The sequence below is a fragment of the Ranitomeya imitator genome, chromosome 4 (assembly GCF_032444005.1).
Source record: "Ranitomeya imitator isolate aRanImi1 chromosome 4, aRanImi1.pri, whole genome shotgun sequence".
Lineage (NCBI taxonomy): Eukaryota > Metazoa > Chordata > Amphibia > Anura > Dendrobatidae > Ranitomeya > Ranitomeya imitator.
The window spans coordinates 248,746,206-249,034,563 of NC_091285.1; the positions used below are offsets into that span (position 1 = coordinate 248,746,206).

Below are 288,358 nucleotides of genomic sequence, written 5' to 3' on the forward strand. Positions count from 1 at the left end.
TCTGCTAACCAATCCCATCTACATTATGTATTATATATCATCTGATAACCCACTCTTCTACATCATGCATTGGGTATCATCTGATAAGTGATAACCCATCCCATCTACATTATAAGATGATGTTTTTTGACCATAGGTGTTGGTTATATATGTAATGTTTCCCAAAATGGCCGGCATATAAGTTACCAAAACTCAGGGCAAAAAGCGTCCCCAAATTGATGCCTCAAGTTTGTACACATACTGCCTCAAAAATGTTGATCTCCAGCTGATAAAGCAATAAAGCAGTGAATTTATCAGAACTATAGAAAGCAACCCAGTAAGTGACAAAGCGCTGGAATTAGGCTCTCCGCCTCTACATTGTGCTGCTCTCAGGTGGCAAAAACCTGACTACAGATTCCCTTTAAATACTCTATGGCTTTCTTTCCCAATCGCTATTACTAAACTGTGAGCTGTGATGTCACTAGCCAGATTCTCCTTGAAAATGACTGCTGCATTTCCTTCTTCTGCTTTTATACAGGCTATGATAGTCCTTGCTGATTGGCTCTGCTATAGCATGTGATGTGATAGCTGCAAGGCATTATTAGGAAGCCCACCCAGCTTATATATTTTACAGCGACATAACCTCCATCATTTAGGTACAAAACCCCAAATATTCTTCATGTGTGCAGAGTTCATTAATGAGATGCCTGCAGCAAATGCAGTGAAGCATAAAACAATACTGCTTACTGTAAATATAAAAAACTGAATAATGAAAATGTTTGCAGTAACCCCCCTACTCAGAGGTGGGTGCAGTTAGTGACACTTTAACTATTAACTATATTTTCATGCAGAGCACTTGAACTTGTGTACCTCACACAGAACAGAGGTCTCATTGCTATTAAGGGTATGTGCACACGTCCGGATTTTTAGCGTTTTTTTTGCGGAATTTCGCTATAAAAACGCTATAAATCCGGTAAAAAAACGCTAACATTATGCATCCTATCTTTTAGAATGCATTCCGCATTTTTTGTGCATATGTTAATGTTTTTTTCCGCAAAAAAAACGCATTCTGCAAAAAGAACGGACATGCTCATTCTTTTTGCGGATTTTTTGCAGATTCCATAGCAAAAATGACATTCAGGAAAAAAAAAAAAACGCAAAAAATCCGCAAAAATACCGTGCAAAAAACGCGCAAATTCTGCGAGAAATCCGCGTGAAAAAAAACGCGAATTTCTGGCAGATTTCTCAGGATTTTGTCAGGAAAAAATCCTGACGTGTGCACATACCCTAAGGGTGTAGTATACCATTCTGATCAGTTTGACCTAAAAATACCATAGTGTTTAAGAGTATGTGCACACGTCAGGTTTTTTTCCTGACAAAATCCTGAGAATTCTGCAAGAAATTCGCGTTTTTTTCAGCGCGGATTTCTCGCGGAATTTGCGCGTTTTTTGCGCTGATTTTTTGCGGTTTTTTTTGCTTTTTTTTTTTTTCCTGACTGTCAGTTTTGCTATTAAATCCGCAAAAAATCCGCAAAAAGAATGAGCATGTCCATTCTTTTTGCGGATTGCGTTTTTTTTGCGGAAAAAAACGCATACATCTGCACAAAAAATGCGGAATGCATTTTAAATGATAGGATGCATAATTTTAGCGTTTTTTATGCGGATTTATAGCGTTTTTATAGCGAAATTCCGCAAAAAAAACGCAAAAAATCCGGACGTGTGCACATACCCTAAAGGTGAACATTCACTATGCAAAAATACTAGCATTGGGATGAATTGTTTATTAATGAAGCATGACTAATTGTGTGCTCATTATTCTTATTTAAAGGAATATTCTCCAAAAAAACAAGTTATCCCATATGCACAGCTATCCTGAGATTGGGGCTCTGCAGTCCCACATTGAATGGAGTGGAGATGCTCTGAAGACCCTTCTTGAGTAGAGAGTCCTCCAATTCCATTCATTGTATACAGGGCTGCCAGAGAGAGCAAAGTCCTATACTCGGTCATTTCCGTAAGTCCCATTGATAGTGATTGGAGCAGAGGCAAAGAATGTACACCTCCATTCCATTCAAGATGGGTCTACATAGCTGCATTTTTAGGGTTACAGAACCAACATCTCTAGATCGTTGATGACCTATGTGGACTTCCAGCAATCAGCAATTTGTCCCTTATCTTTCGGTTAGAATTGGAGATAACTTGTCTTTTTCAATAACCCTTTAAGGTATAATGTCACACTTTGGAAATATTTTGCATTATACATGTCTGAAAAATATAAAGAACATGGTAGAGTATAGTATAGGAAAGGAGTGTCTCTTGAGTAATGGCGCCTGTCAAGGCTTAAGGAGTTTTTCCACTTTTGAAAAAATTGGTTCCCAACTCTTCTACACATGTAAAATAACACAAACAGCTGGTGCTCTCGCGCCCAGGGTCGTGTGCTCTCTTCTGTTGCTCCGATTTTGTGTATTGATTGCAGCAGTGATGTCAACACTACAGTGCACATCAACACTGCAGCCAATCACTGAGCGCAGTGGCTCTGCTGATGCAGGCTGGCATGAGACACGGAGCCCTGTGATTGGCTGCAGTGGGGATGTGCGCTTACGACATGACGCCACCTCTGCAGCCAATACACCAAGACTGGAGCAGCGGCAGAGAGCTAGTGTTGGACCCAGAGAGCCTGAGCGAGCTGTGCTTGTTATATTACATGTATAAAAGCATTTGGGAAACAGTTTTGTCAAAGAGGAAAACTCCTTAGATACTCCTCCTGTCAGTAAAGTTTTGATTTACCGGATTATCTACTATGGAAAGGAGCCTAAAGGTTCTACAATCAAGAAACTGTACAAAATCCATTACACTAATTTCCAAAAGTCCATACATTCTAAATAACACAGTATGAATGCAGTTATGGCCCATTCAGTCCAGTCAGAGAACACCTACTCGATTTTAAGATTTCCAATATCAACACTTGTATGAGATAACGCATAAATAATAAAGCCTAGTAAAAAAGTTCTATATTCCATATGTTGGTACCAGCAACAGTCTTTGGATTGATCAAGCTTTTTGTCTTCCAGGCATCCACACTGGCATCCGGCTAACCGCTGACATAGAGCATCCCTCGAGCCTTCCAAGGGTTAATGGTGCTTGGAGGAGGGTGGGTTGTTGATCCAGTCAGATATAATAAGCGACATGCTGCCGATCATGAATATAAAACCGACCACAAGAAAAACAAAAGCCTGTGGGGTTAAATACATACATGTCACAATTCATTTAAAATCATCATTTACCATAGGCTTTTCCTGTTCAGGTATAAACTGCTATGCTTGGCTGTAGAATATTCTGGTACTATAGAGAAACATATACAGAACTATACGTATTAATATAGAATAGCCAAATGGTGCAATCCTTGGCTGTAAAATATTCTTGCAGTATATTGATAAGGTACAGTAACATATACAGTACTATAAGTAATAATATAGTATAGCCATATAGTGCTATCCTTGGCTGTAAAATATTCTGGCACTATATTAATAAGGTACAGTAACATATATAGAACTATAAGTAATAATATACAATAGCCATATAGTGCTATCCTTGGCTGTAGAATATTTTAGTATCATATTAATGAAGCACAATAATATACACAGAACTATCAGAATATATATGGACTTCACATATAATAACATTGTTGAACCCCAGCGCCCTCTATTATGTAGATTCACATGAACACAAAACATTTTCTCCAAGTTCCAGGAGTAATGACTAATTCCTGGTAGGCCGTCTGTACATTCCTTGGGTGTGCATCACAATATGAACAAGTTTGAACACTGTAACTGGCATGAGAAAAGTCTGGTAAGACATTGTACATTTGTGCAGATGTTATGAAATCGGAAGTCATATCACTGGAAAGAACAAGTTTATCAGCCAATGTTTATTGTGTGCCATAATTTTGTTGGAAAGGAACCATGTGGTGAGGGTACAGGGAGATATCACTATCTACTCTAGGGGCACCATATGGTTAGGATACAGGGATACATCACTATCTACTCTGGGGGCACCATGTGGTGAGTGTACAGGGAGACATCACTATCTACTCTAGGGGCACCATGTGGTTAGGATACAGAGATACATCACTATCTACTCTGGGGGCACCATGTGGTGAGGGTACAGGGAGACATCACTATCTACTCTAGGGGCACCATGTGGTTAGGATATAGGGATACATCACTATCTACTCTGAGGGAAATGTGATGAGGATACATGAGACATCACTATCTACTCTAGGAGCACCATGTGGTGAGGATACAAGGATACATCACTATCTAATCTAGGGGAACCATGTGGTGAGGGTACAGAGAGACATCACTATCTTCTCTATGGGCATCATGTGGTGAGGGAACAGGGAGACATCACTATCTACTCTGGGGGCACCATGTGGTGAGGGAACAGGGAGACATCACTATATACTCTGGGGGCACCATGTAGTGAGTGTACAGGGAGATATTACTATCTACTCTAGGGGCACCATGTGGTGAGGGTACAGAGAAACATCACTATCTACTCTAGGGGCATCATGTGGTGAGGTAACAGGGAGACATCACTATCTACTCTGGGGGCACCATGTAGTGAGTGTACAGGGAGATATTACTATCTGCTCTAGGGGCACCATGTGGTGAGGGTACAGGGAGACATCACTTTCTACTCTGGGGGCACCATGTGGTGAGGGAAAAGGGAGACATCACTATCTACTCTGGAGGCACCATGTGGTGAGTGTGCAGGGATACATCACTATCTACTCTGGAGGCACCATGTGGTGAGGGTACAGGGAGACATCACTATATACTCTGGGGGCACCATGTAGTGAGTGTACAGGGAGATATTACTATCTACTCTAGGGGCACCATGTGGTGAGGGTACAGAGAAACATCACTATCTACTCTGGGAGCACCATGTGGTGAGGGTACAGGGAGATATCGCTATCTACTCTGGAGGCACCATGTAGTGAGTGTACAGGGAGATATTACTATCTACTCTAGGGGCACCATGTGGTGAGGGTACAGGGAGACATCACTTTCTACTCTAGGGGCACCATGTGGTTAGGATACAGGGATAAATCACTATCTACTCTGGGAGCACCATGTGGTGAGTGTGCAGGGATACATTACTATCTACTCTAGGGCCACCATGTGGTGAGGGTACAGGGAGACATCACTATCTACTCTAGGGGCACCATGTGGTGAGGGTACAGGGAGACATCACTATCTTCTCCAGGGGCACCATATGGTGAGGGTACAGGGAGACATCACTATCTTCTCTAGGGCCACCATGTGGTGAGTGTACAGGGAGACATCACTATCTTCTCCAGGGGCACCATGTGGTCAGGATACAGGGAGACATCACTATCTACTCTAGGGCCACCATGTGGTGATGGTACAGGGAGACATCATTCTATCTAATGTAGGGGCACCTTGTTCCATGCAAATTAATCAAGTAGAAGATTTATACAAACAATATATCATGTGACAAAGAGTAAAGCTTGTATGATACACTTAAAGATGTCACTTTAGTCTGTGCAGATGCAGGAGATGCCCCCAGACCTTGTGCCTGAAGGGGTCTTACGGGCCATCTTTCACATAAAAAAAAACACTAATATTAGTGTGTCCCATAGTATGTTGAGGGTTCTGCTACGATTTTACATCAAGTGTCAATCACCATTCTGGACACACTTATCGCTATTATTTACAAACTACCAGAATGATTTCCATTGAAAAACCATAGATCTGAATCGCAATAAATGTTCAGACTTTTTTCACTTTGTAAGTAATAATGCTCCCTCTACTGTTCATAAAGAAGTGTTACAACCTGCAGTCTATGATTATGTGATGTCTGTATAATAACTGGATATAATACTACCAATACTTCAATATTAAGGATTGATGAACTGATCTATTAGTCTTACCCCAATTTTTTGTGGCGATCGAAAAGGTTCTTTCTTCACTATTCGTAAATAAAAAGCGGCAGGTAGAATGAAGATCAACAAGGTTGCTGCTGACGCACCTATGGCAAAGAAAATAAATAGTTCTGCATTCATTGGTTTATTGCACTAGTTGATAATTAATCATGGCTGACTTTACTGATAAAATAAACAGGATACTGTAACATTTTATTTTGAATTAATGACTTAGGTTTAGAAGATATTCTTTAGTTTATTGGCCTTTCAATATACTCTTAAAAGGTTAGTTTCCATATAGTCCTTTTGCCACGTAATAAAACAGCAATATTAACAGATTTTGTTTTCAGTCCACGAGTTTTTAAGGGGTGTTCCCATAATAACAGATTATACCCTACTCATAGGATCAGGACTATTTGATGACTGCTGGGACCCTCAGTGATCCCGAGAATGGGGCTCGAGCTCAGAGAATGGAGTTCTGCAGAGCCCCATCTGAATGGAGTGGAGAACGAGCATGTGCACTTGTACTCCACTTGTTGTCTAAAGAACTGCCTGAGAAAACCGAGTACAGCACTTGGCTTTTTATGGCAGTCCCATAGATAATGAATGGAGCTGACGTTGAGCATGCGCACCTCCACTTCATTATAAATAGTGCTGAAAAGTCCCATACACTGGGGTCTCAACAGTCAGACCACTAGTGATCTGTAAGTTATCCGCTTTACTATGGGAAGGGGATAGATTGTTATTTGAAAAACAGTTCTTCACGTTATATCTTTGAATTTTTAATTCCTCTGATTATAACAGGTTCCATTAATCTGTCATTTTGTACTACCCTTGCACTATTAAGCTCTACATGTTTTACTCAGCACTACTCAGAGTACCCCCCATATATCTTGAGAACATGGCTGTGTCTCACACCGCTGGGGATAGAGAGGTGGTTGTGTATAAAATCCTCACCCAATTCATTTGTATAGGATTTCCGAAAGTTGCCGAGTAAACATCTATAATGTAATAATGCAAAGAAAAAAACACAAAAATTGAGCTTAACTTAAGTTGGTACACATGCAGCACATAAACGCATGTTCACATTGGTCACAGAACATATAAAACCTACAAGAGAAAAAATGAGGAAAAAGAAAAACCCTGCTGTAAATAAGTAAAAAGCAAAAAGTGCATCTAAATAACACAGAGTTTTCAGTAATACTGTTTTTGATTAAAAATAGCATAAAAGCCATCCCATCATGACAAAGTAACTCTGATCGGACCAGTCCTACACTGTCTAATATTAAAAACCTTACTGTGTGTCAATGTTGCCCTCACTGTGACTAAGGGCAGACAACAGGACTGGGCCCAACCAGTAGAACACCAGCCTGGGGGAGCTTTATATACAATCTCCAGCTCAGAAAAGGGAGGCTACTCTCCGGCTTGCATAGAATGCAATAATACAAAGAAAAAACACAAAAATTGAGCTGAACTTAAGTTGGTACACATGCAGCACATAAACTCTGTGTTATTTAGATACATTTTTTGCTTTTTACTTATTTACAGCAGGGTTTTTGCTCATTTTTTCTCTTGTAGGTTTTAAATGTTTTGTGCCAATGTGAACATGCGTTTATGTGCTGCATGTACACCAACTTAAGTTAAGCTAATTTTTTTGTGTGTTTTTTCTTTCTATTATTGCATTCTGTGCAAGCTGGGGAGTGGCCTCCCTTTTCTGAGCTGGAGATTGTATATCAAGCTCCCCCAGACCAGTGGTCTACTGGTTGGGCCCAGTCCTGTTGTCTGTCCTTAGTCACAGTGAGATCAACATTGACACATGGTAAGGTTTTTAATATTAGACAGTGTAGGACCGTCCCGATCAGGGCACCTTGACGATGGTGGGATGGCTTTTATGCTATTTTTGATCAAAAACAGTATTACTAAAAACTCTGTGTTATTTAGATGAACTTTTTGCTTTTTACTTATTTACAGCAGGGTTTTTGCTCATTTGTTTCTCCTGTAGGTTTTAAACATCTGTCATGTCCCTTCAATGCATAAAATGTTAGTCCTATACTTTACGAAAATTCATAGCAGAAAACATGTAAACTATTACACATGCAATAACTAACCTATGAATCCAAAGATATCCTTAATAGTAGGCACAAAAATAACCAGAGTATTGTTAAAGGCAAGGAGAACAAATGCTATCAGGAAGTGCCGTAGTAAGCTGAATGGTCTTCCAGGAAACAGCAGTGTGGTTAATGAAGTACGGACCTGAAAAACAAAGAGGAATTGTTTAATGGCAGTCTCACATGTGAATCATGGCTGAATTAGAAGAAATCACATTTAAAAAAATCCATAGACTAATAGGGAAGGAGAAGAGGGGGGAAAAAGGGTGTTAATAGAATTTAAAATTAAGCTTTATTACTAATTACTGCTAAAAAAAACCATAGAATTGAATACATTCATTTGGCTGTATATAAGATAACAGCAATAGAGATTGTAATCATTAAGGGCCCTTAGAAAAAAAACGGCATACTGACGAAATGCGCGTCAGGGACACATGTCCTGATCTAATCCTAGGTGTATTGAGATAGGGTTCCCAATATTGAGACAGTGGAGTCAATGTGAATCGGTACAATAATGTGGCTAAGGTCATGACAGACTGAGTCTGTTTGAGACAGCACACTACCTATAACCCACATCAGCACGGCTATTTACTTAATTAGACCGTGCCTGCAGCGATCAGCTGTTGTATCCTTACGTGATTGCTCACGCTGGCCGCACATGTACTGATGAGGCTTGCGTGGTGGTGTAACAGCCTCGATGTCTATCTGAGCAGCATTGATAGCAATGTATGTGCAATGAGTCTGACCAACTTACAGTCTGCCTATAATAGCACACTTTTCACAATCCATGCCGACACGGCTCTCTACTTAGTGGGACCATGCCTGCAACGATCAGCTGTTGCACTCATGTGTAATTGCTCATGCTGACCACATATACATTGATGTTGCTTAGGAGATGGATTAACAACTGTAATGTTCACTTGAGCGGTGCTATTAACAATGTACCAATGTACTGCATATATTCATAGTGATCTGGTGCGCTTGTGCAGCGCCCTAGAGTCCTGGTCGTTGCAGTAATGTTATTCTTCCACCAGGGGGAGTGATGTTACGTCTGAAAACTAAATATAAATTTCACCGCACTCTCACAGGGAATGTGATGCTAAAATATTAACAAATTTATTCAATGTGTTCAGGGAGCATAACAGAATATTTCAAAAAAGCGATAAGAGACGTTTCGGCTCCACCAGAGCCTTCATCATACTCGCTTGTTTAGAGAGTTTTAGAGGGTATAGGGAGAGTAGGGATAAGGATCCCGGTGATGCTAAGTTTGCGTAATGCCAAGGGGTATCTGCGCAATGTTGGGACAACTTTTAATCTGGGTAGAGGAAGGAGGTAGCGGCGCTCCCGTGCTTAGCTTTTTTGAAATATTATGGAATTATAAGGAATTATGTTGCAGTGAGTGAGCAATGAAGTCATAGCAAAAGGAGAGGAATATAAGAGGGAGACCAGCTAGAAGCAGGCTGCCTCCTTCTGAAGCGCACTACCGGTAGCCAGAACACCGAGGGAGTAAGGATCTCTATGCCGTTACTTCAGAGACTGGCAGGACAGTTGATTCCACGTCGGCTGCCCAACCATATACCCAGAAGGCAGGGTGGCAACTTGTGGGGGCCGGGGCGTCTCTAGGGTCCCTATAAAAAGCCTCAGGCCATCAGTCATACGGCTTTGTCCTATCCATCAGGGGGACAGAGAGAAGAGACTTAACATCTGAAATAGTTGTGAGGACCTTACCGAGTTGCTCAGCAGGCAGGGACTACAACGCCCAGGCGCTAGAGGAAGGCTATTGAATTCCACCTGGATAAGGGGACTCTAGATTTGCCTTCAGACTGGCTGGACTCTGCCTACCCCGTGGTCCCTACCCTGGACTGTGGAAGCTGAAGCCTTCAGTAAAGGTAAAGAGACTGCAACCTTGTGTCCTTATATCAACCACCATCCACCATTTACACTCTGGGAAGCCCTGGGGACATACTTCACCTGTGGGAAGGTATACCATCTAGCTGCCAAAACATCGCCCCAGCGGACCCCTAAGCAGCGTCGGTCACCCTGACTGAATACCACAGGTGGCTTCACGAACATTATCCCTTTAAAGTCCTTTCCCCCAACTACATCATCGGACCTCCCGAGGGCCACGGGCCGGGTCAGCCACCGTGACATCCCCAATGAGAACCGAAGGACCCGGTACCAAGTACCCCATAGCCCTACTGGCGGGGCGCTCCACTAGCCCATATGTACTGGGTACTATCCATCTGCTGGATTTATCCACGGCATGCATTTTGATCCTATAGCAGTGTAGCTGCGCTATTGTAAATTATTCTATATACCCTACATCAGCCCTGCATCAACCAGACATGACTTATTTGGTCTAATCAGTTATGACATGAAAATGTATAATGGCTGGGATTGTATATGGGATACAGAATACATATGCATCTCACAGTATATGGTACCCACTTAATTTGGGATAAATAGATATACCATATATGACATGAGATTCTTACTATTTGTTAACCCTATATCATTTATATGGAAGTATAATAGCCTGACTTAATTTTTTTTTAGCATTAATTAGAAATAAAGGTTAGCACTTAAATTATATTCACACCTCCCCCCTTCCCTTTCCCTATTAGTCTACAGTCTTAATGGTGGTGTACACCCATGTGAATAAAGGTCCAATGAGACCTAAGTTTATTATTACATAAATAATTCCATGTTGGCATACAATGGCCATGTGCTGCCCATGTAATCCTGACATTGCACTGCGCCAGTAGGAACAGAGTGCAGGCTGTGTTATCATCCAGGAGAAGCCACTTGACTGGTGAGTTTACTCCATACCCCCATGAAAAATACAGGTGCTATATGGTGTGTAAATCTAGCCTTAGCCGGATATCTTATGGACCAGTCCAATGATCTGTCTGTCAGTGACTGCCTTTGTATAATACTGTACGCAGTAAGGGAAATAAACACAAGGACAGTGCTCTGCACAGTGCTATTCAAGGAAGGTCATTGAAGGACTGGTGTGGTGGCTTGTCTCTTCAGATGTAAATAACCATAACAATATCAATTACAGAACATGTCCTATTGTCTTCCAAATGATAATATTAGCTTTAATGGACTAAATTGACCCTGGTGCTGTTGTTGGTGGAGTATTTCAGCATCTGTAGCCCTACTTTGAATTTTGCCAAAGGCCACAATTTGTCTAAAACCGGCCTGTTTGCCATGAAGTGAGAGGGAGGGAACAGCATAACATTTCAGTGATGAGCCTTTCAGGGCTGGATAGTCCTGCAGGATACTGGATCACTTTCAAGGTTTGGGACACAATTATGTGGAACTGCCAAAATTCAATTACCTAATGTATCTTGATTGAACAGAAGCTTCAAATATTAAAGAGGTTATCCACTACTTTGTCATTGATGACATATCCTTAGGATAGGTTATCAATGTCTGATCGGTCGGTGTCCAACACCTGGCACCCCGACGATCGTCTATTCCTATCAGCGGCAGCCACCGGCTGGAGATGCTCAATTACGGAGCTACTCCATCTTCTGATAGTGTCCACGGCTGGATACTGCACATCCACATCCTACTCAAGTCAATAGGAGTAGGATCCACAGCCACTATCAGAAGACAGAACAGCTCCACAGTTGAGCATTTCTAGCCGGTGGCCGCTGACACTGGTGCCAGGAGTCGAACCCTGACCGATTGAACATTGATAACCTTTCCTAAGGATAGGTCATCAATGATAAAGTAGTGGAGAACCTCTTTAATTATGTAGAAAGCAATGTTCCCTGGAAGCTAAGCAAGTTGGAGGTCAAGGAGACTGAGTACAGATATACCTGTCTGCTAAGTGTGGTATTTTTTTTAACACTGTCATTTCTATTGCACATATCTTGAGAGAACAATGATAGAAAGGTTTGTAAAAAATAAAAAAATAAAAAAGTCAAAGGAAAACCACATCACCAACCACCAAGGTAATAAATATGGAGTATAAATATGAATATGGCCAATGGAGCCATCTAAAATAGGACAGTGTGTTAAAGTCATTTTGTATGTACATCTGTGTGTAAAATAGCAACAGCATATTCTCCAAAATATTTCCCAAGCACACGTAACATTCTTATCCAAATCTACACAATGAATGGACTAGATGACCTGAGCAAGATGTGCTGTAGTAGCTGAGGAAGTGGGTGAGAGTTCACAATCGGCGTGTGATAGATTAAATGCCTCTGAACAAAATGTTATGGGTGCGGACAGGAAGATGTTGTTACCTGCAAACTCTAATTAATTTCCACTGTATTATTACGAGAAACTGCTGTATGTGTAGCGTGCTATTTATTCATGGAACTAAAGATACCTGTTTGTAATGGAAATCCTGAAATTGCAAGTGCATTTGGCAAACTTGCTCCTATGTGTAATACATAGTCGTGATGAAAATCTTAACGAACTTTCAGGGTTTGTCACCACACGCTGCGTCTTTGCTCTTTGAAAAAACAGTTTAAACGCAGTGTTTTATAATACCAGCATAGTGAATGAGATTTCTGAGTTGCTTAATTTTTCTTAGCAGATTTGAACCATCAGAGTTTTTTTTTTAAAATCTGCAGCATGATAGTTTTTTTCAGCATTTTTCACCCATACAAATGAATGGGAAAAAACGCAAGTCGGAAAGCATCAAAAACAAAAATGTGGCAAAAAATGTGTGTATTTTACCTGGCATTTTTAATGCCAATAGAGTTGAGCGACCTTGACCTTTTTAGAGTCGAGCCGGGTTTTGCGAAACCCGACTATGTCCAAAGTCGGGTCGAGTGAAATCGGCCGATTATGACGTAAAGTCGGGATCGACCGAAACACGAAACCCAATGCAAGTCAATGGGGCAGCATAGTCGGCAGTGAGTGGGGGCCAGGAAAACACCTAGAGTGGCCATTTTAATGTCAAAACCATCCATTCTTCTTAATGAAGCTTGTCAAGCGTAATTTACCTTATAATAATTGGAAGGCATTTGAAATTGGGGGTCATTTGGCTAAAGTTGTGGGGGGTAGGGCTGGTTCAAGTAATTAGTGGGCCCAGGAAATCTGGACCACGTCACGGCAGTGGAGCAGGGAGAGGTAAGTATTTCAACTTTGCAAGTGCTGTGAACCTGAGCAAGCAGGGGGGGCCCACTCGTTGGCATTGGCACTGGCACAGGGCCCCTCAAAGTACAGCGGTGTGTTTGCACGGCGGGGGCGCCTCCCACCGGCAGCAACACTTTTGCGTACTATGAGAGGCCCTGTGCCAGTGACGTCGCCAACTAGTATTCCTCCCCCCACCTGATGAAGGAACCTGCACTTTCATCTGCACCTTCCTCTTTGTCCCCGTGTAAGGTGGTATGGTATGCGGGAAGAGCAACCTGACTTTCAGCAGGGTCACAATGTTGTTGTGTAGCGTGCACGGGGAATGTTGCGTTATGGGTCAATGTACCAGCAGACTCATCTATCACTGGCTGGGCAATGGGCACGATGAAGTGGAAACACAGATATAGGCCCAAAGAAGAAAGTGGGCTAAATGCAGTTCAAAATTGGTAACACAGGAATAACCAGGGGGCATTGCAGTGGAGGACAACTGGAATGAGAGGCTGACACAGAGAGTAGGGCCAAATCAGTAAGTAGTCGAAATGCAGTTCAAAATTGGCAACCGTAGTAAACAGGCGGCACAGCTTTGTTCAGTGGAGGAGAACAGCAAGGAGTGGCAGACACCGATAGTAGGCCCCAAACCAACTAGTACGCCAAATGCAGTTGTTCCATTTAACCACAATTTAATGAGAGCCTGAAGATAGAAGCTCAGGAAAGGCAACCTGGGGAACACCTTGGAGTGTAACACACCCTCTCGCTACACCCCATACCCAATTTGAAGGCCTAATGCAGCGTAGTTTCCAACAACTACTAAACGAGAGCCGGAAGATCGAAGCTCAGGAAAGGCAACCTGGGGAACACCTTGGAGTGTAACAAACCCTCTCTCTACACCCCATACCCAATTTGTAGGCCTAATGCAGCGTAGTTTCCGACAACTACTAAACGAGAGCATGAAGATCGAAGCTCAGGAAAGGCAACCTGGGGAACACCTTGGAGTGTAACACACCCTCTCTCTACACCCCATACCCAATTTGTAGGCCTAATGCAGCGTAGTTTCCGACAACTACTAAACGAGAGCCGGAATATCGAAGCTCAGGAAAGGCAACCTGGGGAACACCTTGGAGTGTAACACACCCTCTCTCTACGCCCCATACCCAATTTGTAGGCCTAATGCAGCGTAGTTTCCGACAACTACTAAACGAGAGCCGGAATATCGAAGCTCAGGAAAGGCAACCTGGGGAACACCTTGGAGTGTAACACACCCTCTCTCTACACCCCATACCCAATTTGAAGGCCTAATGCAGAGTAGTTTCCAAGAACTACTAAACGAGAGCCGGAAGATCGAAGCTCAGGAAAGGCAACCTGGGGAACACCTTGGAGTGTAACACAACGTCTCTCTACACGACGGAAGGGCTGATTCTTAGGAAGGAAGGCTGTTGGAAATAAGCATTGCGCGTCCGAGGGTGATTATATTCTTATTAGGTATATACTCACCCTCGGACGCGCCCTGCTTCTTTATTTGGAATGAATGTTTATTTGCAATGTGGTGTTGACTTTCTCTATTATTTTGGTAATTAATGATTTTATTATTTTCATTATTTTGCATCTTCTCGGCAATAATATAAAGAAGACGCGACAGGACAACACTCGGTGGATGCCATATGTGTGTTTTCAATTTAAAAAAACTTTCAGTTAACTACTTGCAGGAGAAAGTAATTGTAGCTGGTGGCCATTTTTAGTACTGTACCAGATTTTAGTTGTGTGTTTGTTTTTAATGTTAAAATGTCTGCATTTGATATCTCACCAGTATTTTCTTTTTTATAAGCAAAATACTTATTTTTATATTTTCTGATGTTGGTTCCAGGGGTACACGGCCAGCAGTGCCCTGGTCAGTGTAGTAGTAGTTGAAAGAATGGACCGCAGACAGGCATCGAAGGCCTAAAATAATAACACATGGCTGTAGGCAATTTTAAATTGGTTCCAGGGGTACACGGACAGCAGTGGTGTGGTCAGTGGAGGCCTAGTGGAAGGAGTGACCGCAGACAGGCATCGAAGGCCTAAAATAATAACACATGGCTGTAGGCAATTTTAAATTGGTTCCAGGGGTACACGGACAGCAGTGGTGTGGTCAGTGGAGGCCTAGTGGAAGGAGTGACCGCAGACAGGCATCGAAGGCCTAAAATAATAACACATGGCTGTAGGCAATTTTAAATTGGTTCCAGGGGTACACGGACAGCAGTGGTGTGGTCAGTGGAGGCCTAGTGGAAGGAGTGACCGCAGACAGGCATCGAAGGCCTAAAATAATAACACATGGCTGTAGGCAATTTTAAATTGGTTCCAGGGGTACACGGACAGCAGTGGTGTGGTCAGTGGAGGCCTAGTGGAAGGAGTGACCGCAGACAGGCATCGAAGGCCTAAAATAATAACACATGGCTGTAGGCAATTTTAAATTGGTTCCAGGGGTACACGGGCAGCAGTGACCTGGTCAGTGTAGTAGTAGTTGAAAGAATGGACCGCAGACAGGCATCGAAGGCCTAAAATAAAAAAATTGGGCTGGCTGTAGGCAATTTTAAATTGGTTCCAGGGGTACACGGACAGCAGTGGTGTGGTCAGTGGAGGCCTAGTGGAAGGAGTGACCGCAGACAGGCATCGAAGGCCTAAAATAATAACACATGGCTGTAGGCAATTTTAAATTGGTTCCAGGGGTACACGGGCAGCAGTGACCTGGTCAGTGTAGTAGTAGTTGAAAAAATGGACCGCAGACAGGCATCGAATGCCTAAAATAATAACACATGGCTGTAGGCAATTTTAAATTGGTTCCAGGGGTACACGGACAGCAGTGGTGTGGTCAGTGGAGGCCTAGTGGAAGGAGTGACCGCAGACAGGCATCGAAGGCCTAAAATAATAACACATGGCTGTAGGCAATTTTAAATTGGTTCCAGGGGTACACGGACAGCAGTGGTGTGGTCAGTGGAGGCCTAGTGGAAGGAGTGACCGCAGACAGGCATCGAAGGCCTAAAATAATAACACATGGCTGTAGGCAATTTTAAATTGGTTCCCGGGGTACACGGGCAGCAGTGACCTGGTCAGTGTAGTAGTAGTTGAAAAAATGGACCGCAGACAGGCATCGAATGCCTAAAATAATAACACATGGCTGTAGGCAATTTTAAATTGGTTCCAGGGGTACACGGGCAGCAGTGACCTGGTCAGTGTAGTAGTAGTTGAAAGAATGGACCGCAGACAGGCATCGAAGGCCTAAAATAAAAAAATTGGGCTGGCTGTAGGCAATTTTAAATTGGTTCCAGGGGTACACGGACAGCAGTGGTGTGGTCAGTGGAGGCCTAGTGGAAGGAGTGACCGCAGACAGGCATCGAAGGCCTAAAATAATAACACATGGCTGTAGGCAATTTTAAATTGGTTCCAGGGGTACACGGGCAGCAGTGACCTGGTCAGTGTAGTAGTAGTTGAAAAAATGGACCGCAGACAGGCATCGAATGCCTAAAATAATAACACATGGCTGTAGGCAATTTTAAATTGGTTCCCGGGGTACACGGGCAGCAGTGACCTGGTCAGTGTAGTAGTAGTTGAAAAAATGGACCGCAGACAGGCATCGAATGCCTAAAATAATAACACATGGCTGTAGGCAATTTTAAATTGGTTCCAGGGGTACACGGGCAGCAGTGACCTGGTCAGTGTAGTAGTAGTTGAAAAAATGGACCGCAGACAGGCATCGAATGCCTAAAATAATAACACATGGCTGTAGGCAATTTTAAATTGGTTCCAGGGGTACACGGACAGCAGTGGTGTGGTCAGTGGAGGCCTAGTGGAAGGAGTGACCGCAGACAGGCATCGAAGGCCTAAAATAATAACACATGGCTGTAGGCAATTTTAAATTGGTTCCAGGGGTACACGGGCAGCAGTGACCTGGTCAGTGTAGTAGTAGTTGAAAAAATGGACCGCAGACAGGCATCGAATGCCTAAAATAATAACACATGGCTGTAGGCAATTTTAAATTGGTTCCAGGGGTACACGGGCAGCAGTGACCTGGTCAGTGTAGTAGTAGTTGAAAGAATGGACCGCAGACAGGCATCGAAGGCCTAAAATAAAAAAATTGGGCTGGCTGTAGGCAATTTTAAATTGGTTCCAGGGGTACACGGACAGCAGTGGTGTGGTCAGTGGAGGCCTAGTGGAAGGAGTGACCGCAGACAGGCATCGAAGGCCTAAAATAATAACACATGGCTGTAGGCAATTTTAAATTGGTTCCAGGGGTACACGGACAGCAGTGACCTGGTCAGTGTAGTAGTAGTTGAAAGAATGGACCGCAGACAGGCATCGAAGGCCTAAAATAAAAAAATTGGGCTGGCTGTAGGCAATTTTAAATTGGTTCCAGGGGTACACGGGCAGCAGTGACCTGGTCAGTGTAGTAGTAGTTGAAAGAATGGACCGCAGACAGGCTTAGAAGGCCTAACATAACAAACTTGGGCTGGCTGTAGGCACTTTTAAATTGGTTCCAGGGGTACACGGGCAGCAGTGGTCTGGTCAGTGGAAGTCTAGTGGAAGGAGTGACCGCAGACAGGCTTCCAAGGCCTAACATAACAAACTTGGGCTGGCTGTAGGCACTTTTAAATTGGTTCCAGGGGTACACGGGCAGCAGTGGTCTGGTCAGTGGAAGTCTAGTGGAAGGAGTGACCGCAGACAGGCTTCCAAGGCCTAACATAACAAACTTGGGCTGGCTGTAGGCACTTTTAAATTGGTTCCAGGGGTACACGGGCAGCAGTGGTCTGGTCAGTGGAAGTCTAGTGGAAGGAGTGACCGCAGACAGGCTTCGAAGGCCTAACATAACAAAATTGGGCTGGCTGTAGGCACTTTAAATTGGTTCCAGGGGTACATGGGCAGCAGTGTATGGTCAGTGGAAGTCTAGTGGAAGGAGTGACGGCAGACAGTCTTCGAAGGCCTAACATAACAAAATTGGGCTGACTGTAGGCACTTTTAAATTGGTTCCAGGGTAACACGGCCAGCAGTGGCCTGGTCAGTGTAGTAGTTGTAGAAAGAAGGGACCGCAGACAGGCTTCGAAGGCCTAACATAACAAAAATGTCAAAACAATGGTATTGTCAGTGCCAGGCATTGAAGGATGTCAGCGGCTAGACTACACATTGGTGAAGCTGTGAGAGATAATTTTGCTAGTGGTAGAGCACTGTTTGAGCTGGGGGGGGGAACTGTCTTGTGGCCGGCGGTACAGGCACAGGGCCCCTCATATTACAACGGTGTGTCTGACGTTGGGTGCGCACCACCACCGCCAGAGACACTTTATTGTACTATGAGGGACCCAGTGGCAGTGCCGTCGACCAAAAGCGGCCACACCCACCTCTTCAGACAAACAGCACTCTCAAGGGTCCAAGCGCAAAGTGGCGATAGCACGGCCCCGTGTGGGGAGTTTGGCCATTTCGTGAGGTGGAAACATGTCGTATGCTGGACAATCAGGTGAAGAAAATTACGAGATTGGAAAAGTCATTCAGAATAGTCCACAGGCAAGACCTTTTCATAGGAAAGCTAGGTGTCAGCCGGGCAGGGTGGGGCAAAAGATTTTGAAATCCAGTTGTGGTTCATTTTAATGAAGGTTAGATCATCTACATTTTGGGTAGCCAGACGAGTCCTTTTTTCTGTTAGTATTGAACCTGCAGCACTGAATACTCTTTCTGATAGGACACTAGCTGCCGGGCAAGCAAGCTCCTGCAATGCATATTCTGCCAATTCTGGCCAGGTGTCTAATTTGGATGCCCAGTAATCAAATGGGAATGACGGTTGAGGGAGAACGTCGATAAGGGATGAAAAATAGTTTGTAACCATACTGGACAAATGTTGTCTCCTGTCACTTTGAATTGATGCTGCAGTACCTGTCCTGTCTGCGGTCATAGAAAAATCACTCCACAACCTGGTCAGAAAACCCCTCTGTCCAACGCCACTTCTGATTTCTGCCCCTCTAACACCTCTGGTCTGCTGGCCCCTGGAGCTCGTGTGAGAACGATCACGGGCGCTGTGTGCAGGGAATGCCAGAAGCAAACGGTCAACAAGAGTTGATTGTTTTGTTGCTAATATTAGTTCCAAGTTCTCATGTGGCATAATATTTTGCAATTTGCCTTTATAGCGAGGATCAAGGAGGCAGGCCAACCAGTAATCGTCATCGTTCATCATTTTTGTAATGCGTGTGTCCCTTTTGAGGATACGCAAGGCATAATCCGCCATGTGGGCCAAAGTTCCCGTTGTCAAATCTGCGGTTGTGCTTGGTTGAGGGGCAGTTGCAGGCAAATCTACGTCACTTGTGTCCCTCAAAAAACCAGAACCCGGCCTTGCCACGCCACCAATTTCCCGTGCCCCCGGGAAAGCTTCCTCATTAAAAATATACTCATCCCCATCATCCTCCTCATCCTCCACCTCCTCTTCGCCCGGTACCTCGTCATGTACACTGCCCTGACCAGACAATCGCTGACTGTCATCAAGGCTTTCCTCTTCCTCTGGTGCAGACGCCTGATCCTTTATGTGCGTCAAACTTTGCATCAGCAGACGCATTAGGGGGATGCTCATGCTTATTATGGCGTTGTCTGCACTAACCAGCCGTGTGCATTCCTCAAAACACTGAAGGACTTGACACATGTCTTGAATCTTCGACCACTGCACACCTGACAACTCCATGTCTGCCATCCTACTGCCTGCCCGTGTATGTGTATCCTCCCACAAAAACATAACAGCCCGCCTCTGTTCGCACAGTCTCTGAAGCATGTGCAGTGTTGAGTTCCACCTTGTTGCAACGTCTATGATTAGGCGATGCTGGGGAAGGTTCAAAGAACGCTGATAGGTCTGCATACGGCTGGAGTGTACAGGCGAACGGCGGATATGTGCGCAAAGTCCACGCACTTTGAGGAGCAGGTCGGATAACCCCGGATAACTTTTCAGGAAGCACTGCACCACCAGGTTTAAGGTGTGAGCCAGGCAAGGAATGTGTTTCAGTTGGGAAAGGGAGATGGCAGCCATGAAATTCCTTCCGTTATCACTCACTACCTTGCCTGCCTCAAGATCTACAGTGCCCAGCCACGACTGCGTTTCTTGCTGCAAGAACTCGGACAGAACTTCCGCGGTGTGTCTATTGTCGCCCAAACACTTCATAGCCAATACAGCCTGCTGACGTATGCCAGTAGCTGCCCCATAATGGGAGACCTGGTGTGCAACAGTGGCAGGTGCGGATGGAGTGTTTGTGCGACTGCGGTCTGTGGACGAGCTCTTGCTTCTGCAGGAGGACGAGGAGGAGGAGGAGGAGGGGGTGCGAACGGCTACAGACAACTGTTTACTAGACCGTGGGCTAGGCAGAACTGTCCCAAACTTGCTGTCCCCTGTGGACCCTGAATCCACCACATTTACCCAGTGTGCCGTGATGGACACGTAACGTCCCTGGCCATGCCTACTGGTCCATGCATCTGTTGTCAGGTGCACCTTTGTGCTCACAGATTGCCTGAGTGCATGGACGATGCGCTCTTTAACATGCTGGTGGAGGGCTGGGATGGCTTTTCTGGAAAAAAAGTGTCGACTGGGTAGCTCGTAGCGTGGTACAGCGTAGTCCATCAGGTCTTTGAAAGCTTCGCTTTCAACTAACCAGTAGGGCATCATCTCTAACGAGATTAGTCTAGCTATGTGGGCGTTCAAACCCTGTGTACGCGGATGCGAGGCTAAGTATTTCCTTTTTCTAACCATAGTCTCATGTAGGGTGAGCTGGACTGGAGAGCTGGAGATCGTGGAACTAGCGGGGGTGCCGGTGGACATGGCAGACTGAGAGACGGTGGGAGATGGTATTGTTGCCGCCGGTGCCCTAGATGCAGTGTTTCCTACTACGAAACTGGTGATTCCCTGACCCTGACTGCTTTGGCCTGGCAAAGATACCTGCACAGATACAGCAGGTGGTGCGCTAAATGGTGGTCCTACACTGCCGGAAGGGATGTTGCGTTGATGACTAGCTTCATTGGCCGAGGGTGCAACAACCTTAAGGGACGTTTGGTAGTTAGTCCAAGCTTTCAAATGCATGGTGGTTAAATGTCTATGCATGCAACTAGTATTGAGACTTTTCAGATTCTGACCTCTGCTTAAGGAAGTAGAACATTTTTGACAGATGACTTTGCGCTGATCAATTGGATGTTGTTTAAAAAAATGCCAGACTGCACTCTTTCTAGCATCGGATACCTTTTCAGGCATTGCAGACTGAGCTTTAACCGGATGGCCACGCTGTCCTCCACCAGGTTTTGGCTTTGCCACGCGTTTTGGGCAAGATACGGGCCCGGCAGATGGAACCTGTGGCGATGTTGATGCCTGCTGCGGCCCCTCCTCCTCCTCTGCTTCAGAACTGCTGCCGCCTGCACCCTGTTCCCCCAATGGCTGCCAATCGGGGTCAAGAACTGGGTCATCTAATAACTCTTCTTGTACCTCCTGCGCAACTTCGTCTGTGTCACCGTGTCGTTCGGTGGTATAGCGTTCGTGATGGGGCAACATAGTCTCATCAGGGTCTGATTCTTGATCAGCACCCTGCGAGGGCAATGTTGTGGTCTGAGTCAAAGGACCAGCATAGTAGTCTGGCTGTGGCTGTGCGTCAGTGCACTCCATGTCAGATTCAATTTGTAATGGGCATGGACTGTTAACTGCTTCACTTTCTAAGCCAGGGACGGTATGTGTAAAGAGCTCCATGGAGTAACCCGTTGTGTCGCCTGCTGCATTCTTCTCTGTTGTTGTTTTTGCTGAAGAGGACAAGGAAGTGACTTGTCCCTGACCGTGAACATCCACTAACGACGCGCTGCTTTTACTTTTACCAGTTTCACGAGATGAGGCAAAAGAGCTAGAGGCTGAGTCAGCAAGATAAGCCAAAACTTGCTCTTGCTGCTCCGGCTTTAAAAGCGGTTTTCCTAATCCCAGAAAAGGGAGCGTTCGAGGCCTTGTGTAGCCGGACGACGAACCTGGCTCCACAGCTCCAGACTTAGGTGCAATATTTTTTCCCCCACGACCACCTGATGCTCCACCACTACCACTACCCTCATTACCAGCTGACAATGAACGCCCCCGGCCACGACCTCTTCCACTAGACTTCCTCATTGTTTTAAAAACGTAACCAAACTAACGTTATTTGTTGCAGTCACACAACTTACACGGTGAGCTATAACTTCAGTATGATTTAGCTACCCCTTTACAGGTTGGTGAGACCACAGCGAAAATCAGGCCCAATGTTACACACTCTTTTTTTGGTGGCTGCAAATTAGAGAGATGCCCCACACGCAGGACTGTCACTGAAGCACAAATGTTAATATTAATGTCACACTATTATTTTTTTTTTATTTTTATTTTTTTCAGGAACACTTTAGAAACCCCCCAAAAAAAAAAAAATAGATTTTTGCAGGGAGAATTTAGAAAACAAATGTAACAAACTATATGCTTTCTATGGGCCACTGAGTGAGAGATGACGCACACAGGAATCAGGAGTGGCACACAAGCCCAGAGGCCAATATTTTTCTACCAATGATTGATGGAGTTATTTTCTCTGGTAGATTTTGGAACCCAAATCAAGGAAAAAAAATGTAGGCTTTCTATGGACCACAATTGGAGAGAGAGAGAGAGAGAGATGGCACACCCAGGAGTCAAGACTGGCACACAAGCAGAAAGGCCAATATTAATCTCCCACTGTTTTGTTTTTTTTTTTTTTTTTTTTTTTTTTTCAGGGAGACTTTAGAAAAAAAAATAATAAAAAAAATATGATTTTATCAGGAAGAATTTAGAAACCAAATAAAATAAAATGATTTTTTCAGGGAGAATTTATAAAACAAATAAAAACAAAAATAGGCGTTCTATGGCCCACTGACTGCGAGATGACGCACCCAGGAGTCAAGACTGGCACACAAGCAGAAAGGCCAATATTAATCTCCCACTGTTTTTTTTTTTTTTTTCAGGGAGACTTTAGAAAAAAAAATAATAAAAAAAATATGATTTTATCAGGAAGAATTTAGAAACCAAATAAAATAAAATGATTTTTTCAGGGAGAATTTAGAAAACAAATAAAACCAAAAATAGGCGTTCTATGGCCCACTGACTGAGAGATGACGCACACAGGAGTCAGGAGTGGCACACAAACCCAGAGGCCAATATTTTTCTACCAATGATTGATGTAGTTATTTTCTCTGGTAGATTTTAGAACCCAAATCAAGGAAAAAAAATATAGGCTTTCTATGGACCACAATTGGAGAGAGAGAGAGAGAGAGAGAGAGAGAGAGAGATGGCACACCCAGGAGTCAAGACTGGCACACAAGCAGAAAGGCCAATATTAATCTCCCACTGTTTTTTTGGTTGTTTTTTTTTTTTTTTTTTCAGGGAGACTTTAGAAATAAAAATAATAAAAAAAATATGATTTTATCAGGAAGAATTTAGAAACCAAATAAAATAAAATGATTTTTTCAGGGAGAATTTAGAAAACAAATAAAACCAAAAATAGGCGTTCTATGGCCCACTGACTGAGAGAGAGAGAGAGAGATGGAACGCTTAGTACTGGCACACAAGCCCAAAGGGCAATATTAATCTCCCTTTTTTTTTCCAGGGAGAATTTCTAAAACCCAAAAAAAAAATAAAATAGGCTTTCTATGGCCCACTATTTGTGAGAGAGATGGGACGCTCAGGACTGGCACAGATGGCACGCTCAGGACTGGCACAGAAGCCCAGAGGCCAATATTAATCTCCCTTTTTTTCTGGGAGAATTTATAAAACCAAAAAAATATTTAAATAGGCTTTCTATGGCCCACTATTTGTGAGAGAGATGGCACGCTCAGGACTGGCACAGATGGCACGCTCACAACTGGCACACAAGCCCAGAGGCCAATATTAATCTCCCTTTTTTCAGGGAGAATTTCTAAAACCCAAAAAAAAAATAAAATAGGCTTTCTATGGCCCACTATTTGTGAGAGAGATGGGACGCTCAGGACTGGCACAGATGGCACGCTCAGGACTGGCACAGAAGCCCAGAGGCCAATATTAATCTCCCTTTTTTTCTGGGAGAATTTATAAAACCAAAAAAATATTTAAATAGGCTTTCTATGGCCCACTATTTGTGAGAGAGATGGCACGCTCAGGACTGGCACAGATGGCACGCTCACAACTGGCACACAAGCCCAGAGGCCAATATTAATCTCCCTTTTTTCAGGGAAAATTGATAAAACAAAAAAAAAAATTAAATAGGCTTTCTATGGCCCACTATTTGTGAGAGAGATGGCACGCTCAGGGCTGGCACAGATGGCACGCTCAGGACTGGCACACAAGCCCAGAGGCCAATATTAATCTCCCTTTTTTTCTGGGAGAATTTATAAAACCAAAAAAATATTTAAATAGGCTTTCTATGGCCCACTATTTGTGAGAGAGATGGCACGCTCAGGACTGGCACAGATGGCACGCTCACAACTGGCACACAAGCCCAGAGGCCAATATTAATCTCCCTTTTTTCAGGGAAAATTTATAAAACAAAAAAAAAAATTAAATAGGCTTTCTATGGCCCACTATTTGTGAGAGAGATGGCACGCTCAGGGCTGGCACAGATGGCACGCTCAGGACTGGCACACAAGCCCAGAGGCCAATATTAATCTCCCTTTTTTTCAGGGAGAATTTATAAAACCAAAAAAAAAAATAAATAGGCTTTCTATGGCCCACTATTTGTGAGAGAGATGGCACGCCTAGGGCTGGCACAGATGGCACGCTCAGGACTGGCACACAAGCCCAGAGGCCAATATTAATCTCCCTTTTTTTCAGGGAGAATTTATAAAACCCCAAAAAAAATAAAATAGGCTTTCTATGGCCCACTATTTGTGAGAGAGATGGCACACTCAGGACTGGCACACAAGCCCAAAGGCCAATATTAATCTCCCACTGTATTTTTATCAGGGAGAATTTATACACCCCACAAAAAAAAATACAGAAAAATGAAAAGGCTTTCTATGGCCCACTATGTGAGAGAGATGGCACACACAGGGATGGCACTCTAGCAGAAATGCCAAATTGCCAATCTTAATCTCCCACCAAAAAAAAAAAAAAAAAAAAAACAGGGAATGTCCTACAATTACTATCTCCCTGCCTGCAGTAATCTCAGCCAGGTATGGCAGGCAGCTACTATCTCCCTGCCTGCAGTAATCTCAGCCAGGTATGGCAGGCAGCTACTATCTCCCTGCCTGCAGTAATCTCAGCCAGGTATGGCAGGCAGCAATAAGGAGTGGACTGATGCACAAATGAAATAAAAAGTGTGGACAAACAAAAAAGATAGCTGTGCAGAAAGGAAGGAACAAGAGGATTTGTGCTTTGAAAAAAGCAGTTGGTTTGCACAGCGGCGTACACACAGCAATGCAGCTATCAGGGAGCCTTCTAGGGCAGCCCAATGAGCTACAGCGCTGAGGGGAAAAAAAAAAAAAAAAAAACTTCCACTGTCCCTGCACACCGAGGGTGGTGTTGGACAGTGCAAATCGCTGCAGCACAAGCGGTTTTGTGGTTAATGGACCCTGCCTAACGCTATCCCTGCTTCTGACAAAGCGGCAGCAACCTCTCCCTAAGCTCAGATCAGCAGCAGTAAGATGGCGGTCGGCGGGAACGCCTCTTTATAGCCCCTGTGACGTCGCAGACAGCAAGCCAATCACTGCAATGCCCTTCTCTAAGATGGTGGGGACCAGGACCTATGTCATCACGCTGCCCACACTCTGCGTTTACCTTCATTGGCTGAGAAATGGCGCTTTTCGCGTCATTGAAACGCGACTTTGGCGCGAAAGTCGCGTACCGCATGGCCGACCCCGCACAGGGGTCGGATCGGGTTTCATGAAACCCCGACTTAGCCAAAAGTCGGCGACTTTTGAAAATGTTCGACCCGTTTCGCTCAACCCTAAATGCCAACACTCTGATTTTTGCTGCAGAAAAATCTGCTGCAAATACTCTTTGTGTGCACATACCCAGAGTTCTTTTTAACAGTGAATGTTATGTAAAATGACATTCCTGCAGCCTGTTAGCAGAACTAAGAGTAGTGCTCTTAGGGTATGTGTCCACCTTCAGGATGGCCGGCGGTTTTGATAGAGCGGCGAACTAGCTCGGCCCAAAGCTCCGTCCCATTCTGGGGACACAATGATGCCGGATGCATTCATTGCACACATCCGGTATCATCGCACCCCACACATAGGGCCCTGTGTTATACCTTGCGGCGGCGCAGCGTCGCCGCAAGGTATACGGACATGCTGCGATCTAAAAAGACGCGCCGCATGTCTGGAATTGCAGGGCCGCCGGATGCATGTTACCATGCATAGTGGAGACGGGATTTCATTAAATCCCCTCCACTGTGCTGTAACATCTGGACGCTGCGTGTTTGACGCTGCGACTCAACGCAGCATCAAACACGCAGCGTTTCCTTAACGTGGAAACATACCCTTATAGGCAGTAGGCAGGAGATTTCATTTCCCACCACTGACCGCTTATATTCCGGGGGTCTCTTCATCTACAGAGCAATCCGAATAATAATGTGTACCCTAGCTAAAGCCTCATTCAGACGTACGTGTTCTCTCTGTTTCTAATGGATAGTTTTTGCTATGATACTTTGTGGGCATGTTCGCATGTCTGGGGTTTTCTTGAGGACCAGTTGTTTTATGTTTATTGGTCAAAATTGCTCTTTCAAGTGAATGGGTCTGGAGGAATGGGTAGCATTTGAAGTGCTGATTTTTACGCTATTTGAATGGGTAGGAGAAACATGTAATTTTTTGGGGGGATAGGAAGAAAACAGATGTCACTATTAGTGATGAGCGAATATACCCGTTACTCGAGATTTCTCAAGCATGCTCGGGGGCACTCCGAGTATTTTTTAGTGCTCGGAGATTTAGTTTTTATTGCCACAGCTGAATGATTTACATCTGTTAGCCAGCATAAATAACTACATGTGGGGGTTGCCTGGTTGCTTGGGAATCCCCACATGTACCCATGCTGGCTAACAGATGTAAATCATTCAGCTGCGGCAAGAAAAACTAAATCTCCGAGCACTGAATAATACTCGGAGGACCCCGGGCATGCTCGAGAAATCTCGACTAACGAGTATATTCGCTCATCACTAGTCACTATACAATTTGGGCAATTCTTTTTTCCATACACCCATTACTGGAGATCCCTGGGAAGCCTTTTTCCATCTTAATCATCCACACTCACTCAGTCTTAATACAGACTCTCTACTTTTTTTGTGGCATATGTGACAGATTTGGCATATTTTCTCAAACTTACATCACCTATAGGTTAACATGCGCCAAAAAAATGTTATTAATATATTTGATGGATTTTAGAGTTCCACTTAACCTCCCCTTTTCTATTTTTCCAAAATTTTTGTCCACATTTTGACTCTGATATACATCTGCCCCAATGCATTCTAGCTCCTTGACGAGGAGCATTGTGTTTAAAATGAAGAACATAGCTATACATTAAAGATAAAGTATTCATCTACATGCATTGTTAATGCTTCATGAATACATGTACATTACTATTAGAATAGCATATTAGGTAGCTGTGCCATTGGCAGTAACGTCGGCACTGATGGGTTATGCTAAACCAGGTAATAGTATAATAAAAATAGCATGGTCATAAATTACTATTACTAATGTTAATGTTATTAACACAATGTGAAATTGTCTTCTGTTTGTCTGACAGATCCTTTCCGTTCTTGTTATGCAGGCAATCCAGTGACACAGTGTGCCAGCAATCAGAGCACATACAGTGATTTGATAATAACCCAAAAACAATAGAACGAGCTCTGAGACGTGGAATCTCTGTAGACCGCAATACCTGAACCTATCCTAAACACAACTAAAGGCAGCTGTGGATTGCGCCTGTCACTACCTATGCAACTCGGCACAGCCTGAGGAGCTGACTAGCCTGAAGATAGAAAAACAAGCCTGACTTGCCTCAGAGAAATACCCCAAAGGAAAAGGCAGCCCCCCACATATAATGACTGTTAGCAAGATGAAAAGACAAACGTAGGGATGAAATAGATTCAGCAAAGTGAGGCCCGATATTCTAGATAGAGCGAGGATAGCTAAGAGAACTTTGCAGTCTACAAAAAACCCTAAAGCAAAAAACCACGCAAAGGGGGCAAAAAGACCCACCGTGCCGAACTAACGGCACGGCGGTGCACCCTTTGCGTCTCAGAGCTTCCAGCAAAAACGAATAGACAAGCTGGACAGAAAAAGTAGCAACAAAAGCAAAGAAACACTTATCTAAGCAGAGCAGCAGGCCACAGGAAAGATCCAGAAGCTCAGGTCCAACACTGGAACATTGACAAGGAGCAAGGAAGACAGAATCAGGTGGAGTTAAATAACAAAGCAGCCAACGAGCTCACCAGAACACCTGAGGGAGGAAGCTCAGAAGCTGCAGTACCACTTGTGACCACAGGAGTGAATTCAGCCACAGAATTCACAACAGTACCCCCCCCTTGAGGAGGGGTCACCGAACCCTCACCAGAGCCCCCAGGCCGACCAGGATGAGCCACATGAAAGGCACGAACAAGATCTGGAGCATGGACATCAGAGGCAAAAACCCAGGAATTATCTTCCTGAGCATAACCCTTCCATTTAACCAGATACTGGAGTTTCCGTCTAGAAACACGAGAATCCAAAATTTTCTCCACAATATACTCCAATTCCCCCTCCACCAAAACCGGGGCAGGAGGTTCAACAGATGGAACCATAGGTGCCACGTATCTCCGCAACAACGACCTATGGAATACATTATGTATGGAAAAGGAGTCTGGGAGGGTCAGACGAAAAGACACAGGATTGAGAATCTCAGAAATCCTATACGGACCAATAAAACGAGGTTTAAATTTAGGAGAGGAAACCTTCATAGGAATATGACGAGAAGATAACCAAACCAGATCCCCAACACGAAGTCGGGGACCCACACGGCGTCTGCGATTAGCGAAAAGTTGAGCCTTCTCCTGGGACAAGGCCAAATTGTCCACTACCTGAGTCCAGATCTGCTGCAACCTGTCCACCACAGAATCCACACCAGGACAGTCCGAAGACTCAACCTGTCCTGAAGAGAAACGAGGATGGAACCCAGAATTGCAGAAAAATGGAGAGACCAAGGTAGCCGAGCTGGCCCGATTATTAAGGGCGAACTCAGCCAACGGCAAAAAGGACACCCAATCATCCTGGTCTGCAGAAACAAAACATCTCAGATATGTCTCCAAGGTCTCATTGGTTCGTTCGGTCTGGCCATTAGTCTGAGGATGGAAAGCCGAGGAAAAAGACAGGTCAATGCCCATCCTGCCACAAAAGGCTCGCCAAAACCTCGAAACAAACTGGGAACCTCTGTCAGAAACAATATTCTCAGGAATGCCATGCAAACGAACCACATGCTGGGAGAACAAAGGCACCAAATCAGAGGAGGAAGGCAATTTAACCAAGGGCACCAGATGGACCATTTTAGAAAAGCGATCACAGACCACCCAAATGACTGACATCTTTTGAGAAACGGGAAGGTCAGAAATGAAATCCATCGAAATATGTGTCCAAGGCCTCTTTGGGACCGGCAAGGGCAAAAGCAACCCACTGGCACGTGAACAGCAGGGCTTAGCCCTAGCACAAATCCCACAGGACTGCACAAAAGTACGTACATCCCGTGACAGAGATGGCCACCAGAAGGATCTAGCCACTAACTCTCTGGTACCAAATATTCCAGGATGACCAGCCAACACCGAACAATGAAGTTCAGAGATAACTTTAGTAGTCCACCTATCAGGGACGAACAGTTTCTCCGCCGGACAACGATCAGGTTTATTCGCCTGAAATTTTTGCAACACTCGCCGCAAATCAGGGGAGATGGCAGACACAATGACTCCTTCCTTGAGGATACTCGCCGGCTCAGATGAACCCGGAGAGTCGGGCACAAAACTCCTAGACAGAGCATCCGCCTTCACATTTTTAGAGCCCGGAAGGTACGAAATCACAAAATCGAAGCGGGCAAAAAATAACGACCAACGGGCCTGTCTAGGATTCAAACGCTTGGCAGACTCGAGATAAGTAAGGTTCTTATGATCAGTCAATACCACCACGCGATGCTTAGCTCCTTCAAGCCAATGATGCCATTCCTCGAATGCCCACTTCATGGCCAGCAACTCTCGGTTGCCCACATCATAATTACGCTCAGCAGCCGAAAACCTCCTGGAAAAGAAAGCACATGGTTTCAACACTGAGCAACCAGAACCTCTCTGTGACAAAACCGCCCCTGCTCCAATCTCAGAAGCATCAACCTCGACCTGGAACGGAAGAGAAACATCTGGTTGACACAACACAGGGGCAGAACAAAAACGAAGCGTCAACTCCTGAAAAGCTTCCACAGCAGCAGAAGACCAATTAACCAAATCAGCACCCTTCTTGGTCAAATCGGTCAATGGTTTGGCAATGCTAGAAAAATTACAGATGAAGCGACAATAAAAATTAGCAAAGCCCAGGAATTTTTGCAGACTTTTCAGAGATGTCGGCTGAGTCCAGTCCTGGATGGCTTGGACCTTAACCGGATCCATCTCGATAGTAGAAGGGGAAAAGATGAACCCCAAAAATGAAACTTTCTGCACACCGAAGAGACACTTTGATCCCTTCACAAACAAAGAATTAGCACGCAGGACCTGGAAAACCATTCTGACCTGCTTCACATGAGAGTCCCACTCATCTGAGAAGATCAAAATGTCATCCAAGTAAACAATCAGGAATTTATCCAGATACTCACGGAAGATGTCATGCATAAAAGACTGAAACACAGATGGAGCATTGGCAAGTCCGAACGGCATCACTAGATACTCAAAATGACCCTCGGGCGTAATAAATGCCGTTTTCCATTCATCTCCTTGCCTGATTCTCACCAGATTATACGCACCACGAAGATCTATCTTAGTGAACCAACTAGCCCCCTTAATCCGAGCAAACAAGTCAGATAACAATGGCAAGGGATACTGAAATTTAACAGTGATCTTATTAAGAAGGCAGTAATTAATACATGGTCTCAGCGAACCATCCTTCTTGGCTACAAAAAAGAACCCTGCTCCCAGTGGTGATGACGATGGGCGAATATGTCCCTTCTCCAGGGATTCCTTCACATAACTGCGCATAGCGGAGTGTTCAGGCACAGATAAATTAAATAATCGACCTTTAGGGAATTTACTACCAGGAATCAAATTGATAGCACAATCACAATCCCTATGCGGAGGTAGGGCATCGGACTTGGGCTCTTCAAATACATCCTGATAATCAGACAAGAACTCTGGGACCTCAGAAGGAGTGGATGATGAAATAGACAAAAATGGAACATCACCATGTACCCCCTGACAACCCCAGCTGGATACCGACATAGAGTTCCAATCCAATACTGGATTATGGGTTTGCAGCCATGGCAACCCCAACACGACCACATCATGCAGATTATGTAGCACCAGAAAGCGAATAACTTCCTTATGTGCAGGAGCCATGCACATGGTCAGCTGGGTCCAGTACTGAGGTTTATTCTTGGCCAAAGGTGTAGCATCAATTCCTCTCAACGGAATAGGACACCGCAAAGGCTCCAAGAAAAACCCACAACGTTTAGCATAATCCAAATCCATCAGATTCAGGGCAGTGCCTGAATCCACAAACGCCATGACAGAATACGATGACAAAGAGCATATCAAGGTAATGGACAGAAGGAATTTGGATTGTACAGTACCAATGACGGCAGACCTATCGAACCGCTTAGTGCGCTTAGGACAATCAGAAATAGCATGAGTGGAATCACCACAGTAGAAACACAGACCATTCAGACGTCTGTGTTCTTGCCGTTCAACTCTGGTCATAGTCCTATCGCACTGCATAGGCTCAGGTTTAATCTTAGACAATACCGCCAAATTGTGCACAGATTTACGCTCGCGCAAGCGTCGACCGATCTGAATGGCCAAAGACATAGACTCATTCAAACCAGCAGGCATAGGAAAACCCACCATGACATCCTTAAGAGCCTCAGAGAGACCCTTTCTGAACAAAGCTGCCAGCGCAGATTCATTCCACAGAGTGAGTACAGACCACTTCCTAAATTTCTGACAATATACTTCTATATCATCCTGACCCTGGCACAAAGCCAGCAAATTTTTCTCAGCCTGATCCACTGAATTAGGCTCATCGTAAAGCAATCCGAGCGCCAGGAAAAACGCATTTACATTACTCAATGCAGGGTCTCCTGGCGCAAGAGAAAATGCCCAGTCCTGAGGGTCGCCGCGCAAAAAAGAAATAATAATCAAAACCTGTTGAATAGGATTACCAGAAGAATGAGGTTTCAAGGCCAAAAATAGCTTACAATTATTTTTGAAATTAAGAAACTTAGTTCTATCACCAAAAAACAAATCAGGAATAGGAATTCTTGGTTCTAACATAGATTTCTGATCAATAGTATCTTGAATCCTTTGTACATTTGTAACGAGATTATCCATTGAAGAGCACAGACCCTGAATATCCATGTCCACACCTGTGTCCTGAAACACCCAAATGTCTAGGGGAAAAAAAAGACTGAACACAGAGCTGAGAAAAAAAAATGATGTCAGAACTTCTTTTTTCCCTCTATTGAGAATCATTAGGTTGGCTCCTTGTACTGTTATGCAGGCAATCCAGTGACACAGTGTGCCAGCAATCAGAGCACATACAGTGATTTGATAATAACCCAAAAACAATAGAACGAGCTCTGAGACGTGGAATCTCTGTAGACCGCAATACCTGAACCTATCCTAAACACAACTAAAGGCAGCTGTGGATTGCGCCTGTCACTACCTATGCAACTCGGCACAGCCTGAGGAGCTGACTAGCCTGAAGATAGAAAAACAAGCCTGACTTGCCTCAGAGAAATACCCCAAAGGAAAAGGCAGCCCCCCACATATAATGACTGTTAGCAAGATGAAAAGACAAACGTAGGGATGAAATAGATTCAGCAAAGTGAGGCCCGATATTCTAGATAGAGCGAGGATAGCAAAGAGAACTTTGCAGTCTACAAAAAACCCTAATGCAAAAAACCACGCAAAGGGGGCAAAAAGACCCACCGTGCCGAACTAACGGCACGGCGGTGCACCCTTTGCGTCTCAGAGCTTCCAGCAAAAACGAATAGACAAGCTGGACAGAAAAAGTAGCAACAAAAGCAAAGAAACACTTATCTAAGCAGGGCAGCAGGCCACAGGAAAGATCCAGAAGCTCAGGTCCAACACTGGAACATTGACAAGGAGCAAGGAAGACAGAATCAGGTGGAGTTAAATAACAAAGCAGCCAACGAGCTCACCAGAACACCTGAGGGAGGAAGCTCAGAAGCTGCAGTACCACTTGTGACCACAGGAGTGAATTCAGCCACAGAATTCACAACACGTTCTCTACTGAAAATATAATTTCAGGATGTTCCATAAAACTGTGTTTCCTTGAAAATAATACCTACTCCGAATATAAGCCCTAGCATGATTTCGCAAGATTTTTGCATTATGCTTGAAATATAAGTCCTACTCTAAAAATAAGGCTTCGTTACAATTAGGACCTGCGTTAGGGGGAGAGGAACCTGTCAATTGCCCAGGGCCCTTACTCTCATAGGGACCCCCAGCATTTCTATTCTGAGGTTAAAAAAGCTTAAGGACCTTTGGTGACCTCACAGTTATGTGACCATGATGTCACCAAAAGTCCATTAACTGCAGACGTCTAGGGGAACTGAAGAGTACACTGGCTAGTATGTATGTGTGTATATACATGTGTATGGTCAGAGCATGTTTGTGTATAAATGTGTATGTGCAGTGTGTGATCATATGATTATGTTTGTATAAATATTATATTTTTTTATTCAAGAATAAATGTGTATTGTTCTTCATCCTCTAAAAACAAGCCTTAACCCATCTTTTGGAGCAAAAAAATAACGTAAGACCCTGTTTTATTTTCATAGAAACACAGTATAGTCACAACTAGACATCAAGATTTCACTAGAATTCTAAAAAAAAAACCTTATAATCAATTAAGATAATATTTACCTACACAATCAATATGAAAAAGTTTTTCTGGAACTCACTTATGCAATCATTAAGTAACTGGTGTAACAAGTGATCATGGGACATGTGGAGGAGACCTTGAGGTAGCAAAGTGCGAGTTCAGGGCTGAAGTCAAATCAATAAATGTAGATACAAAATATCTGTACACATTAAAATTCGGATACCAATTAACATGCAGAAATGTATACATCTATAATATAACGCTGGGAGCGTCACTCTGTCCGAAGCCTTTATAGACTGCGCAAGCGCAAGCGCCGGCGCAGTCTGGCCCCCACAGAGTGACGCTCCCAGGAGATCGCGGTATGCGTAAACACTGAACGCACACCGCGATCTCCACCGGAGAGTCAGGGACCGCCAGGAGGGTAAGTATATTCACCTGTCCCCCGTTCCAGCGCTGCGTGCGGCTCCGTCTCCTGGGTCCTCTGCTGTGACGTTCACAGTTCAGAGGGCGCGATGACGCGCTTGATGCGCGCCGGCGCCGCCCTCTGACTGACCAGTCACAGGCAGAGGAGCCGGAGTGTGTCTTCAAGAAAATGGCGCCGGAAAGCGCAGACTGCGCAGGCGCCGATCCCGGCAGCAGGAATCGGCGCCTGCGCAGTCCGCACTTTCCAGCGCCATTTTCTTGAAGACACTGCAGTGCGCAGGTGCCGATTCCGGCAGCAGGACAAAGATAATGGTGGCACCTGTGCACTGCAGTGTGTCTTCAAGAAAATGGCGCCAGAAAGAGCGGACTGCGCAGGCGCCAATTCCTGCTGCCGGAATCGGCGCCTGCGCAGTCCACGCTTTCCGGCGCCATTTTCTTGAAGACACAGGACAAAGAAAATGGCGGCGCCTGCGCACTGCAGGTGTGTCTTCAAGAAAATGGCGCCGGAAAGCGTGGACTGCGCAGGCGCCGATTCCGGCAGCAGGAGGACGAAGAAAATGGTAAGTAACAAGTAAGTAACAAATTGCTGTGGCATGAAGCTGTGGCACTTCATGCCACAGCAATTTGTTATTTACGCCACCTGATTCCTTTCCGCTGCCATTTTCTTGGTCCTGCTGCCGGAATCGGCGCCTGCGCAGTCCGCGCTTTCCGGCGCCATTTTCTTGAAGACACACTGCACTGTGTCTTCAAGAAAATGGCGCCGGAAAGCGCGGACTGCGCAGGCGCCGATTCCGCCAGCAGGATGACCAAGAAAATGGCGGCGGAAAGGAATCAGGTGGCGCAATTAACAAATTGCTGTGGCATGAGGCTGTGGCACTTCATGCCACAGCTATTTGTTACTTACGCCACCTGATACGGGGCATATACTATGGAGCATCTTATGGGGCATATGAATGAGAGCAGCAAATTAAAGAACGGTGCCGCAGGATGGGAGCAGCACATGACAGAACGGGGGCGCAGGATGGCAGCAGCACATGACAGAACGGGGGTGCAGGATGGAAGCAGCACATGACAGAACTGGGGTGCAGAATGGGAGCAGTGTTGTGAATTCTGTGGCTGAGTTCACTTCTGTGGTCACAAGTGGTATTGCAGTCTCTGGGCTTCCTCCCTCAGGTGTTTTGGTGAGCTCGTTGGCTGCCTTGCTATTTAGCTCCACCTGAGTCTGTCTTCCTTGCTCCTTGTCAATGTTCCAGTGTTGGATCTGAGCTACTGCATCTTTCCTTGGGCCTGCTGCTCTGCTAGATAAGTGCTTCTAGTTTGTTTTCTGTTTTTTCTGTCCAGCTTGCTATTATCTTTTGCTGGAAGCTCTGAGAAGCAAAGGGGTGCACCGCCGTGCTGTTAGTTCGGCACGGTGGGTCTTTTTGCCCCTTTGCGTGGTTTTCGTTTTAGGGTTTTTTGTAGACTGCATAGTTCTCTTTGCTATCCTCGCTCTGTCTAGAATATCGGGCCTCACTTTGCTGAATCTATTTCATTCCTACGTTTGTCTTTTCATCTTGCTAACAGTCATTATATGTGGGGGGCTGCCTATTCCTTTGGGGTATTTCTCTGAGGTAAGTCAGGCTTGTATTTCTATCTTCAGGCTAGTCAGCTCCTCAGGCAGTGCCGAGTTGCATAGGTAGTTGATAGGCGCAATCCACTGCTGCTTATAGTTGTGTGAGGATAGATCAGGTACTGCAGTCTACAGAGATTCCACGTCTCAGAGCTCGTCCTATTGTTTTTGGTTATTGCCAGATCTCTGTATGTGCGCTGATTACTGCACGCTGTGTTGCCTGATTGCCAGCCATAACAGTACAAGGAGCCACACCAATGATTTCCAATAGAGGGAAAAAAGAAATCCTGATATCATTTTTTTTTCTTAGCTCTGTCTTCAGTCTTTTTTTTCCCCTAGACATTAGAGTGCTTCAGGACACAGCTGTGGACATGGATATTCAGGCTCTGTGCTCCTCAATGGATAATCTCGTTGTAAATGTACAAAAGATTCAAGATACTATTGATCAGAAATCGATGCTAGAACCAAGAATTCCGATTCCTGATTTGTTTTTTGGTGACAGAACTAAGTTCCTGAGCTTCAGAAATAATTGTAAGCTATTTTTGGCCTTGAAACCTCATTCTTCTGGTAATCCTATTCAACAGGTTTTGATTATTATTTCTTTTTTGCGCGGCGACCCACAGGACTGGGCGTTTTCTCTTGCACCAGGAGATTCTGCATTGAGTAATGTTGATGCATTTTTCCAGGCGCTGGGATTGCTTTACGATGAGCCTAATTCAGTGGATCAAGCTGAGAAAAATCTGCTGGCTTTATGCCAGGGTCAGGATGATGTAGAAGTATATTGTCAGAAATTTAGGAAATGGTCAGTACTCACTCTGTGGAATGAATCTGCACTAGCGGCTTTGTTCAGAAAGGGTCTCTCTGAAGCTCTTAAGGATGTAATGGTGGGATTTCCTATGCCTGCTGGTTTGAATGAGTCTATGTCCTTGGCCATTCAGATCGGTCGTCGCTTGCGCGAGCGTAAATCTGTGCACCATCTGGCGGTATTGTCTGAGAGTAAGCCTGAGCCTATGCAGTGCGACAGGACTATGACTAAAGTAGAACGGCACGAACACAGACGTCTGAACAGACTGTGTTTCTATTGTGGTGATTCTACTCATGCTATTTCTAATTGTCCTAAACGCACTAGGCGGTTCGATAGCTCTGCCGTTATTGGTACTGTACAGTCCAAATTCCTTTTGTCCATTACCTTAATGTGCTCTTTGTCATCATATTCTGTCATGGCGTTTGTGGATTCAGGCGCTGCCCTGAATCTGATGGATTTGGATTATGCTAAACGTTGTGGATTTTTCTTGGAGCCTTTGCGGTGTCCTATTCCGTTGAGAGGAATTGATGCTACACCTTTGGCCAAGAATAAGCCTCAGTACTGGGCCCAGCTGACCATGTGCATGGCTCCTGCACATCAGGAAGTTATTCGCTTTTTGGTACTGCATAATTTGCATGATGTGGTCGTTTTGGGGTTGCCATGGCTACAAACCCATAATCCAGTATTGGATTGGAACTCTATGTCGGTAACCAGCTGGGGTTGTCAGGGAGTACATGGTGATGTTCCATTTTTGTCTATTTCGTCATCCATTCCTTCTGACATCCCAGAGTTCTTGTCGGACTTTCAGGATGTATTTGAAGAGTCCAAGTCTGATGCCCTACCTCCGCATAGGAATTGTGATTGTGCTATCGATTTGATTCCTGGTAGTAAATTCCCTAAGGGTCGTTTATTTAATTTGTCCGTACCTGAACACACCGCTATGCGCAGTTATGTGAAGGAGTCCCTGGAGAAGGGACATATTCGCCCATCGTCGTCACCATTGGGAGCAGGGTTCTTTTTTGTAGCCAAGAAGGATGGTTCGCTAAGACCGTGTATTGATTACCGCCTTCTTAATAAGATCACTGTTAAGTTTCAGTATCCCTTGCCATTGATTTCTGACTTGTTTGCTCGGATTAAGGGGGCTAGTTGGTTTACTAAGATTGATCTTCGTGGTGCGTATAATCTGGTGAGAATCAGGCAGGGAGATGAATGGAAAACGGCATTTAATACGCCCGAGGGTCATTTTGAGTATCTGGTGATGCCGTTCGGACTTGCCAATGCTCCATCTGTTTTTCAGTCTTTTATGCATGACATTTTCCGTGAGTATCTGGATAAATTCTTGATTGTTTACTTGGATGACATTTTGATCTTCTCAGATGATTGGGAGTCTCATGTGAAGCAAGTCAGAATGGTTTTCCAGGTACTGCGTGCTAATTCCTTGTTCGTGAAGGGATCAAAGTGTCTCTTCGGTGTGCAGAAAGTTTCATTTTTGGGGTTCATCTTTTCCCCTTCTACTATCGAGATGGATCCGGTTAAGGTTCAGGCCATCCAGGATTGGACTCAGCCGACATCTCTAAAAAGTCTGCAGAAATTCCTGGGCTTTGCTAATTTTTATCGTCGCTTCATCTGTAATTTTTCTAGCTTTGCCAGACCATTGACCGATTTGACCAAGAAGGGTGCTGATTTGGTTAATTGGTCTTCTGCTGCCGTGGAAGCTTTTCAGGAGTTGAAGCGTCGTTTTTGCTGTGCCCCTGTGTTGTGTCAACCTGATGTTTCTCTTCCGTTCCAGGTCGAGGTTGATGCTTCTGAGATTGGTGCAGGGGCGGTTTTGTCACAGAGAGGTTCTGGTTGCTCAGTGTTCAAACCATGTGCTTTCTTTTCCAGGAAATTTTCTGCTGCTGAGCGTAATTATGATGTGGGCAACCGAGAGTTGCTGGCCATGAAGTGGGCATTCGAGGAGTGGCGTCATTGGCTTGAGGGTGCTAAGCATCGCGTGGTGGTTTTGACTGATCATAAGAACCTTACTTATCTTGAGTCTGCCAAGCGCTTGAATCCTAGACAGGCCCGTTGGTCGTTATTTTTTGCTCGTTTTGATTTTGTGATTTCATACCTTCCGGGCTCTAAAAATGTGAAGGCGGATGCTCTGTCTAGGAGTTTTGTGCCCGACTCTCCGGGGTTATCTGAGCCGGCGAGTATCCTCAAGGAAGGAGTCATTGTGTCTGCCATCTCCCCTGATTTGCGGAGAGTGTTGCAGAAATTTCAGGCTAATAAACCTGATCGTTGTCCGGCCGAGAAACTGTTCGTCCCTGATAGGTGGACTAGTAAAGTTATCTCTGAACTTCATTGTTCGGTGCTGGCCGGTCATCCAGGAATCTTTGGTACCAGGGAGTTGGTTGCTAGATCCTTCTGGTGGCCATCTCTGTCACGGGATGTGCGTGCTTTTGTGCAGTCCTGTGGAATTTGTGCTAGGGCTAAGCCCTGCTGTTCACGTGCCTTTCATGTGGCTCATCCTGGTCGGCCTGGGGGTTCTGGTGAGGGTTCGGTGACCCCTCCTCAAGGGGGGGGTACTGTTGTGAATTCTGTGGCTGAGTTCACTTCTGTGGTCACAAGTGGTATTGCAGTCTCTGGGCTTCCTCCCTCAGGTGTTTTGGTGAGCTCGTTGGCTGCCTTGCTATTTAGCTCCACCTGAGTCTGTCTTCCTTGCTCCTTGTCAATGTTCCAGTGTTGGATCTGAGCTACTGCATCTTTCCTTGGGCCTGCTGCTCTGCTAGATAAGTGCTTCTAGTTTGTTTTCTGTTTTTTCTGTCCAGCTTGCTATTATCTTTTGCTGGAAGCTCTGAGAAGCAAAGGGGTGCACCGCCGTGCTGTTAGTTCGGCACGGTGGGTCTTTTTGCCCCTTTGCGTGGTTTTCGTTTTAGGGTTTTTTGTAGACTGCATAGTTCTCTTTGCTATCCTCGCTCTGTCTAGAATATCGGGCCTCACTTTGCTGAATCTATTTCATTCCTACGTTTGTCTTTTCATCTTGCTAACAGTCATTATATGTGGGGGGCTGCCTATTCCTTTGGGGTATTTCTCTGAGGTAAGTCAGGCTTGTATTTCTATCTTCAGGCTAGTTAGCTCCTCAGGCAGTGCCGAGTTGCATAGGTAGTTGATAGGCGCAATCCACTGCTGCTTATAGTTGTGTGAGGATAGATCAGGTACTGCAGTCTACAGAGATTCCACGTCTCAGAGCTCGTCCTATTGTTTTTGGTTATTGCCAGATCTCTGTATGTGCGCTGATTACTGCACGCTGTGTTGCCTGATTGCCAGCCATAACAGAGCAGCACATGACAGAACGGGGGTGCAGGATGGAAGCAGCACATGACAGAACAGGGGCGCAGGATGGGAGCAGCACATGACAGAACGGGGGCGCAGGATGGGAGCAGCACATAACAGAACGGGGGTTCAGGATGGAAGCAGCACATGACAGAAGGGGGGCGCAGGATGGGAGCAGCACATGACAGAACGGGCGCAGGATAGGAGCAGCACATGACAGAACGGGGGCGCAGGATGGGAGCAGCACATGACAGAACGGGGGCGCAGGATGGGAGCAGCACATGACAGGATGGGAGCAGCAAATGACAGAATGGAGGTGCAGGATGGGAGCAGCACATGACAGAATGGGGTTGCAGGATGGAAGCAGCACATGACAGAACGGGGGCGCAGGATGGGAGCAGCACATGACAGAACGGGGGCGCAGGATGGGAGCAGCACATGACAGAACGGGGGCGCAGGATGGGAGCACATGACAGGATGGGGACGCAGGATGTAGCAGCACATGACAGGATGGGGACGCAGGATGGAGCAGCACATGACAGGATGGAGACCATATACCAATATAAATGCTCGCCACCCGGGCGTAGAACAGGTTCAATAGCTAGTACATACACACAGTTTGATACCCTCACATACAATCAGGCTTGGACTGTCCCACAGGAAAACAGGAAAACACCCTCAAGCAGTACTTGGCACAATATACATCAATCAATATGTACGAATAAAGGCAGCATCTTATTCATTTAACAATTTACCCATTTCATGGTTATATACAGTGGGTACGGAAAGTATTCAAACCCCTTTAAATTTTTCACTCTTTGCTTCATTGCAGCCATTTGGTAAATTCAAAAAAGTTCATTTTTTTCTCATTAATGTACACTCTGCACCCAATCTTGACTGAAAAAAACGTTTTGGTCCTACATTTGGACCTTCATCAGAAATGATTGCCAAAGATTACCAGAGTGATGGACTGCTTATGGTAGCGTTTGGTACTGCGTACATGCCTTTTTGCGCGTTCTTCCAGTGATCGGTATCGAGAAATGAGTGATCATAGGAATTATTGACTGCAAAAAAACATTTAGCGTAAATGGGCCTTAAATAGTACTTCTCACCATTCTGGGTCTGCCCTTTTTATTTAATAAAACAGTGGCCAGCCTCAGGTTGGGGATTTTTTTTTAAATACCACATAATAAGAAAAACTAGAAGGATCCTTTTTAGAAAAGACAGGTGTCAACAGGTGTGAACTTCCGGGTTGTAGGATCCTAGCATGCAAACACCCCTCTTCTGCACTTTCCGCTAATCCAGCACTGCTGCCTACTTTCTTCATCTGTTACTGAACAGTGACATCATTACAGAGGGTACCATTTAGCAACAGTTAATAAAGTACAAGGCAGTATTGGATTAGTGGAAGGAATAAGATATACATCTTTGCATGCATAGACCTTACTTTCTTGGTACTGTGGAGTGAGGACCAGTTGTACCATTCAGAGGAGCACTGACAGATCTGGTCTCTCTGATAGAGCAGTTACAATTGATGTATTTCAAGATATTTAACTTATAAAATAAAAAAAACTTGCACCTTTATAGAATGACAGATTGCTGTACATAATATTTCCCCCACTCCTAGCAAGTCCCAAGATAAGTTCATGTGGACAGCTTTCCAGTCCAGGAAATCCTCTTTATTGTTAATATTCTCCCTCTGTCAGAAGACAACACTTCTGGGGTTCCCATGACCTTGACCATTATTTTTATGGTCTCAGCGAAAAAAAATTGTTGGAATTCCTTATACTATGTATCTTGGTAAAGTGCAGAAATTTGATATGAATATAATAATGTTATGCTGGTGATTGATATAGCTGAAAGGAAGAGTATAGTAAACCATAGTGTTGTTAGTGCATGCTGTTATTATCTCTCCCTAGACTGCGGCAACATCCTTATCTATGACCTTACACCTTGCAGTGTTGCACCTCTCCAATCAATCTTTAACTCTGCTGTCCGGATAACACTTCCTCTCTTTACTCTTCTGATTCTCCACTTGGCCTTCCTTTTACCAGCTACTCATTACCCTGATCATTCAGTTTAAATGACTAACGATGACTTACAGGACTGTCCATAACCTGTCCCCTGCATACATCTCTAAACTAATCTCCAACCACCACCTCACATATAATTTCAGTTCTCCATAAGACCTCATTGTTCCCTCTACTCCTGTCTATTCGCCACACATTCGTCTCCAAGAACTCCCCTGTGCATGCTCTGTACTATGAAACTCGTTACATCAACCAGACTCTCCCCATTTTTTGAAAATCCACCTCTGTTAAGGCCTACAACCGGCAACAACACTGAGGCCACCACATTACCAAAGTAGCAGTTTCTACCCCCACCTGCTGTCTTCTTCCCCTCCCCGGCAGATTGTGAGCCCTCATTGGCAGCATTGTACAGTGCTTTGTAACTAAGCAATCTATAAATTAATAATAATAGTAATAATAATAATGCATTCAGGATCACAACCATTATTACCTGAGCACCAATCAAAAAGATGAAGTGACATATCGTTTCCGTACAAAGGAGATCCCAAACAGAGGAGCTACGTAACAAAAAAAAGTGACACCATATTGTTCTTTGCTAGACCTCACCCCCTTAGTGCCATCGGCGTCTGGACCCGTAATACATACAGTATGTATTGTATATAGTGAAGTCTTTGAGATGACCATCCAAAAATCCAAACGCAAATAAGAGGCCAATATTCAGGGGAGAATACTAGGATATCCATATTTTACTGCGTTCCCAGCTAGGTATTCATGAAGAGGTGACATATGACCTTGGTGAGCAGAGATTGATAACTGCAGGGTCTGAGACTTGGAAACAAAATTCTCATTTTCTGCCCCAGGCAGAATAAACAAGTAAGGTTGCCCAAAACTGAATGTCAGAATGTACATTCGAGCTCTGTTTGGGGAATTGGCGGCTTACGGTTCTCCTCTTTATCCTAGCTTTAGGAAGCTCTATTAATTAGTATTTCTGTAGCCATAATCCCCCACCTAGGAATGTGCACACCTAAATGAATTTTGTGAACTGCCTTTGAGCTATTTGACATTCTTTAGCATTAGTGTCTCCTACTTGCTGACAAGATTGATCTCGAGTGACAGGTAAAACATGTTCTCTCGCATTTATTAGCCTGAACGTCAGGTCGCTTTAAAGGCTTCGGTTACAGTTATGCATTTGACTCCAACAAATTCTTAACGATAAATAATAAATGACATAATTAATATAATAACATTTGTAATTAATTAGCGTAACACACAGCTCTGCAACTAAGACGTTAGAGCGGTGTCTCCGAGAAAACATTTTTAACATTTTGTAAGAAGAAGATTATATTTAGAGCACATGGAAAGTAATACTGCCATAAGAAGCCAACAGCTGCCCTAAATCTTCACAGCCAAGTGTCGGGTGAAAGCTACTGCTAAGAATATTCACCTTCGTTCTCTAGCTTTTACAACATGAAAACTGAACGACGGACAGGACAGTAGAGGGCGCTATAGATAAGGGTGCTAATACTAGAGATTTCCTAATTACATTCTACACCTGATCGCGTACATTGAGGTTTTTATTCCTTTAAAATGGCAATGTTCATTTCGAATGTCACTTTAAAGAAGGTTTAGTCTTTCCAGATCATGTTCTACTTTAGCTTACAATTTTATTTTATGCATTTTAGCTTTTCTCCTCCCCAACAATGTCAGGACCTTTCTCCTAAAATTGTGTTATATTATTTCATTTTGTTTCACATTATGTACAAGTAATTAAATCAATAACGTGGGAGCAAATGCCAGGCATTCTGAGCACCTGCCATACAGATACATCATTATATACCACAGCCCACCTAAGTCTTGAACATAAAGACCTCTAAGTGCCCCTCCATACATAAAGGTGTCAATTAATACAATTACTTTCTGTTGAATTAACAGTATTTGGAGAATAGTCTGTGAAAATTCCTGGCACTTATTGGTCAAGACTGCAGGTACCAGTCATTCAATCAACTACATGTCTTCCCATGGATTCTGAAAAACTAAATCTACGGACGACCAGTCATTATTATTTATGTTACTAATATAACACCATTAATTCCACAGCGATTTACAAACATCATCATCACTGTCCCCGATGGGGCTCACAATCTAGATTCCCTATCAGTATGTCTTTGGAGTGTGGGAGGAAACCAGAAGACCCGGAGGAAACCCACTCAAACACAGGGAGAACATGCAAACTCCTTGTAGATGTTGTCCGTGGTGAACCCAGGACCCTAGCGCTGCAAAACAACACTGTGAACCACTGAGCTGTAACATTGACTCTGGGGAGATCACTTTTCAGCTACATGCAGATATTAAAATATTCTCATTCACAAATTTATCTCTGCTTTTATATAATAATATGCTAAGCAGTTTGTTGAATTAAAGAGGTTGTCTTCTACTTTTACAGTAATGACCTATCCTTTAGAATAGGTCATTAATGTCTGAAAGGTCAGGAACCGACACCCCCACCAAACAGCTGTTAGCGATGTCGGTGGCCGTTGGCCAAAAATATTCCCTTGCAGAGCTGCTCCATCTTCTGACAGTGGCTGCCACATGGTACTGCACATTCGTCTCCTATTCGAATCCATAGGAGGTGGTTTTGTTGTAACCAACGGCAGCTACTATCAGAAGATGACCAGTTCCTCAAGTGAGTACTTACAGCCGGCGGCCACCGCTGTCATCACTGATGACTAGGGTTGAGCGACTTTTATTTTTATAGGGTCAAGTCGGGTTTCACGAAACCCGACTTTCTCAAAAGTCGGGTCGAGTGAAATCGGCCGATCCTATAGAAAAGTCGGGGTCGGCCGAAACACGAAACCCAATGCAGTGCAATGGGATACTAATGGTTCCCAGGGTTTGAAGGAGAGGAAACTCTCCTTCAGGCCCTAGGATCCATATTAATGTGTAAAATAAAGAATAAAAATAAAAAATATGGATATACTCACCCTCGGACGCGCCCTGGTTCTAGCCGGCAGCCTTCCTTCCTAAGAATGAGCAAGTGAAGGACCTTCGATGATGTCGCGGCTTGTGATTGGTCGCGTGACCGTTCATGTGACCGCTCACACGACCAATCACAAGCCGCGACATCACCGCAGGTCCTTCACTCGCTCATTCTTAGGAGGGGGGACTGCCGGTTAGAACCAGGGCGCGTCCGAGGGTGAGTATATCAATATTTTTTATTTTTATTCTTTATTTTACACATAAATATGGATCCCGATACCGATTCCCGATATCGCAAAAATATCTGAACTCGGTATCGGAATTCCGATAACCGATAAGAAGATCGCCGACCTCATGGCCGACCCCACACAGTCGGCGACTTCTGAAAATGACCGATCCGTTTTGCTCAACCCTACTGATGACAGCTGATCAGCAGGGGTGTCGGACCATGATTGATCAGACATTTATGACCTACTCTAAAGATAAGTCATTAATTTAAAAGTAGTGGACAACCTCTTTAATGAATGAATGATCAGTTGCTGCTTTTAAAGAATCAACTACTGCTCATGTTGGGGAGTAAGTGGCTCCCTCTTGCACAGGGGCCTACTGGGGGATTCACCCGTTCCCCTGTGGGCCAGTCCGAACCTGCATGCTCAGTTCACAAAAATTCCTGCCACTTGTTACTCTAGGGCCAAACTGGTGGCACCCACAGGCACAACCCTGATATACCCCTACATATATTTACAACACATAACATAATAAGAACCTTAAAAAACTTTATGTGTAAAGCTATACTTACAGGAAATAATACAATTGGCACTGTCAAGGTTACAGCCACAAGTACAGCCACGCGAACACAAAGAAGAAGGGTATCAAATTTATACACTTTTGTGTAAGTGTGAAGCAATTCATCTTGAACTTCACCTGCAAGATTTTATGGAAACACAGAAAAGGTTATTATTAGATAACTAATTGACTTTTAGTGTTTTTTTCCAGTATGGAAGATGGTTTATATAAGATTTAATGTACCTTAATCCTTGTCTGTTTTTAGGAGCTGAATATCAGATATAATATGCTTTCTGAGTTATTTGCTTACTACTGCTAAAAGACAGCGATGTTTACCTGCCCAGGCCTCCAAACAAATTCACTATAAGGATGCAGTGGACCCATGTAGTTAAGATGGCGGTAACACGGGTGCAAAAATACCGATGAGGCAACCACTCATGGCCTACCAATCCATGGAGGGTGTGGTTGCTTGGTATATTAATGCACAATAGAGGCGCTGTTTACACACAGGTGATGCACAGCATCCAGGCTAACAGACTATTAGTGACACCCATACTATTCGATCAGGTGGGCTGTTCAGCGCTATCCAAATGCATCCCATGTGAACAGAAACCACAGTTTAGAAGACTGAATGGGCCCAGCTGCACCCTGAAAAATCAAGTGCAGAAAATAAGAAAGAAAAAAGAACGGCACTGAGTAGCGTGCTTTACTCACTGGTGTGATAGAGTGGTCTCTGAATCACAGGCATCAATGCAGGAACACAGTTCACGGTATTGAAGGTGCATGACATGAAATGCACATGAGGAAATCCAATAGAAGAAAGAAAAAGATGCAGCAACACTTCAAAATCCAGTGACGAGAAAACCTTAGTCCTTTATTTCAAACGAATTGCATGGACAAGGTAAAGCAAGCAGGTACAGGGCAGATGATACAGGCAGAGAAACAGGACGACGGCCGTTTTGCATTATGGCATAACGTGAAACGGCTGTCATCCTGTTTCTCTGCCTGTATCATCTGCCCTGTACCTGCTTGCTTTACCTTGTCCATGCAATTCGTTTGAAATAAAGGACTAAGGTTTTCTCGTCACTGGATTTTGAAGTGTTGCTGCATCTTTTTCTTTCTTCAAGTGCAGAAAATACTTATAAAAATGTGTGAGGTATTAGTCAATATTTTGGCCAAGACATGCAAGCTCACAACCCGCGTCAAGTGTCCTCACGTTTGCGAGTCCTAACACTAAACAGCAAAAGCACAGAAAGAGGAGCATTGCACGGCGAATAAACCTCCTTACCTTGACAAGCCAGCTGGTATGTCACTCTCCATAAGGAGAAACGTTACCCCTTAGACCCCAGTCCAGAGCCTCTCACCTAGCCAAATCAGTTCTCATGCTTCGCACTGACGAGGGTCAACAGCCCGAAACACCGTGTCTGCAAATTGAGATACTGATTTGGCTTTTTTCCTAAGTCATATTGCACGACTCGTTAAAGGGTTGATTGTGACTTGTAGGATTGCTACTTCCAACAGGTGGCACTATAGAGTTTAAGTCCTCAGAAGAGGCAATTTGCAGTCTTAAAAATCCAAATTTTTGGAGGATTTTTAAGTCCTCTTTTTGTGCTTTTGTTGTTTAGTATTACTGCTAAAATGAAACACTCGTTGCAATGGTCATGTTAGTGTGCCTTTTAGTGTGTGATTACATAATCTTAAAGCCAAAGTTTTCAGTAAAAGAAAAAAACAAAAAAATTTGAGGGTCATCAGTATCACATGTGGTTGAGAATTAAGGGGTTCAATACTGGTCTGGTGGTATGGACTCAGAGAGTGCTAACTGTCCACAATTAAGGGGACACAAGCAACTTGCCCTGCCCTAGTGCTGTGCTGCTGGGAACCCACCACCATGTAGAGCTGCTATACTGAAGAAGAGCTGCTTTATTGAGCAATGATATGTTGAAATTTCTGTGTCCTGAAGTGACCAGCTGCTGCTACACTGAACCAACAGTAGAGTGGAAAGTGATCCATTCCTCTGCCAGGTATTGGAAGAGCTCTATTACCTATTAAACTAGGCCTGGACGCTTTGACTCAGCAACGTTACATTCCTGTTTAATAATTAATAGCACTGCAGGCTTATTGTACAAAATATACCAATATTTCTGTTAGAGAGAATGATCAATGGTGAAATGCAGTTTTACATGTATGTGACATTTATTCCTCAGATTGTTGAATTGGAAAGTGCTCCCTCTAAATTGGAAAATGCTGCGGAATATGTTGGTGCTATATTAATAGTGATCAATTTTATTAAATTGTACATAAATTGATATTAAAATATTAGCTTTGTCGGAGTTTTGTATTTTGTCTACTGCTTAGCTTCCGGTCTCTTTGTATGAAAAAAATCTGCAAATTGCCTCTTCAGAGAGGTAAAGGACTAGAACTCTAGCGCCACCTTTTGGAAGTAAGGATCCTAAAAGTCAATATTGACCCTTTATCGAGCCTTGTAATATGATTTAGGGTAAAAGCAAAACAGAATTTCATTTTGCAGACAGTGTTTCAGGGTATAGCCCATTGTCAGACTTTGCACTATCTATCTATCTATCTATCTATCTATCTATCTATCTATCTATCTAGGCAGTTTGAAAAGAGATTTTTTTTTACAATTAACTTAGTAAGGAATTAAAGGTTTTTCCATCTGCTCTTTTAGTGTCTCCAATAAAAAAGCAAAACAACAAGAGAAAAGCAGAAATATTCACCATACTAATCCCCTACCACTGTGGTGCTGACTCTTCCTTGTCCTTCACCACTCTGTTCACACACGACTTGTATGCTGCAGCCAATCACTAGCAATAGAGGTGACATGTCGACACAACAGCTGACTGGTTGCAATGGTCACGTGTTGTGGGTAAACAGAGACCGGCGGGGCACAAGAAAAGCATTTGTACAATTTAACTCATTTTGTAATGCCATACTACTTACTGGAAACCGATTGCAAATAAATTCGAGAATTGGAATAACTCTTTTCATATAATGTTTGATTACTGAATGTCATTAAGTAACATATTAGCTTTTCTTCTTACCATAAAATGTAAGATAGCCAAAAAGTGCAGCGAAGAGATACATTGCCAGCATTGCAGCTATTGACAAATTGGAAACATTCTGCATTTTCCTTCGGGATCGGCTACAAGGAGGTAATTAAAATGCATGTCAGGATATCATGAGATGTTACTGGAAAAAGCTAATAAGAAAATGTCTATCATTCACTAGGATACTCTTATCCTACCCTGTATACTCTATTACTTTCCGTGTACTCAGTATACTACAGTTAGGGCCAGAAATATTTGGACAGTGACACAATTTTCGCGAGTTGGGCTCTGCATGCCACCACATTGGATTTGAAATGAAACCTCTACAACAGAATTCAAGTGCAGATTGTAACGTTTAATTTGAAGGGTTGAACAAAAATATCTGATAGAAAATGTAGGAATTGTACACATTTCTTTACAAACACTCCACATTTTAGGAGGTCAAAAGTAATTGGACAAATAAACATAACCGAAACAAAATATTTTTATTTTCAATATTTTGTTGCAAATCCTTTGGAGGCAATCACTGCCTTAAGTCTGGAACCCATGGACATCACCAAACGCTGGGTTTCCTCCTTCTTAATGCTTTGCCAGGCCTTTACAGCTGCAGCCTTCAGGTCTTGCTTGTTTGTGGGTCTTTCCGTCTTAAGTCTGGATTTGAGCAAGTGAAATGCATGTACAATTGGGTTTAGATCTGGAGATTGACTTGGCCATTGCAGAATGTTCCACTTTTTGGCACTCATGAACTCCTGGGTAGCTTTGGATGTATGCTTGGGGTCATTGTCCATCTGTACTATGAAGCGCCGTCCAATCAACTTTGCAGCATTTGGCTGAATCTGGGCTGAAAGTATATCCCGGTACACTTCAGAATTCATCCGGCTACTCTTGTCTGCTCTTATGTCATCAATAAACACAAGTGACCCAGTGCCATTGAAAGCCATGCATGCCCATGCCATCACGTTGCCTCCACCATGTTTTACAGAGGATGTGGTGTGCCTTGGATCATGTGCCGTTCCCTTTCTTCTCCAAACTTTTTTCTTCCCATCATTCTGGTACAGGTTGATCTTTGTCTCATCTGTCCATAGAATACTTTTCCAGAACTGAGCTGGCTTCTTGAGGTGTTTTTCTGCAAATTTAACTCTGGCCTGCCTATTTTTGGTATTGATGAATGGTTTGCATCTAGATGTGAACCCTTTGTATTTACTGTCATGGAGTCTTCTCTTTACTGTTGACTTAGAGACAGATACACCTACTTCACTGAGAGTGTTCTGGACTTCAGTTGATGTTGTGAACGGGTTCTTCTTCACCAAATTAAGTATGCGGCGATCATCCACCACTGTTGTCATCGGTGGACGCCCAGGCCTTTTTGAGTTCCCAAGCTCACCAGTCAATTCCTTTTTTCTCAGAATGTACCCAACTGTTGATTTTGCTACTCCAAGCATGTCTGCTATCTCTCTGATGGATTTTTTCTTTTTTTTCAGCCTCAGGATGTTCTGCTTCACCTCAATTGAGAGTTCCTTTGACCGCATGTTGTCTGCTCACAGCAACAGCTTCCAAATGCAAAACCACACACCTGGAATCCACCCCTGACCTTTTAACTACTTCATTGATTACAGGTTAACGAGGGAGACGCCTTCAGAGTTAATTGCAGCCCTTAGAGTCCATTGTCCAATTACTTTTGGTCCCTTGAAAAAGAGGGCGCTATGCATTACAGAGCTATGATTCCTAAACCCTTTCTCCAATTTGGATGTGGAAACTATCATATTGCAGCTGGGAGTGTGCACTTTCAGCCCATATTATATATATATAATTTTATTTCTGAACATGTTTTTGTAAACAGCTAAAATAACAAAACTTGTGTCACTGTCCAAATATTTCTGGCCCTAACTGTATATATAGGCTTCTATGTAATAATATTCATTTATGTTTCCCAATTTATAATACTTGATATTCACTTGTATACTTTTCCCATTGTACTACTACATGTTATACCAACAGCTTGGTAATTTATGGTACATTAATATATTCTCTTCCATCTTCTAGATTTGAAATTTCTGTCTAATGCTTAAATGGAACCTAAATGGGGATTCAAGAAGGAGCTGGGACTGTTAGGCCACGTTCACACTAGCAGTATTTGGTCAGAATTTACCTCAGTATTTGTAAGCCAGAACCAGGAGTGGGTGATAAATACAGAAGTGATGCATATGTTTCTATTATACTTTACCTCAGATTATTCCACTCCTGGTTTTGGCTTACAAATACTGATGTAAAAAACTGACCAAATTCTGAATGTATGAATGTAGCCTAAATCAGAGTCTGGCTCTGCTCTGTCATTTACCACAGAAAAGTTTGACTCCAAAACACTGTACATTTCAGAGAAAACGAAATTTTAAGACTGTCTGTCTGGGGAATGTCCTGTTCAGGTGACCAGTCCAAAAGACGGTCCACCACAGCTTCTCCCCACCCCACTTTCCCAGGGTGACATGTCTACCTACAAGTGTGTACAGGGAGAAACCTGCCAGTAACCACACTATTTCCGATAGGTACACAATACAAGCACCATTAAAAAAAAATCTTTACTGTACACTAAAACTTACTTCCTGATGTCTTAGGGAATGTTCACATGCAGCTTTTATTATATGTTTTTTTCTATATGAAAAAATACAGGCTATTTCTAGGAAACACAGTGGAAATCACATCTGTTTAGATACATTTACATGCTTTTCTATGCCATTTTTCAATGGGAAAACACTGCAGTAAAACCTCTGAATGCTGTGTTTTTTTTACTTAGTTCACTGTGTGGAGCAGCCATGATGGAGTCACAGTTTCCTCTGCTGCAGCAGCAGAGCTCACTTATTGAGCTGAGCATAACTCCATTCACACCATAGCTTTATGTGTACATTGTATAATGACAGAGAGCTGCTAATCAGTGCTGGGGACCTGGTTGGACTAGCATGCATGAGGCCAGTTGTCCCCTAGTGGTAATCTCCAGCTCTTAAAAATGGATTGTGCTGAAACAGCAAAACACAGTCCAGTTAGTGACACATCACTGTAATCAGGGGCTTTGCTCCTACATTATGGTGCTCTCAGATTACATAGCAAAAACTTGGAAGCAAATTCCCTTTAATGCAGAATAATGAGGTTTTTTTTAATTCCTTGCAGTTCTTATTTTCCACCCACATGCATTAGACCTAATATTCATCACAATGCATGTTTTCTTACGGGATTTTTTAACCTCTTGTCCACCGCCTACCTTTTGAGCTCACTGTAGATGGGTAAGACCTCTGGATGGCACACAAAAGCAAAGGCCAATATTGGAATAGCATAAGCTGTCTGAAAGATATAAAGCCAGCCGGTTATTTTCCCGAAGTAAAATGCTCAAATGTTTAAATAATTCAGCAAATATCATAATCTTACAATGTAAATGCAATGGCATTTCAATCAGCTGGCTAAAAAATAGATTTTATCACATAGGAAAAATGGATTTTTTAAGAGGTTCATTATTACTGTATGGGAATCTGTCTTCTTCAACAGAGCTAAATGTGCTCTAAGTTGGTAACATAATCCAAGTCAAACATGAAGCTCATCTCAAGGTCCATGGCTATGGCAGGATGTCTGTGTTTGTTTACAACGGCTGCATAGCATGCTATAAAGACAGTGTATATATATATATATATATATATATATATATAGAATCACTGCCTCTATATAGCAAATATATGTATTTCATTGTGAAAACAAATACAGCCCCTGGGGTTATGGTCTTCTAAATCCACTTGTTGACACTTTGACAGACCTAGAAAATGTTTAGTGCTCTGCTAAAATACATATGGTACCGTGTATACACACACGTGTAGGTATATATATATATATATATATATATATATATATATATATATATATACACATACAGCTCTGGCAAAAATTAAGAGGCCACTGCAAAATGTTCCGTTTGTCTGATTTTTCTCTTATAGGTATATTTTTGAGTAAAATGTAAATTGTTCTTTTATTCTATAAACTCCTGACAACATGTCTCCGAATTTCCAAGCAATAATTTTTCTAATTTTTTTCTGACAAAGAAAAATGGTCAAAATTTAAAAAAAAAACAGCGCTTTCATACATCAACTAATGCAAAGAAAACAAGTTCATAATCATTTAGAAACAACAATACTAATGTGTTAACTCAGGAAGAGTTCAGAAATCAATATTTTGTGGAATAACCATGATTTTTAATCACAGCTTTCATGCGTCTTGGCATGCTTTCCACCAGTCTTTCACACTGCTTCTGGTGCAAAAATGTAAGGCTACGTTCACATTAGCGTTACGCTAATGTGCGTCGCTGTTGCGTCGGCGACGCAGCGGCGACGCGCCCCTATGTTTAACATAGGGGACGCGTGCGTTTTTTTGTTAGCGTTTTTCGACACGTGCGTCGTTTTCGACGCTAGCGTCGGACGCACGAAAATGCAACAAGTTGCATTTTTCGTGCGTCCGATTTTCGTCAAAAAACAACGCACGCGTCGCAAAACGCAGCGTTTTTGCGCACGTTTTTGGTGCGTCGCGCGTTGCGCGCAACGCTAATGTGAACATAGCCTAAGCGGTTCTTCTTTGTTTGATGGCTTGTGACTATCCATCATCCTCTTGATTACATTCCAGAGGTTTTCAATGGGGTTCAGGTCTGGAGATTGGGCTGCCCATGACAGGGTTTTGATGTGGTGGTCTCTGAATTTTTGCCAGAGCTGTATATATACTGTACATACATACAAATATATACATATATGTATATGGTATTTAACATTGTGTCAATTAACACAAACTATTAATACTTTTGTTTTTTAAAGCATTGTAACTGTGTGTTTTTTCCCTTACCTGACGAAATCTTTTTGGATGGTACAGTGAATATGAAGTACGGAGTTACTTTGTATTAAAAGTATCATATTTTATAGCTAATCCCTTAGTGCTAAAAATAATAATTTATTTTTCCCATTTAACAAAATTCAAAGTAAATGAGCAAAAGAGAAATCTGAAATCTTGATTTGGTGTGACCACACAGTGCCTTCAAAAGAGCATCAATCCTAGATAACAGTGCACACAGTTTTTAAAGGAACTCCGTAGAGTCTTGGAGAACTGACCATCGATCTTCTGTGGATGAAGGATTTTATATATTCTTCTGTTTCTTCACGTAATACCAAACAGACTCGATGATATTAAGATCAGGACCCTGTGGGGGACAAATCATCACTTCCAGGACTCCTTGTTATTCTTTACACTGAGGATAGTTCTTAATGACATTGGTTGTGTGTTTGGAGTCTTTGTCCTGCTGCAGAGTAAATTTGGAGACAGTCAGACACCTCCATGATGCTGTTGCATGATGATAAGTATCTACTTGTATTTCTTACAATCTAGGACACCATTAACCTTGATGAAATCCCCAACTCATTTTGCTGAAATGCATCCACAAATTTGTAAGGAACCTCCACAATGTTTCAGTGTTGTCTGCAGGCACTCATTTTATTGTTCTGCTCTCCAGCCCTTCGGTGAACATGGTGCCTTCTGTTAAAGCCAAATATTGCAAATTTTGAATCATCGGTCCAGAACAACTGCTGTCATCTTTCTGTATCTCAGTTCCTGTTTTCGATCATAGCTGAGTTGCTTGTCCTTGTATGTTTTTTTTGGCAGTAATTCTTCCATAAAGACCACTTCTGGACAGAATTCTCTTACCATTAAATGGGTGTAATTGTTCCACTGGTTGCTGTGAGTTGATGGCACTGCTGGACATATTCTGATTTTGAAGGGAAGTAACCTTGATGTGCCATTCATCTGTGTCACTATGTTTCCTTGGCTGACCAGTCTACAGTCTTTGATGCTTCCCATTTCTTGGTATTCTCAATTCTCAAGAAACAAAAGCAGATACTTATCCATCATGTAGTACCATCAGAGAGACATCTAATTGGCTCCAAATGTATTCTGTAGCAGGACAACGACCCCAAACATACAGCCAGTGTCTTTAATAATGATCTTCAGCATAATGAAGAAAAGGAGTCCTAGAAGTGATGATATGGTCTCAATAGAGGCTCTTAATACTGTTGAGTCTGTATGGAATTACGTGAAGAGACAAGGATTTTCACAAGCCTACATCCGGAGAAAATCTTTCCATTTTGTTAACTGATAAAATCCAACTATTAACACTTCTATTTTGAAAAGCATTCCTACTCTACAGTATTTTTTCCACAATTGAAACCTTTGCACAGGATTCCATCAGTGTTGGAGTCAGTATGTGTGAAGGGGGCTCAGGAGATGATCTTCCTCCATAAGGAGTAAATGCCGACTCCTGTTACATAGCCAGCATATATCTATAACAACAGTGGAAAAAATAAAATATGTATATATATATATATTTATTTATAACTTTATATATATACTGTATTTTCTGGCGTATAAGACTACTTTTTAACCCTTGAAAATCTTCTCAAAAGTCGGGTATCGTCTTATACGCCAGGTGTTGTCTTATAGGGCAGGTGCAGAGTAATCTGCGGTCACCGCATATTGTGGGGGGAGCGACCCCAATGACGAGGTGAGGGGGCACCTCACCGGGAAGGTGTAAGTGAAGCAGAGGCAGAGAAGGAGATAATAGGATACAAGGGCGAGCCAGATGACTGAAAGAGGAGTGTTTTTCTAGGCACAGCACCTCTCTCTCTCTCTTATTTGCATAACCCTGGCATCCCAGACGCTGACAGTTTGCTTCACTTACACCTTCATGGTGAGGCGCTCCCTCACCTCGTCATCGGGACCACTCCCCCCACTATATACTTCGACCGCAGATTGCTCCGCACCCACCCTATAAGACGACACCCGGCATATAAGACAACCCCCAACTTTTGAGAAGATTTTATATTTTAACTGGAAAAGTTGGGGGTCGTCTTATACGCCCAGTCGTCTTATACGCCGGAAAATACGGTATATATGTGACTCACCATCTTTTACACAATTATCAAAATATAAAATGAATTTCTTTTCTTCCTGTGTATGGGGTAATTGGGTGAGATAGCTGTTGGTCAAACTATAGTTTGGCCTACAGCTCCAGTATCTACTGTTTATGGTCATCTTAACAACTGTTCTTGTTATTTTAGAAACATACAAACCTGTGCTTGTATATAGATTTATCCTGGAAAACCTCTTTAAGCCCTAAGTCATTGAATTATAACTTTCAAAGATGCATTTACTTGAATATATGATCTAAGCTCTGTAATTTACCTGTGAATTGAACACAAAATATTTGGCCTGGCATTTGTCGTCTGTGTGGGCTTCAAACTCCACTCCACTTCCCTGGTTATTATCTTTGGGCTCATACAGTCCTGCCCCTTCTTGATTATAATCCATCATAAAGTTCACACCAGAACTAAGCGTGTAGTTATGCATCATAACAGGGGGTAAGTGATAAGTGCTATTGGTTACATTTCCAGAGTGCTGGTCCAACATCGGTAATGGGCAGGGAATCTGAGTCTTTTTATAGATGACCTACAATAAACAATTAGATAAAAGTTAATGACTTTAGGAGTATTATTGGACTTAAATGTTAATACTTTGCATAGCATTTCATGCAATAATAAAATGTAACTACAAATTGCGACATTCTGTGAATTACACGGAAGTGGCACAGCCAAGCTGTCAAATGCAGAAGAGTTTGTCACTCTTGATATCAGTTTCCGTAACAGCTCACTAAAGGGGTTGTCCGGCCTAAGGCTGCCAGTCTGCAGTCACTCTGTGTGACTGCAGACTTGTGAATCCTCACATTGTGTCCACTGCGCGCCTTGAGGATTTTCTGGTGTCTGCATCGGGAATGAGCAGTTATGTGATATGTGATTTGCATAATTCCAGTCACATTCCGACTAGATTGTGTCTGGCCGTGCTCAATTCATTTGCATTTATCAAAGTCATGCCCATTTAGTTGGCAAGTGACCACATGTATGAAAATCGCTACTGGAAAATCCTCACGACGCCCAGAGTGACTGCATACTTGTAGCCTAAGGTAAGACAACCCCTTGAAGATGACAGTTTTTCACATACAAATTATATCTATATTTTCCAAAGACAGAACACATTTCCATCATAAACTATGGGGTTGTTCACAAAAACATGGAGACATGTTCGATTTTAATCCAAGACATGAATCAAACTCATCAATGCAAGTCGATGAGTCTGTGAAAAAAGGACAGCACTCAGGTGCCATCTGTTTGCTGTCTGTTTTTTTTACGGTTTGCTAGGAGAAGCTTGAGAAACCTCCAACAATTTTTTTTTCGTATAGTTGTAAAAGTGATAAAACCATGGCGGGAGAATCTGGTCGCACTGACCAAACACTGATGAAAATCTGGTCAAAAATACTGATGACAGTCAGTTTTGTTGTTGTGTGCTTTACATCAGACGACAAGCATAGCTACTTAGTATAAGGCCTCCTTCACTCGTCTATGTTTAAACATGTATGTAAAAAAACAGTACTGGTCTTCTATCAGTGATCTCCATCAGTGTGTCCACTTTTATCATCCGTGTGTCATCTGTGTGTCCGTTTTACCATCAGTGTGTCATCTGTGTTTTTCCGGTATGGATAAAGAAAGAATTAAATTACAAAGCTATATTTTACTATGTTAAACAGACAGCAGACAGACTATACACTGATGCCATCAGTGTGCTATACGTGTTCTTCATGGACCTATAGACTTGTATTGGCCCTTGTCATCACTGTTGCCGGAAAAAAAATGGGAATTTTTCCATGTAAAAAAGAAACGGATGTCACATATACTGGAAGATTTCAAAAGGAGCCATTAATGCAGATGTGAACAGATTCTAAGTTAAGAGAACCATTCCAGGCAGATCTGATACACAGTGTTATGCTGAAACATCTCTTTAATGTTCCTTGACTCATATAGACATAATGGCATACTCAGTTGTATTACTTGCTCCTTCCAATTCCACCCTAGAGCGGAGGAAGAGAATTTCAACCATGCCCCAACTGTATATGTGTAGTCTAATGGTGCATTTAGACATGACGATTTTGGCTCGCGTAATATACCTTAACAAACACTGATTGAGAAACGTGAATCATTGGTCATCTAGCAGGTTGTTTACACGGACTGATGAGCGATGTCGGTGGCAGAGTGATCGCTAATGCAATAATTACTACTGTTCTCATAGGATATCATGTTATTAGCGGCACATCCACATATTCGTGGGACAATATAAAATAACAGTGAGCCTTCTTCTGGCACTTTGCTTTTTCCTCAGATGACTATCGGTATATTTACTATGGCGGATAATTGTGAATGAGCATTTCTAGTAATACTTGGTCACTGATTACCTACTAACCCTATGGTTATTTTAAAACCTAACTCTGTTTTATCCAGAGACTCAGGTTGCTGCTCTGTCCCTTGTAATTTACGCTAAAGCTCTGCTGGTTCAGTCCCAGTCCCAACCAGTCCGACTGTTATAAACTGCAAACTACAACAGTGAGTAGTTACTAGACATCTACTATACATAGACCATTTGACTTTCGTAAGGGACAATTCTGGAGCTTTCCTAATATATGCTTAGATGCTACTTTCTTTTGTTACAGTGAGCTTCACTGAATGTAAAAAATGTGATAGGCTTTAAGAATTATACAGTTTTGGGTAAGTTACCAAATATATTTATTATACTCTGTACAGCAAAAAGTCAGAAATTTATGCAAAACTTGAATACAAATTCTTACCACACAGACGAAGAAGACCATGCAAGACAAAGAAAATCCACTCGTGTACCCAAGATAACCTGTTGTAGTAATAATAATACATTTAATGAATTGCAGGATAAAAGTAATATTAGATAAGGCTAGGCACACCACTTAGTCCTAAACCATTGATTACTTTGTACAGTATGCTATGCATTCTATATATTGGGAGGGAAAAAATTTAAATTACCTAAATTCTTCAGGAGAGACAAAGGAAGAATAATTCCAATAGACACAAATATCACCAGATAGTTGCCATTCAGGTACCATTCCCTGCACAAGGAAAATACAATTTATCAGTCAGAAATGAGTACTGTATTATAAACTATAGCACGCACCTTACTATACGAAGCACAACAGGCCTAGATAGCGGAGAATAGGAAAAACATTCCTTACTAATTAAAACTTTTTTGTTGGATAGAGAAGCGAGTCGATATCACTAATTTTAATGCCCTAGATCTAGAATAGGTAATAGATCTATTGTTGGCATTTCTCTTCATTATGCTTATTGTACATATATAGTCTTTGAGCATGCACACACCCACTGAAGCGCACATATACTGTACATACAACACATCTACAAAATACACACCTCCAGCTCTCCTATACACATACAACTGTCCTACATACACACAATTCTGCTATACGCACAACACACAGCTCTGCTACATAAGCATACAGAGCTCTGCTACAACAAACACAGACACATGCCTCTGCTTCACACCGTGTACACACTATCATGTGAAGTAATTTCCAGGCATGTGACTGATCACCTGGCCTTAAAGGTCCTTCACTTATTCGTGCAGCTTTGATGATGCGCAGGACCTGGTAGTTTATTCTCCTGCCCTGCACCGATCAGACAGCTCAGTGTTGGGCTAGAGGAGAGACAGATGTGCTGCTGCATAGTTTACTTAGTGATCGGAAAGGGCATTGTGTCACAATTCTCCTCATTCATAGGAAGCTTTCTCCAGACTATAAGATGTACATTTTTTAGCAAGACTTTTTCTTCATAAAACAAAAAAATACGATAGTTTACAATACAATCTCAGCGCAATAAAAGACTACAGTAACCATGGTCACATACCCAGAATTTTCTTCCAGTTTCATGAAAGTTCTTATAACTTCTGGAAGTTCATATTTTACTATAAATAAATAACTTGACATTGCTGAAAAAACAAAGTAAAACAAAGATGAAATAAGCAAGCTGTTATATCATCTATAGTTCTTCCATAGTTACTATCTTAAAGGGGTTGTTCGGTCTATTGCTGAAAGTCTGCAGTCACTATGCGTGACTGCAGACGTCTGAATAATCAGTGTGCATGGTGAGTACTACTTAGTTTTTAGCAGAAGAAAGGACAAATCTTCTAAAGGAGACTTATCAACAGGGTATAATCTCTTTAGAACAGTTGTTCATGCACTAGTATATTATGCAGAACTATTGGGAATCTTTAATATCTTTTTTTCCAAAGCAGATAGGGGATAATTTGCTGATCATCAGTGGGGTCTGATCCCAGCAATCCTGAGATCAGTGATCTGGAACCCAGAGAATAGGGCTCGGCAGTCCTGTCTTGAATGGAGCAGAGGTCGTCACACTCAGCCTCGTCCCCATCGTGATGCATTTTGCAATGTTTAATATTTCCGCCATATCGATTTACATGTCATCACTCAATTCAGAGGAAATGCTTGTCCACTTCTGCAACATTCCAAGGCCATGCATTCCAATTTCCGTAATTGGTGGAAACCCTGTGATCAGATCCTCGCCGTTCAAATAAAGTTTGTCTGGATAATTTCATTGATATTCCATATATGTTATTGATAAAAAAAAAAAACCTGTTTCACTTTTCAGAATTAGAAAAACATGCTGTTTTCTTCTAAAGACCGCGACACTTGTACCCATAGGATTTGCTTCATATAGCAATCTACATGCAGATGTTGCTGGATGTTATATCAAACACAATGAGTGGATAGGTATTACACTGTTATGGAAGAAAGCAGCCATGTTTTTTTCAATCCTGGACAACTCCTTTAAATACATGAACAGCTCAATAGCTAGCAAGTCAGATGTGTGGGTGCATAAAATGTTAACAATTGTCTATAAAATATTATAACAATTAACCAAATATTGCGAGCAATGTAGCATTTAGCATCTGTTGATGTCAGTTTTATGAAAGCCAGAAGTCAACAAAGAAATGGCAGATAAACTCGTATAATCACATACAATATTGTAAAGTCTATTATTTCATCTTTCTTTTACATTTTTGTGGTTAATCTATATTACTTTAAGGGTAAGTTCACAACGGGCTTTTTTTTCTGCCACAAGACCAGATCTCTTGGCAGGAAAGAAGCTGCAGAAAAAAGCAGGTTTTCCTTGTTTTTTTTGGCTGTTTTTTTATTCCAAAGAATAAGGTTCTGGCACAAAAAACGCTGCAAAAAATGATACCTGTACTTTTGATGCATTTTTTCAGTGTTTTTCAACCACCCATTTAAGTCAATGGGTGAAAAACAGTGAAAAAACTCTGAAAAAATTGCTGAACGAAACGACATGCTCTATGTCCAAAAAAGCATGCAAAACACAAAATACTGATGACAAAAAAACAATACGTGTGCATGAGATTTTTGAAATCTTATAGGCATAGCTGGTACTGTAAAACACGGCTGCAAATTAGCATAAAAAAAGCAGCGAAAAAAGCAGCAACAAAGCCCAGTGTGAACTTAGCCTAAGAGACAAGACATTTAAATCGCAAGTGTGAAAAATTGTCTGTGCCTCTGAGGAAAAATCCAAGTAAAGAAAGGTGATGAAGAATCCATGAGAAATGTCTTTAGGAGAATTTTAATAGACTCGATTCATGTTTATCTCTCTTTACTGTGATGTTACTCTTTTCTGAGCATTCACAAATTTCCCATGAGGTCAGGTTGCTATAAGCTTAGGATTTACCACATAAGGAGTTGTATGCTGTGTTTACTTTAAAGCAGAGGAAAAAAATTAATATATGACTAGGAAGAGATAGTTTAAGTTTTTGTCCTGTGATAGAAAAGATAAATGAATTATGCCGAGAATCTAAAAATAAGAACTGACAGATGTGTCAGAGATCCATAAGAGAAACAGAGGAGGTAGTATACTGCTAGCCATTCAGGATGCCCTCACTCAAAAGTAAAAGACCTGCGCCAAGAGACATTTTAATATTGCTGCCTTCTTATGTTAAAAAAGCATTTTAGAACTCATAGGTAAAAAGAGGCAGGTATCTATGAACTTCCTGCTGCCTTGGACCTTGCAATCAGAATGGTTTTTGCATCAACAAATCTTATTTTTATTAACACCAGGAAAAAAAGCAAGGTTTCGGCCATGCAAGGCCTTTGTCAAGCCAAGAAAAGAAAGTGCACATTAAAATAACACAAGATTGGAAGTGTTTATAATATAGCAATACTTCCAGTCTTGTGTGATTTCACTATGCACTTTCTATTCTTGACTTGAAAAAGGCCCTGCACGGCTGAAACTTTGCTTTTTTTCTTGTGTGCACACTGCTGTCAATAAAAATAATCTTTGCGGAAGGAAGGTACCCGGTGACTTGGATTCTTGGATTAGATGCAATTTTTACAACCTAGTGGAGCGGCTGTACCAAATCTGCACAGGACACAGAAATGTGATTATGAACTCACCCCCTATGTTCTGCATTGTGATGGATATGAAAGCAGCAAGTTTTCCAGGCCATCCAAAAGCTTTTTCACCCAATTTTTCATAAATTAATGAACCTGTTAAAAAAAAAAATTACCTTTTTTGAGACTATGAACATGTGAGACCACAAATGGGCACTAATGCAATGTTGAATTACAGCAGGTGAAAAAAGTATTGAACAAGTCACCAATAAATATACAGCTCTGGCAAAAATGTAGAGACCGCTGCTAAATGTTCAGTTTGTCTGATTTTTCTCTTTATAGATATATTTTTGAGTAAAATGTAAATTGTTCATTTATTCTGTAAACTTCTGACAACATGTCTCCAGTGCTTTGAGACCTCAAATAATGCAAAGAAAACAAGTTCATAATCATTTAGAAACAACAATACTAATGTTTTAACTCAGGAAGAGTTCAGAAATCACTATTTTGTGGAATAACCATGATTTTTAATCACAGCTGTCATGCGTCTTGGCATGCTTTCCACCAGTCTTTCACACTGCTCCTGGTGCAAAAATGTAAGCAGTTCTTCTTTGTTTGATGGCTTGTGACTATCCATCATCCTCTTGATTACATTCCAGAGCTTTTCAATGGGGTTCAGGTCTGGAGATTGGGCTGCCCATGATAGGATTTTGATGTGGTGGTCTCTGAATTTTTGCCAGAGCTGTATTTCTAAAGGTGTTGCTAACATGAAATTCTCAGCAGTTGTTGGAAACAACCCATCCAATCCACACAGGCAAAAAAAAATCAAACCATAGATGTCCAATAATTGTGTTATGTGTAATAATGAGAAATGAGACAGAGAAAAAGTATTGAACACACGAAGAAAGAGAGGTACAAAAAGACGTGGAAAGTCATGACACAATCTTAAATCTATTAGTATTTAGAAAACAATCCTGCCACTTAGCAAAAAAAAATGATCAGTTAGTTCAACTGATTGCCTATAAAAAAAGGTGTCTCGTTACCATGGTGCCACATAAAAAACATCTCATGATGGGTAAAGCCAGTGTTGCATGTTCCTTATTGTTGCAAAACATACTGGTGGCATTGGTTACAGAAGAATTTCAAAACTACTGAAGGCTCCAGTGAGCATTGTTGAGGCCATACTCCGGAAGTAGAAAGAACATCATTTTACGATAAAACAGCCTCAAACAGAAGCTGCCCACAAGATTTCAGACAGAGGAGTGAAAAGAATTATCAGAAGAGTTGTCCAAGAGCCAAACGCCATGTGTGGGGAGCTACACAAAAACCTAGAATCAGCAGGGACAATAGTTTTAAAGAAATCTACATTATAAGTAAGGCACTCAATCTCCATGGCCTGTATACACGCTCACCACGCAAGACTTAATTGCTGATCAAAATGCATGTTCAGGTGTGTTTAACGTTTTCTCAACAACATTTAGACAAGCCTGTGAAATACTGGGAGAATACAGTCTGGTCAGATGAGACCAAAATTGAACTCTTTGGATGCCATAATGCACACCCAAGTTTGGAGTCCAACAGGTACAGCACATCACACCAAAAACACCATACCAACAGTGAAGCTTGGAGTTGGGAACATCATGCCGTGCGGCTGATTTTCAGCATACAGAACTGGCAAACTTCATGTAATTGAATGAAGGATGAATGGACAAATGTACCAAAACATTCTTGATAAAAAATTTTGCTGCCATATACCAGGATGATGAAGATTAAACTAGGGTGGATTATTCAAGAAGACAATGATCCCAAACACACAGCCAGGGAAACTATTGGTTTCAAGTAAAGGAAATAAAGCTGCTAGAATGGCCCAGCCAATCACCTGACCTGAATCCAATAGAAAGCTTATGGAAGACACTAAAGCTCAGAGTTCATGGATGAAGCAAACGGAATCTTCAGGATTTGCAAAGTATTTTTGTGGAAGAATGGGCCAAGAATACCACCTTGGAAGCAACTAGTTTCTCCAAACGGACGGTGTCTTGAAGCTGTGATCACCAACAAAGGATTTTGTACAGAGTATTAAATACATTTTAGGAAGCACATTCAATACTTTCTCCCCTGTGTCATTTCTCATTATTACACATAAATTAATTCATGGACAGCTAGGATTTGATTTCTTGCCTGTGTGGATTGGATGGGTTGTTATCGACATCTGGCGAGAATTTCATGTCAATAGCACCTTTAGAAATACTGTATATTTCCTTGGAAAATTGGTGATGTGTTCAATACTTATTTCATCTGCATATTTCCACTATTATTTTGAAACTGGTATACAGTCTCAATTCTGATTAAAATATGTTGATCAACATATGAATATATTGGAGGTATCATGGCAGGAACACAAGAAATAAACTACCCCAACTTGGAGTAGGCGTAAAATTACATTACAATTGCATGCTTTCATTAGATAGCTGTACAAATATAAGTTGCCTTACCTCCTTCCTTTGCTGTCTTTAATAGAAGATGCACAGAATACAGTGATAAAATGGCAACAGCAAGCAGAAGAACCCTGAAGGTAACAGAACGCATGTTTTGTTTGTCACATTTTATGTAAGATTTAGCATTTTAGAAGCTTTAAAGAAAAAAATAATAATGAAAAGAAATGTACTATGTCTGCTCTATGTTGACAAGTGCCAGCATTGTTTTATCCAACTGAATGGTATTTTACAGAAATCCATAGACAGGCTGCAGAAACAACCCAATTCAGGTGGATGGAAATAAAATGAATGTGCCACAAATATGCCACTCATGTACTCGCTTGATTGCTCAAAATTCAACTTAAAAAGGGTATTACAATTTTAGACCTTTATTGCATATCCACAGTATTTAAAGTTTACACTAAAACAGGTATTATCTGATGCCTGTCCTATCTGGTATGGTGTCTGTTGTCTGGAAAATTGAGGTGGACAGTAAAAGAGAAGATGGCCATGCATGTGTGGGGCTCTCGGAATTTACCTCATGTAATAAGCAAACATGCTTGCTTGGCTCACTCCCATATGCAGTGATTGGTAGCTCTTCCTGTGACAAAACGATATAGTCTTGAGCTCAGTGTCTATCCTCTGTGATAGTCCTCAGGAGTACAGATGGGGGAGAGCAGGGCATGTGCCCTTGGAGGTAGGTACCAGGAATCATCTTTGCTTGTTAGTACCTTTCCTGGTCAGGTTATTTAGTTACAGGGCCAGGTTAGGGTACTCAACATTTGCCTCAGGTGAGGGAAAACATATCTCTCAATGGTCCAAAAGAGATATTCTCCAGCACCAAAGGAAAGTAGTTAAAACCTAACCTTTAATCATACAGGATAAAACATTGGGAGAATGTACCTACATTAAAAAAGAAACCTCACAATGCTAATGCGTTTTTGGTAGAAAAACCCTTCATCATAGCTATGATCAGCTATAATTAAGGGTTTTTCTACATGAAACGCATTAGCATTATGGGTTTTCTTTTTAAATATGTATACATTATCTCAATTTTTTTAATCTTATATCATAAAAGGCTAAGTTTTAACTACTTTACTTTGGTGCTGGAGAATATCCCTTTTGGATCACTGATAACTATTTGACCTGGAAGCCAGACAAGCGCATACTCCATGGACCACAACCAGACCACAGCTTGTCTCTCCTGAAAGTTTCCTGGGATACTTATCCCTCACACAGGAGTGGTGAGCTAAATTGACACGTTTTATACATATCGTATTTTTCTGACCATAAGACGCACTTTTTTCCTCCAACTTTGAGAGGAAAGTGTGGGTGCTGTTATGAAAGGCAATTCAGTACCACAATGGACATAGCGGACAGAGCACATACAGTGATCTGACAATAACCCAAAATCATAGAACGAGCTCTGAGACGTGGGAACTCTGCAGACCGCAATCCCTAATCCTCTCCAAACAACACTAGAGGCAGCCGTGGATTGCGCCTAAGTCTGCCTATGCAACTCGGCACAGCCTGAGAAACTAACTAGCCTGAAGATAGAAAATAAGCCTACCTTGCCTCAGAGAAATACCCCAAAGGAAAAGGCAGCCCCCCACATATAATGACTGTGAGTTAAGATGAAAAGACAAACGTAGAGATGAAATAGATTCAGCAAAGTGAGGCCCGACTTTCTTAACAGAGCGAGGATAGAAAAGGTAACTTTGCGGTCTACACAAAACCCTAAAGAAAACCACGCAAAGGGGGCAAAAAGACCCTCCGTACCGAACTAACGGCACGGAGGTACACCCTTTGCGTCCCAGAGCTTCCAGCAACAAATTAGACAAGCTGGACAGAAAAAATAGCAAACAAATAGCAATGAAGAACTTAGCTATGCAGAGCAGCAGGCCACAGGAATGATCCAGGGAAAAGCAAGTCCAACACTGGAACATTGACAGGAAGCCAGGATCAAAGCATTAGGTGGAGTTAAGTAGAGAAGCACCTAACGACCTCACCAGATCACCTGAGGGAGGAAACTCAGAAGCCGCAGTACCACTTCCCTCCACCAACAGAAGCTCACAGAGAGAATCAGCCGAAGTAACACTTGTGACCACAGGAGGGAGCTCTGCCACAGAATTCACAACAGTACCCCCCCCTTGAGGAGGGGTCACCGAACCCTCACCAGAGCCCCCAGGCCGACCAGGATGAGCCACATGAAAGGCACAAACAAGATCGGGAGCATGGACATCAGAGGCAAAAACCCAGGAATTATCTTCCTGAGCATAACCCTTCCATTTAACCAGATACTGGAGTTTCCGTCTAGAAACACGAGAATCCAAAATCTTCTCCACAATATACTCCAATTCCCCTTCCACCAAAACCGGGGCAGGAGGATCAACAGATGGAACCATAGGTGCCACGTATCTCCGCAACAATGACCTATGGAATACGTTATGTATGGAAAAAGAATCTGGAAGGGTCAGACGAAAAGACACAGGATTAAGAACCTCAGAAATCCTATACGGACCAATGAAACGAGGTTTAAACTTAGGAGAGGAAACCTTCATAGGAATATGACGAGAAGATAACCAAACCAGATCCCCAACACGAAGTCGGGGACCCACACGGCGTCTGCGATTAGCGAAACGTTGAGCCTTCTCCTGGGACAAGGCCAAATTGTCCACTACATGAGTCCAAATCTGCTGCAACCTGTCCACCACAGTATCCACACCAGGACAGTCCGAAGACTCAACCTGTCCTGAAGAGAAACGAGGATGGAACCCAGAATTGCAGAAAAATGGCGAAACCAAGGTAGCCGAGCTGGCCCGATTATTATGGGCGAACTCAGCCAAAGGCAAAAAGGACACCCAGTCATCCTGATCGGCAGAAACAAAGCATCTCAGATATGTTTCCAAGGTCTGATTGGTTCGTTCGGTCTGGCCATTAGTCTGAGGATGGAAAGCCGAGGAAAAAGACAAGTCAATGCCCATCCTACCACAAAAGGCTCGCCAAAACCTTGAAACAAACTGTGAACCTCTGTCAGAAACGATATTCTCTGGAATGCCATGTAAACGAACCACATGCTGGAAGAACAATGGCACCAAATCAGAGGAGGAAGGCAATTTAGACAAGGGTACCAGATGGACCATCTTAGAAAAGCGATCACAGACCACCCAAATGACTGACATCTTTTGAGAAACGGGAAGATCAGAAATAAGATCCATAGAGATATGTGTCCAAGGCCTCTTCGGGACCGGCAAGGGCAAAAGCAACCCACTGGCATGAGAACAGCAAGGCTTAGCCCTAGCACAAATCCCACAGGACTGCACAAAAGCACGCACATCCCGCGACAGAGACGGCCACCAAAAGGATCTAGCCACTAACTCTCTGGTATCAAAGATTCCAGGATGACCAGCCAACACCGAACAATAAACCTCAGAGATAACTTTATTGGTCCACCTATCAGGGACAAACAGTCTCTCCGCTGGACAACGATCAGGTTTATTAGCCTGAAATTTTTGCAGCACCCGCCGCAAATCAGGGGAGATGGCAGACACAATTACTCCTTCCTTGAGGATACCCGCCGGCTCAGACAAACCCGGAGAGTCGGGCACAAAACTCCTAGACAGAGCATCCGCCTTCACATTTTTAGAGCCCGGAAGGTACGAAATCACAAAGTCAAAACGGGCAAAAAACAGCGACCAACGAGCCTGTCTAGGATTCAACCGTTTAGCAGATTCAAGATAAGTCAAGTTCTTATGATCAGTCAATACCACCACGCGATGCTTAGCTCCTTCAAGCCAATGACGCCACTCCTCGAATGCCCACTTCATGGCCAGCAACTCTCGGTTGCCCACATCATAATTTCGCTCAGCAGGCGAAAACTTCCTGGAAAAAAAAGCGCATGGTTTCATCACTGAGCAATCAGAACCTCTCTGCGACAAAACAGCCCCTGCTCCAATCTCAGAAGCATCAACCTCGACCTGGAACGGAAGAGAAACATCTGGTTGACACAACACAGGGGCAGAAGAAAAACGACGCTTCAACTCTTGAAAAGCTTCCACAGCAGCAGGAGACCAATTGACCAAATCAGCACCCTTCTTGGTCAAATCGGTCAATGGTTTGGCAATACTAGAAAAATTGCAGATGAAGCGACGATAAAAATTAGCAAAGCCCAGGAACTTTTGCAGACTTTTCAGAGATGTCGGCTGAGTCCAATCATGGATGGCTTGGACCTTAACAGGATCCATCTCGATAGTAGAAGGGGAAAAGATGAACCCCAAAAATGAAACCTTCTGCACACCAAAGAGACACTTTGATCCCTTCACAAACAAAGAACTACCACGCAGGACCTGAAAAACTGTTCTGACCTGCTTCACATGAGACTCCCAATCATCCGAGAAGATCAAAATGTCATCCAAGTACACAATCAGGAATTTATCCAGGTACTCTCGGAAGATGTCATGCATAAAGGACTGAAACACTGATGGAGCATTGGCAAGTCCGAATGGCATCACTAGATACTCAAAATGACCCTCGGGCATATTAAATGCAGTTTTCCATTCATCTCCTCGCCTGATTCGCACCAGATTATACGCACCACGAAGATCTATCTTGGTGAACCAACTAGCCCCCTTAATCCGAGCAAACAAATCAGATAACAATGGCAAGGGGTACTGAAATTTAACCGTGATCTTATTTAGAAGGCGGTAATCTATACAAGGTCTCAGCGAACCATCCTTCTTGGCTACAAAAAAGAACTCTGCTCCTAATGGTGACGATGACGGGCGAATATGTCCCTTCTCCAGGGATTCCTTCACATAACTGCGCATAGTGGCGTGCTCAGGCACGGATAAATTAAACAGTCGACCTTTTGGGAATTTACTACCAGGAATCAAATTGATAGCACAATCACAATCCCTATGCGGAGGTAGGGCATCGGACTTGGGCTCATCAAATACATCCCGGTAATCAGACAAGAACTCTGGAACCTCAGAAGGGGTGGATGACGAAATTGACAGAAATGGAACATCACCATGTACCCCCTGACAACCCCAGCTGGACACCGACATGGATTTCCAATCTAATACTGGATTATGGGCTTGTAGCCATGGCAACCCCAACACGACCACATCATGCAGATTATGCAACACCAGAAAGCGAATAACCTCCTGATGTGCCGGAGCCATGCACATGGTCAGCTGGGTCCAGTATTGAGGCTTATTCTTGGCCAAAGGCGTGGCATCAATTCCTCTCAATGGAATAGGACACTGCAAGGGCTCTAAGAGAAACCCACAACGCATAGCATACTCCAAGTCCATCAAATTCAAGGCAGCGCCTGAATCCACAAATGCCATGACAGAATACGATGACAAAGAGCAGATCAAGGTAACGGACAGAAGAAATTTTGACTGTACCGTACCAATGGTGGCAGACCTAGCGAACCGCTTAGTGCGCTTAGGACAATCAGAGATAGCATGAGTGGAGTCACCACAGTAGAAACACAGCCCATTCAGACGTCTGTGTTCTTGCCGTTCAACTCTGGTCAAAGTCCTATCGCACTGCATAGGCTCAGGTTTAAGCTCAGGTAATACCGCCAAATGGTGCACAGATTTACGCTCACGCAAGCGTCGACCGATCTGAATGGCCAAAGACATAGACTCATTCAAACCAGCAGGCATAGGAAATCCCACCATGACATCCTTAAGGGCTTCAGAGAGACCCTTTCTGAAAATAGCTGCCAGCGCAGATTGAGTGAGCACGGACCACTTTCTAAATTTCTGACAATATACCTCTATCTCATCCTGACCCTGACAAAGAGCCAGCAAATTTTTCTCTGCCTGATCCACTGAATTAGGTTCATCATACAGCAATCCGAGCGCCAGGAAAAACGCATCGATATTACTCAATGCAGGATCTCCTGGTGCAAGAGAAAATGCCCAGTCCTGAGGGTCGCCGCGCAAAAAAGAAATAACAATCAAAACCTGTTGAACTGGATCACCAGAGGAGCGAGGTTTCAAGGCCAGAAATAATTTACAATTATTTTTGAAACTCAGAAACTTAGTTCTATCTCCAAAAAACCAATCAGGAATAGGAATTCTTGGTTCTAACATAGCTTTCTGATCAATAGTGTCTTGAATCTTTTGTACTCTTGCCGAGAGCTGATCCACAAATGAAGACAGACTTCTAATGTCCATCGCTACACCTGTGTACTGAACCACCCAAATGTCTAGGGGGAAAAAAAGGCAAAACACAGTGCAAAGAAAAAAAAATGGTCTCAGAACTTCTTTTTTCCCTCTATTGAGAATCATTAGTACTTTTGGGCTTCCTGTACTGTTATGAAAGGCAATTCAGTACCACAATGGACATAGCGGTCAGAGCACATACAGTGATCTGACAATAACCCAAAATCATAGAACGAGCTCTGAGATGTGGGAACTCTGCAGACCGCAATCCCTAATCCTCTCCAAACAACACTAGAGGCAGCCGTGGATTGCGCCTAACTCTGCCTATGCAACTCGGCACAGCCTGAGAAACTAGCTAGCCTGAAGATAGAAAATAAGCCTACCTTGCCTCAGAGAAATACCCCAAAGGAAAAGGCAGCCCCCCACATATAATGACTGTGAGTTAAGATGAAAAGACAAACGTAGAGATGAAATAGATTCAGCAAAGTGAGGCCCGACTTTCTTAACAGAGCGAGGATAGAAAAGTTAACTTTGCGGTCTACACAAAACCCTAAAGAAAACCACGCAAAGGGGGCAAAAAGACCCTCCGTACCGAACTAACGGCATGGAGGTACACCCTTTGCGTCCCAGAGCTTCCAGCAACAAATTAGACAAGCTGGACAGAAAAAATAGCAAACAAATAGCAATGAAGAACTTAGCTATGCAGAGCAGCAGGCCACAGGAATGATCCAGGGAAAAGCAAGTCCAACACTGGAACATTGACAGGAAGCCAGGATCAAAGCATTAGGTGGAGTTAAGTAGAGAAGCACCTAACGACCTCACCAGATCACCTGAGGGAGGAAACTCAGAAGCCGCAGTACCACTTCCCTCCACCAACAGAAGCTCACAGAGAGAATCAGCCGAAGTACCACTTGTGACCATAGGAGGGAGCTCTGCCACAGAATTCACAACAGGGTGCGTCTTATGGTAGGGATGTAACGTGGGGAGGGGGCAGCAGTGAGTGGGATTGCACTGGGAGGTAGGAGGCAGAAAATGTCCCTGCCTGGCTTCAGGAATCAGCACTGGGGAAACCACATGGTCCCGATCATTAAAGTGCAGTGAATATTCATTAGCCACTTCCCTGCCCACCTGTCAGGTGAGTCAGGAGCAGCACATGAATACTCCTTCGCAGGGACACACATGGTTTCCCCAGCGCTGGATTCCTGCAGCAGCTGGGGAGATCTGTGTGTCTGGTGGAGGGGTCAGCAGCAGGGGCCAGAGTGGACAAGATCGTTGCATACCTGCCTGCCAGGGCTGTGCTGGATGGATGCCGAGTGCTCCAGCACAAAGACCTGTGTGATGTCATGAAGAGGGCGGGCTGGAGCATCACATGGCAGCACAGAGCCCTCCCTCTTCTGATGTCATCACAGGTCCTGCAGACACCACACTACAATCTGCAAGCTTACTCCTGTGCTGTGGAGAGGCAGCAAGAGGGAGCGCTCTGTGGTGTCATGGGATGGGATGCTCCAGCATTTTACCTCACCACAGTGTGGCTGGCTGCCAAAATTAAAAGGTTAGTCAATACAACACACAATAAAGCACTCTGCCACTTCTTTGGTGAACTATAACTCCCAGCATGCCATAGGTTCTGCAGGACATGCTGGGAGTTATAGTTCTCCCAATGGGATCTCAAAGCAGCACTCCAGTGTTATTTTTCAGTGCTGGAGTGGTGCTTTAAATATAAGCCCTGCGCCCCCATTCTTATACTCACCCTCCAGCGTCTTCATATAGTACTTCACAGACACCACACTGGTCCCGCAGCTTCCAACATAATAACATACTATTATATATAATAACAACACATATAATAGTATGTATATGTTATTAAATATTTTACCACCTTTTTTGCTTCAAATATTTTTTTCCCTATTTTCCACCTCTAAAACCTGGGTGCGTCTTATAGTCTGGTGCATCTTATAGTCCGAAAAATACGGTATCTGTGGCAAAAGCCTAGCTTTGGCAGACTTCATAGGTTTACCTTCACACAACAAATGGAATGCATGTCAACCTTCAGCTGCACATGATCATCCATGGGCACCAACACAGGGATATGGACTGTCATTATTGTATGTATACCATTGACAAGAGTTTTCTCATAATTTTGCAATATCATTGGAACATACCAATAATGATAATATTTATGTTAGAAGTGAATGTTAGATGGAGTTCTTTCTTCTCCAAACACATACATTGCAATCAATCATTCTTATGTGTACATTACAGACATGAATTCTATGAATTATAAAAATTATCTTTGTTCAAACACGACTCTGTTCAGCCAAACATCTGAATGCATAAAAGTCAGTTTGAGCCAGCAGCATTGTGCAATGCTTCTTCTTGTAGAGCATTTTGCCCATAGTGTGTTTCTTCTTGTAAGTGCATGGGTTGCCAGATAACAGCTAATATATTTACCTTGAGTTCACTGGGTTTGAAGCATGTATAGAGAATAATTTTAGCAAGTTTTTTACATGACAACCCCAGAGGAGCTAGAGAAACAACCACAAGCGGATTCTCAATTCCAAAATCTGTGAAATTCTGGAAGGAATGGCTCAAAGTTTCTGCCATGATCTTTTCTACCATTTAAGTTTGTGCTCGCAGATTGGTGTAAAACTAGCATGGGTAATTACCCAGTTGGCAAAACATGTTCTCTGATCTATTGGATGCCTCTGGTCTATTGGACTGATATATATCCAAACAGGTGTAGCATAAATGTATTTTGATTTGATAGATAGCAGTACTTACACAAACAACACGATGCCTGTATTGGCCATGGCATATGAAAGGCCAAGAATTCCACTGCCCATGATGGCGTTGCCTAGGTTGAACACTGACATTCCAAAGGAAGTGGTTCCAGGATGCTTTTGGGAAAAGTAAAGATATATTTTATTTTTTTTCAGTCACCAAAATGTATATTTTGTAAATTTATTTTCTTCTTAGAGGTCATGGATTTCTCATTCGTCCGATCATTTTTTTTCCATGATGTGTGGAGAACCGTTGTGCAGGCATAAGTTAATAATTATACACAATTCAAATGTATTGACACAGCCTTCCATTGACTTGCTGTGTCAAAGCAACACAGATGATAAGGTTGTGGGGTTAAGGACGATGTTTCACAAGAGAAATATGAGAAAGAAAGTTTAGATCTAGATTTGTGATAGTTGAATGACATATGGAGATAGTTAGAAAGTGCTAGATTATTTGAGACCAGGCAAATGGCAGTAGAATAAAAGGTCTATTACATAATGCTAATATACAAAAATAATGCAAAATAGAAGGATTCAGATGGGGTTTTTTTTAAGTCCAAAGAAATACAGTACTTACATGCTCTTCTGTGTAGTCATCTAATTTCTTATTTCCACTCATTCCATTAGTTAGAAACCTTTGACTTTCGGCATCTTCTTCATTTACATATTGGCTGTTTTAAAAATGGTGATATGTAACCATATTGACTTGCTTACGAGTATTACACAGATTATTCAAAATCTTAAATGCATGATGATAATGATCATTATTTCTAAGCCAAATAATTACAAATGTCTATGTCTGAATATCTTTTCATTGAGTGACAATTCCATGGACAATGAAAAATAAAACGCTGAAAATTGAGTATTTTTCAGGTTCATATTTATAGGACTAGTAAATTAGTGTTTTTTTTTAAACTAAGATAAGGAGAAGGTTAATACCCAAGTACAAATATATAAATATGTGTTATACTATACACAGTTCAAGCAGACATCACAGAATATCAAATAAAGAAATTACTTGTACAAAAAAAGTAAATAGCAAATATTAATTCCATATAACAAATATTATTCCATTTAAGACACCAATTAGGACAGGACTGATTAAAAGACAGAAAGTGATAAGGCATGATAAAAAATTATATTCAAAACATTTGATTAAAAACGAGCTTACATACACCAATGATATATAAGCTGTATATCATATATATAAAAAATGGAGAATTTCACTCATAGTACTGACAATAAATAATATGCAGTTTCAAACAGTGTAGAGTGCAGTGCATAGAAATATGATGATAGTCATCTGAATGTTCTCAGAAAAGTTCATAATAATGTACATCAGTGTCTATTATGCTACATTGCCATCAATATACGTACATATTAAGTTATAAACAAGGGTGTGTCTCCCTAGGAGTAAGGTAAGGTAAGGTAAGTTTACTAACCGGAGTTCATGCTGCTCCCTGACGAAACGCGCGTTGGAGTGTGGGGCAGCAGTGGCAGCACATGCGGCATGATCTCCGGTTAGTAAACTTACCTTATTTGATAAATCAGTTCTGTGCGGCTGAGTAAGATATTGGAGCATACTGCTGCTTAAAATACTAAACCACTATATTCTCAAAGCAGCAAACCTTCTGGCACATTTCTGAAGCTTGATAGTGCACATGATTTGTTGCCTAAGCCAAGCCCAATCCATCCAGTTATCGCTCTACTTGTTATATCATGTTACTAAGAACATGTTGAAGCTTATCTAAATGTTTTACCACATGATGCGGATAGTACTTCAACCTTCCATATCGCAAATGTAATCTAGTTCTTGCAAGTGAAACAAGTTCCCTTTAGCTACAATGGGTTATTACACCCAATCTTTAATACCTTTATATATTCATTCATGAGAACAACCCCAGTGATCATGAATACACTGGAATTGAAAAGACCACTAGAGAAATACTGCAAATATACTGAGGCCCATAAGCCTTAGCAAAAAGCACAGTGGGTCAATTATACAGTGGATTTCCTTGTATTGCACAGGTGATAATTTAATCACCTGCACAGAATGATTGCAGCACCTTGTGCAATGAGAAGGAAATCTGGAAAACACGCATGGTCTGAGGCCCTGGAGGAATGCCGTTTGAGACCCCTGGTTTAGGCTTAATGCTTCCCGCAGCTTACCTGTTTATAGTAACTTTCTCCGCATCCATGTCTTTGCAATATCCATCTTCAATGCTCTCTCCACTGTTGCTGTCATCATCAGGATCAGTGTTGACTCTTTGCAGTTCCATGCGGTCCATTTCAAGCAGTCAGCAGTTAATGAAGTGATGCTCACCGATCTTCAAAGCAAACACTATTGTTCTTATTACGGCTTCTCACGCAGTGTGTCACTTCCCAGAACACTTTGTACTGCAAATAACACAAAAATAACCATTAGAAACCCCTCAGATAAGCATTGATTACTAACTGAACGCGCTTTCTCTAATCGAACCTGAAAGCTTTTCCAGCTCTTCTTTGACGTCTCACCTGAATTGAAAGAATTATCTATCTATCCCATATCTATCTATCTATCCCATATCTATCTATCTATCTATCTATCTATCTATCTATCTATCTATCTATCTATCTATCTATCTATCTATCTATCCCATATCTATCTATCCCATATCTATCTATCTATCTATCTATCTATCTATCTATCTATCCCATATCTATCTATCTATCTATCCCATATCTATCTATCTATCTATCTATCTATCTATCTATCTATCTATCTATCTATCTATCCCATATCTATCTATCCCATATCTATCTATCCCATATCTATCTATCTATCTATCTATCTATCTATCTATCTATCTATCTATCTATCTATCTATCTATCTATCCCATATCTATCTATCTATCTATCCCATATCTATCTATCTATCTATCTATCTATCTATCTATCTATCTATCTATCTATCTATCTATCTATCTATCCCATATCTATCTATCCCATATCTATCTATCCCATATCTATCTATCTATCTATCTATCTATCTATCTATCTATCTATCTATCTATCTATCTATCTATCCCATATCTATCTATCCTATATCTATCTATCCCATATCTATCTATCTATCTATCCCATATCTATCTATCTATCTATCTATCTATTTATCTCATATCTATTATCTATCTATCTATCTATTATCTATCTATCTCACATATTTCCATTATCTATCTATCTATCTATCTATCTATCTATCTATCTATCTATCTATCTATCTCATATATATCTATTATCCATCTCTCTCTCATATCTATCTATATAGCTCACATCTATCTATCTATCTATCTATCTATCTATCTATCTATCTATCTATCTATCTATCATCTATCTATCTATCTATCTATCTATCATCTATCTATCTCTCATCTAAATCTATCTATCTACTATCTATACAGTATATCTCATATGTAATCTATAATCTTTATACAGTATCTATCTATCTATCTATCTATCTATCTATCTATCTATCTATCTATCTATCTATCTATCTATCTATCTCATTTCTATCTATCTATCTATCCCATATCTATCTATCTATCTATCTATCTATCTATCTATCTATCTATCTATCTATCTATCTATCCCATATCTATCTATCCCATATCTATCTATCCCATATCTATCTATCTATCTATCTATCTATCTATCTATCTATCTATCTATCTATCTATCTATCTATCTATCTATCCCATATCTATCTATCCTATATCTATCTATCCCATATCTATCTATCTATCTATCTATCTATCTATCTATTTATCTCATATCTATTATCTATCTATCTATTATCTATCTATCTCACATATTTCCATTATCTATCTATCTATCTATCTATCTATCTATCTCATATATATCTATTATCCATCTCTCTCTCATATCTATCTATATAGCTCACATCTATCTATCTATCTATCTATCTATCTATCTATCTATCTATCTATCTATCTATCATCTATCTATCTATCTATCTATCTATCTATCTATCATCTATCTATCTCTCATCTAAATCTATCTATCTACTATCTATACAGTATATCTCATATGTAATCTATTATCTTTATACAGTATCTATCTATCTATCTATCTATCTATCTATCTATCTATCTCATTTCTATCTATCTATCTATCTATCTATCTATCTATCTATCTATCTATCTATCTCATATCTATCTATCTATCTATCTATCTAATATCTATCTATCTATCTATCTATCTATCTCATATATATCTATTATCTATCTATCTCATGTCTATCTATCTATCTATCTATCTATCTATCTATCTATCTCATATATATCTATTATCTATCTATCTCATGTCTATCTATCTATCTATCTATCTATCTATCTATCTATCTATCTATAATCTATCTATCTCATGTCTATCTATCTATCTATCTATCTCATATATATCTATTATCTATCTCTCTCTCATATCTATCTATCTATATAGCTCACATCTATCTATCTATCTATCATCTATCTATCTATCTATCTATCTATCTATCTATCTATCTATCTATCTATCTATCTATCATCTATCTATCTCTCATCTAAATCTATCTATCTACTATCTATACAGTATATCTCATATGTAATCTATTATCTTTAGATCTATCTATCTATCTATCTATCTATCTATCTATCTATCTATCTATCTATCTATCTATCTATCTATCTATCTATCTTTCATTATTTTATATAAAGACAAATCGCTGACCATCACCAGAAAAGCAGCTTTCCACTATTACATTACATGTAAGGGTCTGATGAAACTCCCTGCATCCTACTATTGCTGGCATAGTGCAGAAACAGTACTATGATGTGCTATTGAAAAGCGCTGGGACTTGTGCTGCCTGCATCAAGCCATGCCTTTAAGGTTATATTCAAATTATATTTGTGGCACGTTTTGCATACATGCAGAAAGCTGTGATGCGTGCGTCTAGCGTGTCCATAGATTTGAAAAAGTCTCTCTCTTTCATGGCATATATTTGGCTGGATGTGGTATGCATCTATTTTGGATAACTGGTTATATACTATCCAGTGAATAGGAAAGTTAGCAGTGCTCTCTATTTCCAATCTTCCTTAAAGCCTTCTCTGTGGCAGAGGGAGCGGGGAGAGGGGAGTGCGGCCGGCGCAGCAGCATCACGCACTTCGGGCTTTGGATGTCAGACCAAGTTCACACAGAAGTTTCCCATTTTTATTATATGATAGTGCTGAGTCAGTTCCCCTGTGGTTATATAATGAGTCTACATGAGGTGAACCTTGTAGATCCATGGCCGAATTGCTGGATTGTTACATATTAAATACACTGTGACATTTCTTAATCGATAATTACCATTACCTAAGAAATTATTGTACGGGTCTGACAAAATATATCTATGCAGGTAAAATAACCAAAAAGCAGTGGAAATAAATGGGATTTATTCACCCATGGCATATAACATTTCAGCTCCACAATACAACACTTTCCGACAGACTCTATTGGACAATTGAGACTTTGTGTCCTATAGTTGATGATTTATAAAAATGCAATAGTTCATGTATGTCATTGCATCAGGACACATACCGTAAGTAATTCTGATTATATATGGAAACAGATGGAAACGGAACAAGATGCTTCTTTAGTCTAATTTACTAAACTAATCCCTGAGAATTATGTGTATATATATATATATATATATATATATATATATATCATATATATATATATATATATATATATATTCTAATATAGATATACATATATTAATAATTTTATATGTGTATATGTATATATATATATATATATAGTTATCTATGGTACTAATGATTACAAAACTACAGCATATTTGAGTTCAAATTCATGGTGAGAAGAAAATCAAAGCTACATATACAGATATTTATCTATTTATCTATACAACTAACCAACTTACACAACGTTCTAAGAATGAAATTCATAAATCTAATTTCCTGTAAGTGTCAATTTTAAAAGAAAATCTTACATTGCATTTGAAAAGGCAGAATTAAATATGGAGTATTGAGAATGCTCCAAAAAATGTAACCTGCTTTTCAAGTAAATCCAAATTGTGAAATAAATTAGTATAAAATGTACTTCAATAGTGTCCTTCAATAGTGTTAAAATATAGCAGATAACTAAACTAAAAATCAGTGAAATGCAATCAAAATAAAAATGTTACCTTAAAGTCAACTTTGCACACTTTCTATGGAACCGATTTTGAAAATCTTTTATTTGGCCAGTTACAATTATGAAGACTTTTCCTGTGTCATACAGCTGTGTAATATTTAAAGACAAGAGGGAGTGTAAGTTCTAAACCAATCAAACCTAACATGAAGGACCAAACCTTTCCAAGTTGCGTCAGATTCTGTAGATAAAACCTGATTACGCCAGACAGTGTGTACTCAATGACTTTGGCTGTGTACATCTTCTTAAAAAAACTGGATCTGTGTCCTGAAGCAGAAAGTGATAACCGGTAGTTTACCAGTCTACATTACTGCAATTATTAATCTACTCATATCTAAGATGATTTATAAAGGGACTTAATAGTCTCTCTCTGGAAAGAAGCAACACGTGAAGTTGAAGTCCATCATAACAAAAAACAATTGAAAGAAACTTTATTTCCATTATGATTTTGACTACGTCTCCAATTTTATCAATGTTTTTTGTTTCACTCTGTATATTATGTACAGTGCCTAATGAAAGTTTATGAACTCTTAAGTATTTTCCTTATTTCTGCATAAACTTGACATTAAAGTACATTACATGTTACTATAAATCCTAGTAGTAGATGCAAGGAACCAAATATAATGAATGAGTCAAAATATTGACTCATTCCAGTAAATGGAAAATTACGTGAACCTTTGCTTTCACTATCTTGTGTGACCCCTGATGTGCAACTATAACTGCATATAAACTTTTCTGGTAATTGTTGATTAGTCCTGTTCCTGCAAATAGACTTGGAGGAATTTTAGTCCATTCCTCCCAATAAACCAGCTTCAGTTCTATTATGTTCTTTAGCTTTCCCACATAAACTGCTCTCTTTAGGTCCCTCTACAACATTTCCATAAGATTATGAGCAGGACTTTGACTTGGGCATTTAAAAACTTTGACTCTATTCTTCTTAAACAATTCTTTTGTAGAAGGACTTGTGTGCTTTAGGTCATCGCAGTGCTTCATGACAAACGTTCTCCTGAGATTCAGCACATGGACAGATCTCATGACATTTTCCTTTAGAACTTCTTAATATCATTCAGAATTCATTGTTCCATCAAGGATGGTAAGCTGTTCTGGCCAAGATGCAGCTAAGTAGGCATAGGACACTACCACCACTGTGTTTCTAAATTGGTATGAGGTTATATACTGTAATGCAGTGTTATTCTTTCTCCAAACATAGCTCATCTCATTTAAACCAAAAAGCTATATTTTTTCTCATCACTCCATAAAATATTGTTACGCTAGCCATCTGGCTTGTCCATGTGATCTTTAGTAAACTGCAGATAGGTAACAATGTTCTTTTGGAGAGCAGTGGCTTTCTTCTTGCAATCCTGCCATACACACAGGGCCGTATTTACAGTTTCTGCTGCCCTAGGCACTTTAAATGCTGCCTCCCCCATTGGTGAGTATGACACTATTAGCATAGACTTTGGCAAGAATCGCTGATGTGAAAGTAGCCTTTTGCAGCAGATCGGGCAGTTTTTCTGCATCTGCCGTGTAACGGATCACTTACGCCAACACTGCGTTTGGCCTCATTCATTCCCCATGAGATTTGTGGCACTTGCCTTGATCTGGCAAATGTGGTACCATACCTCCCAACTGTTGAAGAAGGGAAAGAGGTATAAAGTTTGCGGCGCACTATGTACAAATTTTAGGCCACGCCTCTGACCACACCCATTTCACAACTAGTCACACCCATATCCACGTCCCAACCACACCCATTTAGCACTGCTGATCACACTGTTTCATATACAATAATTATAAACAAAAATAAATATGGCCACACAGTGCTCCATACTGTATAATGGCCACACATGATGCTCCATCTACAATATAATTGTCTAAGGGTCACTTCCATCTCTCTGTCCATCTGTCTGTCACGGTTATTCATTCGCTGATTGGTCTCGGCAGCTGCCTGTCATGGCTGCCGCGACCAATCAGCGACGGGCACAGTCCGGAAGAAAATGACCGCTCCTTCCTCTCCACAGTCAGTGCCTGTCGCCCGCATACTCCCCTCCGGTCACCACTAACACAGGGTTAATGCCAGCGGTAACGGACCGCATTAGGCCGCGGGTAATGCACTCCGTTACCGCCGCTATTAACCCTGTGTGTCCCCAACTTTTTACTATTGATGCTGCGTATGCAGCATCAATAGTAAAACGATCTAATGTTAAAAATAATAATAATAATGAAAAAACCTTATTCTCACCTTCCGCCGTCATGTCCTCTCCTCGGCATTGCAAGCGGCAGGTTCCGTTTCCAAAGATGCTATGAGAGAAGGACCTTCCATGACGTCACGGTCATGTGACCGCGTCGTCATGGAAGGTCCTGCGCTCATACCAATCCTGGGACCGGACACCGCACACAAGCGCCGGAACTATAACAGGCTCTTCGGATGGTGAGTATGTTTCTTTTTTATTTTTTAGCCTGTTACATACGTGACTGGGCAATATACTACCTGGCTGTGCTGTATACTATGTGACTGGGCAATATACTATGTGGCTGGGCAATATACTACGTGACTGGTCAATATACTATGTGACTGGGCAATATACTACATGGCTGGGCAATATACTACGTGGCTGGGCAATATACTACGTGACTGGGCAATATACTATGTGACTGGGCAATATACTACGTGGCTGGGCAATATACTACGTAGCTGGGCAATATACTACGTCACTGTGCAATATACTATGTGGCTGGGCAATATACTACGTGCTCTGTGCTGTATATTACGTGGCTGTGCAATATAGTACGTGACTGGGCAATATACTACGTGACTGGGCAATATACTACATGGCTGGGCATTATACTATGTGGCTAGGCAATATACTATGTGGCTGGGCAATACACTACGTGACTGGGCAATATACTACGTGACTGGGCAATATACTACATGGATGGGCAATATACTATGTGGCTGGGCAATATACTACGTGACTGGGCAATATACTACGTGACTGGGCAATATACTACGTGGCTGGGCAATATACTACGTACCTGGGCAATATACTACGTCGCTGTGCAATATACTACGTGTCTGGGCAATATACTACGTGGCTCTGTGCTGTATATTACATGGCTGTGCAATATACTATGTGACTGGGCAATATACTACGTGGCTCTGTGCTGTATATTATGTGGCTGTGCAATATACTATGTGACTGGGCAATATACTACGTGGCTCTGTGCTGTATATTACGTGGCTGTGCAATATACTATGTGATTGGGCAATATGCTACGTGGCTGGGCAATATACTATGTGATTGGGCAATATACTACGTGACTGGGCAATATACAATGTGACTGGGCAATATACTACATGGCTGGGCAATATACTACATGGCTGGGCAATATACTATGTGGCTGGGCAATATTCTATGTGACTGGGCAATATTCTACGTGGCTGGGCAATATTCTACGTGGCTGGGCAATATACTACGTGACTGGGCAATATACTATGTGGCTGGGCAATATACTACGTGGCTGGGCAATATACTACGTGGCTGGCCAATATACTATGTGACTGGGCAATATACTCTGTGGCTGGGCAATATACTACGTGACTGGGCAATATACTATGTGGCTGGGCAATATTCTACGTGGCTGGGCAATATACTATGTGGCTGGGCAATATTCTACGTGGCTGGGTAATATTCTACGTGGCTGGGCAATATACTACGTGGCTGGCCAATATACTACACGGCTGGGCCATATACTACGTGGCTGGCCAATATACTACGTGACTGGCCAATATACTATGTGGCTGGGCAATATACTACGTGACTGGGCAATATACTACGTGGCTGGGCAATATACTATGTGGCTGGGCAATATACTACGTGGCTGGGCCAATATATATGGAAGTGTTACTGTAGGCGCGAAAAGGCCGTCGTCGCATCCTGCTCACCTCCTTCTCTGTCGTACCATCCCGGGCCGTGAACATGACGGCTTTGTTTGACATGTTGCAATAAAGGATTTTTACCACACCTGGACCGGTTAGTGTTACCGCATTGCTCTTTATTTTGTTGGCAATATACTATGTGCCTGGGCAATATAGTACGTGGCTGGGCAATATTCTACGTGGCTGGGCAATATACAACGTGGCTGGCCAATATACTACGTGACTAGGCAATATAGTATGTGGCTGGGCAATATACTATGTGACTGGGCAATATACTACGAGGACATGCATATTCTAGAATACCCGATGCGTTAGAATCGGGCCACCATCTAGTACTGTATAATGGCCACACATAATGCTCTATACTGTATAATGGCCACACATGATGCTCCATACTGTATAATGGCCAAACATGATGCTCCATAGTGTATAATGGCCACACATGTTGCTCAATACTGCCCAGTCACGTAGTATATTGCCCAGTCACATAGTATACAGCACAGAGCCACGTAGTATACAGCACAGACACATAGTATACTGCCCAGTCACGTAGTATATTGGCCAGTCACAGTATATTGCCCAGCCACATAGTATATTGCCCAGCCACATAGTATATTGCCAAGTCACATAGTATGTTGCCCAGTCACGTAGTATATTGCCCAGTCACGTAGTATACAGCACAGAGCCACATAGTATACAGCACAGACACGTAGTATATTGCCCAGCCACATAGTATATTGCCCAGCCACATAGTATATTGCCCAGTCACGTAGTATACAGCATAGACACGTAATATATTGCCCAGTTACGTAGTATATTGGCCAGTCACGTAGTATGCACCATATCCCTGTTAAAAAAAAGAATTAAAATAAAAAATAGTTACATACTCACCTTAGTATAGACAGCTAATAGTCCTACTGAATAGACTATTAGAATTTGTATCATGGTAATACAAATTACCATAATACATGATCCCCCCCCCCTGTATGCATGGCTCATATCCACCCCTCCTGTATGCATGGCTCATAATTTCCCCCTGTATGCGTGGCTCATATTCCCCCCTCCTGTATGCATGGCTCATAATTCCCCCCCACCTCTTGTATGCATGGCTCATAATCCCCCCGTATGAATGGCTCATCTCTCCACCCCCTGCTCCTTCTCCCATGGCTCTGCTCTGGGCTCCCCATCCTCTTTCTTCCCCCGTCCCTCATACTCACCTGTCCCACACCGCGCGGCCGCGCAGACATCCCTCTGGCTCTGTCCCGACTTTTGGCGCAGCACCTTCTTCCTGCGTGAGCGGTCATGTTGTACCGCTCATTAACCCCTTCATGACCCAGCCTATTTTGACCTTAAAGACCTTGCCGTTTTTTGCAATTCTGACCAGTGTCCCTTTATGAGGTAATAACTCAGGAACGCTTCAATGGATCCTAGCGGTTCTGAGATTGTTTGTTCGTGACATATTGGGCTTCATGTTAGTGGTAAATTTAGGTCAATAAATTCTGTGTTTATTTGTGATAAAAACGGAAATTTGGCGAAAATTTTGAAAATTTTGCAATTTTCACATTTTGAAATTTTATTCTGTTAAACCAGAGAGTTATGTGACACAAAATAGTTAATAAATAACATTTCCCACACGTCTACTTTACATCAGCACAATTTTGGAAACAAATTTTTTTTTTGCTAAGAAGTTATAAGGGTTAAAATTTGACCAGCGATTTCTCATTTTTACAACGAAATTTACAAAACCATTTTTTTTAGGGACCACCTCACATTTGAAGTCAGTTTGAGGGGTCTATATGGCTGAAAATACCCAAAAGTGACACCATTCTAAAAACTGCACCCCTCAAGGTGCACAAAACCACATTCAAGAAGTTTATTAACCCTTCAGGTGCTTCACAGCAGCAGAAGCAACATGGAAGGAAAAAATGAACATTTAACTTTTTAGTCACAAAAATGATTTTTCAGCAACAATTTTTTTATTTTTCCAATGGTAAAAGGAGAAACTGAACACCGAAAGTTGTTGTCCAATTTGTCCTGAGTACGCTGATACCAAATATGTGGGGGTAAACCACTGTTTGGGCGCACGGCAGGGCTTGGAAGGGAAGGAGCGCCATTTGACTTTTTGAATGAAAAATTGGCTGCACTCTTTAGCGGACACCATGTCACGTTTGGAGAGCCCCCGTGTGCCTAAAAATTGGAGCTCCCCCACAAGTGACCCCATTTTGGAAACTAGACGCCCCAAGGAACTTATCTAGATGCATAGTGAGCCCTTTAAACCCCCAGGTGCTTCACAAATTGATCTGTAAAAATGAAAAAGTACTTTTTTTTCACAAAAAAATTATATTCGCCTCAATTTTTTCATTTTCACATGGACAACAGGATAAAATGGATCCTAAAATTTGTTGGGCAATTTCTCCTGAGTACACCGATACCTCACATGTGGGGGTAAACCACTGTTTGGGCACATGGTAAGGCTCGGAAGGGAAGGAGCGCCATTTGACTTTTTGAATGAAAAATTATCTCCATCGTTAGCGGACACCATGTCGCGTTTGGAGAGCCCCTGTGTGCCTAAACATTGGAGCTCCCCCACAAGTGACCCCATTTTGGAAACTGGACCCCCCAAGGAACTTATCTAGATGCCTAGTGAGCACTTTAAACCCTCAGGTGCTTCACAAATTGATCCGTAAAAATGAAAAAGTACTTTTTTTTCACAAAAAATTTCTTTTCGCCTCAATTTTTTCATTTTCACATGGGCAATAGGATAAAATGGATCCTAAAATTTGTTGAGCAATTTCTCCCGAGTACGCCGATACCTCATATGTGGGGGTAAACCACTGTTTGGGCACACGGCAGGGCTCGGAAGGGAAGGCGCGCCTTTTGACTTTTTGAATGGAAAATTAGCTCCAATTGTTAGCGGACACCATGTCGCATTTGGAGAGCCCCTGTGTGCCTATGCATTGAAGCTCCCCCACAAGTGACCCCATTTTGGAAACTAGACCCCCCAAGGAACTTATCTAGATGCATACTGAGCACTTTAAACCCCCAGGTGCTTCACAGAAGTTTATAATGCAGAGCCATGAAAATAAAAAATAATTTTTCTTTTCTCAAAAATGATTTTTTAGCCTGGAATTTCCTATTTTGCCAATGGTAATAGGAGAAATTGGACGACAAATGTTGTTGTCCAGTTTGTCCTGAGTACGCAGATACCCCATATGTGGGGGTAAACCACTGTTTGGGCGCACGGCAGGGCTCAGAAGGGAAGGCACGCCATTTGGCTTTTTAAATGGAAAATTAGCTCCAATCATTAGCGGACACCATGTCGCGTTTGGAGAGCCCCTGTGTGCCTAAACATTGGAGATCCCCCACAAATGACCCCATTTTGGAAACTAGACCCCCAAAGGAACTAATCTAGATGTGTGGTGAGCACTTTGAACCCTCAAGTGCTTCACAGAAGTTTATAACGCAGAGCCATGAAAATAAAATAAAAAATTTCTTTTCTCAAAAATGATTTTTTAGCCCGCAATTTTTTATTTTCCCAAGGGTAACAGGAGAAATTTGACCCCAAAAGTTGTTGTCCAGTTTCTCCTGAGTAGGCTGATACCCCATATGTGGGGGTAAACCACTGTTTAGGCACATGCTGGGGCTCGGAAGTGAAGTAGTGACGTTTTGAAATGCAGACTTTGATGGAATGCTCTGCGGGCGTCACGTTGCGTTTGCAGAGCCCCTGATGTGGCTAAACAGTAAAAACCCCCCACAAGTGACCCCATTTTGGAAACTAGACCCCGAAAGGAACTTATCTAGATGTGAGGTGAGCACTTTGAACCCCCAAGTGCTTCACAGAAGTTCATAACACAGAGCAGTGAAAATAATAAATACGTTTTCTTTCCTCAAAAATAATTTTTTAGCCCAGAATTTTTTAATTTTCCCAAGGGTAACAGGAGAAATTTGACCCCAATATTTGTTGTCCAGTTTCTCCTGAGTACGGTGATACCCCATATGTGGGGATAAACTACTATGTGGGCACTTGCCAGGGCTCGGAAGTGAAGTAGTGACGTTTTGAAATACAGACTTTGATGGAATGCTCTACGGACGTCACGTTGCGTTTGCAGAGCCCCTGATGTGACTAAACAGTAGAAACCCCCCACAAGTCATCCCATTTCGGAAACTAGACCCCGAAATGAAATTATCTAGATATGTGGTGAGCACTTTCAACCCCCAAGTGCTTCACAGAAGTTTATAACGCAGAGCCGTGAAAATAATAAATACGTTTTCTTTCCTCAAAAATAATTTTTAGCCCAGAATTTTTTATTTTCCCAAGGGTTACAGGAGAAATTGGACCACAAAAGTTGTTGTCCAGTTTCTCCTGAGTAAGCTGATAGTCCTTGTGTGGGGGTAAACCACTGTTTGGGCACACGTCGGGGCTCAGAAGGGAAGTAGTGACTTTTGAAATGCAGACTTTGATGGAATGGTCTATGGGCGTCACGTTGCGTTTGCAGAGCCCCTGGTGTGCCTAAACAGTAGAAACCCCCCACAAGTGACCACATTTTGGAAACTAGACCCCCAAAGGAACTTATCTAGATATGTGGTGAGCACTTTCAGCCCCCAAGTGCTTTACAGAAGCTTATAACGCAGAGCCGTGAAAATAATAAATACGTTTTCTTTCCTCAAAAATAATTTTTTAGCCCAGAATTTTTTATTTTCCCAAGGGTTACAGGAGAAATTGGACCCCAAAAGTTGTTGTCCAGTTTCTCCTGAGTACGCCGATACTCCATGTGTGGGGGTAAACCACTGTTTGGGCACACGTCGGGGCTCAGAAGGGAAGTAGTGACTTTTGAAATGCAGACTTTGATGGAATGGTCTGCGGACGTCACGTTGCGTTTGCAGAGCCCCTGGTGTGCCTAAACAGTAGAAACCCCCCACAAGTGACCCCATTTTGGAAACTAGACCCCCCAAGGAACTTATCTAGATATGTGCTGAGCACTTTGATCCCCCAAGTGCTTCACAGACATTTACAACGCAGAGCCGTGAAAATAAAAAATCATTTTTCTTTCCTCAAAAATGATGTTTTAGCAAGCAATTTTTTATTTTCTCAAGGGTAACAGGAGAAATTGGACCCCAGTAATTGTTGCGCAGTTTGTCCTGAGTATGCTGGTACCCCATATGTGGGGGTAAACCACTGTTTGGGCACACGTCGGGGCTCGGAAGTGAGGGAGCACCATTTGACTTTTTGAATACAAGATTGGCTGGAATCAATGGTGGCGCCATGTTGCGTTTGGAGACCCCCTGATGTGCCTAAACAGTGGAAACCCCTCAATTCCAACTCCAACACACCCCTAAACCTTATCCCAACTGTAGCCGTAACCCTAATCACAACCCTAACCCCAACACACCCCTAACCACAACCCTAATTCCAACCCAACCCTAACCCTAAGGCTATGTGCCAACGTTGCGGATTCGTATGAGATTTTTCAGCATCATTTTTTAAAAATCCGCGGGTAAAAGGCACTGCGTTTTACCTGCGGATTTACCGCGGATTGCCAGTGTTTTTTGTGCGGATTTCACCTGTGGATTCCTATTGAGGAACAGGTGTAAAACGCTGCGGAATCCGCACAAAGAATTGACATGCTGCGGAAAATACAACACAGCGTTTCCGCGCGGTATTTTCCGCACCATGGGCACAGCGGATTTGGTTTTCCATATGTTTACATGGTACTGTAAACCTGATGGATCACTGCTGCGAATCCGCAGCCAAATCCGCACCGTGTGCACATAGCCTAATTCTAAAGGTATGTGCACACGCTGCGGAAAACGCTGCGGATCCGCAGCAGTTTCCCATGAGTTTACAGTTCAATGTAAACCTATGGGAAACAAAAATCGCTGTACACATGCTGCGGAAAAACTGCACGGAAACGCAGCGGTTTACATTCCGCAGCATGTCGCTTCTTTCTGCGGATTCCACAGCGGTTTTACAACTGCTCCAATAGAAAATCGCAGTTGTAAAACCGCAGTGAAATGCGCAGAAAAACCGCGGTAAATCCACAGCGGTTTAGCACTGCGGATTTATCAAATCCTCTGCGGAAAAATCCGCAGAGGACCAGAATATGTGTGCACATCCCGAACCCTAACCCTACCCCTAACCCTACCCCTAACCCTACCCCTACCCCTAACCCTACCCCTAACCCTACCCCTAACCCTACCCCTAACCCTAACCCTACCCCTAACCCTAACCCTACCCCTAACCCTAGTTCTTACCCCAACCTTAGTGGAAAAAAAAAATTATTTATTTTTTTTATTGTCCCTACCTATGGGGGTGACAAAGGGGGGGGGGGTCATTTACTATTTTTTTTATTTTGATCACTGAGATAGGTTATATCTCAGTGATCAAAACTCACTCTGGAACGAATCTGCCGGCCGGCAGATTCGGCGGGCGCACTGCACATGCGCCCGCCATTTTGGAAGATGGCGGCGCCCAGGAAAGAAGACGGACACCGGCAGGCTCGGTAAGTATAAGGGGGGGAGATCAGGGCACGGGGGGGCGTCGGAGCATGGGGGGGGCGTCGGAGCACGGGGAGGGGCGTCGGAGCATGGATGAGGATCGGTGTGCGTGCGGGTGGATTGGAGCACGGGGTGGGGGATCGCTGTGCGGGGGGGTGGATCGGAGCATGGGGGGATCGCTGTGCGGGGGGGGAAACGGAGCACGGGGGGGTTTCATTGGAGCACGGGGGTGTGATTGGAGCACGGGGGGAGCGGACAGGAGGACGGGGGAGCGGAGCACAGGACGGAGGGGAGCGGACCACAGATCGGAGGGCTGGGGGGGCGATCGGTGGGGTGGGGTGGGTGCACATTCGTGTTTCCAGCCATGGCCGATGATATTGCAGCATCGGCCATGGCTGGATTGTAATATTTCACCAGTTTTTAGGTGAAATATTACAAATCGCTCTGATTGGCAGTTTCACTTTCAACAGCCAATCAGAGCGATCGTAGCCACGGGGGGGTGAAGCCACCCCCCCTGGGCTAAACTAACACTCCCCCTGTCCCTGCAGATTGGGTGAAATGGGAGTTAACCCTTTCACCCGATCTGCAGGGACGCGATCTTTCTGTGACACAGCATATGCGTCACAGGTCGGATTGGCACCGACTTTCATGACGCATACGCTGTGTCACAGGTCGGGAAGGGGTTAAGGTCATGAATATGCGCATATTCATGACCCTAATGAGTGGTAACACGTGACCACTTATTCAAGACCACTACAGACGCTGAGACCAGGCATCGCTGGAGCAGGGTGAGTATCATCTTCAAGGAGGGTGGGTGGGAGGCAGGCGGGCGGGGGGCAGGCGGGGGAGGGGGGCGGTCGGTCGGGAGGTGACCCAGTACTTTAAAAAAAAAAAAAGCTTGCTCAGGTGCCGCCCCCCCGCATCGTCCCTGCCCTAGGCACATGCCCTCAAGTGCCTAGTGGCAAATACGGCCCTGCATACACACCATTGTTGATTATTGTATTCCTGCTGAGATTCATGAAGTCATGAACATTAGCTAATGTGAAAGAGGCCTGTATTTGCCTATATGTTACCTTTGTTTCCATTGTGACCTTGCAGACTATCATATGCCTTTTGAAGTGGTCTATGTTGGTCAGCCACTCTTGAGGAGTATAACAATGTTCTTAAATTTCCTCCATTTGTACACAATCTGTTTAACTATGGATTGATAGAGTCCAAACACTTCATAGAAGGTCTTGTAACTTTTTTCAGCCTACTGACCATCAATATTTCTTCTGAGGCCCTCAGAAATCTCCTTTGTTTGTGCCATGATATACTTCCACAAATATGTTGTGAAGATCAAATGATGATGGTTCCCCATTCTTTAATTAAAACAAGTTGAATTGATTGAAAACGCCAACTCTAATTTGGTCTTCAAATTATCTGCTTATCCTTAACATACCTTGACATACTTTTGCCATTCACAAAAGTGAGTCTTGCAACATTTTACTCCTTTTGGAAAAAGAAGAAGTCAAATATTTTTGATTCTTTTGATTTTCTTTTTCTACTTTTACTATTTGTGTGCATACCTGATGTAGTTTTAGGTCAAATTTATGCAGAAATATGGAAAATTCTAAAGAGTTTGCTTCATAGCTAAAAATGGTTAAAACGCATGAATAAGTATTTGCAGCACATTCATTCCTAGCTATAATCTAATTGTATACTGTATTGAAAGAACACAATAGTTTTTAACAAGTCTAATGAATTACGCTAATAAATTATTACCTATGACTGTACTATGGAAAGAATGTACATATCTAAATCAAAATGATACTTTGTTGCAAGAATAAATTTCAACTAAAGCAAGATTCCATCATTTTTTTTATTTCACCGATGGAGTGGTATCACTTATGTCAGTTCCCAGACCAGAATAAAATACTTACCAGTTGCTATCTTCTGTTTCTCCCAGCGCCACTCTGGCCCCACTCTTCCATCTTGAGACCTCAGCTCCTGACTCGTCAGAAGTCAGAACTAAAGGTGACAAGTTCTCAATGTAAGTCTATGAGATCCTAGTTCTGGCTTTTTTACACTTACATTGAGAAGTGACTTCCAGTCTGCCCAGCAAACACTGGAGCGATTGGGAAGGTCACAACTAGCAGGACAGGATTGGAGCAACATCAAGAACAGAAGAAGACAGTGTCTGGTAAGTGCTACTTACCAGTAACCAGAGGGTGTCTGGTAAGTACAGGCAGTGAGCATACATTAGTGATACCATTTAAAGCATGAAATAAAATAAACAGAGTAGTGCTTTAAGACTAACTTCTCTCTTGACAGTCTAAAAAGGTGGTGAGTTTTGCATCAAATTTATTAAAAATTGAAAAAATAGAACATATGCACTCCAAAATCTTCAACATTTTCTGGCGTTAACCCCTTAATTTACACCAATACGCCTTTTAACAGTGACAGTTAAGGGTACTTATTCCTCAGCACCGAGAAATGAGGTTGTAGCGCCCCCAGCGTCGGAAATTTTCCGGGGTCTCAGGGGATAGCTGAGACCCCAGAGAAAATGATTCAGGTTGGTTTTTACTTACCCCAATGTTGTGATCACCGTTATTCATGGAATAACAGCGGCCGCAAAAAAAAAGTCCCATTTCCCATTTAATTTCTCTCTGCTATGATCTAGCATATCAGAGGAGAGAGAATGGGGTCCCTCGAGCCCCTGTGGTACCTATAGTGTCCCTGGACCCTCCTGCATCCTCTGGTCCTGTCCCCCGGCCATCTGCGTCCTTTTCCGGGAAGGAAATTGCGGGCGTATGCGCAGTACATCGGCCAAGATCTGCCGTTCGGTACCCGGCAATAATAGGACATTTTTCCTATTGCTTCATTTTGATCACTGTGATGCACCCTATCAGAGTGATCAAAATAAAAAAATAGTTAATCAAACTCTCTTATCACCATCTTAGTTAGGTAAAATAACAAAAGAAAAAATGGATCTATTTTCATTTTTCCATTAGAGTTAGAGTTGGGCTCGGGTTAGGGTTTAGGGTTGGGGCTAGGGTTAGGGTTGGGGCTAGGGTTAGGATTGGGTTAGGGTTAGGGTTGGGCTAGGGTTAGGGTTGGAGTAGTGTTTGGGTTGGGCTATGTTTACGGTTGCAGCTAGGGTTAGGGTTAGGGCTAGAGCTTGGGCTAGGGTTGGGCTAGGGTTAGGGTTGGGCTAGGGTTGTAGCTAGGGTTAGGGTTGGGGTTAGGTTTGTGTTGGGGTTAGGGTTATGGTTATGGTTGGGATTATGGTTATGGTTGGGATTAGGGTTAGATGTGTGTTACAGTTAGGGTTGGGATTAGGGTTAGGGGTATCTTGGGGTTAGGGTCAGAGGTAGAATTGGGGGGTTCCACTGTTTAGGTACATCAGGGGGTCTCCAAACGCGACATGGTGCCCACCATTGATTCCAGCCAATTTTACATTCAAAAAGTCAAACAGTGGATTTACCCCACATACAAGGTATCAGTGTACTCAGGAGAAATTGCGCAACAAATTTTGTGGTCTCTTTTCTCCTGATACCATTATGAAAATAAAAAAAAATTTGGTTCCAAAGTACATTTTTGGGGAAAAAAATAAAATGTAAATTTTTTTCTTCAACATTGCTTTAGTTCTCGTGAAGCACCTGTAGGCTTGATAAACTTCGTGAATGTGGTTTTGTGCACCTTGAGGGGTGCAGTTTTTAGAATTGTCACTTTTGGGTATTTTCTGTTATATTTGCCCCCTAAATGTGTACAAAAGAATATAAAAATAAAAAGAATACCGGATGTCAGAAATATTTTGATCAACGTTCTCATTCAGTTCACCAAAGGTAATAATGAGTCAAACAGGGGTCTATGACATAATTCTTGCTGATTTCATCACATTTGTTTGCATACACCAAACAAAAAAAATCTAAAAATATCAACTGCAATTTAAATTTAAACTTAATTTTATCACCAAGGCTTGAGAGGACCTCTCAGGTTTCCTGACTTGTCTTCAGCAAATATTTGTATTTCCCATGAAATAACAACTGTGGAGAATCTCTTCCAAGATCTCTACCTTGTACCGATTATCTGTTTTCGAATTGGAAATGTTTGCATAAATTAACAGCTGGGTGTTACAATTCCATTTGTCAATGGGTCGTGTCCTTACACACTCAGCTTTGATTGGTCGGTGTCAGACTATAAAAGCACATACCATATTGATAAAGGATTTGGTAATACCGAATTTGGCCACCTATTTGTACATCTATAGGATGAATGCCAGATACAAAACGATGCCGAGCTCTAAGTAAAGATTTCCCAGAATTGGTATTTTAAGGGTAATACAAGTATTCCCTAAATGAAAACTTTTAAACATCATACCTTATGTGTTCATTTCCTTTAGCACTTTTATACATATTCCAAATATTTTATATGATTTTCCAAATACTAGACTAGAGCAGACCTAAAATAAGATTTTAATAACTTGCTTTACTTGCAGTCAATTTGTCATATAAGGAATCGGCCGTTCTTTAATATATTACAATTGCATACAGTACTGGAGCCATGTGCAGTCTTCTCACATCCGAGATATGGTTTACATGGACACTTGCGTAGTCTTTGCACACAGAATAACAGAATGATATTTGCTGTTCTAGTACATCAATGCCAGTACTGTGAATTGGTATTTGTTAGTTCAATGTGATATCCAGTAGGTACTGTTGGCAGACTTCACAAATTAGTCAGCAATAAGAAAAAAATCATTGTGTCTTTTTTCTGCTCTTCTACATGTTTCTATGGAAATATTTCTAACAAATAGAACATTTAGCTCTTTACAGCAACACCAGCAGCGAATAAAACCTTTTAGAAACAGTCTTTTCCCCTAATGAACGTTGGACACCTTACAACTCAGTATCAATATGTGTAATATAGTATATCTAATACAGCAGTCAAATAAACCTATGCCGACAACATTAATAATAATTATAAATACATTATAAGTGGAAGCAGAAAGTAGACCTGTAGAAAATGCTTATCTTGTATTCATTGCAATTCATTAAGCAAATATTATTTTATTAAACAGTATATACAAATTATTTATATACAAATGATAAAAACAGGTAAGGAACCACATTATAAATAAAGTAATGGTCTTAAAAGACAAGGGGCAAAAAGAAAATCCCTAAAATACTATGTAGAAAATATAGTAAATATACCTATGGTGAAGTAGTAAGAGTTTGAAAATAATAATAATAATGCAAAGTAATCAAAGTGCTAGTGAATATACTGTATGTACTTAAAAAAATACATGAGAGAGGATGCCAGTGATTACCAAGAAAAATTAAAAAAGCAACAAAATACACCATTAGGATAAGACATACCTAATAGGGAGAGCCCCCCACTCCGAGGTACGTTTCACACAGCGCTTACTGAAGGAGTTAGAAATGTATTCTTATTTAATAAAATGAAATTGACATAGTTAATTATAGTGGATATATATATTTTCTATAGTCAAATAAACCTATAAAAAGAAATGGCGATTACCACTATAAACATTAGAACTTTCAGTGACTCAAATCTATATGTAGATTATATCTCTATATAAGCTGTATAGTCTTGCTTAAAGAGGTTTCTAAATACTTGGACAACACATTCTAACTTGTTATAATCCCTCAGGTAAAATAATAACAGCCTATACTTGCCTCAGGTACCTGTGCCATTCCAGCGACATCGACCATTGTGTCTCCCATGACGTTTTTATGCCATGTGAGCCATATATTGGCCACTTCACTCTCATGTTCTTCTGATGAAACTGACAGACCCAAATAAGTGAGAGCATGCTGTTTCTATCTGACTTCCTCTGAATGTCAGTTATGTCCAAAGGTAGAGAAAATTATGTGGCTGCTGTTTGGCAAAGACTCCGGCTTACCAGGAAGGGAAGGAGCCTCCTGTTGCATGACTACTCTATCTTATAACCTCCGATCCATGCGGACAGCCTGAGTCATGGCCTCTTCCAAGGAGCTGGGGGGAGGATGAAGAGCCAGAGCATCCTTTAAATGTTCAGACAGTCCCCTCTGGAACCAACACCTGAGAGCCAAGTTGCTCCAGGAAACCTCTGAAGACCACCTCCGGAACTCCAAACAGTACCACTCAGCTGAGAGCTTACCCTGAGAGAACCACATAATAGTGTCCTCTGCCAGTCTAACATGATCCGGTTCATCATATATCAGTCCCATAGCATCAAAGAATCTATTGACAGACATTCTTTCAGGGGTGGTCGGAGGTAAGGAAAAAGCCCATGACTGCGGACCCTCCCTAAGTAAAGATATAACTATCCCCACCCGCTGATTCTCATCCCCTGAAGATCGGGGTCTAAGGAAAAATAATAGTTTGCAACTCTCCTTAAATGCATGGAATTTTTCCTTCTCACCCTGAGAAGGTGTTAGGTAGTTTAACAGAGGGTTCAGGAGAGTGCAGAGAAACAAAGGAAGGAAGAGGAAACAACCCGGACTAGCTAAACTGTCTGCAAGCTCCCTCTACACCTGCTTCTGAGAGGTAGTCAAGGTCCTCTGCTCCATAAAAAATGTGTGCATCATCTATGTCAGAAACAGAAAGTAAACTCTGACCTGGATCATGACAATTTTCCAATTATTACAGGTAGTTCATTCCTCATTTCGCCTCGGTGACCAAGCCTATCCCGTCCCTCATCCGTAAAGGAACAAGTTCCAATTTATCGACTCCGGAAGCATAGAGCACCTTATTAGTCCTGAAGCAGTCCTTCTCCACAGCCCCAGTATTACATTGTCCAGAGGCTAACAAACCATTCATTCTTGAGGTGGATGCCTTTTCCACGGGAGTCAGAGCCGTGCTCTCGCAAAGGATCTCTGTGGGACGGTTGGTTCCTTGTGGCTTTATCTCCAAAGTTTTTTCTGCATCTGAGCGCAATTGTACCATTGGAGATCGTGAGTTGTTGGCAATAAAGCTGGCTCTGGAGAATTGGCGGTATCTTCTCGAAGGGGCCGTAGTTCCGTTCATAATTTTTACCGACCATAAAAATCTGGCATATCTCCGATCTGCACAAAGACTCAACTCTCAATGGTCCCAAATGGTCCCTATTTTTTGCCCATTTTGATTTTGATCTTCACATCCGGCAAGGCAACAGGCTTGTCAAGGTGGATGTGCTGTCTAGGTCATTTCAGTCTGGAGACATAGAGAAGGAACCAGCGCATATCATGGACTCCTCTAACGTCATCACTGTGGCTCCTTTAAATCTGACCTTTCTGCTGCCTGGTAAAATGTTCATTGCTGAGGGCGACAGGAGGAGAGTATTATTATGGGGACATTCATTCAAATTGGCTGGGCACGCCGGAATAAAGAAGACATTTCTCCTCATATCTTGGCACTATTGTTGGCTCAGGCTGCATCTAGATATCAAGGAGTTTTTCGCCTCATGCCCATCCTGTGCCAAGAACAAGGTTCCTAGACAACTACCTCACAGAACCCTGCTTCCTCTTCCAATTCCGTCAGCTCCTTGGCAGCATATTGCCATGGACTTCATTACCGACCTACCGAGTTCTTCTGGTTGTACCGTTATCTTTGTGGTAGTGGATTGGATTCTAAGATGGCTCATTTTGTTACTTTGCCTGGCTTGCCCTCAGCTCCCGAGTTGGCAAAGATTTTCATTGGTCACAGCTTCAGACTTCATGATTTTCCACGGCACATCGTATCCAACAGAGGAGTTCAATTTACGTCCCACTTCTGGAGGGCCCTTTGCAAGCTCAAGAAGGTGACTTTGGATATTTCCTCGGTCTACCCCAGACCAACGGCCAAGTAGAGTGGACTAATCAGGTCTTAGCTTCCCATGTCCGGCACTTTACCAACGCTCATCAAGATGATTGGGTCTGTCTGCTTCCTTGGGCGGAATTTGCCTACAATAATCACTCAAATGAGTCGTCCACCAAGACACTTTCTTCATCATCTTCGGACAAGATCCGGGGATGCCTCTTCCAGTATCTCTAGCCTCAGGGGTACCAGCAGCTGACTCTCTGACTCAGGAATTCTCTGGGAGGACGCTAAAGAGACGCTCGACAAAGCGTGTGGTAGGATGAAGAGGCACGCCGATAAGAGGCATCTGTATTCTCCTCCTTTCAGCCCCGGAAATAAAGTTTTACTGTCTTCAAAGTACATAAGACTCAAGATGCCATCTTACAAAATAGGTCCGCACTATATAGGTCCCTTCGAGATCCTGAAGCAAGTCATCAGGGTTGCCTACAAGCTGAGATTGAATGCCTCACTCCGCATTCCCAACACCTTCCTTGTGTCTCTTCTTAAACCTGCAATCTTTATTCGCTGCCATCCCTCATCGGGTGCTACCTCCCAACCTGTTTGTGCCGAAAACATCTTTGAGGTGAGAGATATTTTAGCCATAAAAAAGGTTTGAGGAAGAACTTTTTTCTTGATTGACTGGAAGGGTTTTGGTCCTGAGAAAACATCCTGGGAGCCGTTAGAAAACATCAATGCACAGCGTATCCTAAACAGGTTTCTCTCCAGTCATAGTAGGAGGGGTTGTAAGGAGGGGGTACTGTTACCACTGCCACATCCGCCGCTGCTCTTCGGTCCCCTGCCTGGACTGTCGCCACTGCCGCCGTTGCTCAGTCTCCCACCACTGCAGCTTGTTCCTCCATTGCTGCTCTCCTCACATGGTCCCGCCGTGCTTCTCCTCGGCTTCTGGTCATGTATCCTGCAGCTGACTAAATACTTTTTCCCCACTGTAAAGGGCAAGTGCTTCTTATCAGTACAAGAGTACATGAAATCAGATTATGTAGTCTTCTGGCCCCTCTCTGTCGCAGTAAACCTGTGAAGGTATACCTTTACATGTTTATGAACCATAAGAAATAGAAGGAAATGCAACACTCACCCAATTCTGTATGAACTTGTGATTTATTCCATTAAGTAGAAACATGGTTGCATTGCTCTTAAAATTGTGGGGAATAGGTATTAATTGGATATTTTGGAGTAGTGCATTCCGAAAAAACTGGTGCTGCCTTGGAAATGGGACTTTTGGATTATAAAATATATTTTACAATAAAGGCATCTAGGGTGTCCCTGAACTTTTTTTTAGTGAATTAACCATCACAACAGTATGATTCAGAGAGTTCCATAGTCTCTGCCCTTACAATCAGACCCTTACAGTAAAGAATCGTAAATCAGACCTTTACAGTAAGGACTTGTCTGTGATTTTCAGTGTTGTAGGTTTAGTTCCAAAACATTGTAAAGGTCTCTGTCCATTCATTGTTACACTGTAACAAAATTGCCCCTACCCCAACTTTGATAACCTGTCTGCAGCAGGGGCGGACACAGACTGCAGAGGGCTCCTGTGCAAGAAATCTTCCCGGGCCCCCCCTCCATAGCTCAACAAAGTTATGTAAACATATAGGCAGGGGTGGGATTCAAATTTTTAACAACAGGTTCTGTGTTTGTGTAGGAAAACCACCGCCATTTTTAAGCCACACCCATTTACACACACCTTTTCCTCAAACATATACAAGTAGGGGCTCAGTTAAACCATACCTCCCAACTTTTGATGAGGGGAAAGAGGGATAAAGTTTGCAGCGCGCGCAGCGAACCATGGCAAATTTTAAGCCACGCCTCTGAGCACAGCCATTTCACAACTAGTCACACCCATATCCACGTCCCAACCACAACCATTTAGCACTGCTGATCGCAGTGTTTCATAAACAATAATTATAAACAAAAAATATGGCCACACAGTGCTCCATACTATATAATGGCCACACATGATACTCCATACTGTATAATGGCCACACATGATGCTCCATACTGTATAATGGCCACACATGATGCTCCATACTGTATAATGGCCACACATGATGCTCCATACTGTATAATGTCCCCACATGATGCCCCATACTGTATAATGGCCACACATGATACTCCATACTGTATAATGGCCACACATGATGCTCCATACTGTATAATGGCCACACATGATGCTCCATACTGTATAATGGCCACACATGATGCTCCATACTGTATAATGTCCCCACATGATGCCCCATACTGTATAATGGCCATACATGATGCTCCATACTGTATAATGGCCACACATGATGCTCCATACTGTATAATGGCCACATATGATGCTCCATACTATATAATGGCCACACATGATGCTTCATACTGTATAATGGCCACACATGATGCTCCATACTGTATAATGACCCCACATGATGCCCCATACTGTATAATGGCCACACATGATGCTCCATACTGTATAATGGCCACACATGATGTTCTATACTGTATAATGGCCACACATGATGCTCCATACTGTATAATGGCCACACATGATGCTCAATACTGTATAATGGCCACACATGATGCTCCATACTGTATAATGACCCCACATGATGCCCCATACTGTATAATGGCTACACATGATGCTCCATACTGTATAATGGCCACACATGATGCTCCATACTGTATAATGGCCACACATGATGCTCAATACTGTATAATGGCCACACATGATGCTCCATACTGTATAATGGCCACACATGATGCTCCATACTGTATAATGGCCACACATGATGCTCCATACTGTATAATGACCCCACATGATGCCCCATACTGTATAATGGCCACACATGATGCTCCATACTGTATAATGGCCACACATGATGCTCAATACTGTATAATGGCCACACATGATGCCCCATACTGTATAATGGCCACACATGATGCTCCATACTGTATAATGACCGCACATAATGCTCAATACTGTATAATGGCCACACATGATGCTCCATTCTGTATAATGGCCACACATGATGCTCCATACTGTATAATGGCCACACATGATGCTCCATACTGTATAATGGCCACACATGATGCTCCATACTGTATAATGACCCCACATGATGCCCCATACTGTATAATGACCCCACATGATGCCCCATACTGTATAATGGCCACACATGATGCTCCATACTGTATAATGGCCACACATGATGCTCAATACTGTATAATGGCCACACATGATGCCCCATACTGTATAATGGCCACACATGATGCTCCATACTGTATAATGACCGCACATAATGCTCAATACTGTATAATGGCCACACATGATGCTCCATTCTGTATAATGGCCACACATGATGCTCCATACTGTATAATGGCCACACATGATGCTCCATACTGTATAATGGCCACACATGATGCTCCATACTGTATAATGACCCCACATGATGCCCCATACTGTATAATGGCCACACATGATGCCCCATACTGTATAATGGCCACACATGATGCTCCATACTGTATAATGGCCACACATGATGCTCCATACTGTATAATGGCCACACATGATGCTCCATACTGTATAATGGCCACACATGATGCTCCATACTGTATAATGGCCACACATGATGCTCCATACTGTATAATGGCCACACATGATGCTCCATACTGTATAATGGCCACACATGATGTTCTATACTGTATAATGGCCGCACATGATGCTCAATACTGTATAATGGCCGCACATGATGCTCCATACTGTATGATGGCCGCACATGATGCTCCATACTGTATGATGGCCCTACATGATACATACTGTATAATGGCCACACATGATACTGCGCACATTATAATGGCCACACATAGTTACTCCTACACATGCGGCTCCGCTCCGTACACTTCATACACACACGGCTCTGCTCCGTACACCTCATACACACACGGCTCTGCTCCATACACCTCATACACACACACGGCTCAGCTCCATACACCTCATGCACACACACGGCTCAGCTCCGTACACCTCATACACACAAACGGCTCTGCTCTGTACACCTCATATACACACGGCTCTGCTCTGTACACCTCATACACACACGGCTCTGCTCTGTACACCTCATACACACACACGGCTCCTCTCTGTACACCTCATACACACACATGGCTCTGCTCCGTACACCTCATACACACGGCTCCGCTCTGTACACCTCATACACACGCATGGCTCCGCTCTGTACACCTCATACACACACGGCTCCGCTCTGAACACCTCATACACACACACGGCTCCGCTCCGTACACCTCGTACACACACACACGGCTCTGCTACATCCACACTATAAACAACTCCGACCCCACACATAAGCTTACCGTCTAGCACAGTGGTCCCCAACTCCAGGCCTCGAGGGCCGCCAACAGTGCAGGTTTTCAGGATTTCCTTAGTATTGCACAGGGGTTGGAATCATCACCTGTGCAGATGATCACATTGCCACCGATGCAATACTAAAGAAATCCTGAAAACCTGTACTGTTGGCAGCCCTCGAGGCCTGGAGTTGGGGACCCCTGGTCTAGCACCATGACAGAACAGCAGAGTCCTGCAATACATGGAGGCCCCTGATCATGTGACTCTTCCCCTCCTGTGACCTCATCACAGGTCCTGAGCAAGCTTCAGTGACTCACTGTGACTGAGAGGCCCCCCCCCCTCTGTCCTCTCTTCCTGGTCCAGCGTCTGCCACCTGTCACCTCACCGCAGACCACAGCAGTGACAGCCGGCTGGACAGCAGCATAATATATGCTAGCAGGTGAGGAGGGGGGCCCGTTTAACTGTCATATCACATGCGTGCAGCAGAGCGGGCCCCCCTGCTTCTCCTGTTAGCAGTAATACTGCCGCCGGCTATCATTCACCTCATTGCTTTGTATACCCGTCAGGGGCCCCCTCTCGCTCTGGGCCCCTGTGCGGTTGCACAGGTTGAACAGGCGGTATGTCCGCCCATGGTCTGCAGATCACCCATTCCCATAACAACCTTGCTTGTTTTTCTATGGAACTGCTTTGAGTCAGCTATGTCCTTCTTATACACTGGAGCCAAAAATTATACACAGCATTGTAAGTGTGGCAGCACTAGTAACACGCACAGAAACAAAACTATATTTTTATACTTATTTGCCTTGGCAGCAGCTGCCTGGCAGTAAGGGCACAAATATGCCCATATTTTTTACAGTAGAAGTTTTACCTACTGCTTTACCATTTAGTACATATTTATACATTTTGTTGTTCTTGAACCAAGTGCATGACCTTACATTTATCTACGTTATTCTTCAACTGCTATTTCTTGAACCCAAGCCTCTAGTTCTAAATCTGATCCATAATAATAAATTATCTTCAATATTTATATGAACAATAGAAAAATGGCAGAAGAAAAAAACAGTATTTAAAATGTATTAGCAAAAATGGTTTTATTAAACAATAAGGTTGAAAGAAAATACTTCTTCCTATCAAGGTCGCTCTGTGACCCTACAAACTATTTTGCCAAAACACTTTTTAAATGAAATGAGTGGAATTCTACACATGTGTTCATTTCTTTCCTGAACTTTGATCTTTGGCTTTTGAAGGTGTGTGCGCCACTGTGCCATAGTACATATTTGTCTGGAATCACCTATTCCAGCCTGTTTTTCAAACATGTTGACGTACAGCGACCTGTTTTGCATTTCTCCTTTTATAATGACAAAGTAAAAGGAGACAAAATAGTCTTTTGAACTTATAAATATTGCGAGCTTCATATTTATCATAGTTCTTCTAAGTTTAGCTTTGTTCCACAGGCTTATATGTGACATTAACACACTGTTCACAGATACTTGTGCATGTTGTCATCTGAAAACTACCTGAAGTTGTGCAAAAAAAGGTATACCTATGCAATGTGATTGATGGTGGTAGCCTTGGGCGAGCTGCTACTCAATAATGCCCTGGCACTTTAAAGGAAAATCATGCAACAGTCCCAATGTGCTGTCAGGTGTGGGGTGCATAACACTAACTTGTAGGTGCAGACCTCCGCTGTCGCCAGGCATCCATATTCAGAATCCGTCACAGATAACTCGGGGGAATTTGTTTAAAAAAATGAAAGTTTACTGGAGTTCATCAGATCATAGCACGGAGTTTCAGACACAACACTTCTTATTCCTTGTCTCCTTAATCCCTTCATGACCTTGGGATTTTCCGTTTTTCCGTGTTCGTTTTTTGCTCCCCTTCTTCCCAGAGCCTTAACTTTTTTATTTTTCCATCAATATGGCCATATGAGGGCTTATTTTTGTGAAACAAGTTGTACTTTTGAACGACATCATTGGTTTTAGCATGTCGTGTACTAGAAAATGGGAAAAAAATTCCAAGTGCGGTGAAATTGCAAAAAAAGTGCAATCCCACCCTTGTTTTTTGATTGGCTTTTTTACTAGGTTCACTAAATGCTAAAACTGACCTGCCAATATGATTCCACAGGTCATTACGAGTTCATAGACACCTAACATGTCTAGGTTACGTTTTATCTAAGTAGTGAAAAAAAAATTCCAAACCTTGCTAAAAAAAAAAAAATTGCGCCATTTTCTGATACCCGTGGCGTCTCCATTTTTCATGATCTGTGGTCAGGTGAGGGTTTATTTTTTGCGTGCTGAGCTGGCGTTCTTAATGATAGCATTTTGGTGCATATAAGTTCTTTTGATCGCCCGTTATTGCATTTTAATGCAAGGTCACGGCGACAAAAAAACGTAATTCTGGCGTTTCAATTTTTTTCTCGCTATGCCGTTTAGCGATCAGGTTAATCCTTTTTTTATTGATAGATCGGGCGATTTTGAATGCGGCGATACCAAATCTGTGTAGGTTTGATTTATTTTGATTGGGGCAAAAGGGGGGTGATTTAAACTTTTACATTTTTTTTATTTTTTTTACATTTTTTTAAACTTTTTTTAACTTTTGCCATGCTTCAATAGCCTCCATAGGAGGATAGAAGCTGGCACAACGCGATCGGCTCTGCTACATAACAGCGATCATCAGATCGCTGCTATGCAGCAGAAATGCAGGTGTGCTATGAGCACCGACGACAGGATGGCGCTCACAGCTAGCCAGAATCAGTAACCATAGAGGTCTCAATGGTTACAATGCATAAGCATCGCTGACCCCCGATCATGTGACGGGGGTCAGCAATGCGCCCATTTCCGGCCGCCCGGTCGGAAGCGCCGGTTAAATGCTGCTGTCAGCGTTTGACAGCAGCATTTAACTAGTTAATAGCGACTGGTGAATCGTGATTTCACCCGCCGCTATTGTGGGCACATGTCAGCTGTTCAAAACAACTGACATGTCCTGGCTTTGATGCGGGCCCACCGCCGGAGCCCTGCATCAAAGCGCGGTATCTGACCTCGGACGTACTATTCAGTCCGAGGTCAGCAAGAGGTTAATATAGTACATGTCCAGCATTAATATCCACTCCTTCTGAACTATCCCTACGTTTACTGTCTCTGTCAGCCCCATGGATTTCTAGTCCAGTTCCGCAATACACTCAAGATCTGTTACCTTCCCTACACACAGTCCACATCCCCTACACACAGTCCACATCCCCTACACACAGTCCACATCCCCTACACACAGTCCACGTCCCCTACACACAGTCCACGTCCCCTACACACAGTCCACGTCCCCTACACACAGTCCACGTCCCCTACACACAGTCCACATCCCCTACACACAGTCCACATCCCCTACACACAGTCCACATCCCCTACACACAGTCCACATCCCCTACACACAGTCCACTTCCCCTACACACAGTCCACATCCCCTACACACAGTCCACGTCCCCTACACACAGTCCACATCCCCTACACACAGTCCACATCCCCTACACACAGTCCACTTCCCCTACACACAGTCCACATCCCCTACACACAGTCCACGTCCCCTACACACAGTCCACGTCCATTGTCCCCTGTATACCAGAGGATAAGGCCCTTTTCATAGTACCTTTATTGAGCCTTGAGCTTCGGACATTGCAAGAATTTCTGCAAGGGATTCCAGTAAGGCCTGCCACTGTCCCAAATGATAGATTCTTGCTGGCAACTTGACCTTGGTTACCGTACTTCCCTATTTGAACATCCATCAGGAAGCAGTCCCTTTTTACAGAGGCTTTCCCCCTCCCACTATGGGCTTGTCCCAACTTTAACTATATCTGTCTCTACTATATGTAACTGGGCAGATTACCATCACAATACCATGTATTATATCACTTATCTTATACTTCACATTCCCTATATTCCCAAACTATACCTATGTATCAAATAAATGACATAATTTACATAATGCAATTGTTGTCTTCAGGGGCAGGAATGTGACAATACAATCCACCACTCTTACACGTATGTAGAGTTCTAAAACAGTACATAGGAAATAAATATATTATACTTTTTGTATTTTGGTTTGTAATTTTTCCCGATTGAATGCATACACTATATACACGTAGGGTTTGGCCAATAACTACATTTGACATGTCTATATTAGATAATACCAAACATATACTTTCTCATACTAGAACTTCCACCTAATGAGTCACCTGGTCCCACCACTTGGATCCTCATGTGCAATAAAGCGACTCCGGTACTGAATGCATTAGAAGTACAAAAAAAATCAAAAGTGCACCATGGGCACCACATACAAATATGTCAGGATGTTAGCAGCATATTTAGGCTATTCAATGAAAAAATGTTTTGTAGGATCCAACTGAGAAATGTACTTTTTATTCATAGGATAACATTTTTAGTGCAGGATGCTGTATAAGGGGGTGTATTTCTAAGACTCATGCATGCCCTCTGCAAGGTTTTATTTTTTTCCTGTATAAGCTACTGAAGGAGATGTTAAATGGGGTTATTGTTCATGGTCCATGTATATTTCTGGGGTTTCAGGTGCATTTACAGGTCCTTCTCAAAAAATTAGCATATAGTGTTAAATTTCATTATTTACCATAATGTAATGATTACAATTAAACTTTCATATATTATAGATTCATTATCCACCAACTGAAATTTGTCAGGTCTTTTATTGTTTTAATACTGATGATTTTGGCATACAACTCCTGATAACCCAAAAAACCTGTCTCAATAAATTAGCATATCAAGAAAAGGTTCTCTAAACGACCTATTACCCTAATCTTCTGAATCAACTAATTAACTCTAAACACATGCAAAAGATACCTGAGGCTTTTATAAACTCCCTGCCTGGTTCATTACTCAAAACCCCCATCATGGGTAAGACTAGCGACCTGACAGATGTCAAGAAGGCCATCATTGACACCCTCAAGCAAGAGGGTAAGACCCAGAAAGAAATTTCTCAACAAATAGGCTGTTCCCAGAGTGCTGTATCAAGGCACTTCAATGGTAAGTCTGTTGGAAGGAAACAATGTGGCAGAAAACGCTGTACAACGAGAAGAGGAGACCGGACCCTGAGGAAGATTGTGGAGAAGGACCGATTCCAGACCTTGGGGAACCTGAGGAAGCAGTGGACTGAGTCTGGTGTGGAAACATCCAGAGCCACCGTGCACAGGCGTGTGCAGGAAATGGGCTACAGGTGCCGCATTCCCCAGGTAAAGCCACTTTTGAACCATAAACAGCGGCAGAGGCGCCTGACCTGGGCTACAGAGAAGCAGCACTGGACTGTTGCTAAGTGGTCCCAAGTACTTTTTTCTGATGAAAGCAAATTTTGCATGTCATTCGGAAATCAAGGTGCCAGAGTCTGGAGGAAGACTGGGGAGAAGGAAATGCCAAAATGCCTGAAGTCCAGTGTCAAGTACCCACAGTCAGTGATGGTGTGGGGTGCCATGTCAGCTGCTGGTGTTGGTCCACTGTGTTTCATCAAGGGCAGGGTCAATGCAGCTAGCTATCAGGAGATTTTGGAGCACTTCATGCTTCCATCGGCTGAAATGCTTTATGGAGATGAAGATTTCATTTTTCAGCACGACCTGGCACCTGCTCACAGTGCCAAAACCACTGGTAAATGGTTTACTGACCATGGTATTACTGTGCTCAATTGGCCTGCCAACTCTCCTGACCTGAACCCCATAGAGAATCTGTGGGATATTGTGAAGAGAAAGTTGAGAGACGCAAGACCCAACACTCTGGATGAGCTTAAGGCCGCTATTGAAGCATCCTGGGCCTCCATAACATCTCAGCAGTGTCACAGGCTGATTGCCTCCATGCCACGCCGCATTGAAGCAGTCATTTCTGCCAAAGGATTCCCGACCAAGTATTGAGTGCATAACTGAACATTATTATTTGATGGTTTTTTTGTTTGTTATTAAAAAACACTTTTATTTGATTGGATGGGTGAAATATGCTAATTTATTGAGACAGGTTTTTTGGGTTATCAGGAGTTGTATGCCAAAATCATCAGTATTAAAACAATAAAAGACCTGACAAATTTCAGTTGGTGGATAATGAATCTATAATATATGAAAGTTTAATTGTAATCATTACATTATGGTAAATAATGAAATTTAACACTATATGCTAATTGTTACAGCGGCTGCTCACCTCTCTGCTCCTGCGGCTGCTCACCGCTCTTCTTTCAGCGCTCGGCGCGTTGCCCTCTCCTCCTCTCGGGCTGCGCCATCTTCTTCCGGCATCGCTCGTTCCTGCATCCTTACTTCCGGCGCTCCTGCGCAGGCGCGCAGTCTTCAGCGTTAGATACAGCCTCTCGGCTCCGGATCTCCTAGCACCGGGTGTGGTGCATCTGCAGCCAATCACCATGGAGAGCACGGTATTTCAGGCCACCTCCTCTGCTAGGAGGTGCCTGAGTGTCTTTAGTGTTTGCTTAGTCTCTGGCCGTTCGCTTTACCTCTGTACTAGCTCTGTGCTCGGCGCTAGTATTTACTGTGTTTTCTTTTTCCGTTTCTTTGTTCCAGTTCCCTCTCCGTCCCTGGTTCTCCTCTGACGTTCCTGCCTTCCGTTCCCGTACCTTCTGCCTCTGGATTTCCCGCTGCTCATTCCGGTCCTCAGTTTTGTCCTCTCGCCAACCTTCCATTTACTTGAGCCGTCCCTTCTGGTATCCGCTACCGTGGTAAGGTAACCTCTGGGCCTGCTCCTAAACAGCCCCTGTATAAGGGTTGGTTAACACCGGGTCTGCTCGCCCACGAGGGGGACTTCCACGGTCCAGAGGGTCCACTCTCGTACCCATCTCTGTAGTCCTAACAGTACACTCAGGCCATGGACCCCGCGGGTGCCGCGTTTTCTGCTCAGAAGGAACTGGCACACATACGCGACAATCAGCAGCGAATCATGTCCTTCTTAAAAAATTTGGAGTCTCGCCTAACCTCTTTGCAAACCGCCGACCCTGCTAATACTAATCAAATTGCAGTCATGCAGCAGGAACTCTTCCAACAACGCGATACGCAGGCGCGTATGCTATCCTATTTGGCTTCCATAGATGACCGTTTATTTAATTTGCAGTCTCTCTCTACGGCTTCCGCTCAGGCTTCGCAAGATTCGACTCCCTCGCCCCATCCGCTTCCTCGCCTCGGCAAACCTCCCAGGTTTAGCGGGGATCCCAAGCTCTGTAGGGGGTTCCTGAACCAGTGTCGCCTCCACTTTGAGCTCCTTCCCCAACAGTATCCTTCCGACCGGGCCAAAGTGGCTTTTATAGTATCTCATTTAGAGGGGGAGGCTTTGGCCTGGATCAATCCTCTGTGGGAGCAGGATGATCCCGTAGTTACCCAACTGGCTTCTTTCCTAGAGACTTTCCACAGGGTTTTTGATGAGCCCGGGCGCCTAGCTTCCACAACTGAGTCGCTTTTCAACCTCCAGCAAGGTTCTCTATCTGTTGGCCAATACGCCATACGTTTTCGTACTTTAGCCTCTGAATTAGGGTGGAACAACGAGGCCCTGGTAGGCGCCTTTTGGCGAGGCGTGTCCAGTCGAATAAAGGATGAGCTGGCTGGACGGGATACCCCAACGTCTTTAGATGACCTCATTTTCCTGTCCACGCGCATAGACCTACGCTTTCAGGAGCGAACGCGTGAGGCCACTAGAGAAAAGAGGTCTGTTCGTTCTCTACCTCCCATCCGCAGGTCAGGAAGTCCGCGTCCCTTGTCATCTACTACAACTTCCTTGCCAGAGCCCATGCAAATAGATCGGGTCAAGCTAGCAGAGCAACGCCGTCGGGAGAGACGATCCCAAGGACTCTGCTTTTACTGCGGTAGCGCCTCACATTTACTACGAGCATGTCCTGAGAGGCCGGAAAACTCCTCCGCCTAGGACAGGTAAGAGGCCTCCCTAGGTGTTTCTGATTCCTCTCAACCCTTGTTTCTGTCCGTTATGTTAGTGCTTAATCAGAAGCGTTTTTCTGAGGTCGCGTATGTGGATTTGGGCGCGGCGGGCAACTTTATCAGTCTTGAGGCGGTTCGGAGGCTTCGCGTTCCAGTTCTCTCGTTGGATTCCCCTCGTCAGATTGCTTCCGTAGATGAGAGACCCTTGCAAGACGCCGTCACTTTGATTACGGAGGAGATAGACCTATGTATCGGGGCTCTTGATCGTGAGAAGATAACTCTCTATGTTTTGCCTAATCTAACCCATACTCTGCTTCTAGGTTTACCTTGGCTCCGTTTGCACGAACCCACCCTGGACTGGCGTTCTGGTGATGTACTCCGTTGGGGATCTACATGTCAAACACAATGCCTTCTGCCTGTTCGCCCTGTAGTTTCGCTTCCGACTAATTCCGTTCTCCCTGGACTACCTACTCCATATCAGTCCTACATTGATGTTTTTGACAAGAAAGAAGCAGAGAGTCTTCCTCCGCATCGAGTCTACGATTGCCCGATTGAACTTCTTCCCGGTTCCACTCCACCTAGAGGGAGGATTTACCCTCTGTCTCCTGCTGAGACTAAAGCTATGTCTGAGTACGTCCAAGAGAATCTATCTAGGGGATTCATCCGAAAGTCTTCTTCCCCTGCCGGTGCGGGGTTCTTCTTCGTCAAGAAAAAAGACGGATCTCTTCGACCCTGCATTGATTACAGAGGTTTGAACAACATTACTATCAAGAACAAGTACCCTCTGCCCCTTATTCCTGAACTCTTCGACCGATTAAGAGGGGCACGAATCTTTACGAAGCTGGATCTTCGAGGTGCTTATAATCTAGTTCGAATCCGGGCCGGCGACGAATGGAAGACTGCCTTTAATACTCGGGACGGGCATTATGAATACCTGGTCATGCCGTTCGGTCTCTGCAATGCTCCCGCTGTCTTCCAAGAATTCGTCAATGACATTTTCCGAGACCTTCTTTACTCTTGTGTTGTAGTATATCTAGACGACATCCTAATTTTTTCGGCTGACCTATCATCTCACAGAAGAAGCGTCCGTTTGGTTTTGCAACGCCTTAGAGAGAATCGTCTTTATGCTAAGTTTGAGAAGTGTCTCTTCGAACAAACTTCACTGCCTTTTCTCGGATACGTCATTTCGGATACTGGTCTCAAGATGGATCCTGAGAAGCTGAAGACCATTCTCAGTTGGCCACATCCCTATGGAACAAAAGCCATCCAGCGCTTTCTAGGGTTCGCCAACTACTACAGGAAATTTATTTCACATTTCTCCTCGGTAGTTCGGCCTCTTGCTGCTCTCACTCGTAAAGGTGCCAATCCGAAGTCTTGGACCCCAGAGGCCGAAAAAGCTTTTGAGCTTCTGAAGCAATCCTTTTCCTCCGCTCCAGTTTTACATCACTTGAGGATCAATAGACCATTCATTCTCGAGGTGGATGCCTCTTCGACCGGTGCCGGGGCAGTGCTCTCTCAAAGATCTTCTACTGGTCGCCTGGTTCCCTGTGGCTTCTTTTCCAAGACATTCTCAGCATCGGAACGTAATTATACCATTGGGGACCGAGAACTCTTGGCCATAAAGCTGGCTCTAGGGGAGTGGAGGCATCTTCTGGAGGGAGCCGTTCATCCGTTTGTGATTTTTTCTGACCACAAGAATTTGTCCTATCTTCAGACCGCACACAGATTTAATCCACGGCAAGCTCGATGGTCCCTGTTTTTTGCCCGCTTCGACTTTGAGCTTCGTTTTCGTCCTGGCGACAAGAATGTCAAAGCAGATGCCCTGTCCAGACTATCGCAGCTTGAGGACATCGACGAGGAACCAGCGCATATTGTGGATCCCGGTAAAATCGTTACTGTGGCCCCTTTAAGTATAAGCTGTCCACCTCCGGGTAAGACTTTTGTCACTGAGAAGGACACAGAGACAGTGCTGCGTTGGGGACATTCCTCCAAACTGGCAGGCCACGCCGGGATTAGAAAAACCTTCCTTCTCATCTCTCGCTACTATTGGTGGCCCTCGTTACGTCATGATGTCGAGGAGTTTGTCGCCTCCTGCCCTTCCTGTGCCAAGTGCAAGGTGCCTAGACAATTACCTCGTGGAGGGTTACTTCCTCTTCCTGTGCCTTCGAGTCCTTGGCAACACATTGCCATGGACATCATTACCAATTTACCGAGATCCTCTGGTTGTACAGTCATCCTTGGTGGTAGATCGGTTCTCTAAGATGGCCCATTTCGTTCCCTTGTCTGGACTTCCCTCAGCTCCAGAATTGGCGAGGATCTTTATTTCCAATATCTTCAAACTCCATGGGTTCCCTGTCATGATCCCAATGGCAGGGGATCACAAAAAGACAAGCACAAAAAACAGAACAAGCTCTAGGGTGATGGAAACTGAGCTGACCGCGATCCTGAACCTAATTCACACAACTAGCAGTAGCCGGGGAACGTGCCTATGATGATTCTAGACGTCTCGCGCCAGCCGAAGGACTAGCTTCCCCTATTAGAAGAAACAAAGACCTCTCTTGCCTCCAGAGAAACACCCCACAGAAATAGCAGCCCCCCACATGTAATGACGGTGAAATGAGAGGAAAGCACATACGTAGTAATGAAAACAGATTCAGCTAAATGAGGCCCGCTAAAACTAGATAGCAGAGGATACAAAAGTGAACTGCGCGGTCAGCGAAAAACCCTACAAAAAACCATCCTGAAATTACTTGAACTCATGTGCCAACTCATGGAACGTGAGGAGTAATATCAGCCCACTAGAGCAACCAGCAACAAGGAATCATATAACTGCAAGCTGGACTAAAACAAAAATAAAGCAAAACGTGGAACAGGAAAATCAAAAACTTAGCTTGTCCTGAAGATCACAGAAGCAGAAAGCAGAGGTAACAAGACACACTGATTACATTGATCGCCGGCGAGGAAATTACAAGAAAGCCAGGTTAAATAGGAAACTCCCATATCCTGATGGAACAGGTGGACACCAGAGACCGCAGAGAACACAAGTCACCCAGTACCATCTGTAACCACCAGAGGGAGCCCAAAAACAGAATCCACAACAGTACCCCCCCTTGAGGAGGGGTCGCCGAACCCTCACGAGAACCACCAGGGCGACCAGGATGAGCCCTATGAAATGCACGGACCAAACCAGCAGCATGAACATCAGAGGCAACCACCCAAGAATTATCCTCCTGACCATAACCCTTCCACTTGACCAAATACTGAAGTTTCCGTCTGGAAACACGAGAATCCAAGATCTTCTCCACAACATACTCCAATTCTCCCTCCACCAGCACCGGAGCAGGAGGCTCAAGCGAAGGAACAACAGGTACCTCAAACTTCCGCAACAACGACCGATGGAACACATTATGAATAGCAAACGATGCCGGGAGATCCAAACGAAACGACACAGGGTTAAGAATTTCCAAGATCCTATAGGGACCGATGAACCGAGGCTTGAACTTAGGAGAAGAGACCTTCATAGGAACAAAACGAGAAGACAACCACACCAAGTCCCCAACACGAAGTCGAGGACCCACGCGGCGACGGCGATTAGCAAACTGCTGAGCCCTCTCCTGGGACAACTTCAAATTGTCCACCACATGACTCCAAATCTGATGCAACCTCTCCACCACCATGTCCACTCCAGGACAATCAGAAGGCTCCACCTGACCAGAGGAAAAACGAGGATGAAACCCCGAATTACAAAAGAAAGGAGAAACCAAGGTAGCAGAACTAGCCCGATTATTAAGGGCAAATTCGGCAAGCGGCAAAAAGGTAACCCAGTCATCTTGATCAGCAGAAACAAAACACCTTAAATAAGTTTCCAAGGTCTGATTAGTTCGTTCCGTCTGGCCATTCGTCTGAGGATGGAATGCAGACGAAAAGGACAAATCAATGCCCATCTTAGCACAGAACGTCCGCCAAAATCTAGACACAAACTGGGATCCCCTGTCAGAAACAATGTTCTCCGGAATCCCATGCAAACGAACCATGTTCTGAAAAAACAGAGGGACCAACTCAGAGGAGGAAGGTAACTTAGGCAAGGGTACCAGATGAACCATCTTAGAAAAGCGGTCACACACAACCCAGATGACGGACATTTTTTGAGAGACAGGGAGATCCGAAATAAAGTCCATGGAAATGTGCGTCCAAGGCCTCTTCGGGATAGGCAAAGGTGACAACAATCCACTGGCCCGAGAACAGCAAGGCTTAGCCCGAGCGCAAACTTCACAAGACTGCACAAAAGAACGCACATCCCTCGACAAGGAAGGCCACCAAAAAGACCTGGCCACCAAGTCTCTAGTACCAAATATTCCAGGATGACCTGCCAACGCAGAAGAATGGACCTCGGAGATGACTCTACTGGTCCAATTATCCGGAACAAACAGTCTTTCAGGCGGACAACGATCAGGTTTATCCGCCTGAAACTCCTGCAAAGCACGTCGCAAGTCTGGGAAGACAGCCGACAAAATCACCCCATCCCTAAGGATACCAGTGGGCTCAGAATTTCCAGGGGAATCAGGCACAAAACTCCTAGAAAGAGCATCCGCCTTCACATTCTTTGAACCTGGCAGGTACGAAACCACAAAATCGAAACGGGAGAAAAACAGTGACCAACGAGCCTGTCTAGGATTCAGACGCTTGGCAGACTCAAGGTAAATCAGATTTTTGTGATCAGTCAAGACCACCACACGATGTCTAGCACACTCAAGCCAATGACGCCACTCCTCAAATGCCCACTTCATGGCCAAAAGCTCCCGATTACCAACATCATAATTCCGCTCAGTGGGCGAAAACTTTCTAGAAAAGAACGCACATGGCTCCATCACCGAGCAATCGGAGCTTCTCTGTGACAAAACCGCCCCCGCTCCAATCTCAGAAGCATCAACCTCAACCTGAAAAGGAAGCGAAACATCTGGCTGACGCAACACAGGAGCAGAAGCAAACCGGCGCTTAAGTTCCTGAAAGGCCTCCACAGCCGCAGGAGACCAATCAGCAACATCAGCACCCTTCTTAGTCAGATCCGTCAAAGGCTTAACAACACTAGAAAAATTAGTTATGAAACGACGATAAAAATTAGCAAAGCCCAAGAACTTCTGTAGACTCTTAAGAGATGTAGGCTGCGTCCAGTCACAAATAGCTTGAACCTTGACGGGATCCATCTCAATAGTAGAAGGGGAAAAAATATACCCCAAAAAAGAAATCTTCTGGACTCCAAAGAAACACTTTGAACCTTTTACAAACAAAGAATTGGCCCGCAGGACCTGAAACACCTTCCTGACCTGCTGAACATGGGACTCCCAGTCATCAGAAAAAACCAAAACATCATCCAAATACACAATCATAAATTTATCCAGATATTCACGGAAAATATCGTGCATAAAGGACTGGAAGACAGAAGGAGCATTAGAAAGTCCAAAAGGCATCACCAAATACTCGAAATAGCCCTCAGGCGTATTAAATGCGGTTTTCCACTCATCACCCTGCTTAATCCGCACAAGATTATACGCACCCCGAAGATCAATCTTAGTGAACCATTTAGCCCCCTTAATGCGAGCGAACAAATCAGTCAACAATGGCAAAGGATACTGATATTTGACCGTAATCTTATTCAAAAGACGGTAATCTATACAAGGCCTCAAGGAACCATCTTTTTTGGCCACGAAAAAAAAACCTGCTCCCAAAGGAGACGAAGATGGACGGATATGTCCCTTTTCCAAGGACTCCTTAACATAATCCCGCATAGCAGTATGCTCTGGCACTGACAGATTGAACAAACGACCTTTAGGAAATTTACTGCCAGGAATCAAATCTATAGCACAATCGCAATCCCTGTGAGGAGGAAGCGAATTGAGCTTAGGCTCCTCAAAAACATCCCGATAATCAGACAAAAATACAGGAACCTCAGAAGGAGTAGATGAAGCGATAGAAATCAGAGGTGCATCATCATGAACCCCCTGACATCCCCAGCTTAACACAGACATCGTTTTCCAGTCCAAGACTGGGTTATGAGTTTGTAACCATGGCAGACCAAGCACTAAGACATCATGTAAATTATACAGTACCAGGAAGCGAATCACCTCCTGATGAACGGGAGTCATACGCATGGTCACGTGTGTCCAGTACTGAGGTTTATTCATAGCCAAAGGTGTAGAGTCAATTCCTTTCAAAGGAATAGGGACTTCCAGAGGCTCCAGACTAAACCCACAGCGGTTGGCAAATGACCAATCCATAAGACTCAGGGCAGCGCCTGAATCCACATAGGCATCGACGGAAATGGCTGATAATGAACAAATCAGAGTCACAGACAGAATGAACTTAGCCTGTAAAGTACTAATGGCAACAGACTTATCAACCTTTTTTGTGCGTTTAGAGCATGCTGATATAACATGAGCTGAATCACCACAATAAAAACACAACCCATTTTTCCGCCTATAGTTTTGCCGTTCACTTCTGGACTGAATTCTATCACATTGCATTGTCTCAGGTGCCTGTTCAGAAGACACTGCCAAATGGTGCACAGGTTTGCGCTCCCGTAAACGCCGATCAATCTGAATAGCCATAGTCATAGACTCATTCAGACCTGTAGGCGCAGGGAACCCCACCATAACATCTTTAATGGCCTCAGAAAGGCCATCTCTGAATTTTGCAGCCAGAGCGCACTCATTCCACTGAGTAAGCACCGACCATTTCCGAAATTTCTGACAATATATTTCTGCTTCATCTTGCCCCTGAGAGAGAGCCAATAAAGCTTTTTCAGCCTGAATCTCTAGGTTAGGTTCCTCATAGAGCAAACCCAATGCCAGAAAAAACGCATCCACATTGAGCAACGCAGGATCCCCTGGTGCCAATGCAAATGCCCAATTCTGAGGGTCACCCCGCAGGAAAGATATTACAATCTTGACTTGCTGAGCAGGGTCTCCAGAGGAGCGAGATTTCAATGAAAGAAACAACTTGCAATTGTTCCTAAAATTCAGAAAACTAGATCTATCTCCAGAAAAAAACTCTGGGATAGGAATTCTAGGTTCAGACATAGGAGCATGTACAACAAAATCTTGTATATTTTGAACCTTAGCAGCAAGATTATTCAGGCTGGAAGCCAAACTCTGGACGTCCATGATAAACAGCTGAGGTCAGAGCCATTCAAGGATTAAGAGGAGGTAAGACGCAGCCAGGCTGCAATTAAGGCTAGGCAGCAAACTCTGAGGGAAGGAAAAAAAAAAAAAAAAACTTCCTCAGACTACTTTTCCTCCTACTTCAGCCAATACGATTACCACTTTTCTGGGGCCGGCGATACTGTCATGATCCCAATGGCAGGGGATCACAAAAAGACAAGCACAAAAAACAGAACAAGCTCTAGGGTGATGGAAACTGAGCTGACCGCGATCCTGAACCTAATTCACACAACTAGCAGTAGCCGGGGAACGTGCCTACGATGATTCTAGACGTCTCGCGCCAGCCGAAGGACTAGCTTCCCCTATTAGAAGAAACAAAGACCTCTCTTGCCTCCAGAGAAACACCCCACAGAAATAGCAGCCCCCCACATGTAATGACGGTAAAATGAGAGGAAAGCACATACGTAGTAATGAAAACAGATTCAGCTAAATGAGGCCCGCTAAAACTAGATAGCAGAGGATACAAAAGTGAACTGCGCGGTCAGCGAAAAACCCTACAAAAAACCATCCTGAAATTACTTGAACTCATGTGCCAACTCATGGAACATGAGGAGTAATATCAGCCCACTAGAGCAACCAGCAACAAGGAATCACATAACTGCAAGCTGGACTAAAACAAAAATAAAGCAAAACGTGGAACAGGAAAATCAAAAACTTAGCTTGTCCTGAAGATCACAGAAGCGGAAAGCAGAGGTAACAAGACACACTGATTACATTGATCGCCGGCGAGGAAATTACAAGAAAGCCAGGTTAAATAGGAAACTCCCATATCCTGATGGAACAGGTGGACACCAGAGACCGCAGAGAACACAAGTCACCCAGTACCATCTGTAACCACCAGAGGGCGCCCAAAAACAGAATCCACAACAGTTCCCTCTAAACATCGTGTCTGACCGAGGAGTCCAGTTTACGTCACGGTTCTGGAGAGCGTTATGCAAACTTTTGAAGGTATCACTAGATTTCTCATCAGCCTATCACCCTCAGACTAATGGTCAAGCTGAACGGACAAATCAGATTGTGACTGCCTATCTTCGTCATTTCATCAATTCCCACCAAGATGATTGGGTAAACCTTCTGCCTTGGGCCGAATTCGCCTATAACAACCATTCTAGTGAATCCTCAGCTAAATCTCCTTTTTTTGTCGTATTCGGACAACATCCGAATATGCCTCTTCCAATTTCTTCCTCTACTGGAGTTCCAGCAGCAGACTCTTTGACTTTGAATTTTTCTGCAATTTGGGGTGAGGTTAAAGAAGCCCTCAAAAAGACATCTGTTAAAATGAAGAGACATGCCGACAAGAGGCGCTTAGATTCTTTCTCATTTTTACCAGGCGATAAAGTTTGGCTTGCCTCTCGTTACATTAGGCTCAAGATACCATCCTATAAACTTGGTCCTAGTTTCATCGGTCCCTTCGAGATTCTGAGTCGAGTCAACGAAGTTGCCTACAAGCTGAAGTTGCCCGCTTCGCTCCGGATTCCCAACACTTTTCATGTGTCTCTGCTCAAGCCTGTTGTTCTTAATCGCTTCCATCCTTCTTCCTGCATCTCTCCTCAGCCTGTCCATGCTGATAACATCTTTGAAGTGAGGGATATTCTAGCCAAGAAGAGTATTCGCGGGAGAGAGTTTTTCCTAGTGGATTGGAAGGGGTTTGGGCCTGAGGAAAGATCCTGGGAACCTCGGGAGAATATTAATGCACCTCGTCTACTTAATAAATTCCTCTCTAGTTTTAGGAAGGGGGATTTTAAAGAGGGGGGTACTGTTACAGCGGCTGCTCACCGCTCTGCTCCTGCGGCTGCTCACCGCTCTTCTTTCAGTGCTCGGCGCGTTGCCCTCTCCTCCTCTCGGGCTGCGCCATCTTCTTCCGGCATCGCTCGTTCCTGCGTCCTTACTTCCGGCGCTCCTGCGCAGGCGCGCAGTCTTCAGCGTTAGATACAGCCTCTCGGCTCCGGATCTCCTAGCACCGGGTGTGGTGCATCTGCAGCCAATCACCATGGAGAGCACGGTATTTCAGGCCACCTCCTCTGCTAGGAGGTGCCTGAGTGTCTTTAGTGTTTGCTTAGTCTCTGGCCGTTCGCTTTACCTCTGTACTAGCTCTGTGCTCGGCGCTAGTATTTACTGTGTTTGCTTTTTCCGTTTCTTTGTTCCAGTTCCCTCTCCGTCCCTGGTTCTCCTCTGACGTTCCTGCCTTCCGTTCCCGTACCTTCTGCCTCTGGATTTCCCGCTGCTCATTCCGGTCCTCAGTTTTGTCCTCTCGCCAACCTTCCATTTACTTGAGCCGTCCCTTCTGGTATCCGCTACCGTGGTAAGGTAACCTCTGGGCCTGCTCCTAAACAGCCCCTGTATAGGGGTTGGTTAACACCGGGTCTGCTCGCCCACGAGGGGGACTTCCACGGTCCAGAGGGTCCACTCTCGTACCCATCTCTGTAGTCCTAACACTAATTTTTTGAGAAGGACCTGTTTATGAGCTGATGTGCTTTCCATTAAATAGTGTTTATACAGTGAGAGGTCTGAAATGTTTAACAAGGCAGTGGGCACTAATTTGGTGATTCGTACAAATCGAATTTCAAATTGTTTGAGATCGTGTACCTATAAATGTTTTGGAATCTAAAGGCTTTTCATTTCCGCAGTGCAGCCTGCCTATACATTCCAGCTTACATTTTTGTATTTTTCTATACATCTTATAGAACCATTTTCTCAAGCCGCGAGGCAGCAACGACTTTTCACGCTTCTATAGGGGTTGTGTCTGCACACAACACCTCTAGGTGAGTATTACCAATACCATCGCATATACCTATCCTTTACCTGATGTATTGCTGTATTTTGTGAGCACTTCTGTCCCTCTCCAGAGCTTCTCAGCATAAACCTGGTGACGGATTCACTTTAAATGGAACAGTCAAGAAGAGGTAAGAACAGTGTCCAATCCAGGTGTACTAGTTGAAAAAAAGTTTTATTCCGCCATGATAAAATATGACGTTTCGACCAGCAATAGGTCTTTGTCAAGTATAAATAGCAGTGCACAGGGCTGGCTTAAGTAGTGTGGGACCACAGCAAGCACCAATCACCACTAAGGCTACTTTCACACTAGCGTCGTTTGGCCTCCGTCGCAATGCGTCGTTTTGGAGAAAAAACGCATCCTGCAAAGTTGCTCGCAGGATGCGTTTTTTTCTCCATAGACTTTCATTAGCAACGCATTGCGACGGATTGCCACATATCGCATCCGTCGTGCGACGGATGCGTCGTGTTTTGGCGGACCGTCGGCACAAAAAAACGCTACATGTAACGTTTTTTGGTGCGTCGTGTCCGCCATTTCCGACTGCGCATGCGCAGCCGGAACTCCGCCCCCTCCTCTCTAGACCTTACAATGGGGCAGCGGATGCATTGAAAAACTGCATCCGCTGCCCCTGTTGTGCTTTTACTTCACAGCATGCGTCGGTATGTCGGCCCGACGCACTGCGACGGGCCTGTACCGACGCTAGTGTGAAAGTAGCCTAAGACACAGCCCTCAAATTTCAATCACATAGATCATTTACAAAAAAATCACAAATAACATACCACAGATACATATAAGGTCTTTATCCATTACAACTAGTATAAACAAAATGCACATCTTTATCCATAAAGCTATAATTAGTGATGAGCGAATATACTCGTTACTCGAGATTTCTCGAGCATGCTCGAGGGTCCTCCGAGTATTTTTTAGTGCTCGGTGTTTTAGTTTTTCTTGCCGCAGCTGAATGTTTTACATCTGTTAGCCAGCATAAGTACATGTGTGGGTTGCCTGTTTGCTAGGGAATCCCCACATGTACTTATGCTGGCTAACAGACGTAAATCATTCAGCTGCGGCAAGAAAAACTAAAACTCTGAGCACTAAAAAATACCCCAAGGAACCCTGAGCATGCTCGAGAAATCTCAAGTAACAAGTATATTCGCTCATCACTAGCTATAATCCCTTTGCATATATAATATATTGTGATAGCATCAACAAATGGAAAAAATGCATCCCCATCTCCATGGAAACCACTGTTGAATCACTGAGACCGGATGTTCCCATATGTATTAAACCCCATTATAACAATCCACTCATGGTCACTTACAAAAAAGGCACCAACCTGCTCATAGGTTCAATGGACCACCAATTCACGGCTGTCTTCCAGTGTCCTCATGTCTGCATTTCACTGCCTACCAACCCGTATCAGTTCTCATCTCTCTGCGGCATCACCCGCCGGCGTCACCAGGCACCAGTCACCTGACCAAGTCACTTACCCATAGTGCACCATCCAAGTGCGCAGGCGCGCCCAGCGCTAAGAGAGGCATCGCTCCGGAGGAGGAGTGGTGTGAGCCATGTCCATGGCAATGAAACCAAACACAAGGCATATCACAACAAAAAAGAAGGAAATCTATATATACAGCTCTGGCAAAAATTAAGAGACCACTGCAAAATGTTCAGTTTATCTGATTTTTCTCTTTATAGATGTATTTTTGAGTAAAATGTAAATTGTTCTTTTATTTTATAAACTTCTTACAACATGTCTCTGAATTTCCAAGCAATAAATTTTGTATTTTTTTTCTGAAAAGGAGAAATGGTCAAAATTAAAAAAACAAACAGTGCTTTCAGACCTCAAATAATGCAAAGAAAACAAGTTCATGATCATTTAGAAACAACAATACTAATGTTTTAACTCAGGAAGAGTTCAGAAATCAATATTTTGTGGAATACCATGATTTTTAATCACAGCTTTCATGCGTCTTGGCATGCTTTCCACCAGTCTTTCACACTGCTTCTGGCGCAAAAATGTAAGCAGTTCTTCTTTGTTTGATGGCTTGTGACTATCCATCATCCTCTTGATTGCATTTCAGAGGTTTTCAATGGAGTTCAGGTCTGGAGATTGGGCTGCCCATGACAGGGTTTTCATGTGGTGGTCTCTTAATTTTTGCCAGAGCTGTATATCGTATCATGGCAACCAGGAAAATTAAATATCAACCACATCCATGGCAATGAAAGTAAAAGTTCCCCAATATATCCATGACATCAAATTCACTATATCGCAAAAAATTATTAACCCCTTAGATGATATTATTTAGATAATGTTACGATGGGCAGTGACAAAACATGTACATAATCATCACATTCTCATGTTGAATTAAATAAAGGAAGGAAAAACACACACAAAAAAAGAAAAAGTGGAGAACATAAAATGGATGGAAGAATTAACAATAAAAATGGGGGAGGAGACAAAATGTGCATATAACAATTCCGAGGAAAGGGAAAGAAAACAGTCAGAGGGCAGGGAGAGAGAGAGACCAAGCACATGTTAAACCATTTGTGTGTATTTAGGCTTGGAATTCTCCATCCATCTCACTCCCCATGTCCTCCGATGGCCATCATTATCAATATCACCCCATAGAAAAATAAGGAAAAATAACAAAGTGTCAATGATAAAAATAAATTGACAATAAAAACACCAAAAGAGAGCAAGAGGATAGCCTACAGTAAACAAATATGCAGATTAAATTCTATATTAAGACCCCTGGGTTGTAAAGCACCCAGTGTATAAATCCACCTCAATTCTTTTTTCTTTAATATTTTAAGCCTATCCCCACCTCTCCTTTGTATCGGAACACTGTCAATCACTCTAAATCTTAGTTTTAACGAATGATTATTATCAAGAAAATGTTTATAAACTGACAATTCCGTTAACCCAGTACTAATAATACCCTTGTGCTTACTGATACGGGCCCTAACCTCCATTGTAGTCTACCCTACATATACCAACCCACATGGGCATACAATCATGTACACCACATAGCTAGACGCACAAGTGTATCTTTCGCCCAACAAATTTTTTTTTACTCATATGTGGATAATAAAATACATCACCCTTTAGCATGTTGTTACAACATGCCCAACCCAGACAAGGAAAATTCAAATGTCTGGGGGTGCATAAAGTTTGGTTTACTGAGATTTTTGACTTGTTGCCAAAGTCAGATTTTACCAACCTATCCCTTAGATTTTGATCACTTCTAAAAGACAATATCGGTTGTACCGCAAATTCTGGGATGGATGGCAGGTCTTGGTGTAATAAGGACCAATGTTTCCTCAAAATCCTCTCAATCTGTTTGCTCGCAGGGCTATATGTAGACACAAATGGAAAACGTCTAGATATCTGTCCTGTACTTAATTTATTAGGTTCCTCATGTGTCAGATTTAAGGCCTTGTTGTTATATCTTAACACTTCATTTTTGGGGTAACCCCTTGTTATGAACTTATGACACATCTTAAATAGATATTTTCCTCACATGATACAATTCTTTGTACTCTAACCATCTGGCTCCAAGGTAAAGAGCTCACCATCTTTCTTGGATGGCTACTATCAAAAAGTAGTAAACTATTCCCGTCTGTACTCTTCACATATAGATCAGTATTCAATCTCTTACCATCTTTATACACCAAATTGTCTAAAAACTGTATCTGACTCATTGATTGTGTCATAGTAAATTGTTGTTCTGGATATACCTGATTCAACTCCAACTGAAAAGCAAAAAGCTCTTCGGGGTTACCATCCCATATCAGTAAGATGTCATCAATACATTGCCACTAGGCTCAGACATGGTGCCAGAAGATGGAATTGTACATGTCCTTAAATATCACCATATAGATGCTTGCATATGTGGGGGCCACATTGGATCCCATGGCAGTACCCCGTAACTGCAGGAAGTAATCATCCCCAAAGAGGGGAGTCTGACAAAAAAAGTTTACATTTTGAATCTCAAATTAGGATGGTTTTCCTTGTAAAGAAACATTTCTGCAATTACAAAATCTGTGGGCTACATTTCAAGAAAATGGTCATTGAAGTATCATTAAAATAGTATCAGGGAAAAAGAAATATGCCAAAAGAAAAGATCACCTATAAATACAGTAATTATTTCAAATCTAAGCCAAAAATACAATAAAAAAAAAGCTCAAAGGCTATGAAAGTCTAACCAGACAAGCACATATTAGAGCTGTAATCTGTTCTATCTAGTAACATGAAGCACAGGTTAGCAATAGTAAATTCATTATTAATTATTTTATTATGAATATGCCACCACTACAATATAAAGATTACAAGGATTGAGGAGGTAGGGAAAAAACAAATAGTCAAATGCAAGTAAAGACCAACATTGTAAACAGCAATCTGAACCTGAAGACAGTCCTAGCAAACTATTAATTAGAAAGAGACATAATAACCTGTGTATTTACTGCTGAGAAGATAGAAGAAACCCAGCACCACCAGCCCTGCATATCATCACCAAAAAGAGTGGCTTGCTCAGGGACATAGTTTTTAATATAATTAAGTGGTGAAAGGTGAAAAAAAATCAGAAATCTGGAAGTACGGTAAAAAATTTGCTTGTGCCAACTTTTTCCAAAAGCTGTAGCGTTTTCAATTCTTGAGGTATGGGGCTGTGTGAGAACTTGATTTTTTTTTTTTTTTTTGACTCTTCAGTAGATTTATTCAGATTTACAGAAATGTTCTAGTAACAGATGCTCCTCATTGAGTTGAGATGATCTCCCTGGCCTGCGAGACCCCAGAAGGAGCATCGCACCCACAAACCATTCCCAAGGAACAATCTCTTCATAAATAGTTATTGTACTACGGGGCAGGGAACAAGCACATGGCCCAATTTTAGTTACACAGGGGTGGAATTTGGTTAGCGGTGGACCCTAAGGATTTTTGTGCCTTGAGAAGATATTTTTATTCATATCACTTTAGGGTACATAACATGTTTGATCGCATCTTATTACTTTTCTTGTGTTGTTGCGGTGGCCAGAAAACTGCAATTCTGGCATTTTGATTTTTTTCTCTTTATGCCATTTACTGATCAATTTGTTTTATATTTTGATAGATAGGAATTTTTAGGAATGCAGCAATGCCAAATATGTGATTTTTTTTATTTAATTGTTTTTATTTTTTTTATATTTTTTACTGTGTTTGTTAGTCCCAGTAGCGTAGCTGCCGAGGGGGGCAGAATGAGTGGTCGCCCTGGGCCCTGCGCTCTGAGGGGTCCCACCCGGGGCTACACTACTGTAACTGTATAGTGGATATATGTGGAGAATCAATCTCCCTGCTCTGCTATCAGGCTGCTATGGGGCCCATGAGCAAGCGGAGAGCCCGATGCCGGCAGTTGGCCATCCGCCCGTCATCCCAACATTAATGAGAGAAGGAATGTTATGCTCCCTCTCCCATCATCCCCCTCTCAGTGTCTAACGTCACTGATGCAGACACTGACAGCGGGCGCAATGACGTCATTATTTGGTGCCTGCGGTCAGTAGGTGCTCAGAGCAGTGGGGGAATGACGAGGAAGAGAGGTGAGTATTGGATTTATTTTTTATGAGGTGAATTATACTATAGAGTCTGCTTATGAGGGTGCATTAAATTAGGGACTGCATTACACTATAGAGTCTGCCTATGGGGGTGCATAATATTCGGGGCTGCATTATGTTAGGTGTTGAGCTCCCGCCGCTGCACAGGGGGAATCTCGAACCACCTCTGCTGCGGTCTCCCATTCTTCTCCATCCGCAGTGGAGCCTGCTCAGCAGAGACGTTGGTCCCAGCGTCTGGCTCAGGCAGATACTGTGCGCTTGGTTACTGCTGCCCTTCCAGGCTCAGCCATTGTAACCAGCATTGTTCAACGGTGAGCAGACGCTCACTAAGTCCTGCTTTCTCTCTACTGAGCATGCCCAAGGGGAGACCTCTCATTGGAGGTCAGGGGTCACATGCTCAGGTCCTGTAGCACAGCTCCTATTGGACCACTAGGAAGGTCCCAGAGAGCTTCCTCTATAAAAGGTTTGCATGGCCACACGGCCATGCGCTAGTATAAACATGATAACGTGTGTGTGTAGATGAATGACTGTCGATGGATGAAAGCTCCTTAATCATTCCCATTCCTAGTGTTGTTGACTGCTTGCGAATGGTGGAAGCTATCTAGCGCCCGACACCTACTGCTACCTGCACACCTAGCACACATTACAGTGCCTTTTGCAGTGCCCGCTTATACGGCACCGTGCACAATCAGTGTGCTTTCCTGACAGCCTGTCAGTGTAGGGTGGGAATTCCCACTTGGACTCTGCATCTGACTCATGGCATCCTCAGGCACAGGCTCAAAAGCCACCAAGTGTCAGAGCGAGTCCAATCACCAGATTAGTGGGGGTGATTCATAGGGATCCCACCAGTGTCTTGCAGCTGCACCCTATGTCTGTTAACAGGGCACGGCTTATTTTGGCGGATCTGTGAAGCAACAGAGTTTGCTACTATCCACACGGGGTGAAGTCTAACCCACGTGTGAACAAGTGTCCATCCGCCATTACTCAGCAGCAGGTACCATCTCTGCACGGTGGACCACGGGCTGCGAACGCACCTCATGTCTACCTCTTTATTATTTGGTGCGCTCCGCTAGCACTAACAAATTATACTATAGAGTCTGCCTATGGGTACTGCATTATACTATAGAGTTTGTCTAAGAGAGGCTACATTAGACTATAGAATCTGCCCCTGAGGGTGCATTATACTATATAGAGTCTGCATATGGGAGGTACATTATGCTATAGAGTCAACCTATGGGAGTGCATTATACTATAGGGAGGCCTATGAGAAGTGCATTATACTATATGTAGGCCTATGAATTATTACTATATTGAGGACTATATTGAGGACTGTCTGGTGCATTATATTATACTAGATGGTGGCCCGATTCTAACGCATCGGGTAATCTAGAATATGCATGTCCACGTAGTATATTGCCCAGCCCACATAGTATATTGCCCAACCTCGTAGTATATTGCCCAGCCACATAGTATATTGCCCAGCCACGTAGTATATTGCCCAGCCACGTAGAATATTGTCCACTATGTCTTCTGGGTAAGTTCGCAATGCATCTCTGGGAACGGAAGACGGTGGCCAGCGTGAGCGCATCGTCCAACGACAGAAGGTGAGAATAGCAGGTTTTTTTTTTTATTATTATTTTTAACATTAGATCTTTTTACTATTGACGCTGCATAGGCAGAATCAATAGTAAAAACTTGGTCACACAGGGTTAATAGCAGCGGTTACGGAGTGCGTTACCTGCGGCATAACGCGGTCCGTTACCGCTGGCATTAACCCTGTGTGAGCGGTGACCGGAGGGGAGTATGGAGTGGGTGCTGACTGCAGGGAGTATGGAGCGGGGAGTATGGAGCAGGCGCCGGGGACACTGACTGCGGGGAGTATGGAGCGGGGAGTATGGAGCGGGGAGTATGGAGCGGATGCCGGGGACACTGACTACGGGGAGTATGGAGCGGGCACTGTGACTGCAGCGGAGTAGGGGAGGGACTAATCGGACTGTGGCCATCGCTGATTGGCCGCAGCAGCCATGACAGGTAGCTGGTGAAGACCAATCAGCGACTTGGATTCCATGACAGACAGAGGCTGCGACCAATGAATATCCGTGACAGACAGAAAGACAGAAGGACAGAAAGACGGAAGTGACCCTTAGACAATTATATAGTATATGGAGGCTATCTAGGGGGCCAGCATACAGTGGAGAATACAGTGCTGGAGCCATCAAACAGTTTAGGGGATACTAAGGGATCAGTATATTTACAGTGAGCGGGCATTAGACTGTGTATAAGAAAGCATCATACTGTGTATTGGGGAGCTGTACAGGGGGAGAATTAGGACATAATTAAATGTAAAGTGAGCACTTATTGTTATAGGGGAACTGTGACTGTCAAAGGGGCACACAGGGCAATATTACTTTCCAGGGGACAAAATGTGTGCACTGTTTTCTAGGGCACTTGCACCCAGCATTACTATATTCTAGAGGGGTGCCTTAGAATTTACAAGGCACAGAGAACCACACAGTAAGTGCAGTAATAGGGACACATATGGCAGTAGCAGCTCAGCATTGGGATATCAGCAGGATGAGGTGTTTGTGCAGGTTTGAAATAGTCCCATTGGGGATGGTCCTGAAAATGTGAGAAGTGAAATGGGTCTTTGTTGTAATCTCTACAACAGAGTCCTGACTGGAAGAAGTTGTCATGTTGGTCTGTGCAAGAAGGAAAATATGTAAAATGTGAACGACTCCATCAGAAAGAACGTCAGCTGTAAGTCACCATCTATAACTGTACTGTAATCTCTAATATGTTCTGTAGGACTAGTATTTACCACTGACCATATGGAGTAATATCAATGTTGGTCTTTATATAGAGATTATTTTCAGTAACAGCGCGGTCATCAGCTGAGTTTCTCCTCTACTAGTAGTTATAATTAGTGTTACCTAGTTAGGGGCCCACTCAGAAGTTTCTACCCCCCGAAACAAAACCCTAGCTATGCCTCTGGTTAGTCCCCTTAGGGGACTTGAAGCTGGGATCATCAGATCGCTAGTGCTATATACAGCAATGCTGAGTAGGTTTGAGCGAAACGGATCGAACAAATTCAAAAATCGCCGACTTTCGGCAAAGTTGGGTTTCATGAAACCCGACCCAATCCTAGTGTGGGATCGGCCATGAGGTCGGCGATCTTCGTCGCCAAAGTCGCGTTTCGTATGACGCTTTCAGCGCCATTTTTCAGCCAATGAAGGAGGACGCAGAGTGTGGGCAGCATGATGACATAGGTCTCGGTCCCCACCATCTTAGAGAAGGGCATGACAGTGATTGGCTAGCTTTCTGCGGCGTCACAGGGGCTATAAAGGGGCGTGCACGCCGACCGCCATCTTACTTCTGCCGATCATAGCATAGGGAGAGGTTGCCGCAGCTTCATCAGAAGAAGGGATATAGTTAGGAAGGGAAGATTAAGCCCCGAAACTGCTTGTGCTGTAGTGATTTCCACTGTCCAACACCACCATTTCTTTGCAGGGACAGTGGAGGCTAGATTTTTGTGCATCAGCTCTGTAGCTTATTAGGTTGCCTCATAAGGCTCCCTCATAGCTGCATTGCTGTTTGCACGCCACTGTGCAAACCAACTGCTTTTTTAAAAGCAAAAATCCTGTTGCTCCTTTCTGCACAGTTCTCTTGTTTATTTGTCCACACTTTTGTGTGCAGCAGTCCTTTTTATTGCTGCCATACTTTTCCTGAGATCATTGTAGGGAGATTGAAATTGTACTACAGTCCTTGTATTTTTTCATATATCTTCCAGCCACTTTCTGCCACTGCATCGATTCAAAGTGACAGGAGACAGCATTTGTCCAGTATGGTTACGAACTACTTTTCCTCCCTTATCAATGTTCTCCCTCACAGGTCATTCCCCTTTGATTACTGGGCATCTAAAATAGACACCTGGCCTGAATTGACAGAATATGCATTACAGGAGCTCGCTTGCCCTGCTTCTAGTGTGCTATGAGAAAGAGTCTTCAGTGCTGCTGGTTCAATACTGACCAAAAAAAGGACACGTCTGGCTACCCAAAATGTTGATGATCTAACCTTAATTAAAATGAACCAATCATGGATTTCAAATTATTTTGCCCCACCTTCTCCTGCTGACACGTAGCTTGCCTGAAAAATGTCTTGCTTTTGGCCTCCTCTTACTGAAATCTCCAATTCCTCCATTTGCAGCTGCTGAATGTCCACCATAGGCCATTTTTATACCTCCCTAAAAATGGGCTGACTCCCCCCAAAGGGCCGTGGTCACCACCTGGCGCAAGCACCCGTGCGAGTGCCGTTTGCCTGGACAGGTGGGTGCGCCCACTCTTTGGCGACGGCACTGGCACAGGGTCCCTCATAGTACAATGAAGTGTCTCTGACGGTGGTGGTGCACAACCAACGTCAGACATACCGTCGTAATATGAGGGGCCCTGTGCCAGTACCGCCGCCCACGAGAGAGTGTCCCCCCCAGCTCGAACAGTGCTCTACTCTCTTGCAATACTTACCTCTCCCTGCTCCACCACTGTGTAGTCTGTGCTGTTAAATCCTTCAATGGCACTGCCAATACAAATTTGTTGAAATGATAGATGATAGTTAAAATATACAGGGGCCCTGGCCTCCATTTAGACCAGTTAATACTTTGCATCTACTACCACTGTATGCTACTCAGCAGAGGAGCTCACCCCAGTACCTAGCTATGTCGCCTGTTTAGCTCTGTTACCAATTTTGAACTGCTTTTAGCCTACTTTTGTATTTGGACCTACTAACCATGTCTGCACCACTCACTACAGTTGTCCTCCACTGAACAAAGCAATGCCGCCTGTTTAGTCCTGTTACCAATTTTGAACTGCTTTTAGCCTACTTTTTTATTTTGGGCCTACTAACTGTGTCTGCGCCACTCATTACAGTTGTCCTCCACTGAACAAAGCAATGCCGCCTGTTTAGTCCTGTTACCAATTTTGAACTGCATTTAGCCTACTTTTTTATTTTGGGCCTACTAACTGTGTCTGCGCCACTCATTACAGTTGTCCTCCACTGAACAAAGCAATGCCGCCTGTTTAGTCCTGTTACCAATTTTGAACTGCATTTAGCCTACTTTATTATTTGGGCCTATATCTGTGTTTCCTTCACATCCTGCCCATTGCCCAGCTACTGCTAGATGAGTCTGCTGGTACATTGACCCAGACAACTACGTTCCCCTTGCACTCTACACAGCCAGAATCTGACCCTGCTGAAAGTCAGGTTCCCCTTCCCACATACTATACCACCTTACACGGGGACAAAGAGGAAGGTGCAGATGAAAGTGCAGGTTCCTTCATCAGGTGGGGGGCATACTCGTTGGCGACATCACTGGCACAGGGCCCCTCATAGTATGCAAAAGTGTCTCTAGCAGTTGGAGGCGCCACCCGCCGTCAAACACACCTCCGTACTATGAGGGGCCCTGTGCCAGTGCCAAGTGCCAACGAGTGGGCCCCCCTGCTTTCTCAGTATCACAGCACTTGCAAAGTTGAAATACTTACCTCTCCCTGCTCCACCGCCGTGACGTATTCCGCGTTTCCTGGGCCCACGAAAATCTTGAGCCAGCCCTACCCCCCCACAACTTTAGCCAAATGACCCCCTGTTTTCAATGCCTAACTATTATTATAAAGTAAATTAAGATTGACAAGCTTAAGAAATAAGAATTGATGTTTTTGGCAATGGGCACTGTAGGTGTTTTCCTGTCCTCCACTCACTGCCGACTTTGATTCCCCATTGACTTGCATTGGGTTTCGTGTTTCGGTCGGCCCCCGACTTTTCGAAATAATCGGCCGATTTCACCCGACCCGATTTTTGACAAAGTTGGGTTTCGCGAAACTCGATTTTAAAACGTAAAAGTCGCTCATCTTTAATGCTGAGGCATTGCTATATATAGCAGAAATCACAGTCTGCTTTGAAAGCCAGCCAAGCTGGTTTTCACAGAAGTACCATTATGACAAGCACAGGGGTCCTCAGCAGACTCCCGGTTGTCACAGCAACCCATTTCCACCCAGTGATCACGCTATGTGTGTGTGTGGAATGGTGTGCCACCCTAGTGCTGTATGGTAAATGACTCTGTCAGGGATTGACAGCAGCATTTAACTCCATCCGCTGCTGTAAGAGGCAGATGATGGTTGAATACTTGAACCATCATTAACTGGAAAAGATGCCAGCTCAGCAAGTGAGCCCGCTTCAAAGTCAGAAACCTGGCATTGGATTTACCGGTGTGTCTTCTGTCGGTAAGGATTTAAACAAAGTCATGTATATTTGCTTCAACTATTATACTGTTCTCCTTTACATGAGACTGTGCCAACCAAATGCGGAAGAAATATAGATGTGGGCAACAGAGTGCACAATAGGGTGGTACCCTAGGGAATGAGAGTGGGAAAGTGCTTGGTTAACACTCACCTGGTGAACTTGAGACACAAATATTATATAGGCATGAAGAAAAATAGTTGCTGCCCTGTGGCTGGTGGATAGATTCTCCAGGAAATATTTTATGAAGTTGGCTGAAGCACACTAAGTGGCTGCAGTGCTGGAGTAAATCAATTGTTCAACAATGATGATAATATCGTATTTTTATTCACAACTAGGGATGAGCGAATAGCTTTGGATAACGCCATATCCGAGTAGCTATAGCGATACTGAACAGCTGCATCCGTAGCCTGGATACATGGAGTGCTTTTGATAATCAGCTGTTCGGCACTGCAGCTCCATATGTCGCGGCTGTGTAACAGTCACAACACATGCATGGAGAGCCCAACAAACAGGCTATCCATGCATGTGTTGTGATTGTCACACAGCCACAACACATGCGGCTGCGGCACCGAATAGCTGATGATCGTGAGCGCTGCAGGTATCCAGGATACCAAGGTAGCAATTCGGGAAGCGCTATAGCTATTTGGATAAGCTCTTATCCGAAGCTATTTGCTCATCCCTATTCATAACTCATTTCAATGCCATACCAATGTCTTTGTCAAGTGAAAAACATTTCAGCCTTGTATTGATAGTTGACATGGAGCCCAGGGGTTAGTAATGGAAAGGCATCTATTAAACACCCTCATTACTAGCGCCATATTCAAATATTCTCTTTTCCGGGTGACCTGGGCATCGGGGATTAGTCATTAAGGTGAGTACATGTGTTTTTTTTGTTTTCTTATTCTTTGCATGAGACAATGGCTTCAGGAAATAGGTGAAGGTGAGTATGCTGTGGTTTTTTATTTTTATTTCAATATTTATTTATTTATTTTAATTTTTTTTCCTCTACTTTGAGTACAGGCACCGGCTGATTACTGTGCACATCAGTGGCTCCTGCTCTCGCTGTTATCAGCGACAGCAGGTGTAGGCTAATGGGAGTAGTAGTAGTCTCTCATCAGCCAGCGCCTGTGACAGGCAATAAGCTTTTTGCACAGTCACGGTTACAACTGCTGGGTCACAATGACATCTGTAACAATTTTACCACCGATCAGAGTCGCCGGTGTTTCTCTCACTTTAAAAATACATTTCAAAAACCTGACCGGCACATCCAAACATAGACTAAGTGTGAACAGGTGCTGAACCTAGAGTCGCCAACTCGTATACAGTCAAGTAAATAAGGCAGCACACTGCAGCGCTAAAACATGCAACCATGAAACACGAAAATTGAACTGCATTACTGCACTAGAAATATGAAAAATGAGAGCGTTTAGCGCATAAAAATGGCCAATTTTATGTGTACCTGGTAGCCCCTTTACGGCATCTCTCTTATACCAGGTCCTAAACTTGCCTTACCTCGCTGAGAATAAACGTCTCCATCTGAATGGGTACATGTGAAACCTCTTCCTAGACTAAAATTCTCTCTCTCTATGGAGGGGTATTGGACCTGCTGTAATTAAAACACCTGTGGCTAGGAGGCGGAGTGCACGATCAGAAGGCTAAAGAATACATTTCAAAAACCTGACCGGCACATCCAAACATAGACTAAGTGTGAACAGGTGCTGAACCTAGAGTCGCCAACTCGTATACAGTCAAGTAAATAAGGCAGCACACTGCAGCGCTAAAACATGCAACCATGAAACACGAAAATTGAACTGCATTACTGCACTAGAAATATGAAAAATGAGAGCGTTTAGCGCATAAAAATGGCCAATTTTATGTGTACCTGGTAGCCCCTTTATGGCATCTCTCTTATACCAGGTCCTACACTTGTCAGGTTTTTGAAATGCATTCTTTAGCCTTCTGATCGTGCACTCCACCTCCTAGCCACAGGTGTTTTAATTACAGCAGGTCCAATACCCCTCCATAGAGAGAGAGAATTTTAGTCTAGGAAGAGGTTTCACATGTACCCATTCAGATGGAGACGTTTATTCTCAGCGAGGTAAGGCAAGTTTAGGACCTGGTATAAGAGAGATGCCGTAAAGGGGCTACCAGGTACACATAAAATTGCCCATTTTTATGCGCTAAACGCTGTCATTTTTCATATTTCTAGTGCAGTAATGCAGTTCAATTTTCGTGTTTCATGGTTGTGTGGCACCCCTAGGGGTATTTGCCACAAAAAGAGTTACTGACACTAAATACAAATGCTATAATAGCAAGACTGCACTACCACCTCCGGCCAGAAGGGGGAGCTCCAGAGACTCCCCTTGATCCATTCTGGTCTGAGAGAAGAACTGGCAGTTGGGCTAAGGAGCTGAAAGTGAGAGGTCATACAGCTGAATTTCTAACAGCCCTATGACGGTTTCCAGGCCCAAATCACCGGCCTGAGGAGAAAAGGGACGGAGAAAAAGGACATTGTGAGAACCGGGTAGCATTAATCACTACCCAGAACAGGCGCAAAGACGGATACCGGATCCGTGGCTGTATTCATTATATATAATACAGCAACCGGAAAAACGTGAGGTGATATCAGCTTCACTAGGGCCGGACGCAGCAACAGACACAGAGTTCAGCGGTACTCCTGAAGGGGGTAAGCAGATAAAAGGACTCGGGTTGCCCGTCGAACCAGGACCCGGAGGGGACAGATTGGGCCGGCAGCCAGTTCACATACAGCAGCAGGGCCACATAGAAACTGCGTACAATAAGAGGCGAAGACCCCGGCAGGGTCAAAGTAACTCAGAGTTCCCATACAGACTCCGGTGACAGGACTGGTTGTAAATCCCTTTATGTTGAAGTAAACTGGTTAAATGTTTCAGTGCCTCAGTCTTTCATTTGGACAATAGCCATCTATCCAGGATCGGGATCATCACCGCTGGGAAAACCTGCTGCTGATCAAGTAAGTGCCTGTTCCCTCACGATACCCCTTACACTGTGCATTGCCTGAGACCACAGCACCGGGTCAAGCCACCCGTGACATCCCCCTCAAGAGACAGTCCCCATTGGTCCGGTGCTGGGTACCCCGGTCTCCTGGGCATCACAATTGGCGTCACGAACAGGATACAGCCAGCCCGTTTACCGGGTATTGTGTGCCGTGATTGGAGCCCAAAACTGTGAAAACTTGGATGAAAAATCTTGAAAATTGACTTTATTAAAGAAAATTCCATTTCCCATTAAAAACTATTGAAAGTGACTTTTCCCCATTGGTTATAATGGAGTAAAGATGGTCGCCATCACCTCATAACCGTTAGGCACGAGACTGTTAATTGAGCTACGCCATTACCTGAGCCCCAGTCTGACTGAAAAACTTCAGAATCTGCCATTACTGAGCGCGCGGCGGGCGGGGGCAGCAGGGGGCGTGTCATTGTGGGTGGCACCAAGCTGAGCGCTCTGACGTCAGAGCAAGGGGAAAACCAATCCTGCTGCACAGCGGAACGAATCTACACTATCCCGACGGAAGCGGAGGACCGGAAGGGTCCGGATTAACTAAGGGGGCACAGTATGTCGCAGCACGGAGACGCCGCAGCACCCGGCGACGCTAATACAGCTGAAAGACAGAGTGTCGATAGAGAGTCCGGTAGCGCAGCGGTGCAAGGAGCGGCGCCCATCATGCCGGTGCTGATGCCATATACCCCGGGTGGCCCGTGGCTTCCAATGTATGAAGGTGAGCCTAATACCCTTGACGATTTCAGAGAAAAGATGCTGGCCCATTTTGACATGTTCCCCGTGGGTGAAGTTCAGCGTGTTAGTCTCCTGATGATGCAGTTAAGTGGCCATGCTAAGCGAGAAGTCACAGCATGGGCTGCTGATCTAAAAGGCACTGTTGAACGCGTATTTGCTGGATTAAAAGCTACATTTGAAACCACTGCCAGCAGCAAAGCTAAAGTACGATTCTTTAATTGCAAACAAAAAGCTAATGAGGGCGTGAGAGACTTTGCCTTAAACCTGCAGGAAGCCCTTAAATCACTTACACTGGCTGAACCCATTTTTAACAACGGAGCGGATAAACTGCTAAGAGATCAATTTATTGAGGGACTCTACACCCCTTCTCACCGGGGGCATGTGAGCATGCTTGTTTTTAAGAACCCTGAATTGACATTTGCCCAATTAAAGGAGAGCGCTATACGTCTCCAGCTGGCAGAGGCACCTCGGGATCAGGATCCTGCGCAGCCCATGGCAGAGGCACCTCAACAACAGGGAGTGCCAGTGACATCAGCTATGGCCGGAGCCATTGCTAAGCCCCTGGGGCCCAGTACTAATGAGGCTCTTCAACAACAGCTTGACTCTTTAACTGATGTTGTTGCTTCAATGGCTAAAACCATGCAGGAGATGAGAGGACACAAGATGGAGTTCGCAAACTGTAGAGAGGATGTTCCATGGATGAGACCCCGGAGATACCCGACATGGAGAGGACGACCCCGCGACCGCTACCAACCGGATGGACAGCCCATTTGCCGCCGTTGCCAGCAGCCAGGCCACTTTGCATGAGATTGTGATTTAAACGGGAATCCCCTGGGAATGCGGGCCGCTTCGCAGGAATGAACTTTCAAGGCCCAACACCCTGGCACGACAGGTACATCGGAGGACGACCCATTATCCCTATCGTGCTGGACGGAATTCCCCTCAACGCTTTGCTGGACACAGGTTCCCAGATTTCATCTATACCGTATATCCTTTATAAGAGGTACTGGGCTGATGCAGATATTGATAAAGGGCCCTCTGATGTTGAACTAGATATATGGGCCAGTAATGGTAAGTTGGTACCGAAACTAGGATTCAGGGAGATGACCATAAAGATTGGTAAAGTAGAATTGAAGAAACAGGGTATAATTGTTGTTGATGTTGACCGGCGGAACTGTGAACCAACTGTATTGATAGGAATGAATGTGTTAGAGAACTGCTTTGCCGAAGTTATTTCTGTCTTACAGCAAATTGCTGAAACTGCCCAATCCTACCAGCAGAGAGTTCTCCGGAGGGAAATAAAAGTATTGATGTTAAGGCAACTGGTAGAAGTTGCAGGTGGAGAAATCGGCAGTGTGAGGGTAAGTGATCCAACGTCTATTGTAATCCCACCAAAAACAGAAATGCTGGTATGGTGTAGAGCAGCCATTGGTACTAAGGGACGAGATTATCAAGCCTTAATAGAACCAGTGTACACCGACAGCAGGCCCACTATACTCACAGCACGAGGGGTAGTCGAGGTACACCGGGGACGAGTGCCAGTACGACTTTTGAATTGTGGAGAGGAAGAGGTCACTTTGCCAAGGTATGCTACAGTGGCAAAGCTATATACTGTTGACAACAATGCCATCACAACCATTGAGCCCTTAGAACCAACCTGTCAGGTGGAAGTCAACGGCTCAGATGGAGAATTGGAGGATTGGTGCCAACAGCTACATGTGGGCATAAATTCAACACCTACCCATCAAAAACAAGAGGTGTATAGGCTAGTGACGGAATATGAACAAGTCTTCAGTAAACACCCATTGGACTTCGGACGGATAGAAGGGGTAGAACACACAATCCCCACCTGTGACCATCCCCCAATAAAAGAAAGATATAGACCCATACCGCCCGCTCACTATCAATGTGCAAAAGATATGCTGAGGGAGATGAAACAGGCTGGGGTAATAAGAGACAGCTGTAGCCCCTGGGCGGCCCCTCTAGTGATTGTCAAAAAAAAAGGATGGAACCATGAGAATGTGCGTAGACTACCGGCGGATTAATAACATCACCCATAAAGATGCCTACCCCTTGCCTAGGATAGAAGAGTCCTTGACTGCTTTGAAATCTGCTAATTATTTTTCCACCTTAGACTTAACAAGCGGGTATTGGCAAGTCCCTGTGGCTGAGAGAGATAAGGAAAAGACGGCATTCACCACACCAATGGGTCTATGTGAATTTAATCGCATGCCATTCAGACTCTGCAACGCATCCGGTACCTTCCAGCGGCTGATGGAATGCTGCCTCGGACACAAGAACTTCGAGACCGTCCTCCTGTACCTAGATGATGTGATCGTCTACTCAAAGACTTACGAACAACACTTAAAAGACCTGGCAGAAGTGTTCGAAGCCTTATCCAGGTATGGCATGAAAATCAAGCCATCCAAATGTCACCTTCTCAAGCCAAAGGTACAGTACCTGGGACACATCGTGAGTTCGGAGGGAGTAGCACCGGATCCCGAGAAAATAAGCGCCATAAGGGATTGGCCAAGAACTACCAACGCAAAAGAAGTGAGGCAATTCCTGGGATTGGTGGGTTACTATCGCAGATTTATAAAAGGATTTACCAAGTTGGCAGCACCCTTGCAAGACGCCTTGGTAGGGCAGACGAAGAAACCTTCAAACCAAAACCCTCCTTTTCAGTGGAACGACGAAAGGGAAGACTCCTTTGAACAACTATAGAAGGCACTAACCGGAGAAGAGGTTCTGGCATACCCAGATTACCATCAACCTTTCATCCTCTACACCGATGCCAGTAATGTGGGACTAGGAGCGGTGCTGTCACAAAAGCAAGAAGGTCGGGAGAAAGTCATCGCCTTTGCAAGTAGAAAGCTCCGGCCTACTGAAAGAAATCCAGAAAATTATAGCTCCTTCAAATTGCAACTACTGGCAGTAGTTTGGGCTGTGACTGAACGTTTCAAACACTATCTGGCCGCTGCAGAATTTATTGTCTATACTGACAACAATCCGTTGACCCACCTGGACACAGCCAAATTAGGTGCGTTAGAACAGCGATGGATAACCCGGTTATCTAATTACAACTTCAAGATCAAGTATCGAGCAGGTCGCAAGAATGGAAATGCCGATGCCCTATCCCGGATGCCACACTTGAGAGATGTAGAAGAAGAAACGGGGGAGCTTGAAGAAATTGAACTACCAGCCTTCCATCATCCCAAGGCAAAACATCATCAGTCAAGTACCTATCAGAAACAACAAGAGGTGAATTTTAATCCGTTAGCACACCATAGATGGGCTGACACCCAAGACAGCAATCCGGCTGTGAAGTTGGTGAAGGAACTGCTGACTGAGCAAAGTGCATATCCCGATGAGGATGCCCCAGAAGAGACGCATCAACTCTGGAAAGAGAGAGGCAAAATGTTCCTGTATCAAGGGAAGCTCTGTAGAAGGTACACCAATCCGAAAACACATGAATTGGTTTGGCAGATTATCGTGCCTAAACAAGATGTGAAGATGGTCCTCGGAGCTTACCATAATGGTGCTGGTCACTTCGGTTGGAAAAAGTTAGAAGTACTTCTAAGAGAAAGATTTTATTGGGTCGGGATGAGAAAATCAATCGAACAGTGGTGCAGAAACTGTGGCCCGTGCAACCTCAGAAGAAACGATCAAAAGAACCAAAGAGCACCACTGCAGCCCATTATCACCAAACAACCACTTGAACTTGTAGCCATAGACCACGTGAAGTTGACACCAAGCCGGTCCGGCTATGTCTATGCCTTGACCATCATGGACCATTATTCACGCTTCTTGGTAGTAGTACCCGTAAAAGATCTGACAGCAAAAACAGCAGCCAAAGCGTTCCAAACGTACTTTTGTAGACCCCATGGATATCCAGAACAGGTTCTCACTGACCAAGGTACAGCCTTTGAATCAGAGATCTTCAGAGAATTCTGTAATATGTATGGTTGCAAAAAGATCCGGACGACGGCCTATCATCCACAAACAAACGGCTTATGCGAGAAGATGAACCATATTGTAATAGACCTACTAAAGACTTTACCTGAGACAGAAAGGAATCAATGGCCAGAGAAATTGCCTGACTTGGTGGATCTGTATAATCATGTCCCGGTAAGCTCCACCAACTGCACCCCAGCTTACCTTATGCGTGCAAGACCCGGCCAATTACCAATCGATCTAGAAATGGGAATTCTGAAACCAGACGCAGAAGTTCAAGACTCCAATTGGGATATCATACGGCAAAAGCAGTATCGCCAAGTGCAAGAGAGTGTGGAAAGAAGCCTTCAGCAAACTAGAGAAAGACAAGAGCGAACTTTCAACCAGAATGCTCTAGCGACCCCATTAAGACCGGGTGACCAAGTGCTCAAGAGAAATCGTCGAACCAATAAACTAGACAATCAGTGGGAAGCCGTACCCTACACAGTTTTACCAACAAGAATGGATAATCCTAAAATGTGTCTCATTAGCAAAAACGGAGGCTTAACATCTGTACTAGTGTAAAGAGACAATCTTAAATTATGTCCGGAAGCATTGAAAGAGCCAGAAGTTGTCCAGCCAGAACCAGAAGTTATTCAACCCATGCAAGTCCAACCAGTAAAGGAAAAAGAAGAGGAAATGTATCACACCTGTATAGGAGACTTTCCCAAAACCCTACTAACATACCATGGTGCAGTAGTGGTTCCCATGATGGCCTTTTACCCAATGCCTAACCCAATACCAGAAGTCCCAAGACAGGAAGAGGCTGACCCCGTACTACGGGAGGTTCCAGGCCAGGAAGAACAGATTCCTGTTCAGAGTAATCCCATTCACGGTGGACTTGCCAACTCCATAGTCGTGGAATTATCTTTAGCAGAGTGGGCAGATACTACATCCGCAGTAGACAGTAGTACACCACATGAAGAGACACCGCTATTACGTAGATCACAGCGTAGTACCCAGGGTCAATTACCGGCCAGGTATGCGGATTACCAACTATAAAACTATAGTCATTGTTATCATTCTGCAACGTTTAAGCCCAGTACCTACAGAGACTTGTCTGTATGAACTTATTGCATATTCTTGAACTTTTTATCAGCCCGGAGGCACTAAATCAAAGCTCCGGAAAGACTGCTTTTTGAACTTTGCTTTTTGCTCTTTTTGAACTTTCTTTAGACTTTATATTGGTAACTCCATTGGAAAAATGGAACTAAATTCTTGGACACAAAGTGCAGTGCCTTTCCTAGTACCTTCAAGGATAGAACTGTATTAATGGACGCTATTTGAAGTGACTTTTTGCAGAACTCTATTTTTGGTTCCTTGAGAGGTTTTTGTAACTTTTAATTTTTAAGACTCTGTACATATTAATTGTTATTTCAAAATGTTATTGTCTCACAGTCCCGGAGTACTGTTCTTTACTAAGGGGGAATGTGGCACCCCTAGGGGTATTTGCCACAAAAACAGTTACTGACACTAAATACAAATGCTATAATAGCAAGACTGCACTACCACCTCCGGCCAGAAGGGGGAGCTCCAGAGACTCCCCTTGATCCATTCTGGTCTGAGAGAAGAACTGGCAGTTGGGCTAAGGAGCTGAAAGTGAGAGGTCATACAGCTGAATTTCTAACAGCCCTATGACGGTTTCCAGGCCCAAATCACCGGCCTGAGGAGAAAAAGGACAGAGAAAAAGGACATTGTGAGAACCGGGTAGCATTAATCACTACCCAGAACAGGCGCAAAGACGGATACCGGATCCGTGGCTGTATTCATTATATATAATACAGCAACCGGAAAAACGTGAGGCGATATCAGCTTCACTAGGGCCGGACGCAGCAACAGACACAGAGTTCAGCGGTACTCCTGAAGGGGGTAAGCAGATAAAAGGACTCGGGTTGCCCGTCGAACCAGGACCCGGAGGGGACAGATTGGGCCGGCAGCCAGTTCACATACAGCAGCAGGGCCACATAGAAACTGCGTACAATAAGAGGCGAAGACCCCGGCAGGGTCAAAGTAACTCAGAGTTCCCATACAGACTCCGGTGACAGGACTGGTTGTAAATCCCTTTATGTTGAAGTAAACTGGTTAAACGTTTCAGTGCCTCAGTCTTTCATTTGGACAATAGCCATCTATCCAGGATCGGGATCATCACCGCTGGGAGAACCTGCTGCTGATCAAGTAAGTGCCTGTTCCCTCACGATACCCCTTACACTGTGCATTGCCTGAGACCACAGCACCGGGTCAAGCCACCCGTGACATCCCCCTCAAGAGACAGACCCCATTGGTCCGGTGCTGGGTACCCCGGTCTCCTGGGTGTCACAGTTGCATGTTTTAGCGCTGCAGTGTGCTGCCTTATTTACTTGACTGTATACGAGTTGGCGACTCTAGGTTCAGCACCTGTTCACACTTAGTCTATGTTTGGATGTGCCGGTCAGGTTTTTGAAATGTATTCTTTAGCCTTCTGATCGTGCACTCTGCCTCCTAGCCACAGGTGTTTTAATTACAGCAGGTCCAATACCCCTCCATAGAGAGAGAGAATTTTAGTCTAGGAAGAGGTTTCACATGTACCCATTCAGATGGAGACGTTTATCCTCAGCGAGGTAAGGCAAGTTTAGGACCTGGTATAAGAGAGATGCCGTAAAGGGGCTACCAGGTACACATAAAATTGGCCATTTTTATGCGCTAAACGCTGTCATTTTTCATATTTCTAGTGCAGTAATGCAGTTCAATTTTCGTGTTTCATGGTTGCATGTTTTAGCGCTGCAGTGTGCTGCCTTATTTACCTACTTAGTGTTTCTCTCACTGTCATAGATGACAGAGCGGGAAACACCATAGGAAGTCAGTAAAACTGCATGCAAAAATTCAGCAAATTCACAGCAAAGCTGCAAACATTTTATGCCTGTGTTTTTGCTGCGTATTTGGCAGACTTAATTGAAGCCAATGGGTGAAAAATACTGATCATGCACACATCACTTCAAAATTCTCATTGATTTTGCTGGCATAGGAATCTCTAGCGTTTTTGGGCCAATTCCGAGTGGAAAAAAACACAGCAAAAGTGCACCAAAAATGTATTGTGTGCACACAGCCTAAGGGTTTCCATCATAGGAAAAACATAGTAAAATTTACCAATATTTTGTGTATTAATTGTGCATTTTTAGGCAATGTACTACAAGACATTTGTAATAAATGTAAGAATATCAACTCATTTTAGAGTATTTTATGTTAAAGCTTTGATCAAAATGCAATTAATGTAATAAAACAATGTATGTTGCTGCCTGTCTTCCTTTTTCCTAGTACAGGGAGACATATGGTGTTTTCCTCCTCAGATTTTTTTTTCTGCAGCACAAGCAGAAAGTAGATAGCGGTGCACTAACCTGAAAATTACTTTTAGCTGATAAGGCTATCACACAATATCCAATTCTACTGTATATCTCAAGTATCAAGGAATTGATCTACAACTTTCTAACATACAATATGTTTGTTTCCTCACTGTTGGACAACACCAAACTCTTACATATATTGACTTGTAAAGTAAAAACTCAGACAAGTTATCTATTTACCTGGCTTCTGAATGACGCATATCTTGAAAAGTTGAGGAATTGATAAACACAAAGTGTATTTTTGGATAAAACCATATATACTTTTTAAATTAAGTACATATACTGCATGAAGCGTAGTGAAATGGGTTTTCATGTCTGAGCAGCTGCCCACATAGTCAATATTGACAATGCCAACCATTGCCTGAAGTGTTAAACCACCACCACTAGACCCTAGAGCAGTGGAAATATTCACTAGAAATATGAAACACATTCTACTATCTAACGGTCTGATATATAAATCTCGGATTGGTCGATGACCAGAGAACACAGCCTACTGTATCTGACTTCCAGTGCCTAGTGGAACATTTAGAGTAGATGTTATCTTATATCTAGGTATGCCACTGATTTCACTGGTTAACAAAAATATATTTTTTTCGTTCACAAAAACAAAACTTATCTGGACAGAAATAAACTTTCCGTGCTGAAATCCAATATGCTTTCAGATTTTTCCGTTAGGCAGGTTTTTATTTGAGACATACAAAATAACGCTTACCTAGAAAATTTTTGATGATAATATTTTGCTTCCAGGATGTCTCTGTTCATGGTCCAGCAATAGTCAACCAGCATACTGGGGCTCCACTTGCCTTAGTCCCTTCACCCCTCTGTAGAAATCAGCTGATTAAATTGCTCCCCATGCTGGTCACTGACAGCACCAAAATTTTCTGGAAAGAAGTACAGGTGGGAGTCCAAGAAATGAAGTTTTAAGGACCTGACGCATCCGATAGCTTTGTATGATTTCACAAGATCACTCATTATATCACTATAGATTTCTGCTTTATGATTTCCAATAAAAGATGAGACATTTTTGAAGGCCAGCAAGGCTGCTTTTGCAATGGATTTAATAATTCCTGAAATTGTTCATAGTCCTTCACTAATCTTATTTGCGGCCCTATAAAAATGCCTTCTTGCAGTTTTGCATCACTAACTTAGGGAAATTTAGATTTCAAATGTATAAATGCAGCAGAATTTTAATGAAGTCCTTTTATGAATTGTTTCATAAATCCTGCTTGAATACACAGTGGAGGTAAATGTATTTTTTCAGGATTCACTAAAGGTTCATTGCAAGGTTAATTGCAGATGTTAAATTGGAGTAATTAACTGTATATTTTTGATTTGATTGCTTTAATGTTTAAGCAGAAATAGCAATCTGTTAAATGGTCCTTCTGTTCCCTCTAAACCATCGGAACAGCAAATGGCATATGATGTGAACCATTTTTCCCACCAGTAAAAAGCCTAACACAAGATAAACAGCATATACAGTATGTAGTGCCGAATACCTTTTGAGATCACCAACTTTACATCTGAAATTAAGCTTATAACACTTTTTACAAGTGGCATAAAATTTTGTTTATGACTATAGAACGCCTGTTCACCACACATATAACAAACATTTTTTGGATGATTTAAAACACTTTCTTGGCACTATTGATTAATGTACAGCAAGTTGCCACTAATACAACGAATAAATGAGAGATAAGTGTGAGGGCACAGCTGTGATCGGAGGTATAAAGTTCACCTCCTGTCACTGGTATCAGCTGATGGACCTACAGTTCCCATCAGCTGATGCCTGCTGCCGCTAAAAACAGTGAGAGCAGGAGATGCTGATGAGAGTATTCATCAGCTGGCTCCTGCCGTGTAAATAAATAATTAAAAAAAAACAGTGTGGGTTCCCCCATAGTTTTGATAACCACCCAGGCAAAACTCACAGCTGAGGGCTTTAACCCTGTCAGCGTTAGCAAGTCTGGTTATCAAGAATAGATAGGTCCCGGCGCCGTATTTTTTAAATATTTAACCCCTTCATGTCCCAGCCTATTTTGACCTTAATGACCAGGCCATTTTTCGCAATTCTGACCAGTGTCCCTTTATGAGGTAATAACTCAGGAACGCTTCAACGGATCCTAGCGATTCTGAGACTTTTTTTTTGTGACATATTTGGTTTCATGATAATAGTGAATTTAGGTCGATAATTTTTGCGTTTATTTGTGAAAAAACCTGAAATTCGGCGCAAATTTTGAAAATTTTGCAATTTTCAAATTTTGAATTTTTATTCTGTTAAACCAGAGAGTTATGTGACACAAAATAGTAAATAAATAACATTACTCACATGTCTACTTTACATCAGCACAATATTGGAAACAAAATTTTTTTGCTAGGAAGTTATAAGGGTTAAAATTTGACCAGCGATTTCTCATTTTTACAACAAAATTTACAAAACCATTTTTTTAGGGACCACCTCACATTTGAAGTTAGTTTGAGGGGTCTATATGGCTAAATGAGGGGTCTATATGGCTATATGGCTAAAAATACGCAAAAGTGACACCATTCTAAAAACTGCACCCTTCAAGGTGCTCAAAACCACATACAAGAAGTTTATTAACCCTTCAGGTGCTTCACAGCAGCAGAAGCAACATGGAAGGAAAAAATTAACATTTCACTTTTTAGTCACAAAAATGATCTTTTAGCAACAATTTTTTTTATTTTCCCATGGGTAAAAGGAGAAACGGAACCCCAAAAGTTATTGTACAATTTGTCCTGAGTACGCCGATACCTCATATGTGGGGGTAAACCACTGTTTGGGCGCACGACAGGGCTCGGAAGGGAGGGAGCGCCATTTGACTTTTTGAATGAAAAATTGGCTCCAATCTTTAGCAGACACCATGTCGCGTTTGGAGAGCCCCTGTGTGCCTGAATATTGGAGCTCCCCCACAAGTGACCCCATTTAGGAAACTAGACCCCCAAGGAACTTATCTAGATGCATAGTGAGCACTTTGAACCCCCAGTTGCTTCACAAATTGATCCGTAAAAATGAAAAAGTACTTTTTCACAAAATATTTTTTTAGCCTCAATTTTTACATTTTCACATGGGCATCAGGATAAAAAGGATCATAAAATTTGTTGGGCAATTTCTCCTAAGTACAACAATACCTTACATGTGGGGGTAAACCACTGTTTGGGCACACGGCAAGGCTCGGAAGGGAAGGAGCGCCATTTGACTTTTGAATGAAAAATTAGCTCCAATCGTTAGCGGACACCATGTTGCGTTTGGAGAGCCCTGTGTGTCTAAACATTGGAGCTCCCTCACAAGTGACCCCATTTTGGAAACTAGACCTCCCAAATAACTAATCTAGATGTGCGATGAGCACTTTGAACCCCCAAGTGCTTCACAGAAGTTTATAACTCAGAGCCGTGAAAATAAAAAAAATCATTTTTCTTTCCTCAAAAATTATTTTTTTCACCTGCAATTTTTTATTTTCACAAGAATAACAGGAGAAATTGGATCCCATATGTGGGGGTAAACCACTATTTGGGCACACATCAGGGCTCAGAAGGGAAGTAGTGATGTTTTGGAATGCAGACATTGATGGAATGGTCTGCGGGTGTCATGTTACGTTTGTAGAGCTCCTGATGTGCCTAAACAGTAAAAAAAACACAAGTGACCCCATTTTGGTGGTTGAGAACTGATGTTTGTAGCCTGGGGGGCAGTATCCATGGCCCCTTCCTAGGCTATTAATATCAATCCACAGCTGTCTGCATAGCCTTTGCTGGTTATTAATTATAGGGGACCCTATGTCATTTCTTTGGGGGGTCCCCATTTTAATAGCCAGTAAAGGCTAAGTAAACAGCTGTGAGCTGATATTTCTAGCCTGGAAAGCTCCATAGGTATTAGCCCCTTCCCAAGCTATAAACATCTGCCCCAACCATCGGCTTTCCCTCTGCTGGTTAAGAAAATTACGAGGGAGCCCAAGCAATTTTTTTCCGAGAAATAATCTTTCTATAATTAAATTCATGTACAGTAAGCTGCACATTCACTGTACTAATTGTATTTGTCACTGACATCTGTATATCTATCTATTCTATGTGTATATACTGTGTGGTGTGTAATCCATCTATTTTATGCTGTTGGCTCCTGATGTGATTTTACATTAAGTGGCTGCTGAATTGCCGTTTTTTTTTAGATAGATAAATAAATAAATAGATAGATAGATAATAATAATAATAATTTTATATCTATAGCGCCAACATATTCTGCAGCACTTTACATTTTAGAGGGAACTTGTACATACAATATACATTACAGCATAACAATAAACATATAAATCAATACAGATGCCAAGAGGAATGAGGGCCCTGCTCGCAAGCTTACAATCTATGAGGAAAAGGGGAGACACAAAAGGTGGATAGTAACAAGTGCTTTTGTTGTTCAGACCAGCAAAAGTGTAAGAATCGGGTGTTCATGTAATGCTGCATGATCCGGTTATGAGCCTAAGTATGTAACAGTACAGACACAGAGGGCTATTAAATGCATCAAGCATGTGAGAACATGATGCGAGAAACCTGGTTATAGTAAAATTTTTGAATGAGCAACACAGGGATAGTTAGATTAATGTGTTGAGACGGTAGGCCAGTCTGAACAAGTGCATTTTTAGGGCACGCTTAAAACTGTGGGGATTGGGGATTAATCGTATGCACCTGGGTAGTGCATTCCAAAGAAATTGAGCAGCACATGAAAAGTCTTAGAGACGGGAGTGGGAAGTTCTAATTATTGAGGATGCTAACCTCAGGTCACTAGCAGAACGGAGGGCACGGGTAGGGTAGTAGACTGAGACGAGGTAGGAGATGTAGGGTGGTGCTGAGCCATGGAGTGCCTTGTGGGTGAGGGTAATAAGTTTGTACTGGATTCTGGAGTGAATGGGTAACCAGTGTAATGACTGACACAAGGTAGAGGCATCAGTGCAATGATTGGTGAGGAGTATGATCCTGGCTACAGCATTCAAGACAGATTGGAGAGGGTAGAGTTTGGTAAGAGGGAGACCGATTAGTAGAGTTACAATAGTCCAGACGAGAATGAATAAGAGAAACAGTGAGAGATTTTGCAGAGTCAAAAGAAAGGGTCAAATTCTGGAAATGTTTTTGAGGTGCAGATAACAAGAGTGAGCCAGTGATCGGATGACGGGGGTGAATGGAAGCTCGGAATCAAGTATGACCCCAAGATAGCGGGCATGTTGCTGGGGAGTAATGGTGGAACCACACACAATGTCGGGCATAGGTATATTAGTAGAGGGAGGAAACACAAGGAGTTCAGTTTTTGACAGGTTCAGTTTCAGATAGAGGGAGGACATGATGTTAGAGACAGCAGTAAGACAATCACTGGTGTTTGCTAAAAAGGTCGGCGTTATATAAGGAGAAGAAATGTATGATTGGGTGTCATCAGCATAGAGATGGTACTGGAAACCAAATCTACTGATTGATTGACCAATAGGGGCAGTATACAAAGAGAAGAGGAGGGGGCCTAGAACCGATCCTTGAGGAACCCCAACAGTAAGGGGAAGAGGAGAGGAGGAGGAGCCAGCAAAAGAAACAGTGAAGGAGCGGTCGGAGAGATAGGAGGAGAACCAGGTGAGAACGAAGTCTTTGAGGCCGATGGAGCGGAGCATAGTGAGGAGGAACTGATGATCCACAGTGTCAAATGCTGCAGAGAGATCCAAGAGAATTAGCATGGAGTAGTGACCATTAGATTTAGCTGTTAGTAGATCATTAGAGACTTTAGTAAGGGCAGTTTCTATTCTAGCCTGTCACCCTGTGATTTTACTGTATGCGGCAAATGAATTGCTGGCTTTTCATCTATATCTATCTATCTATGTATTCCGTCCATTTCAGCTTTTTTCTCATGCCCCCAGACCTGTTTGTTGGGTCCAGCAGAAAAATATTTGGCTTTCCTATTGACTTGCATTGGATCCATTATTAGGTACAAATACGCAGATATTACAAAGCATTTGTGCCGATTTTCACTAATCTGAGTCTTTCACTATTCGCTCATGACTACTTTTAACATAACAGAAGACCTCATTCCTACGATCTCATACTTATTAGAACAATAAGTAATTTAGTTATATCATCCAATGACAAATCAGAATAAAACCATAACAAATTCTAAAATTAAAAATAAAAATACATGGAAAAAGTTGTGCCTAATGAAAAAACTCTAACAACATATTTTAATTCAGGAGGTGAATTCTTACTAGAATCGGCAAAAAATGTTCTTGTGAAAAAAAATGATGTTGCCAGTGCTTTCAGTATTTGGACTTAGCCCCTTATTTTCAGTGAAGATTTATAATAATATTACATTATACAAGAACATTCGAGACAATTTTCAGCACCCTGTTTTGTGACAACTATTTCGGGAAGGCACTTTTCTGTTCTAGCATATACAGTATGTGCCCCCTGCGTACAAAGTAAGGTTCATAAAGTCATGATTTGTTGAGCTTGTGTATAGTTCAATAAATGGCCAGAGCAGGGCCTGGACGCCCACACCAACAAACACCTTTGGCAAGTATTGGAATTAGGGTACCGTCTCACAGTGGCACTTTGGTCGCTACGACGGCACGATCCGTGACGTTCCAGCGATATACTTACGATCTCGCTGTGTCTGACATGCTACTGCGATCAGGGAGCTCACTGAGAATCGTACGTCGTAGCAGATCGTTTGAAACTTTCTTTCGTCGTCAAGTGTCCCGCTGTGGCGGCATGATCGCATCGTGTAACAAAGGTGTGCACGATATTCTCCACCTCCTCTGCTGATTCTACATCGCAAATACATCATGAAATTATCGCTCCAGCGCCATGCATTGCGAAGTGTGACCGCAGTCTACGACGCTGGAGCGATAATGGAGCAACGCTGGAGCGTCACGGATCGTGCCGTCGTAGCGACCAAAGTGCAACTGTGAGACGGTACCTTTACTGTGTATATTGAGATAGCTATTTGTCACTTTTAGGACCGCCCAGTGGACTAAAAGTTCCAGAAAGGGCTATATTAAATCTTTTCACACAAAACTATATATCACTATGCACAGCTACCTCTGCAATATAACATGCTGCCTGCAGATTGTATTGTAATTTCATTGTGACTGGTTCCCATTAAGTTCTTAGCAGAAACTTTATGGTGACTGATTTTTATAGTAAGGTTCAGTACACAATATGGGGTTATATTTTATAGAGATGCTAAAAGCTAATAATTGCCACTAATTGCTACTGGTACAACTAGTTGAAAGGATATTTACCTTTACATGTGATAATTACCTTTTCGTGTATATGCTTTATATTATCATTTCATCATATTTTTCCCATGAGTCTCATCATTTTGCAATATGCATTATATAATCTCTTATTCTGAGTACATATTTCCCAACTTTGAAAGACAGGAATAAGGGACACAAACTGCAGAGTTTATTTTATGTTTCGTCACTTCTATAACCTTGATCAATTCTTTATATGCACCCACACAGAAATAAGCACCAGATGGGATATATTACTAATATTACCTTGGATGGAGGAAAGAAAGATTTACTACAAGACCAATATTTCTAATGATACCCGTGGCCTGCTGGGGTAAGTGACGGAGTCAGCGACTTTGTTCTCCATTGCAATGCTTAACGTTATGGGTGTCTTGAAAACAGATTCTGCTAACAACCTAGCAGACAAAGCAGCCCACAAACAGACAGGCCCTTCTGGCATTTGCCAGAAGTGCCCAATGGCCAGTCTGGCCCTGCAGTTTGGTACAGCTTTCATGACCTGATTACAAAATACAATGCCTTCACTGTGCATTCCCGCACACCTACTATTATGCCCCCACAGTGAATGCCCCCACACAGTTTGATGCCCCATAGTACATTTCCCCACACACAGTATGATGTTCCCACAGTATATTCCCCCACATACTGTATGATGCCCCCACAGTGCATTCCACCACACACAGTATGATGTCCCCACAATTCATTCCCCCACGCACAGTATGATGTTCCCACAGTAAACTCCCACATGCACAATATGATGCTCCCACAGTACATTCCTCCACATACAGTATTATTTTACAAAGAGTCAAAAGTGAAAAATCAGCAACCCAAATGCAAATCTATTAGTTCACTAAACTATATTCTCAATGAACTGGACTTGATATATTAGACTCTACAGTTCAGGCTCACAAAAGATTTGCATAGCTATGGTTCAAGTATAAAGTTTCCTTTATAGATACAATACCAGAATTTAGCTTCCTACATAGTTACAGGAAAGGAATCAAACTTATTATACTGTGTATGGACAGGAACAGAAATGAGCTTCGTTCATAGATAGATACGGTACAAAACCAGGAAAAGTATGTGGTATGGAGATTTCATAATCTAAGAATTTCAGATTCTTATAATTTTGCTTTACTCATCAAACACCATGTTGTGTTGACAAAAAACGGAACACTATGCAAAAAGTACTTTTGCATGCTACCATATTTTATAAAAACTTTGTAAACTTTATTTTTTCTCCAAAAAATAGATTTTGATAATAGTTTCAAGGACACTGTTGATATTCAGCTGTTTTTACACTCTCTGAGCTTGTCTGGTCATTTGATTGTCTGTATGCAAATATCACACAGAACAGTCGTGATACAAGTGCCTGGAGTATGAAAACAGCCAAATCATAACAGTGCGTTACACAATGTTACCTGCCTGTTAGTGCTTAGGTACATTTTTTGTTTTTAGAAAGTCCAAAATAACCCTCTTAAGTTACTTCCCTAACCTTGCCCAGCTCTTTATATTCACTCACACAGAAATAATGCTCCCCCTGAAGCCCATTAGTGTTCCCACACTATACGGTACAGCTTTCATGACCTTACACAATACAATGCCTTCACTATACATTCCCCCACAGTATATCCCCCAAACAGTATAATATTTCCACAGCACATTCCTCCACTGAAATCCTATAAATGTCTCAGAGAACACCTTTAAAATTCAGCAGGATTGTGTACAGTAATCTGCACATAGTGTCAGGTTGGCACTGTTATACTGTTTAAAACATCCCGAAATTCGCCAAAAATATTTCATGAACGGTTCCATGAAGGTAAGTGAGCTCAACTAAATTAAATAAGAGGCCAAACTAAACATATACACAATACCCTAAGGGGTGACAAAAAGCTTCACAAACAGCTAACATTAGGGGCAGACTGTTATGATCCGGTGACCTTGGAGCCGCATGGAACTTTCTCTGAGTTGGTGGAAACAAAACTGACCGCAAATCCTGAACTTAACACCGCAACTAGAAGTAGCCTTGGAGTGTGCCTAACAAATCCTAGACACCTCGACACAGCCGGAGGACTAAATACCCCTATAGATGGAAATAGGAATTCTACCTTGCCTCAGAGCAGAACCCCAAAGGATGGGCAGCCCCCCAAAAATATTGACTGTGAGTAGTAGAGGAAAAGACACACGCAGGCAGGAAACAGGATTTAGCAAAAGAGGCCACTCTAGCTAAAATAGGAAAGGATAGGACAGAATACTAAGCGGTCAGTATTAAAACCCTTCCAAAAATATTCACAGCAGAAGATACAAAAAATTCCACCATCTAACTAAAGATGTGGAGCGTATATCTGCAACTCCAGAGAATCCAACAAGACTGAGAAAGCTCTGACACAATCTAAGCTGGACAAGAGAAAACAAATGAATAGCACAGAATTATTAAGCACACAGCATGTGTGCCACAGGAACAAAAACCAGACACTTATCTTTGCTGAATTAGCAGCAAGGCAGGAGGAACCAGACAAAGATCCAAAACCTCCCAGAACCATGGACAACTGGCATGGACTAATGAATCCTGCACACCTAAATATCCCAGTCAGAACTGCAATCAGCAGATACACCTGGCCAAGACTGCGACTCAGGGACAGCTTCATTCCTACCTACAACCACTGGAGGGAACCCAAAAGCAGAATTCACAACAGCAGACACCATGAAAAGTGGCATCAATTGACCCACAGTAGAAATTTTGTAATGCCACAGCAGCAGTCAGCCATGGAACATGTATGAGGTATCAGGGTCTGGAATAGCATGTACAGCTTTGAATTGAAGTTTCAATGAAGACCTGGTGGTTAAGTGAGCAGTGTTAGCCTTCTTTGCTGGGAGCCCTTTCACCTCATGCAACAGCTCCAAGCCACACTCAGATGACACAAACATCATTTTCACAGTGTACTATTGGTAGAAAAATGTAAGGAAACAAACACAGGTAGCTATCTGATCAATTGACCCACAGTAGAACATTTTATAATTGTACAGAAGAAGTCAGCCATGGACCATGCATGAGGTATCGGGGTCTGGGCCAACATTTAAAGCTTATAATTTTAGTTTAAATAAAGATGAGGTGGGTGAGGGACCAGTGTAAGACTGTTGTGCTGGGAGTTATGATACCTCCTGCAACAGCTCAAACTGTTATTCACTTAGCTACACTCAGGTGGCACAAATATCAGCTTGGTAGACTACCATTTATAGAAAAATGTATGGCTAGTAACATATGTAGTTCACTAAAAGTTCAGGTCTGCCGGTCTTGGAGCTCTACTGCTACAGTGGCGGCAAAAAAAATCTTTACAAGACTGCCAAATAGCAAAACTGGCTGAGCTGGACATAGCAACCAATCAGAGGGCAGCTTTCGCTTTACCAGAGAAGTGAAAACTGAGCGTTGATTGGTTGATATTTGCAACAAAGCCAGCTTTAATATTAGACAGTTTTTTATTATCTCCCCCATTGTGTACACTTTTAAAAAGTGAAATTATGATGTGGATTTTATATGTAAAGTTTTTTTTTGCTGCGCAAATGTAAAGATTTTTTTTGCCGGCACTGTATATGCAACACACATGAAGGACACTCAACTTGAAGTACAAACATTTCCCAAAATGATTGATACACACCACTAAAGTGTCATCAATTTCCCCAGAGTAGAGATAGTATAATTGCACATTTTTTTGAAAACTGTATGGTCTACTCAACTCCCTTTCTTTCATCAGCCGCACAGCGGTATTATTATTCTTTATTACTATAGCGCCATTTATTCCATGTGAAAAGGGATATACTGTACGTAATAAAATCAAGTACATTAACCTTAAACAATACAAGTCACCAACTGGCACTGGAGGAAAGAGGACCCTGCCCCTGAGGGCACACAGTCTACAAGGGATAGGTTAGGGTAGAGCTGCTTGTACACTGGTATGGTGGAGCGATGGTTAGTGTAGGTTGTGTTTTTTAGGTGTTTCTTTAGGTTCATTTTGAAGGTTCCCATAGTAGGCGAGAGCATAATATGTTGGGGTACACAGCTCCAGAGTACAGGGGCTCTACGGGAGAAATCTAGTACAGTGCCGGCAAAAAAAATCTTTACATTTGCGCAGCAAAAAAAAACTTTACATATAAAATCCACATCATAATTTCACTTTTTAAAAGTGTACACAATGGGGGAGATAATAAAAAACTGTCTAATATTAAAGCTGGCTTTGTTGCAAATATCAACCAATCAACGCTCAGTTTTCACTTCTCTGGTAAAGCGAAAGCTGCCCTCTAATTGGTTGCTATGTGCAGCTATGCCAGTTTTGCTATTTGGCAGTCTTGTAAAGATTTTTTTTGCCGACACTGTATGTGATTGGGAGGAGGAGATAAAAGGGGAGTAGAGAAGGAGATATTGTGAGGATTGGAGGTTCCATGCAGGTAAGCACTGGGATACTAGGTCACAAATCTATGGAGGAGACAGATGGTGGGTGGCTTTGTATGTCGCCAAAGCAAGGGTTTTGAACAGGAGTCTCTGGGCAATTTTGAAGAGTGGGGTGACAGGTGTATTGGTCAGGCAGCAGAGTTTAGGATAGATTGGATGGGTGCAAGAGTGTTAGAAGGGAGACAACAGAGCAGGAGGTTGCAGTAGGCAAGGCGGGAAATGATGAGGGAATGCTGTATTGTTTTTGCAGATTCATGGTTAAGGAATGTTCAGATCGAAAAGTTACTTTTGACTTGGAATCTGCAGGAAGTGGAAAGGGCTTGGATCTCAGATTTGAAGGAGAGATTAGAGTAAATATTGCGGGACTGGGGACAGTGGGCAGCCATTGACCTTGTTGGATAGGTCAATAGGGAGGGTTGAATGATATGGTGGAAAGATGATGAATTCAATTTTATTCATGTTAAGTTTTAGAAATCTAGCTTAGAAGACAGATGAAATAGCGGACAGACATTGAGGGATTCTGGTTAGTAAGGAGGGGATATCAGGTCCAGAGAGGTAGATCTGTGAGTCATCAGCATAGAGGTGATACTGAAAGTCGTGAGACTCCATGAGCTGTCCCAGGCCGAAGGTGTAGATGTAAAAGAGCAAGGGTCCTAGAACTGAACCTTGGGGGACACTGACAGATAGGGGGCAAGATGAGAATGTGGTGTGTATGTGTGAGACACTGAATGCCCTGCCTGTAAAGTATGAGACGATCCAAGATAGGACCAAGTCTGTGATGCCAAGAGATGAGAGAGTCTATAGTAAGAGGGAATGGTCCACTGTGTTGAAGGTAGATAACAGGTTCTCTAGAAAGAGGACAAAGTAGTGTCGCTTGGATGTAGCGGTTAGTAGGTCATTGGAGAATTTAGTCAGGGCAGTTACAGCAGAATAGTGCCGTTGGAAGCCAGATTGTAACTGGTCATAGAGAGAGCAGGAGGAGAGGTGGGAGGACATTTCAAAATGGATGTGTTGTTCCAGTAGTTTTGAGGCATAGGGAAGAAGTGATTTGGGGCAATAGGATCGGTCAATTGAGGGCTTTTTGAGGAGGAGTGTCATCGAGATATGTTTGAAGTATGATGGGAAGACAATAGATGTTGGTGACAGTTTGAAGAGGTGGGTTAGGGTTGGGATGAAGACTGCGGTAACGTTTGGAATGAGGTGGGACGAGATTGAGTCAAGTTCACAGGTGGTGAGACATATTTGGAGAGTAAAGAGGAAAGTTGATTTTCTGTGATGGTGGAGAAGATGGTTTTGGAGGAGGACAGTTGAGTATGAGGAAGGGCTCTGGGGACTTTAGACAAAAGATTTGCCTAATGTTGTCAATCATCTGCTTGAAGAATGAAATAAAGTCTTCAGTTGAAATGAGTGGAGAGGGAGGGGGAGCTGGAGGACGGAGGAGAGAATTGAAAGTACTCAATAGTTGCTTAAGGTTGTTGTCATGATCCGTTCCAGGGTTTAATCCTGTCTGCCCTTTTTCCGGGGTTCAGGTTTGCTATTTAGCTCCGATGCATCCTGCTGGCAATGTCAGCTATAGTTCTGCCTTCGGCATGTGAACCTGACTCTGGTAGCTCTTGATCTGTCCTGCTGTGATCCCTGACTTGCCCCATGTCTGTTGACTCAATCTGTCTGCCTTTTTCCCAGTGTTTACCTGTTTGTTGGTTTGATTATCTGATTTTTGACTTGGCTCATATTCGGACTCGCTTCTAAACTTCTGTCTTTGTCCTATCCGCTTCTGACCGTTGCTGAACCTCCTGGCTTGTCTGACCACTCTCTCACCACTTGGTGGCATCTGTGCTGCTGCTCTGTGTGTGCAGTTTCACTTCCCTCTCAAGCTCCCCCTTGTGGAGGGTGCACTATACTGCACTGCAGCAGCATCACAGATGTGAGACAGGGATGATATAAGAGATGAGAAGTAGGTTTGCTTTTCTGCAGTGAGTAATTGCTTAGCATTTTGACAGCTTCTTACTGGATGGGCTACTCGACTCCCTTTTTTTGGCAGCCGCACCATTGTACGCCTGTTGTAGATGAGAACCAGATAGAGCATGTGATCCAGCGGATGGTAGGCCCTGCATCAAGTGTCCTCTCCTCCTCTTCCTCCACCTTAACATCACACACAGTACAGTCCTCAAAAGTGGCACTCCAATTACCCTTGTTTCCCCCATGTCAACTCTCCAACTGCTCATCTGACTGTGTAGTGCCACAAATGGACCAGTGCCGAGCTGTTTGCATATTCTATTCCATCGTCATCAGAGGTATGCTCCAAAGCTTCAGACTCACGAAAAGAAAAGGAACTACATCAATAGTCAAATTTTTTTCAGTTACATCTGGGGCCAGACAAACTAGGGTCTGAGCAGAATCCAGACCTTCGTCACCTGACATTAAGCCCCGGGGGTCGAAGTGATCCTGCTGAGATTGTAGATCCCACTTGGTGTGAACCAAGAGGCACGCAGCTGAGTAGCTCTTCAGAGAAGAGGAAGACAAGTAGGTTACGTTGCAACTTCCCACAGAGACACAGTGATGCAACCATGACAGGCGCTGCGTCCTTAGCCACAACTCTGGCTGCAGCAAGCTACAGTCGCGGGTCTGCAGTTACAGGGGCACCGATGGTTGGCTAGCCTGGGCCTTTTTTTGTTCCTCAAAGGAAGATCCAACTCAAGTTATCTGCCAACTTTATAAAAAATAGAGTTGGGGCAAAAAATCCAATAAATTGACTGTCACGATTCACACCGTGACCGTCACCCCTATGTCACGGGTCGGGGTGACTTTAGGCCAACAGACGGCTATCACATGTGCAGGGGGCTTATCTTAGTTATCCCTCCACTCCACAATGTGATGAAAAACACACACAAGGCTATTGACCTCTTAGTTTACAACAGGGGCTTATTCTAGATATCCCACTGCTCTTCAATATACCACGAACTACAGGGATTTATGTATATCCCGCTTACAGTTTCACTTAAAACATGCAGCTCTCTGGTGCCCCCCTTACTCTCAGGTCAGATTAGGTACTGCACCTGGGGTAATTAGTTGCCAGAAAGGCTGCCTGCTATGTACTGGCTATTGGGCATGCTGCAGTGACGCGATAAACTACTCCCACTCAGGCAGGAACAATAATTATCAACGCCGCAGTCGCTACAACAACACCCAAAAGCCTGCACACGGTAAGCTGCCACCAGCTTCGATTAAACGGGTCCGAAGCTAACCCAAAAACAGTAGCGTAATTCCCTTCAGAAGACAGGGTACCTTTTAGAACTGGAGAACGACTCTAGTATTAAATATTATACTCCGTCAAACGTTTCAGACAGTGTTTATAAAAAGTCATATAAAGATGTTACAATATGAGACAATTGAAAATATGTACAAGATAATTATAAAATAAACAGGGATTACATAAGAAAATGTACAACTCACATGTTCTCAGTTCATATCAGTTCAGGCAAAAACCATGCTGGTGGGGGGTTTCCATCTGTCCCAGTGCATTAGAACAGCTCTTCAGATCAGACTCACATGTTCTTCAACAGCAGACTGACTGCTGGGATCTGGCCAGACAGTTATAGCTGCAGTCTGTGACATTCCATAAAGGGGTTGGATCACCTCGTCCCTCCTACCTCTTCAGTTTTAGTAATTCAACTTTAAATTTGTCTAATTTCTGTAACTCCGCTCCAGAACATGTCATAGTCATAACCAACCCAGCATTCATCTCGTATTAACATGGGCATTCTAATGAGATCGAATATGTCATAAGTGTGATGCGTCATTACAGAGAAATCCCTACTTTTTTACCTGATGGAGTTAGAAGCTCATGTTTAGAGTGGCGGATAGATCCGCCGAGGGACGTAAAGAATATATATTTTTCCTATTTCTAGCTTAAATCGTTTGCCTAATATCTTACAATAACAGAACAAAGACCTCAGGGATTCTGGTGACTTGTAATCCAGTTCTAGCTGGACAGAGTTTGAGCCTTCAATAGCGGTCGTAAATTCCTTTGCTGTCAGAGCTAGAGGCAATAAAAGCTCTCTTCCCCCATATCTTGGAAAGGAAAGCTCTTGGCTGAGTGAAAGGGAAGGGGGGCTTTTTAGCCCGCAGCCTGGCTAACAAGAGAAACTAAACTTATATGATATTTCATACCGTATCGTGACATTGACTATTACACGTGTGATCCAGGACATGCGTGATCAACATGCATTAGTCTGGGAATCTCATTTCCCTAAAATGTGGACTAGTGGGTCTCACCAATCACCGGTCACCCCATCAACCACCTCTGTTGCTTCTTTCTTCTCCTTGAACATTGCAAGTGTTCTCAGTGAAAGTCCGTCAGCTGTTAAGGGAGTGGACATGCTTACTGTTTTTGACTGATCTGAGACAATGAGCACATCATATCTTTCTCATTCAACCATAATATCCCCGCCTGCACCAAACAGCAGTTTGTCATGTTCACCCTACTCCAGCCACAGTGCTTTGCAAGTCAACAAGTTCATATGAAACATTCATAAGTTACAAAGTTAACGCTAATCTGATAATTAAAGCAAAAATAATGATAACCCTGCTAGTAAGAGATTACAATATACAATGAGGTGGACAGGGCTGCCACTGGGAATCTTGAAGCTCCATACTGGCAACATTTTCGGGACCTCCCTTGAGACTCCGCCCAGGCTCCACCCCTCGAACTGTCCACAGTCCCACTGCCCTCTCATAAAAAAACTCTACTTCTGCACCACATCCTCGCCAATCACACATTAACAGTTCCCATCACCAGATCACATATATAGCCAGCAGCTTTTGTTTTGGCAAAAAGATTTTTTAATCCACCACAATGACAAGGTAGACTCTTTTGGCTGAGCTGTACTCTACTGTAACTTATTAAACATTTGTTAAAATATCAAATACAATTTAGGTATATTTTTATTTATTTTTAAATTTTTAAAATGACCAATAATATCACATACAAAGGACAAATACCACTGCACCATGACCAGATCACATATTACCACAACAGTGACCGAATAATAGCACATACAAGGCACAAATACCGCCACACCACGACCAGATAACATATTACTACTACATAGTGACCGAATACTACAAAACTGATCATTATTGAAAAGCACAATATTAATATTACCAAAAGTGCCATCGGTACGTAGTATACAGCATCTGTGTACAGGTAATTCAATGATCACCGGTGACATTAATAATAATAATAATATAATAATAATAATAATTTTTATTTATATAGCGCCAACATATTCCGCAGCGCTTTACAAATTATAGAGGGGACTTGTACAGACAATAGACATTACAGCATAACAGAAATACAGTTCAAAACAGATACCAGGAGGAATAAGGGCCCTGCTCGCAAGCTTACAGACTATGAGGAAAAGGGGAGACACGAGAGGTGGATGGTAACAATTGCTTTAGTTATTCAGACCGGCCATAGTGTAAGGCTCGGGTGTTCATGTAAAGCTGCATGAACCAGTTAACTGCCTAAGTATGTAGCAGTACAGACACAGAGGGCTAATAACTGCATAAAGTGAATGAGAACATGATGCGAGGAACCTGGTTTTTTTTTTTTTTAATATATAAATAGGCCACACAGGGATCGTTAGGTTAATGCATTGAGGCGGTAGGCCAGTCTGAACAAGTGAGTTTTTAGGGTACGCTTAAAACTGTGGGGATTGGGGATTAATCGTATTAACCTAGGTAGTGCATTCCAAAGAATCGGCGCAGCACGTGTAAAGTCTTGGAGACGGGAGTGGGAGGTTCTGATTATTGAGGATGATAGCCTGAGGTCATTAGCGGAGCGGAGGGCACGGGTAGGGTGGTAGACTGAGACCAGAGAAGAGATGTAGGGTGGTGCAGAGCCATGGAGTGCTTTGTGGATGAGGGTAGTAGTTTTGTACTGGATTCTGGAGTGGATGGGTAGCCAGTGTAATGACTGGCACAAGGTAGAGGCATCGGTGTAACGGTTGGTGAGGAATATGATCCTGGCAGCAGCATTCAGGACAGATTGGAGTGGGGAAAGTTTGGTAAGGGGGAGGCCGATTAGTAGAGAGTTACAATAGTCCAGACGAGAATGAATAAGTGAAACAGTAAGAGTTTTTGCAGAGTCAAAAGTAAGAAAAGGGCGAATTCTAGAAATGTTTTTGAGATGCAGGTAAGAAGAGCGTGCCAGTGATCGAATGTGGGGGGTGAATGAAAGGTCAGAATCAAGGATGACCCCAAGGCAGCGGGCATGTTGCTTTGGAGTAATGGTGGAACCGCACACGGAGATGGCAATGTCAGGCAAAGGTAGGTTAGTAGAGGGAGAGAACACGAGGAGTTCAGTTTTTGACAGGTTTAGTTTCAGATAGAGGGATGATATGATGTTAGAGACAGCGGTAAGACAATCACTGGTGTTTTCTAAAAAGGTCGGCGTGACAACAGGAGAAGAGGTGTATAATTGGGTGTTGTCAGCATATAGATGGTACTGGAAACCAAATCTACTGATTGTTTGTCCAATAGGGGCAGTATACAACGAGAAGAGGAGGGGGCCTAGGACTGATCCTTGAGGAACCCCAACAGTAAGGGGAAGGTGAGAGGAGGAGGAACCAGCAAAACATACAGTGAAGGATCGGTCAGAGAGATAGGAGGAGAACCAGGAGAGAACGGTGTCCTTGAGGCCGATGGAGCGGAGCATAGTGAGGAGGAGCTGATGATCCACAGTATCGAATGCTGCAGAGAGATGCAAGAGAATTAGCATGGAGTAGTGACCATTAGATTTAGCTGTTAGTAGGTCATTACAGACTTTAGTGAGGGCAGTTTCAGTAGAGTGTAAAGAGCAGAAGCCAGATTGAAGAGGGTCGAGAAGAGAGTTATCTGAGAGATAGCGGGTAAGACGGGAGTGGACCAGGCGTTCGAGGAGTTTAGAGATGAAGGGAAGATTAGAGACAGGTCTATAATTAGCGGCACAGTTTTGATCGAGGGATGGTTTTTTAAGTAATGGATGTATGATGGCATGCTTAAATGAGGAGGGAAAAATACCGGAAGTGAGGGAAAGGTTGAATATTTTTGTTAGGTGAGAGGTGACAGCCGGGGAAAGGGACTGGAGGAGATGTGACGGAATGGGGTCACTGGTGCAAGTGGTCGGGCGAGAAGATGCAAGGAGCCTGCTTACTTCTTCTTCTGTAACTGCTTCAAAGTCAGAGAGTGAACTAGATGCAGTGGGGGAGGGAGGGCAGTGCATGGTATGAAGAGATTGGGAGATGATTTCCTGTCGAATGTGGTCAATTTTTTCTTTGAAGTAATTGACCAGATCGTCAGCATGGAGATCTGTGGTTGGGGCCTGCTCTCTTGGGTTGAGTAGGGACTGGAACGTGTCAAAGAGACGTTTAGGGTTATTGGACAGGGAGGTGATGAGGGTGTTGAAGTTATACACACGAGCGCTGTATATAGTGTTCATGTAATACAGTGATCACCAATGACATTATATGCAGGAGCTCTGTATACAGTGTCAATGTACAGGTAATGCAGTGATCATGGTGACATTATACAAACAAGCTCTGTGTATACTGCACAGGTAATACAGTGATCGCAGGTGACATTAACCACAGGAGCTCTATGCACAGTATATAGTGACGACTCTAGGTGAAGTCCTTCATTTTAACTTTTCATCATCATCATCCAGCACAGACCGTCATCACTTCTTCCAGCCAGGACTTGTGTCTGAAGGTAATAAGACAGTTATCTAGAGCACTGCTTGCAGAGCACATTACTTAATTTTTTCCCAACTGAATAAAATACATCACTGCAGTAAAAAAAATCCCTTAATTAGCCCCTACATTAATAATATCCCCCATCCTGGCCCCCTTGTGCCTCATTCCTGGCTCCAACCATATGTTCTCCCATCCTGCCCTCATGAGTATCCATCCTGCCCTATATGATGATTCTTCCCCATCTGTCTCCATCCTGCACCATCTGTCTCCATTCTGTCCCATGTTCCTGCCCCATATGTCTCCATCTTGCCCCATATGTCTCCATCCTACCCCATCTGTCTCCATCCTGTCCCGTAATCTTGCCCTATCTGTCTCCATCCTGCCCCATCTTTCTCCATCCTTCCCCATCTGTTTCCATCCTGCCCCATCTGTCTCCATCCTGCATCATGATCCTGCCCCATCTGTCTGCATCCTGCCCCATCTGTCTCCATCCTGTCCAATTTTCCTGCCCCATCTGTCTCCATTCTGTCCCATATGTGTCCATCATGCCCCATCTGTCTCCATCCTGCCCCATGTTCTTGCCACATCTGTCTCCATCCTGCCCCATCTGTCTCCATCCTTCCCCATGATCCTACACCATGTCACATGAGGCAGGATGGAGACAATGGGGCAGGATAGAGACACATGGCTTATGTGTCTCCATCTTGCAGTTGAAACAAATTGCAGCTTACAGCTTTCAATAATAATAATTAAATAAACACTTTCTCCCTACCTGGCCACCGTCCAGCGGCGACGTCCCCTCCATACATTTCAAGTGCAATGATGTAATATGCCAGCAAAGTGCACCCTGAAATCCGCTGCCAGCCTCCGATTGGCTGGCAGCTTTTATCTATTGCCGTGGGGGCCCACACGGCAATAAATGTTCACTGAAGCTGCGTCTCGGATGCAGGTTCAGTTACTGCACCAGCAGAATCCTGCGGCTGGGGCCCCGGTGAGCAGAAGAGAGGGGGCCCGATGCAGTGGAGGTGACACAAAGTACAGTGATGGTCCAGCCATCTAGTGGAAAATGGAGGGTAGATAAAGGCTGCCTGAGGTAATCACCAGCCAATATTTGTAGTGCTTTTGGGTTCGGTGAATCATGTTCAAGGAAGTAGAGAATAGGCTATATATGAAAAGGACTTTGAATAGGGAACGTGATAGACCGTCTTAAAGAGTTGTGTTTTTAGGGAGCGCCTAAAACTGTGTAAATTGTGGGAGAAGGAGGTCTGGGAGCTTCATCGGGATCCACATGCAACACCAAATGGGTAGAGCTAAATCAGAAGGCAGGTGGGTGCTCGCAAGGCAATTGAGCACAGCCAAACACGAAAAATAGAGAGGATAGCGGCACACCACTGATGAAAAATTGAAAATAACTTTATTCAGGCATAATAAGCCATATTATAAACATGAAAAACCTTACGCATTTCAGGTGCATGTGCAGCGCCCCAGAGTCCTGGTCGTTGCAGTAATGTCGTTCTTCCACCAGGGGAGAGTGATGTTACGTCTGATGGCACCAAAGGAGTTCACCTTGCCAGGTATCACAAAACACACAACACACTTCACACGCCAATCCACCAGGGGGAGCTAAGGGTTCTATCTACTAGGCCACTCCTCCCATTAGGGTAAAACTGGTGGGTTGGTTAGGAAGTTAGGCAGAACGAGAAGGAGAGTTCCTGGCTGGAGACCGACGAGGAAAGGTCTCCAGGTCGAGCCGGCTGGAGTGATCTCCAGTCAGATCCAGACTGCGGTCTGAGGACAGAAAGTACATGGAGCTGCGCCTGCAACCCATGCGGCAGCATCCTAAGAAAGGACACATAAGGAATTGTGTTGTAGGGAGTGAGCCATGAAGTCACAGCAAAAGGAGAACAAAAACCAGAAGGAGTCCTGTCCTAAGAGAGGCTGCCTCTTTCTGGAGCGCGGGCCGGTGGCCGGAACACCGAGGGAGTAATAGACTCTATGCTTTACTTCAGAGCTAAGCAGACACGGTGGCAATTGTGGAGGAGGGGCATCTCTAGGGTCCCTATAAAATAGCCTCAGGCCATCACCGTCATACGGGTTTGTCCTATCCATCTGGGGGACAGAGAGAGAGAAAGACATAACATCCACAAAAGTTGTGAGGACCTTACCGAGTTGCTCAGCAGGGGGGTACTACAACGCACGAGCGCTAGAAGGAAGGCTACTGATTTCCACCTTGATAAGGGGACTCTGGAATTGCCATCAGACCGGCCGGACCCTGCCTACCCTGTCATCCGGCACTCTGGACTGTGGATGCTGAAGCCTTCAGTAAAGGTAAAGAGACTGCACCCATTGTGTCCTCGTTATTCGCTGTGCCTTACATCATCCACCATCATCATCTACACTTCTGGGAAGCCCTGGGAAAATACTTCACCTGTGGGAAGGTATACCATCTAGCTGCCATTCCATCACCCCAGCGGACCTCTAAGCAGCGTCGGTCACTCTGACCGAATACCACAGGTGGCGTCATGAACACTACCGTTATCTACGAACTCTGCCATAGGATATACAATTAAAATCACAGCCAGAATAAATATCAATGAACAACAAATCACAGATGAGAAATGATTAATTACATATGCACAAGGTGTGGATGCAAACACAGCAGCAAAAAAAGAAAAAAAAAGCATGGAAAAAAAAAACAGAAAACAAAAAAAACACGACATGGAAAAAACAAACAAAAAAACAACATATCAATAAATATAAAATAAATAATTTCTTGAATTCATGCCCATCGGATATCTCGTGTCCAACTTTAGAATCCAGAATGCCTTCCTTGAAGTCAATAGTTTCTGTTCGTTTCCACCCCAATACCGAATCATTGGTATTACGATTCATATGAAATTTTTCCAGATCTGCTGTAGAAACCTGCCATATAAAGATCAGATCATCCACACATCTGCCAAACCAATATATGTAATCAGAAAAAGGTTTAGAATAAAATGAAAATGCTCCTCCCACCAAGCCATGTACAAAATTGCAAGCAAAGGTGAAAATTCTGAGCCCGTAGGAGCACCAAGAATTCCATAATGAAGTGCTTCAATTCTGCTGAATAATCGCTGTAATGATCCAAATTAAGATTAAGAATCGCATAGCTGAACATTTAGCCAATATTCAAAATAAAAATGCGGCTTACTCCGGTGTCTCAAAACACTTTGTGAATATTCACCAAGGAGACGTCACACATTTTGCTTTTTATCCATTTAAAAAGATTTTTAATCCTATTCGGTGTGGAAACAAACGGAAACTATTGACTTCAAGGGAGGCATTCTGGATTCTAAAGTTGGACACGAGAAATCTGATGGGTGTGAACTCAAGAAATGAATTATTTTATATTTATTGATATGGGTTTTTTTCCATGTTGTATTTTTTTCATGTTTTTTTTCATGATGCTCTTTTTCTTCTTTCTTTGCTGCTGTGTTTGCATCCACACCTTGTGCATATTTAATTAATCATTTAATTAAGTCAAGCATAAGGCTTTTCATGTTTTTAATATGGCTTGTTATGCCTTAATAAAGTTTTTTTCATTTTTTCATCAGTGGTGTGCCGCTATCCTCTCTATTTTTCCTGTGTAAATTGTGGTTAGTCATAATATCTTGGCGTAGAGAGGGGAAGAGGTTAGTTATCTAGGTAGGAGATTGAACAGAGCCAGACAAAGATGAGATCAAGGGTATTACTGTCTTTGTGTGTCTCAGAGGTTGAAAGTTGTGAGAGGCCAAGAGAAGTGGTTAGAGATAGAAACTGGGATGCAGTTGAGGAGGTGGGGCAGTTTATGGCAATGTTGAAGTCTCCCAGTATAATGGATGGCAATTTTGAGGATATGAAGTGCAGCAACCAGGCAGAAAAGTGGTTAAGGAAGTGGATAATTGAGCATGGGGGGCACTATATGATGGCTACTCTGAGGGAGAGGGGATGGAAGAGCCTGATGGTGTGGATCTCAATAGAAGAATGGCGTCCAATCGGCCTGTATTTATTTATTTAAAAAAAAAAACAAGATGGTGGCGGTGGTGGTGGCAGCAAATAGTGTGGGGTTATCATGGAATTAGCAGTGATTGTATGGCGCTATTTACACATATTCCATGCGTTGTAATCCAGAGGTGTATATGCTGTACGCTCACTGTGCGTATGAAAAAACATACTTACGCCTGCACATCATCTTGCGCATGACGCAAACAAAAATGCTGCGTGTGCATGCGTTTAAATGCATTTTGGCATGCGTTTGCATTTTTATATGTATGGTGGAGGCAGTGACATCATTTTCTGGACATGCGCAATCTAGAGTACGCATGCGTATCGAACGCATGTCGTTACGTACCAATGTGTTCCCATAGACAGTCATGCGTTTTATTGATGCAAATATCCGCAATCGTCTGCATGCGGACGATTGAGCAATATTTGACGCCTCAAAGAATGCACACCGCAAAACGACGCATGCGTACGTATCCGCATGCGAACGCATACAAACGCATGTCCCTGAATACACCATGTTAAAGATATGTATTCACGACGCAGGCGGATGTATGCGGATCATACGCTGCACACAGAAACGCTGATGTGAACTCAGCCTTAAATAGTATATCTTGCTCTGATGAATGTACTGAAAATCAGGAAAAAAATCCAGTTGGGATGAAATGATGAAAATGTAATTTTGCATTTGTATTCTTTATAGTTTTTACAGTATTCATTGTATGATAAAATAGAGCCTTAATCTTTTTCCATCAATAGAGTGATGTGAGGGCACTTTTTTGTATGGCAAACTGACAGTTTCATTCATACTTATTTTGGGTACCTGAGGTGTTACAATCGTTTTCTTTTATTGAATTATTTTAGATTTTTATTTTTCACAGTTTTAGCATGAATTCAGATTTTCATAATCTTTACGACATTTACTACATAGGTTAATCAATTTTGCACTTTGATAAGCCGCATTTTTCCGAACCACTGTGTTTTTTCAAGTACTATTGCAAATAAATCTACTCTTCCACTGTCTCTTGGCAAGCAGTGTTTAGTGGTGGTCCTGGCGTAGCTGCTGATGGTGGTGGTACAGCTGACGCAGGGAGTGGACGTGGTCATTCTGTACCTGCTACATGGCCAAATAAAACACCTTCCTCTGGTTCACTCAGGCAAGAGGAAGCTATCATCCTTTTGTAGATCCAAATACCGCTGAACAAAATGGTGAGGCCACAAGATGTTGAAAAGATGTTAGATTTGGATGGCTGAGAGTGGCTCTAGTTTCTTCGCTTTATCTTCAATGTGGTCCAGTGCAGAATGTGCACAGTTGGCACCTGAGGGCCATGATCAACCAGGTTCCACCTCACCCACTTGCAAATCAGCCAAGCACTCTGAGCCCCAAGTCATGCCACAGTCTCTTCTGCTTTTTAATGACTCTGCTGGCTGGAGTTCTGTGGCCCATCCACCTGCCCCTTCTCTAGAAGTGGAAGAGACTAAGGGCACTGATGCCCAACCACTTGCTAGGTTGGAGGATGACTACATGTAAGGGCTAGTGCACATGATTATTGGAACACTGCAGGACATATCAGATGATGACAAAACTCAGTTGTCAACTGCAGTGTCTTCATGCAGTGTGTAGACTGGCAATTATGACGTATATAGTTGTGTGTCATCAGCATAAAGATGGCACTTAAAGCCAAATTTTCTGATGGTCTGTCCAATTGGGGCCTTGTAGAGTGATAAGAGAAGGGGACCAATGACTGAGCACCGAGGTACCCCTACTGCGAGAGGAAGAAGAGATGAAGTGGAGCCAGCGACTGAAACACTGAAGGAGCGGTTAGAAAGATAGGAAGAGAACGAGGAGAGAACAGTGTCCTTCATGCCTATTGACTGGAGCATAGAGAGTAAGAGATGAAGGTGAACAGAGTTGAAAGCTGCAGAGAGGTCAAGAAGAATGAGCAGAGAGTTGTAACCATTACGTTTAGCTGTCAGAAGGTGGTTAGGCACTTTGATGATTGCAGTTTGTGTTATGATCCGGTGACCTTGGAGCCGCATGGAACTTTCTCTGAGTTGGTGGAAACTATACTGACCGCAAATCCTGAACTTATCACCGCAACTAGAAGTAGCCGTGGGGTGTGCCTAACAAATCCTAGACACCTCGACACAGCCGGAGGACTACATACCCCTATAGATGGAAATAGGAATTCTACCTTGCCTCAGAGCAGAACCCCAAAGGATAGGCAGCCCCCCACAAATATTGACTGTGAGTAGTATAGGAAAAGACACACGCAGGCAAGAAACAGGATTTAGCAAAAGAGGCCACTCTAGCTAAAATAGGAAAGGATAGAACAGAATACTAAGCGGTCAGTATTAAAACCCTTCCAAAAATATCCACAGCAGAAAATACAAAAATTCCACCATCTAACTAAAGATGTGGAGCATACATCTGCAACTCCAGAGAATCCAAAAAGACTGAGAAAACACTGACACAATCTAAGCTGGACAAGAGAAAACAAATGAATAGCACAGAATTATTAAGCACACTGCATGTGTGCCACAGAAACAAAAACCAGACACTTATCTTTGCTGAATTGGCAGCAAGGCAGGAGGAACAGACAAAGATCCAAAACCTCCCAGAACCATGGACAACTGGCAAGGACTAATGAATCCTGCACACCTAAATATCCCAGTCAGAACTGCAATCAGCAGATACACCTGGCCAGGACAACTGCATTCCCACCTACAACCACTAGAGGGAACCTGTTGTGAATTCTGTGGTCAAGCTCCCTCCTGTGGTCATGAGTGGTACTTCGGCTGGTTCTGTCTATGAGCTTCCTCTGGTGGATGTGAGTGGGGCTGCGGCTTCTGAGTTTCCTTCCTCAGGTGACGAGGTTAAGTCGTTAGGTGCTGCTCTATTTAACTCCACCTAGTTCTTTGTTCCTGGCTTCCAGTCAATGTTCCAGTATTGGTCTTGCTCTCTCCTGGATCGTTCTTGTGGCCTGTCTGCCCTGCATAAGCTAAGTTTTGCTTGTGTTACTTTTGTTTGCTATATTTTCTGTCCAGCTTGCTATATTGGTTTTTCTTGCTTGCTGGAAGCTCTGAGACGCAGAGGGAGCACCTCCGTACCGTTAGTCGGTGCAGAGGGTCTTTTTGCCCCCTCTGCGTGGTTGTTTGTAGGTTTTTGTGCTGACCGCAAAGCTATCTTTCCTATCCTCGGTCTATTCAGTAAGTCGGGCTTCACTTTGCTAAAATCTATTTCATCTCTGTGTTTGTATTTTCATCTTAACTCACAGTCATTATATGTGGGGGGCTGCCTTTTCCTTTGGGAAATTTCTCTGAGGCAAGGTAGGCTTATTTTTCTATCTTCAGGGGTAGCTAGTTTCTCAGGCTGTGCCGAGTTGCATAGGGAGCGTTAGGCGCAATCCACGGCTACCTCTAGTGTGGTATGATAGGATTAGGGATTGCAGTCAGCAGAGTTCCCACGTCTCAGAGCTCGTCCTATGTTAGTAACTATCAGGTCACTTTGTGTGCTCTTAACCACTAGGTCCATTGTGGTTCTGAATCACCTGTTCATAGCAGTACTGGAGGCCCAAAGTACTAATGCTTCTCAATAGAGGGAAAAGAGAAGTTCTGAGACCATTTTTTTTCTCTGTACTGTGTTTTGTCTTTCTTTTCCCCTAGACATTTGGGTGGTTTCAGGACACAGGTGTAGTGATGGACATTAAAGATCTGTCTTCTTGTGTGGATCATCTCACTGCAAGAGTACAAAATATTCAAGACTTTGTGGTTCAGAATTCTATGTTAGAACCAAGAATTCCTATTCCTGATTTGTTTTCTGGAGATAGAGCTAAGTTTCTGAGCTTTAAGAATAATTGTAAACTGTTTCTGGCTTTGAAACCCCGCTCCTCTGGTGACCCAGTTCAACAAGTTAAGATCATTATTTCTTTATTACGTGGCGACCCTCAAGACTGGGCATTTTCCCTTGCGCCAGGAGATCCTGCATTATGTAATATTGATGCGTTTTTTCTGGCGCTCGGATTGCTGTATGATGAACCGAATTCAGTGGATCAGGCAGAGAAAAATTTGCTGGCTCTGTGTCAGGGTCAGGATGAGGTAGAGATATATTGTCAGAAGTTTAGGAAGTGGTCTGTGCTCACTCAATGGAATGAATGTGCGCTGGCAGCAATTTTCAGAAAAGGTCTCTCTGAAGCCCTTAAGGATGTCATGGTGGGATTTCCTATGCCTGATGGTCTGAATGAGTCTATGTCTTTGGCCATTCAGATCGGTCGACGCTTGCGTGAGCGTAAAACTGTGCACCATTTGGCGGTATTATCTGAGCATGGACCTGAGCCTATGCAGTGCGATAGGACTTTGACCAGAGCTGAACGACAAGAACACAGACGTCAGAATGGGCTGTGTTTTTACTGTGGTGATTCCACTCATGCTATCTCCGATTGTCCTAAGCGCACTAAGCGGTTCGCTAGGTCTGCCACCATTGGTACGGTACAGTCGAAATTTCTTTTATCCGTTACTTTGATCTGCTCTTTGTCATCCTATTCTGTCATGGCATTTGTGGATTCAGGCGCTGCCCTGAATTTGATGGACTTGGAGTATGCTAGGCGCTGTGGGTTTTTCTTGGAGCCCTTGCAGTATCCTATTCCATTGAGAGGAATTGATGTTACGCCTTTGGCCAAGAATAAGCCTCAGTACTGGACCCAGCTGACCATGTGCATGACTCCTGCGCATCAGGAAGATATTCGCTTTTTGGTGTTGCATAATCTGCATGATGTGGTCATGTTGGGGTTGCCATGGCTACAAGTCCATAACCCAGTATTGGATTGGAAATCAATGTCTGTGTCCAGCTGGGGTTGTCAGGGGGTACATGGTGATGTTCCATTTCTGTCTATTTCATCATCCACCCCTTCTGAGGTCCCAGAGTTCTTGTCGGATTACCGGGATGTATTTGATGAGCCCAAGTCCAGTGCCCTACCTCCGCATAGGGATTGTGATTGTGCTATCGATTTGATTCCTGGTAGTAAGTTTCCTAAAGGTCGACTGTTTAATTTGTCTGTGCCTGAGCACGCCGCTATGCGGAGTTAATAAAAGGAATCCTTGGAGAAGGGTCATATTCGCCCGTCGTCGTCGCCATTGGGAGCAGGGTTCTTTTTTGTGGCCAAGAAGGATGGTTCACTGAGACCTTGTATTGATTACCGCCTTCTAAATAAAATCACGGTCAAATTTCAGTACCCCTTGCCGCTGCTGTCTGATTTGTTTGCTCGGATTAAGGGGGCTAGTTGGTTCACCAAGATAGATCTTCGTGGTGCGTATAATCTTGTGCGTATTAAACAGGGCGATGAATGGAAAACAGCATTTAATACGCCCGAGGGCCATTTTGAGTACCTGGTTATGCCATTCGGGCTTTCTAATGCTCCATCAGTGTTTCAGTCCTTTATGCATGACATCATCCGAGAGTACCTGGATAAATTCCTGATTGTATACTTGGATGATATTTTGGTCTTCTCGGATGATTGGGAGTCTCATGTGAAGCAGGTCAGAATGGTGTTCCAGGTCCTGCGTGCGAATTCTTTGTTTGTGAAGGGGTCAAAGTGTATCTTTGGTGTTCAGAAGGTTTCATTTTTGGGTTTCATTTTTTCCCCTTCTACTATCGAGATGGACCCTGTTAAAGTTCAGGCCATTTATGATTGGACTCAGCCGACATCTCTGAAGAGTCTGCAAAAGTTCCTGGGCTTTGCTAATTTTTATCGTCGCTTCATCAATAATTTTTCTAGTATTGCTAAACCGTTGACTGATTTAACCAAGAAGGGTGCTGATGTGGTCAATTGGTCTTCTGCTGCTGTGGAAGCTTTTCAAGAGTTGAAGCGTCGTTTTTCTTCTGCCCCTGTGTTGTGCCAACCAGATGTTTCGCTCCCGTTCCAAGTCGAGGTTGATGCTTCTGAGATTGGAGCAGGGGCTGTATTGTCGCAAAGAAGTTCTGATGGCTCGGTGATGAAACCATGCGCCTTCTTTTCCATGAAGTTTTTGCCTGCTGAGCGTAATTATGATGTTGGCAATCGAGAGTTGCTGGCCATGAAGTGGGCATTCGAGGAGTGGCGTCATTGGCTTGAGGGAGCTAAGCATCGCGTGGTGGTCTTGACTGATCACAAGAACTTGACTTATCTCGAGTCTGCCAAACGGTTGAATCCTAGACAGGCTCGTTGGTCGCTGTTTTTCTCCCATTTAGACTTTGTGGTTTCGTACCTTCCGGGCTCTAAAAATGTGAAGGCGGATGCCCTGTCTAGGAGTTTTGTGCCCGACTCTCCGGGTTTGTCTGAGCCGGCGGGTATTCTCAAAGAGGGGGTAATTTTGTCTGCCATCTCCCCTGATTTGCGGCGGGTGCTGCAAAAATTTCAGGCTAATAGACCTGACCGTTGCCCAGCGGAGAAACTGTTTGTCCCTGATAAATGGACGAGTAGAGTTATCTCTGAGGTTCATTGTTCGGTGTTGGCTGGTCATCCTGGAATCTTTGGTACCAGAGATTTGGTGGCTAGATCCTTTTGGTGTCTGTCTCTGTCACGGTATGTGCGTTCGTTTGTGCAGTCATGTGGGATTTGTGCTCGGGCTAAGCCCTGCTGTTCTCGTGCCAGTGGGTTGCTTTTGCCCTTGCCAGTCCCGAAGAGGCCATGGACACATATCTCTATGGATTTTATTTCAGATCTCTACGTCTCTCAAAAAATGTCGGTCATTTGGGTTGTTTGTGATCGCTTCTCTAAGATGGTCCATTTGGTACCCTTGTCTAAATTGCCTTCCTCCTCTGATTTGGTGCCATTGTTCTTCCAGCATGTGGTTCGTTTACATGGCATTCCGGAGATTATCGTTTCTGACAGAGGTTCCCAGTTTGTTTCGAGGTTTTGGCGAGCCTTTTGTGCTAGGATGGGCATTGATTTGTCTTTTTCCTCGGCTTTCCATCCTCAGACAAATGGCCAGACTGAACGAACCAATCAGACCTTGGAAACATATCTGAGATGTTTTGTTTCTGCCGATCAGGATGATTGGGTGTCCTTTTTGCCTTTGGCTGAGTTCGCCCTTAATGATCGGGCCAGCTCGGCTACTTTGGTTTCAACGTTTTTCTGCAATTCTGGTTTCCATCCTCGTTTCTCTTCAGGGCAGGTTGAGTCTTCTGACTGTCCTGGTGTGGATACTGTGGTGGATAGGTTGCAGCAGATTTGGACTCATGTGGTGGACAATTTGACATTGTCTCAGGAGAAGGCTCAACGTTTCGCTAACCGCAGGCGCTGTGTGGGTCCCCGACTTCGTGTTGGGGATTTGGTTTGGTTGTCATCTCGTTATATTCCTATGAAAGTTTCCTCTCCTAAGTTTAAGCCTCGTTTCATTGGTCCGTATAGGATTTCTGAGGTTCTTAATCCTGTGTCTTTTCGTTTGACCCTTCCAGCTTTTTTTTCCATCCATAACGTATTCCATAGGTCATTGTTGCGGAGATACGTGGCACCTGTGGTTCCATCCGTTGATCCTCCTGCCCCGGTTTTGGTTGAGGGGGAGTTGGAGTATATAGTGGAGAAGATTTTGGATTCTCGTATTTCGAGACGGAAACTCCAGTACCTGGTTAAGTGGAAGGGTTATGGTCAGGAAGATAATTCCTGGGTCTTTGCCTCTGATGTTCTTGCTGCCGATCTGGTTCGTGCCTTTCATTTGGGTCATCCTGGTCGGCCTGGGGGCTCTGGTGAGGGTTCGGTGACCCCTCCTCAAGGGGGGGTACTGTTGTGAATTCTGTGGTCAAGCTCCCTCCTGTGGTCATGAGTGGTACTTCGGCTGGTTCTGTCTATGAGCTTCCTCTGGTGGATGTGAGTGGGGCTGCGGCTTCTGAGTTTCCTTCCTCAGGTGACGAGGTTAAGTCGTTAGGTGCTGCTCTATTTAATTCCACCTAGTTCTTTGTTCCTGGCCTCCAGTCAATGTTCCAGTATTGGTCTTGCTCTCTCCTGGATCGTTCTTGTGGCCTGTCTGCCCTGCATAAGCTAAGTTTTGCTTGTGTTACTTTTGTTTGCTATATTTTCTGTCCAGCTTGCTATATTGGTTTTTCTTGCTTGCTGGAAGCTCTGAGACGCAGAGGGAGCACCTCCGTACCGTTAGTCGGTGCAGAGGGTCTTTTTGCCCCCTCTGCGTGGTTGTTTGTAGGTTTTTGTGCTGACCGCAAAGCTATCTTTCCTATCCTCGGTCTATTCAGTAAGTCGGGCTTCACTTTGCTAAAATCTATTTCATCTCTGTGTTTGTATTTTCATCTTAACTCACAGTCATTATATGTGGGGGGCTGCCTTTTCCCTTGGGAAATTTCTCTGAGGCAAGGTAGGCTTATTTTTCTATCTTCAGGGGTAGCTAGTTTCTCAGGCTGTGCCGAGTTGCATAGGGAGCGTTAGGCGCAATCCACGGCTACCTCTAGTGTGGTATGATAGGATTAGGGATTGCGGTCAGCAGAGTTCCCACGTCTCAGAGCTCGTCCTATGTTAGTAACTATCAGGTCACTTTGTGTGCTCTTAACCACTAGGTACATTGTGGTTCTCAATCACCTGTTCATAACAGGAACCCAAAAGCAGAATTCACAACAGGTTTGTGTACAATGTTGGGGATGGAAGCCGTACTGTGAAGGATCTAGGAGAGAGTGAGTGGAGAGGTAACAAGTAAGGCTAGAGTAGCCCAGGTACTCCAAGAGTTTAGAGATGAAGGGGAGGTTGGAGACTGGTCGGTAGTAATTGGTGCTGGATGGGTCAAGAAAGGGTTTTTAATAATGGAGCAATGATAGAGTGTTTGAAGGAAGAGGTGAAAATGCCAGAGAGAGAGAGAGACTGAAGACTGTAGTTAGGTGGGTAGTGACGACAGGAGAGAGACTGGAGGACATGTGAGGAAAGGGTCAGTAGTGAATGTAGTCGGACGAGAAGAAGAGAGGAGCCTGAAGAATTCTTTTTCCTTGATGGGATCAAATGTGGAGTCTGAGCCAGGGGAGATGCAGGGAGGGATTGGAGTCACTGCACTTGGTGGCTGGGAGTGGATTTCCTGATGGATATTCTATATTTTCCCTATAAATTGGGAGACACAAATGTCTGTGGTAAGGGCCGCTGCTTTCGGACTGAAAAGGGAATGTAAGGTGTCAAAATATATTTTTAAGTTGTTCGATAGTGAGGAGATCAGGGTGGTGAAATAGGTCTGTTTGGTGAGGTGAAAGGCAGAGTTATAAGTTCTTAACATAAATTTGTAGTGAATGAAGTTTTCTGGTGTGCGAGTTTTCCTCCTTAGGCGTTCAGCACTCCTAGAGCATTGCTGGAGAAATCGAGTTAGCGATGTGAGCCAGGGCTGCTTTACCCTGTGTTTGGAAGTTCTGAGGGTGAGGGGAGCTACTTGGTCAAGGGTGCTTCTAAGAGTGTCATTGTAGTGGTGCACAGCCAGATCAGAACAGGAAAAAGAGGAAACTGGGGACAGTGATGAGTATAGGGAGTCTGTAAGTGAATGAGTGTTAACGGCTTGTAAATTTCTGCAAGTGCAAGGAATGGAAGAGCCTGTATCCTGTGCTAATGTATTGGTACTGTGTCCCATGCTCTTTGGGTGGAATTTGTAAGCTGCTAATGTAGAGGTACTCTGTCCCATGCTCTGTGGGTCACATATGTAAGGTGCTTCTGAGGGTGTAGTCTTCCAATGCTTTGTAGGTCAAATTTTTAAGTGGTCTGGAAGTAGCAAGCCTCAGTCTGGTGAGGACACTGTTAAAAACAAAGACCCCTGACGCGTGTTTCGCCTCTTCCGGTGTTTTGCTTTCCCCTTGAGAAATCAAAACACCGGAAGAGGCGAAACGCGTGTTGGGGGTCTTTGTTTCGGGATCCAACCCGGTGTCCGCTGTCCTGCATTGTTAAGCGCTACTTCCTACACTTAATTTTAAGCTGTGGGGTACTTTTACCCACTAGCCAATACAAAATTCTATTGCTTGCAGCTCTTTGCATCTATGCACCTTGTTCTCATGGGCAGCTCACACCGGGGGATGTCTACTTCTTAACCATCCTCATGCACACTATTGAGTATTGATTTTTGTCCTTTGTATGAACTTTATCTTCTGGTATTGCTAAGATAATAAAATATTACTATTTTTAAATAACCTAGACGCTCTTTTTGTCCTCCTTCTTTGGCATTTGATATGGAGTTGGTTTTCATTTCTGGTCTTGGGTGCTTTTGCACTATTTAGTGCTTAAATTTCCCTTCTTTGATCAAATATGTTTCCTGGTTTTGTTATCAGAATGTAAAGGCAGTGGGATAGATTACTGATTTTGTATTAGGGGTCTCTTCAACGAGCTGATGTAGAAGTAATTTACAATTATGCAAATAGTCCATACGTTTTATGTATCCATAAATGTTTACACCTATTTTCAGCATAAGGTGCAATTTTCTTTTAGCAAGGCAGCATGGCAGGTTTGTGCACTGCTCCTCCTCCATTCTTGTGTCCTACAAACAACATTCCAAGCCCTTCTGAGCTGCTCTAGGTTAGGAGGCAAGGAGAGGCTGTCCCACTGTGGATATTAATGCTGCCCCTTGGATGAAAACAGTAGTGTGGACTGTGGGAGCTCTGCCCAATATAACACTGACGCTGGCCCAGTTCGATGTTGCCTTTAATCCAAGCAGTATGATCTGTGTGAAGTGTAATAGACATTCTATGTAACGTAAAACACATAATTAGTACATTCATACACATCCTATTGTAAAAGTGGACACACACTGTCCCACCAGCCAGTAACAGACGTTTATTGGATGTATTAGTATAGTAGGAACTACAGGGTGGAGCGCGGTAATTTGCTGATTTGGGAATGAAATAAAAAAATTATGATCATTAGAAAAATTTATTTTATATTTTAATTATACTGAACAGTAATGGAATTTTTAAATTACATGGTTTTAAATAGTGTATCTGGCAAATGTCGACCTTCGCTATCCACACACTGCTGCATACGTTTTCTGAAGTTTTCATGAACTCTAACAAGCATGTCCACTGGTATTCTGCCAATTTCAGCTTCAATATTGTTCCTTAGGTCTTCCAAGGTGTTGGGACGGTTGATATACACCTTAGACTTCAGGTAACCCCAAAGGAAAAAATCGCATGGGGCTAAATCTGGTGAGCGTGCTGGCCAGTTCACATCTCCCCTCAAAGAGATAAGCCGTCCAGGAAACATTTGCCTCAAACAATTCATGGTAACCCTCGCTGTGTGTGCAGTGGCACCATCCTGTTGGAACCATGTATCCTCTAGTTCCATTGCCTCAAGAGCCGGCTGAAAATAATCCTGTATCATAGACAAGTACCGTTCGGAGTTCACAGTTATGGCACGACCATTATCCTGAAAAAAGTAAGGACCAATGATGCCTACTCGTGATATGGCGCACCACACAGTGAAAATGAGGTGAAAATGTGCCTCATCAGAAAAAAACACAATTGCGTCACGGGGTATCGTTGCTAACATGTCTTCACAAGAGGTCCGCCGTGTCAAATAGTCCCATGCTGACAAATGTTGGACCACGCACATATTATACGGGTGAAAATTCAGTTCATCATGAAGAATCCGGTGGAGAGAACGTCTTGAAATGCCAAGAGCAAATGATTGCTTCCGAGCAGAGCGTTTCGGAGATTGCAGTACTGCTGCTCTAACTCTCTCGATGTTTTGTGGTGTTGTAATCCTTCTCTCAGGTCCCCTTCGTACACATGACACATTCCCTGCTGTTCTGAATGCATTCACCCAATTTACAATTGATTGCCGTCCAGGAACACGTCCGCGTGGAGGAACAGCGAATTGTAAACGAAAAGCACGCTGCACTGCAATGATCGAGTGGGCATTTGAAAAATACGCTTCAACACAAAATGACCTCTCCTTACGTGTCCACTGCATGATGGCAACTGAAAGGCAGAGGAATACAAATCTCCCATCAGCCACTGTAAGCCACACCCACTCTCCCCTCTCTTCGACCGACAGTGCCGCCACAGCATGCAGTGCAAAAAAGCAAATTACCGCGCTCCACCCTGTAGTAAGTAGTTAACAAGACGACTACGATTGACATATCACAATGTGAATGCCAGAAGTCACATGAAGCCTGAGGGTGAATAGCAGAACTATTTCAAAATGCACCTTGTCAGCTATGGCTGTATATTCCTTATGGCTAAAAAAAAAATCAGCAGCTGAAAAAAACATTTACTGTATCTGTCCTATAGACCACATGTGGTTTATTATGAAAGAGCCAGGGATGCTAGGAGTTTGTTATGGTGACATAAACACATGGTTAATGTCACATCAAGAGGTTATTTCTCTTTAAAACAGGTGATAAAAAAAGTATCACATCCACTTTTCGTATTCATGAGCAGGACTGTCATGAAAAAAAACAACCGCTTATATTAATTTTTTACCTAAATTGTGAAGTACAGTCATCATGAGACTACCAATTTAACGAAGGCCTATTCCTACCATTTTGTAATAAATAGGATGCAGGCCTACATTAATCTACACAGAAAGAAAAATGTTCTGACATATGTATATATATCTGATAGGCTTCATTCAGATGTCTGTGCTGTTCACAGACGAAAGACGTACCCAGTATAATCTACGGTGCTTTTCACATGTCCATGATGATGATTGATGATGAAATGTCAGTTTTTCTCCAGTATCAGTGATAATAAAAGGTCAATGCAAGTCTATGGATCCGTGAAAAATACGGATGTTATACGAATGCTATTTGTGCACCATCCGTGTGCTGTCTGTATTTAAGATAGCAAAGGATACGAGAAACTTTGCAATTTATTTGTCCATCCATGAATAAAACACTAACACACTGATTATAAAAAGTAACGCACAGAACACACTGATGACACAATGATCCAAAACACTGATGACACACTGATGGTAAAAAAGGACACACGGACCATACACTGATGACACATTGATGTGAAAAATGGACATACGGACCTAACACTGATGACACACTGATGGTAAAAACGGACACACGGACCATACACTGATGACACATTGATGTGAAAATTGGACACACGGACCATACACTGATGACACACTGATGGTGAAAACAGAAGCACGGACTATACACTGATGACACACTGATGGTAAAAAAGGACACACGGACCATACACTGATGACACATTGATGTGAAAAATGGACATACGGACCTAACACTGATGACACACTAATGGTAAAAAAGAACACACGGACCATACACTGATGACACATTGATGTGAAAAATGGACATACGGACCTAACACTGGTGACACACTGATGGTAAAAACGGACACACGGACCATACACTGATGACACATTGATGTGAAAATTGGACACACGGACCATACACTGATGACACACTGATGGTGAAAACAGAAGCACGGACCATACACTGATGACACACTGATGGTAAAAACAGATGCACGGACCGTACACTGATGACACACTGATGGTAAAAACAGATGCACGGACCGTACACTGATGACACACTGATGGTAAAAACAGATGCACGGACCATACACTGACACACTGATGGTAAAAACGGACACACGGACTATACACTGATGACACACTGATGGTAAAAACGGAAGCACAGACCATACACTGATGACATACTGATGGTAAAAACGGACACACGGACTATACACTGATGACACACTGATGGTAAAAACGGACACACGGACTATACACTGATGACACTCTGATGGTAAAAACGGAAGCAAGGACCATACACTGATGACACATTGATGGTAAAAATGGACACACCGACTATACACTGATGACACACTGATGGTAAAAACAGAAGCACGGACCATACACTGATGATACTCTGATGGTAAAAACAGACACACGGACCATACACTGATGACACACTGATGGTAAAAACGGACGTACTAACCATACACTGATGACACATTGATGGTAAAAACAGACACACGGACTATACACTGATGACGCATTGATGGTAAAAACAGAAGCACGGACCATACACTGATGACACTCTGATGGTAAAAACAGACACACGGACCATACACTGATGACACACTGATGGTAAAAACGGACGTACGAACCATTCACTGATGACACATTGATGGTAAAAACAGACACACGGACTATACACTGATGACGCATTGATGGTAAAAACGGACATATGGACCAACCTCTGATGACACACTGATGGGAAAAACGGACGTACGGACCATACACTGATGACACACTGATGGTAAAAACGGACGTGCGGACCATTCACTGATGATACTTTGATGGTAAAAGCGGGCACAAAGAATACACATTGATTCAAAACTCTGACACCTACACAGAACATTGCAAATTATAGTTAATTTAGTGACAAATGTACAATTGGTGGAGAAAGACTAAACTTGATGGACATAGGTCTTCTTTCAACCTACGTAGCTATGTAACTATGTGACCATTTTTTTATGTATGTGTTTAAGCACAGTAATAAAAACATGAATATGCACATTTCATTACTTTGTAGTGAAAAGATAAACCCACAAAGCGTTTACACAAGTAAGACCTGTAACAAGTTAAAGAAAATAAAAATGTGGCTGTTCTTTCATAGTGTCCGTACACTTCTGTTCTAAAAGGGATTATCACTAATGATACCATCTGTGGAGCAGCATACAGTTGTGCTCAAAAGTTTACATACCCCAGCAGAATTTTTGCTTTCTTGGCCTTTTTCCAGAGAATGTGAATGATAACACCAAAACTTTTTCTCCACTCATGGTCAGTGGTTGGGTAAAGTCATTTGTTGCCAAACTACTTGTGTTTTCTCTTTTTAAATCATAATGACAACCCAAAATATCCAAATCACCCTGATCAAAAGTTCACATACCCCATTTCTTAATACCGTGTATTGCCCCCTCTAACATCAATGACAGCTTGAAGTCTTTTGCAGTAGTTGTGGATGAGGTTCTTTGTTTTCTCAGATGGTAAAGCTGCCCACTGTTCTTGGCAAAAAGCCTCCAGTTCCAGTAAATTCCTGGGCTGTCTAGCATGAACTGCGCGTTTGAGATCTCCCCAGAGGGGCTCAATGACATTGAGGTCAGGAGACTGAGATGGCCACTCCAGAACCTTCACTTTGTTCTGCTGTAGCCAATAACAGGTCAACTTGGCCTTGTGTTTTGGATCGTTGTCATGTTGGAACGTCCAAGTACGTCCCATGTGCAGCTTCCGGGCTGATGATTGCAAATTTGCCTCCAGTATTTGCTGATAACGTGCTGCATTCATCTTTACTTCAACTTTGACCAAGTTTCCTGTGACTTTGTAGCTCACACTTTCCCAAAACATCAGTGATCCACCTCCGTGCTTTATAGTAGGAATGGTGCTCCTTTCATCATAGGCCTTGTTGACCTCTCTCCAAATGTAACATTTATGATTGTGGCCAAAAAATAAAATTTTGGTGCTATCACTCCAAATTACCTTATTCCAGATGTTTTGAGGCTTGTCTCTGTGCTGTTTTGCATATTGTAGGCAAGATACTTTGTGGCATTTGCGCAGTAATGGCTTTCTACTGGCGACATGACCATGCAGCCCATTTCTCTTCAAGCGCCTCCTTTTTGTGCATTTTGAAACAGCCACACCGCTAGTTTTCAGAGATTCCTGAATTTCAGCTGATGTTATTTGTGGGTTTTTCTTTGTATCCCAAACAATTTTCCTGGCATTTATGGATGACATTTTTGTTAGTCAACCTGACCGTGGTTTTGTTTTCACAGAGCCCCTGATTGTTAAACACAGTTTGAACGCTGCTGACTGGCATATTCCTTGGATATCTTTTTGTATCCCTTTCCTATTTTATACAGTTCAATTACCTATTCCCTAGATCCGTTGACAATTCTTCTACTTTCCCCATGACTCACAATTCAGAAACATCAGTGGCTGGATGAAAGATGCAAGAGTCTGTCTGGATCCCAGAAACTCACTCAGCTTTTATGCACACATATTGATTACAAGCAAACAGGTCACAGGTGAGGAAGTTACCTTTAGTAGTCAGTCAAACCCATTTGTGTCAACTTCTGTGCATGTTATCAGGCCAAAATCACCAGGGTGTGTAAACTTTTGATCAGGGTCATTTGGATGTTTTGGGTTGTCATAATGATTTAAAAAGAGAAAACAGTAGTTTGACAATAAATGGCTTCACCCAACCACTAACCATAAGTGGAGAAAAAGTTTTGGTGTTTCAGTCATATTCTCTGAAAACAGGCCAAGAAAGCAAACATTCTACCGGGGGATGTAAACTTTTGAGCACAACTGTATTACATATTCCAGACTTTGGTACTATACCTTTCCCTTTTCGAACTTTAGGCAGTTGTATAGCCAAATGGTCACAATGTCTCCCAAGAACTTAACAGTTACTTGATTTTATTGACTAATAATTGGTTGATTAATCTTTTTAAAAAATCATCATTAGTAATTTGCAAATACTGAAAAGTATAGTATAAACAAAGTATACCATAGCTTTTGGCAAATTTATACTTACAGGGATTGTCTCCATTCAGAAAACCATTATCCCAGCTACAGTTTCTTATAAATGAAAAAAAATGCTCCTTACTCATTGTCTCTGGGTCCGACGACAAGTGTCTGGGTGTCTGGTGCTAAACCCAGTTACGTCCTCAGCATCGCAGCTGATCAGTGCGTTAAGTGGCTCTACCAGTGTAGACAGAAAGCCCCCCTTACAGACACTGACCTGACAGATTGGCTGAACATCGCGAGCAGCGATAGAGGCTCAGCTCCGGACCCGGGGATGGTGAGTGGGGCCAGGTTGTTATTTTATCCATCCAAATCAGGGTTTCTCAACTCCAGTCCTCAAGATCCACCAACAGGTCAAGTATTGCATGGATGATAATTTCATCACCTGCTCAAGCAATAATTCCATCACCTATGCAATACTAAGGAAATTCTGAAAACAAGATCTGTTGGTGGTTCTTGAGGACCGGAGTTGAGAAACATAAATCTAAAGCTTTTCTGGAAGATGGTACCTACTTTAACCCCTAAGTGACCTTGGACGGGATAATACGTCCAAGGTCAGATCCCCTGCTTTGATGCAGGGCTCCGCTGTGAGCCCGCATCAAAGCCGGGACATGTCAGCTGTTTTGAACAGCTGACATGTGCCCGTAATAGGCGCGGGCAGAATCGCGATCTGCCTGCACCTATTAACTAGTTAAATGCCGCTGTCAAACGCAGACAGCGGCGTTTAACTACCGCTTCCGGCCGGGCGGCTGGAAATGACGGCATCGCCGACCCCCGTCACATGATCGGGGGTTGGCGATGAGTCTCCATTGTAACCATAGAGGTCCTTGAGACCTCTATGGTTACTGATGACCAGTGGCTGTGAGCGCCACCCTGTGGTCGGCGCTCACAGCACACCTGCATTTCTGCTACATAGCAGCGATCAGCAGATCGCTGCTATGTAGCAGAGGGGATCGAGTTGTGCCTGCTTCTAGCCTCCCATGGAGGCTATTGAAGCATGGCAAAAGTAAAAAAAAAAAGTTGAAAAAAATGTTAAAAAAATAAAAAAAATATAAAAGTTTAAATCACCCCCCTTTCGCCCCAATCAAAATAAATCAATAAAAAAAAAAAATCAAATCTACACATATTTGGTATCGCCGTGCTCAGAATCGCCCGATCTATCAATTAAAAAAAAGCATTTACCTGATCGCTAAACAGCGTAGCGGGAAAAAAATTCGAAACACCAGAATTACGTTTTTTTGGTCACCGCGACATTGCATTAAAATGCAATAACGGGTGATCAAAAGAACGTATCTGCACCAAAATGCTATTATTAAAAACGTCATCTCGGCACGCAAAAAAATAAGCCCTCAAGCGACCCCAGATCACGAAAAGTGGAGACGCTACGAGTATTGGAAAATGGCGCAATTTTTTTTTTTTTAGCAAAGTTTGGAATTTTTTTTCACCACTTAGATAAAAAATAACCTAGTCATGTTAGGTGTCTCCGAACTCGTACTGACCTGGAGAATCATAATGGCAGGTCAGTTTTAGCATTTAGTGAACCTAGCAAAAAAGCCAAACAAAAAACAAGTGTGGGACTGCACTTTTTTTGCAATTTCACCGCACTTGGAATTTTTTTCCCGTTTTCTAGTACACGACATGCTAAAACCAATGATGTCGTTCAAAAGTACAACTCGTCCCGCAAAAAATAAGCCCTCACATGGCCAAATTGACGGAAAAATAAAAATGTTATGGCTCTGGGAAGGAGGGGAGTGAAAAACGAACACGGAAAAACAAAAAATCCCATGGTCATGAAGGGGTTAAGCTTTCTAGGTTCTATTATTCTACAAATACAGTAGATAATAGACAATGTGCATAGGTAGCATTTCTTAAATGACAAGCATACCACAATTTGGCCAGATATTCTGACGCAGAGCAGTGTAAACCGAAACCCTACTAATTACCTATGCAAGTTTTGTGGCTTTTGTTCTGTTAATATTCTGCATCGTAATATTTTTCTTGTATGTTTGTTTATGAAATGACATATCTGCATATCCCGTGATTCTGACTTATCCTGAGCAGTCTAGTCGAATTGTATAACAACATTTCCATGTCATTTTAAGGACCAGACAGTCCACACAGAAGCAACCCAAGGCGTCCATTCCGTTGAGATCATTCCACAAACTCTAAATGGTGTGTACACAGAGCCATGAATGAACCATGCTCTAGTGCTGTTGTGTATGGAGGGAATTATCATTTGGAGATTAGTGTCTCTATGAAATGAGGATTTTAAAGTTACGATCTATTGGGGCTTCTAATAAAGTCAAGACCCTGTCATGGGCAGCCCAATCTCCAGACCTGAACCCCACTGTAATCTCTGGAATGTAATCAAGAGGAAGATGGATAGTCACAAGTAGTGTTGAGCGATACCGTCCGATACTTGAAAGTATCGGTATCGGATAGTATCGGCCGATACCCGAAAAGTATCGGATATCGCCGATACCGATATCCGATACCAATACAAGTCAATGGGACACCAAGTATCGGAAGGTATCCTGATGGATCCCAGGGTCTGAAGGAGAGGAAACTCTCCTTCAGGCCCTGGGATCCATAGTGAGGTGTAAAATAAAGAATTAAAATAAAAAATATTGTTATATTCACCTCTCCGGCGGCCCCTGGAACATCACCGCGAGGAACCGGCGTCCGGCAGGCTTCTTTGTTCAAAATGAGCGCCTTTAGGACCTGCGGAATGACGTCGCGGCTTCTGATTGGTCGCGTGCCGCCCATGTGACCGCCACGCGACCAATCAGAAGCCACGACGTCATTCCACAGGTCCTAAAGGCGCTCATTCTAGGAATTTATCTGAGGAATGACGTCGCGGCTTCTGATTGGTCGCGTGGCGGTCACATGGGCGGCACGCGACCAATCAGAAGCCGCGACGTCATTCCGCAGGTCCTAAAGGCGCTCATTTTGAACAAAGAAGCCTGCCGGACGCCGGTGACTCGCGGTGATGTTCCAGGGGCCGCCGGAGAGGTGAATATAACAATATTTTTTATTTTAATTCTTTATTTTACACCTCCGATACCGATACCCGATACCACAAAAATATCGGATCTCGGTATCGGAATTCCGATACCGCAAGTATCGGCCGATACCCGATACTTGCGGTATCGGAATGCTCAACACTAGTCACAAGCCATCAAACAAAGAAGAACTGCTTACATTTTTGTCCCAGAAGCCGTGTGAAAGACTGGAGGAAAGCATGCCAAGACGCATGAAAGCTGTGATTACAAATCATGGTTATTCCACAAAATATTGATTTCAGAACTCTTCCTGAGTTAAACATTAGTATTGCTGTTTCTCAATGATCATGAACTTGTTTTCTTTGCATTATTTGAGATCTGAAGGCACAGGGTTTTTTTTTTTGTAATTTTGACCATTTCTCCTTTTCAGAAAAAAAATACAAAATGTATTGCTTGGAACTTCGGAGACATGTTGTCAGAAGTTTATAGAATAAAAGAACAATTTACATTTTACTCGAAAATAGACCTATAAAGAGAAAAATCAGACAATCTGAACATTTCGCAGTGGTCTCTTAATTTTTGCCAGAGCTGTATATAAAAAAATAAAACAAATATATAAAATATTTAATTTAAAAAATAAGATCCATCTGCATTTAATAAATAGTTGGGGATTGTTAGGACATGAACTGTATTGGGTGGCACCATATGTGATGTTCCTAGATGTAATGTAACAGCTTGGCCGCAAAGTATCCCTGGTGATCAGTGTGAGAGTGCTGACAAGTAGGACGTTACCATAGCATAGTATCAACTAAGGCAAAGTGTCAGCAATGAGGGCTGCCTAATTTCTAGGGCATACTCCAATCCTCAGCACCATGGTTGCATCCAAGACATATAATCTGGATAATATAATGACAGATGACTGAGCATGGAGATGCCAGTGGAAAATGAATTATTGCAGCCTGTGTCACTTTAGTGCCAAAACCTCCAGCTCATGTGGTTACTCCCGCAATGCTGTATGTTATTCCTACGCATGCATGTCTAGGTTCAACCAGTGCATTGCAGGGTACACAAAAAGACCAGGAGACTAGAAATATGAAGCATTAATCTAGATTGTACAATCCCATCTGTGTCACCAAGGTCTTGCTCCAAGACTACAATTCACTGAAAAAAGAGCTAAGAAGAACACAGAAAATATGCCTTGCCTTCCCTGTGAGTGCATATGTTCCCTCTTGTGCAAAAAAATATATAAAGGATTACTTGAAATATGTCTGTAGTGATGACCTTTCCCTATAAACTGTAGTGATAGGAAACCACCGCCACAATCTGCAGAGAATGAATGGAGCGCACCCACCTTGTTCTGTACAGTCCACAGAAGATTCAGCCGCCTGTGTCTGCAGGACGATCTTACATTTACTGATTCGCTTTTTTTGCTGATGGGGAAGAGGTCGGCCCCTCAGCATCACATTTCACAGAGGGCTGAACCTACTTTTAAAGGAACCCTTCTGTAATCTTAGACATTTGCAAACAGTATCCATTGCTCCTGATGTAAGAAACTGAGAATTGCAAATGCCCTCCAAATATTAGGGATATTGATTCCAAGTAAACAAATTAGGTGATAAACTTCCATATATATCTTATGTCGTTAATTCCAGAGTCATCGACGTAACAAAACGTTAAAGATTTCCCAATCTTTAGAGGATTCATTCATTTCCAAACAAACTGTTTTTGTAACAAATTACATTTTCCATGCAAATGAACCCAAGAAAGATAGATATTAGTTTGTTGTGTCTTCACAAATACGCTATGTGGATAAAAGCACTGAGACATACCTCTCGGTCATCGAATCCAGGTTTGTCATTTAGTTCTACTGCCACAGGTCTAAGGTATAAAATTCAGCTCCTCGCCATACATTTGTGAAAGAATGGCTCATTCTAAAGAGCTCACTGAATTTGAGTGTGGTACTGAAATAAGGAGCCACCATTGTGACAAGTCAATTCATGAAATGTCTGCTGTCCTAAATGTTTTTCCATCAAAAATTCTCACAGAAACACTCCAAAATCTTGTACAAAGCCTTCCCAAATAAATGGAAGCTGTTTTAATAGTGAAAAGGGGATAAACGTTCCTGCAGGAGTAATGTGTAGGGCTCTCAATACTTTTGTAGGATTGAATGAAAAATCTGAATTCAATTGGTGTGTCCCAATACTTGTATCCATATAGTAGAGTTATAAAATCACAACAAACAAACAAATCTATCCAGGGGCGGATTATAATAGGGTCAATCTGGGCAGTAGCCCATGGCCCAGTGGTGTGGGGGGCCCTGGGCCACTGCTCAGATTGCCCGCCGCCATCAGGGCATTACTGCCCTGACTGGCATAGTATGGGCCCGGTGGGCAGAGGGGGTCTCATCTGCTCACCGGGCCCCTACCGGTATTGCGGCAGTTAAACGCTATTGATGTGCGGGCGCGCGCCTGCACGTCAATAGTTAACAGCCGCCAGCCAATCAGAGCCTGGCAGCTGACATCAGCCGCAGCGCGCACATCCCCGGCGTCTGATGTCATTGTCAGTCGCCGGCGAGTGCGTGCTTCAGCTGCGAGGAGAGAGCTTCGCCGAAGGAGCGCAGACAGGTGAGAACTTTTTTTTATTGCGAACGGCAATCCGGGAGCCCAAGCCAGTATGCTGGACACTGGGGGCAGAGATGCTGGACACACTGGGGGCAATATGTTGGAGACATTGGGGGCAGAGATGCTGGACACTGGGGGCAGAGATGCTGGACACTGGGGGCAATATGCTGGACACTGGGGGCAGAGATGCTGGACACTGAAGGCAGAGATGCTGGACACATTGGGTCAGAGATGCTGGACATTGGGGGCAGAGATGCTGATCACACTGGGGGCAATATGCTGGAGACATTGGGGGCAGAGATGCTGGACACTGGGGGCAGAGATGCTGGACACTGGGGGCTATATGCTGGACATTGGAGGCAGAGATGCTGGACACTGGAGGCAGAGATGCTGGACACATTGGGGGCAGAGATGCTGGACACATTGGGGGCAGAGTTGGTGGACACTGGGAGCAGATATGCTGGACATTGGGGGCAGAAATGCTGGACTTTGGGGGCAGAGATGCTGGACACTGGGGGCAATGATGCTGGACACTGGGGGCAGGACTGGAGACAGATGGGGCAGGATTGGAGACATGGGCAGACTGTAGATACGGGGCATGATTGGAGACACGGGGCAGAATGAAAGACATGGGGCAGGATTGGAGACAGATCGTGCAGGATCATGGGGCAGGATGGATACAATGGAGACTGATGGGGCAGGATTGGGAGATCATATGGGGCAGGATGGGGAGATCATATGGGGCAGGATGGATACTCATGAGGGCAGGATGGGAGAACATACGGCTGAAGCCAGGAATGAGATACACGGGGCCAGGATGGGGGATATTATTATTACCATAGTGGCTAATTAAGGGATCTTATTACTGCAGTGATGTATTTATTTTATTTTTTGAGGACACTGTTTTAAATGGGGGGGGCGGTCCTGTTACTGTGTAGAGTGACACTATGTTGCCTCTTTTTCTTCATGTGGTGTAATGTAGAAGTTGGGAAAAATTAAGTAATGTGTTCTGCAAGTGGAGCTCGAGATAACTGTGTTATTTCCTGCAGAGACGAGTCCTGGCTGGATGAAGTGATGGTGGTCTGTGCTGGATGAAAGATGAAGGACTTCACCTAGAGACATCACTGGTGAGTCAGTGTTACCTATACACGGACACTATACACTGTATACTCTATACAGAGGTCCTGTGTATAATGTCACCGGTGATCACTGTATTACCTCTACACAGACACTGCATGCTAAGTACAGATCTCCTGTGAATACTGGCACTTCTGGGGATAGTATTGTGTGCTTTTTTTTTGTTTTTTTTTCTTCCTAACTGAGGCGTAAATTGACTAGATCAATGGATGTTTGACAGGTTATAGTTTCATACAGCAACTATTTTTCTGAAATAATCTGATTCAGGTATAGCATGACCCTGCCGCATGACCCCGTCACATGACCAGGGGGCCCACAGTGTCTGAACAGCCCGGAGCCCTGCCTACCCTTAATCCACCCCTGAATCTATCTATCTATCTATCTATCTATCTATCTATCTATCTATCTATCTATCTATCTATCTATCTATCTATCTATCTATGTATCTATCTATCTATCTATCTCATATCTATCTATCTCATCTGTTTATCTATCTATTATCTATTTATCTATCTATCTATCTTGGTAAGATACATTTCTTTATACTTGATATCTTTCATCATCATCATCATCATTATTATTATATTATCAATATAATAATTTTATTTCTATAGCGCCAACATATTCCGCAGCGCCTTACATTACATTTAATTATTAGCAGGGCTTCCTTGGGCTATCAGGTCACAAGATGTCAATATCACATCACTGGTGGTCTGACACTCGACACCCCCACTTGCACAGCTCCATTCAATGTATAGTGGATGCTACCAGGTATTGCAGAATAGCTAATATTCTTTTGAACAGTAACTGATTCATAGCTCCTAACTGTTCCCTATTAAAGGGCGTGATCTGCGCTATTACCCTTGTCATCGGTGGGGGCGGCCATCTTCCTGGGGCCGCACGTGCGCAGATGGAGTGCTCTGCTGCACGGGGCTTCAGGAAAATGGCCGCGGGATGCCACGCGTGCACAGATAGAGATCACGGCGGCCATTTTCCCAAAGCTGAGTTTGCATCTCGGCTTCAGGAAAATGGCCGCCGCGATCTCCATCTGCGCACGCGCGGCATCCCACGGCCATTTTCCTGAAGCCCCGTGCAGCAGAGCACTCCATCTGCGCATGCGCGGCCCCAGGAAGATGGCCGCCCCCACCGCTGACAAGGGTAATAGTGCAGATCGCGCGCTTTTTCTTCACCTGCGCGCAGTGGGTTCGGCACTTGGACATGCGCACACCACTACGCCGCCAACGGAAAACTTGGGAAGAAACAGCGATGTCACCACGCCCACCTGACCTGACCAGCCTGATTGACAGGCGAAAACGGCGATTTTGGTAATGTATTTTGCAGCATAGGTGGGGAATCAGGGTACACTACATACGCTATTGTAACGCACAGTGCAGGCCCTATTTAACAGTTTTTATATCTCAATCTGAAAAAACGGGGTGACAGGTTCCCTTTAAGGGGAGCTGTCCTGGGTGGCCATGGCTATGTCCTACCTTTCACTCACATTGTCTGCATTGACTCCTGCAGTTAAAGCTTCACTGGACTTCACTGCTGGTGTTAAGTTCTTCTCTGTTTTTCATCCTGTCTGGGCTCTGGGGGGCGAGGCCGGCATCTCTCTGCTCTGTCTATACTTAGTCATTTAAATAAATAGCTCTTTTCTTAAATTCTGGTCTCCCTGGGAATCGAACCCACAACTTGAATCACTGAAGACAGCAGCAAAATCTGTGAACCCCAGACTACTTTGCAGAGAATAGGAGAATTTTCTGTACTTTCCAGTACAATGCATTCTGCTGCACTACAGGCTCAATGTACTGGTATATAGGGATACATTTCTATGTACCAGTGCATTTCTATATCCTTGTAATCTAGAGGTCAGAGCTTTTTTTTCTCCCAATAAAATAACCACAAAACAATGAAAAACAATTACAATACTGACATTTTTAATGCACTTTTTTTTAAATAAACATCATAAGTCAGCAAATAATAAAGACATACTTGGTATCCTTGTAATTATAACAACTTTAACAATATAGTGAACAAATTATTAAGGAGGGTTAGTAAATGGTGTAAAAATTGAGGAATTGATTTTTTTTTCCATTAAACAAAATTGTACCCATGACAGGTCTGAGTCATCCCATGAGCCCTAACTCGTTTGAAAACCAAAACAACAAAAGATGTGCCAGGACAGGAAAAAAGATGACCATCCACCATAACAAACAGAGATATGAATGGTGGGTGAACCATGAAATGGTGGGATATCCCCACTGTAAGACTCATGCTGGTGTGGTAGATGGAGGCAGGTATATCTCGCCCAGGTGTTTGTCCTATGTGAATTAGGCCACTCAGTATCTTCAGGGTGCTAATGGGTTAATGATTGCAGGAATAAAAGATGACCAGCTGGGTGTTTCCAGTGTCTGCCTGGGGCACACAGATTGCCTGCCTGTGTGAGACAAACGTGAGTGAAGAGCTCTGCTCAAGATCTGTATGATGTTAGCTGGGTGGGAGAAGCCCCCCCAGTTGTTGAGATAGCAACGTATTTGTTTAGTTAGTGCCGGACAGGCTAGGATTTATTTTTATGTTTTGTTTTTTGTGTTGCTTTCACGTTAATAAATCTGACCTGAGGTCAGGCTGCTCAGAAACCTGCTGTACGCCTCAGATTCAATGCACAAACCACGTGTCCTTTGACCCCAGCAAAGGCGATCCCAGAGTGTTTTGTCACATTGTGGTGGAGAACGCGGGCATACCGTGGCACAGGCGACAGCATGGAAGACGTGGTGAAAGCCTTAGTACAGTCCACTGCCGTACAGCAGCAGGCCACTGCCGCACAGCACGAAGCTAATCGCTTGATGGCCGCACAGCTGAAGGAGTTACTGGACATGACGGTTGCAGACCGCCAACTTCTCCAACAGGTGGCGCAGCGCCTGGTGAGCATGCCTGACGCTGACCCGGAAGCAGAGTCCAGAAGGATCCATGTGAGTCGATACTGGCAAAAGCTGACTGCAGAAGATGACGTCGAGGCATACCTGACAACGTTTGAGCGGACGGCATTGAGAGAGAAGTGGCCGAAGGCACGATGGGCCGATTTGATTGCCCCGTTTCTCTCCGGCGAGGCCCAAAAAGCTTACCATGATTTGGACCCAGAGGTCGCTCAGGACTTTGAGAAGCTGAAAGCTGAGATCCTGGCCCGGCTGGGTGTGACGACGGCTGTCCGTGCACAGAGGGTACATCAGTGGACATACCAGCAAGATAAACCAGCGCGGTCTCAGATGTTCGACCTGATCTACTTGACAAAGAAATGGCTGCAACCCGAGGTACTGACAATACCCGAAATAATCCAGCGGGTTGTCCTGGACAAGTACCTGAGAGTACTACCCCCAGCGCTGAAAAGGTGGGTAAGCCAAGGAAATCCCACGACAGCGGATCAACTTGTGGAGTTGGTCGAGCGTTATTCCGTGGCAGAAGGACTTCCCGACGACACCGCCAAACCCCGGTCTGTGCCTCCTCCTCGTGGAACCGGTAAGACTGTTCCAGGGACCACGGGTGAAGGAAAATCGCTTAAAACTGTGGGGGAGGAGTCCGGGACTGCTCGCACTCCGAGACCAAGAGTATTGGACGGTGGTCTCAGTAGGGGACCTGTTAGGTGTTTCCGCTGCCATGAGAAGGGTCATGTTTCTGCGAACTGTCCTGTTACCGCTGAACCCATGCAGTGCGACGTTATAGACTCTAGAAAACGCATGTCTTTGGTTACACAGCTAGTGAGTGTGAATGCGGGTCAAAATGATACAGTGAAACACCTGTGTGAATTATCTGTTGATGGGAAAAATGTTGTGGCATTACTAGACTCTGGAAGTGTGGTGACTCTGGTGAAAGCTAGTCTAGTGGCACTTCCGTCTGGTCCGTCTGACAAGTTTTCTGTGACGTGTGTGCATGGTGACACCCGCTCGTACTTAACAGGGGTCATATGGATTTCTACTCCCTATGGGTCAGTGCAGCACAAAGTGGGACTTGTTCCCGCATTGTTACATGATGTAATCCTGGGCAGGGATTTTCCCTATTTCTGGCAGTTGTGGGAGAATCAGTTGCTCCTTCACGGTAGCTGTACCCCCATGCCATCTGGAAATCCCGAGTCCCTAGAGGAGACCCCACAGGAAGATGTTGCTGGGGAGGTTAGTGAATCTAACCTTCAGTACCCCTTCTCCGTCATGGCGGGGGAAACAGAGGAAACTGAGGAACTTCAGCGAGAGGCGGAGGCAGACAGCCATCCGGCACCCTGCCTGCCAGATTTGGGAGTCCAGGTGGATGACTTCCACAGCGAGCAAATGAAAGATCCTACCCTGACTCCGGCTAGGAAAAATGTAAAAATGATAGATGGGGTACCCGTAGAACCTGACACTAGGCTAGCGTACCCCTATATGGTTCTTGAAAATGATTTGCTCTACCAGGTAGAAAAAAAAGGGGAAGACACAGTGCAACGGTTAGTGGTACCCAAACCTTATCGGCGGAAGGTACTGGATTTGGCCCACGGACATATAATGGGGGGACATCTGGGGGTACAGAAAACCACAGAAAGGATATTACATTGTTTTGTGTGGCCTGGAATACATTGTGATGTGCGTAACTATTGTGAGTCCTGTCCAGAGTGCCAAATCGCGGCCCCTAAATCTCAGTTCCGTAGCCCTTTGGTACCCCTTCCTATCATCGGGGTCCCTTTTGAGAGAATTGGGATGGATTTGGTTGGGCCCCTTCCCCGATCCGCACGTGGGCACCAACATATCCTCGTCATCGTGGACTATGCCACTCGTTACCCGGAAGCCGTCCCTTTGCGTAACACAGCTACCAAGACGATTGCCAAGGAATTGGTACAAGTGTTTAGTCGGGTGGGAATTCCAAAACAGATACTCACCGACCAGGGGACTCCCTTTATGTCGAGGGTAATGAAGGAGCTCTGCAGGCTCTTACAAATAGACCCGTTGCGTACGTCTGTCTATCACCCTCAAACAGATGGCCAGGTTGAGCGCTTTAACAAAACCTTAAAACAGATGCTCCGGAAGGCGATAGACAAAGATGGGAAGAACTGGGATTACTTGTTACCCTATTTGCTGTTTGCCATTAGGGAAGTTCCCCAGTCTTCCACAGGATTTTCGCCTTTCGAACTGTTGTACGCCCGTCGTCCCCGGGGACTGCTGGACGTCGCAAAAGAAACCTAGGAAGGTCAAGTCACTCCCTTTAAAACGGTGATCGACCATGTAACACAAATGCAGGATCGTATTGCCGCTGTCATGCCCATTGTTAGGGACCATATGTTACAGGCCCAGGGAGCCCAGAGGCAAAGTTATGATAGAGGCGCTAAGGTCCGTACATTTGCACCTGGCGATAGGGTGTTGGTCCTAATCCCTACGGTGGATAGTAAATTCCTGGCGAAATGGCAGGGCCCATTTGAGGTCCGAGAAAGAGTTGGTGAAGTGAACTATAAAGTGTACCAGCCGGGTAAGAGAAAACCGGAACAGATTTATCATGTGAATCTGATAAAATCCTGGAAAGACCGCTCTGCCCTAACGGCAGATCTGCCCCGTCCGGTTTGTTCACCTACTATACCAGAGGTGCAGGTTGCTGAGACTCTCTCAGAACGACAAAAATCTGAGGTTAAGCAATTTTTGTTACAGAACCGACAGTTTTTCTCCGAAAAACCTGGCCGGACTAAGTTGGTGAAACATGAGATTGTCACAGAGCCTGGCGTCACTGTTCATGTGAAGCCCTACCGGATTCCGGAAGCCCGCCGTGAAGCCGTCTCCTGGGAAGTGATGGCAATGTTGGACTTAGGAGTCATTGAGGAGTCACACAGCGCCTGGTCCAGTCCAATTGTGTTGATACCTAAACCGGATGGCTCCATCCGGTTTTGTAATGACTTTAGGAAATTGAATGCAGTTTCTAAATTTGATGCGTACCCTATGCCCCGGGTCGATGAGTTGATCGACCGGCTTGGTAAAGCCCGATACATTACGACCCTGGATTTAACAAAGGGGTACTGGCAGATTCCTCTGGCCGAGGCGGCCAGAGAGAAGACGGCATTTGCTACACCGGAAGGTCTGTTCCAGTATGTCTATATGCCGTTTGGACTTCACGGAGCTCCCGCAACGTTCCAGAGATTGATGGATCGAGTCTTGAGGCCTCACAGACAGTACGCTTCTGCCTACCTGGATGACATCGTAATTTACAGCATGGACTGGGAAACTCATCTCCAGAAGGTACAAGCGGTGATTGATGACCTGCGAGATGCAGGTTTAACGGCAAACCCCAAGAAATGCCACATCGGGCTTGAAGAAGCCCGATACTTGGGCTACGTGATTGGCCGAGGAGTGGTTAAACCCCAGATTGACAAAATACAGGCAATTCAGGGCTGGTCACAACCAGTGAACAAGAAACAAGTGCAGGCTTTCCTGGGGATTGCCGGCTATTATCGCCGGTTCATACCCAATTTTGCAGCCATGGCTACTCCCTTGACGGATCTTACCAAGGGGAAGGGTTCCGTCATGGTAAAATGGACCTCAGCTGCTGAAGAGGCCTTCCACAGCCTGAAACGGGCTTTGTGCTCTCAGCCCGTACTAGTGACTCCTGATTTCAGCAGCGAGTTTGTGGTACAAACTGATGCCTCTGATACTGGTGTCGGAGCTGTACTTTCCCAGGTGAGGGACGGAGTCGAACACCCGGTCCTCTATCTCAGTCGGAAACTGAATGTACATGAGCAGAGATATGCGGTGGTTGAAAAAGAGTGCCTAGCCATTAAATGGGCTCTCGACTCCCTCAAGTATTACCTGGCTGGTAGGAAGTTTAGGCTGGTCACCGACCATGCCCCTCTCAAGTGGATGCACCTCCACAAGGACCGTAATAGTCGGGTAACCCGGTGGTTCCTTGCCCTGCAGGCTTACTCTTTTACGGTGGAGCACCGACCTGGGGTGCAGATGGGGAACGCCGATGCCCTATCCCGAGTGCACTGTTTCAAAAGTGTTCTTGCTCGACCGGAGTGGTCTGAGCAAGGGGGGGGGGGATATGTAAGACTCATGCTGGTGTGGTAGATGGAGGCAGGTATATCTCGCCCAGGTGTTTGTCCTATGTGAATTAGGCCACTCAGTATCTTCAGGGTGCTAATGGGTTAATGATTGCAGGAATAAAAGATGACCAGCTGGGTGTTTCCAGTGTCTGCCTGGGGCACACAGATTGCCTGCCTGTGTGAGACAAACGTGAGTGAAGAGCTCTGCTCAAGATCTGTATGATGTTAGCTGGGTGGGAGAAGCCCCCCAGTTGTTGAGATAGCAACGTATTTGTTTAGTTAGTGCCGGACAGGCTAGGATTTATTTTTATGTTTTATTTTTTGTGTTGCTTTCATGTTAATAAATCTGACCTGAGGTCAGGCTGCTCAGAAACCTGCTGTACGCCTCAGATTCAATGCACAAACCATGTGTCCTTTGACCCCAGCAAAGGCGATCCCAGAGTGTTTTGTCACACCACATAAGAAGATTAGGAAGTCATTATAAAGTTATATACTTATTAAAACAATAAATGCACAATCATTAGTGATGAGCGAATTGTGAAATATTCGGTTTCTTGAAATCAGCACAAATACTTACTAATAACCATGTATTCGTACCGAATAACAGATCCAATGCAAGTCAATGGGAAAGCTGAATATTTTTCTGCTGGACCCAACAAATAGGACTGGGGGTATGGGAAAAAAGCTGGAATGGATGGGATAGATAGATAGATAGATAGATAGATAGATAGATAGATAGATAGATAGATAGATAGATAGATAGATAGATCGATAGATAGATGAAAAGCAGGCAATTCATCTACAGCATACAGTAAAATCACAGAGTGACAGGCTAGAATAGAATAGATAGAATAGATATATACACATAAAATAGATCGATATATAGATGTCAGTGACACACACACACACACACACACACATATATCTATCTATATATCTAACAAAAGCTGGCAATTCAGCAGCCACATACTGTAAAATCACAGCAGGAGCCGACAGGATAGAATTGATGGATTACACACAGTATATACACAAAGATATATAGATATTCAGATTTCAGTGACATATAAAATTAGTACAATGTGTGTGCAACTTAGTCTACATTTATTTAATTAGTAAAAGATTATTTTTCAGAAAAAAATGGCATGGGCTCCTGTGTAAATTTTTAGCCAGCAGAGGGAAAGCCGACGGCTGGGGGCAGATGTTTATAGCCTGAGAAGAGGTTTATACTCATGGAGCTTCCTAGGCTATTAATATCAGCTCACAGCTATATTCCAAAAAATGATGTAGGGTCTCCCTATAATTAATAACCAGCAAAAGCTATGCAGACAGCTGTGGGCTGATATTAATAGCCTAGGAAGGGGCCATGGATACTGCCCACTCAGGCTAAAAACATCAGCTCTCAGCCGCCCCAGAAAAGGCACATCTCAAAGATGTGCCAATTATGGCACTTAGCCTCGCTCTTCCCACTTGCCCTGTAGCAGTGGCAAGTGGGGTGTTATTTTGGAGGTTGATGTCACCTTTGTATTGTCAGATGACATCAAGCCCAGAGGTTAGTAATGGAGAGGTGTCAATAAGGTGCCCCCATTACTAACCCCATAGTTGTATTGTACAAAAACACACACACCCAGAATAAAGTCCTTTGAAAGAAAGACACAAACTCCTTTAACTCCTTAATGACAGGAGGTATTTTTGTTTTTGTGTTTTCATTTTTTGCTCTCCTTCTTCCCAGAGCCATAACTTTTTGTAATTTTCAGTCAAAATGGACATATGAGGGCTTGTTTTTTGATGGACAAGTTTTATCTTTGAATGACGCCGTTGGTTTTAACATGACTTACTGGAAAACGGGAACAAAATTCCAAGTGCGGTGAAATTGCAAAATAAAGTGAAATTCCATATTTTTTTACTATGTTCTTCATTATGATTTTATAGACACCAAACATGATTAGGTTCTTTTTTTATTTAAGTGGTGAAGAAAATCCAAACTTTGGTAAAAAAAAAAAAGGCGCCATTTTCCAAGACCTGTAGCGCCTCCAATTTTTGTGATCTTGGCCTGGTGAGGCTTCTTTTTTGCACTCTGAGCTGACGTTTTATTTGACACCATTATGGTGTAGAAAGGATCTTTTGATCGCTCGTTATTGCATTTTATTGCAATGTAGAGGCAACTAAAAAAGCATAATTCTGACATTTGGAATGTTTTTCTCGTTATGTCATTTGCCAATGGGGTTAACTCTTTTTTTTATTATCGGGCAATTCTGTATGCAACGATACAAAAAATGCGCTTGTTCGATTTTTTTTTTGTGTGTTTTGTTTTGAATGGGTCAAAAAGGGGGTGATTTGAACATTAATACTTTTTTAATCCATTTTTTGAAAACTTTTTTTTACATTTTGGTGCTTCAATAGTCTTCATGGGAGACTAGAAGTTGCAGATGTCTCATCGCCTGTGCTACACAAAGGTGATGATCAGATTGCCTGTGTGAAGCAGAAATGCTCAGTTGCTATGAACGCCAACCACAGGGTGGCGCTCATAGCAATTGGGCTATGACATCTACAGAGGTCTGCTGGAGACCTCTAGTCATCTTGACAACCCATCGGTGACCCACGATCATGTGACGGGGTCACTGATGGGCGGGATTCCCGGTGTGAGTTCAATGTCAGAGATTGACAGCGGCATTTAACAGGTTAACAGCCACGGGTGGATCGCAGTTCCACCTGCGGCTGTTAGAGGCACATGTCAGCTGTTCAAAGCAGCTGTCATGCGTCAGGAAAAATGTGGGCTCAGCGCCGGAGCCCATATCAAAAGGAGGAATTTCAAAGTGGTCGTACTATTACACTCAACGTTGGAAAAGGGTTAATAAATCTTAATTAAACTATACTTGCAACTTTGTCCGTTCCACTGATGCCATTGTCTTCTGCAAAAGAGTTAAAATAAAAAACAACAATATTATTCACATTTCTGCAGAAAAGATGATAATCCATTTGTCCCATGATGGGTCTAGCTCTGCTACATCTAAATGGCAGGCTGCATGGTTGTGTGATGCAACCATACAGCCTGCCATTTAGCAGAGACACTGAACAGCATCTGCTACCGCTGCTCAGTACTGGTAGGACCTGTCTGACGTCACTGCAAGCATGAAAAAGTTCTCACTCTCCCGGTGCCATCGAAAAGGTCCTGGGAATTGACAGCCAATTAACTCACTTCACCTTTCTGACTGTAGTATGAGCGCCATGTAGAATTTTTTCAATGGCGTTCGCGCTAATGTCAAATCATTACAGCAGATTTCTGTGTCCGTGTATATAATACATGTGGCATCTGTGTGCCGCATCAGTACCACACAGTGAGAATTTCTCACTGTGACCTGCTATGAAGTCACTGACCTTGAACTGCGGTGATCTCATCACTGACTTTTTCCCACGGTGCTGAGGTACTGCAGTGCAGCCCGGATGGGAATGCAGCCTCAGTGACTGGAAGTAACCTCGATGATGTCACCGCTAGTCACTGAGTCTGCGCTTGCAGCAGTTCATTCAGTGGTTCTCAGCCTGAACAATAAGATATCTATCTATCTATCTATCTATCTATCTATCTATGTATCTGTAGTTTTGTCTCCACAAAAGGGGGTCCAGACACATTTCTTGCACAGGGGTCCCAAGCTGTCAGTGTCCGACCCTGATCTATCTATCTATAGATAAATGGATAGATAGCTACTGTAGATAGAGTTATATCTATGTGGGAGCTAGTAGAGAAAGAAGTAATACCAGGTGGCTTGGTGGAGAAGGACAAAGAACACTTTACTGGAACACCAGAGACAGCATCAGGTCTAGAGACCGCATCCTTTACCCTGGCTTGGTTTGTGGCCCGTGGAAGGGCCAAGTGGCTGGAAGCCTTACAGGCCAGGATTGACCTAAACGTTTATTCTGGGATTGCCTGCACTAAAAATAAGTAATTTAAATATAAAAATAATTTATTTTGATTAACTACGTGAATGCCAAGTTATCTTCATTATATTTTAAAAGGATAGGATCATACTTGTGCACCATATACAGTATAGGAGTGCCGTGCTATATAATAATTTTTTTCTTCTACATGATCACCTTATTTATACAACTCATATGGCTATATTCTCCTGCATTGCTGAGGAAACCAGCAACATATTAGTCCAATGTAATTTTTCCAACAATTTTCTTAATTCCCCTCTGAAGGAAACACGCAGCAGGGAATTTGAACGGGCTCCACGATGTTTGATCAATGCTGAATTACATTCTGCAAAGCTCACACAATGCTTGAAAGTACCACGAATCCCTTGAGGCTTACGTGTCCCTATTCGGCCCACCATTTTCCGTGAGAACCTTGTACCACTTTCGAACATATTCTCGACAAATATTCTTTTGAAATGATGACCCTTAAAATTAATCATTTACAAAAATCCATATTATACAGAGAGAAAAATAAAAATTTGATTCACTGCTGATTTTGCAAGTTTTCCCACTGTGACAAAGTCACAGGTAATGTACTGGAGGGAAGATATGTGCCATTATGCTTAATGGCATCAGAGATGTGAAACCCAGAGTATTTTCTTCCAGCACACTACATGTTGTAAGGATTAAGCTAAGTTGCTTAATTGGGCTGGCTTTTATGTGAACATCCATAGACAGGGTACGAGTAAGTCAACCTTATATCCACCTGCAGAGCCGGCATCACCACGTGCTGACTGGACCTGTGTGATGTCACAGTCATGTGATCAGTCACATGGATGAGGAGTCACATGGTCTGGGGCTTGAATAGCTGGACTCCAAAGGCAGTCTTTGTTCAGCAGGGCTGGAGAGAGGATTCTCCAGTGGTTTGTCCTGAGGAGGAAAGACTGAACCTGTGGTGCTCCCTGCAAACGAACAGACTGTGAACAGCATTGTTGTTTTCCTGTTTTCCCAGAGGGCCGTGTTTATTTTACCAACTTGGTTTAAGCTGTTTTTAATAAACCAAGCATGTTATTAATGAGACAGTGTTCCGTTTCTACCTCTGTGTCTAGCCGAGTGAGCTGCTCTACCATTCATTCCCATCATTCCCAGCTAACACGTGTGACAGCCGCAAGCCAGCTCACTGTGGTGCCCCTGAGGGTCTAGTCGCCATAGAGGTACTGCACATTGACCAGAGGTGTGGCATCCCATTCTCGGATAAGGAGGGGGGACTACCCAGGACTCTAACAATCACACCCAACACACACCATTTCAGACAGGGCACCTGGGTGCACCCTTAGGGAGGATGGCCTCATCCCAGGCTGGATAGGACTGGGTGGTTGGAGTTGGTGGGGAAGGTAGGAAAAAGGGGAGGAGCTTAGAAGGCGGGTAGAGAGTGTGCTAGAGCAGTTGGTCCTGGGAGACCAAAGGGAGAGGAGTGAAGAACGAAGCTGAGGAGAGAAGTGTGATGGAGAGACAGGAAGAAGCTCCCGGGAGGACAGAAAGAGTCCTAGGGGCACGGGATGTGCAGAAGCTACCTGTGGGACCCACATCCACGCCGACCGTAGTCTGGTGGAAGGACCAGGTAACAGTCAGGGGACCGGCCCCAACTTAGTGGAAGAAACCAGAGGCTGTGGCATCTGTAAGAGTCACAGCCACATCCACCCATAACTCGCCAAAAAAGGCAGCCAGATAGAATTCAGGGGACTCAGAGGACGTCGCCCGACCAGGTTCGTGGCTGATGGCTTGGGACACTGTGGGTGAGATGCTGGGCAGGTGAAGCGGAAGCCAGTATAGTGAGATGGCCAGAGAAAGGCGTAAGAAAGTAGTTCTGGAAAGGTGCACCCCAATTTACCTGGGACGTTGCTGGACCACTGGCGTGGAAAACACAGCATCCGATTGGCGTTTGTGGACTGGAGAACTGTAAGTAAAATTGGAAGCTGCACCTTGCTGTGTCATTTGAGTTATTCCTGCGTCACCTGCCTGACATAACCACAACTGCCATCTTAACACTTAACCTACAACTGCCATGGGACTAGCTCTACCCGTGGAGAGCTGCACCATCTTTGCTGCGCTACCATCGCCTCAGAGGATCTGACTGCAGCATCGGCTATTATAGCCAAACACCAAAGGTGGCGTCACAAACAATTTCCCAAATCTATTATACAGTTAATTTTCCCCCTTTATTTAATCACTTTACAAGGACGCCCAGGGCCACGGATTGGGTCACTACTGCCATGTCAGGCCCAGTACCAAGTTCCCTGTGGCCCCATGGGGCGCTCCAGCACGACGTCAGACAAGATGGAGGACCTGCTCAAACATCTGCTACAAGAACAGCTGCAACAGCACCAACAGCACCAGCAACAATTACAGCAGCAACTGATGGTGCAACAAGAGCCCAGTAAGCTGCTTATACAACAGTTGCAGCAGCAGCACCAGCAGCAGATTGACTTGCTTGCAGAGGTCATTTGTGGAAGACCGGCAGCCGCTCCCTTAAGTCCAGGTGACAACACATGAGAGAGCCATGCAAAAAATGTCACCGGGTGATGATGTAAACGCATTTTTGACTGTGAACAAGTGAGAGGCTGAGCATGAAAAGCTACCGCCAGAGCAGTGGACAGAGGTGCTGGCCCTTTGACTGGTGAGCCCCAGAAGGCCTAATATGATTTGGCATTACAGGATGCACAGGAGTGTGCCAAATTAAAAAACTAAAAATTTGGCACGCGCAGGAGTGACTTTGTTAGTCAGAGCACAAAGGGTTCACCACTGGGCATATTATGGAGACAAACCACCTCGATGCCAAATATTTGACTTGTTGCATCTTGTGCAAAAATGGTTGCAGCCAGAATCTTCCACTCCAGCCCAGATTGTCAAGCTCATTGTCATGGATAGTTTCGTGCACTCCTTTCCTGGGCCATTGCAGACCTGGGTTGCCCAGGGAGATCACCAAAATGCGGACAAACTGGTAGGCTTGGTGGAACTGTACCAGTGGGTCGAGAGGTACCTAAGAAAGCCTGGTGGTGGTGCATACCCATACTGGGATACCCAGCAGGAACCTGAGCCCTGAAAGAGGAGTAGTAGAGCCACCACTGGGGGTCATCCTAGATCCAAACGGGATGCTGAGGGGTTATCAAAGGCCACAGGTAAAGACTTGCTTTGCTGGAGATGTCATTGTCTGGGACATATACCCGCCCGTTGTCCCTTGTCCTCCAAAGAGATGGACTGCAGCCTAGGGAGGTGCTACTATGCATATCCCGCCTGCAGTGTGGACTATCAGCCCGGTGGGGGGCCACAGGCATATCCCATGTCAATAAATGGGGTGCTGGTGTAAGGACACTTAGACTCAGGGTGCTTGGTGGCCATGGTAAGGGCCCCACTCCCCGAGTCGTTCCCAGGGAAATAAATGTGGTCAATAAATGGGGTGCTGGTGTAAGGACACAAACTCAGGGAGCTTGGTGACCTTGATAAGGGCCACACTCCTGGAGTCGATCCCAGGGAAACACATGTGTGTCCACTCTATTGCAGGGACACCAAAGACTATCCCGTTGCCAGAGTGTTGGTCAAAAAGAGCCATGGTACTGTGTCCCATGAGGTCAGGGAGTCAAAGGTTTGCTATACCATTGCACAATAAAAACCAGAAAATCACATTGCATGATTTTTAAATAATTAGATTGCATTTTATTGCACAAAATAAGTATTTGATCACTTATCAATCAGTAAAAAAATCTGTCTTTCACAGACCTGTTAGTTTTTACCTCTGTCACCCCTGAGACTTTTTGTCTATTAATATGGGCGTATAGGTGATACAATGGTAAAACTAGTCATACCCGTATGCCCATATCTGCGGTCTTGATGTGCAGAAATCGGTTTTATTCTGCTATGGTGATGAGTTCTTCCAAGCTCTGGGGCATGCAATGCCTGGGAGAAAACTCGGATTCCAGTCTTAATTTGAATACCATCCCCCTCCCACCAGCATCACAGTGCCCTGTGACGTGTTTGCTGGCCCCGGAATCCCGCACCCTGCAATTGCACAATTATACTTACCTTTTCTGCAATGCTATGGGTATTGGCATAGTTGTTCTTCTGCATAGGTCCCAGTGAGTCACTGCTACAGAAGGCCTTGGAAGAGGTAGAGAGAGATCTCCAAATTCTCCAAATTTTAAAAGAATCATTTGTGAAGTTATGCACCCACTATTTATTGTACATAGTTCTCACCAATTTACTGTTAAGAAAAATACTTTATTTTTGTGTGGCGGTCTCCTTCATAGAACCCCTCAACACCTGGTCCAGGCCAGCTGAAGTCCCCAGCCTCATGCAGCCTGCAAAGGTGTAGCGACCCCATAGACAAAGCCCACAACCAACAACGACCACCATCCTCATGTAGCGTGCTGGCCAGTGAAAGATGAGTAGTACCCCTGTCACAGCTACCACCCTGTGCCACTTTACAATGCCATAGCATATATCTTTATTTCTTTTAGTTATATACAGTATATCTAGCTCTTTCCTAACTTGTACATAGAACAGCATTTACTTGACAACACATACTAGATATACGTTTGTATGAGGGAATATCATCCATAAATTAAAATGAGAACTTTTGCGCAGAGTAAGTTATTTACATAGGCCATACAATATGTTAATAACTTTATATAAGTGTCTCTATATATTTTCATGTACAATTATTGCTGTTTATGTGACACTTTTTTTTTAGATCAACACCCAAATGTTTCCAGAAATGTCGTAGAACACTGCCAAGTGCTTAAAATTCTCTAAGCTGCAGGAAAACTTGTGTTCTCTAACACGGTAAATATTGTATGTTGACTGTGAAATCAGTGAATGTTTTGCCCTTAGCATTAGACCATTAGGTCATGATCTGAATAGTTGCACACTTTTTCATCCCGTTGTTTCAGCTTCACTTTCTAATATTCACTTGAAAAACCTTTAGATATGACAGATGTTCTGTCTTTTATCCGTGACTTGTTGTGTATGGTATATGTTTTTTTCACATAGTCATTTCTCTCTGTGATCATCTGTATAAATAGCCACAAACTGTGCATAGAGAACACAGCAGTATACAGGCCACAGGAAATAGTTGTCCTAACCTAAGCTCGAAAGTTCATATTATTATACATGGAGTTCAATTATAAGCAAATGCTGTTTACTGTTTCTAAAGCAGGGTGATCCGTCTACAGCACTAATGTATGAAGGGGTGATCTGTATATTCTATAAAATATATAGTTATGTATTATCTTCATTAGGACCAATTATAAAGCTTGATTTGTCAAGTTTGCAACAAAGTAAATAAATACCGTATAATCTATACAGCATATAATACATATAGTTTACTAGTACAAAATATGATATTCACACAAGACATAGAATCAGTTCTGTCATTATTAATATTTTGAACTGGATTCTCTCTCGTCCGGGAGGCTTGTAATAAATTGGTAGGGACAGTGGATTTGAAGACTGCTAGTTTTAGATGGATGACACAGATATTGCAGTAATGTAGGCAGTAGATGAAGAGGCTTTATACTAGCTTATTGGCTGTCTTGAGGTTGTGAAAAGAGCAGATCCAGCATTCATTTTTGAGGTGCCTAGTAGTGATGAGCGAGTGTGTTAGTTACTCGAGTTTTCCTAGCATGCTCGGTTGTTCTCCGAGTATGTTAGGCGTGCTCGTAGATTATGTTTGTGTCCCCGCAGCTGCATGATTTGCGGCTGCTAGACAGCCTGAATACATGCGGGGATTCCCTAACAAACAGGCAATCCTGCATGTGTTCAGGTTGTCTAACAGCTGCAAATCATGCAGCTGCGGTGACACAAACATAATCTACGAGCACGCCCAAGATACTCGGAGAACACCCAAGCATGCTCGGAAAACTTTAGTAACGAGCACACTCGCTCATCACTGGTGCCTAGCAAAAGTGCCAAAGAGGAAGAAGTAGCAGGCACCTCGTAGATATATGAATAAGGGATCAACCATATGCATATAAAAAGATACTGAAGAAAAACAAGAAAAAGATATGCATACTAATGAGATCAACCTTAAATAGTAAACTTTATTAAGCATAACAATACAAAAAGGCAAGGCAAAACACACAGGTTTAATAACATTTAAAAGCCAACATGGCTAAATAGACCATACATAGTCCCCCCCAGGTAGATGGAAAAACAAACAATTCATAGCACACACTAAACCCAAATAATGGGTATAAATATAGAGCAAATGGAATTCCCTGATCAGGTGTAAATATTAACAGGGTATACACGGATGAGAATACTTCCGGTTCAGTTAGTTCATATAATGTTACAGGCGCCTGCATATATGATGTTCCAGCAGGCCTGCCGAGACTCAACAAGAACAGTCCGTCAGCATAAGAGTCCCCATGACAACAGGTAACGCTGAGATTATTTCCTTACTAGATGGTGGCCCGATTCTAACGCATCGGATATTCTAGAATATGCATGTTCACGTAGTATATTGCACAGCCACGTAGTATATTGCCCAGCCACATAGTATATTGCCCAGTGACGTAGTATATTGCCCAGCCACGTAGTATATTGCCCAGCCACGTAGTATATTGTCCAGCCACGTAGTATATTGCCCAGTCACGTAGTATATTGCCGAACTGCGTAGTATATTGCACAGCCCACGTAGTATATTGCCCAGCCCACATAGTATATTGCCCAGTGACGTAATATATTGGCCAGCCACGTAGTATATTGCCTAGTGACGTAGTATATTGCCCAGCCACATAGTATATTGCCCAGTTACGTAGTATATTGCGCAGCCACGTAGTATATTGCGCAGCCACGTAGTATATTGCCTAGTGATGTAGTATATTGCCCAGCCACGTAGTATATTGCCAAGCCACATAGTATTTTGCCCAGTTACATAGTATATTGCACAGCCACGTAGTATATTGCCCAGTGACGTAGTATATTGCCCAGTGACATAGTATATTGCCCAGTGACGTAGTATATTGACCAGTGACGTAGTATATTGCCCAGTGACGTAGTATATTGCCCAGTGACGTAGTATACCTAACAGAGCCATGTAGTATATTGCCCAGTGACGTAGTATATTGCCCAGCCACATAGTATACAGCACAGAGCCACGTAGTATATTGGCCAGTCACGTACTATATTGCCCAGCTACGTAGTATATTGCCCAGCCAGGTTTGTCACAGGTGAAAAAATAAAAAATAAACATATACTCACCTTTCCCAGGGAGCCCTTGTAGTCCACGGCAGGTTCCAGTCTCAGGGTTGGTATTAGCGCAGGACCTGTGATGACGTCGCGGTCACATGACCGTGACGTCATGGCAGGTCTTTGTAGCGCAGGCGGGCAGGGCCTGTCATGACGTCGCGGTCACATGACCGTGACGTAATGGCAGGTCCTTCTGCAACCGGAACCTGCAACGGAAGATGGCGGCCGGCGCGAGCTGCAACGGAGGGTGAGTATAGCAGGTTTTTTTTTTTTTTAATTATTTTTCACATTACATTTTTTACTATTGATGCCGCATAGGTAGCGTCAATAGTCAAAAGTTGGGGACTCACAGGGTTAATAGTGGCAGTAACGGAGTGCGTAACGCGGCCCGTTACCATTGGCATTAACCCTGTGTTAGCGGTGACCGGAGGGGAGTATGCGGGCAACAGGCACTGACTGTGGGGAGTAAGGAGCGGCCATTTTCTTCCAGACTGTGCCCGTCGCTGCAGCCATGACAGGCAGCTGGCGAGACCAATCAGCGAATGAATAACCGTGACAGAAGGATAGACAGACAGACGGAAGTGACCCTTAGACAATTATATAGTAGATGCGCCTGCGCATTAGCTGAAACATAATCACTGCAAAAATGCCACAATCATGTGAGAGAGTAAAGAAGACCGCGGAAGCAAAAAATGCTTGGACAATGTCAATCAGGATTGTTGCATATATATTAAAGTTCTGTAATACATCGTAAAAGGCGGCATTTATCTACGCTTATGCATATAATGATCTTATCAAAGCCATCAGGACAATAATGTAACATGTGTATCTGTCGGCACAAACGGCCAACTTGATGGTAGATAACATTGAAACAACTATTCAACATGATAATCTCTCAGCCCACGATTGTCAAGGGGAGAGGAGTAGTCGCAGGGACCAACCTGGCCCCTGTTGGCATTAATGAGGAACTTCTGTATACGGGCTTTTATAAACAGACGTAAGGGAATGTAGTTTTAAATTTATATTTTCTCTTAATCTGTGCTCTTTGTTTTCACAGATTCTTTACAGTAGGTGTAAATATTCCATTTCTTACTCCTCAGAGGCACCATGTGAACCCGTTGGAGACCTCAATCGTTCATGAATTGTACATTCTGTCTTTCACATGTGTTTTCTTTGTGTTGCGCCGATGGTCTTGTGTAACAAGACATTCGGCGACTATATCTGTTGTATAATTGGTTTCCAATTGTGTAATAACTACATAAAAAATAAATGATTTAGCTTCTGATTTGATCTAGTTATTTATGACCATTTTGGTCATTTATTAGGTTCTATCAGTATGATTTTGAGCTTTAAGGGGGTTTGTAACTTTGTGCTCATAGATATGAGGCTCCTCAGGCTTATATTTTTGACTTATGTGACTCTATCTATTTAACACCATTATGTGCCTCTGTAGAACTGGCATGTGGTGTAAAAGCCCTGCGCTTTGGGGTATTTACATATACGTGACCATCTTTTGGAGTAAGCAATCTTGCTCCCTGCCTATATGTGGTTGCCTTTACCATACTGCTTTAACATATGTATAAGCCACTGATTATGTTTAAGCTAATGCGCAGGCGCATAAGGAAATAATCTCAGCGTTACCTGTTGCCATGGGGACTCTTATGCTGACGCACTGTTCTTGTTGAGTCTCAGCAGGCCTGCTGGAACATCATATACGCAGGCGCCTGTAACAATATGTGAGCTAACTGAACCGGAAGTATTCTCATCCGTGTTCACGTTGTTAAAATTCTGCATTTCGCTGAATCTTTACAGGTGGTAATTATCTCACTTTGTTATTTGTATGCGTTATTTGCTTGACATTGTCCAAGCATTGTTTTGTTGCTACCATCTTCGTCATTTTTTATATATGATTGTGGCATCTTTGCGGTGATTATGCTTAAGCAAATGCGCAGGCGCATAAGGAAATAACCTCAGCGTTACCTGTTGCTATGGGGACTCTTGCGCCGACGCACTGTTCTTGTTGAGTCTTGGCAGGCCTGCTAGAACATCATATGCGCAGGCGCCTGCAGTTATTTGTGAACTAACTGAACCGGAAGTACTCTCGGCCGTGTACATGCTGTGGAAACTCTGCACGCCACCGCATCTTCACAGGTGGTAATTATTTCTCTTTGATATTTGTATATAAACTAGGCAGGGCTTGATTGTGTCTTCTATACTTCCCCTGATGAAGACGCTCTAATAGCGTCGATACGCGTGGGGCCTCAGTCTCCCCATGGATAGCACTTAGCAATCCACCATTGCATTTACCATATGACCACCTGGATCTTTTAGGATTCTATTTTTTCCATGTTCATGGGTAACAGGTATAAGCTTCTTGTTGATTCTTAGCGGCATTTTGGATATGTCCTCTCTATCTGGATATTACTGAACAGCGAGTATAGTGAATATACAGTATTTAGCATGATGTATGTTTTATTGCTTTTTGGCATCCACCGATTCAGCTGGTAGCATGTTGGAATTGGACATAACTTCTAGCCATTAGGGTGTTGTATTACACTTGACTAGGAAATCTGATAATAACTTTTTCTATACCTGTACCGAACATTTGGGTTATTATTACCTTGGATATATCGTCCTAAGGTATCCACTGGGTCAGCTGGTAGCATATTGGAATTGTATTCAACATCCAGCTACTAGTGATATTTTACACCTGACCAGGGAATTCCATTTGCTCTATATTTACACCCTTTATTTGGGTTTGGTGTGTGCTATGAATTGTTTGTTTTCCCATCTACCTGGGGGGGACTATGTATGGTCTATTTAGCCATGTTGGCTTTTAAATGTTTTTAAACCTGTGTGTTTTGCCTTGCCTTTTTGTATTGCTATGCTTAATAAAGTTTACTATTTAAGGTTGATCCCATTAGTATGCATATCTTTTTCTTGTTTTTCTTTAGTGCCTAGAAAATATACCACTCTGGTGGCATGAATATATTCCACTATCATATTTAACAATGTTCCTTATAGTATAAAACAGTTGCTGTTGTATCAACAGCGCATGAAGAAAAAAACATGAAAAACTACTGTATGTGTTAATTAGCTCAGTTATTTGTGTAACTTCAGTTCAGCACAGTGTCATGTGTCCTTGAAGTAGCGAGGTATTATTTTACTTAATATTTATTATGCTTTGCTTATATAGAGCTATCTATCATATTCCTCAGCACTTTACATACATTATCATTGCTGTGCCCATTGGAGCTCACAATCTAAGTTCTCTATTAATATGTCTTTGGAGTGTGGGAGGAAACCGGAGTGCCCAGAGGAAACCCACGCAAACATGGGGAGAACATACAAATGCCTTTAGCCAAATAGTGTGCTAAAGCATTTAATACAATAAAATATGATTTTAACAATGTACTGTATACATGAGTGTATTCTTAAGGATGACAGGGGGTGGAAGTCACCTTTTGATGACCACCCCCATCATCCTTAAGAAAGCATCAGCGTACTGTATACATACAGTTATATGAAAAAGTTTGGGCACCCCTATTAATCTTAAGCTTAATGTTTTATAAAAATAGTTTTTTTTGCAACAGCTATTTCAGTTTCATATATCTAATAACTGTTGGACACAGTAATGTTTCTGCCTTGAAATGAGGTTTATTGTACTAACAGAAAATGTGCAATCTGCATTCAAACAAAATTTGACAGGTGCATAAGTATGGGCACCCTTATCATTTTCTTGTTTTAAATACTCCTACCTACTTTTTACTGACTTACTAAAGCACTTTTTTTTGGTTTTCTAACCTTATTGAGCTTTGAACTTCATAGCCAGGTTTAAGACTGATGAAACCAAGATTGAGTTGTTTGGTCATACAAAAAGACGTTATGCATGGCGGCCAAAAAACACAGCATTCCAAGAAAAACACTTGTACCCACAGCAAAATTTGGTGGAGGTTCCATCATGCTTTGGGGCTGTGTGGCCAATGCTGGCAACGGGAATCTTGTTAAAGTTGAGGGACGCATGGATTCCTCTCAGTATCAGCAGATTCTTGACAATAATGTTCATGAATCAGTGACAAAGTTGAAGTTACGCAGGGGATGGATCTTTCAGCAAGACAATGATCCAAAACACCGCTCCAAATCTACTCAGGCATTCATGCAGAGGAACAATTACACTGTTCAGGAATGGCCATCCCAATCCCCAGACCTGAATATCATTGAACATCTGTGGGATCATTTGAAGAGGGCTGTCCATGCTCGGGGACCATCAAACTTAACTGAACTGGAATTGTTTTGTAAAGAGGAATGGTCAAAAATACCTTCATCCAGGATCCAGGAGCTCATTAAAAGCTACAGGAAGGGACTAGAGGCTGTTATTTTTGCAAAAGGAGGATCTACTAAATATTAATGTCACTTTTCTGGTGGGGTGCCTGTTGTGAATTCTGTGATCAAGCTCCCTCCTGTGGTCACGAGTGGTACTGCGGCTTCTGAGTTTCCTTCCTCAGGTGATGAGGTTAAGTCGTTAGGTGCTGCTCTATTTAACTCCACCTAGTGCTTTCATCCTGGCCTCCAGTCAATGTTCTAGTATTGGTCTTGCTTCCTCCTGGATCGTTCCTGTGGCCTGTCTGCTCAGCATAAGCTAAGTTCTGCTTGTGTTCTTTGTTGCTATATTTTCTGTCCAGCTTGCTTTTTTGGTTTTGCTTGCTTGCTGGAAGCTCTGAGACGCAGAGGGAGCACCTCCGTACCGTTAGTCGGTGTGGAGGGTCTTTTTGCCCCTCTGCGTGGTTGTTTGTAGGTTTTTGTGTTGACCGCAAAGCTATCTTTCCTATCCTCGGTCTATTCAGTAAGTCGGGCCTCACTTTGCTAAATCTATTTCATCTCTGTGTTTGTATTTTCATCTTACTCACAGTTATTATATGTGGGGGGCTGCCTTTTCCTTTGGGGAATTTCTCTGAGGCAAGGTAGGCTTATTTTTCTATCTTCAGGACTAGCTAGTTTCTCAGGCTGTGCCAAGTTGCATAGGGTGCGTTAGGCGCAATCCACGGCTACCTCTAGTGTGGTTTGATAGGTTTAGGGATTGCGGTCAGCAGAGTTTCCACGTCTCAGAGCTCGTCCTATGTTTTGTGGTTTTTGTCAGGTCACTTGTGTGCTCTGAACTTCAAGGTCCATTGTGGTTCTGAATTACCTATTCATAACAGTACTGGAGGCCCAAAGTACTATGCTTCTCAATAGAGGGAAAAAAGAAGTTCTGAGACCATTTTTTTTTCTTTGCACTGTGTTTTGCCTTTTTTTTCCCCTAGACATTTGGGTGGTTTCAGGACACAAGTGTGGTGATGGACATTAAGGGTCTGTCTTCATGTGTGGATCTTCTCACTGCAAGAGTACAAAATATTCAAGACTTTGTGGCTCAGAATTCTATGTTAGAACCAAGAATTCCTATTCCTGATTTGTTTTCTGGAGATAGAGCTAAATTTCTGAGTTTCAAAAATAATTGCAAACTGTTTCTGGCGTTGAAACCTCGCTCCTCTGGTGACCCAGTTCAACAGGTTAAGATTATTATTTCTTTATTACGTGGCGACCCTCAAGACTGGGCATTTTCCCTTGCGCCAGGAGATCCTGCATTATGTAATATTGATGCATTTTTTCTGGCGCTCGGATTACTGTACGATGAACCTAATTCAGTGGACCAGGCAGAGAAAAATTTGCTGGCTCTGTGTCAGGGTCAGGATGAGATAGAGATTTATTGTCAGAAGTTTAGAAAGTGGTCTGTGCTCACTCAATGGAATGAATGTGCTTTGGCAGCAATCTTCAGAAAGGGTCTCTCTGAAGCCCTTAAGGATGTCATGGTGGGATTTCCTATGCCTGCTGGTCTGAATGAGTCTATGTCTTTGGCCATTCAGATCGGTCGACGCTTGCGTGAGCGTAAATCTGTGCACCATTTGGCGGTATTATCTGAGCATAAACCTGAGCCTATGCAGTGCGATAGGACTTTGACCAGAGCTGAAAGGCAGGAACACAGACGTCAGAATGGGCTGTGTTTCTACTGTGGTGATTCCACTCATGCTATCTCCGATTGTCCTAAGCGCACTAAGCGGTTCGCTAAGTCTGCCACCATTTGTATGGTACAGTCGAAATTTCTTTTGTCTGTTACTTTGATCTGCTCTTTGTCTTCCTATTCTGTCATGGCATTTGTGGATTCAGGCGCTGCCCTGAATTTGATGGACTTGGAGTTTGCTAGGCGCTGTGGGTTTGTCTTGGAGCCCTTGCAGTGTCTTATTCCATTGAGAGGAATTGATGCTACGCCTTTGGCCAAGAATAAGCCTCAGTATTGGACCCAGCTGACCATGTGCATGGCTCCTGCGCACCAGGAGGATATTCGCTTTCTGGTGTTGCAAAATCTGCATGATGTGGTCGTGTTGGGGTTGCCATGGCTACAAGTCTATAACCCAGTATTAGATTGGAAATCAATGTCTGTGTCCAGCTGGGGTTGTCAGGGGGTACATGGTGATGTTCCATTTCTGTCTATCTCATCATCCACCCCTTCTGAGGTCCCAGAGTTCTTGTCTGATTACCGGGATGTATTCGATGAGCCCAAGTCCAATGCCCTACCTCCGCATAGGGATTGTGATTGTGCTATCGAGTTGATTCCTGGTAGTAAGTTTCCTAAGGGTCGACTGTTTAATTTATCTGTACCTGAGCACGCCGCTATGCGGAGTTACGTAAAAGAATCCTTGGAGAAGGGTCATATTCGCCCGTCATCGTCGCCATTGGGAGCGGGGTTCTTTTTTGTGGCCAAGAAGGATGGTTCGCTGAGACGTTGTATTGATTACTGCCTTCTAAATAAAATCACGGTCAAATTTCAGTACCCCTTGCCGCTGCTATCTGATTTGTTTGCTCGGATTAAGGGGGCTAGTTGGTTCACCAAGATAGATCTTCGTGGTGCATATAATCTTGTGCGTATTAAACGGGGCGATGAATGGAAAACTGCATTTAATACGCCCGAGGGCCATTTTGAGTACCTGGTTATGCCATTCGGACTTGCCAATGCTCCATCAGTATTTCAGTCCTTTATGCATGACATCTTCCGAGAGTACCTGGATAAATTCCTGATTGTATACTTGGATGATATTTTGGTCTTCTCGGATGATTGGGAGTCTCATGTGAAGCAGGTCAGAATGGTGTTCCAGGTCCTGCGTGCTAATTCTTTGTTTGTGAAGGGATCAAAGTGTCTCTTTGGTGTTCAGAAGGTTTCATTTTTGGGGTTCATTTTTTCCCCTTCTACTATCGAGATGGACCCTGTTAAGGTCCAGGCCATTTATGATTGGACTCAGCCGACATCTCTGAAGAGTCTGCAAAAGTTCCTTGGCTTTGCTAAATTTTATCGTCGCTTCATCTGTAATTTTTCTAGTATTGCTAAACCATTGACCGATTTGACCAAGAAGGGTGCTGATGTCGTCAATTGGTCTTCTGCTGCTGTGGAAGCTTTTCAAGAGTTAAAGCGTCGTTTTTCTTCTGCCCCTGTGTTGTGTCAACCAGATGTTTTGCTTCCGTTCCAGGTTGAGGTTGAGGCTTCTGAAATTGGAGCTGGGGCTGTTTTGTCACAAAGAGGTGCTGATTGCTCGGTGATGAAGCCATGCGCCTTCTTTTCCAGGAAGTTTTCGCCTGCTGAGCGAAATTATGATGTTGGCAATCGAGAGTTGCTGGCCATGAAGTGGGCATTCGAGGAGTAGCGTCATTGGCTTGAAGGAGCTAAGCATCGCGTGGTGGTCTTGACTGATCACAAGAACTTGACTTATCTCGAGTCTGCCAAACGGTTGAATCCTAGACAGGCTCGTTGGTCGCTGTTTTTCTCCCATTTTGACTTTGTGGTTTCGTACCTTCCGGGCTCTAAAAATGTGAAGGCGGATGCCCTGTCTAGGAGTTTTGTGCCCGACTCTCTGGGTTTGCCTGAGCCGGTGGGTATTCTCAAAGAGGGAGTAATTGTGTCTGCCATCTCCCCTGATTTGCGGCGGGTGCTGCAAAAATTTCAGGCTAATAAACCTGATCGTTGCCCAGCAGAGAAACTGTTTGTCCCTGATAGGTGGACGAATAAAGTTATCTCTGAGGTTCATTGTTCGGTGTTGGCTGGTCATCCTGGAATCTTTGGTACCAGAGATTGGGTGGCTAGATCCTTTTGGTGGCCGTCTCTGTCGCGGGATGTGCGTTCTTTTGTGCAGTCCTGTGGGATTTGTGCTCGGGCTAAGCCCTGCTGTTCTCGTGCCAGTGGGTTGCTTTTGCCCTTGCCGATTCCGAAGAGGCCTTGGACACATATCTCTATGGATTTTATTTCGGATGTCCCCGTCTCTCAAAAAATGTCGGTCATTTGGGTAGTTTGTGATCGCTTCCCTAAGATGATCCATTTGGTACCTTTGTCTAAATTACCTTCCTCCTCTGATTTGGTGCCATTGTTCTTCCAGCATGTGGTTCGTTTACATGGCATTCCAGAGAACATCGTTTCTGACAGAGGTTCCCAGTTTGTTTCGAGGTTTTGGCGAGCCTTTTGTGCTAGGATGGGCATTGATTTGTCTTTTTCCTCGGCTTTCCATCCTCAGACAAATGGCCAGACTGAACGAACTAATCAGACCTTGGAAACATATCTGAGATGTTTTGTTTCTGCTGATCAGGATGATTGGGTGTCCTTTTTGCCGTTGGCTGAGTTCGCTCTTAATAATCGGGCCAGCTCGGCTACCTTGGTTTCACCGTTTTTCTGCAATTCTGGGTTACATCCTCGTTTCTCTTCAGGGCAGGTTGAGTCTTCGGACTGTCCTGGTGTGGATACTGTGGTGGACAGGTTGCAGCGGATTTGGACTCATGTAGTGGACAATTTGACCTTGTCCCAGGTGAAGGCTCAACTTTTCGCTAATCGCAGACGCTGTGTGGGTCCCCGACTTCGAGTTGGGGATTTGGTTTGGTTGTCATCTCGTTATATTCCTATGAAGGTTTCCTCTCCTAAGTTTAAGCCTCGTTTCATTGGTCCGTATAGGATTTCTGAGGTTCTTAATCCTGTGTCTTTTCGTTTGACCCTTCCAGATTCTTTTTCCATCCATAGCGTATTCCATAGGTCATTGTTGCGGAGATACGTGGCGCCTGTGGTTCCATCTGTTGATCCTCCAGCCCCGGTTTTGGTGGAGGGGGAGTTGGAGTATATAGTGGAGAAGATTTTGGATTCTCGTGTTTCGAGACGGAAACTCCAGTATCTGGTTAAGTGGAAGGGTTATGGTCAGGAAGATAATTCCTGGGTCTTTGCCTCTGATGTCCATGCTGCCGATCTTGTTCGTGCCTTTCATATGGCTCATCCTGGTCGGCCTGGGGGCTCTGGTGAGGGTTCGGTGACCCCTCCTCAAGGGGGGGTACTGTTGTGAATTCTGTGATCAAGCTCCCTCCTGTGGTCACGAGTGGTACTGCGGCTTCTGAGTTTCCTTCCTCAGGTGATGAGGTTAAGTCGTTAGGTGCTGCTCTATTTAACTCCACCTAGTGCTTTCATCCTGGCCTCCAGTCAATGTTCTAGTATTGGTCTTGCTTCCTCCTGGATCGTTCCTGTGGCCTGTCTGCTCAGCATAAACAAGTTCTGCTTGTGTTCTTTTGTTGCTATATTTTCTGTCCAGCTTGCTTTTTTGGTTTTGCTTGCTTGCTGGAAGCTCTGAGACGCAGAGGGAGCACCTCCGTACCGTTAGTCGGTGCGGAGGGTCTTTTTGCCCCTCTGCGTGGTTGTTTTTAGGTTTTTGTGTTGACCGCGAAGCTATCTTTCCTATCCTCGGTCTATTCAGTAAGTCGGGCCTCACTTTGCTAAATCTATTTCATCTCTGTGCTTGTATTTTCATCTTACTCACAGTCATTATATGTGGGGGGCTGCCTTTTCCTTTGGGGAATTTCTCTGAGGCAAGGTAGGCTTATTTTTCTATCTTCAGGACTAGCTAGTTTCTCAGGCTGTGCCGAGTTGCATAGGGAGCGTTAGGCGCAATCCACGGCTACCTCTAGTGTGGTTTGATAGGTTTAGGGATTGCGGTCAGCAGAGTTTCCACGTCTCAGAGCTCGTCCTATGTTTTGTGGTTTTTGTCAGGTCACTTGTGTGCTCTGAGCTTCAAGGTCCATTGTGGTTCTGAATTACCTATTCATAACAGGTGCCCATACTTATGCACCTGTCAAATTTTGTTTGAATGCAGATTGCACATTTTCTGTTAGTACAATAAACCTCATTTCAAGGCAGAAACATTACTGTGTCCAACAGTTATTAGATATATGAAACTGAAATAGCTGTTGCAAAAAAAAAACAATTTTTATAAAACATTAAGCTTAAGATTAATAGGGGTGCCCAAACTTTTTCATATAACTGTAGGTGTATTCTGAATTATGAAGGAGGTGGTAGTCACATTTACAATAAACATTACAGTCCCTCTCTGGAGTGTTTATACTAACTATAGCTAGAATCCCCATAATCATTCAGAATACACCCATTGGTACACAGCCTGTCTGCCGTAAGCTTCCCTTGGACTGTGGTGAGTGATAGGGCAGTTTGCACTTACATGTAAATTTGTTTGTTCGCTTTACAAAACATACTGATTTTTCCCCTTCAAAAATGTTAAAGCTTTTTAGCAGTTTTAGAAATCACGGAAATGTTCACAGACCACGCAGCACTGTATGCCTGAGAAATGGAAGCCTATAAAACTTTTAAAAGCTTTTGTTCACTTTTAGAGATCACAGAAGTGTTCAGACTACGCAACACTGTATGTCTGAGATGTGGAAGTCTATAAAATTTAAAAGCTTTTTAGCAGTTTTAGAGATCATAGAAATGTACTCTACACTATGGAATAGTGTATGTCTGGGAAACGTAGCCAAGGAAAAGGTTTCAATGATTTTTGGGTATGTTATATTACAGAAAAAAGGACCTCAAAGCATGTAGTACTTGATGGATCAAAATATGTTAGTTTATTACATCTCCCACAAAAAACTGCAGCTATATATTTGCCAACAGGCTGCACAGGCCTAATATCTGTCTATAGACTGGATACTGTCACTTCTCCTGCTCCTACGACTCTCTCTCCCTAAGCTAAATGCAGATTGTGTGTGATACAAACGATTATCTCTTAGAAGGGCTGTTAGTATGATGGCTCAGCTTCAGCATCACTTTCTACACTACAGGCCTCTGATTCGTTATACTGTTCACACAGGTCTAGACAAGTACTCTCTCCCTCCAATGCGAAGTGTCCCAGAGCTGTGCAATGGCATCAGTGTACCAAGCCGGGCAGGATCTGTCCAATTATATTCTCCGCTGACGACCAGCCATTCACAGTAATTCCACAACCAAGATGGCTACGGCATTACAGTGACAAACAGGCAATCCCTGCATGCTTATTGGCTGCGTAACAGGCACCAAGGTACAGTTTTTGAATTTCCACAAAAATTTTAAATAACCAATACATTTTGTTCAACTTCGCAATTGTGTTCCACTTGTTGTTGATTCTTCACCAAAAATTTACATTTGGTATCTTTATGTTTGAAGCCTGATATGTGGGAAAAGGTTGAAAAGTTCCAGGGGGCTTAATATTTTTTCACAAGGCACTGTAAACTTTATACCTCCGATCACATCTGAGAGCTCACACTGTCTTTTGACAGTGTGGGAACCAGGGCTCTCTGACCGGCGGGGATGATTTCTCTGCCAATCAGAAGCGGTGTTTTCCGTGCTGTCTTGCACGTTACAGCGCAGCAAACACTGGATGTTTGGCCTCCCATTCAAGTAAATGGGGTCCAGGTTTGGGTTCAGGTCAGGGTACTATTCTGATACCAGTGGACAGGCAGATTCGGGCAGCCATTAATAAAAATTGGCACATTCTAAAAAAGTATAATGAAATTGTAGAGAGGTGGTAGCATGCAAACCCTTGGTTTCATATAAAAAAAGAACTATCTGTAAGGACATGTTGGTCCACAATTGGTTAAAAGTGTAATCTAAAAATTGGTTTTACTGTTCAAGACCTCCAGGCAATAATAAATAAGGTAACTGCTCCTTTAATATTTTCCATTTTACCTCTAATTTCTTACAGATAGCAGGATTTTATCTCTTGCAGAACCCACTATGTGGTACAAGTGCTTCTCACTAAATTAGAATATCATCATTACAAACAGAGTACAGATGGGCGGACACCTGGATGTTCGGGTCCGGCGGGTAAGGAAAAAACAGTTGCAAAAAGTTCGGGTTCGGGTACCAGATCAGTACCCACACCTGAACCCAAACCTGGACTATATTTACTTGAATAGGAGGCCAAACATCCAGTGTTTGCTGTGCTGTAATGTTGAAGACAGCGTGGCAAACACCGCTTCTGATCGGTGGTGAAATCATCCTCGGCGGTCAGAGAGCCCCGGTTCCCATGCGGTCAAAAGACAGCATGAGCTCTCAGCTGTGATCAGAGGTATAAAGTTTACCTTTGGTCACTGGTGTCAGCTGATGGGACAGCTGCTTCCATCATCCGAAACCTGCTGCTGCTAATAACAGCTAAAGCAGGAGTGGCGGATGGGAGTATTCATCAGCCACTCCTGTGCTGTAAATAAATAATAATTAAAAAAAAACAGCACGGGTTCCCCTGTATTTTTGATAACTAGTCAGGCAAAACTCACAACTGGGGGGCTGCAACTCTCAGCTGTCAGCTTCCGCAAGGCTAGTTATCAAGAATAGAGGGGTCCCCACACCGTATTTTTTTAATTATATAAATAAATAATGGGTCCCCCCATTTTTAACAACCAACCTTGCTAAAGGAGACAGGTTAATATTCTCAGGCTGTTAAGGGGCCATGAATATTGGCCCCCAGCCTAAAAATAGAAGCCCGCAGCTGCCCAGAAAAGGCACATCTGTTAGATGCACCAATTCTCGTGCTTTGTGCAGCTCTTCCCACTTGCCCTGTAGCAGTGGCAAGAGGGGTTAATATTTGTAGGGTTGATGTCACCTTTGTTTTGCCAGGTGACATCAAGCCCACAGCTTAGTAATGGAGAGGTGTCTATAAGACGCCTCTCCATTACTAATCCTATAGTTATATGGTAAACAAAGACAACAATATACCATACCTGCTTGTCATTCTGTCCCACATCATAATCCATGTCTGGTGGATAAACAGTTTTCAACCTGAACGGTGTCAAGATGCGACCGTCCAGGCTGAGAACCACTGGTGACTGAACTGCTGCGAGCGCAGCCTCAGTGACTGGTGATGACGTCATTGAGGTTACATTCAGTCACTGAGGCTCTGTTCTTAGTTTGGCTGATCAGCCGTGACCTCGATGAGATCCTTGCTAGCACAGTGACAAAAACACCTTATGGATGATGGGATGATGGATTTAGTATGATGTAATTGTCAAGGCGTGGCTAGGATTATAGATGGGACCTCTCCCTTCCCACCCTCCCCCATTCTAGGACCCATTAAAGTACAGGAAGGCGCAAAAAGGTCGTCAACTCTTATGTGTTCACAACTCTTCTGCATCCATGTTTTAATATTACTTTTTCTGAATAAAGGACATTTCATGGAGTGGTGAGTGCCACCTTTCTTTTTCTTGTTGCATATATTTAAGCGAGCACTAAAATGCTTGGCTGCTCATGGCAAGAACCGAGCAATTCCTAATACTCGAATGCTCATTTCAAGCAAGGAATATAATGGGAGTCAATTAGAAAGCCAAGCTTTTTTCAGCAGACCCTACAAAGAGGTCTGGGAAGCAGTGAAAATGTTCAAATGGATGGGAAAAGTGCTGAATGGAAGGCAAACAGCATGAGGGAGACCCCTGGAAGCATCTCTGACTCTAAGATTGGTGTCCAACAATGGTGTCATGCTTTTACTACACTTTAAGGACTGACAATAAAACATTCCAAACTGACGAGAACTTGCATTTAACAGGGAAAAAAAGGGTCAACATTTTTCCTGTATATGATTTGTATATAAGGCAAAATTTTAAAAACAATGCTACAAAAATATAATTTAAGTAACCCAAAAATTATCTTTTACTAAAAAATAAGAAATTTCAGTTGATTTTATGAAGGAAGCAAGAATTGCCAAAACCTAGTGACTCAGATACACACTGTATTAGACATTATGGAGGGCCTCATACACATTATGTTCAAATTATCTTGCAGTGGTACTCCTAGACTCATAAAGGCTGTGCACTTTTGTGGGTTATATTCCAAGGAAATGTAAGCCAGACCACAGATTAGTCTATGGGTGAGCAATATAATACCGATACATTTTTAACAAGTTTTCTGAGGATTAAATACCAACGAAATGTACTCTAGACCACAGAATAGTCTATGGGTGAGCGGTATAAAACCAATAAAGGTATATGCACACATTGAGTAAAATTCCTGCACCATTTCTGTATCTCTTGGTAGGAAAAACGTAGCTGCAATAAAGCGCGTTTTTTTTAAATTTTTTGCCGCATTTTCAACTGCGTTTTTGAATGATTGGAATGAAATCAATGGTGAAAAACTCAGGACAAAAACACACAGAGAATTGACATGCTGCAGATTATTTTCTTCACTAAATCTTTAAGTCAAAAATACTTAATGTGTGCATGACACTTTAGGTTTCTCATTTACTTTGCTGGCATCAATTTTGCTTCAGATTTTTTCACAGATCCGAGCCAAAAAAACGCCATAAAAATGCACCAAATTTGCAACGCGTGCACACAGCCTCAAATTTTGAACACATTTTTTGAGGTTTACATAGCAATGAACTGTATTCAAGAAGATGTAATAATCTGTGGATGAGCAATATAATATCGAAAAAAAATGTAACAAGATTTTGGAGGCTGATATAGCAACAAAATGTACCCAAGAAAATGATATACTGTGTGGGTGAGCAAAGTAATACCAATATATTTTTACCCAGTTTTTGGAGGTTTTATACCAATGAAATGTACCCAAGAACATGTAATACTCTATGGATGAGCAATATAATACAGAAAAATGTTGAACTTTTTTTGGAGATTTAGATACCACTGAAATGCATCCAAGAAGACATAATATCCTATGGATGAGCAATATAATACCGATAACTATTTGAACAAGTTTTATGAGGCACATATACTACTGAAATCTAGCTAAGAATATGGAAAAGTCTATGGATAAGCAATATATTATAATGATTCATTTTAAACAAGTTTTTTGAGCATTATATACCAACAAAATGTTCTCCAGACCATGAAATAGTCTATCTATGGGTGAGCAATATAATATCAATAACGTTTTGACCAAGTTTTTTGGAAACTTATATAGCAGTGAAATCTACCCAAAAATATGTAAAAGTTTATGGAGGAGCAATATATTATACTAATCAATTTTTAATACATTTTTTGAGGACTGTATACCAATGAAATGTACTCCAGACCATGCAATAGTCTATGGGTAAGCAATATAATACTATACATGTTTGTAAAAGTTTTTAGAGGCTTAGATAGCAACAAAATGCACCCAAGAATACATACCGTATATACTCGAGTATAAGCCGACCCGAGTATAAGCCGACCCCCCTAATTTTGCCACAAAAAACTGGGAAAACTTATTGACTCGAGTATAAGCCTAGGGTAGGAAATGCAGCAGCTACTGGTAAATTTCAAAAATAAAAATAGATGCTCCATGCCGTTCATTATTGCCCCATAGATGCTCCATATACAACTGTGCTATATACAATGCTCTGCACCGTTCATTATGGCCCCATAGATACTCCACATAAAGCTGTGCTATATACAATGCTCTATACCGTTCATTATGGCCCCATAGATGCTCCATAGAAAGCTGTGCCATATATATATTGCTCTGCACTGTTCATTATGGCCCCATAGATGCTCCTTATAAAGCTGTGCCATATAGAATGCTCTGCACCGTTGATTATGGCCCCATAGGTGCTCCTTATAAAGCTGTGCCCCATATATATTGCTCTGCACCATTGATTATGGCCCCATAGGTGCTCCTTATAAAGCTGTGCCCCATATATATATATATATGCTCTGCACCTTTGATTATGGCCCCATAGATGCTCCTTATAAAGCTGTGCCATATATATATTGCTCTGCACTGTTCATTATGGCCCCATAGATTCTCCTTATAAAGCTGTGCCGTATATATTGCTCTGACCCGTTGATTATGGCCCCATAGATGCTCCTTATAAAGCTGTGCCATGTATATATGCTCTGCACCTTTGATTATGGCCCCATAGATGCTCCTTATCACGCTGTGCGGTGCCATATAGATTGCTCTGCACCGTTGATTATGGCCCCATAGATGCTGCATATATAATGCTGCTGGTGCTGCAATTAAAAAAAAAAATCACATACTCACCTCTCTTGCTCAGGACGCCGGCGCTTTCAATATTTACCTGCTCCTCGTGCGGCTCCGTCTCCAGCACTGACGCTCAGCAGAGGGCGCGCACTGACTACGTCACCGCGCCCTCTAACCTGAGCGTCACAGCTAGAGGACGCTGGAGACGGAGCCGCACCGGAGCGAGGAGCAGGTAAATATAGCGTAGCGCTGCGCTCCCCTTACCTGCTCCTGGCGCGGTCCCTGCAGTCCCTGGCTTCCCCGGCGCTGCAGCTTCTTCCTGTAATTGAGTGGTCACAGTTACCGATCATTTACAGCAATGAATATGCGGCTCCTCCCCTATGGAGGCGGAGCCGCCTATCCATTTCTGTAATGAGCGGTGCCATGTGACCGCTCAGTACAGGAAGAATCTGCAGCGCCGGGGAAGCCAGGGACTGTAGGGACCGCGCCGCAGCAGGTAAGTATGATTACACAGCCCCCGCTCTCCCTCACCTGCCGACCCCCGGGTATATGACTCGAGTATAAGCCGAGAGGGGGACTTTCAGCCCAAAAAAATGGTCTGAAAATCTCAGCTTATACTCGAGTATATACGGTAATACACTAAGGGTAAGCAATATAATACCGATATATTTGGAAACAAGTGTTTTGAGGGTTATATGCTAAGGAAATACACCCAAGTATATGTAATACTGTATGGTTGAGAAAAGTAACCCAGTAACATTTTGAAACTTTTTTTGAGTGTTACATATCACAAAAATGTATCCCAGAACACGGGATAGTGTATTGGTAAGAAATGTAAACAAACAAGCAACATTTTCAAATACTTTTGTGTAGTGTTATATACCACCAAAAATGTGAAAGAAAGCATCTGATACTCTATGGATGAGCAATCTAATCCAGAAATATTTTTCTACACTTTTTGTAAGTTTTACATACCAATTCTATAATGCATGTTAAAATGTATAGATGTTTCATTGAATCCATAAAAATTTTTGAACATAAATATTTTGAAAGTGTACTTTATTTACTCCTATACTCATAAAGGCTTTGTAGAAAGTGCAAAGTCAGACAAAAATTCTGAGGTAGTTCATTCATAGGCAACAACTGGTGTACCTCATTCAAATATTTTAAAACTGTACTTGCTCTACACTCATAAAGACTTTGCACAAAGTACAAAAGCCAGGAAAAAATTATGAGGATGGATGGTCATACATAGACCCCTGAATGGCAACAACTGGCAGGCCACATTCAAATATTTTAAAAGTGTACTTGCTGTACTACTACACACATAAAGACTTTGCACATAGTAAAGGGTCAGGAAACAATTATAATGAGGGTAACACAGTAATCCTCTTCATGTTTCTGTTTCTTCGTCTACCCCTTGAGGCTGGAGGGACTGCCTCCACCTGCTTTCTGGAGCCCAATTCCCAGGTGCCTGGGCTAAAAGTGACCTGGCTTCTGGACAACAGCCCCCTTTGTCACCTGCACCATTGGCTGCTCATGCATAGGAGGTGGACAACCCCAAGGACAGTACGATCTCTCAAGTGTAGTAGTAGCCCTGTCTCAAGCTGTCTTAAGGAACCTCTCCCAGACCCATTTGTTTCTCAAGATGAATTCATCATGCACTATTCCTTTTGGGATCAAATCCACTGCTTACCAGTAACTCTCAGTACCTTATGGCTAGTGGGCCCAATAACATTTGTCCAGACCTGGTTCTGGGTCACCTCCTTGTCTCTTCCGAGCAGCCTAGTCCCCACAGCCCACTCACCAGTTCCTGAATCCTGGCCTGTCTGCAGTCCTCAAAAACCTCAGTGGTAAAGAATGCGGCCTGGATTCAGGCTATGGTGGGTCTGAGATATCAACTGGAACAGGAACACAGGCTTCTGCCACCTCTGCTGTTGCACCATCTTCCTCTGGCTCTGATATTCCTCCGGTCATTTCCTAAGTAGTCTCGTGTACTTCTGCCATCTTTGTCAACCACTAAGAATGTTACACTGCATGGATGACTAATTGAACAAAGTAAAAAGCTAACAGTTTTTTTGAGTGTTAGAAATCAAAGACATGTACACCTACTAATAAAAGTTAGTTACATAGTTAGTTAGTTACTCCTATTAATAGTACTGAATGGCTGAGAAATATAACCGTACAAAATATTGTAATGCTTTTTTCCATTTTATAGATTACAGGAAATGTACCCCAGACGACTGAATAGTGCATGGATGAGAACTGTAACTCAGCCAATTTTTTCAACGCTTTCTTTGTAGTGCTAGATAATATCTAATCCTGCATAGTGAATCCTGCATTGAGCAGGGGGTTGGAGACAATGACCCTTGAGGTCCCTTCAAACTCTAATGTTCTATGTTTCTATGATCAAAGAAATTCACCCTAGACCAGGGGTGTCAAACTGCATTCCTCGAGGGCCGCAAACCATGCGTGTTTTCAAGATTTCCTTAGCTTTGCACAAGGTGCTGTAATCATTATGTGTGTAGGTGATTAAATTATCACCTGTGCAGTACAAGGAAATCCTGAGAACATGACCTGTTTGCAGCCCTTGACGATTGCAGTTTGACACCCCTGCCCTAGACCATGGAATAGTGTACGGGTGGGAAATATAATCCAGCTAATTTTTTTAACCCGTTTTTGTGGTGTTAGATATCACAGAAATGTACCACAGAACACATGAAACTCTATGGCTGAGAAATTAAAGAGTGCACTATTTTTTAACCTTTTTATCAGTTTTATAGATTATAGGAAATGTACCCCAGACCATGTAATACAGCATAGGTTAAAAATGTAACCCTGCAACATTTTTAAATGCTTTTTTGCAGTGTTATATATGGAAACAAAATCATCCAGAATACAGAATAGTGTATGAGTAAGAAATTTAACCCAAGGAATTGTTTTAGAGTGTTATTAGAAGACAAATCACATAATACTTGATCGATCATAGTATATTCAATTTTTTCACCTCCTAAAAAAAATGCTGCAGCTATATATTCGTGAACGGACTGCACAACCCTAATCACAATCTACATCTACTGCATTCTGTCAATATCCCTGATCCAGAGACTCTCTCTTCCTCCCTACGCTTAATGCAGATTGTATGTGATAGAAACAGCAAAGCAAACGATTAGCTCTTAAAAGTGCAGTTAGTATGATGGCTCAGCTTCAGCACCAGTATCAAGACTACAGCCCTCTGATTCATTATACTGTGCACGCAAGCCTAAACAAGACTTCTCACCATCCCATACGAAGTGTCACAGAGCTGTGCAATGACATCAGTGTGTAAAAGCCAGGTGGCGCCTATTCTTTTATAAACCCTGATGATGTCAAAGGGCGAGCCAATCACTGTAATGCCACAACCAAGATGTCTATGGTGTTACAGTGATGCTCAGGCAATCACTGCAAGCTTATTGACTGTGCTACAGGAGCTGAGTGACATGTACATCCGATCACTGTGATGCTCAAGTGGTAACCGAGTATCACCAAGCTTGTTTGATCATACAGTTGTGCTCCAAAGTTTACATACCACAGCAGAATTTTTGCTTTCTTGGCCTTTTTTCAGAAAATATGAATGATAACACCAACACTTTTTCTCCACTCATGGTTAGTGGTTGGGTGAAGCCATTTATTGTCAAACTACTGTGTTTTCTCTTTTTAAATCATAAAGACAACCCAAAACATCCAAATGCCCCTGATCTAAAGTTCGCATGCCCTGGCGATTTTGGACTGATAACATGCACAGAAATTGACACAAATGGGTTTGAATGGCTACTAAAGGTAGCATCCTCACCTGTGACCTGTTTGCTTGTAATCTGTGTGTGTGCATAAAAGCTGAGTGAGTTTCTGGGATTCAGACAGACTCTTACGTCTTTCATCCAGCCACTGGCATTTCTGGATTGTGAGTCATGGGAAAAGCAAAAGAATTGTCAACGGGTCTATGGGAAAAGGTAGTTGAACTGTATAAAACAGGAAACGGATACAAAAAGATATCCAAGGAATTGATAATGCAAGTCAGCAGCATTCAAACTGTGATTCACAAATGGAAAATCAGGGGCTCTGTAAAAACAAAACCACAGTGAGGTAGATCAACAAGAATGTCGTCCACATCTGCCAGGAAAATTGTTTGGAATGCAAAGAAAAACCCACAAATGCCATCAGCTGAAGCACATGACTCTCTAAAAACTAGTGGTTCAGCTGTTTCAAGTTACACAATAAGGAGGCACTTGAAGAAAAATGGGCTGCATGGTCGAGTTGCCAGAAGAAAGCCATTACTGCGCAAATGCCACAAAGTATCTAGCCTACAATACACAAAACAGCACAGAGACAAGCCTCAAAACGTATGGAACAAGGTAATTTGGAGGGCTGAGACTAAAATTGAACTTTTTGGCCACAACCATAAACGTTATATTTGGAGAGAGGTCAACAAGGCCTATGATGAAAAGAACACCATTCCTACTGTAAAGCACGGAGGGGGATCGCTGATGTTTTGGGGATGTGTGAGCTACAAAAGCACATGAAACTTGGTCAAAGTTGAAGGAAAGATGAATGCAGCACATTATCAGAAAATACTGGATGTAAATTTGCACTCATCAGCCCGTAAGCTGCGCATGGGACATACTTGGGGCAAAACACAAGGTCAAGTTGACCTGTTATTGGATAGAGCAGAACAAAGTGAAAGTTCTGGAGTGGCCATCTCAGTCTTCTGACCTTAATATCATTGAGCCACTCTGGGGAGATCTCAAGAATGCAGTTAATAATAATAACAATCTTTATTTTTATATAGCGCTAACATATTCCGCAGCGCTTTACAGTTTTGCACACATTATCATCACTGTCCATGTTGTGGCTCACAATCTAAATTCCCTAGCAGTATGTCTTTGGAATGTGGGAGGAAACCGGAGTACCCGGAGGAAACCCATGCAAACACGGAGAGAACATACAAACTCTTTGCAGATGTTGTCCTTAGTGGGGTTTGAACCCAGGACTCCAGCGCTGCAAGGCTGCAGTGCTAACCACTGAGCCACCGTGCCGCCCAGTTCAGGCTAGACAACCCTGGAATGTACAGGAACTGGAGGCTTTTTGCCAAGTAGAGTGGGCAGCTTTACCATATGAGAAAATAAAGAACCTCATCCACAATTACGACAAAAGACTTCAATCTGTCATTGAGGTCAGGGGGGGCAATACACTGTATTAAGAAATGGGGTATGTGAACTTTGATTAGGGTCATTTGGATGTTTTGAGTTGTCATTATTATTTAAAAAGAGAAAACTCAGGTAGTTTGACAATAAATTGCTTCACCCAACCACTATCCATGAGTGTAGAAAAAGTTTGGGTGTTATCATTCATATTCTCAGAAAAAAGGCTAAGAAAGCAAAAATTCTGCCGGGGTATGTAAACTTTTGAGCATAACTTTATCTAATTGTTACCTTTTTGCATGTCACTGTAAGTATGTTACATTTATGGTGAATCAACCACCAGTGTATAGAATTTTCAAGAAAAATTAGGTGAGCCCGGCAAATTCAAATTTTAAGAAATTTACTCAACTCTACTGAGCATAGTTGTTGAAAATCATGTTCTCTGCCTTAAATGTCCAAAGATGAAACAGATATTTCTCTACAAATATGGATGGTGTGTCTAGGTAGCTCACACCTCATTTGCAATGAGAATCTTTAGCAAAACTTTGAGTTTATGGTGCCGCTGTCAATGTAAATGATACTTTAGAAGCAGTAAAGCAGGTAACTTAAATACATTAAAATTATAAAAATTGCAAATGATTTGAAATTTTTAAAATAATGTAATAAAAAAATTAAGAAAATAAACGCTGGACAATAAAGATTGTACAGATTAGATGTTTGTTAGATAACTAACTCTGGAAGACAGCTGCCATATAAATGTTGCAAGACTTTTCGACTGATCTTTTACCTCAATTTGTTAGCTTCTTGCTGCCTAACATCTGTTTTATTGCGTCAGTATGTTGTTTTTTACTTTATTTCTGTAAACAAAAATAACAGTAGGACGCAAAAAGGATCATACAACATATTTTTGATGAAAAGAGTAAAAATATTGGAAAATAAACAGTCTAGAGTAAGGCTAAAGACCTATGCCTCTACTTGTTTATTTATCAAAACCTAAGACTTTCCATTCCATCTGGTCTCACACTGAACAAGTGCAACATATAAACATTCTGGGTTTGTCATCTTTAAAGTACATGTTACAAATTGATATTACTGTAGCTCAGTCAATTCAAGATACAGTAATTCCCGTATTATATCTATTGTTAGGTTTTCATAAGACTGTAGGAGAATCTAAAGTATTAGTTTGTCTTACATTTCATTAGGAGTGCAGTTTGATCAAATTCAGGAAGAGTATTTGATTTAGAAAACCAATTTTCAACTTTTTCATTGCATTGATCATATCTGATCCTAGCACTTTAAAGAAGCCCTCATCCCATCAAAGTGTTTATCTTCTAAATATATTGCAGTCATCATATTATACTGCACTGTGTACTTACAATTGCTCATTTTGCCTTTCTACCCAGCTAATTCTTCTGTTTTTACTTTGGGCTATGATATATGATTAAAAACTGATTAGCTGAATCTTTCTAAGCTCTATGTAGAAGCAGGAAGTCAATTTTTCCAGTATGAATCATGGGTCACTGCAAAAGTCACTGGCAGGGAAGAGGAAGGAGCAGGTAGATCAGGAGATGAAGAGGGGAATGATAAATGCAGGGAATAGAGGCTTCATATTTCTACATAGAGCAGAGAGAACATAATTATTTACAGAGTATAAAGGAAAAACAAGCAACTGTAAGTACACAGTGTGGTATAATAGGGTAATTGCCATATTTTAAGAGGATAAAAACTTCTTTAATTCACTGAAGCCTATTTTGATCTTACATGTTCTGGTCCCACAGGAAAATTGGACACTTGCTGCCAGGTTGCACTAAAACTAATCTTTGGAATTTAGAACATCACAGTGAAAACTGAAGTCATAATATTGAGAACAACTCAATCTTAAAGGGGCTGATAAGGCAATAGAAAATCTTGCCCATGGGAATGGATGTATAAAATATAACAAACTATTAAATACTCATCTGGATGCAGTGCAGGCCACTCAATGATCTGTACCTTCACAGGAAATAGACACATAACTATGGAACAAGCCACCAGATCTCTGCAGCCGATGATTCGTTGCAGCAGTTATGTGACCTGAGCAGCATGTCATCTATTTCTAATGATACTTTTCTCAAAGTCACTCAAGTGTTGCAGCCAATCACAAGCTGCCGTGATCCGGCGGCTGGTTGAACAATGACGTCTCCTCTTGCTGTGTTTGGACCCTGAAGCAGACTACACTGGATGCAGGTGAGTATTGTAGTGCAGTGGTAGCACCATATGCAGTGATGAGGCAGTGACCCAGCAAAGTTCCAAACAAAAGTCTCTTTAATGTGTTTACTTCACAGCATTAATGTCCATCTCACAGCATTACACAGTACACGATGTCCTCTGGATCGCAGCTGTGAACCATATCCTCCAGTTTGCAGCCAATAAACACGCCAGTCTACCTCCGAGACCAGTAGCTGTGGGCGACTGCACCGCTGTGTATGCTGTGGGTGCCAGGCCTCTCAGCTCCCCTGGCTGTTCGTCTCCGCTTGCCTGTGTGACTGCAATACACTCCCATGGCCTCAATATTCCTCCGTGTGCATCCTGGGAGGAACATACAGTTCACATGTAACACCGGTCACTGCCTCACGGTATTAATGAGGTTATTGTTTTCCACAACAAGTTTCCGGGACAAGTTTTTATTTTGCCTGGACATTACTTTATTAAAATAGTTAAAAGGGCTCATAAAAATAACCTCTTTCCTGGAATCGCTTGATATATCTATCACATGATTTCTTTCAATGCTTTTGATTGACTATGAAGAAGCATGTTGCATTGTAACTCTTTCCTAAGATGCAATAAAGTCACAGAGGAGGTAAAGCTGCAGAACAAAGAAGTGTTTTGCCCGGAGAAGGAAAGAAGCTCATCATAATACACTATTCCACCTGCTTGGAGATGGTAGTGACCCCGTATCTCTTAGTCCCCTGTACTGCTGCACAGCCTGCAACAATGGTATATCCGGAAATTCAGAAGAGCTGATGACAAAGTTTCTGGGACTTTGACATCATACATGGGTGGGCTAAAATCATACATAATAAAGAATGCTTAATATATTTTGTGAAATATTTTCTTCAGGTACAAGAACATTCCTCAGTGTATAAGACAAGATCTTGTGAAAATACTATAAGGAGTTTAAATTGTGCTATTTAATTTCAAATGTTCACAGCTAAAAATCAATCAGAAATAGGAAATAAATACATCTGGGATCTTTACCTCTGGGAGCCTAAAGAAAAAGGCTTTCCAACATGCTGGAGGAAAGGGAACCTGACTGTAAAATAGCATAAAATTAAATATTTATTATTTCATGCCAGTAATTTTAAAGGAGTTTGCTGTGACTAATATATTGATGAAGTATCAATAATATAGATCATCAATATGAGGATGTGGGAGTTAAACACCTGGATTCCCCACCACTGATATTTCTGCCGGAAATTATATTAGCTGATCAGTTGGAGTGCCGAGTGTCAGACCCCATAAACCTTATATTGATGACCTATCCTAATTATTGATCATCAATATGTTAGTCTTGACCTATCCGTTTGAGTCATGCTTACATAGCTTCCTGGACTAGTTTATGTTAAACTGAGGTATGGCCATTTACCAACCCAAACTATTTTTGTAAAATGATCTGTGATCTGATTATGAAGCATAGTATGGGGAAAGGTCTGCTTTCCTATTAGCACAAATGACCAAAAAAACTAGTGTACCATTTAGATAACTAAATGCTCAAAGACTATAGTAAATTGAGTTATACAGAATAAAGTCTAGCTGTATTCAGAAAAGGGGACAATGATTGCAATCCTCAAAAGTGAATTATAGCTAGCTGCCATGTGCAGCAGCCTATCAATCACCCATCTACATACCAATGGCAGATCTGTTTTCACAGCACAGACATATTCACATTTCTGAGCAGTGTTCAGCATGGAACGTTAAGCTATCGTACACACATAGCTGCTTTAGCTATATGTCATTTCTTTGTAAGCATTGGGGCACTTTCTGCTAAACATGCATGATACACACATTTATTGACCGCTACTGATTTAATGCAGTAGAAAATTAGCTGACCTTGTAACAATGAAAATAATGCGAGTTTATACACCTCGGGCTACAACTGTTTTGATCTATGATTTAAATGCAATCCACATAATTATATATTTCCTAGACTGCTATATTTATATAATTATATGTATTCAAGACAGCACAATTCTGGAACCTCTTAGAAGTGCTTATGAAATGATTATTATTCCAAATACGAACTTGCTAATTCATTGCGAGGACAGAATTCAAGACAAGTCTGTGTTATCAACAAGAGTGAGTGCCTTGCCAGAATTGCCTGCTGGGGACTGACGCAAAGCTCATTAGGTTACTGGAACCGCTGGACTTTTAAAGCGTAATTGAAGAAACTTCAAGAAACTGTTGTTCCATGCAAACACCTGCTGACATCTCTGGCACGGAATACGGACTTATTACATAACTTGTTTACAAGAATTTCTAGTATGAATAAGTAAAATTATGGAAAAGGGTATTTTCATAAATACATTTCTTTACACATTACATTATAAGTGTTATGTAACACATTCTGGTTCTTAAAGGAAATTTTTCAGCAGTTTTTTTCCACCCAATCTCAGAGCAGCATGATGTAGGCAAATAGACCCTTAGTCCAATGATGTATCACTTTGTTTACTGAGTGCAGGGGTTCTGAATGGGCTATTGCATGGATATGCGGGTCCAGCGGGTTCGGCCGAACATTTAAAAAAAAGTTGGGTTCTGCTGCCGGAACGTTACCTGTTATGAACTGGTGGTTTAGGAGCAACATGGGACGAGCTCTGAAGGAGGTGGTACCTGTACTGACCGCAGTTCCTAAGTTCAACACAACACTAGAAGTAGCCGTGGGATGTTCCTGTCACTCCCTAGACACCTCGTCGCAGCCTGAGAACTAACTACCCCTAAAGATAGAAACAGGAAAGCTATCTTGCCTCAGAGAAAATCCCCAAAGGATAGTTAGCCCCCCACAAATAATGACTGTGAGTGGAGAGGGAAAAGACATACGAAGAATGAAACCAGGATGTAGCAAAGGAGGCCAGTCTAGCTAGATAGATAGGACAGGACAGAATACTGTGCGGTCAGTATTAAAAACTAGAAAAATCCACACAGAGTTTACAAAAATCTCCACACCTGACTAAAGGTGTGGAGGGTAAATCTGCTTCCCAGAGCTTCCAGCTTAACTGAATGAATCCATACTGACAAGCTGGACAAAAACATAGAATGTATAGAACAATTAAGTCCACTACATGTGGACAGAAAAGAGCAAAGCAAGGACTTATCTTTGCTGAACTGGTCTGGATATCAGGGAAATCCAAGCAGAGATGTGAATCCAACCAGGAACCATTGACAAGTGGCACTGGCTGAAGGGAAGAGTGTTATGACCTGGTGGTCAGGACAATAATGGACCTGGTGGTTAAGAGCACACGGATTGACCTGATAGTTACTGATAATAAGGATGAGCTCTGGGACGTGGGAACTCTGCTGACCGCAATCCCTAAACCTATCAAACACACTAGAAATAGCCGTGGATTGCGCCTAACGCTCCCTATGCAACTCGGCACAGCCTAAGAAACTGTTAGGGTTGGCGGAACACACCAAATATATAATTTATTAAATGGAATTGGTGCGTTCGCAACCCGGGATCCACCGTGCAGCAAAGCACCTGCTGCTAAATAATGGTGGCTCTATATGGCGGTATATACCAACTCTGTTAGCTTCACAGAGTAACCGCGAGAGGAAAGCTCTGTGCCCTGTTAGACTTTCACAGAGGCACAGGCCAACTACCCAGATGTGAGCAGTGAGTGGTCATGCATGCATACAAAACTCCTCGCCGGAGATGCCAGCATTCTAGGGACTTATTTCAGCCGGGTCCCTGAACACACTTAAACACAATCTCGTCGCCGGAGGTGCCAGCATTCTAGGGGCTTATTTCAGCCGGGTCCCTGAACACATTCAAACACATGACCACATTGGCGCAAAGCATATAGCATAAGACGATACTAGCGCATGGCCGTGCGGTCATGCGCAGTTTATATAGTTGCAGCACAGGAAGCTGCTACTGAAGTTTTTGCCCTTTCAGGACCTTCCAGAAGGACCAATGGAAAGTGCTACAGTACCTGAGCATGTTTTGCCCTTTCAGGACCTTCCAGAAGGACCAATGGAATGTACTGCAGCACCTGAGCATGTGACCGAACATGTGGCCCTCGACCTCCAATGGGAGACCCTGCCCTGGGCTTGCTCAGTGTGAGTAAACAAGGACTTAGTCCCAGAGAGGCTCGCTCGCCGCAGATCAGTGCAGGGTACCATAAGAAAGCCAGAAAAGGCAGTAGTGACCCTTTGCACCGAATCAGCCCCAGCGAGACGCTGGGAGTGACGTCTCCGCTGAGCAGAGCCCACTGCGGCCGATACCGAATGGGAGACCGCAGCAGACACGGATCGAGATTCCCCCTGTGCAGCAGAGGAAACTCGACTCCTAACATTACCCCCCTCCTAGGGCCCCCCCTCCTTGAGCCTCACTACGCTCAAAAGCTGCGATAAGCAGCGGAGCCCGAATGTGTTCCACAGGCTCCCAGGTTCTATCCTCTGGGCCGTGACCCTTCCAGTCCACCAGATAAAATTTCTTGCCACGTACCACCTTGCACCCCACAATAGCATTCACCTCAAACTCATCCGTGGATGAACCTGATGTCCCAGCAGATGACTCGGAAAACCGGGACAAATGAACGGGCTTTAAGAGGGAAACGTGGAAAGTATCGGTGATACCAAGGCGTGGAGGAATAGCCAAACGGTAGACCACAGGGTTGACCTGTTCCAGAACCTTAAACGGGCCAATGTAGCGAGGAGCAAACTTAGTGGACTCAACTCGCAGCCTGATGTTACGGGCGGAGAGCCACACTAAGTCGCCAGGAGCAAAGACCGGAGCGGGGCGCCGGTGTGTATCAGCCGAAACCCTCATTCTCTCCTTGGAGGCCCGGATGGCATCCTGTGTGCGGTCCCAGATGTCACGTGCCTCCACCGCCCAGTCTGCCACCCTAGAATCGGTGGATGACACGGGCATGGGCACAGGGACACGCGGATGCTGGCCGTAATTAAGGAGAAAAGGAGTTTGACCAGTGGAATCGGCTACGGCGTTGTTCAGGGCAAATTCCGCCCAAGGTAGCAAAGATGCCCAGTCATCCTGCCTAGCAGAGACGAAATGTCGCAAATATGTCACCAGAGTCTGGTTGGTTCTCTCCACCAACCCATTCATCTTGGGATGGTATGCAGAGGAGAGGTTTAACTCTATGCTGAGTAAACGGCAGAGCTCTCTCCAAAACCGAGATGCGAACTGGGGACCCCGATCGCTGACAATCTTATCAGGCATACCATGCAAACGGAAAACGTGTTTAATGAACAACACCGTCAAGGCCCGTGCTGAGGGTAACCGAGGAAGCGGCACCAAATGCACCATCTTGGAGAAATGGTCGGTGACAACCCAAATAATGGAGCAGCCACGCGACTTGGGTAGACCCACCACAAAGTCCATCCCGACCATCTCCCAGAGCCTGTCTGCCACCGATAGAGGGTAAAGCAACCCAGCAGGCCGTTGCCGAGGAGACCGATTCTGGGCGCAAGAAACGCACGCCTGAATATAGTCCTTGACATCTCGGGCCATATGCGGCCACCAGTATGTTCTCGCCAGAAGCTCAGATGTCCTCTTGGTCCCAAAATGCCCACCCACTCTGGAGGAGTGAGCCCAAGAGAGAACCTCCGGTCGCAAGTTAGCTGGTACAAAAGTCTTGCCTGGGGGCACAGACTCTAGCGAAACCGGAGCTACAGTTCTCAGGCTCTCAGAAGGGACAATAAGCCGAGGCTCCTCCTCCTCCGATGACACCACGGAACGGGAGAGAGCGTCAGCACGAACGTTCTTCTCCCCGGAGAGGAAATGGAGAGTAAAATGGAACCGGGAGAAGAACAGGGACCATCTAGCCTGGCGAGAATTCAGCCGCTGGGCCGTTTGCAGATACACCAAGTTCTTGTGGTCAGTGAAGACTTGGAAGGGAAAGCGAGCTCCCTCCAAGAGATGTCTCCACTCCGAAAAAGCCAACTTCATGGCCAGCAACTCCCTGTCCCCGATGGAATAATTCCTCTCCGCTGGTGTGAAGGTCTTGGAGAAGAAGAAGCAAGGATGCTTCCGACCTTGAGCATCCTTTTGGAAAAGGACTGCTCCAGCACCAACGGATGAGGCATCCACCTCCAAGATAAATGGCTTATCAACATCGGGGTGATGTAGGATGGGAGCGCTAGCGAAGTGTGACTTGATCGAGAGAAAGGCTTTGGAGACCTCCTCTGACCACAACTTGGGATTTGCTCCCTTCTTGGTGAGGGCAACCAAGGGAGCTACCAAAGTTGAGAAGTGTGGAATGAACTGGCGATAGTAATTAATGAACCCCATAAAGCGCTGCACCGCTTTAAGAGAATGGGGTTCCTGCCAGTCCATTACAGCCTGTAGCTTGGCAGGATCCATAGCCAAACCCTGGGCAGAGATGATATAACCAAAGAAAGGCAAGGACTCCTGCTCAAACACACACTTCTCCAACTTGGCGTAGAGGGAGTTTGCCCGTAAGAGGTCAAAGACTTTGCGAACATCTCTCCGATGGGAGTCAATATCTGGAGAGAAGATGAGAATATCATCCAGATAGACTACGACCGAGGTGGTGAGCATATCCCGGAAGATGTCGTTCACAAAGTCTTGGAAAATGGCTGGGGCATTACAGAGCCCGAAGGGCATCACCAGATATTCATAGTGCCCATCCCTGGTGTTAAAAGCCGTCTTCCATTCATCCCCCTCACGAATGTGAATCAGGTTGTAAGCACCCCGCAGATCTAATTTTGTAAATACCCTCGCTCCCCGTAGCATATCAAACAGCTCAGATATCAGGGGTAGCGGGTACTTGTTCTTAACGGTGATGGCGTTAAGACCCCTGTAGTCTATGCATGGACGTAAGTCTCCAGTCTTCTTCTGTACGAAGAAGAACCCTGCCCCTGCCGGTGACACTGACTTCCTAATGAATCCTCTTGCCAGATTCTCCTGGATGTACTGGGACATTGCCTCCGTCTCCGGGAGAGATAACGGATAGACTCGACCCCGGGGAGGCTCAGCACCAGGCAAGAGGTCAATAGGACAGTCATAGGGGCGGTGAGGCGGAAGGGTCTCCGCAGCTCTTTTGGAGAACACGTCTGCATAGGGCCAATAGTGCTTGGGAAGAGAGGAAAGATCTGCGGGTACCTGTGTAGTAGCAACCTGAACGCACTCCCTCAGACATCTACCCTCGCAAGATTTACTCCAACCCAAAATTCTCCCAGAGGACCACTCAATATGAGGAGAATGGTAGCGAAGCCATGGTATCCCCAACAGGACCTCATCAATTCCCTCAGGAATGACTAATAGGGAGATTATCTCCTGATGTGATGGAGACACAGATAGCGTGAAAGGAATGGTTTGGTGGGTAATCTGTGAAGGTAGTGTTTACCCATTTACCACTCGAACGGTTACCGGCTTGGCGAGCATCACCAAGGGTATTGCGTGACGCTGGGCAAAAGCGGAAGACATAAAGTTACCCTAAGCCCCAGAATCCACGCATAGCTCGACCATAAGAGTGGATGGGCCTATGGTAATTGTCCCCTTGAAGGACAACTTTGAGGCAAACGTCGCCGTGTCTAGTGTACCTCCTCCAACTGCCACTAGACGCTGACGTTTCCCCGACCGCTGAGGACCCTTGGAGGCAAGGTGTCCTGACTGCTGACAAACATGACGGACCTTATGTGCACGGGCAGACTGAGACTTGGATCCCGCTCGTGTCACCTCTAAGGCCTCATGTGACTCAGATGCCTGGACTGGAGATTCCAAAGGTTTGGCGAAGGTGGGAGCCAGCCGAAACCTCTGCCTACACTGGGCTTGCTCCAACCTCCGCTCGTTAAAACGGAGGTCAATACGAGTAGATACGGCTATGAGCTCCTCCAGTGTGGCGGGAATCTCCCTAGTGGCCAAAGCGTCTTTCACATGGTCAGCCAGCCCCCTCCAAAATGCGGGAATGAGGGTTTTATCTGGCCATTCCAACTCAGACGCTAATGTCCGGAAGTGAACAGCAAAATGGCTGACCATGGTTGAACCCTGAGTCAAAGCCAGCAGTTGGAGCGCTGTATCATGGGTGACTTGAGGTCCTAAAAAGACCTGTTTCAGAGTGTCCAGAAACCTAGGAACACTCCGCACCACATGATCGTTGCGCTCCCACAGCGGCGTAGCCCACTCCAACGCTCTGTCCGACAGGAGAGAGATTATGAATCCCACCTTTGCCCGCTCAGTAGGGAAACGTGCAGCCAGAAGCTCGAGGTGTATACCACATTGGCTCACGAAACCCCTACAGGACTTACTGTCCCCAGAGTATCTCTCAGGCAAAGGAAGGTGAGATAGGGTCGGAACAGAGGTGGCAGTGGGTAAAGCTGCTGCAGCCACGCTAGCAGCCTGAACAGCTATTGCGGTAACATCCACCGCCGAGGTTGCATGCTCAAGAGACGTCAACCGGCCCTCCAACAGCTGGATGTACCCCTGCAATCGCTGTTCATCCGCCATTACTTAGCCAGATCCTGGCGCTAGTATACTGTTAGGGTTGGCGGAACGCACCAAATATATAATTTATTAAATGGAATTGGTGCGTTCGCAAGCCGGGATCCACCGTGCAGGAAAGCACCTGCTGCTAAATAATGGCGGCTCTATATGGCGGTATATACCAACTCTGTTAGCTTCACAGAGTAACCGCAAGAGGAAAGCTCTGTGCCCTGTTAGACTTTCACAGAGGCACAGGCCAACTACCCAGATGTGAGCAGTGAGTGGTCATGCATGCATACAAAACTCCTCGCCGGAGATGCCAGCATTCTAGGGGCTTATTTCAGCCGGGTCCCTGAACACACTTAAACACAATCTCCTCGCCGGAGGTGCCAGCATTCTAGGGGCTTATTTCAGCCGGGTCCCTGAACACATTCAAACACATGACCACATTGGCACAAAGCATATAGCATAAGACGATACTAGCGCATGGCCGTGCGGTCATGCGCAGTTTATATAGTTGCAGCACAGGAAGCTGCTACTGAAGTTTTTGCCCTTTCAGGACCTTCCAGAAGGACCAATGGAAAGTGCTACAGTACCTGAGCATGTTTTGCCCTTTCAGGACCTTCCAGAAGGACCAATGGAATGTACTGCAGCACCTGAGCATGTGACCGAACATGTGGCCCTCGACCTCCAATGGGAGACCCTGCCCTGGGCATGCTCAGTGTGAGTAAACAAGGACTTAGTCTCAGAGAGGCTCGCTCGCCGCAGATCAGTGCAGGGTACCATAGGAAAGCCAGAAAAGGCAGTAGTGACCCTATGCACCGAATCAGCCCCAGCGAGACGCTGGGAGCGACGTCTCCGCTGAGCAGAGCCCACTGCGGCCGATACCGAATGGGAGACCGCAGCAGACACGGATCGAGATTCCCCCTGTGCAGCAGAGGAAACTCGACTCCTAACAGAAACTAGCTAGCCCTGAAGATAGAAAAATAAAGCCTACCTTGCCTCAGAGAAATTCCCCAAAGGAAAAGGCAGCCCCCCACATATAATGACTGTGAGTAAAGATGAAAATACAAACACAGAGATGAAATAGATTAAGCAAAGTGAGGCCCGACTTACTGAACAGACCGAGGATAGGAAAGGTAACTTTGCGGTCAGCACAAAAACCTACAAAAAGACCACGCAGAGGGCGCAAAAAGACCCTCCGCACCGACTCACGGTGCGGAGGCGCTTCCTCTGCGTCCCAGAGCTTCCAGCAAGCAAGACAACAAATTAAATAGCAAGCTGGACAGAAAAATAGCAAACCAAAGAAATACAAGCTGGAACTTAGCTTCTGATGGGAAGACAGGTCACAAGAATGATCCAGGAGTGAACAGACCAATACTTGAACATTGACAGGTGGCATGGAGCAAAGATCTAAGTGGAGTTAAATAGAGCAGCAGCTAACGAATTAACCTCGTCACCTGTGAAACTCAGAAACACCCACCAGAGGAAGTCCATGGACAAAACCAGCCGAAGTACCATTCATGACCACAGGAGGGAGCCCGACAACAGAATTCACAACAGTACCCCCCCTTGAGGAGGGGTCACCGAACCCTCACCAGAGCCCCCAGGCTGACCAGGATGAGCCAAATGAAAGGCACGAACCAGATTGGCAGCATGAACATCAGTGGCAAAAACCCAGGAATTATCTTCCTGACCATAACCCTTCCACTTGACCAGGTACTGGAGTTTCCGTCTCGAAATACGAGAATCCAAAATCTTCTCCACCACATACTCCAACTCCCCCTCAACCAACACCGGGGCAGGAGGATCAACGGATGGAACCACAGGCGCCACGTATCTCCGCAACAACGACCTATGGAACACATTATGGATGGCAAAAGAAGCAGGAAGGGCCAAAGGAAATGACACAGGATTGATAACCTCAGAAATCTTATACGGACCAATGAAACGAGGCTTAAACTTAGGAGAGGAAACCTTCATAGGAACATAATGAGACGACAAGCAAACCAAATCCCCAACGCGAAGTCGGGGACCCACACAGCGCCGGCGGTTAGCGAAACGTTGAGCCTTCTCCTGGGACAATGTCAAATTGTCCACCACATGAGTCCAAATCTGCTGCAACCTATCCACCACAGTATCTACACCAGGACAGTCTGAAGACTCAACCTGCCCTGAAGAGAAACGAGGATAGAAACCAGAATTGCAGAAAAACGGCGAAACCAAAGTAGCCGAGCTGGCCCGATTATTAAGGGCGAACTCAGCCAACGGCAAAAAGGACACCCAATCATCCTGATCAGCAGAAACAAAGCATCTCAGATATGTTTCCAAAGTTTGATTAGTTCGTTCGGTTTGGCCATTTGTCTGAGGATGGAAAGCCGAGGAAAACGACAAATCAATGCCCATCCTAGCACAAAAGGATCGCCAAAACCTTGAAACAAACTGGGAACATCTGTCAGAAACGATGTTCTCCGGGATACCATGTAAACGAACCACATGCTGGAAAAATAATGGCACCAAATCAGAGGAGGAAGGCAATTTAGCCAAAGGTACCAAATGGACCATCTTAGAAAAGCAATCACAAACCACCCAAATGACCGACATCTTTTGAGAGACGGGGAGATCCGAAATAAAATCCATAGAAATATGCGTCCAGGGCCTCTTCGGGACCGGCAAGGGCAAAAGCAACCCACTGGCACGAGAACAGCAGGGCTTAGCCCGAGCACAAGTCCCACAGGACTGCACAAAAGAACGCACATCCCGCGACAAAGACAGCCACCAGAAGGATCTAGCCACCAAATCTCTGGTACCAAAGATTCCAGGATGCCCAGCCAACACTGAACAATGAATCTCAGAGATAACTCTACTAGTCCATCTATCAGGGACAAACAGTTTCTCCGCTGGGCAACGGTCAGGTCTATCAGCCTGAAATTTTTGCAGCACCCGCCGCAAATCAGGGGAGATGGCAGACAAAATTACCCCCTCTTTGAGAATACCCGCCGGCTCAGGAACACCCAGAGAGTCAGGCACAAAACTCCTTGACAGGGCATCAGCCTTCACATTCTTAGAGCCCGGAAGGTACGAAACCACAAAATCAAAACGGGAGAAAAATAATGACCATCGAGCCTGTCTTGGATTCAACCGTTTGGCAAACTCAAGATAAGTCAAATTCTTGTGATCTGTCAAGACCACCACGCAATGCTTGGCTCCTTCAAGCCAATGACGCCACTCCTCGAATGCCCACTTCATGGCCAACAATTCACGATTACCAACATCATAGTTACGCTCAGCAGGCGAAAACTTTCTAGAAAAGAAAGCACATGGCTTCATCACCGAGCCCTCAGAACTTCTTTGCGACAAAACAGCCCCTGCTCCAATCTCAGAAGCATCAACCTCAACCTGAAACGAAAGCGAAACATCTGGCTGGCACAACACAGGGGCAGAAGAAAAACGACGCTTCAACTCCTGAAAAGCCTCTACAGCCGCAGAAGACCAATTGACCACATCAGCACCCTTCTTGGTCAAATCAGTCAACGGTTTAGCAACAGTAGAAAAATTAGCGATGAAGCGCCGATAAAAATTATCAAAGCCCAGGAACTTTTGCAGGCTCTTCACAGATGTCGGCTGAGTCCAATCGTAAATGGCCTGGACTTTAACAGGTTCCATCTCGATAGTAGAAGGGGAAAAAATGAACCCCAAAAATGAAACTTTCTGAACTCCAAAGAGACACTTTGACCCCTTCACAAACAAGGAATTTGCACGAAGGACCTGGAACACCATTCTGACCTGCTTCACATGAGACTCCCAATCATCCGAAAAGACCAAAATATCATCCAAATACACAATCAGGAATTTATCCAGGTACTCTCGGAAGATGTCATGCATAAAGGACTGAAATACTGATGGAGCATTGGAAAGCCCGAATGGCATAACCAGGTACTCAAAATGGCCCTCGGCGTATTAAATGCTGTTTTCCATTCATCGCCTTGTTTAATACGCACAAGATTATACGCCCCTCGAAGATCTATCTTGGTGAACCAACTAGCCCCTTTAATATGAGCAAACAAATCAGACAGCAACGGCAAAGGATACTGAAATTTGACTGTAATTTCATTAAGAAGGCGGCAATCAATACAAGGTCTCAAAGAACCATCCTTCTTGACCACAAAAAAGAACCCTGCTCCTAACGGTGATGACGACGGGCGAATATGGCCTTTCTCCAAGGATTCCTTTATATAACTCCGCATAGCGGCGTGTTCTGGCACAGATAAATTGAACAATCGGCCCTTAGGAAACTTACTACAAGGAATCAAATTAATTGCACAATCGCAATCCCTATGAGGAGGTAGGGCACTGGCTTTGGGCTCATCAAATACATCCCGATAATCCGACAAAAACTCTGGAACTTCAGAAGGAGTGAAGACGAAATAGACAAAAATGGAACATCACCATGTACCCCCTGGCAACCCCAGCTGGACACAGACATAGATTTCCAGTCCAATACTGGATTATGGACCTGTAGCCATGGCAACCCCAAAACGACCACATCATGCAGATTATGCAACACCAGAAAGCGGATATCCTCCTGATGTGCAGGAGCGATGCACATGGTCAATTGGGTCCAATACTGAGGCTTATTCTTGGACAAAGGCGTAGCATCAATTCCTCTCAATGGAATAGGATACTGCAAGGGCTCCAAGAAAAAACCACAGCGCCTAGCATACTCCAAGTCCATCAAATTCAGGGCAGCGCCTGAATCCACAAATGCCATAACAGAATAGGATGACAAAGAGCAAATCAGAGTAACAGACAATAGAAATTTAGACTGTACCGTACCAATGGTGGCAGACCTAGCGAACCGCTTAGTGCGCTTAGGACAATCGGAGATAGCATGAGTGGAATCACCACAGAAAAAACATAGCCCATTCCGACGTCTGTGTTCTTGCCGTTCAGCTCTGGTCAAAGTCCTATCACATTGCATAGGCTCAGGCCCATGCTTAGATAGTACCGCCAAATGGTGCACAGCTTTACGCTCACGCAAGCGTCGATCGATCTGAATGGCCAAGGACATAGACTCATTCAGACCAGCAGGCATGGGAAACCCCACCATGACATCCTTAAGGGCTTCAGAGAGACCCTTTCTGAAGATTGCTGCCAGGGCACATTCATTCCACTGAGTGAGCACAGACCACTTTCTAAACTTCTGACAATATATCTCCGCTTCATCCTGACCCTGACTCAGAGCCAGCAAGATTTTCTCTGCCTGATCCACTGAATTAGGTTCGTCATAAAGCAATCCAAGTGCCAGGAAAAACGCATCAACATCACGCAATGCCGGATCTCCTGACACAAGGGAAAATGCCCAGTCTTGAGGGTCACCACGTAACAAAGAAATAATGATCTTTACTTGTTGAACAGGGTCACCTGAGGAGCGAGGTTTCAAGGCAAGAAACAATTTACAATTATTTTTGAAATTCAAGAACTTAGATCTATCACCAAAAAACAAATCAGGAATTGGAATCCTAGGCTCTGACATTGGATTCTGAACCACAAAATCTTGAATGTTTTGTATCCTTGTAGTGAGATTATCCATCCAAGAGGACAGACCTTGAATGTCCATGTTTACACCAGTGTCCTGAACCACCCAGAAGTAAAGGGGAAAATAGAGACAAAACACACTGCAAAGAAAAAAAAATGCTCTCAGAACTTCTCTTATCCCTCTATTGAGATGCATTAGTACTTTGGGCCACCTGTACTGTTATGACCTGGTGGTCAGGACAATAATGGACCTGGTGGTTAAGAGCACACGGAATGACCTGATAGTTACTGATAATAAGGACGAGCTCTGGGACGTGGGAACTCTGCTGACCGCAATCCCTAAACCTATCAAACACACTAGAAATAGCCGTGGATTGCGCCTAACGCTCCCTATGCAACTCGGCACAGCCTAAGAAACTAGCTAGCCCTGAAGATAGAAAAATAAAGCCTACCTTGCCTCAGAGAAATTCCCCAAAGGAAAAGGCAGCCCCCCACATATAATGACTGTGAGTAAAGATGAAAATACAAACACAGAGATGAAATAGATTAAGCAAAGTGAGGCCCGACTTACTGAACAGACCGAGGATAGGAAAGGTTACTTTGCGGTCAGCACAAAAACCTACAAAAAGACCACGCAGAGGGCGCAAAAAGACCCTCCGCACCGACTCACGGTGCGGAGGCGCTCCCTCTGCGTCCCAGAGCTTCCAGCAAGCAAGACAACAAATTAAATAGCAAGCTGGACAGAAAAATAGCAAACCAAAGAAATACAAGCTGGAACTTAGCTTCTGATGGGAAGACAGGTCACAAGAACGATCCAGGAGTGAACAGACCAATGCTGGAACATTGACAGGTGGCATGGAGCAAAGATCTAAGTGGAGTTAAATAGAGCAGCAGCTAACGAATTAACCTCGTCACTAGGGTTGAGCGAAACGGGTCGTTCATTTTCAAAAGTCGCCGACTTTTGGCAAAGTCGGGTTTCATGAAACCCGATCCGACCCCTGTGAGGGGTCGGCCATGCGGTACGCGACTTTCGCGCCAAAGTCGCGTTTCAATGACGAGAAAAGCGCCATTTCTCAGCCAATGAAGGTAAACGCAGAGTGTGGGCAGCGTGATGACATAGGTCCTGGTCCCCACCATCTTAGAGAAGGGCATTGCAGTGATTGGCTTGCTGTCTGCGGCGTCACAGGGGCTATAAAGGGGCGTTCCCGCCGACCGCCATGTTACTGCTGCTGATCTGAGCTTAGGGAGAGGTTGCTGCCGCTTCGTCAGAAGCAGGGATAGCGTTAGGCAGGGTCCATTAACCACCAAACCGCTTGTGCTGTAGCGATTTCCACTGCCCAACACCACCTTCGGTGTGCAGGGACAGTGGAAGCTACTTTTTTTTTTTTTTCCCTCAGCGCTGTAGCTCATTGGGCTGCCCTAGAAGGCTCCCTGATAGCTGCATTGCTGTGTGTACGCCGCTGTGCAAACCAACTGCTTTTTTCAAAGCACAAATCCTCTTGTTCCTTCCTTTCTGCACAGCTATCTTTTTTGTTTGTCCACACTTTTTATTCAATTTGTGCATCAGTCCACTCCTTATTGCTGCCTGCCATACCTGGCTGAGATTACTGCAGGGAGATAGTAATTGTTGGACACTCCCTGTTTTTTTTTTTTTTTTTGTGGGAGATTAAGATTGACATTTCTGCTAGAGTGCCATCCCTGTGTGTGCCTTCTCTCACTCAGTGGGCCATAGAAAGCCTATTTATTTTTTTGCTTGATTTGGGTTATAAAATCTACCTGAAAAAATCACTACATCAATCAGTGGGAGAAAAATATTGGCCTCAGGGCTTGTATGCCACTCTTGACTCCTGTGTGTGCCATCTCTCAGTCAGTGGGCCATAGAAAGCCTATTTATTTTTTTGCTTGATTTGGGTTCTAAAATCTACCTGAAAAAATCACTACATCAATCAGTGGGAGAAAAATATTGGCCTCAGGGCTTGTGTGCCACTCCTGACTCCTGTGTGCATCATCACTCACTCAGTGGGCCATAGAAAGGCCTTTTTTTTTTTTTTGCTTTATTTGGGTTCTAAATTCAACCTGAAAAAATCAATAAATCAATCAGTGGGAGATTAATATTGGCCTTTGGGCTTGTGTGCCAGTCCTAAGCGTGCCATCTCTCTCTCTCAGATAGTGGGCCATAGAAAGCCTATTTATTATTTTTTTTATTGGGTTTATAAATTTTCCCTGGAACAAAAAAAAAAAAAGTGGGAGATTAATATTGGCCTCTGGGCTTGTGTGCCAGTCCTGAGCGTGCCATCTCTCTCACAAATAGTGGGCCATAGAAAGCCTATTTATTTTTTTGCTTAATTTGGGTTCTAAAATCTACCTGAAAAAATCACTACATCAATCAGTGGGAGAAAAATATTGGCCTCAGGGCTTGTGTGCCACTCCTGACTCCTGTGTGCGTCATCTCTCACTCAGTGGGCCATAGAAAGCCTTTTTTTGTTTTATTTGTTTTCTAAATTCTCCCTGAAAAAATCATTTTATTTTATTTGGTTTCTAAATTCTTCCTGAAAAAATCATTTTATTCTATTATTTTTTTTTCCTAAAGTCTCCCTGAAAAAAAAAAAAAAAACAAATCAGTGGGAGATTAATATTGCCCTTTCTGCTTGTGTGCCAGTCTTGACTCCTGGGTGTGCCATCTCTCTCTCTCTCTCCAATTGTGGGCCATAGAAAGCCTATTATTTTTTTAGCTTGATTTGGGTTCCAAAATCTACCTGAAAAAATCACTACATCAATCAGTGGGAGATAAATATTGGCCTCTGGGCTTGTGTGCCACTCCTGACTCCTGTGTGCGTCATCTCTCACTCAGTGGGCCATAGAAAGCCTTTTTTTGTTTTATTTGTTTTCTAAATTCTCCCTGAAAAAATCATTTTATTTTATTTGGTTTCTAAATTCTTCCTGAAAAAATCATTTTATTCTATTATTTTTTTTTTCCTAAAGTCTCCCTGAAAAAAAAACAAAAAACAAATCAGTGGGAGATTAATATTGCCCTTTCTGCTTGTGTGCCAGTCTTGACTCCTGGGTGTGCCATCTCTCTCTCTCTCTCTCTCTCCAATTGTGGGCCATAGAAAGCCTATTATTTTTTTAGCTTGATTTGGGTTCCAAAATCTACCTGAAAAAATCACTACATCAATCAGTGGGAGATAAATATTGGCCTCTGGGCTTGTGTGCCACTCCTGACTCCTGTGTGCGTCATCTCTCACTCAGTGGGCCATAGAAAGCCTTTTTTTGTTTTATTTGTTTTCTAAATTCTCCCTGAAAAAATTATTTTATTTTATTTGGTTTCTAAATTCTTCCTGAAAAAATCATTTTATTCTATTATTTTTTTTTTCCTAAAGTCTCCCTGAAAAAAAAACAAAAAACAAATCAGTGGGAGATTAATATTGCCCTTTCTGCTTGTGTGCCAGTCTTGACTCCTGGGTGTGCCATCTCTCTCTCTCTCTCTCTCTCTCTCCAATTGTGGGCCATAGAAAGCCTATTATTTTTTTAGCTTGATTTGGGTTCCAAAATCTACCTGAAAAAATCACTACATCAATCAGTGGGAGATAAATATTGGCCTCTGGGCTTGTGTGCCACTCCTGACTCCTGTGTGCGTCATCTCTCACTCAGTGGGCCATAGAAAGCCTTTTTTTGTTTTATTTGTTTTCTAAATTCTCCCTGAAAAAATAATTTTATTTTATTTGGTTTCTAAATTCTTCCTGAAAAAATCATTTTATTCTATTATTTTTTTTTCCTAAAGTCTCCCTGAAAAAAAAACAAAAAATAAAATCAGTGTGAGATTAATATTGCCCTTTCTGCTTGTGTGCCAGTCTTGACTCCTGGGTGTGCCATCTCTCTCTCTCTCTCCAATTGTGGGCCATAGAAAGCCTATTATTTTTTTAGCTTGATTTGGGTTCTAAAATCTACCTGAAAAAATCACTACATCAATCAGTGGGAGATAAATATTGGCCTCTGGGCTTGTGTGCCACTCCTGACTCCTGTGTGCGTCATCTCTCACTCAGTGGGCCATAGAAAGCCTTTTTTTGTTTTATTTGATTTCTAAATTCTCCCTGAATAAATCATTTTATTTTATTTGGTTTCTAAATTCTTCCTGAAAAAATCATTTTATTCTATTATTTTTTTTTCCTAAAGTCTCCCTGAAAAAAAAACAAAAAACAAATCAGTGGGAGATTAATATTGCCCTTTCTGCTTGTGTGCCAGTCTTGACTCCTGGGTGTGCCATCTCTCTCTCTCTCTCCAATTGTGGGCCATAGAAAGCCTATTATTTTTTTAGCTTGATTTGGGTTCCAAAATCTACCTGAAAAAATCACTACATCAATCAGTGGGAGATAAATATTGGCCTCTGGGCTTGTGTGCCACTCCTGACTCCTGTGTGCGTCATCTCTCACTCAGTGGGCCATAGAAAGCCTTTTTTTGTTTTATTTGTTTTCTAAATTCTCCCTGAAAAAATCATTTTATTTTATTTGGTTTCTAAATTCTTCCTGAAAAAAATCATTTTATTCTATTATTTTTTTTTCCTAAAGTCTCCCTGAAAAAAAAAAAAAAATCAAATCAGTGGGAGATTAATATTTACATTTGTGCTTCAGTGACAGTCCTGCGTGTGTGGCATCTCTCTCATTTGTTGCCACCAACAACAGAGTGTGTAACATTGTGCCTGATTTTCGTTGTGGTCTCACTCACCTGTAAAGGGGTAGCTAAATCATACTGAAGTTATAGCTCACCGTGTAAGTTGTGTGACAGCAACAAATACCGTTAGTTTGTTTACGTTTTTAAAACAATGAGGAAGTCTGGTGGAAGAGGTCATGGCCGGGGGCGTTCATTGTCAGCTGGTAATGAGGGTAGTGGTAGTGGTGGAGCATCAGCTGGTCGTGGGAAAAAAAATATTGCACCTAAGTCTGGAGCTGTGGAGCCAGGTTCGTCGTCTGGCTACACAAGGCCTCGAACGCTCCCTTTTCTGGGAGTAGGAAAACCGCTTTTAAAGCCGGAGCAGCAAGAGCAAGTTTTGGCTTATCTTGCTGACTCAGCCTCTAGCTCTTTTGCCTCCTCTCGTGAAACTGGTAAATGTCAAAGCAGCGCGTCGTTAGTGGATGTTCACGGTCAGGGACAAGTCGCTTCCTTGTCCTCTTCAGCAAAAACAACAACAGAGAAGAATGCAGCAGGCGACACAATGGGTTACTCCATGGAGCTCTTTACACATACCGTCCCTGGCTTAGAAAGTGAAGCAGTTAACAGTCCATGCCCATTACAAGTTGAATCTGACATGGAGTGCACTGATGCACAGCCACAGCCAGACTACTATGCTGGTCCTTTGACTCAGACCACAACATTGCCCTCGCAGGGTAATGATCAAGAATCAGACCCTGATGAGACTATGTTGCCCCATCACGAACGCTATACCACCGACCGACACGGTGACACAGACGAAGTTGCACACGAGCTACAAGAAGAGGTAATAGATGACCCAGTTCTTGACCCCGATTGGCAGCCATTGGGGGAACAGGGTGCAGGCGGCAGCAGTTCTGAAGCGGAGGAGGAGGGGCCGCAGCAGGCATCAACATCGCAACAGGTTCCATCTGCCGGGCCCGTATCTTGCCCAAAACGCGTGGCAAAGCCAAAACCTGTTGGAGGACAGCGTGGCCATCCGGTTAAAGCTCAGTCTGCAATGCCTGAAAAGGTATCCGATGCTAGAAAGAGTGCAGTCTGGCATTTTTTTAAACAACATCCAATTGATCAGCGCAAAGTCATCTGTCAAAAATGTTCAACTACCTTAAGCAGAGGACAGAATCTGAAAAGTCTCAATACAAGTTGCATGCATAGACATTTAACCACCATGCATTTGCAAGCCTGGACTAACTACCAAACGTCCCTTAAGGTTGTAGCACCCTCGGCCAATGAAGCTAGTCAGCAACGCAACATCCCTTCCGGCAGTGTAGGGCCACCATTTTCCGCACCACCTGCAGTATCTGTGCAGGTTTCTTTGCCAGGCCAAAGCAGTCAGGGTCAGGGAATCACCAGTTTCGTAGTAGGAAACACTGCATCTAGGGCACCGGCGGCAACAATACCATCTCCCACCGTCTCTCAGTCTGCCATGTCCACCGGCACCCCCGCTAGTTCCACGATCTCCAGCTCTCCAGTCCAGCTCACCCTACATGAGACTATGGTTAGAAAAAGGAAGTACTTAGCCTCGCATCCGCGTACACAGGGTTTGAACGCCCACATAGCTAGACTAATCTCGTTAGAGATGATGCCCTACCGGTTAGTTGAAAGCGAAGCTTTCAAAGCCCTGATGGACTACGCTGTACCATGCTACGAGCTACCCAGTCGACACTTTTTTTCCAGAAAAGCCATCCCAGCCCTCCACCAGCATGTTAAAGAGCGCATCGTCCATGCACTCAGGCAATCTGTGAGCACAAAGGTGCACCTGACAACAGATGCATGGACCAGTAGGCATGGCCAGGGACGTTACGTGTCCATCACGGCACACTGGGTGAATGTTGTGGATGCAGGGTCCACAGGGGACAGCAAGTTTGGGACAGTTCTGCCTAGCCCACGGTCTAGGAAACAGTTGGCTGTAGCCGTTCGCACCCCCTCCTCCTCCTCTTCGTCCTCCTGCAGAAGCGAGAGCTCGTCCGCAGACCGCAGTCGCACAACCACTCCATCCGCAGCTGCCACTGTTGCACACCAGGTCTCCCATTATGGGGCAGCTACTGGCAAACGTCAGCAGGCTGTATTGGCTATGAAGTGTTTGGGCGACAACAGACACACCGCGGAAGTTCTGTCCGAGTTCTTGCAGAAAGAAACGCAGTCGTGGCTGGGCACTGTAGATCTTGAGGCAGGCAAGGTAGTGAGTGATAACGGAAGGAATTTCATGGCTGCCATCTCCCTTTCCCAACTGAAACACATTCCTTGCCTGGCTCACACCTTAAACCTGGTGGTGCAGTGCTTCCTGAAAAGTTATCCGGGGTTATCCGACCTGCTCCTCAAAGTGCGTGGACTTTGCTCACATATCCGCCGTTCGCCCGTACACTCCAGCCGTATGCAGACCTATCAGCGTTCTTTGAACCTTCCCCAGCATCGCCTAATCATAGACGTTGCAACAAGGTGGAACTCAACACTGCACATGCTTCAGAGACTGTGCGAACAGAGGCGGGCTATTATGTTTTTGTGGGAGGATACACATACACGGGCAGGCAGTAGGATGGCAGACATGGAGTTGTCAGGTGTGCAGTGGTCGAAGATTCAAGACATGTGTCGAGTCCTTCAGTGTTTTGAGGAATGCACACGGCTGGTTAGTGCAGACAATGCCATAATAAGAATGAGCATCCCCCTAATGCGTCTGCTGATGCAAAGTTTGACGCACATAAAGGATCAGGCGTCTGCAGCTGAGGAAGAGGAAAGCCTTGATGACAGTCAGCCATTGTCTGGCCAGGGCAGTGTACAGGACGAGTTAGCGGGCGAAGAGGAGGAGGAGGACGAGGAGGATGATGGGGATGATTATATTTTTAATGAGGAAGCTTTTCCGGGGCCACTGGAAATTGGTGGCGCGGCAAGGCCGGGTTCTGGTTTTTGGAGGGACACAAGTGATGTGGATTTGCCTGAAACTGCCCCTCAACCAAGCACAACCGCAGATTTGAGAACTGGAACTTTGGCCCACATGGCGGATTATGCCTTACGTATCCTCAAAAGGGACACACGCATAACTAAAATGATGAACGATGACGATTACTGGTTGGCCTGCCTCCTTGATCCTCGCTATAAAGGCAAATTGCAAAATATAATGCCACATGAGAACTTGGAACTAATATTAGCAACCAAACAATCAACTCTTGTTGACCGTTTGCTTCTGGCATTCCCTGCACACAGCGCCCGTGATCGTTCTCACACGAGCTGCAGGGGCCAGCAGACCAGAGGAGTTAGAGGGGCAGAAATCAGAAGTGGCGTTGGCCAGAGGGGTTTTCTGACCAGGTTGTGGAGTGATTTTGCTATGACCGCAGACAGGACAGGTACTGCAGCATCAATTCAAAGTGACAGGAGACAACATTTGTCCAGTATGGTTACAAACTATTTTTCATCCCTTATCGATGTTCTCCCTCAACGTCATTCCGATTTGATTACTGGGCATCAAAATTAGACACCTGGCCAGAATTGGCAGAATATGCATTGCAGGAGCTTGCTTGCCCGGCAGCTAGTGTCCTATCAGAAAGAGTATTCAGTGCTGCAGGTTCAATACTAACAGAAAAAAGGACTCGTCTGGCTACCCAAAATGTAGATGATCTAACCTTCATTAAAATGAACCACAACTGGATTTCGAAATGTTTTGCCCCACCTTGCCCGGCTGACACCTAGCTTTCCTATGAAAAGGTCTTGCCTGTGGACTATTCTGAATGCCTTTTCCAATCTCGTAATTTTCTGCACCTGATTGTCCAGCATACGACATGTTTACACCTCACTAAATGGCCAAACTCCCCACACGGGGCCGTGGTATCGACACTTGGCGACAGCACCTGTGAGAGTGCTGTTTGTCTGAAGAGGTGGGTGTGCCCGCTTTTGGTCGACAGCACTGCCACTGGGTCCCTCCTAGTACAATAAAGTGTCTCTGGCGGTGGTGGTGCGCACCCAACGTCAGACACACCGTTGTAATATGAGGGGCCCTGGGCCTGTACCGCCGGCCACAAGACAGTTCCCCCCCCCCAGCTCAAACAGTGCTCTACTACTTGCAAAATTATCTCACAGCTCCACCAATGTTTAGTCTATGCGCTGACATCCTTCAATGCCTGCCACTGACAATACCATTGTATTGACATTTTTGTTATGTTAGGCCTTCGAAGCCTGTCTGCGGTCACTCCTTCCACTATGCCTCCACTGACCACACCACTGCTGCCCGTGTACCCCTGGAACCAATTTAAAATTGCCTACAGCCAGCCCAATGTTTTTATTTTAGGCCTTCGATGCCTGTCTGCGGTCCATTCTTTCTACTACTACTACACTGACCAGGCCACTGCTGCCCGTGTACCCCTGGAACCAATTTAAAATTGCCTACAGCCATGTGTTATTATTTTAGGCCTTCGATGCCTGTCTGCGGTCACTCCTTCCACTAGGCCTCCACTGACCACACCACTGCTGCCCGTGTACCCCTGGAACCAATTTACAATTGCCTACAGCCAGCCCAATTTTTTTATTTTAGGCCTTCGATGCCTGTCTGCGGTCCGTTCTTTCTACTACTACTACACTGACCAGGCCACTGTTGCCCGTGTACCCCTGGAACCAATTTAAAATTGCCTACAGCCATGTGTTATTATTTTAGGCCTTCGATGCCTGTCTGCGGTCACTCCTTACAATATGCCTCCACTGACCACACCACTGCTGCCCGTGTACCCCTGGAACCAATTTAAAATTGCCTACAGCCAGCCCAATTTTTTTATTTTAGGCCTTCGATGCCTGTCTGCGGTCCGTTCTTTCTACTACTACTACACTGACCAGGCCACTGCTGCCCGTGTTCCCCTGGAACCAATTTAAAATTGCCAACAGCAATGTGTTATTATGTTAGGCCTTCGATGCCTGTTTGCGGTCACTCCTTCCAATAGTTCTCCACTGACCAGACCAATGCTGGCCGTGTACCCCTGGAACTCAGCTGAAAGTGCATGTAACCTCCTTTTTTTCTTTGTTTTATATTTAGAAAGCCCAGATGAACTACGCTGTGCAACGGTTCAAGCTACCCAGTCGACATTTCTTTTGCGAGAAAAGCCATCCCAGCCCTCCACCGGCATGAAAAAGTCTGCATTGTCATAGCACTCAGGCAATCAAACAGTAGAAAGGTGCACCTGACAAGAGACGCATGGACCAGTAGGCATGTCCACAAAAAGTTACGTGTCCATTACGGCGCACTGGGTTAATGTGTTGGATGCATGGTCCACAGGGGACAGCCTACAAAGTCTGTCTGCAGTCCCTAATTCCAATTTTCCTCCGCTGACCACACCACTGCTGCCCGTGTACCCCTGGAACCAATTTTACAGTGTCTACAGCCTAATTTTGTTATGTTAGGCCTACTACGCCTGTCTGCGGTCCCTCCTTCCAATACTCGTCCACTGACCACACCACTGTTGCCCGTGGACCCCTGGAACCTATTTTTAATTGCATAGAGCATCCTTTTTTTAATAGTAGGCGTACAAAGTCTGTCTGCGGTCCACTATTGAAATTGTCCTCCACTGCCCAGAGCACTGCTGCTTGTGTACCCCTGTAACTTTTTTAAGCTGCAGTGAGCCACATTTTTGGGTTAAGTCCTACTACCTGTGTCTGTCTGCGCCACTCAATTCAGCTGTGTTCCTTTGAAAAAAGCTGAGCGTCAATAGTCTTGTTTTCAGCCTCTAGGAATTTTAAAACTGCATTGGGGGTACAACTTTAGTAGGGCCTACTAACGGTGTCTGCCTCCCCAAGGTGTGCCCCAGGTTTCCTCGCCATTGCTTCGATCTTAATGCTCTCGTTTAGTAGTTGTTGGAAACTACACTGCATTAGGCCTACAAATTGGGTATGGGGTGTAGAGAGATGGTGTGTTCCACTCCAAGGTGTTCTCCAGGTTACCTTTCCTGAGCTCCGATCTTCCGGCTCTCGTTTAGTAGTTCTTGGAAACTACACTGCATTAGGCCTACAAATTGGGTATGGGGTGTAGAGAGATGGTGTGTTCCACTCCAAGGTGTTCTCCAGGTTGCCTTTCCTGAGCTTCGATCTTCCGGCTCTCGTTTAGTAGTTCTTAGAAACTACACTGCATTAGGCCTACAAATTGGGTATGGGGTGTAGAGAGATGGTGTGTTCCACTCCAAGGTGTTCTCCAGGTTGCCTTTCCTGAGCTTCGATCTTCCGGCTCTCGTTTAGTAGTTCTTGGAAACTTCACTGCATTAGGCCTACAAATTGGGTATGGGGTGTAGAGAGATGGTGTGTTCCACTCCAAGGTGTTCTCCAGGTTGCCTTTCCTGAGCTTCGATCTTCCGGCTCTCGTTTAGTAGTTCTTGGAAACTACACTGCATTAGGCCTACAAATTGGGTATGGGGTGTAGAGAGATGGTGTGTTCCACTCCAAGGTGTTCTCCAGGTTGCCTTTCCTGAGCTTCGATCTTCCGGCTCTCGTTTAGTAGTTCTTGGAAACTACACTGCATTAGGCCTACAAATTGGGTATGGGGTGTAGAGAGATGGTGTGTTCCACTCCAAGGTGTTCTCCAGGTTACCTTTCCTGAGCTCCGATCTTCCGGCTCTCGTTTAGTAGTTCTTGGAAACTACACTGCATTAGGCCTACAAATTGGGTATGGGGTGTAGAGAGATGGTGTGTTCCACTCCAAGGTGTTCTCCAGGTTGCCTTTCCTGAGCTTCGATCTTCCGGCTCTCGTTTAGTAGTTCTTAGAAACTACACTGCATTAGGCCTACAAATTGGGTATGGGGTGTAGAGAGATGGTGTGTTCCACTCCAAGGTGTTCTCCAGGTTGCCTTTCCTGAGCTTCGATCTTCCGGCTCTCGTTTAGTAGTTCTTGGAAACTTCACTGCATTAGGCCTACAAATTGGGTATGGGGTGTAGAGAGATGGTGTGTTCCACTCCAAGGTGTTCTCCAGGTTGCCTTTCCTGAGCTTCGATCTTCCGGCTCTCGTTTAGTAGTTCTTGGAAACTACACTGCATTAGGCCTACAAATTGGGTATGGGGTGTAGAGAGATGGTGTGTTCCACTCCAAGGTGTTCTCCAGGTTGCCTTTCCTGAGCTTCGATCTTCCGGCTCTCGTTTAGTAGTTCTTGGAAACTACACTGCATTAGGCCTACAAATTAGGTATGGGGTGTAGAGAGATGGTGTGTTCCACTCCAAGGTGTTCTCCAGGTTGCCTTTCCTGAGCTTCGATCTTCCGGCTCTCGTTTAGTAGTTGTTGGAAACTACACTGCATTAGGCCTACAAATTGGGTATGGGGTGTAGAGAGATGGTGTGTTCTACTCCAAGGTGTTCTCCAGGTTGCCTTTCCTGAGCTTCGATCTTCCGGCTCTCGTTTAGTAGTTGTTGGAAACTACGCTACATTAGGCCTACAAATTGGGTATGGGGTGTAGAGAGATTGTGTGTTCCACTCCAAGGTGTTCTCCAGGTTGCCTTTCCTGAACTTCTATCTTCAGGCTCTCATTAAATTGTGGTTAAATGGAACAACTGCATTTGGTGTACTAGTTGGTTTGGGGCCTACTCTCGGTGTCTGCCACTCCTTGCTGTTCTCCTGGTTTCCTGTCCTGAAATTCCATTTTCAGGCTCTCGTTAAGTAGTTGTTAATGTTAGACTGCATTTGGCCTACTAGTTGGGTTGGGGCCTACTATCGGTGTCTGCCACTCCTTGCTGTTCTCCTCCACTGAACAAAGCTGTGCCGCCTGTTTACTACGGTTGCCAATTTTGAACTGCATTTCGACTACTTACTGATTTGGGCCTACTCTCTGTGTCAGCCTCTCATTCCAGTTGTCCTCCACTGCAATGCCCCCTGGTTAGTCCTGTGTTACCAATTTTGAACTGCATTTAGCCAACTTTATTCTTTGGGCCTATATCTGTGTTTCCTCCTCATTTTGCCCATTGCCCAGCCAGTGATAGATGAGTCTGCTGGTACATTGACCCATAACGCAAAATTCCCCGTGCACGCTACACAGCAAGATTGTGACCCTGCTGAAAGTCAGGTTCCTCTTCCCGCATACCATACCACCTTACACGGGGACAAAGAGGAAGGTGCAGATGAAAGTGCAGGTTCCTTCATCAGGTGGGGGGAGGAATACTAGTTGGCGACGTCACTGGCACAGGGCCTCTCATAGTACGCAAAAGTGTTGCTGCCGGTGGGAGGCGCCCCCGCCATGCAAACACACCGCTGTACTTTGAGGGGCCCTGTGCCAGTGCCAATGCCAACGAGTGGGCCCCCCCTGCTTGCTCAGGATCACAGCACTTGCAAAGTTGAAATACTTACCTCTCCCTGCTCCACTGCCGTGACGTGGTCCAGATTTACTGGGCCCACTAATTACTTGAACCAGCCCTACCCCCCACAACTTTAGCCAAATGACCCCCAATTTCAAATGCCTTCCAATTATTATAAGCTAAATTACGATTGACAAGCTTCTTTAACAAGAATGGATGTTTTTGCCATTAAAATGGGCAGTGTAGGTGTTTTCCTGGCCTCCACTCACTGCCGACTATGCTCCCCCATTGACTTGCATTGGGTTTCGTGTTTCGGGCGATACCCGACTTTTCGCGATAATCGGCCGATTCCACTCGACTCGACTTCTAAGATAGTTGGCTCGACTCTAAAAAGGTCAAGGTCGCTCAACCCTACTCGTCACCTGTGAAACTCAGAAACATCCACCAGAGGAAGTCCATGGACAGAACCAGCCGAAGTACCATTCATGACCACAGGAGGGAGCCCGACAACAGAATTCACAACAGAAGAGCCAGGCATAAAAGCTGAGCAGAAAGACAATCAGTGGAAGCAGCTGCAGACTGCTAAATCCAAGGAGCAGCCATTCCACTTAAAACCACCGGAGGGAGCCCAAGAGCAGAATTCACAACAGTACCCCCCCCTTGAGGAGGGGTCACTGAACCCTCACCAGAGCCCCCAGGCCGATCAGGACGAGCCAAGTGAAAAGCACGAACCAAATCGGTGGCATGGACATCGGAGGCAACAACCCAGGAATTATCCTCCTGGCCATAACCCTTCCACTTGACAAGATACTGAAGCCTCTGCCTCGAAAAACGAGAATCCAAAATTTTATCAACCTCATATTCCAACTCTCCCTCAACTAACACCGGGGCAGGAGGATCAACCGAGGGAACAACGGGCACCACATATCTCCGTAACAAAGATCTATGGAAAACATTATGAATGGCAAAAGAGGCTGGAAGAGCCAAACGAAAAGACACCGGATTGATAATTTGAGAAATCTTATAAGGACCAATAAACCGAGGCTTAAACTTAGGGGAAGAAACCTTCATAGGAACATGGCGAGAAGACAACCAAACCAAATCCCCCACACGAAGCCGGGGACCAAAACGTTAGCAAAACGTTGAGCCTTTTCCTGAGACAACGTCAAATTGTCTACCACATGAGTCCAAATCTGCTGCAGCCTGTCCACCACAGAATCAACACCAGGACAATCAGAAGCCTCAACCTGCCCCGAAGAAAAACGAGGATGAAAACCAAAATTACAAAAGAAAGGTGAAACCAAAGTAGCCGAACTAGCCCTATTATTAAGGGCAAACTCGGTCAACGGCAAGAAAGCCACCCAATCATCCTGATCAGCAGACACAAAGCATCTCAAATAGGTTTCCAAGGTCTGATTAGTTCGCTCAGTATGGCCATTTGTCTGAGGATGAAACGCTGAAGAAAAAGACAAATCAATGCCCATCCTAGCACAAAAGGCCCGCCAAAACCTAGAAACAAACTGAGAACCTCTGTCAGACACAATATTCTCCGGAATGCCATGCAAACTAACCACATGCTGAAAAAACAATGGAACCAAATCTGAGGAGGAAGGCAACTTAGGCAAAGGTACCAGATGGACCATTTTAGAGAACCGGTCACAAACCACCCAGATAACAGACATCTTCTGGGAAACAGGAAGATCCGAAATAAAATCCATGGAAATATGCGTCCAGGGCCTCTCAGGGACCGGCAAAGGCAAAAGCAACCCACTAGCGCAGGAACAGCAAGGCTTGGCCCGGGCGCAAGTCCCACAGGACTGCACAAAAGCACGCACATCCCGCGACAAGGAAGGCCACCAAAAGGATCTAGCCACCAAATGCAGATTATGCAACACCAGAAAACGGCAATCTTCCTGATGTGCTGGAGCCATGTACATGGTCATCTGCGTCCAGTACTGAGGTTTATCCTTGGCCAATGGTGTAGCATCAATGCCCCTCAAAGGAATAGGGCTCTGCAAAGGCTGCAAGGAAGAACCACAGCACCTGGCGAATTCTAAGTCCATCAAGTTCAGGGCAGCGCCTGAATCCACAAATGCCATGACAGAAAAGGACGATAATGAGCAAATCAGGGTCACAGATAAGAGAAATTTAGGCTGTAAAGTACTGATGGTAACAGACCTAACGACCCTCTTAGTACGCTTAGGGCAATCAGAAATAACATGAGCAGAATCACCACAGTAAAAACACAGCCTATTCTGGCGTCTGAATTCCTGCCGTTCTGTTCTAGTCAAAATCCTATCACATTGCATAGGCTCAGGACTCTGCTCAGAGGACACTGCCATATGGTGCACAGCTTTGCGCTCGCGCAGACGCCGATCAATCTGAATGGCTAGAGACATAGATTCGCTCAAACCAGCAGGCGTAGGGAAGCCCACCATAACATCTTTAAGGGCTTCAGAAAGACCTTTTCTGAAAATTGCAGTCAGAGCATCTTCATTCCATTTAGTGAGCACAGACCATTTTCTAAATTTCTGGCAGTATAATTCTGCCGCTTCCTGACCTTGACACAGGGCCAACAGGGTTTTTTCTGCATGATTCACAGAATTAGGTTCGTCATACAATAATCCGAGTGTTTGAAAAAATGCGTCTACATTCAACAATGCCGGATCCCCTGATTCAAGGGAGAATGCCCAGTCCTGAGGGTCACCACGCAGCAAGGATATGATGATTTTAACTTGCTGAATGGGATCACCAGAAGAACGGGGTTTCAAAGCAAAAAACAATTTGCAGTTATTTTTAAAGTTCAAAAACTTGGATCTGTCCCCAAAAAACAAATCAGGAGTAGGAATTTCAGGCTCTAAAGCCGGAGTCTGGACAACATAATCTTGGATACTCTGTACTTTTGCAGCAAGTTGATCCACACGAGAAAACAAACCCTGAACATCCATGCCAGCGCCAAAATCCTGCACCACCCAGAGTTTAAGAGGAAAAAAAAGACAAAACAGAGTGCAGAAAAAAAAATGGCTCAGAATTTTTTTTTCCTTCTTTTGAGATGCATTTAATTCATTTTTGGCCACTTGTACTGTTATGAACTGGTGGTTTAGGAGCAACATGGGACGAGCTCTGAAGGAGGTGGTACCTGTACTGACCGCAGTTCCTAAGCTCAACACAACACTAGAAGTAGCCGTGGGATGTTCCTGTCACTCCCTAGACACCTCGTCACAGCCTGAGAACTAACTACCCCTAAAGATAGAAACAGGAAAGCTATCTTGCCTCAGAGAAAATCCCCAAAGGATAGTTAGCCCCCCACAAATAATGCCTGTGAGTGGAGAGGGAAAAGACATACGTAGAATGAAACCAGGATGTAGCAAAGGAGGCCAGTCTAGCTAGATAGATAGGACAGGACAGAATACTGTGCGGTCAGTATTAAAAACTAGAAAAATCCACACAGAGTTTACAAAAATCTCCACACCTGACTAAAGGTGTGGAGGGTAAATCTGCTTCCCAGAGCTTCCAGCTTAACTGAATAAATCCATACTGACAAGCTGGACAAAAACATAGAATGTACAGAACAATTAAGTCCACTACATGTGGACAGAAAAGAGCAAAGCAAGGACTTATCTTTGCTGAACTGGTCTGGATATCAGGGAAATCCAAGCAGAGATGTGAATCCAACCAGGAACCATTGACAAGCGGCACTGGCTGAAGGGAAGAGCCAGGCATAAAAGCCGAGCAGAAAGACAATCAGTGGAAGCAGCTGCAGACTGCTAAATCCAAGGAGCAGCCATTCCACTTAAAACCACCGGAGGGAACCCAAGAGCAGAATTCACAACAGTTACCAAACTCGAACACAGACACGATTCAGTTGAATGGGCCGAACAATGCGTGTTTCCCAAGCTGTAATCTGTGTGTAAGCATAAGAAACACCTGCTCTGATTGGTGGTAAGTTCGTTACCGCCGGTCAGAACTATGCAATTCCCATGCTGTCATATAGATGACAGCATGTAAGCCAGCTGTTACCAATGCCACTTCTCGGCATCGTTGCTCCTCCGCTGCTCTGCCTGGGGTCCGCGGCTCTCGTCGCTCTGTCTCTGGGTCTGCTTCCGCCCGTCCTGCTCCTGGTCCTGTTGGCGCCGGATCCTCCTCTGCTGCAGCGTGCTCCCGGCATTCCACTTCCGGGTCCGTGCGCTTCTGTGGTCCCTCAGCACTTCCGGTGTCCGGGTCCCCGGCTGGTGCGCTCTCTTTGCGCAGGCGCTCTAGGTTTCCTCAGGGGCGCAGGCGCAGGTTTTCTGTTACCTCTTCCTGAGGTCATGAGGTCAGTCTTCTCTTACCCAATCCTGTTCCTGCCTCTACTATAAGAGGTAGGCTCCCCGGTTCTCTGGTGCCAGATTGTTTTAACTCTTTAGCTATTGCCTTTGGCTCTCTCAGGTTCCCTCTCCTACGTGCTCTCCGTTTTCGTCTGTGTTTTCACTTCCCTTCTGTTCCTGCCCTCTCTTGGTTTGTTCCTTTCGTTTGCTTTCGCCCTGCCTTTGGTTCTTATCCTCCTTTGTTCTTTTTGTTTGTTTCCTCAGCATCCTCTTCGCTTCAGCTTCCCAGTGTTCCAGATTCGTCCTCGGATTCCTGTTTGTTTTCTCGTATCCAGCCTTCTCCTTTCCCATCTTCCTGGAGCCGTCCCTCCTGGCATCTTCACCGTGGGTAAGTGACCTCTGGGCCTGCCCCTAGCGGTCCCTGTATAGGGGTCGTTTTCCATCTTAGGTCGCTCGCCCAGGGGTAGGTCTCCCCACGGTCCAGAGGGTCCACTCTTGTTCTTCTCGAATCGCTATACCAGCAGCTGTATCTGGCAACAAAAAGGTTACCATGGGTCACAGGCATTGGCTGATGGGTACTACTCTCATAATGCTACCTCTGATAGCAGCTGTACGGATGTGGCACTATTCACCAGCCGGCATCTGTGCAATAAATAAAAAAAACCATGAAGTGCGCTCATCTCTATTTTTGACAACAAGCACAGGCAAAATCGATAGATGCGGGCTGCAGCCATCAATTGTCAGCATTATCTTGGCTGGTTATCACAGATAGAGGGGTCCCAGCACAGAGCTTGACATATGACGCATCAATGAAATCTGTGTTTTAACACTCATGCTGTCCCCAGACTAAATATCAAAAAACTGTTGATTTCATTTAGCCCCTTCATGACATGTGCCATACATTTACGGCACATGTCATGTCTCTACCTTTGATGGGGGCTCTGGCAATGAGCCCACATATTTCCCAGCACATGTCAGCTGATTTGAACAGCTGACATGTGCCCCTAATAGCCACACGTGGAATCGTGATCCACCTGCGGCTGTTAACCTGTTAAATGAGACTGTTAATCTCTGACAGTGGCACTTAATGTGATCATGCCAGAAGTGCATCACTAATCCCTCCCATCAGCGCCCATGTCACATGACTGCGGCTCGCCGATGAGTTGGCATGGCAACCTGGGTTGTGCAGCACACCTCTGTGGTTGTCATTGCAGGATTGCTATGGGTGCCACCAGGTGAACAGCGCTCATAGCAAGTGAGCTTTTCTGCTACATAGAGTGGGATGATCGCAGCTTCTAGTCTCCCATTTGAAGCAAATGAAAAGTAAAAAATTTTTTTAAAAATTTAAAAAATACAAAAGTTCAAATCACCCCCATTCGCCCTATTCAAAATAAAATTTAAAAAAATGAAAAATACACATATTTGGTATCGCCCCGTTCAGAATCGCCCAATTTATCGAGATCTAAAAGGAATTAATCCGAATGGTAAATGGCGTAATGAGAAAAAGAAATCAAAATGCCAGAATTACATTTTTTGGTTTGCTGCAACATTGCGTTGAAATGCAATAACGGCATTGCAGCGGTGTAAGCAATGATATAAAGCTGACACCTGCTGATGATACTTTCAACTCTGTTTGTGAGTCAGCGCCATCAACACCATACATGTATGGCAGTTTGTGGGAAGTCTCCTAAAAATGGATGTACGTGGGGAGTCGGGATGGGGTTAAAAAAGGTTATATGCATATATCCCTTCGACCAGCAATAAGACACCTCTCCATTACTGATCCTATAGTTGGTAAAGGGTTAATCAAACACAACACACAGAAAAAAAAAGTATTTTAATTAAATAAAACAATACACACATTTTTTCCATCTTTATTACTCTGCCATTCCAAGCGAAGCCCTCGATCTCCTGGAAAAAAAGTCAAAAAAATAAACCAACAATATACCCATACCTGTCCGCCGTACAGTCTGTCCCACGCCACAATCCTTATCTAGGGGAATTTACATTTTCAAGTAGGACCACTGCTGCTAATGCAACTGCTCCCGGCTGTAAACTACTGGTGAATGAATGAAACACTGGGAGCGGAGCTTTGATAAATAGCGGTGACTAGAGTTGAGCGACCTTGACCTTTTTAGAGTCGAGCCGGGTTTCGCAAAACCCGACTATCTCAAAAGTTGAGTCGAGTGGAATCGGCCGATTACTGCGAAAAGTCGGGGATCGACCGAAACACGAAACCCAATGCAAGTCAATGGGGGAGCATAGTCGGCAGTGAGTAGAGGCCAGGAAAACATGTACAGAGCCCATTGTATTGGCAAAAACATCCATTCTTGCTACTGAAGCTTGTCAATCGTAATTTAGCTTATAATAATTGGAAGGCATTTGAAATTGGGGGTCATTTGGCTAAAGTTGTGGGGGGTAGGGCTGGTTCAAGCAATTAGTGGGCCCAGGACATCTGGACCACGTCACGGCAGTGGAGCAGGGAGAGGTAAGTATTTCAACTTTGCAAGTGCTGTGATCCTGAGCAAGCAGGGGGGGCCCACTCTTTGGCATTGGCACTGGCACAGGGCCCCTCAAAGTACAGCGGTGTGTTTGCACGGCGGGGGCGCCTCCCACCGGCAGCAACACTTTTGCGTACTATGAGAGGCCCTGTACCAGTGACGTCGCCAACGAGTATTCCTCCCCCCACCTGATGAAGGAACCTGCACCTTCATCTGCACCTTCCTCTTTGTCCCCGTGTAATGTGGTATGGTATGCGGGAAGGGGGACCTGACTTTCAGCAGGGTCACAATCTTGCAGTGTAGCGTGCACGGGGAATGTTGCGTTATGGGTCAATGTACCAGCAGACTCATCTATCACTGGCTGGGCAATGGGCAGGATGAGGGGGAAACAGATATGGGCCCAAAGAATAAAGTGGGCTAAATGCAGTTCAAAATTGGTAACAGGGCTAACCAGGGGGCATTGATTTGTTCAGTGGAGGACAACTGGAATGAGAGGCTGACACAGATAGTAGGCCCAAATCAGTAAGTATTTTAAATGCAGTTCAAAATTGGCAACAGTAGTAAACCGGCGGCACAGCTTTGTTCACTGTAGGAGAACAGCAAGGAGCGGCAGACACAGATAGAAGGCCCCAACCCAACTAGTAAACCTAATGCAGTGTTGTTTTCAACAACTACTTAAGAAGAGCCAGAAGATCGAAGCAATGGAGACGAAACCTGGGGAACACCTTGGAGTGGAACACACCATCTCTACACCCCATACCCAATTTGTAGGCCTAATGCAGTGTAGTTTTCAACAACTACTAAACGAGAGTCAGAAGATCGAAGCAATGTAGACGAAACCTGGGGAACACCTTGGAGTGGAACACACCGTCTCTACACCCCATACCCAATTTGTAGGCCTAATGCAGTGTAGTTTTCAACAACTACTAAACGAGAGTCAGAAGATCGAAGCAATGGAGAGGAGACCTGGGGAACACCTTGGAGTGGAACACACCGTCTCTACACCCCATACCCAATTTGTAGGCCTAATGCAGTGTAGTTTTCAACAACTACTAAACGAGAGTCAGAAGAAGCAATGGCGAGGAAACCTGGGGAACACCTTGGAGCGGCAGACACCGTTAGTAGGCCCTACCGAAGTAGTAGCCCCAATGCAGTTTTCAAATTCCTAGAGGCTGAAAACCAGACTATTGACGCTCAGCTTTTTTCAAAGGAGGACAGCTGTATTGAGTGGCGCAGACAGACACAGGTAGTAGGCCTTAAACCAAAAATGTGGCTCAATGCAGTTTAAAAAAGGTTACAGGGGTACACAGGCAGCATTGGTCTGGTCAGTGGAGGACAATTTCAATTATGGACCGCAGACAGACTTTGTACGCCTACTATTAAAAAAAGGATGGTCTATGCAATTAAAAATAGACACAGGTAGTAGGCCTAACATAACAAAATTAGGCTGTAGGCATTTTAAAATTGGTTCCAGGGGTACACGGGCAGCAGTGGTGTGGTCAGCGGAGGACAATTTGAATTAGGGACTGCAGACAGACTTTGTAGGCTGTCCCCTGTGGACCATGCATCCAACACATTAACCCAGTGCGCCGTAATGGACACGTAACTTTTTGTGGACATGCCTACTGGTCCATGCGTCTCTTGTCAGGTGCACCTTTCTACTGTTTGATTGCCTGAGTGCTATGACAATGCAGACTTTTTCATGCCGGTGGAGGGCTGGGATGGCTTTTCTCGCAAAAGAAGTGTCGACTGGGTAGCTTGAACCGTGGTACAGCGTAGTTCATCTGGGCTTTATAAATATAAAACAAAGAAAAAAAGTAGGCTCCATGCACTTTCAGCTGGGTTCCAGGGGTACACGCCCAGCATTGGTTTGGTCAGTGGAGAACTATTGGAAGGAGGGACCGCAGACAGGCTTAGAAGGCCTAACATAATAAAATTGGGCTGTAGGCACTTTATAATTGGTTCCAGGGGTACACGGGCAGCAGTGGTCTGGTCAGTGGAGGCCTAGTGGAAGGAGGGACCGCAGACAGGCGTAGTAGGCCTAACATAATAAAATATGGCTGTAGGCACTTTAAAATTGGTTCCAGGGGTACACGGGCAGCAGTGGTCTGGTCAGTGGAGGCCTAGTGGAAGGAGGGCCCGCAGACAGGCTTCGAAGGCCTAACATAATAAAATTGGGCTGTAGGCACTTTAAAATTGGTTCCAGGGGTACATGGGCAGCAGTGGTCTGGTCAGTGGAGGACAAGTGTAAGGAGGGACCGCAGACAGGCGTAGTAGGCCTAATATAATAAAATATGGCTGTAGGCACTTTAAAATTGGTTCCAGGGGTACACGGGCAGCAGTGGTCTGGTCAGTGGAGGCCTAGTGGAAGGAGGGACCGCAGACAGGCGTAGTAGGCCTAACATAATAAAATATGGCTGTAGGCACTTTAAAATTGGTTCCAGGAGTACACGGGCAGCAGTGGTCTGGTCAGTGGAGGCCTAGTGGAAGGAGGGTCCGCAGACAGGCTTCGAAGGCCTAACATAATAAAATTGGGCTGTAGGCACTTTAAAATTGGTTCCAGGGGTACACGGGCAGCAGTGGTCTGGTCAGTGGAGGACAAGTGTAAGGAGGGACCGCAGACAGGCGTAGTAGGCCTAACATAATAAAATATGGCTGTAGGCACTTTAAAATTGGTTCCAGGGGTACACGGGCAGCAGTGGTCTGGTCAGTGGAGGCCTAGTGGAAGGAGGGACCGCAGACAGACGTAGTAGGTCTAACATAATAAAACTAGATTGTGGCACGATTCTAATGCATCGGGTATTCTAGAATATGCATGTCCCCGTAGGATATGGACAATGATGATTCCAGAATTCGCGGCAGACTGTGCCCGTCGCTGATTGGTCGAGGCAACCTTTATGACATCATCGTCACCATGGCAACCATTATGACATCTACGTCGATACTGTGCCCGTCTGTTGTGAATTCTGTGGTCGAGCTCCCTCCTGTGGTCATGAGTGGTACTTCGGCTGGTTCTGTCTATGAGCTTCCTCTGGTGGAGGTGAGTGGGGCTGCGGCTTCTGAGTTTCCTTCCTCAGGTGACGAGGTTAAGTCGTTAGGTGCTGCTCTATTTAACTCCACCTAGTTCTTTGTTCCTGGCCTCCAGTCAATGTTCCAGTATTGGTCTTGCTCTCTCCTGGATCGTCTTGTGGCCTGTCTGCCCTGCATAAGCTAAGTTCTGCTTGTGTTACTTTTGTTAGCTATTTTTTCTGTCCAGCTTGCTATATTGGTTTTTCTTGCTTGCTGGAAGCTCTGGGACGCAGAGGGAGCACCTCCGTGCCGTTAGTCGGTACGGAGGGTCTTTTTGCGCCCTCTGCGTGGTTGTTTGTAGGTTTTTGTGCTGACCGCAAAGCTACCTTTACTGTTATGAAAGGCAATTCAGAATCACAATGGACATGGAGGTCAGAGCACATACAGTGAACTGACAATAACCCAAAATAATAGAACGAGCTCTGAGACGTGGGAACTCTGCAGACCGCAATCCCTAAGCCTATCAAACCACACTAAAGGTAGCCGTGGAGCGCTCCTGACCAGAACCTAGGCACCTCGTCACAGCCTGAGAAACTAGCTAATCCTGAAGATAGAAAAATAAGCCTACCTTGCCTCAGAGAAATTCCCCAAAGGAAAAGGCAGCCCCCCACATATAATGACTGTGAGTAAGATGAAAACACAAACATAGAGATGAAACAGATTTAGCAAAGTGAGGCCCGACTAGCTGAACAGAACGAGGATAGGGAAGATAACTTTGCGGTCAGCACAAAAACCTATAAAAAACCACGCAGAGGGGACAAAAAGACCCTCCGCACCGACTAACGGTACGGAGGTGGTCCCTCTGCGTCTCAGAGCTTCCAGCAGGCGAGAAAAACCAATAAAGCAAGCTGGACAGAAAAATAGCAACAAAATAACATAAGCAAAACTTAGCTTTGCAGAGCAGCAGGCCACAGGAATGATCCAGGGAAAAAACAAGTCCCACACTGAAACATAGACAGGAAGCATAGATCAAAGCATCAGGTGGAGTTAAGTAGAGAAGAAGCTAACGAGCTCACCAGATCACCTGAGGGAGGAAACTCAGAAGCTGCAGTACCACTTTCCTCCACAAACGGAAGATCCCAGAGAGAATCAGCCGAAGTACCACTTGTGACCACAGGAGGGAGCTCTGCCACAGAATTCACAACAGTACCCCCCCCTTGAGGAGGGGTCACCGAACCCTCACCAGAGCCCCCAGGCCGACCAGGATGAGCCACATGAAAGGCACGAACAAGATCGGGAGCATGGACATCAGAGGCAAAAACCCAGGAATTATCCTCCTGAGCATAACCCTTCCATTTAACCAGATACTGGAGTTTCCGTCTTGAAACACGAGAATCCAAAATCTTCTCCACAATATACTCCAATTCCCCCTCCACCAAAACCGGGGCAGGAGGCTCAACAGATGGAACCAAAGGTGCCACGTATCTCCGCAACAATGACCTATGGAATACGTTATGTATGGAAAAAGAATCTGGAAGGGTCAGACGAAAAGACACAGGATTAAGAACCTCAGAAATCCTATACGGACCAATAAAACGAGGTTTAAACTTAGGAGAGGAAACCTTCATAGGAATATGACGAGAAGATAACCAAACCAGATCCCCAACACGAAGTCGGGGACCCACACGGTGTCTGCGATTAGCGAAAAGTTGAGCCTTCTCCTGGGACAAGGTCAAATTGTCCACTACCTGAGTCCAAATCTGCTGCAACCTGTCCACCACAGTATCCACACCAGGACAGTCCGAAGACTCAACCTGTCCTGAAGAGAAACGAGGATGGAACCCAGAATTGCAGAAAAACGGTGAAACCAAGGTAGCCGAGCTGGCCCGATTATAAAGGGCGAACTCAGCCAAAGGCAAAAAGGACACCCAGTCATCCTGATCAGCAGAAACAAAGCACCTCAGATATGTTTCCAAGGTCTGATTGGTTCGCTCGGTCTGGCCATTAGTCTGAGGATGGAAAGCCGAGGAAAAAGACAAGTCGATGCCCATCCTACCACAAAAGGCTCGCCAAAACCTCAAAACAAACTGGGAACCTCTGTCAGAAACAATATTCTCTGGAATGCCATGCAAACGAACCACATGCTGGAAGAACAAAGGCACCAAATCAGAGGAGGAAGGCAATTTAGACAAGGGTACCAGATGGACCATCTTAGAAAAGCGATCACAGACCACCCAAATGACTGACATCTTTTGAGAAACGGGAAGGTCAGAAATAAAATCCATAGAGATATGTGTCCAAGGCCTCTTCGGGACCGGCAAGGGCAAAAGCAACCCACTGGCACGAGAACAGCAGGGCTTAGCCCGAGCACAAATCCCACAGGACTGCACAAAAGCACGCACATCCCGCGACAGAGAGGGCCACCAAAAGGATCTAGCCACTAACTCTCTGGTACCAAAGATTCCAGGATGACCAGCCAACACCGAACAATGAAGTTCAGAGATAACTCTATTCGTCCACCTATCAGGGACAAACAGTTTCTCCGCTGGGCAACGATCAGGTTTATTAGCCTGAAATTTTTGCAGCACCCGCCGCAAATCAGGGGAGATGGCAGACACAATTACTCCTTCCTTGAGGATACCCGCCGGCTCAGATAAACCCGGAGAGTCGGGTACAAAACTCCTAGACAGAGCATCCGCCTTCACATTTTTAGAGCCCGGAAGGTACGAAATCACAAAGTCAAAACGGGCAAAAAACAACGACCAACGAGCTTGTCTAGGATTCAAGCGCTTGGCAGACTCGAGATAAGTCAAGTTCTTATGATCAGTCAATACCACCACGCGATGCTTAGCTCCTTCAAGCCAATGACGCCGCTCCTCGAATGTCCACTTCATGGCCAGCAACTCTTGGTTGCCCACATCATAATTACGCTCAGCAGGCGAAATCTTCCTGGAAAAGAAAGCGCATGGTTTCATCACTGAGCAACCAGAACCTCTCTGCGACAAAACAGCCCCTGCTCCAATCTCAGAAGCATCAACCTCGACCTGGAACGGAAGAGAAACATCTGGTTGACACAACACAGGGGCAGAAGAAAAACGACGCTTCAACTCTTGAAAAGCTTCCACAGCAGCAGAAGACCAATTGACCACATCAGCACCCTTCTTGGTCAATGGTTTAGCAATACTAGAAAAATTGCAGATGAAGCGACGATAAAAATTAGCAAAGCCCAGGAACTTTTGCAGACTTTTCAGAGATGTCGGCTGAGTCCAATCATGGATGGCTTGGACCTTAACAGGATCCATCTCGATAGTAGAAGGGGAAAAGATGAACCCCAAAAATGAAACCTTCTGCACACCAAAGAGACACTTTGATCCCTTCACAAACAAAGAATTAGCACGCAGGACCTGAAAAACTGTTCTGACCTGCTTCACATGAGACTCCCAATCATCCGAGAAGATCAAAATGTCATCCAAGTACACAATCAGGAATTTATCCAGGTACTCTCGGAAGATGTCATGCATAAAGGACTGAAACACTGATGGAGCATTGGCAAGTCCGAACGGCATCACGAGATACTCAAAATGACCCTCGGGCGTATTAAATGCAGTTTTCCATTCATCACCTTGCTTAATTCGCACCAGATTATACGCACCACGAAGATCTATCTTTGTGAACCAACTAGCCCCCTTAATCCGAGCAAACAGATCAGATAACAATGGCAAGGGGTACTGAAATTTAACCGTGATCTTATTAAGAAGGCGGTAATCTATACAAGGTCTCAGCGAACCATCCTTCTTGGCTACAAAAAAGAACCCTGCTCCTAATGGCGACGATGACGGGCGAATATGCCCCTTCTCCAGGGATTCCTTCACATAACTGCGCATAGCGGTGTGCTGAGGCACGGACAAATTAAACAATCGACCTTTTGGGAATTTACTACCAGGAATCAAATTGATAGCACAATCACAATCCCTATGCGGAGGTAGGGTATTGGACTTGGGCTCATCAAATACATCCCGGTAATCAGACAAGAACTCTGGGACCTCAGAAGGAGTGGATGACAAAATTGACAGAAATGGAACATCACCATGTACCCCCTGACAACCCCAGCTGGACACCGACATGGATTTCCAATCTAATACTGGATTATGGGCTTGTAGCCATGGCAACCCCAACACGACCACATCATGCAGATTATGCAACACCAGAAAGCGAATAACCTCCTGATGTGCAGGAGCCATGCACAAGGTCAGCTGGGTCCAGTATTGAGGCTTATTCTTGGCCAAAGGCGTAGCATCAATTCCTCTCAATGGAATAGGACACTGCAAGGGCTCCAAGAAAAACCCACAACGCTTAGCATATTCCAAGTCCATCAAATTCAGGGCAGCGCCTGAATCCACAAATGCCATGACAGAATATGATGACAAAGAGCAGATCAAGGTAACGGACAGAAGAAATTTTGACTGTACAGTACCAATGGTGGCAGACCTAGCGAACCGCTTAGTGCGCTTAGGACAATCAGAGATAGCATGAGTGGAATCACCACAGTAGAAACACAGACCATTCAGACGTCTATGTTCTTGCCGTTCAACTCTGGTCAAGGTCCTATCACACTGCATAGGCTCAGGTTTAAGCTCAGGCAATACCGCCAAATGGTGCACAGGTTTACGCTCACGCAAGCGTCGACCGATCTGAATGGCCAAAGACATAGACTCATTCAAACCAGCAGGCATAGGAAATCCCACCATGACATCCTTAAGGGCTTCAGAGAGACCCTTTCTGAATATTGCTGCCAGCGCAGATTCATTTCATTGAGTGAGCACTGACCACTTTCTATATTTCTGACAATATACCTCTATCTCATCCTGAGCCTGACAAAGAGCCAGCAAATTTTTTTCTGCCTGATCCACTGAATTAGGCTCATCGTACAGCAACCCAAGCGCCAGGAAAAACGCATCGATATTACTCAATGCAGGATCTCCTGACGCAAGAGAAAACGCCCAGTCCTGAGGGTCGCCGCGCAAAAAAGAAATGACGATCCTAACCTGTTGAATTGGGTCACCAGAAGAGCGAGGTTTCAAAGCCAGAAATAGTTTACAATTATTTTTGAAACTCAGAAATTTAGTTCTATCTCCAAAAAACAAGTCTGGAATAGGAATTCTCGGTTCAAGCAAAGAATTCTGGACCACAAAATCTTGAATATTTTGAACTCTTGCCGTGAGCTGATCCACACATGAAGACAGACCTTTAATGTCCATTGCTACACCTGTGTCCTGAACCACCCAAATGTCTAGGGGAAAAAAAAGACAAAACACAGTGCAAAGAAAAAAAATGGTCTCAGAACTTCTTTTTTCCCTCTATTGAGAATCATTAGCACTTTTGGCTTCCTGTACTGTTATGAAAGGCAATTCAGAATCACAATGGACATGGAGGTCAGAGCACATACAGTGAACTGACAATAACCCAAAATAATAGAACGAGCTCTGAGATGTGGGAACTCTGCAGACCGCAATCCCTAAGCCTATCAAACCACACTAAAGGTAGCCGTGGAGCGCTCCTGACCAGAACCTAGGCGCCTCGTCACAGCCTGAGAAACTAGCTAATCCTGAAGATAGAAAAATAAGCCTACCTTGCCTCAGAGAAATTCCCCAAAGGAAAAGGCAGCCCCCCACATATAATGACTGTGAGTAAGATGAAAACACAAACATAGAGATGAAACAGATTTAGCAAAGTGAGGCCCGACTAGCTGAACAGAACGAGGATAGGGAAGATAACTTTGCGGTCAGCACAAAAACCTATAAAAAACCACGCAGAGGGGACAAAAAGACCCTCCGCACCGACTAACGGTACGGAGGTGGTCCCTCTGCGTCTCAGAGCTTCCAGCAGGCGAGAAAAACCAATAAAGCAAGCTTTACAGAAAAATAGCAACAAAATAACATAAGCAAAACTTAGCTTTGCAGAGCAGCAGGCCACAGGAATGATCCAGGGGAAAAACAAGTCCCACACTGAAACATGGACAGGAAGCATAGATCAAAGCATCAGGTGGAGTTAAGTAGAGAAGAAGCTAACGAGCTCACCAGATCACCTGAGGGAGGAAACTCAGAAGCTGCTGTAACACTTTCCTCCACAAACGGAAGATCCCAGAGAGAATCAGCCGAAGTACCACTTGTGACCACAGGAGGGAGCTCTGCCACAGAATTCACAACACTTTACTATCCTCGGTCTATTCAGTAAGTCGGGCCTCACTTTGCTAAAACCTATTTCATCTCTGTGTTTGTATTTTCATCTTTACTCACAGTCATTATATGTGGGGGGCTGCCTTTTCCTTTGGGGAATTTCTCTGAGGCAAGGTAGGCTTATTTTTCTATCTTCAGGGCTAGCTAGTTTCTCAGGCTGTGCCCGAGGCGCCTAGGTCTGGTCAGGAGCGCTCCACGGCTGCCTCTAGTGTGGTGTGATAGGATTAGGGATTGCGGTCAGCAGAGTTCCCATGTCTCAGAGCTCGTCCTATGTTATTAGTAACTATCAGGTCACTTTGTGTGCTCTTAACCACCAGGTCCATTGTGTTTCTGAATCACCAGTTCATAACAGTACTGGAGGCCCAAAGTACTAATGCTTCTCCATAGAGGGAAAAGAGAAGTTCTGAGACCATTTTTTTTCTCTGCACAGTGTTTTGTCTTTCTTTTCCCCTAGACATTTGGGTGGTTCAGGACACAGGTGTAGTGATGGACATTAAAGGTCTGTTTTCTTGTGTGGATCATCTCGCTGCAAGAGTACAAAATATTCAAGACATTGTGGTTCAGAAATCTATGTTAGAACCTAGAATTCTTATTCCTGACTTATTTTCTGGAGATAGAGCTAAGTTTCTGAATTTCAAAAATAATTGTAAACTGTTTCTGGCTTTGAAACCCCGCTCCTCTGGTGACCCAGTTCAACAAGTTAAGATCATTATTTCTTTATTACGTGGCGACCCTCAAGACTGGGCATTTTCCCTTGTGCCAGGAGATCCTGCATTATGCGATATTGATGCGTTTTTTCTGGAGCTCGGATTGCTGTATGATGAACATAATTCAGTGGATCAGGCAGAGAAAAATTTGCTGGCTCTGTGTCAGGGTCAGGATGAGGTAGAGATATATTGTCAGAAGTTTAGGAAGTGGTCTGTGCTCAGTCAATGGAATGAATGTGCGCTGGCAGCAATTTTCAGAAAGGGTCTCTCTGAAGCCCTTAAGGATGTCATGGTGGGATTTCCTATGCCTGCTGGTCTGAATGAGTCTATGTCTTTGGCCATTCAGATCGATCGACGCTTACGTGAGCGTAAAAATGTGCACCATTTGGCGGTATTATCTGAGCATAAACCTGAGCCTATGCAATGTGATAGGACTTTGACCAGAGCTGAACGGCAAGAACACAGACGTCGGAATGGGCTGTGTTTTTATTGTGGTGATTCCACTCATGCTATCTCCGATTGTCCTAAGCGCACTAAGCGGTTCGCTAGGTCTGCCACCATTGGTACGGTACAGTCGAAATTTCTTTTGTCCGTTACTTTGATCTGCTCTTTGTCATCGTATTCTGTCATGGCATTTGTGGATTCAGGCGCTGCCCTGAATTTGATGGACTTGGACTTTGCTAGGCGCTGTGGTTTTTTCTTGGAGCCCTTGCAGTATCCTATTCCATTGAGAGGAATTGATGCTACGCCTTTGGCCAAGAATAAGCCTCAGTACTGGACCCAACTGACCATGTGCATGGCTCCTGCGCATCAGGAGGATATTCGCTTTTTGGTGTTGCAGAATCTGCATGATGTGGTCGTGTTGGGGTTGCCATGGCTACAGGTCCATAACCCAGTATTGGATTGGAAATCTATGTCTGTGTCCAGCTGGGGTTGTCAGGGGGTACATGGTGATGTTCCAGTTCTGTCTATTTCATCATCCACCCCTTCTAAAGGTCCCAGAGTTCTTGTCGGATTACCGGGATGTATTTGATGAGCCCAAGTCCAGTGCCCTACCTCCGCATAGGGATTGCGATTGTGCTATCGATTTGATTCCTGGTAGTAAGTTTCCTAAGGGTCGACTGTTTAATTTGTCTGTGCCTGAGCACGCCGCTATGCGGAGTTACGTAAAGGAATCCTTGGAGAAGGGTCATATTCGCCCGTCGTCGTCGCCATTGGGAGCAGGGTTCTTTTTTGTGGCCAAGATGGATGGTTCGTTGAGACCTTGTATTGATTACCACCTTCTAAATAAAATCACAGTCAAATTTCAGTACCCCTTGCCGCTGCTGTCTGATTTGTTTGCTCGGATTAAGGGGGCTAGTTGGTTCACCAAGATAGATCTTCGTGGTGCGTATAATCTTGTGCGTATTAAACAGGGCGATGAATGGAAAACAGCATTTAATACGCCCGAGGGCCATTTTGAGTACCTGGTTATGCCATTCGGGCTTTCCAATGCTCCATCAGTATTTCAGTCCTTTATGCATGACATCTTCCGAGAGTACCTGGATAAATTCCTGATTGTATACTTGGATGATATTTTGGTCTTCTCGGATGATTGGGAGTCTCACGTGAAGCAGGTTAGAATGGTGTTCCAGGTCCTGCGTGCTAATTCTTTGTTTGTGAAGGGGTCAAAGTGTCTCTTTGGTGTTCAGGTTTCATTTTTGGGTTTCGTTTTTTCCCCTTCTACTATCGAGATGGACCTTGTTAAAGTTCAGGCCATTTATGATTGGACTCAGCCGACATCTCTGAAGAGTCTGCAAAAGTTCCTGGGCTTTGCTAATTTTTATCGTCGCCTCATCAATAATTTTTCTGGTATTGCTAAACCATTGACTGATTTGACCAAGAAGGGTGCTGATGTGGTCAATTGGTCTTCTGCAGCTGTAGAAGCTTTTCAGGAGTTGAAGCGTCGTTTTTCTTCTGCCCCTGTGTTATGCCAGCCAGATGTTTCGCTCCCGTTCCAGGTCGAGGTTGATGCTTCTGAGATTGGAGCAGGGGCTGTTTTGTCGCAAAGAAGTTCTGATGGCTCGGTGATGAAACCATGTGCCTTCTTTTCCAGGAAGTTTTCGCCTGCTGAGCGTAATTATGATGTTGGCAATCGAGAGTTGTTGGCCATGAAGTGGGCATTCGAGGAGTGGCGTCATTGGCTTGAAGGAGCTAAGCATCGCATGGTGGTCTTGACTGATCACAAGAACTTGACTTATCTCGAGTCTGCCAAACGGTTGAATCCTAGACAGGCTCGTTGGTCGCTGTTTTTCTCCCGTTTTGACTTTGTGGTTTCGTACCTTCCGGGCTCTAAGAATGTGAAGGCGGATGCCCTGTCTAGGAGTTTTGTGCCGGACTCTCCGGGTTTGCCTGAGCCGGCGGGTATTCTCAAAGAGGGGGTAATTTTGTCTGCCATCTCCCCTGATTTGCGGCGGGTGCTGCAAAAATTTCAGGCTAATAGACCTGACCGTTGCCCAGCGGAGAAACTGTTTGTCCCTGATAAATGGACGAGTAGAGTTATCTCTGAGGTTCATTGTCCGGTGTTGGCTGGTCATCCTGGAATCTTTGGTACCAGAGATTTGGTGGCTAGATCCTTTTGGTGGCCGTCTCTGTCGCGGGATGTGCCTTCGTTTGTGCAGTCCTGTGGGATTTGTGCTCGGGCTAAGCCCTGCTGTTCTCGTGCCAGTGGGTTGCTTTTGCCCTTCCAGGCCCGAAGAGGCCTTGGACACATATCTCTATGGATTTTATTTCGGATCTCCCCGTCTCTCAAAAGATGTCGGTCATTTGGGTGGTTTGTGATCGCTTCTCTAAGATGGTCCATTTGGTACCCTTGTCTAAATTGCCTTCCTCCTCTGATTTGGTGCCATTGTTTTTCCAGCATGTGGTTCGTTTACATGGCATTCCGGAGAACATCGTTTCTGACAGAGGTTCCCAGTTTGTTTCGAGGTTTTGGCGAGCCTTTTGTGCTAGGATGGGCATTGATTTGTCTTTTTCCTCGGCTTTCCATCCTCAGACAAATGGCCAAACTGAACGAACCAATCAGACCTTGGAAACATATCTGAGATGTTTTGTTTCTGCTGATCAGGATGATTGGGTGTCCTTTTTGCCTTTGGCTGAGTTCGCCCTTAATAATCGGGCCAGCTCGGCTACTTTGGTTTCGCCGTTTTTCTGCAATTCTGGTTTCCATCCTCGTTTCTCTTCAGGGCAGGTTGAGTCTTCGGACTGTCCTGTGTGGATACTGTGGTGGATAGGTTGCAGCAGATTTGGACTCATGTGGTGGACAATTTGACATTGTCCCAGGAGAAGGCTCAACGTTTCGCTAACCGTAGGCGCTGTGTGGGTCCCCGACTTCGTGTTGGGGATTTGGTTTGGTTGTCGTCTCGTTATATTCCTATGAAAGTTTCCTCTCCTAAGTTTAAGCCTCGTTTCATTGGTCCGTATAGGATTTCTGAGGTTCTTAATCCTGTGTCTTTTCGTTTGACCCTTCCAGCTTCTTTTTCCATCCATAATGTATTCCGTAGGTCATTGTTGCGGAGATACGTGGCACCTGTGGTTCCATCCGTTGATCCTCCTGCCCCGGTTTTGGTTGAGGGGGAGTTGCAGTATATAGTGGAGAAGATTTTGGATTCTCGTATTTCGAGACGGAAACTCCAGTACCTGGTTAAGTGGAAGGGTTATGGTCAGGAAGATAATTCCTGGGTCTTTGCCTCTGATGTTCATGCTGCCGATCTGGTTCGTGCCTTTCATTTGGCTCATCCTGGTCGGCCTGGGGGCTCTGGTGAGGGTTCGGTGACCCCTCCTCAAGGGGGGGTACTGTTGTGAATTCTGTGGTCGAGCTCCCTCCTGTGGTCATGAGTGGTACTTCGTCTGGTTCTGTCTATGAGCTTCCTCTGGTGGAGGTGAGTGGGGTTGCGGCTTCTGAGTTTCCTTCCTCAGGTGACGAGGTTAAGTTGTTAGGTGCTGCTCTATTTAACTCCACCTAGTTCTTTGTTCCTGGCCTCCAGTCAATGTTCCAGTATTGGTCTTGCTCTCTCCTGGATCGTCTTGTGGCCTGTCTGCCCTGCATAAGCTAAGTTCTGCTTGTGTTACTTTTGTTTGCTATTTTTTCTGTCCAGCTTGCTATATTGGTTTTTCTTGCTTGCTGGAAGCTCTGGGACGCAGAGGGAGCACCTCCGTGCCGTTAGTCGGTACGGAGGGTCTTTTTGCGCCCTCTGCGTGGTTGTTTGTAGGTTTTTGTGCTGACCGCAAAGCTACCTTTACTATCCTCGATCTATTCAGTAAGTCGGGCCTCACTTTGCTAAAACCTATTTCATCTCTGTGTTTGTATTTTCATCTTTACTCACAGTCATTATATGTGGGGGGCTGCCTTTTCCTTTGGGGAATTTCTCTGAGGCAAGGTAGGCTTATTTTTCTATCTTCAGGGCTAGCTTGGTTTCTCAGGCTGTGCCCGAGGCGCCTAGGTCTGCTCAGGAGCGCTCCACGGCTACCTCTAGTGTGGTGTGATAGGATTAGGGATTGCGGTCAGCAGAGTTCCCACGTCTCAGAGCTCGTCCTATGTTATTAGTAACTATCAGGTCACTTTGTGTGCTCTTAACCACCAGGTCCATTGTGTTTCTGAATCACCAGTTCATAACACCCGTCGCTGAATCAGAAACGTGGGATTTCTACGTCCTTTATGACATCTGTTGTGAATTCTCTTGTCGGGCTCCCTCCTGTGGTCATGAATGGTACTTCGGCTGGTTCTGTCCATGGACTTCCTCTGGTGGGTGTTTCTGAGTTTCCTTCCATAGGTGACGAGGTTAATTCGTTAGCTGGCTGCTCTATTTAGCTCCACTTGGATCTTTGCTCCATGCCACCTGTCAATGTTCCAGTATTGGTCTAGTTCACTCCTGGATCGTTCTTGTGACCTGTCTTCCCAGCAGAAGTTAAGTTCCTGCTTGTTTTTCTTTGGTTTGCTACTTTTCTGTCCAGCTTGCTATTTTTATTGTTGTCTTACTTGCTGGAAGCTCTGGGACGCAGAGGGAGCGCCTCCACACCGTGAGTCGGTGCGGAGGGTCTTTTTGCGCCCTCTGCGTGGTCTTTTTGTAGGTTTTTGTGCTGACCGCAAAGCAACCTTTCCTATCCTCAGTCTGTTCAGTTAGTCGGGCCTCACTTTGCTAAATCTATTTCATCTCTGTGTTTGTATTTTCATCTTTACTCACAGTCATTATATGTGGGGGGCTGCCTTTTCCTTTGGGGAATTTCTCTGAGGCAAGGTAGGCTTTATTTTTCTATCTTCAGGGCTAGCTAGTTCCTTAGGCTGTGCCGAGTTGCATAGGGAGCGTTAGGAGCAATCCACGGCTATTTCTAGTGTGCGTGATAGGATTAGGGATTGCGGTCAGCAGAGTTCCCACGTCCCAGAGCTCGTCTTTATTATCAGTAACTATCAGGTCATCCGTGTGCTCTTAACCACCAGGTCCATTATTGTCCTGACCACCAGGTCATAACAGTACAGGTGGCCAAAAGTACTAATGCATCTCAATAGAGGGATAAGAGAAGTTCTGAGACCATTTTTTTTTCTTCTTTGCAGTGTGTTTTATCTCTCTTTTCCCCTTTACCTCTGGGTGGTTCAGGACACAGGTGTAAACATGGACATTCAAGGTCTGTCCTCTTGGATGGATAATCTCACTACAAGGGTACAAAACATTCAAGATTTTGTGGTTCAGAATCCGATGTCAGAGCCTAGGATTCCAATTCTTGATTTGTTTTTTTGGTGATAGATCTAATTCTTGAATTTCAAAAATAATTGTAAATTGTTTCTTGCCTTGAAACCTCGCTCCTCAGGTGACCCTGTTCAACAAGTAAAAAATCATTATTTCTCTGTTACGTGGTGACCCTCAAGACTGGGCATTTTCCCTTGCGCCAGGAGATCCGGCATTGCGTGATGTTGATGCGTTTTTCCTGGCGCTTGGATTGCTTTATGACAAACCTAATTCAGTGGATCAGGCAGAGAAAATCTTGCTGGCTCTGTGTCAGGGTCAGGATGAAGCGGAGATATATTGTCAGAAGTTTAGAAAGTGGTCTGTGCTCACTCAGTGGAATGAATGTGCCCTGGCAGCAATCTTCAGAAAGGGTCTCTCTGAAGCCCTTAAGGATGTCATGGTGGGATTTCCCATGCCTGCTGGTCTGAATGAGTCTATGTCTTTGGCCATTCAGATCGATCGACGCTTGCGTGAGCGTAAAGCTGTGCACCATTTGGCGGTACTATCTGAGCATGGGCCTGAGCCTATGCAATGTGATAGGACTATGACCAGGGCTGAACGGCAAGAACACAGACATCGGAATGGGCTATGTTTTTACTGTGGTGATTCCACTCATGCTATCTCCGATTGTCCTAAGCGCACTAAGCGGTTCGCTAGGTCTGCCACCATTGGTACGGTACGGTCTAAATTTCTATTGTCCGTTACTCTGATTTGCTCTTTGTCATCCTATTCTGTTATGGCATTTGTGGATTCAGGCGCTACCCTGAATTTGTTGGACTTGGAGTATGCTAGGTGCTGTGGTTTTCTCTTGGAGCCCTTGCAGTATCCTATTCCATTGAGAGGAATTGATGCTATGCCTTTGGCCAAGAATAAGCCTCAGTACTGGACCCAATTGACCATGTGCATGGCTCCTGCACATCAGGAGGATATCCGCTTTCTGGTGTTGCATAATCTGCATGATGTGGTCGTTTTGGGGTTGCCATGGCTACAGGTTCATAATCCAGTATTGGACTGGAAATCTATGTCTGTGTCCAGCTGGGGTTGCCAGGGGGTACATGGTGATGTTCCATTTTTGTCTATTTCATCTTCCACTCCTTCTGAAGTTCCAGAGTTTTTGTCGGATTACCGGGATGTATTTGATGAGCCCAAAGCCAGTGCCCTACCTCCTCATAGGGATTGCGATTGTGCAATTAATTTGATTCCTGGTAGTAAGTTTCCTAAGGGCCGATTGTTCAATTTATCTGTGCCAGAACACGCCGCTATGCGGAGTTATATAAAGGAATCCTTGGAGAAAGGCCATATTCGCCCGTCGTCATCACCGTTAGGAGCAGGGTTCTTTTTTGTGGCCAAGAAGGATGGTTCTTTGAGACCTTGTATTGATTACCGCCTTCTTAATAAAATTACAGTCAAATTTCAGTATCCTTTGCCGTAGCTGTCTGATTTGTTTGCTCGTATTAAAGGGGCTAGTTGGTTCACCAAAATAGATCTTCGAGGGGCGTATAATCTTGTGCGTATTAAACAAGGCGATGAATGGAAAACAGCATTTAATATGCCCGAGGGCCATTTTGAGTACCTGGTTATGCCATTCGGGCTTTCCAATGCTCCATCAGTATTTCAGTCCTTTATGCATGACATCTTCCGAGAGTACCTGGATAAATTCCTGATTGTGTATTTGGATGATATTTTGGTCTTTTCGGATGATTGGGAGTCTCATGTGAAGCAGGTCAGAATGGTGTTCCAGGTCCTTCGTGCGTATTCCTTGTTTGTGAAGGGGTCAAAGTGTCTCTTTGGAGTTCAGAAGGTTTCATTTTTGGGGTTCATTTTTTCCCCTTCTACTATCGAGATGGACCCTGTTAAAGTCCAGGCCATTTACGATTGGACTCAGCCGACATCTGTAAAGAGCCTGCAAAAGTTCCTGGGCTTTGCTAATTTTTATCGGCGCTTCATCGCTAATTTTTCTAGTGTTGCTAAACCGTTGACTGATTTGACCAAGAAGGGTGCTGATGTGGTCAATTGGTCTTCTGCAGCTGTAGAGGCTTTTCAGGAGTTGAAGCATCGTTTTTCTTCTGCCCCTGTGTTGTGCCAGCCAGATGTTTCGCTCCCGTTTCAGGTTGAGGTTGATGCTTCTGAGATTGGAGCAGGGGCTGTTTTGTCGCAAAGAAGTTCTGATGGCTCGGTGATGAAGCCATGTGCTTTCTTTTCTAGAAAGTTTTCGCCTGCTGAGCGTAATTATGATGTTGGTAATTGAGAGTTGTTGGCCATGAAGTGGGCATTCGAGGAGTGGCGTCATTGGCTTGAAGGAGCCAAGCATTGCGTGGTGGTCTTGACAGATCACAAGAATTTGACTTATCTTGAGTCTGCCAAACGGTTGAATCCGAGACAGGCTTGATGGTCGTTATTTTTCTCCCGTTTTGATTTTGTGGTTTCGTACCTTCCGGGCTCTAAGAATGTGAAGGCTGATGCCCTGTCAAGGAGTTTTGTGCCTGACTCTCCGGGTGTTCCTGAGCCGGCGGGTACTCTCAAAGAGGGGGTAATTTTGTCTGCCATCTCCCCTGATTTGCGGCGGGTGCTGCAAAAAGATGTCGGTCATTTGGGTGGTTTGTGATCGCTTTTCTAAGATGGTCCATTTGGTACCCTTGTCTAAATTGCCTTCCTCCTCTGATTTGGTGCCATTATTTTTCCAGCATGTGGTTTGTTTACATGGTATCCCGGAGAACATCGTTTCTGACAGAGGTTCCTAGTTTGTTTCGAGGTTTTGGCGATCCTTTTGTGCTAGGATGGGCATTGATTTGACTTTTTCCTCGGCTTTCCATCCTCAGACAAATGGCCAAACCGAACGAACTAATCAAACTTTGGAAACATATCTGAGATGCTTTGTTTCTGCTGATCAGGATGATTGGGTGTCCTTTTTGCCGTTGGCTGAGTTTGCCCTTAATAATCGGGCCAGCTCGGCTACTTTGGTTTCGCCGTTTTTCTGCAATTCTGGTTTCCATCCTCGTTTCTCTTCAGGGCAGGTTGAGTCTTCGGACTGTCCTGGTGTAGATACTGTGGTGGATAGGTTGCAGCAGATTTGGACTCATGTGGTGGACAATTAGACATTGTCCCAGGAGAAGGCTCAACGTTTCGCTAACCGCCGGCGCTGTGTGGGTCCCCGACTTCGTGTTGGGGATTTGGTTTGGTTGTCGTCTCGTTATGTTCCTATGAAGGTTTCCTCTCCTAAGTTTAAGCCTCGTTTCATTGGTCCGTATAAGATTTCTGAGGTTATCAATCCTGTGTCATTTCGTTTGGCCCTTCCTGCTTCTTTTGCCATCCATAATGTGTTCCATAGGTCGTTGTTGCGGAGATACGTGGCGCCTGTGGTTCAATCTGTTGATCCTCCTGCCCCGGTGTTGGTTGAGGGGGAGTTGGAGTATGTGGTGGAGAAGATTTTGGATTCTCGTATTTCGAGACGGAAACTCCAGTACCTGGTCAAGTGGAAGGGTTATGGTCAGGAAGATAATTCCTGGGTTTTTGCCTCTGATATTCATGCTGCCGATCTGGTTCGTGCCTTTCATTTGGCTCATCCTGGTCGGCCTGGGGGCTCCGGTGAGGGTTCGGTGACCCCTCCTCAAGGGGGGGGTACTGTTGTGAATTCTGTTGTCGGGCTCCCTCCTGTGGTCATGAATGGTACTTCGGCTGGTTCTGTCCATGGACTTCCTCTGGTGGGTGTTTCTGAGTTTCCTTCCACAGGTGACGAGGTTAATTTGTTAGCTGGCTGCTCTATTTAGCTCCACTTGGATCTTTGCTCCTTGCCACCTGTCAATGTTCCAGTATTGGTCTAGTTCACTCCTGGATCGTTCTTGTGACCTGTCTTCCCAGCAGAAGTTAAGTTCCTGCTTGTTTTTCTTTGGTTTGCTATTTTTCTGTCCAGCTTGCTATTTTTATTGTTGTCTTGCTTGCTGGAAGCTCTGGGACGCAGAGGGAGCGCCTCCGCACCGTGAGTCGGTGCGGAGGGTCTTTTTGCGCCCTCTACGTGGTCTTTTTGTAGGTTTTTGTGCTGACCGCAAAGCAACCTTTCCTATCCTCAGTCTGTTCAGTAAGTCGGGCCTCACTTTGCTAAATCTATTTCATCTCTGTGTTTGTATTTTCATCTTTACTCACAGTCATTATATGTGGGGGGCTGCCTTTTCCTTTGGGGAATTTCTCTGAGGCAAGGTAGGCTTTATTTTTCTATCTTCAGGGCTAGCTAGTTCCTTAGGCTGTGCCGAGTTGCATAGGGAGCGTTAGGAGCAATCCACGGCTATTTCTAGTGTGCGTGATAGGATTAGGGATTGCGGTCAGCAGAGTTCCCACGTCCCAGAGCTCGTCTTTATTATCAGTAACTATCAGGTCATTCCGTGTGCTCTTAACCACCAGGTCCATAATTGTCCTGACCACCAGGTCATGACAAGACATCATCGTCGCTGTGCCCATCGCTGATTGGTCGAGGCCTGGCGGCCTCGACCAATCAGAGACGCGGGATTTCTACGTCGATACTGTGCCCATCGGCCTCGACCAATCAGAGACATGGGATTTCAAGGACAGACAGACAGACAGACAGAAAGACAGACAGACAGACAGAAAAACCCTTAGGCAATTATATATATATAGACTAGATTGTGGCCCGATTCTAACGCATCGGGTATTCTAGAATATGCATGTCCCCGTAGTATATGGACAATGATCATTCCAGAATTCGCGGCACACTGTGCCCGTCGCTGATTGGTCGAGGCAACCTTTATGACATCATCGTCGCCATGGCAACCATTATGACATCTACGTCGATACTGTGCCCGTCGCTGAATCAGAAACGTGAGATGTCTACGTCCTTTATGACATCATCGTCGCTGTGCCCGTTGCTGATTGGTCGAGGCCGCCAGGCCAATCAGAGACACGGGATTTCTACGTCGATGCTGTGCCGGTCTCTGATTGGTCGAGGCCTGGCGGCCTCGACCAATCAGAGAGCCGGGATTTCCAGGACAGACAGACAGACAGAAAGACAGACAGACAGACGGAAAAACCCTTAGACAATTATATATATAGATATGGCTGTAGGCACTTTAAAATGGGTTCCAGGGGTACACGGGCAGCAGTGGTCTGGTCAGTGGAGGCCTAGTGGAAGGAGGGACCGCAGACAGGCGTAGTAGGCCTAACATAATAAAATATGGCTGTAGGCATTTTAAAATTGGTTCCAGGGGTACACGGGCAGCAGTGGTCTGGTCAGTGGAGGACTAGTGGAAGGTGGGACCGCAGACAGGCTTCGAAGGCCTAACATAATAAAATTGGGCTGTAGGCACTTTAAAATTGGTTCCAGGGGTACACGGGCAGCAGTGGTCTGGTCAGTGGAGGACAAGTGTAACGAGGGACCGCAGACAGGCTTAGAAGGCCTAACATAATAAAATTGGGCTGTAGGCACTTTAAAATTGGATCCAGGGGTACACGGGCAGCAGTGGTCTGGTCAGTGGAGGACTAGTGGAAGGAGGGACCGCAGACAGGCGTAGTAGGCCTAACATAACTTGGAATTCTCTTGCAGGGGTACACAGGCAGCATTGGTGTTGTCAGTGGAGGCCGATTGTAATGAGTGTCTGCCAGTTAGTAGTCCCAAACAATAAATACATGTTAATGTCTCGCATTACAACAAAACGAAAACACAAAAGGGTGCAATCATTAGGTACAGGGGTTGGCTCCTCTGCGTAGTTTCAGACCTAGTAATTTGGCGCAAAGTATTTACTTGGGTAAATATAGGACACTGCCCCTGACTATGTTAAGTACCATCATACATGTCAACACAATGGTATTGTCAGTGGCAGGAATTTAAGGATGTCAGCGCATAGACTAAACATTGGTGGAACTGTGAGAGATAATTGTGCAAGTGGTAGAGCAATGTTTGAGCTGGGAGTGGGCCGGCGGTACAGGCCCAGGGCCCCTAATGTTACAACAGTGTGTCTGACTTTGGGTGCGCACTACCACCGCCAGAGACACTTTATTGAACTATGAGGGACCCAGTGGCAGTGCCGTCGACCAAAAGCGGGCACACCCACCTCTTCAGACAAACAGCACTCTCACGGGTGCTTGCGCCAAGTGGCGATACCACGGCCCCGTGTGGGGTGTTTGGCCATTTAGGGAGGTGTAAACATGTCATATGCTGGACAATCAGCTGCTGCAAATTACGAGATTGGAAAAGTCATTCAGAGTAGTCCACAGGCAAGACCTTTTCATAGGAAAGCTAGGTGTCGGCCGGGCAAGGTGGGGCAAAAGGATTCAAAATCCAGTTGTGGTTCATTTTAATGAAGGTTAGATCATCAACATTTTGGGTAGCCAGACGAGTCCTTTTTTCGGTTAATATTGAACCTGCAGCACTGAATACTCTTTCTGATAGGACACTAGCTGCCGGGCAAGCAAGCTCCTGCAATGGATATTCTGCCAATTCTGGCCAGGTGTCTAATTTGGATGCCCAGTAATCAAATGGGAATGACGGTTGAGGGAGAACATCGATAAGGGATGAAAAATAGTTAGTAACC

At 44.0% G+C, this 288,358-nt stretch overlaps 1 protein-coding gene across 1 annotated transcript; it reads right to left on the reverse strand.

Annotated features, from left to right (window-relative positions):
* Nucleotides 1-1,469: 1,469 nt before the first annotated feature.
* On the reverse strand, nucleotides 1,470-188,144 carry SLC38A4 (solute carrier family 38 member 4). Its single transcript, XM_069764486.1, has 16 exons — nucleotides 188,084-188,144; nucleotides 76,141-76,368; nucleotides 74,549-74,642; nucleotides 73,970-74,085; nucleotides 65,028-65,101; nucleotides 62,599-62,691; nucleotides 60,026-60,107; nucleotides 59,132-59,214; nucleotides 58,924-58,982; nucleotides 56,436-56,699; nucleotides 52,438-52,517; nucleotides 49,179-49,279; nucleotides 46,133-46,257; nucleotides 8,031-8,175; nucleotides 5,932-6,029; nucleotides 1,470-3,208 (listed from the first exon to the last, which is right to left on the reverse strand). The coding sequence occupies exons 2-16, from the start codon at nucleotides 76,257-76,259 to the stop codon at nucleotides 3,107-3,109; spliced, it is 1,635 nt and encodes a 544-aa protein (XP_069620587.1). The 5' UTR covers nucleotides 76,260-76,368; nucleotides 188,084-188,144; the 3' UTR covers nucleotides 1,470-3,106.
* Between the last annotated feature and the right edge of the window lie 100,214 nt (nucleotides 188,145-288,358).

What these genes read in the sequence shown, in the direction of transcription:
- SLC38A4 (XM_069764486.1), bottom strand. Translation starts at nt 76,259, where the DNA reads ATGGACCGCATGGAACTGCAAAGAGTCAACACTGATCCTGATGATGAC. An exon ending in AAAGACAGCAAAGGAAGGAG is followed by an intron (nt 62,692 to 65,027) that starts GTAAGGCAACTT and finishes TTTTTTTAACAG; the next exon opens with GTTCATTAATTTATGAAAAA. An exon ending in GGATATCTTTGGATTCATAG is followed by an intron (nt 6,030 to 8,030) that starts GTTAGTTATTGC and finishes TCTTTGCCATAG; the next exon opens with GTGCGTCAGCAGCAACCTTG.